The sequence below is a fragment of the Quercus robur genome, chromosome 9 (genome assembly GCF_932294415.1).
Source record: "Quercus robur chromosome 9, dhQueRobu3.1, whole genome shotgun sequence".
Taxonomy (NCBI): Eukaryota; Viridiplantae; Streptophyta; class Magnoliopsida; order Fagales; family Fagaceae; genus Quercus; species Quercus robur.
Genome location: NC_065542.1, coordinates 14584640 through 14869416, shown reverse-complemented (window position 1 = coordinate 14869416; position 284777 = coordinate 14584640). Strand labels below are relative to the sequence as shown.

Below are 284777 nucleotides of genomic sequence, written 5' to 3'. Positions count from 1 at the left end.
TAAACTTCTGATAAAAGATTAAATGAAGGCGGCTCTAAGACACTAGCCTAGAAATCTATTGGAATGGCCTTTTCTTATCCTCAAACTAGTAGCAAATTTGGGTTTCAAGAAGCTATAACTCGTAAACACAAGCCTAGAAATCAATGCCTTTTATTTATCACACAATTTTTTTTTTTTAATTTTATATACAGGATATAAATTCTACCCTAACTTAATTTAAATGTGTAAGTTTGTGAAATTTCCTCTTGGAGACTTGAACACCCGTTTCTTGCCCTCACACACCCTACAAACACTTATACTTATTGAGTGATCATCACGCCAAGGGTGCGCAATGGTATTTATCACCCAAATAATTAGTTGCACATTTGGATTTCAAGAGGTTATAAGAGTTTACGAGTCTTGTAGTTGAATTGGCACATTCCATGTAAAAAATGCTTGAGGTCTAAGGAAGAAAGGGTTTCTGCAGAACTAGCAGCATGTTGTAATTATCTTTAAAAAAAAAAAAAAACGTGTTTACGAGTCTTATTGATTTGAAATAAGAGTATAAGGCCATAAATTTTAATAAAGCTTAAGCCTATAAAGAGTAGATAATAGAGATTAGAGAGAGGGAGAGGAGAGATTGCCGTATACGACATTGCGCATGAGATTTCAGTTACGAAAACCAAAAGCATCTTTTATTTCTACGTTGATCATAATAAGCTGCGGAATTTATTACGAGACGTAAATTTTAACGGTATAGTTAATAGTTTACCACTTTCTTGGCAATGATTTCTTGGCAGTGTTAGGAACGCAAGAAAGGAGGACCTGCCTTCAAAGATTGTATCTCAATGTAGGACCTGCCTTCAAAGATTGTATCTCAATGTAAGACCGCCTTCAAAAACGAACCAATTTTCTGGTCAAACTCAAACAAAGCATTCCCTAAGAAAATAAGTTTCTGGTCAAACAAAGCATTTCCTAAGAAAATAAAATGAAAAATTCTATGAAGCTCCTCTTTATATTCTTCCACTAACAAAATTAGAAAGAAAAAAAAAAGTAATGAAATATTTTGCTAGGCCATAAGGACCGATATTTATCTCATACATCTAACATACGCATCATTTCTCTCAAACCTTATAACATCCTATCTATGATGATTACTGATCGTTATCATTAGATTATGACACCAATTTGTTTGTTTTTTTTTTTTTTTTTTTTTTTTTTGTATATACGAGGTTTGAATCTTATATCTCTCATTCGATGACATGAGACTTCATCTGTTAAGTTAATTAGAACTCACCATAACATATATATGAGTCTTACAATGTAAAATCTTCAAATTTATTAGAGAGATAATACATATATAAATATATATATATATATATATATATATATATATTGGATATATAAAATACTTTCTCCATAATGGAACATTTTTTAATTATATTATGTAATGAAAGAAGGATAGAGAGAAGATGATGTCGTGAATGACTTCCCTACTTGAGTACAATCATAATAAATACTCTCACCTATTGGACTTCCAAGAAAGGGAACCGTAAAACCCTAACCCCACGACGACATTAGTGAGCAAAGGGACTGGCCGACTGGGGCATGGGGGGGCTCCATAATGATAGTCTATAGTCTATAGTCTATATAGAGTTAGTTATGAGTTGAACTTTGATATATATATATATATGGGAAATAAATTTGGTATTAGTCAGCCACTAGTTCAATTTCTTGGACTTTTCTTCCCCGGTGTTTGCGGGGGGCAAAGCTTACAAGTTATCAATGTTATTTCTAGCTGTTAGGGGGCATGCATGAATCGGGGACGGAGTTAGTTGTTAGTGGAGTTGAAAACTTTAGCAATTAGCAATTCCCATGATTATGGGTTGAATTGAAACTAGGGATATGCTTTTTAATGTACCTTCATATTCTACTAATTTTTTTAGATCCCGAACTTTCTTGATCACTATAGGTTCCGTCTTAATCACTAAAATAACTGATTTGATATTTTGATGTTGACACCCATGATGAAATTAATTTAAGTACTATCGACTATTCTATTCTTAACATTCTCACAAAAAAAAAAAAAAAAAAAAATCTATTCTATTCTTGACTATTTGCTAAGGAAGCAGAAGGTGAGAAGAACAGAATGAACTGGTAAGAAAATTATTGTTACAAAAACAGTGTTTCAACACCATTGACATTGAGAGAGGTGGCCTAATAGTTTTCGTGTGAACGCCGGAGCACTAGATCCCATGTTCGATTTTTAATGGGCAAACTGTGAGATTATTGCCCCCGCCCCCTTTTCGGCCATTAAAACAAAAATTAAAAAAAATAAAAAAATAAAAAAATAAAAAATAAAAAACAGTGTTCCAGCAACCCAGAATCCAAATCACCTTAAACTATGTGTCTCGTTTCTATTATCTTTTGGAATAACCACTCATCCGTAAATCATAATCACCATTTATACACTATTATCCTTTGTTTTGTAGCTTATGTCCAAGACTCAAGAGGCACCTTCCAAAAGTAAAGGCAGAACTTAAAAGTTCAATTAATTTTTTTTTCTTTTTGAGAAGGAAAAGTTCAATTAATTTGGTACTTGCTGACTTTTTTTTTACCCAATCAAAAATATAATTTTGGTCCATATATGGTACATCAAAATTTTATTTTATTCATGAACTATTGATAATTTTTCAATATGGTTAATTTTTTAATAATTCAATAATTACAATAATAAGGAAATAATTTTTTTTTTTTAATTTCTTTTGTTGTTGTTGTAATAAGTAGAGGGAGATGTGAGATTTGAAATACAAACATAGAGATTGGAACACCACAAAGAATATAATTATCACTAAGCCACCCTATGGGAAATTGGGAATGGGAGATTTGAACCTTGATTTTGGAAAGTTTAGACTATAGTATTACTAAATTACAAAAGTCTTGACAACTTTCACCTAATTTGTAGTAGATTCTTTTCATAAACAATTAACATATCTATATAATGCAAGGCACATTTTGGTTTCAAACAAAAAAATTTATGGACATCAAATATTTGTTAGGGAAATTTATATTTTAAATCTTGCAATTTAGAATCTTATCATTTACATAATTTTTTACTTTTAAAATTATGAAATTTGATTTTTTTTTTTTAATTTCTAGATTTAATTTGTTACTTTTAAAGTTACAATGTTTAATTTGGACACCCCCAAAACTATAGGATTTCAAATGTAATTTTTGTATTTGTTATTAATATGTTATTTTAAAAGAAATTAAATTCATTTTATTTATTTATATATATACCGATTTATGAGACCAACATGTGATCTAACATATCGCATAAGTATTACTCCTGTAATAAAAGTAAGGACAACTCCCATAAAAAATTAAAAAAAAAAGAAAAAAAAAAGGGACAAATGTATGAAAAACATCTATTACATCAGCAGTTGTCATTAGCATGATGACAATAAAGTAGCTAGAATGAGGATAGCATTACTGCATGATGACGACAAAGTAGCTAGGATGTTTTTGAAACTCCAAGGACTATATTGAAATAATTGACAATTAATGCTGGCATGTAATCATGATGTTTCCTCCTTTTCAAATGATGAATAAAAGTCAAGTCTTCCTATCAAAAAAAAAAAAAAAACCTTCGAGTCATAGTTCAAGAATCAAACCACGCGAAGTGTGGCTTGATTTTAGAAGTTTTTATGTCAATATTTAGAAAGGAGTCATTCAAGCGATAGTTTCAGTAAGACTTTTGTGGTATACATGATATTACTTATTATTGTGTTTACCAAAAAAAAAAAAGATATTACTTATTATTGTCATGTAATATAGAATCGATGAACTCATACTGAATTTTTTTTTTATTAAAAAAAAAAAGTCTAGAAATCAAAAGCATAATTAATTTGACTTTCTTCTTCATCTTCATTTTTAATTTTTTTATAACAAAGATAGATTGTGGACTTAAGGGAAGGTTATTTTAAGCATGTGGCAAAAGGTCAAGCCCAACCCAACCTAATATTGGGTTTCCCATAATAGATTGCGTGACACCCTTTCATACAGAGAATTATCCTTTTTCGCTTGAACCTTTTTGTAGTTCGTTTGTTCTTGTAAGTAATGTTTGATAAGTGGGCAACAAATAACCCAGGTAGACAATATTGGAAGTGATGTTCAAAAGGTGGGCTTAGATTGGGCTTTTGGGCTCATAAACCCATGTCAAAAAAACTTGAATTCCACTTTCTGATTATTAGAACTTGATCTGTACATTTGACCCTAACAAACAAGGTCCCAGTGTTGAAATCATGGTTAAATCATTAAATTCTTAATTTTTTTAATAGTTTAAGCTTTTAAAATATTCAATTATTTATCATGTTATCGGAGAAAGTGATCTTAATTTCAAATGTTGTCTCTAAAATTCTACCTTAGGAAACATCATCCCCTTATTCAAAGTTCAAACCAAAGGATACAATTGGAAATGCTATTGAGTGAAGCAACTATATATTGGTATTTTTAGTACATTTATTTTTACTTGAGTATGTGATACATCATACATATGAACGAGGATAGCATTATTGCATGATGACGACAAAGTAGCTAGGACGTTTTTGAAACTCCAAGGACTATATTGAAATAATTGACAATTAATGCATGAAATTGAACTTTGAGGCATAGTTCAAGAATCAAACCACGCCTAGTGTGACTTGATAGTAGAAGTTTTTGTATCAGCAACCAAAGAAGAGTGGTTCAAGTGATAGTTCCAACAAGACCTTTGTGGTATACGTGATATTATTTATTGTTGTCATATGGTGTGGAGTCGATAAGTCCACATTGAAGATCTTTTTTTTTTATTCAAAAAAAAAAAAAAAGTTCAGCAAATCAAAAGCATAATTAATTTGACTTTCTTCTTTTTCTTCTTCTTCTTCTTCTTTTTTTTTTTTTTTTTTTTTAAATTTTTATAACAAAGATAGACTGTGGACTTAAGGGAAGGTTATTTTAAGCATGTGGTAAAAGGTCAAGCCCAACCCAGCCTAATATTGGGTTTCCCCTAATAGATTGCGTGACACACTTTCACACAGAAAATTATCCTTTTTCGCTTTAACCTTTTTGTAGTTCGTTTGTTCTTCTAAGCAATGTTTGATAAGCGGGCAACAAATAACCCAGGTAGACAATATTGGAAGTGATGTTCAAAAGGTGTGCTTAGATTGGGCTTTTGGGCTCATAAACCCATGTAAAAAAACTTGAATTCCACATTTTTTTTTTTTTTTTTTGGGTTTGAGAAACGAATTCCACTTTCTAATCATTAGAAGTTTGACCCTAACAAACAAGGTCCCAGCGTTGAAATCATGATTAAATCATTAAATTCATAATTTTTTTAATAGTTTAACCTTTTAAAATAATCAAATTATTTATCATATTATCAGAGCAAGTGATTTTAAGTTCAAATATTGTTTTTACAATTCTACCTTAGGAAACATTATCCCCTTATTCAAACCAAAGGATCAATTGGACATGACATTGAGTGAAGCAACTATATATTGATATTTTAGTACATTTATTTTTACTTGAGTATGTGATACATCATACATATGAATGGTCTTTACTTGATATCTTAGTTAGGACTTGTTAATATATTTGTTTATGGTCCTAATGTTTGTGGTTTGAACCCACCTACCCTCTTTCCTATTATTTACCTAGCAAAATATATATATATATATATATATATATATATATTTGTTCCCTTTCTGTGGGATTAATTTAGTTAAGAAATCATATCCCTTTATTTACTCTTAACCCAAAAAATAAAATGAATTATTTTTACTGTTTGGTATGAATAGAAGGTATAAGATTTTGAAAGTATGGTATCCTCAAATGGATTGGTGGAGGATAACTAATCTATAAAAACTTGTATATGTGTATGAGCCGAAGAAGAGGTTGTGTTGAAGTTAGGTCTGGTGGCATGACAAAAATATATTTTGACATGTATTTTCCCCTTCAATTAGATAATATTAAAATGCTACAATACAAATAAACATGGAATTAAGTTTGATGAGTAAGAATATAAAACTTTTTTGAGAAAGTGATTGCACATAGGTTAAGACATAAAACAACAATATCGGATAATCAATTTGGTTGTATACCAATGTGATATACCATGGCATTCTAAAAAAAAAGAAGATGATATACCAGGGTAACTATTTCCTGAAACATTTAATAACAAAAAAAAAATTAAAAAACTCATAAAGATATCCATATAATTTTTATTGATATAGAGAAAGCATATGATAATAATTTTAGAGACAAAAAGCCTTCAATAATTATACATCTTTCACAATTTTTGAAATATATAATGGCAATTCCTTACTTTCTAGTTCATTGCAAATTTGCAAACGAAGGCAATAACTTTTCCAATTTTAAATAGCTATAGAAATTAAATGCAATAAAAAGACTTGTAGACTTTTTTTTACTAGGTTTCATAGGATTTGAAGCCATATACATACATATATAGTGTATTTTTATAACATAAGAAAAAGACACCAATTAATTTATGATTGGTGTGTGTGAAAGTGGTACACACTACACAATTTGATATGTGTCTAGGAAGACAAATTTCTTTTTTTGTTGGGAAAATGTTCATATTTTTATTTTTTATCACCTATGAATTTTATTATAATTCCTATTTGAAGCATATTGCATGTGGGATTGCTAATTAATATTGACAGTGGCAATTATATCGCCACAACTAATTTTTTAAAAAAAATTTAAGAGTATTAAATTTTTTTTATTAAACTTTAATGGGTTTTAATTACATACATCAACTAAAAGTTTAAATAGAGAGTAATTAGAGAGACTTACCAAAACCTACCAAAGATGGGAGACTTTCTTGAGACATGGGCACTTTAAAAATATATGCTTGAACAAGTGAAAGTACATCAGAATAATCAAGCAAAGAACAGCTGTATTAAACTCATATAGCCTATAAATTGGTAATATGTTGACATGTGTTGAAATCTCATGTCAAGGAAAAATTAAAAATAGAGAATACATACGGACTAGTGAAGATTATGCAAGTGATTTTTTGAACTAGTAAGAGCCTCACAAATGATGGACTTTTTCATAAAATTAGGAAAAAAGATGCATTTGATTTGAAGATAACATTAGCACAGTTTTGCCAAGGGTCTTATAATTGAATTAACATATTTCCATGCACAAAAGGTTTGAGATCTAAAGGGGAAAGAATTCAAGGTGTGGGATTAGCAGTATAAATTGTAATTATTTCCTTAAAAAAAAAAAAACATTGGCAAAGTCTCCAATTAAGGTAGCAAAATAAATGTAATGCTCAAGAAGTGAACAATAAAGAGTGGCTGCCAAATTTCCCATGTTATTCGAAAAATATTCTATATTTGTTATGAAATATTCTTGCACATTACCAGTGCACATGCAAATTTCTATTCATTTTGATATGTACCTCAGACACAGTACGTTTCTCGTCATTACGCCATGTTTTTTCATTCCCGCTGTGTGGCCATGAATGCTAAATAACGACACAAAAGTCACAACCTAGAAACATATTGGTTCAAGTATCACATTCTCAAAATAAATCAAATTCCGACAAACCAAGACGATGATTGATGGGTTTTGACAAAGAGGTCATTCATGTCTCTTACCATAGAAAATATCATGTGATCTATCTACTGTGTTTTTCTGACTGTTAGCAAAGATTTCGGCCATGAATACAATCCACATCAGCTTGAGAAACAAGAAAACATAATGTCTTTGAAAATGCACTTAGTATTAATAATTAAGTCCTGACTGAGTGACATCATATATATATATGTAGAAGAATCCCATTTGATTGATAAATAATTTACCATGTGATTTTGAAGAAATAGTACGGTTATTATGATTTCATACATTAATTAGTTAAAGGAAAAAAAATTAAAAAAAAAAAAAAAAAAAAAAAACACTGTTTCCAACTATTATGCAAGTGTATATGGATGATGATGATGATAAGTTTTAGGCTTTTAGCACACATGTAGATTTTTTGAGAGTGCAGAAGATCTTTAAGAGTGTAAGGATAATCCATACTTTAAGATTACCCACACACATATATGAACCAGCTAATGAGAATACATACTTCAAAGTAATTAAGATAATTCTGCGAGTTTTAAAAACAACCAACGCCAACTGCCAAGTTCCTAGTGCTCGGTTTTCAGCATATTAATATGTCTTTCCATCAAATACATACGCGCGCGCACACACATACATATATATATATATATATATATATTAACATGAGATATATATCTTATTGACCAAATTGTCAGTTACACATGAGAAACTCGCAGCATAGCTGCACACATCCTAGCTAATTAAGAAGAAAAAAAAAACATGAATATCTTTAACAAATCATAATTTCTAAAGAAATGAATCTAAAACACTGCCATAAATCCTCAAATTAACAAAGATAATTAAGGATTAAATTATTCGAAAAAAGGTTAAAGAATAAATTTTGAAAAGGGGATAAGGAACAAGAATTAAAAGAGGAATAAAGTCCATGCAATTCACATGAAGAAACACAATATTCTAAAATATTGTTGAGTTACCTTGAAAGCATACTATTTATAAATAATAATAATAAAAAAAAAAAAAAAAAAAACTTTACCTCGAAAGGATGGTGTTAATTTAGAGCTATCAATGGAAAATTCCCAAGGGATCGCATGATCCAATGAATGAGCTAAATGAAATAAACCAACCCATGAACTCATTTGGGCATCCAAGAACATTAGATCAATGCGATCCCTTTGGAACTCTCCATCTGCACTAAGAACTTTATGGCAGCCAAGAAAATAGGCTTTCCTTTAGCTAAGTTTGTGATAAAAAAGCTTCTTATCTATGAGGATATATATAGAGAGTTGATTACAAACCTTGGCATGGTGCATGTGATTCATAAAAAGCAAGAAAAATAAGCAAAGTGTGGCTTAGGAAACTCCTATGCGTTCACGCATTTTTTGTGTGATGGGCAGTTAGGCAGCTTCCAATGCTAGCTAACCTTCTAATGTGAATTTACTAAACTAGCATGGTATTCTTATTATTATTACTGTCCTTGAGAAAGCACATGTGTATCTTACTATTCTAATCCTTTGTATGTATTTGTTTGTAAACGTATTTTAGGGGCCGACCATAGAAATGGAATCCCAGCTCATCCATTCACTCTTGATGTCGATAGCAATGTGTTGGATTGGTTGTACATTAAGTAGGATACGTGTCATCAATTCCATTCCTAACATGTTTGATACAATTTCAGTGTTATGATTATCCCCTTTTTTTTTTACATTTCGAGCAATTTATGTGAAGATATTTTACAAATCGAATGCTAATAATATATAGTTAGGGGTGCTTACAAGTCGGTCAAGCTTAGGTTGAGTATCAGCTCACTAAGTGACTTAATCACATTAGGTTGTGTATCAATTTAACTAATGTCAATCAAGACACCATCGATTTTTTATTGATCTAGTTAATTAGATTATGCCGACAATTGGTCAAGTTTGACGTTCTAAAACATGTCTACAATTGGATTTGGATCTGGCCAGGCCAAACAAGTGAGTTTAATTCTCTATCACCCCTAGGTGTAATTAACCTTGATCTTCATCAAAGGGTTCAAAATATGCATGATTAGCACGATTTTAAGAAGTTTCTTTGATGATAGGTGAGAATAAGTGTACTGTATTTAACTATTTTTAAATTAGGGACGAAAATTGACATAATCAATCATTATGGAAAAAATTGAACTATGGTACATATTTAGAGATACAAATAGTTGTTTAGCCTAAAAAGGTCATTTTGACCATGCTTTCCCTTAGACTAAATTTGGTCTTCCTTGTCTCTTTAGGCTGTTTGAAGGATTAAAAGTCTTATTGAATTACGTTTAATTCCTACGACATGACGAAACAACTAACTTATAACTTTTATAACAGTCGGTGTAATATTGCTTAAAATTACATCACTTAATATTTTTTAATTGGATAAGAATTTTGACAAACCTATTGTTGCATTATATTATATTTGTATATTCTCAATACTTATAAAATTTCAAGACGATTAAAGATCAATAGTCATGGCATCAATCAATTGTTTAAATTCAAGTTTGTGTAATTTAAAATATTTCATAAAAAAATAAGTTTATGAATCGAATGGTAAATAATAACCGATTGACATGAAATTTTGCATACATGTTAAGAATATATAGATCATGTAATCCAACGGTGAGATTTTTAAAATATGAATTTAGTAATAAATTATTGAGTGGTGTAATATTGTTTAGAGTTACACCAGTTATAATTTGAAAATATATATATAATTTGCACAATCTATAGACAAATGTTCTAAAATTTGGCTGTCATGCATTAAGAGGGTGATCATAGCCATCGGTTTGTAGTGCACCAAGTTGGAGGGCACTTAAAAAACTCATTCGTGCAACAAGTTTTCCCTTTGATTTATGCAAAAGATCCTCTTCACCAATACTTGTCGTCATATAAAAAATTTATGGTTCAAAATCTGTCTCTACCAAAAATTAATTAATATTTTAGTTTGATAATAAAAAGCAGTAAGTAATCATTAAGCGAATGTTATAGGTTAGAAATTCTATCTTATCTAAAAATAATTTTTCTTTAAAAGAAATTAGTGAGAGTTTAGGAGGTTTTCAGCTTTTATTGTTTGGAGGGAAAAAGTCAAGTTGTGTTCCCCCTTCATTAATTGACTTTTACAATTATTCAAGCTATCAGCTATCACAGTTTCCCCATTAACCAATAATCGAGTTTGTGTTACTAATCACGGGGGCAAGCAAGATAATTAGAGCTTTCAGTCCTTTGTATGGTTTTAAGGCAGTTGAAGGTTTCAATCAAATAGCTAATGCTGCCTGCAAGAAACTTAGCACTTAGTTCGATATGAGGATGACATATTTCACGCCCATTTAATATCTCATTTATTAGGGTGATCTTGATTCATATATTCCATTTACATTATTAAGGGCAATTCTTAGGTGGTCTCGGAGCACTCTATTTTGGGCTCTCGCAAAAAGGGTGGACCTCACACATGGGTCAGTAAGTTTTTTCCCATTGTTAAAGTTAAGCACAAAGTCAATACATATTTAAAGCCATATACAATTCTAAATGCATGCCTGAGTGCCGATTGAAATCTCAACATGTCTAAGATTGGTTAGCTCAACTAAGTTCCAATTGATTTAAAGCCGAATTTGATTCATTTATTTGTTAGGATGGAAATTAATCAAAGACCGATTACACAAGAACTTTCAATCAATGCCGTTGTATATGATTGTGTATAGTTGTGATGGATGATCACATCATGATATGGTGCACTCTCATATATATATAAAATAACCTATCTTAGTGGATATTGTATTGCTTCAATAAAGTTGTATTTGTTTTTTTTTTTTTTTTTTTTTGAGAGATAATTACAATATGCTACTAATCTCGTAATTCGAACTTTTTTTTTTTCTTAATCCCCCAAGCATTTTGTGCATAGGATGGTGCCAATTCAGTTAAAGTTGTTTCGGTAAAGAGAAACTGATATTTAGATAAAGTTTAACTCTTTAAGTTAATGTATTTATACATACAATTGTGTCTATTCCTAAGGGATACATATTTGCTTATAAATATGAGGACCATGTTTGTAATCAGACACATGACTTTAGTTTATGATCATCATCAAAATAAGACTACGATTCGTTTGGGGCCGACAATATGACGTGCATTTTAAGATGAATCGTTGAAGACAACATGTATGATAACTTTGATAGTACTGTGTATTATATTCATATATATGTATGACAACCTCGCCAAGGTTTTGTCGAATTTGACTTCTTTTCTTTTTTTTCTTTTTCTCTTTTTGGTAATTTTTTTTTTCTTTGCTTACATTATATATACGAATTAAAATGGTGGGGGAGACACATTTCAAACCCTATTCTTTGAAAAATCTATTTCATGAGACTATTAAGTTGATGCAATCATGCAAATGCGAAAAGACATCCACCAAAAACAAAGAGAAGAAGTTAATATAGCCCATAGTTTTGATACCAACCTCAAATCACGGATCCATCTACCAATTATGATTCTGTGTCTTGTACGTGGAGAAGGTATCAATGATTGATTGGAGATCTAGAGTTCATATTTCTTTTACACAAACATATGTTTCTTACTTGTTGGACGCTTTCTTTGATTCTATTAGGATATGTAATGGTTAATTAGTTTTAGATTAGTTTATTTTCAGCTCAAAACTAATTTTTTTAAAGTATCACCATTTTTAAGGTATTATTGTACTTTTACACAATAAACAAAACAAACTTAGCAAACTCTTTACCGTTCTGCTAAGGCAAGCTCAGCCGAGCCAAGCTCCTTTTGCCTTGGCCAAGCTGCCAATATGGTGTGGCCAAGGTGCCATGACATCGATGTGTGTCGATGTATCACATCATCAGCTCTTTCTCATCAATGTTAGAGTTGTGTGAGGAGTTTTATATGCAGTTAGAGTGTGGATAAAAGTGCTTATAATAGAATGTAGGCCAAAATGAACTCTTACCGATTTCTCACAAACTTTTCAGTAAAATACTCATGTCTAAAACTAATTAAGGAAATGCACCTGTTTTGAAATAAATTTTATAAAAATTGAGTTTCAAATGTAAAACTCGATTTTTTGGAATATCGAGTTATAGTGAACATGGACTTATAAATTTTTTTTTTGGAACTTGAGTTCCATGTGAAGTACTCAAGTTCATGGAACTCGAGTTTCACTTGAATTTTTTCAAGGAACTCGAGTTTCAGAATTTTTTTTTTTAATTTTCAGTTCGCTATAACTCGATTGTTCAAAAATCGAGTTTTAAATTGAAACTCGATTTTTAGAAAATCGAGTTTCAAAACAAGAGCATTTTTCTAAATAGTTTTAAATATATGGCATTTTGTTTAAAAGTTTTGGCGAAATGGGCAAATGCCCATTTTCTCCATAGAATGTAAGTAATAAACACCACCCATAACTAAACAGAAAGGTGTACAATGAAGTCATTATGTGACATAATGTAGTTATTAGTTATTGACTAGAAATGTTAACTTTACACTTTGAACGTGATAGCAAAAAGTTCATAAAATGTTACTACAAAATAAATTTTAGTCATAGATGGTAAAGTAAAGAAGCTTCATGGGGCTGCAAAGCAAAAGAAGAGTTTACTTCAACATGCATTATTATCGTAAACATCTTTATCCAAAGGACCAAGCTCAAGAATAGCACCAGAGGTGCGACGAGGGTAAAGTCCAAAACTTCCATGACGAATAAAGTATAGGCACGTCACACACACGCACTGTCCACGCATGATTCCCTCGTGCACTTGGTTACTCTGTCTCCTTGATTCGATACTTGTGGGGGTTCTTGTGCTGCTGGCCACTAGTATAACTTATTTGAAAAAATTTGCAAGAGAACTCGAAATTCAATTTAATTTCTCTCAACTTCATAATTAGTGAATATTTATTTTAGGGCATTTGTTTCTTCTTCTTTTTTTAATGAATTGGGCATTTGCTAACCAACCATTGTAAAAAAAAAATTTTAATTATTTTTTATTTTTCATATTTTAAAAGTATTTTCTAAACAAATGTTCTTAGCCATTCGTTAACAAAATCTTTCTTTTTAATTAGTATTATTATTATTTTTTAAAAATGCCTTCAATATATTGAATATAAAGGATAAGAATGCATGTTAAGGCTCCATTTGGTGGGGAAAAAAGCTGAGAGAATAAAAAATATTAATAGAATGAATTTTTTATTATATATGTTTGGTAGAGAATATAAAAAATAGAGATTAAATTACTATTATGTTCTTGTTAAAAGGGTAAGGATAGAACAATGGGCATAATTTTATACTTTTTTCTCAATGTTATTTTCTTTTCAATTTTCCTCCCAATTTGGAAAGAAAAAAAAATGATGTATCCAAATAGAAAACTTCAACTACTCCCATTTTATGAGAAACATGCCCACATGTTCATGTGCATGCATATATAACCTATCATGTTAATTTTACTCATGATTTAAGGCTATGTTTGGTTCGCGTAAAACCATTTCCGGAAAATATTTTATTTTTCGGAAATGTTATTTTCCGAAAAGAAAAACGTTTTCATGTGTTTGACTGTCACAAAATTCATTTTACGGAAAAATTAATTTTGGTGTTTGGTTCATTTAAACATTTTACCAGAAAATGCATCAAATCCGGCAAAACACTCGTCCGACGAGCGACGCGATCGACGATCGCGATCGCGCCGCTCGTCGGACGCGCATCGCTCGTCGATCGCGATCGTCGATTGCGCCGCTCGATCGACGATCGCACAGCGCGATCTCATCGATCGCGATCGTGCACCGCGCCGCTCGTCAACGCGGTGCGATCTTCGGACGAACGGCGCGATCGTCGATCGCGCCGCTCGTCGACGCGACGCGGCGCGATCTGGGCTCTCTCTCTCTCTCTCTCTCTCTTTTTCCGGAAGTGATTTGAAGTGAAAATGAGGGGAGAAAATGATTTCCGAGTCAAAGGTGAAAATATTGGTCAACCGGAAGTCATTTTCCGGAAAATGATATTTTCCGTAATAGCCAAACACTTCGATTTTACGGAAAATGATTTCCGGAAACAGTTTTCACCCAATTCAAACACAGCCTAAGTCATTTCATCTTTTTCCCCCCCAAGGATTTGGCCTCTATGAGTTGGAAATCATGGACCATGATGCGCCATTAAATTGACATTAACGAGAGCATAAAATATATGGAATAATGAAATCAATGGAGTCCATATCACGCTCCTCCATTTATTATTTGTGGGGCCCGACAACAGATGGGCCAGATCCACCTATTCACGGGGATACTTAAGGCCCAAGCCGAGGAGGATAGTAGTCCCAGCCCAATAAACGCAAAGCACTAATGGGCCATAGAAGCCGCCGAGGAAGGTACAGCCCTCGGTTAGCCCAGAGCTACACTAAGGAAAGGGGCAAAAGTGGTATAGGGATAATCTTGTAAGAAATCTAAAATATCTAGGAAAGGCTGCCCATACTACCTGCCCTAGACAGAGCTTTGCCTCTCACAGAGTCGTGTTTCTTTGGCCTACTCAACCACTCCCAGCAACTCAGGTCTGAAACTGATGGGACAGGTGTCAGACTTGGAAAGTCCGACCCTACACGTGGACGAAGGAAATTGAATGCGTGCTAATATAAAAGGAAAATATACAACCTAAAGGAGGGGGATTTTCTTCCGAAAGAAAAAGACCTAAAGGGGTGAACACCTCTAGATCATGCAGGAACAACTCAACAAAACCACGGCTGAGTAAACATGACTTAGCCTTTCGACCCCACTCTCTACAAATGATATTGTACGGGTCCATTTACGTGTGAACCCAACCCTACTGTGGTCAAACGCGAATCGTGTCCCTACAATTGGCGCCGTCTGTGGGGAGGCTTGCATGTTAGCTCGAGCGATGGTGAAGTTGAGCTTCTGTCGAACAAGGGGCTATCAAGGTGCCTATATCACCGGCGACATATTACTGACGTTCCAACATAAGCTCTTACTAGGGGCTACGTTCCACGTCGTCGACGACATAGACAAGCCTAGGGGCTTCAAACACCAGGCCAGCTCCCCCCACCTTGTTTGAAGAGCCAAGCCTTCAGAAAACGAGCAAATAAAAGGAAACCAAAGACAAGTTTTGGACAGAACCAAGGCCTTGCATGGTCCTCGGACCCAAGCCTCTGGGGAAACCAACTACTTAAAAAGCATCACACAAGTTTTGGACAGAACCAAGGCCTTGCATGGTCCTCGGACCCAAGCCTCTGGGGAAACCAAAGACAAGTTTTGGACAGAACCAAGGTCTTGCATGGTCCTCGGACCCAAGCCTCTGGGGAAACCAACTACTTAAAAAGCATCACACAAGTTTTGGACAGAACCAAGGCCTTGCATGGTCCTCGGACCCAAGCCTCTGGGGAAACCAACTACTTAAAAAGCATCACACAAGTTTTGGACAGAACCAAGGCCTTGCATGGTCCTCGGACCCAAGCCTCTGGGGAAACCAAAGACAAGTTTTGGACAGAACCAAGGCCTTGCATGGTCCTCGGACCCAAGCCTCTGGGGAAACCAACTACTTAAAAAGCATCACACAAGTTTTGGACAGAACCAAGGCCTTGCATGGTCCTCGGACCCAAGCCTCTGGGGAAACCAAAGACAAGTTTTGGACAGAACCAAGGCCTTGCATGGTCCTCGGACCCAAGCCTCTGGGGAAACCAATTACTTAAAAAAAACATCAGACAAGTTTTGGACAGAACCAAGGCCTTGCATGGTCCTCGGACCCAAGCCTCTGGGGAAACCAACTACTTAAAAAGCATCACACAAGTTTTGGACAGAACCAAGGCCTTGCATGGTCCTCGGACCCAAGCCTCTGGGGAAACCAACTACTTAAAAAGCATCACACAAGTTTTGGACAGAACCAAGGCCTTGCATGGTCCTCGGACCCAAGCCTCTGGGGAAACCAAAGACAAGTTTTGGACAGAACCAAGGCCTTGCATGGTCCTCGGACCCAAGCCTCTGGGGAAACCAACTACTTAAAAAGCATCACACAAGTTTTGGACAGAACCAAGGCCTTGCATGGTCCTCGGACCCAAGCCTCTGGGGAAACCAAAGACAAGTTTTGGACAGAACCAAGGCCTTGCATGGTCCTCGAACCCAAGCCTCTGGGGAAACCAACTACTTAAAAAAACATCAGACAAGTTTTGGACAGAACCAAGGCCTTGCATGGTCCTCGAACCCAAGCCTCTGGGGAAACCAACTACTTAAAAAGCATCACACAAGTTTTGGACAGAACCAAGGCCTTGCATGGTCCTCGGACCCAAGCCTCTGGGGAAACCAACTACTTAAAAAGCATCACACAAGTTTTGGACAGAACCAAGGCCTTGCATGGTCCTCGGACCCAAGCCTCTGGGGAAACCAAAGACAAGTTTTGGACAGAACCAAGGCCTTGCATGGTCCTCGGACCCAAGCCTCTGGGGAAACCAACTACTTAAAAAGCATCACACAAGTTTTGGACAGAACCAAGGCCTTGCATGGTCCTCGGACCCAAGCCTCTGGGGAAACCAACTACTTAAAAAGCATCACACAAGTTTTGGACAGAACCAAGGCCTTGCATGGTCCTCGGACCCAAGCCTCTGGGGAAACCAAAGACAAGTTTTGGACAGAACCAAGGCCTTGCATGGTCCTCGGACCCAAGCCTCTGGGGAAACCAAAGACAAGTTTTGGACAGAACCAAGGCCTTGCGTGGTCCTCGGACCCAAGCCTCTGGGGAAACCAAACACAAGTTTTGGACAGTACCAAGGCCTTGCATGGTCCTCGGACCCAAGCCTCTGGGGAAATCAACTACTTAAATGGAAGAGCAGTGTTACATGGACTCTCTAGTCTGCTTTTGAACCCTTAATACTAAAGGGACCAGTATGGAATGGATTAACGAGTTTTCAAAAGCACCACCAAAGTCACGCAACGCTTGGTCGTGCCCTCGGATGAATTATTCAAAGTTCGTCACCCTCAGACGATATTCTCACACTTATTACAGAGCGTTCAATCGACATCTCGGTTAGTTTCTTAAGTTTAACTTATTATGAGTTATTTTCATGTCTGTTAGTGTCCATAGATTAAAATTAGTTGAATCGGGTTTCAAGAGTCCTTGCCCTGAATACTGCCAAGGAGAAACACACACATGGAGTACACCAACTCACAAAGTAGTTTTATCAAAGGAACAACATTCAGAATAAATAAAGAAATCGTCATTTCTTACTAAAGCAAAAAGACAGTACAATGTACAACGAAAAGCTAGAACCGGTCTGTGTCAAAGTTCACTACATGACCAAAAGAAAGGAAGATACAAGAGAATAAGTAAAAGCCGAGGAAGTAGGTCAGAGGAGAAGTTGGCTACAGCTCCAAGACCTTGTTCTTCTTCAAAGCTCTCACTTGCCCACAACTCAAACAGCGAAAGAGATCCAACTTGAACCTGACACCATTGAAGAAAAGGTGTAGGGAGTTGAAGGTGATGGGGCTTTCTCTAAATATACGCCTACCGCAAAGCGAAGGCGCTGATGGAGGAAAACCCTTCTTCTGCCGTACCAAAACTCTGGCATGAACAGAACCTGCTTCGGATTTTGACTAAAAGAGGGGAAGATTCTTTTCCCTCTCGGCGGAGAGGGAGTACTCTCCTGAATTTGTGCTTCCTGTGCCCATGTCTTATTGTTGTAAGCCTCATGAAGACACGGTGCTTCTGCGGCGGAGGAAGTTCTTTATTCCCAACCCTCGTTTTCAACATGTTAGGCCAAGAAAGGAGAGCTCCGGATGTGGGAAGCGTGATGTGAGAGAAAACTGAAAGAAGGGGTGTTATATATAAAGCAACCATCTCTCCCTCCTATTTATTTGAAAAGACAAGATGATGGTAGTCAACTCATGCAGCGTCCCAAGGAGCACTGCAGACAAAGTGGTCTTGGCTCAACTTCCAACATCAACTGCAACCACAAGATTAAAGAGCCTCGTAAAGGCGCATTTCGGTCATCGTGACATCAGAGAGTACCACGTGGCCAGAAGTTGCAGAAATATCTCTTAATTCATAGGCTAGGTGGATTCGTGGACCCGGGGCCGCTTGGTGTAAGGGCCCAGGTACCTTGGCCGACGCTGAGCAGCGGCCATGGCCGAGGACAGTCACTTTTGGGCACCTCGGGAAATGCTCAAAGATAGGGGAAACCAAGTACTGATGCAGACATTGGTCTTGGACAGAACCTAAGGCTTGCATGGTCCTCGGACTCAGGCTAAAAGGGGAAACCAAGTACTAGTGCAGACATTGGTCTCGGACAGAACCTAAGGCTCGCATGGTCCTCGGACCCATGCTAAAAGGTAAAACCCAATACCGACAAAACCCAAGCCTCGGACTCATGCCTCCGGGAAAAATCAAGTGCATAAGATAAAACGTATAAGTCCTGAACAAAGCCCAGGTTTGGCAAAGTCCTCGGACTCAAGCTTCTTTGGAAGTCAGCCGCCCTAATGAAGGGATTTTTTTCGGCTTAAATAATGGAAAAGGTTAATGCTCACGCCTCGTGGAGATGGCAGAGCAACCTAATGATCGTCAACCTAAGGAGGCCATTCATCCGAGGGGTAACATGTCCTCGGATAAATACTTCTCACACCTAATCGGACATTTGACACCCATCACTGCTAATTTTAAGATAAGTCTCATTCCTTACTGGTCGGACTGTTATATTGAATAATAATTTTGTTAAAATTATCGTGGCATCATTTTATCAACGATTACTTCGTCCTTAGTCATTATTGATTCAAATGCTATACTATTATGCCGAGCAGCGCTTTCGCATTCGTTAGAATATATAAACAAGACATAAGAAATAGAGTAACACTATCTTTTATTAATATGAAAATTTGTTACAACGTACAAGGAAGGGCTTAAACAAGCCTATACAAAAAATGAACTGCTAAAACAATAACAATATCTGTAATACAAATAAGTAAACCATCAGGTGTCTTTTGAATTTGCCTTCAAGGTCTTTCTGAAATCCATGCCTCAGTACTGCTCATATCAGGAGAAGAACCTTATACAAAAATAATGAAGGACAAGGAAGAAGAATTGGAACACATGGAAGCACTTCAGCAAGCTCTTGTTGCTGAAGAAAGCAAGGGAAAAAGAAGATGGAGGACATGAGCGGGAAGGAGGAGAAGAAGAGTGAAGCAATGAAAAGAAAGTAAAAGGAGCAAAAGAGGGAGAAGGGGAGCCTAATTAGGTATGCTCATGAGAGAGCAGATGGAGATGACAAGGGAGGTCTTCGACTCAGTCACACCAGAAATGGGGTATGACGAGTCCCTGCTTCGGATTTTGGCTAAAAGAATGGGGAGACAAACCTTGAGTCTCCACCATCCTTGCCCCGACCGAGCCATCTCAAGTTTCGTTAAGATATGGTGTTTCAGGGAAAGGAGGGATTCATTCATGGTTGATCACTGTGGTGGACGTGTTATCAAATGAGGAGTAACCAGAGGGAAGAGGCGGATTCTGAGAAAAGTCTAGGGGATTCGCATATGAGAGAATCACCTTCTTATCTTCTCTCTTTATATAAGGGAAAAAGACGAGGGTATGTGACACGTTCCGATCCTCTAAGAAATCTGCTAGTAAATGCAAAACCGTTTCGTTTCTCCAAGCCATCCTTAACCGATAGAGTTAAAAGGCCTCGTAAAAAGAAGACATTAAAAGCGCACTACGGCTATCCAAACGGAATAAACGCCTCACGCGTAAGTCAAGGGAATTGTCACGTAGACCGGCGCATTACTTGGGGAGGTGAAAAGTCGCTGACGCTGATCAAGGGCCGAACTTAACAAGCCGCAATAAAGTCTCGGTATTATCAAAACCCACCTTTCCAACCGAAGAGTTGGATAGCAGGGTTTTGAGGGGCTATTGTGGGGCCCGACAACAGATGGGCCAGATCCACCTATTCACGGGGATACTTAAGGCCCAAGCCGAGGAGGATAGTAGTCCCAGCCCAATAAACGCAAAGCACTAATGGGCCATAGAAGCCGCCGAGGAAGGTACAGCCCTCGGTTAGCCCAGAGCTACACTAAGGAAAGGGGCAAAAGTGGTATAGGGATAATCTTGTAAGAAATCTAAAATATCTAGGAAAGGCTGCCCATACTACCTGCCCTAGACAGAGCTTTGCCTCTCACAGAGTCGTGTTTCTTTGGCCTACTCAACCACTCCCAGCAACTCAGGTCTGAAACTGATGGGACAGGTGTCAGACTTGGAAAGTCCGACCCTACACGTGGACGAAGGAAATTGAATGCGTGCTAATATAAAAGGAAAATATACAACCTAAAGGAGGGGGATTTTCTTCCGAAAGAAAAAGACCTAAAGGGGTGAACACCTCTAGATCATGCAGGAACAACTCAACAAAACCACGGCTGAGTAAACATGACTTAGCCTTTCGACCCCACTCTCTACAAATGATATTGTACGGGTCCATTTACGTGTGAACCCAACCCTACTGTGGTCCAACGCGAATCGTGTCCCTACATTATTTATTACCTTTTTTTTTTCGTTGGGTAGAATTTATTGGTTATTAATTAATACACACAAATTGTGAATTATGATATAGAAAGAAAATAGTAAGGTATGATAAATCTATTTGCTCATAATTAGAAAACAAATTTTCTTGAGATAAAATTTATTAAGGGCCCAACCGGGTTTGAACCGATGACCTCTTGATCTGCAGTCAAATGCTCTACCACTGAGCTATGGACCCACCCTCATGATAATACAAACATACGTAATTTATTGAGTATATTTTATTGGATTTTCTTATCTTAGAGGCACACTAACAAGTTATTGTGAGAAAGTGATCGAAGGAGGTAAAAAAACTAATGTCACTTGTATTCTACGACTATTCTTATCTTTCCGATTTGAGAAAGTAAAGAAATATTGGTATTTATATTAACAAATAAAACAATAATATAAAACAAAATATTGATTTTAATTGATTAAGGAAATATATAACCAAAGGTTATAATTAGTTTTTATTTTTATTTTATTATTTTTATTTTTTGTTGTATATGTGAATATATATGGGTGTACTTGAATGGGACCAAAATCCTCATAAAAAGCACACAAGGCACCAAGTTTCATCGTCCCGTGCAGTTATGGGAACAGCATACTTTCCATTTTGTTATTATTATTTTTTTTTTGAGAATCGTCCATTTTGTTATTAACTTATGAAGCCAAACGACAATTGTTAGTCAGTAACGTGGAGTAATTGTGCGCCTAAGTTATTTAAGTCTTTGACAATCACTTTTTCGTGGCAAGTAATAGACTAATAGTAAGTAATGTCGGTTGGCTTGGATTATATTTAGTGTTGTGTGTGTAAGTTGTTTGAGCCTTGGACAAGTACTCCATTGTGTGTCTAAGTTGTTTTGAGTCTCTTATAACCACTCTCTTCCGTAAACTCTCCCTTTAAGTATGTGAGAGGCACATGCACTGGAACATATTATATCATTTATTATTATTATTATTTATTTATTTTTCAAATAAAGAGTCGATGCCTTATTATTGTATTTGACAATCACTTTTTTCATGGCAAGCAATAGAAAGTAATGTGGGTTGGCTTGGATTACTTTTAGTGTTGTGAGTCTACGTTTTTTGAGCCTTTGACAAGTGACAACCACTCCCTTGTGTGTCTAAGTTATTGGAGTCTTTTACAACCTCTCTCTCTCTCGTAAAGGCGTAAAATTTCCCTTTAACTACGTGAGAGGCATGTGCATTTGCACATATTATATCATTTTATTACAATTCATTATTATTTATTTTTCAAATAAAGATTTGATACCTTGTTATTATCTATGATTTATAAATCATGGACCGTGATTGAAAAATCACGAGAATCCATTAGTGAGCAGCATATAACATATATTGAATCATTGATTGATTTTTCAAAAAATAAAATAAAATATTGAATATATTTTAATTCAATAGCTTAAAAAAAATTACATACAAGGTTGAATTGTAATGTATTTCATCCAATAATTCTGCATATTCATTATATATATTATTATTATCATTATAAAAAACTCAAATAAAAGAAGGGAAAAAAGGTATCGAATAAAAAAAGGAAAAAATAAAAAACACAATAAATCTAGTAATTCGGGATTTAATCATTTAAATGAATATTTTTTGGAGGTTGAATTGTAATGTATTTCACCCTATGATAGTGCATACTCATTATACATTATTATTATTATTGTTATAAAAAAACTCAAATAAAAGAAGGGAAAAAAAAGTATCTAAAAAAGAAAAAAAAAAAATCTAGTATCTCGGATTTAATCATTTAAATGAATATTTTTTGAAGAAAAAGAAAGAGAATGTTATCGAGGGCCCAACCGGGTTCGAACCGGTGACCCCTTGATCTGCAGTCAAATGCTCTACCACTGAGCTATGGACCCGTTTACACGATCTAATTACCTCCATAAAAAATAAATATAATCCCAAAAGCGTTAAACCCTAGAAAAGTAAAATCACATCACCTCCTTCCCGCCTCACTCACTCTCCTCTCACGAAGCAGAAGAAAGAAGAGAAACCAAACAATGGCGACCCCGTACGGCATCAAGTTGGCCGTACACCTCATCACCAATCACTTCGGCAATCTCGTCGCCGTAAATCTCCATCTCTCTCTCTCTCTCTGTAAAACCTATACACATATACCTGTCTCTCTGTATCTAATACGTTGTGTTTTGTTTTTTGAAAAAAATGCAGAAAGTGTGTGAGAATCTTCTTCGAAGAGGACCTCTAACGCTCCAACAGGTAATTCGGTACACGGAGCTCACTCCTCAACAGGTCAAGAACTCTCTTCTCATCTTGATCCAACACAATTGCGTTCAAGCTTTCTCTCTCGAATCACAAGGTCATTTCTTATTCCCCAAATTGTGCCAATTTTGATTGTATTGGATTTGATTGGATTGTTTGAGTTTGTGTATATAAGTGCAGATGTGGCTAGCACTTTTCGTCACGTCGTTACATGTATAGTATGGTAGGAGTTGTTGGGTTTAGGGTTTTTCATTGATTCTAATTTCTAAATTGTGTTATTTGTATAAATTCTAGCTATATAACGGTGACTTTGCTGATTGGTTGCTTAAACGAGCGTTTTTAAAACTCAAAACTCTGTTTTGAAACCACAACTCCTTGTAGCTTTTTTTACCAACGCTCATTTTAAACTCAAAACAACGTTTTCCAACATTAAGTAGGATGAAAATTGGGATTTTTTAGATATAATTTTTGTTGTGATTTTATCTTCAACCCTTACATTGTGTTTGGGAGTTCATAAAAGAGCTGGTTGGCTTTGCTAATTGGTTGCCATGACAATGTAGGATAATCCTGCAATGAAATAGAACTACCAAACTGTTCTAGACCGTTTAGTTTCATTTATAGCTTATTAACAAATATACACACACATAAAAGAAAAGAAAGTACAATGTGGGAATTGGAGAATAAATTTAAGTTAAGAATTGGGGAGAAGGTTTTTCCATTATTTGGGTTACAAGTGACCCAAAAGTCTTGATAAAGACTAGTTTTTGGTTTGGCACTTTGACCATGGATTTTAAAGTGAAGTACTCAATAAAGAGAGTTTGATTTGCAAACAAGATTTTTGAATTCAACTGTATTAATTTAAAAAAAAAAAAAAAAAATCCACTGTGTTGGAATATCATGAAATTATGGTTTGTAAATGCAGGTAATTTGTGCCAATAAAAATTTGTTGGCTAAATTTAATGGAAAAGAATCAAAAGATACAAGTATATAGCTTTCCTAGCTACCAATGAGAGGGTAAACTAAACTCATGATGATGATATGAGTAATTATACTTGCAGGTGGTTTTGGAGATGGGCCAAAAGCTAATACCCAGTATTTAGCGTTGTTTAGTAACATACTCCATCGCATGAGGTTTCCCAAATTCTTGGAGATTGTGTCTCGTGAACTTGATCAAGAAGTTAGTATTTTTAGTTTTTGGTTTGATGCTTTACACGGTTTTTGAAGTCAGGATAAAATCATTTTATTGAGTTTGTTTCTTTGTTTTTGTAGTGTAAAGAACTTCTTGAGGGTTTGCTTCAGAATGGTAGGCTTACACTGGTGCAAATGGTTGAAAGAGCCAAATCGAAGAGAAAAGATGGCAAGTCTCTTATGAATTTCTTATTATTTTGAATTTCTGCTTGTATCCTAGATATAAACATAATACAAAAATATACAGGGAGTATCGTTTAGATTGAAGTTTTTGCCTAAAAAGCCTTCAGTAATTCTATATGTATAATTTTTTGTGACTATAATTGATGATAACATACCATGTAATATCAATAAGAGTCTCTCAACAGCAACATCTGATCTTTAGACAATCAAGGGGCATGTGAGCAAGGCATAACAATAATTTAGAAAATCAGATATATTCTATTGTCCTTGGTAGATTAGATCACCTTAAAAAATCAATTTTGAATATTTTCAGTGTAGCTATCTACTGTCCATATTGTATTAGTCAGATTTGGGGTTGCCATTTGGAGTTTGGAATATATCATAGATTTTTATTATTAAAATAGATGTGAGATCATACCTATCCATAAAAAAAGAAGAAGCGAGATCATAAAAGAAGGTATTAGATTATGTGGCAGAAAACATATAGTGTGATGATAGATTGGTGGATCACTGTCCTAAACAACTAACACTGCCCCTCCTTTGAGCAATTTCCTGGGACTAATTTCCAAAAATATTGATGTGGATGGTCATCTCTAAGCAAGTACAGGTAAGAGTGTAATAGACTAATAGTCGTATCTTTGATGATACAAAAAGATCATAGGCTCAGTTGGAATCATTGCTGATTCAAACTTTGTTTGATTGATCTCTTCTTTGGGGTCTTACAAGTGGTATTTCCCTCTTATATTTCACAGAAAGATCATAGGCTCAGTTGGAATCATTACTGATTCAAACCTGTTTGATTGGTCTCGCCTGTGGGGTCTGACAAGTAGCATTTCCCTCTTAGATTTCACAGAATCACTTCACTCTTGTGCATAATTCTTATAGGTTATGTTGTGTTCATCATTGTGAACATGAAGTAATCTTTTCTTTTAATAAAATATCTTGACTTATAAAAAAGTATAGAAGTATGGTGAACTGTCAACATATACCTAGTCAGAATGCAAACAAAAATAAATTTTAGATGGAAAATCAGAGAGTAAAAAGCTTGATGAGGATGGTGCATTTCCAGAACAAAAGAATACACACTTAACGTGATATCCCTGCCTGTAGACAACCAGTGCATGGCATCATTAGTGGACCTCTATATTTGTGTGTGATTAATGGAGTATAGGGCGCTTTTTTTTAGGGGGGGTACTAAAAGGACTATAAAAGGACCAATCAACTTGGCAGGGCAACTGGGGCGTGGGCAAGGCAGGTTGAGATGAGTTTGGAGCATGCATATTAAGAGGGCATTTGTGATTGGTTCCAAAACATAAGTAGGCATTTTTTTGCATGAATGGATTTCCTACAAAATGCCCTTACAATTAACAGCAGACTCTTTCTTAGATATTCTAGCTTTATCATGTAATTCCTAATTTCCTAGGGCTTTTTTCTACTTATTTTGATTTTGTATACTTGGAAGTGCCTCCCCCTGCTAATGCTCTGTAGCTCAAGGGGCATCTCCTTATCCTTTAAGTACAGGGTGGAGAGTAAAGTTGTGGGTTCAAGACCCATAGGGGTACACCTCCTGTGCCTTTCCCTTGGAAATCCATATGGAGGGCCAAGACAACTATGAGAGTTTGTAAGAACCTCGTCAATAAGGGTTAATGGTGAGTTGGTATTACATGTGATGTTGTAGTGGGGAGGTGGACCACCTCTTGATGTGGCCTTTGAGTTGTGGATTTGATATTCAAGATGTTTGGGGTTCAATGGGTATTACCAGAGAAGGTTCTTAATTTTTCATGTTGGTGGTGGAGTAGGGGACCTAATTCAGATGTTAGTCTTACTCCTTTATGTTTGATGTGAATTAGAATTTATATGGAGGGAAAGAAATTGGCATACTTTTGAAGATGTGGAGTCTCAACTCAATTGAAAGTATCCTTCATTAGTTCTCTATATGAGTGGTCTTTTGTTTAAGGTCTCACAGATTGTAACTATTCTGTTCATTACTTTATAGAGTCGATCCATATGTAGATATTTTTACAATTGGAATTCTTTAGGCTACTTCGTGTCAATTTTTAGGTAGTCTCGTTTCAATAAGATTATTTTTTCCTATGAAAAGAAAAAAGACCCATTAGGGGTACATGTGTAATTTACTGATAAAAATAAAGATAAAAAGATGGAAATGCCTCCTCTTCCCCTTTACCTTCAATATGATAAAATATCTCAACAGGAAACCTTGGGTATCCAATCTTGAGTGCCTACTCATATTTTTTGCCAGGTGAACTCAAATATATCTAAGTACTTATCTCCTTTATTAAGCAATGTTTGTTTTGGATATTTGAGTTGTGAAAGGAAGAGGATGTATATTGAGATTTGAGAGAAAAAAAGTACTTTGAGTTAGTAAAATTAATTGATTATCAAGTAGTGATACTTCAATATCTCATGAATGGCTTCTTTGGAAGTCTTATGCATCCTAAGTTTATTTGATGATATTTCGTTTAAGAGGAGAGTAATAGGGATCAATGCTTGCCTCCTTGTATATTGTTTTTTAATATATATGGTGAATGGGGAAGATTCTTGGTTCCAGCAGACTTGGTTGGTTGTTCTTGGTGGAATGTTATGTTAGGTTCATTAGTTGGCATGTTGGAAGACTTATCTGGAAATTCATCTTTGTGACTGCTGGATCATGTTGCCAAAGTATTTATAAACTATTTACTTTCCTCGAGTCTTTTGTTGTGCTACTTTAAGTCTAGAAGTTTCTTGATCAGATTTGAAATGGAATTTTCCCAAGGTATAGGAAATGTTTCCCTGCATTAGGGTGGCTGTTTTGTTTGACTTATTTGCATGATTCTTCTCTTTACTATGGGGTTGATTTGAAAGAGCAGACAATGGGTTCTCTAGAAGGTCATCCTTTACGCTGCAGAATTCATTCATAATTAGTTTGTTTTTCTATTAATAATTCTACTTGTACCAGACTAGTTAAAGAGGGGCCATCATCCATGCAATTTGTAAAAGTCTATTGTTTTCAAGTGCAAGTGCATGGGGTCCAATTCTTGAGAGTGGTTGGTTCATGGAAAAATACTGTAAAGTAGGACTATATCCGTATAACTTTTCAAAGACATACTATGTAATGACCTTTTTATCCTGGAATAGTTCGAGGCACTTAGCTTTTGAAAGAATGGGTATAAATTATTCCCTCTGTATTTACTGAGGTGCCATGCTCTGTCTATATTGTTGCTCTTCTAATAATCCTACACTTCTAGAATAGTTCAAGGTGTTTCTATTCTTAAGTTTCTAAAGGATAGAATTAGATTGTTTCTGATATATATACAAACATGATATTAATATGTTGTTATACTTTTGAAGTAGGAAAACTATTATACTGATGTAAGTGATTCAGGTGATCTAATATGTCCTGCACACACACACTTTTCAGGATGTCGTGAAGATGTTGTACAAGAAGGCCTTACTAAGCTTTTGGCTGCCCATTTTGTTGAACGCTGCCCAGCCCCTGAACCACTTGTTCCTGAACCAGTTAAAGTAGAAACAACTTCCAAGAAACGAGGTGCTAAATCTGCTAAGGTGATTGTTGACTCCTGTCAAATTTACTTGGTGGTGATTTTATGTTTTACAGAGATGGGTGACAGTTGATTATTCTTGCATTGCATGCACATATGCATATTCTATCTTTAGATCAACAGCGCACATGCTACTGGGATCTAAGTTGCAGTTATACTCTGTGTGGACTGTGGAGTGATATTGGTATTGCTATGTGTAGATAAAAAGATTTTGATTAAACTTATTGCCCATTTAAAAAAAGTCAAACCGTGTAAGTCTAATATATTTTGCCTATTTGCAATTGCACAAAGTTCATAAGTTCAAATTTTACAAAAGTTCTTTCAATTTCTTCAAATTTTTATATAGTAAATTTGAAAAACACTTATCAATGGACAATATGATAATAATCTAGTCATAGAAAGTCTAAACGTAATATAATATATATATATATATATTTTTTTTTTTTTTTCTTCTTTTTTTGAAAAACATTTTATATAATTTTCTTATGCTTTTAAAAATCATATCTATGATAACTATGATCAAATGAGGAATGGGTAGACTATTGAATCTATTGATCACTTACTTCTACATTGTCCAGTAGCTCAAGAGTTGTGGAATATGGTGTGTTCCCTGTTTGGTGTTCATTGTGTCATGCCTTGTAGTGTTGTGAAACTTATAGCAAGTTGGTTGGGCAAGTTTAATGGACTCAAAACTAAGATGCTTTGGAGTATGATTTATCATTGTCTTATGTTGGTCATATGGAGGTAAGAACGTACTTTTGAAGGGGATTAAAGGTTAGTTCATGAGTTGAAACTTGTCTTCTTTTAGACTTTGTTTGAATGAGCAAATGCTTCAGGTGTTGTTACTTTCACGTCTCTGCTTGGCATGCTTGATTTTTGTACTTCCATTGCTGTTTAGTTTCCTTTTTTTTGTTGCCTTTTAGCACACTTCCTTTGTTTTTATCCTTTTGTCCTTATTTTAATTTCAATGAAGTTTATTACTTATCGATAAAAAAGGAAGTATATGGCTGAAACAAAATATTTCCAAAATGCAAAGACTAGAGAGTCCAGAATAGCAAATTGTCATGGTTCATGTCCTTTGACAGGTAATTTATATAGATAGATAGATAGATAGTGTAATATTGCACACTAAGAATATTGTTTTTGTAATAAATCAATGGTCCATGTCATTTGCTTCAAGATTGAGCAATGAATTTTAATGAATTTTATTTTCTAAAAAAAAAAAAGCTTTTCTAAAAGCACCTAAAAAGTGTGCTTAAGGCTTGCTTCATTAAAAGAACTCCGCTTTGATGAAGTGAAGCGCTTAGACATTGGGGCTTTGAGCTCTAAGCACACTTTTAACAACATTGCATTTAAAGATAGAATTGGTTGCTATAAATGAAAAGATGCAGGGGAATCGCTTGAGATGGTTTGGTCATTTGCTTGATTTAAGTCTAGGGGATAAGAAGAAAAGGTAGAGGAAGACCTAAAATAACATAATAGTAGGAAAAAAGTATATATCAATTGAGGAGACGATAAAGTTTATGACATGTGGCCGATCTTGATTTGTTGAGGATTCATAGATGACCCAAAATTTTTGAGACTAAGGCTTGATTGTTGTTTGTATTTGTTTCATAAATGAAGTGCTTTACTTATTTATGGTTATTTATCATTTATCACTTATACTTTTTTTGTAAATATCTATTAAACTATGAAGCACGGGTGCGTTTTGGGACTCGGGTGCGGGTGCGGGACTCGGCAATTTTTGAAAAAGTAGGGTGTGGGTGCGGCAGGACTAGACGATTAAAAAATTATTAAAAATATTTTTATTTATATTTTCTATATATTTTTACTATTAAAATATTCTTAAAAAACACATTACTATGCTTTGATTCACAAAACAAAGAAAGAAGAAGGCAAGAAACACATTACTATGCCTCTGAGGTGGGAATTTAAATACAATATCTCTAATTATTTAATAATTTGTTTTTATTAAAAATCACTTAGAAACTTATATTTTCTCAAAAAAAAAAAAAAAACCATTTGATACCCCTCTACCTTTTTCACGTTGGAGCTTTTGTACTGTTACTTTACGCAATAAGAAAACAAAAACAAAAAAAATAAAAAATAAACAAAAAAAAAGGCTATGGCTGGGTTGTACCGGCGATCACTTACTTCTTCACCTGCAATTGATTTCGCTTCTTCTGAAGGCTGATTTCGGCCGTTTCGGTCACCGGCTGATATGACCTGATATGACCGATACGGCCTAATTCTAGTGAAATCAAGCCGGTTCGGCGTGAATCGAGCTGAGTCGGCGCGAATTCGAGAAAAAAAAAAAAAAAAGCTCAGACGTGGCACTAACACGCGGGCAACTGCGTCGGGCTGCATCAGACTCGGGTGTGGCACCCTCCCAGCCGCATCCGTGCTTTCTAGCTATTAAAGAGCTTTTGTTATGAGGATTATCATCTAGGTTGCACTGACACGCCATTTTTGGCAAAGTACCGGAGTCTGACACCTGTCGGACACTGATATCGGTAAGACTCGCCGGACTCCGGTGTTCGAGAGGTTTTTTTTTTTTTACTTCTCCAACATAGCTCCGACATGGCGTGGACCAATGTTTTGAATATAGTTCCATTTCAGTCGGTCCGAAATGTGAATACTGAAAATTTTTCATACCTTGAGAGTGAAATCTTGGGGAAGAAGGGAGATGGGAGAAAAAAAAGTAAAAGAAAAAATTGATAAAAAGGAAACTATGAACTTGGGTCTACAACAGGAAACGCAGGCTTGAGAACTGAGAAGAACAAATCGAAGGTGATAACAACTGGTGGGAGTGACAGTGCAGCAGAAGGAAGAAGGAAACAAACAACAGGAAGAAGTAAAAATAAAGAGTGAATGAATGTGCGGTAGGAGTTTGGAGAGAGAGAAGAAAATGTAAATAAAATAAAGATTGTTTGGCTTTGATGAGAAGTTGATGTGACAATTGGCAGGTACGGGGGAGGGAATACAGGATGAAATAAAAAGAGAGAAAAATTTTGTTTTGGATTTAGGCTTAAGCTTAACTTTTAGTTGGGTTTGGGTTTAAGCGTAGCTTTTGGTCTATTTAAATCAACTCAAAATTAAAATATAGCCTAACAAAGACAATTATTTTATTATTATAATACAAAATTACAAATAAAGGTAAAATAAACTAAATTCTAGATATAAACATATTTTATGTCTAAAAATATGAAAAAATATGCCTAAATATAAAATTTAATTAATTATTTAATTGCCGTATCCACGCCGTGTCGAACCCTTATTCTTCAAAAATTGCCGTACCCCCATATCCATACCCATGTCGTATCCGTACCTGTGTCTGTGTCAGTGCAACTTAGATTATCATTTTGAGTTAATATGGTTACTAAGTTTGAGTGCTTAAAATTTATCTTTCAGTTGGGATGGAACTTAATAGAGATTGTTTGAAATTATCAATAAACCATAAAGCAAGTGAAATGAACTATTAGGATTGAGTCTTCTATCAAAAGATAATATTAAGCTACACATGTTGGGTGTCTCTTTGCCTCCCAAATTCTTACCTTCTTAGAGGTTGAAGTTGAATTCAAGAATTACTCCTTATCAAAGACTAAAGAGGTACAACTTGGCAAAAGGGGGGATGTTAAAATTAGTCTTTGATTTTGCCAATGAGTTCTAGTTGAAACAACACCTTCTCCTTCCATAAGAAGGGGTGGGAGGTAAGATTGTGGGTTCAAAACCTACTAGGGGTGTGTGTAAAGTCTTTGATTTCAGGCTATCTTGCTTTACCTTTTGGTAATCAAGTTGCACCATCAATACTTTTAGTTCGTAATCTATTTACTCATACTTAAAGCGTAACTTAGAAAAATATTTAAAAAAAAAAATAAGTACAAGGAAAAAAAATCTTGATATGTAATGATGTAAGCTACATTTGGATCCTTATAATTCCCTTCTAAATAAATGCTAACAGATAAATGAAGAGTCTGAGACCATAGAACAACGTGTTCTAGCAGCAGCAGGGCCTATGGAAGCACAAAGATTTTCCATGATAACAAATACCGAATTTGACGTCAATGGAGAAACAAGCACAGATGATTCCCCTAGTTTGATTGTTGGAGAAAAGGTTGGTATATGAACTGTCATTTCAGGTTGCAGGGTTACTTGAAATGTGATTGTAATTTTCTCATTTATAGCGCAAGCGTGATTCTTTGGAATTGGATAGAGAATCTACAGCTGAAGAAGGGGAAGTAGTTCTTTGGCGTGCCAATTTTGAGGAATTTCTGCGTCGTCTTAGACATATGGTTGGCTTTTTGTTCTCTCTCTCTCTCTCATGCTCAATTGTCTAATGTTTTGCATCTTGCAGTGTCATGTTCTACCTGTTCTTTTTATATCTTCAGATGAATCAAATTTGCTCCTTTTCCTTTCTATCCTCAATATTTTCTTTTGTTTTTGTTTTTGTTTTTGTTTTTTTTTTTTTTTCTATGCGAGATGAAATGTTTTAAACTTAAATTCACTATTTTTATATTAGCTTTGATATCATAATTGAAATAGTATGTTGTGTATATGTTCTAGGCTTGCATTGAGAATGTGAGAGCATCCCTGGATGATGGAGCTGTAAAAGTCTTAAAAGCAATGCTGGATGCAACTAGAGGTTTAGAGAAGAAAGTGAAAACAGAAAAGTCAGGTAAACTGCAATTTTTTTTTTTTTTACTTTATGTTTTAACATTATATTTAGATTGTGATTGATTCGTGCGTGCGCGCGCACACACACGTACTATCTATTTAGGTTTGTCTCATGAGAAATGGATAGGCAATCACACGGGGAAATGATCTAATCAGTACTGCTGTTGGATTGGGGCTTTTTGGGCATTTGAAGAACTTATACCTAGTAATAAGTCTAAATAAGGAAGAACGGATGGGAGAGCAAAATTCAGCAGTACTTAATAATCAGAAATTGCATGCAAGATACCTTTTACTATGGTTGCTCAGTGATGCAGCCATGCAGGCCTAGACTTAGTTTGCTCACTATAAACTACTCTAGCTTATCTTGGTTTGTTTGGGCAGTCCAATTGTTTAGTCAGCCCAGGCCCCAGACATTGGATGGTTTAGATCTAGGATGCAATTTAAGAGAGTGGAAGTGGGAGGGAGCATGAGAATGACATTTTAGAATTCATAAGGTCCACACGATCTACAATATATATGTGTAATGTGTATATGTACTTGTTTATTTATTTCTGGTTATATAATATGTATGAAGGTAGAGTTCGTCTTCTGGTAAGGAACTAATCTTGGGGCAATTCTTATAATTGAGTTTCTCTTGCTGTACAGTGCTTTCATTTTGGATTAAAGAAAAAAAAAAGAGTTAATTTATTCTAATCACAGAGTGGAGAGTGGTTCAGCACTCTCTTCCACAGATTATTTTTCATAGGTCTAGGTTTATATATCTGTAATTAATATCTAGTGAAAGTATCACGTGGCTTTCAATTAGTATCTAGTGAAAGTATCATGTGGCCTTCAATTAGTATCTAGTGAATGTATCTTTTCACCTAAAATTAAGTAGTGTCCAATGTTTTAATAAATGGACTAGATTGGTGGTCCAACTGTGAACTGCTTCCTTACATTGTCCAATTAATCTTAAATAACTGTATATGTGAATAACCACTCTGAAGTCTAAACTGTTGACCGGCTGGTCTAACTGTGCAAATCAGCAACCTCTTCTTCGGTCAAGTGGGTGAGTGGCTTGAGTTTCTGTCTTAGAACGCCATTTCAATAACACGGCAACCCCATACTTCTTTTATCAGCATGCTGCTAAGGGTGTTTGGCCTTTAAAAACACTTCCCCCAAAACACCATAGTTCCCATTCTTGACCAAATATACTGGCAATTGCTTAAATAGACAAACACCCAGTCTGCTGGCTCCCATTGTCTGTCTATGAGCCACCCTCCACAAAATATACCCAGTGCGAGCACCACTAGTGCATAGATAGATTAGATAGCTATTTTCATACCCCTTATTTTTGTCTTCAGTATCTTGAAATTGATCTTTGTGGCCTTTATTTTTTACTTCTGTATCTTCAAATTTGGTGGCATTTATTATGATTGTAATTGGGAGCCTATAAGAAGAGGTTCCCCAGACATTTTCTAGCAGTGTATTTTGATAATAATAGATATTGTCTGAGTTTGTGTTCTACATTTCGTGGTGATGCCAAACATCCTAAGTTAGTGAAGACTAGGGTTTTGTTTTGTTTCTTTTATATTCTATCTTATACCTAGACGTTCTACATCAATACCTATCCCAGTTTTGGTAAAAGCATCAAGCGCACGGATCTCATGGAACCTAGGAATGGAGGCTCCAAGATGTTGTTCTATATATTAAATTATTTGTATTTTCATTAAATATTAATTAAATTATTTATGAAATTATTCCCCCTCGTTCTTTATTCACTCTGGTTTTTTGAAAGTATCGAAACCATTTAGTTGTTTAGGTAGAAGTGGAGTTAATTATATTAGTTCTAACAGTTTTTTCTTCGTCTTATAAGAAGTCCAAAGCTTGTAAGGTTATAAGATAAAAACCCATGCCTTATGTCATTCATATTGAATATTGTATTTTAATAGAGTGGAGAAACTCTGAAGAGATTTCTTGCGTGGGGGATGGTAGATATGTCTAAATTGCATGTGGTTGATCAGGGTTGTGGTGTGTTCTCCATTGAAAGAGTGAGGATTAAGGACTTCTAAATCAAGTAGTTTTAATCAAGCCCTCTTAGAGAAATGGTTGTGGCAGTTTGGAGTTGGTAAGGAATATTTCTGGAGATGAGTTATTTCTGTGAAATACAGAGAAACATGGGGACAATGGAGGTGCTTAGGGGATTTCATGGAGATGGTTTGTGGAAGAGTTATTAGAGGAGGGTGGAATACCTTCTCTAAATATAAGAAGTCGTTATTGGGATGGCTCTCATGTTCATTTTTGGTCTGATCCATGGCGTGGGACTGCTCTCTAAGAGATCTCTTTCCTAACTTATTTACATTGGCCCTGGATAAGGATGCTTCGCTAGTGGTGTTGGTATGCGGTATTGGAATCCTCAACTCACTTGATCCTTTTAGGATTGGGAATTAGAGCCCGTAGAGGGTTTTTTTTTTTTTTTTTTTTTTTTTTTTTTTTTTTTTTTTGTTATCTAACCGGAGGACCAATCATCTTGGAGTTTGTCTAAGAATGGAAGGTTTGAATTTCACTTGTACTCTGAAATTATGAGACAGTCCACAGGTGTTCACTTTCCCTGGAGATGCATTTAGGGTGCTTGTAAATTGGTGCTGTATGTGCAAGAATAGTGTCTTGTAGTTATGTGAACTAAACTTTTGAGAGTCTTTCATAGTTAATATGATTCCTTTCTTTTCAATTCAGTTTACTTTTTCAGTTATCAAAAAATTTAATTTACTTTTTCATAATTTAGTTGCTTAACCTGCTTGTACTAAGCTAATGCATTTCTTTTTCTTTGCTCATATGTGTTATATGGGTTCTTTTTAAATGTATTTTCTAAAACATGCTTTCTTTTCTTAGAAATCGTAACATAAGAAATGGAAACAAGAGAAATGATTCACAAGTCTTTCCTCTGCAGTCATTTGTCTCCAATACCATTATCCCATTCTAACTCATAAGCTTATTTTTCTGTATTACATGTTCCAGTTCCCCTATCACTGGATAACATTTTTGAAGAGGTTATAAAGAGTGAAGAAGGACGTGTTATGACCTTAGACGATGTTAGAGCTTCCCTTGTCCAGTTGGGTTGTCCTGCCTCTGCTAGAGGGACAGCTGACTCATATAGTATCGGTATCTCATTCTCTCTGTCTAATTTCAATTTTTATTTTTTTATTTTTTATTTATTTTTTATCTAGGAAGTACGGACATGGACACGGGTATTGAAAGGGTGCAACACGGCAATTTTTGAAAAATTAGGACACGATATTGCAGGGATACACATAAAAATAAATTATTAAATATATATTTTTTATATTTTAAAATATTGTTATGCATTTATTTTTTCATATAATGTTATATATATATATATATATATATATATATAAATTTTAGAGCAATAATGGATAAAAAGTGAATTCATGAGTAATAAATGATGTTTAGAGATTAGAATATTAATCAAGAATAAGATCCAAAGGAGTAAATAAAAGATAACTGGATAAGTGTTAAAGATTGAAAACTAAAAGATAAGTGTCTATCCTGTGTCCCGCAATTTTTCAAAAAAAAAAAAAGACAGTTGGAACATGCATGCGGAAGTGTCCCAAACATGTCTTGTGTCCAACAGGTATGGTACCTATTTGGTGTCCATGCTTCCTAGACTCTTTATCACCTTGTGATATAAAGCTGTCACATCATTAATGAGTTCACTCAATCTTTCTATTTAGCTGGTTTATTTATTATTTGGTCTCTATTGACACATTCATATGTGTTGTTCAGATTTGAAGAAAATTATTGAATCAGCACAGAATGATGAGGTTTCTTGACTTATGTTTTGTTTCAAAATATATGAGAATTCATAAATTCCATCACTAAAAGATGTCTTACATTTTCTTCACTACAGGTAGAATCAATTGTGTTGAAAAGATATGGAAGGGATGCTTATAGAATTTTCAGATTACTGTCAAAAAATGGCCGCCTAGTTGAGACTGATAAGGTAATTGATAAATTATTGCTTGTCCCAAAAGTTTAAATTATTAGGAAATGGGTTTTTATTTTTATTTATTTTTTATTTTTTAACCATTCTAACACTTCCCTCTGTCTTAATTTGTGTGCCTAACCTTTGCGATTTTAACTTTTTTTTAAATGGGAGGTAAAATGGAGATAGGATTTGAAGTCCTAACCATATGCTCTAATACCATGTCTCTGGAAGTGTTTTTTGGGCATTCGAAGTTCATTACCCTTACACAAATATTATTTATATATGTGGGCGATTACATTGATAATTCTATTTTGCCTCTGACTCAATACAAACCTATAACAGTAATAACTAGTTTCACTAAAAACAATTTTTCTTTTTCAGTCACTTGTTTTTTCCATGACCTTTTTTGGAAGCAATTGCTCTTCAAAGAAGCTTTTTCAGATACACCTGGAAGGATATGTTTGATGTGTTATTTAATCCGACTTTTTCCTTAATGTAGATTTCAGATACCACATTTGTGGAAAAGAAGGATGCGCCCAAGATTCTTTATAAGATGTGGAAGGATGAGTACTTGCATATGGAGGTGAATGGCTGTCATTTATACAATATATGTATCAATATTTCGTATAAGTATTGAGATTTAGGTCAAAATTATCCAATATATTTTTGAAAATACTAATGCTAAATGAGTTTTTTTTTTAAACTGAGTTCCTCTTGTACGATTTTTTTGGCAGGGTCATCATGCTCACACACTTGAATTTCTTTTAAGTTTCGTTTTTTTCTTCTACTCTTACTTGAGTTAATATTTTTATTTCATTTTCTTCATTTTAGTTGCCCTTCTTAGGGTAAATTTCTGATTGGATTCTGCTTCCCTATTGTTATTTTTTTTCACTTTTTTTTCTCTCTCTCTCTCTCTCTTGCGTGTGCCCCTACACACACAGGACTACAGAGAATTTGGGATTGAAAAGTCTTTTCCAATTTTGTACTGAGGTTGGATTCAAAGTAATTAGTACTTATTTTTCTAAACCTCTCTCTCTACTAATATAAACCCTAATTTATTTAAAAAACTTTATCAAAAGAAACACTTTAAACTCTAATTCAATTATACTCACATGCAAAACACAGAGAGAAAAGGCTTGTATATATGTGTACCCATGTGTTTTGTGTGTGTGTGCACGCACAATTCTATGAGTTCTTTATGATAATTTTTAATTCTCCTTGCAGAAATTAGTTTTAGCACCAAATAGAAATATATTGTTGTGGAAAGTAAATAAGCGCCCTCTGTGGGAACATGTATTAGATGAGATGTTCCATTCTGCTTTAAATTTGAGTCTACGAGCGGCTTACGAATGGGATAAGGAAAAAGAGGTATGTAGAATATGAACTACTAATCTCTTGTGTGCCTTCCCCTTGAATGAGTTCTTATTTATGTTGCTTATGGTTTTTTCCTTGTCAAATCTCTTTGGAAGTGGTAACTTTTTCCATGAATGCCTCATACTGCTAGGCTCATGGCTTCATGCATATTGGGAGGAGTTTCTAATTGAGGAGTTTTATACATTGGATTACATTTTCTTCTTATATCATCAATACTTGCAAAATCTCTAGAAGATCCAAGATCAATAGCTATGCTATCAATCAATTGTTTAAATTGCACGTTTTTATAGTCTAAAATTATGCATAAAAAATAAGTTTGTAGATCATATAGTAAATAACGTCCGATTGACACAAAATTTAATGTGTGTTAAGAGTGTAAAAAACATACAATTCAACGGTTAGATTTCAAAATATGTAGTAATGTTAATTTTTTTTAAAGGAAGTTGTAGCCTTAAACTACAACTATGTTTGTAGCCAATCTTTGTCCTTGTTTGGATCATCAAGGTTTTATTGTTGTTTCTTTTTGGGAGTTCAAGTAGTGGATTGGAGTGCTGTTGATGGCTTGGAGATCTTTGTACCAGAAATTTATTATTGGGGCTACTACTGTGTCTAAACCATTGTGGCATTTCGTGTTTCATGACATGGGTGGGTTGTAGCCAGAGATGAGGGCCGCACTAGAGCTTAGGGTGCAAGCTGGGGGGCCACGGTTCAAGATTAAGGGGTTAGGCGGAGTTTGATGGGTATTAAAGTAACCAACTCTTGGTGGTAAATGATTGTTTGCATTGCTAGCGGCCCCTTTCATTTGGAATTTTTACTTCAATGTGGATGACTATATTTATTTGCCTGTGGGTATTATGCTTTGTGCTCAATAATTTCCATGATAATACTCAGTTAACTATTAAGAAGAATACTTTGTCCAGTGGTGCTCTGCTTGAATGATTCTACTAAAAATCCTGTCCAATTCTACTCCCAATGAATTGCACTAATTTAAACGTCTTACCTCATTTTTTTCTCTTCTTTTTATTTTTTATTTTTTTATTTTAAGAAAGGCAGAATGATTGCACTTTGGCATCTAAGATGCTATGACAATTTTTAGTGGGGTTTGGGACTTGGGAGTGTCTAGAATAGTAATCCATTAAGTTTATTGTAAAATCACATGAGAAACATGTGAGTAAGGATATGTGGTCTCTTTTAGAGAATGCCACTAATCAGTTTGGAAAATTGTCCTCCAAATTAATTTAGTGGAAAACTTTATCGTTAATCCTATGATGATTTGTGAATTTTAAGTCACCTTACCATTAATCAGTATCAAAATGCTTAGATCATCATATTTTGAATTCAGATTCTTCAGCAAATGTCTATTTTTTCATTTTTTTTTATATTGTTCTGCCAACAGGTGCATTCAGAAGTGATTTTCTTTGCTTTTCTGATTTGATTTCTTCTATATGGTTTGTTGTTTTTGATTTCCTGCTTCTGACAAGTCTATTCAGTTTGCAAAAGGGAACAGTTCCTAGACCAAATAATTTAACTGGCCTGATACTACTGAAATGATACCAGAACCTGACTGAAAGCACTGAGAATAATAGAATAACTGAGTCCTTGACTGCAAAATAGTAGTTGAATCCGTTCCCGACAATGAAGGGTCTTTGCATCCTAATTAATGTTAAGATGTTCACCCCAGTCCAAATAGTTTAACCTCTCATTGTGAAACTCCACACACATTTCCTTTTGAATAACATTTTTTCCCCCGTTCTTGACATTGCTGGATCAGTATTTTAAAATCACTTCAGTGTTTCTCTTTGGATATTCAGATTCCTCTATGAAATTTAGTTGTTAAATCACCTGCACTTTCATCACCTTGTTACAACCATTATTACTTTACACCTTTATTTTGATAAATGTATGTACTAATAATTTTCTATGTTAAAACTCCTTCCAGGTTATAAACCCCCTTGAAGCTATGACAAAAGAGGAAAGACAAAAACAAAAGAACATCAGGATTCTCCTGGATTCATCGCTGCTGAAACTTGATGATGCTATCATGCTTTTCCATAACTTCTGAATTTATTAAGTCCTGCCTATGACTGACATATCTTTAAATGAAAATGAGGGATGCGTTATGGGTAACACATAACTTGTTCTCTTATTTCCTTTACTTGGATACAAAGCAAGTATTTATAGAACTAATGAATAAGAAAATAGAAAACTTTAGAATCATATTGTGTGCTTCGTGTAGTCTGAGTGTGATCTAGGTTCCCCTTCCCCCAGCCCACCCTGTGGGGATCAGTTTGTGTTTATTGTCATTTCTTTTTCAGTTGATAGGTTCCATTTTCTTTTCAATTTTTTGTGGCTAGGCTTTGAAAATTGGAGGGCCTCATTGAAACAAAGTTGGTTCCAGATGGACTCATCTCTTCAAATTTAGAGGTGTGCTGCACCCTGACAGAGTCTGGTGTGAACGAGATTGGGCTGGAAAATGGCACTTCCCTTCAAGGTTTTGGAAAGAAATGAAATGGAATGGTTAGGGAATATATTTCCCTTGGTAAAACCGTGGAAATAGTGAGAAAACAGTTGAGGTGTGTGTTGAGTTTTGTTCGTTTGTTGTAAGTTATAAATTTTATGATTTTTTGTTTTTTCAAAAAATAAAGTGAGCATTTTGTTTAGGCACCTTGAGTTTAGGGTTCCAACGGTAATGATATGCAGTCTTCAGCCATGAAAACTTAATTTGATACTTTTGAATCACTGTTTAAAAACCCAAACAGGGCAAAACACCATTCAAGAGGGCTGCATGCATGCATGGAGCATTATTTACTAATTTTACTTAAAGCTGATAAACTACTATAAATCAAAGAACTATTCCATAAGTTGCTTTTACACTGTACGCGTGGGCTGTTCCAAAGAAGTAAAATTGACAGGATAAACCTCAGTCATGTTAGGATGAAATAACCCTAAATTCTGCTCAACATCGGCAGGCTTAAGATCTTCATTAACTCTAAAACTTTCGAACTTAAACTTTGCATTGGAAGGAGATAAATTAAGAGTGGAATAAATTTATATTGTATTTTCTATAATGATTTGGGTCATTAATGCCAAATGATTTTCTTTTCAAACTTAGATTTGAACTTATCATTTTATTTAGAAGGAATTTTTATTTTTATTTTTATTTTTAGAGTAGACACCCAAAGTGCGACATGAGACTCGATTCACCCACCAGCTAAAACGAAATTTCAGGCAGGTTAAAAATGGTCGGGTTTGGGTTCTGTCTGGTTGAGGTCCTAGTCGGGCTTGAAACCAACCAGACCTGACCCATAATTTGCTCTATATGCCATTAACCCTGGAATCAAAGAGCATAGTATTTTGATTAGCCCCATCAGTCACGACCGTGCCTTTACCAGTCCCTAGTGCATAGTCTAAGTGCACATTTTTGGGATCATATACATATGTAGAATAAGGGTACACATTGGCTAGCAGTGAACATTAATTTTGCACCAAAAAAATTTGACACAATGGATCCAATAACAAAGTCATTTTCCAAAAATGCACCGTTCGAAGGAGGATATGAGACACCTATTATGGCACATGAAACAACAGTGCTAATTGGTACAGTAATATTAGCAGATTTTAGGGCTGCATCAAAGTTTTGCATGGCACCATACACAAATGTTGCTAGAGACCCCAGAATGGCCTCGTTGCCTGTGGTTACGTACCTAAATTCACTGCTGTGACATGTATTAGCAACCCATGTAGTGGCTGAGTTTGGATCTCATGCTAGATGTTGGAGGTCTTCGTTTCTAACTTCTTGGACAACTTTTATGTTACAGGGTTGGGTTCGAAAATCCAAACTTTGGTTATACTTCTTGATTTCAATAGCCCAATGGCTGCTTCAGGGACTGGAAGGTTGTCACCTAGTAGTCTATAGTTCACACCAACACCTTGGGCCCTTAATCAAGAATAGAATTGGAAGTTAACAAATTTTGGAGAATAGAAAAATATCCAATCTTATAAACTTTAACAACACAAAAGAAAGACTTCCTCAAAAAAAAAAAAAAAATCAGATTTTTATTTTTATAAATAACAAAATAAAATAACCATCTTTAAAATACTTATATCATTTTGAGTACTCTTCTTACTATCCCTCTCTTTTAGTCTTTTCTCTCTTATTAGTTGTAGAGTCACCTCATTAAGGATGACAAAATACCTCCAACTTATCTTGCTCTTATCTTACCATATTCCTACTCTACGTAGATTTTTCCAATCCTAAAAAAAGTGGGTGGAAAGGAGACATATACTCATGATTAGACCTTGAACTATACCATTTTTGTTATTCTTAAAGTTGAGTGTAGAAAATAATAGCATTGCACAAGAAACAAACAAACAAACAAGATTTGATTTCGATGAGTTTATTTTCACTTCAAGAGAGAATGTATACCTTTTATACAATAAACAAAATAAACTCATCTAAATGCACAATAAAAATTATTACTATAATTAATTGAGCAATCATTATATGTGTATATGGACGTGCTCACATTGACACACAAAACATGTATACAAACTACAAAGACACATGAGGATTCACCAACCTGATTTAGCAACGAAGAAATTCTCAAAGATGCAAAAGACGAGCAATGAAAGAGCCATCGTATGTACAATTTAGGGTGAAAAAGAAAGAGTGAAGCATATATGTATATAGGCATTATAGGACGCAATAGTGGTTCATCATTCTCAAGTCAAACCTCAGTAGCAAAGTCAAAATAGATAAATAATTTAACCCTAACTATCGTAAGAAAATCGAGATATAGCACATATAACATGGGATCTTTAATTACAACGGTATCAATTTCAAAAGCAAAAGCAAATGTAGCACAACCTTTTAAGAGATTCCACTTTATCAACTAGTCAGTAGCTCAAAAAAACTAATCAGTACCTCATGCAATGTGCAAAAAGAGTTTAACACAATATGATTTATTTATTTTTATTCATTTTTACTTTCTATCTAAATATAAAATTCGATAATTTTATGGTAGTTGTTAATAAGCTTTTATAATGACTGAGATTCTATATGGAACAATATATTCTACCATTTAATAAAAATATGAATTTGCTAGGTTATAGTGAAAGGCTTAAATATATAATAGAATTTAAACTCAATTAAAAATATTATTTAAAATAATAATGTGTAATATTGTTTAAGACATTAAAAGTTTATGTAGTATCAATGTATCATTAGAAAAAGTCAACAAAGTATGAATTTGACAATTATGATTGTTACTAATAAACTTTTAATAGATATGTATTATGACCATGTTTGAGGCCAAGTTACTCTTTGCTCATCATCTATTGATAATAGAACTTCCAAATGAACATTTTTCTTTTGATAAATAGAGTTTTAATCTATACAGTCTACTCCATGATAATTGCTCATATTATCAGACTAAGATATCAATTGGTTATTAGTGTAGACGGAGTTTAAATTTGAGCTTCAAATCACTTATTTGACAATAAAAGACTTTACCAATTAAGTTAATCGAACTTACTACTCTACGTTGAGATATTTTAGTCTTTGATTTTGAAGAGTTAAAAGTAGGTAGTAGTTAGCTTAGTTTTATCTTATAATTTAGTTTTCTATGATAAAATTTGATAATAGAACTTCTACAAGAAAGCGACTGATATGTACCTCAAATCCAATATTGATAAAATCATTGAATTTTATATTTTCAAACTTACCTTATATTAGCTTACACCCATGAAACCTCCTTCCAAAAAATTACTTACTGTCCAACTCATTCTCACTACAGATCTTACTCCACATTCATACATGATACAAGAACCCACTCGTGTAGAAAATATTTGATGAAGACGGCAGAAAAGCTTTCAAATGGTACACATCAAAATAAAACTTCAGCTACTCTGCCAATATTTTGTGACCGAACTTAAATTGCAAACTCAAAATTTCAGTACAAAATTTTGGAGTAGATGACTGAAAAGCTTGAAAAGCGTCTTATTGTTTCAGAACATAAGACTAGGAAGCATTCTAGGAAAGTTGATGGACATTAGTCAAATGACTGATACAATCCATAAGTTTACCCAGGTATCTAAGGCAGAGTGTGGATTACCAAGGTATCTAGGGTTAGACGGTAGGATTGAGTTTGTTTGGGATATGATGAAAAGTTCAGTTTATTTGAGTTTTTAGCATCTTTTTGGTACTATTTATAGGTCCCATTCTATTATTCAGCTAGCTTTTAACTTCTTCTTTTTCTTTTTCTTTTTTTCTACATTTTTAGCAAAAAAATTTTAGTTTCAGCTAAATAGGCTGTTCTCAAACAGACCTGGGTAACCATAAAAGCAAGTAAATTGATGAATCTGCCCCCATATTGATGAGTTCTCCCTTCCCAACCATGCCAAGGAATTTGTTGAATTTGGGGGATATTGATGATGATACCTACCCTAGGGGGCTACCTGAAGGCTGTTGATAAATTTGGAATACCATGCTGTTGGATTGGATCTAATCTAGAATTTAGTATCTCAAGCTTGTCAGAGTACCATATGATGCATCGCTTGCAGACATGGACCAAAAGACAATAAGGCAGGATGAACCATGTAAAAATTGAGATTACAAAATGCAGGACACAAATTACTGGCACGGCAACATGGAGAGTAAATATATTGATGCAAAAAAGACTTTACAAACATCATTCAGTCCATCTTTATCTATTCAAACTTGTTCCTATCAACAAAATTTCTATGTGAAACTATACAGCGCAAATGGTATCCTCTCACATAATGGTGGAACTTACTTGTAGGTGCCATAAATGGGAGTCAAATAATGGTGGAACTTACTTGTAGGTGCCATAAATGGGAGTCACATAATGGTAAAACTTGCTTGTAGGTGCCATAAATGGGAGTCCACACTTATACGAGAGAAAACATGTAATACACCATTTGTACAGAATAATTTCTCAAATTCTATAGCTGCTATGGGAAGGACACCATTTCCTGGCTAAACAAGGTGCTTCTTTACTGTAGGTAGCTTCTTGCCATCAAAACTGAGTTGTTCACAACAGATTACCGCTTCTTGTACCTACTGCGATGGGACTCCTTTGTCACCCCGTAATAAACAGGTTTACTACCCAAATATGTGATGAAGTTCTTACCAAAATCTGAATTGCCCAAGATATAGCTTCCCTTGAGATGGCCGCTATTGGTTTTCTCTGAGCTGAAAGGAATGGTTGGAGGCTTATTTTCTGCTGAGTTCATGAAATGCTGAGCTTGAAGTGGCTTTGGTCGCTTTCCCTTTTGATTTCCCTTTCCAGGCATGTTTCCACAGGAAAAAACCTGGCCATGTGGTACAAACTTCCTTGGATATCCCATTTCCACAGTCATCTGTTTGTATAGATCCAAAAGAAGCCTCATACCTGGAAGTTGCATCATAAATTTATCACCAAACATGCCACTGGAAAATCTTTTTCTTTTTTGGGAAAATAAATACATTCTATAAAGGAAACCAAGGAGGCACGACTAAAGTAGACCACTAGAACATAGGAGATGTGATCAGCGCCTTTTAAACAACACATGCTAAGCTAAAATTATTTTATAAAACAAAAAGAAAAAGTAGGAAATTTTCCAAAAGTTAATGCTGAGCTCAGGAATTCTAAATTTTTGAATTTCAAGCTTATCACAAAACAATATTCACAATGTAAATCTAATGTTGGGTTCTCAGATGGTTAGGAACTCAGGACTCAATGAGCTCTAAATCCTTGACTAAAGTGAGAGCATGTCCAACCTAGGGAGCACGACCCAAAAGCTAATTGAGAAAGCATCAGGTGATTGAGGCCATAGCATGTTAGTCCAAAACAAATAAAAATTTTCCCAAGGTAAACTAATATTTCATATTCATGCAAATACTTAAGTACAATTTGTATATCAAGTGGGGTTTTAATTAGCTCAATTGGTAAAGTCTCTTGTTGAACGAGGGATTTGAGATCGAATCCCGCAAACACCAAAAAGAAACCCATTGATTTCTTGGTCTAATGGTAAGCAACAATTATCATGAAACAAATGTCATAATCTAAAATCCTATCGTATGTATAGAAGAAAAAAAAATGTATAATGAAGAACTCACGTTTTCGAACTTCATCGGCTGCCTTGCAGTTCCGAAAGTCTGGGGTGTGGAGAACCTACATATAGAACAAAAATATAATTAAACAATGTCCATCTCTTCACACTATTATAAGCTTAGAAAGATGCAGATTCTGAAATGTTGCATGAGGGGACAAGATATTGCATAGCTAAAATAACTCTTTCATTTTTGCCCCTAGCTTAAAAAGAATTGAACCTGAAAGATCGACACCCCAAGTCACCCAAAATCTGTCCATTTGAGACAAAGTCCAAGTGGGGATAACTTTTGGGACTATATCGTAACACCAGTTATTATAAATATATTAGATCATTTTGCATCAAAAAGCCACTAAGCACTGCCAGAGATGAGTATAAATATATGTTGAATGATGGGAGTCTAGTTTGTAATCAATATTTGAGGCTACTTTGGATGGGAATTTAATTGAGAGAGAGAGAGAGAGAGAAAATAATATATTTATATGATGCACAACATTGCCAATGAGCTATAATTCAACTGACACTTCCTTGTCTCATAATAATGAGATGGAGGGTAAGGTTGTGGACTTGAGACTCATTGGGTGCGTACAACTTATCCATATATGTATATGATGTATGAAAATGGGGAACATAATGTCATTTCTAAGACTAGGAAGTAAGTTCCTGACATTTCTCAAACCCTTGAGAAGGTTGGTATAATGTACCCACAAAAAGTATTAAAATTGAGAAAAACATAACCAAGGCATGCAAATGGGAAATGAACAAACAAAAACTCATCCAATCAGGCCAAAACTAATTCAATAATCAAAAGACTGTCAAGTCAGCATCTCAAAAATCAGAAGTGATAGATTTGTATAAATATCAAATTAGATCCCAATGGATATTTCACAACAATGAACTATATTAGAATGCTACTCCACAGCTCCATCTTAATTGGAAGAAGTCTCCATCCTTTGTTTTAAGATGGCCTACAAAAACTCTGCTTTTTACTCTTTAATAGGGAAATCCCCACTCCAGGTTGATATACAGCTCTTAACAATTCCAACTTTTACAACAAATTTTTATATGTTTGAAAATTGACATCTTATTGCCTCTATTTAAACAAAAGCTACCAGACATATTTTCCTAATTCCAATAAAGAAAGGTGAATTTAACCATAAGCATTATGGTCAGGACATTGATGCACATAGTGTATTTCTTTTGAGCTATGGCATGTCCAAATACTACTACACAATGTGTAATGGAAAGTTATGTGGGGGCTTGGACAACATATATCACAAAACATGGCAATAAAACATATACCAGTAGTAGAGTACAATAAACTGGAATTCACAGCTAACAGTGTGATTTTTCAAAATGACGTCAGAATTCTTAGCCTAAAACCACTTCAAGCAAAAACAATAATGTTTTTGAATCCAGTTGCTAGGCAAATGTAGTGAAGAAAAATCATCAATCCATAGACACTGTACAATTGGGCCCTTGTATACAAGTCAACACCAACCAAGCCTTAGACCCAAAATATAGGAGTCCGCTATGTATCTTGGACAGAAGAGCCAGGGTCAGCCAAATGTATTCTTTTCTGCCGCACCATTATAAATCAAGTCATCAATGTCTTGTCTTTTCCTAAGCTTTCAAGCAACCAAACATTAGATATGAAATGAAAGACAACGGAACACTCCAAGGAAACCTGCCTGCTATTCAGAAACATAATAAAGCCCAAATTGCCCAAACTCAAAAACAGAACAAACCCATCAAATAGTTATAACCCAATGCTGCATGCAACCCAATAAAACAGAGAATGAAAAGAGAGCCATTTTATGACCCATTGATGACAACCCATTTGCAACAAATGCCATTCATTCCTTTCCTTTACAAACAAATAGAGGATAGTGAAATTTTAAAACACACACACAAATAAAACCAGAACCCCAAGAAAAAGTAGGGTTGTAAACTAACAAGCTGAGCCAAATATTAAAGTTCAAGTTTATTTGTTTAATTTTTTTTGAAAACAAGCTCGAGCTCATCACCAGACAATATTTTATGTTTAAGCTTAACTCATTTTCTTGTCCAGCAAGCTTGAGCTTGTTCACGAGTTACTTGATTAACTTACTATTTTCCTATATATTGTGAAACCATGACTAAAATGCTTTACCTCTTCACAAATCTATAATTTTTTACTACAAAAAATAGATGGTTTATATCATTAATAAGCTACAAATATTAATTTAATTTCATATGAACATATTGACAAACTTATTAAATCCAATTTCAAGTTTATATAAATATATGTTTAGACAAGTATACATATAAATATAATTATATAATATTATATATAGCTAAATCAAACTCCTTCTTGAACAAACACGTTATTATGTTTTAACTTGGCCTTTTAATAAAGGCTTGAACTTGGCTTGTTTCAGAAAACAAGCCAAACATATACAAGCTTGTTCTTGAACTGAGCTTTTCAGCTCTGCAAAAAAGCAACAGAGACCCACCAAGAATAGGACCCACATTGTTCAAGAAAACAGAAAGACACGCATACAAATATTGATAAAGAAGATGTTTTTGACATGTAGCGTAATGTACCTCGATGAAATGGGGGCGAAGTTGTTGAGTAAGAGCGCGGATTTTGAAGTTGGAGGAGTTGGGGTTAGAGAAGGTGGTATCAATGAGCTTTCTTTTGTTGGTCTTGGGAAGAATGGGACGCATAGGACGAGTGGGTACCGAAGGTGGGCCTTGTGTTTGTGGTTTTGGTGCGCTTTGTGACATTGGTGTCAAATGGGTCTTTGGCATTGAGCCTTCAACAGGTTTTGGATTTGCTGCCATGGATTTCCTCTGATTCTCAATTCTCACTCAGCAAATTGCAATGGGTCGTAGTTCCTAAAAAATTATGATGATTTTGGAATATACACATTTTATAAGGGCGAATTTGACATTTCATAAAGTAAATAGTTTCAGAACAAATAATAGTATTATTTTTGTTATGAGGTCTTTTTTATTTTATTTTATTTTATTTTATTTTATTCTTTATGAGGAACAAATAATAGTATTATTATACATGAGAAATGACAAAGTTTGAATATTAAATTGCTTGTAACTCATTACAACAATTCTATTCAATATTTTTTTTATTGGATATGAATTATAACAAATTCACAATTTGGTTATTATTTTTTTTTATGAACAAAATGGGTGAGCGGGGGCAACCATTGTGGCGGACCTCTATGGGCATGACCATTGGAGCACTCACTTGCAAGAGAATGTTGGATTGAGTCATAGTTACTATTGTTTGGAGTGATAACAAACCTCACCTTAACCCCACGAGAAGGTTAGTACCCTTGGGCTATCTACAAAAGGGAATTCCCACATTCCACCCATTGGGAACATAAGACCTCTAGCAACGCTGCACTTTTGTGTTTTTTTTTTTTTTTTATATTCTTTATACTTGCAAAATTTTCACAAAATCAAAGATTAATAGTTATATTATCAATCAAATTTTTAAATTTCATGTTTTTGTAGTTTAAAATTATGCAAAAAAATAACTTTATGAATTGAATAGTAAATAATATCTAATTGACATAAAATTTGAGATGTGTGTTGATAACATAAAAAATGTGTAATCTAATAGTTAGACTTTCAAAATAACTAATTAAGTTAATTTTTAAGTATTTTCAACGAAAATGTTTAGGATTTAGTCTCACTTCCCTCAACTATTGAATTATCAAGATTATTAATCTCACTTTAATTTAGACTTTAAAAAAAAATTAGTCCTAAAATACATGCCAAACACTTTGAAGTTAGTTTTTATTCATCACAAAATATGGATTATACAATTACACTAACACCATTAGAGCATTCACATAGCTTGTGCAAAATTTTTTGTTAATTTTAGCTTAAGAACCTCTTTTTTTTTTTTTTTAAAAAAAATTATCTTATATACTGTACAGTCACCAAGCCCAAAAGTAGGGCATACTGGATGTGCTTCATAATGAGCCAATTCGCCATCACCACATGTCCAAGGCATAGCAAAATAATAAGAAAAGAAAGATAAAAAGATATGTATAAAGGAGAAAGCATGTAGTCATTAGTTGTGGTCCACATGTCCAAGATAGTGGGTAAAAGTAATAGCAAGATCAGTCATGGACCATTACAGCTGTAGCAACTAGCAACAAATCTCAGCTGCGTGCTATAGGTTTTGGGCATATTACAGTAGAGGGCTAGCTTGTTGAAGAAGCATTATTGTGTGTAGTACAAGCACAAACACACTTGTCAAATAAGCACCAAATGCATGTGGTCCATTTTGTTAAGACTCTATCTTGTCCTTCTCCAATGGGAAGATAACGCCTTACCCATAGGGAAAGTGACACATGCCCATTTCCACCATTATTAAAGGATATAGGACTCAATGAAGAAAAGACACACTTTAACATTACGATGGAAGCCTTCTTCCCACCTCTTCTTTATTTATGATCCCACTGTTTCTTTCTCTCTTTCTCAGTTGTAACACAATACCCCCATTGTAACCATTTTCAGAAAAAATAGTGGAATATTCGATTGGCTAGTGTTCGTGATTTTCTCCCTCTCCCAACATAGAGGGTTTTTACGTTAAAAAAACTTGTGTATATTTCTCTTGCAACTTTACTCTCATGTTTTTCATTTTCTTACAAGCAAAAAAACACTGTTTTTAACAAAGATGATGTTTAAATGTACTGTTAAGGTTTTAGAGATTTTTACAAAATAAACTCAGAAATTTAACTTGTACGTACATATACTCACTTTTCAAAATAGTCTACATCAGATTATTTATTTTCTACTATTTCATTAAAATATCAATTTTCTTGATTTTTTTTTAGTTGTTTTTCTTTCTTTACACATAACAACCTTCATTTACTATCTTCTTTCATCCTTAAGATACATAAAAAAAAATAACTAGTGTAAATTTACATGTTTACTATAGTACATAATCATGTTTTTTTACAAAACTTTGCATAAATTGATACGAGTGAATTTTGATATTTGTTAAACAAATACTAATGCGCGTATTGATAAGAATTTACTATTCCTATCCTAAACAAGAAATGAACAGAGGATTTAGAGAATGAATGGAACAATGAAGAATTAGAGAGAAAAAGGAAGAGAGAGATTGGGGAGAGTAGAGAATTGGGTATTGCATCAGATTCTTCATTGATACCTTCCCTAAAACCATTCCTCCCCTTTATACCCGAGCCTTAACAGAGCTATAGTACAATGGTATCACCCTATAACTACTTCTAACTAACTAACTAACTAACTAACCACCCCACCATTTAACAGATGTCACTAAGAGAATGGTCCCTAATACTTTCTCAATTAACTAACCACTCGCTGCCACTGTTACATTTTAGCTTAATTAGAACAGATTATACTCTCAGCAGCACATGGCAGCAACAACACTTGATCACAACCAAAGCGGCAACAACACTTAATTAGTATGCGTTTGGGATTGCTTAAAAAGTCAGTATTTTTACTATTCAGTTTATTTTTGCTACTATTCACGAATCATATTGTACATTTTGATGCTGTTCATGGACCTTACTGTATTATTTCAGTTATTTTTTAATTTTATTTACAGTACTTTTGCTTATCCTCTAAAATACAACCCTCACTAAATCTTACTAGCCTGAGCTAACCTAAGTGTGCATTTGGGTTAGGATTAAAAATTAAAATTATTTTATTATTCAGTTTATTTTTGCTACTATTCATGGCCCCACTGTACTATTTCAACTAACTTTTTCCTTTATTTACAGTACTTTCAACAATAATTTTTTAATTTCAGCAAAATAAGCGACACCTAAACACACTTTAATTATTAGTCTATAATTTTTTAAAAGTAATGTGGGATAATTGAAACAAGCCTTTGATTTATTTATTTATTTTTTTTAAAGCAAACCTTTGATTTCTTAATTCATATTGACAAGTGACATATCCTAATTAATACCAGTATAATTTTGAATTTTCTAATAATATTCCATACTGAAGAACATGTGACACACACATATATGTATATCCTAGTATTGATTTTTCTAATGATAACAGTGGGGTAAAATATTGCGGCGATGGCTCAATTACAATTAGCATGATAAAAATGTTGGACTCGCTAATAAATTATGCCAAGAACACATGCAAAGATGTTGTAATATATAAATTATAATAATACCCAACTTTCAAGAAGGAGATTATTATGAGACTCAATCTTTGCTTTTCCACACGTTTTACCGAAACACGTACAGACATTTTTCTTGTATTAAACGACATTAATTATTCATGTGCACATGTCAATGTCAGTATGTTACTTAGCACAAAATAATTAACTGTGCTTTACAATACGTAGGTCTTGCATTAAACGACATTATTCACATGCTAATGTTTTTTCAAATGCTTTCTAATAATCATAATTGTTTTTCAAATGCTTTACAATACGTGTAGGGAATTGGCTTGGTAGAGTTTCTATAAGAAAATTGAATGTAATCTATATCTATAATATTTAATAATGAAAACCTTTATGTCGGTTTTGGTGACTTCTATTGTTGTAACATAATGTTGTCAAAAAGAAGTTTTTTCACAAATTTTTAACTGAAAATTTCGACTATAGTTTTTTTTTTTTTGAAAACATAATATAAAATTAAAACTACATAGCAAAGTCAACTTCATTCTTAGAAAAATGAAGGGAAACATCAAAAACTTTTTAAAGAAATTATATTAAAAATTCAAATCATAATAGACAACAGTAGTTTAGAATTGCATTCAATATTGTTCGAAATAAAATATTTTGATTTGTTTTGGTATTAATTTCAGTCAATATTTTCATAAAACTATAGATCCATAATTACAAATGGCCCCATTAATATAATTGGAGTTACATTATGATTGATTATAAGGACCAAGTGGAAATATTACAGGGACCACTGCACACCCTTAGTGCGATGGTCACTCTACAAGTATAAGTGCTTGTAGGGTGTTGGGGACAAGGGCCGAGGTTCAAGTCTCTAGGATGGAGCTTCATAGACAAATACACTTAAATTACTGGGCTCATATATAAGCAGGCCTAGGCATGCGATGGCTCATTTGGAGTCTTTCCTATTCTATGTACCATGCACATAAGAAGATGAAGATATATCTCATTTTAATAACATTCTGTTTGTTTGGAGTGGGAAATCTTGTGTAAAGACAGTTTTTCTTATTTTTTACTGTTCGGTATTTTAAAAAAAAAAATGAGCCAAAGGAAAACTATATTTAGTCAACATAAAAAGTATGACTTATTTTTAAAGATTTTTTTCCATTAATTTTTTTTTTTTGAAAAACAACTCTATCTCATAGTAAGCTAAATAAGAGAAATTAGAAGATTATTTTTCAACTCATTTAAGAAAACATAAGAAAATCAAATAGCTTTATAGAAAATGTTTTTTGAAAAATGATTCATTTTCTAGAAAATATCATCGTTGAAACAAACAAAGCATAAGATACATATGTATTCTCTCTCTTATAGTACATGAGTTCCGCATAATTATGAGGTCTATGAACTATAAAAACAATACTGTATATATTTGATACATGAGAGTAGCATTACTTAGTCTTTTCTTGTGCTGTTGACAAACATCATGTTTGGTGTGTTTAATGCAATAAAATGGTTATATGTTGTATGCAAGTAGAAGTAATATCATAATTACAAGATTCTAAATTTTCTCTTATTTATATGTTAGCTCTTATTGTATTTTCCAGCAATGAAACCAAGTTTTAGGCAATTTAGAATGTTCTATTTAATTATGTTTTATACATATGAAATGATGGTATGAACTATGAAAACAACATGGCTAGCTCTTATTCGGTTCTTACAGTGTTTTTGGAAGTTTGGAGGGAGAAGAGAATAGATGGTATACATGAGCGGAAGATGGGCGACCTTATTTGGATGTTTTAAAAATTAAGTAGGGAGAGGAGAATAGATACTCCTTCCCTTTATTTAGATGTTTTACAAATTAAAAATGGGAATAAAATGAAATGATAAGACATCATTTAAATTACAATTATACCCCTATTTTTTTTTCCATTTAATGCGCAATAGATATAAATTGTCAATATAATGGTAAAATAGAAAATTTATTTATTTATAAATATAATTGGAACTACAAATTTCCTCAATTTGGGGGAATTAAAAATGATAAACCTCCAAATCCCCTCTAATGCCTGCTCTATTCCTTTTAAAACACATCAAAACAAGGTTAATTAACACCACTCTTCCCCTAAGGGACGGACTTAGGATTTCAAGCTAAGAGGGCTGGAGATAAGCGAAAAAAAAAAAAAAATTTCAAATATACATCCATATAGTATTAAGAAACTTTCAACCAAGACAAATACACAAAAGTCATTGTTTTTTAATATATTAAGATGCAATTATCTACCACAAAAAAACAAAGATGCAAAACACTATTGTTTCTTAATACACAAAATACTATTGTTTCTTTACATTTTTTTTTTTTTTTTAAAGATTTACATGGGTTGGGTTAATGATCCATGATTTTGGAGGGGGGCCCAAGCTACAAAGTAAGGGAGCCCAAGTCTAAATTTTTTATTTTTTACTAAAAATTAAATTACTAAAAAAAAAGTTTTGGCCTAGGGGGCCTAGGCCCCCACCTAGGTCCGTCCCTACTTCCCCTCCTCTCAACTTCTTTCTCCTCCCCCTCTATTCAAACAAATTGTTAGGCAATTGGCTAAGATCATAAAAGAGGAAAAAGTATCTTATGAAATGATCTCATAAGACCTCTTTTGAATAACATGTGGATCCTACACACACATACACGTGCGTGCGAGAAGTCTATATACATTTTCACTATTTTTCTCATCAACTTAAATAAAACTATTTGCCTCATTTACCCCCTCCCCCCCCCCCCCCAAAAAAAAAAAAAAAAAACTCTCTCTCTCTCTCTCTCTCTCATTTACTAAAAAAACAAAAGTCATGAACAACCCACTATTTTTTCTATTATCTCTAAACTTATTTTCACAATTTACATTTATGATAAATAAGTTTATTTATTTATATATATAATTAATGAGAATTTTTTTGAAAATCCATTTTTGATTGTGAATGTCAAGGTTATGAGATGAATGAAATGAAGTTGCAAAGAAAATAGCTTCTTTTGTTCTACATTTTAAAATTTATTGTTTACATATAATAAAATATCTCGCTTAAATATATTATCTCAAACATCAAATTATATCGAGTCAATCCTTGAAAACAAGTTTAATTTTGGGGATCACAAGTTGACAAGATAATTATGGTCTTGTAAGCTAACTCGATTAGGATTGCGATTGAACCATGGATGTATAAATCCAATCCAACAAAAGTTTTTACCCCTAGAATTTTCTTTAGTTTGAAGTTTGAACAGAAAATTTTGAAAAGTTCTTTGAATTTATGGTATCAATTATTTTAATTTATTTTATGTATACTTATTGCAAAGGTTCAAAGTTGTGATCTCAAAGTGAGGATTGGAGTGCTTCACAATTGCATTTTTGTCAAAGAAAACAGAAAATTCTTGTTTTGTACACTTTACTAAAAAGGGCCAAAAGAGATTATTGAAACCATTAGTTGTTGAAGTTTTTAAGTATTAGGTTTCAAATAAATTATAGTAAATATTGGAGGGATGACGATTTCCTCCTCATTCCCCCAAGAACATACAAATGCATGGTCCAAGAAGAATGAAAGGAAGAAAATCTACCTCACAGTTTGTAATGGCAAGGCATGTATTACCAAGGAAATGGTCATGTTTTCCACAAGCTTTACTGTCATCCATTAGCATTGAGCAACAATTCCAACAATTCCAGTTTCTCTTGGGTAAGCCTCAAGCAATTACAGTTAATCCTTTGCATGCCTTTGACCACTACCACGTGTTGCCACTTGCCAAGTCATATTTGCGTGTTGACACATTTCAATGTTTTCATATTAATGAAAAAGAACATTATTTTTTGTTAAGGATTAAATTGAAGGTTGACCAAAATTTTAATTCTTTGTCCCAGCCGTCCATGCATGTAAAGAACCGCTTATCAACGTTTAATTCGTTTCCTTTATCATGAATATTGATTGTAAAACTAATTCACAATTTTCACTACTTTTGGTGGTGCTGAAAAATACTAAAGTACAAATAAAATGAACCTATTTTACCTTGGAATTGGATTACTTAAGTATGCCATTTGAAGTTTTGAACATACTGATGAATTCTATTACAAATATTTACCAAAAATAAAAGAGCTCTATTACAAATTAATAATACATATTCAGATATTCTATTTGTAAAAGTAATATGGGGCCGAGAGATATTAGTAGTTTAAAAGCCTATTACACGCCTAGAATTAAAAAATCAATAAATTCCACATCCCGTGGGCTATACCTACCCTACTAGGAGAAATTCCATATTTTAGTTTCTGCCTTTTACTTTTTCCAATTCTAGTGTTAAATTTGTGCAAGAAATTTGATACAAAGAAAAAAGTCCTTATAAAATGTAAGAGAAAAATCCTTACACGGTCTTATTGATATACATGTATACATATTCACGTTTGTAATGTGTGTGGTGATATTAGGTTAGTATCTCGATCAAAAGTTAGTGCATTCCAAACCCAGTCTCTGGAAAAAGCTAACACGTATCAAGAAGTAGGGTTTTTAGTTGTCAGTTAACATCTTTCACTGAATTGCCTAATTATTACAGTAGCTGACTATATTCGCGTGCGGCAAACAAACCAACGGCCTAATTCATCTTTATTATTCTTCATAGCAATTTTTTTTTCCTGAAAGCAACAAATGTATATGATACTATCATTTTGTTTTTTAACTAGCTAGCCCCTACTCCTTTTTTTTTTTTAATAGTGAAAAATGCTATATTTATAACATTTTTTTAGTAAGAAATGTTAAGTGGTAGGTTGTTATTGGTTGTTATAGATGGAAAAAAAAGTAATTTAAGTTTTGGATTCAAATTAGAATAAAAACCAACTTACTATCTATGATTTGATATGAAAATGTTGTAAACACAAGTCTCTCTTTTTCATTTAAGAAAAAAAAAGAAAGAAGATTTTTTGATATGATACCCAGGGCTGGTGCAATGTATTGGGACCTAGAGCGACAATTTTACTAGGATCTATTTTATATTTGAATATTGATTAAATCATATTATTTAACTTTTGGTATTAATTTTTTCTTTACTTATTTTATTTTATTTTTTTCCTTTTGAGATGCAAAATAATTAATTTAGTTTTTGTATTCAAATTCTACTAACATTTTATTTTTTTTATTTATAACATGACTATTCTACTATTTCTACTTTTTTCTCATTTTTTCATAACACAAGTATAATTTAACATCCTTTCAACAATAAAAAAAACTAAATAAGTTGATATTAAACGCACGTCATATTTTGTGTATTAAATTACAACGGAAAAAATAGTAAAGTAAAATACTAAATGTCACGTGGGAGGCTATGCTAATATGATGTGAATAGTTGATGTGACAACTCATACCAACTATAAAGGGGGAAAAGTACTCAAGGAAAAAGCAAAAGTAAAAGGATTTTACTCATGTGTGTTCTAAGGGCACACATTAATTTTTATTTTTGGAAAAAATTTTCTCGAGAATTGAAAAAGTAATGACAGCTTTTTCAATTCCCGAGAAAATGTTTCCAAAAACAGAATACACGTTAACCGGACTCAAAGTAGAAAATGTCTATTAACTTAAAAAAAAAAAAAAAAAAAAAAAAAAAAACTTTATTTGGTCTGGGAGATATACAGGACCTTGATTTTGTGTTTTTACCTATTGATATTGATTGTAATAGACAATGGAAATTCTAAGTGTGAGAGATTTTATTAAAATATGCATTAGCAAAACGGATAAATATAATATTTTTTATTGATAAAAAAGAGAGGGTCTTTTTATTTTATTTTATTTTATTTGAGAGCCTTCAGCAATTTCCTTGTTTGCCTATAGTGTTAAGTCCACACATACTATCTAGTCTCACATCAACCTAGTTGTAACTGAGATATGAATAGTGACTCAAAGAAATATCTATTGTGACCTGAAAATGATCTGGAATTAAATATTTTATGTGGAAATCATTAGTATTTTTTGTAGTTGTAAATAATCATTCTAACAAAATTTTCATTCACAAAACCAATTTTATACAGAGAGTAATTAGAAATTCAACCATTTTTATTTTCAAATACACCATTAGTAGTTCACAAACATTTGAATATATATATACACACACATATAAGAATAGCCACCTAAAATAGTTAGATATATTAAATTATAGTAAATCATCTACATAATCATTCCAAATAATTTAACATTTTACATGCCTATACGGAAAATGTTTTAACTCGAGCAGCTTCAATTTTAAGGGTGAATAATGTTTTCCACCTGAAACCTATCGTTTTTTCATTGACCAAGAAACAAATTTTCTTTTGACTAGACTCACTAGATTTTTATGGCATACCAAATATTGGAATATGTTTTCCACCAAAATAAATGGATATGAATTTTCAATAATTTTATCAAATATATTTTTCTATGTGAAAGCCTTTATTGAGAAAGTTAAAAAGAAGCTTTTTGTTTTTTATCAAATATTTTATTTGGTCATTTCACTAATTTTAGCGGGTAATGTAAAGCATTAATATTTTGTTTATATAATTAGTGTTTGCTAGGTACATTTTTAAGAGATAGAAATGGTAGATTGATTGCAAAGAAGAGATGAGGAAATGTACTTTGTTTGGTTGAACACGTGGAGAGGAAGAGAAGATAAAATGGTAGAGGAATGAATAAAGGAAAAAAAAGAGATGAGGAAATGATGTACTTTTTTTTGTATGTTTGGTAAAAGTTGATCCTAAAATTCTATGGGTCAGACTTTATTATTATTATTATTATTATTGTTAGATTTTAGTTTTAGGTTGGCAAAATCTGAACAAAAGAGTCTTTTATAGTGCTTTAAAAGTCCTTATGAATAGTGCAGACTGCTATCGAAGTTATGCAAGTTACCGTGCTACATTAAGCTTTTCTATAGCTTTATATAGTTATTCAATTGATCGAAAGGCCCAGTTTTCGGTAGATCAATCTTTAGTTGGATCAATTGAGTTATGTGATTTCAACCCATCAAGTATTTAGGGTTTTGTGTATGCAAGCCCAAGGTATTTAATAAAACCCTAATAAATGTGAAAAAGACTTCTAGGGTTCTACTAATTGTAAATCTAAAGGTATTGTGCCTCTAGCTTTCAAAAACCTCTATTGGTGATCAAAGTAAAGAATATTCAAAACCAATGATATTAAGGCTGTTGTAATTCTAGTTTTCTCAGGTACTGGACCAAAATCTTCAAGTGGGTACTTGAAGTCATGGACAGAAGGTTTAGGTGCAACGTCTCCATAACTAAAGAAGTCCATAGATTTGGATTACATTGAGTAACATTAGTAAATTTTACTAGAAATAGAATTATTTGATATTGTAAAACTTTTATTCAATTAGTATATTTGTTTTTGCTTTAGGGTTGCCAGGTTAAACGGTTAAACCCCCCTCCATTGGCTTTAACTTTGGCATTTATATTCCATTGGTTTTTTCAGGGGCATATTGTTGTGTTATGCATTTTTCACTTTACTTTTTGTTTGAACAATATTGGTGATTATTTGTTTAACCAAAGACCATTTATAATTTGACTAAGTAACAACTTGACTTTAATACATGATTAACATGGATCTAATAACCAACTGTGATTGTATATTTGTATGTTTAATAAAAGCAAGAAGTAAAGAAAAGGAGCAAGAATTCCTCTATTTGTAATGGGGAAGGGAATGAAATATTGATAGTTATGGTGATTTCATTTTTAATTATATCCCTCAAAAGTTATATTAAAATATTTGATAATAGTTGGTAAGTTGTAAGGATATAAAAGTAATGGTGTGCCAAAAAAAAAAAAAAAAACTTTCATTACACTTCAGCTTCAAATCAAGTTCTTTTTTATTTTTATTTTTATTTATTTATAATTAAAAAAAAAAAATGTGGATCCTAGTTTCGCAATTCCCATTTTCTAAAGATAACACCCACCCTTCCTCCACACCTTTTTGTTTCCCTCGTTTCTCTCCCTCATAGAAAAAAGTAAAAAGACAAACAAATCTACTCTTTTTCGTTTCCTTCAAAGTTCAAACCAAAAGCAAGTGAAAACCTCAAAATTGACTAGAAATCTCTATTTACAAATTTGAAATTAATTTTCACAAAAAGTAGTGCTCGTATGTGTAAGAGAGAACAAACATTGCGGCCGCGCGTGCGTAGTAGTACTATCCCACGCCCAAAAAGGTCGCTGCCATTACCATGCCTCTAGAATGGTTTCAAAGGTCACAAAACTAAACAAATACATATACGAGTGACACCTAGATATAGTCCAATAGTTGACTAAACTATCACTTCGGCGCCAACAATTCTTTATACTGTGTATGGTGTATTTATATCATCTGTGTGGCTAGCTACGTCCCTGTCAATGGTTTGAGACTTTAGATTTTTCGGTTTTTTGACTAACAAAATCTGATGAAAGAGTCGGCACATTCACTGTATTCTATAATTGACTGGTCAGTGTTCATGCACACATTGATTCAGGTAGATTAGGATTCATATTTTAGGGCTGACATCTAACACCGGCCATGTTTTTTGTGATCATTTCTACAATTTTTTTTTCTTTCACACCTATCTTTATCCGTACATTTGATGATGATGGATGATATACATTTGGCTGCCATTTCGAACAGCATGCTGCATGCATATACAGTTATCAATATCCACTTCCCCTAGCGTATATCTTACAAAGAAAACGTATGGTGTGGTGGGATTGAATTTCACAATTATTAAAGTGTCATGTGCGTTTGGCTAAAACTGTGATGTGACACAGACATAACATATATCTTAGAATAACAACATGTAAGTCCCGAATTTCATCCAGTACTCCTTAATTGTGTTAGATAATGTTAAAAAAAAAATAAAAAAAAACTTTTTGACAATACCTAATTTTTGAAACATTTTTGAAAAATTGGAAAGGTAATAAATTAGGTACAGTTGATGCATCTAGATTGGCCTTTTACTTTAAAAAAACGTTTACTTTTTATTTAATAAAAGTAGGTAGAAGTACAGTTGTAATTAAAATAAAAATAAAACTTAAAAAGATTACATAAACAAATAAGCTAAAAGAAAACCTATAATAGTTTTATATGTTCAACTAAAAATAGAAGTATTTTTAGGATAAATAATAAACAATAAGTCTAGGAATACATCCAATTTCAACTTGTTGAAGGTATTTTCAAAGTACAATGACATAATACATTTTCCTCTTATATTTACGGTGAATTTCACAATAAATTTAACTAGTGAGATTTACCATAAATGTGAGAGGAAAGAGTATCATTTCATCATACTCTAAGAGTATCCTTTTTTTTTATTATTATTTTTTTTTTTATGAACTCCAAGTCGTAATTTAGGAGTATCTAATTATTACTATTGAAGTGATCAACTATGAGTCGGTAAGTGATAAAAAAAGAAGAAGTAATTATTCGTAAAAGTGATTGTCCACCACTTTATAATTGATTACTTTAGCAAATTGTGAAATTAAATTAAGCTACATTTTTTTTATGCAAAAATATTTAATGAAAAATATCCTCTCTAATTGCAGGTGTTTCGTGCGATTGAAAATGCTGGCCAACTTGAGAATATTTTCATGTTAATCGTAAAATTTTGGCTACCCCCAAAATTTTTAGAAATCATTTTTCCATCATTTGTTGGAGGATATATATATATATATATATTATAAAAAAAAAAAAAACACATCCCAAGACACCTCACCCCACCCTCAAATAGCCTAAGAACCACCCCCACCATTGAGATCGGACAGACAATGATTGAATCAGACCACCAACGACGAGGTCCACAACTGCCACCGATCTTGGACTACTTTTCTCTCTCTCTCTCATCGAACCCATGCTACAACGATGAGACCCAGCCACACATGCGACAATTGAATTGTTGATGACACCGCCTTCACACCAATTGATATGTTTTTCTCTCTATATTTCTCATGTGATCGTCAATCTAGTGTTCTCTTTTCTCTTTTTTGCATGTTTAGTATTTTTATTGTGGATTTGTTGGTTATGGATTTTTTTTTTCAAGATTTTGTGAGTTAATGGTGAACTTTTTGTTGAGGGTTTTTTTTTTCTTTCCCAAATGGGTCAAACACTTGAAAATGTTTTTCGAAACATTTTTAACAGAAAATAAATTATTTTCCCGAAAACATTTTTAACTGAAAATATTTTACAATCGAAAAATATTTTATATCAAAACAAACGCTTAGGTGTACAATTAGGTGCACCCTAGCATTGTTGGATAATAAAGCAAGATTAAGTAGCTGCTTTTAGAATACTCATTTCATTGCTAGAATTTTGCATAGACTACGGTTCTCCTTATATTAATTTGGCATTCTTTTTTGGGTTAAATTATTGAATTAACATCTTAACAGGACAATATATTCACCTTTAAATTTGTTTATTATCAATCTTGTACCATTAAATTTATTCTCTTTATTTTTATTTTATTTATAAATACAATATAATTTCAACTAATGATGCATTCTTTTCATTTTAAACACATAAAAGATGGATTAGGATTTAACTTTTAAACATACGAAAGGAAAGTCAAGTGAATAGCCTAAAAACCCCTAGGGGATTGTGCCATGCAGGTTCACCTCGCTAGCTAGCTCTAGGGGTAGCACCAAGTACACTTCCTAAATGAAAAGAGCAAGACAATATGGGAATCAAGTCAATTAATTAACCCTCCGGCCGTCTTGGGTTTGTAGTTTGTACTCCCCATTCTAGAAACGAATGCATACGATTCACGTTCGTAATGTGTTAAGGTTATGGCAAGAGAGCCACAAGACTCCTAACTTTACGGGGTAAATTAATTTTTGTGGTGAGGTTCAGTGAATTGAATTCCCAATGACATGTTTTTCTTTACTTTCCAATTCAAGAAAGCCAAATTTAGCATGCCTTATAAAGTAAAAGTATATATGCTCCGTACTGAATATGTAAATTGTCATTAATTCCACTTAATTAAGAAAACTAATAAAGATGGAGTATTATTTTTGGAGGAGAAGAAGGCCGGAAGTGTGGACCACGCCCAATACATCTCATATTATATGAATTTACCAAAACAAACCCCATAAACATTTGTAAAAGTATCAAATGTTTTATTAAACTTTTTTTTTTTTTTTTTTTGGATTTTGGAATGTTAAGAACAAAGAAGACAAGAAGTTGAATTATCAAAAAAAAAAAAAAAAAAAAATGAACGGAGAAGTTGCAACTTAACTTAGCATACTCCTTATTGTATTCTTTGTTTTTTAATGGTATTAATTAAGTTTTCATTGTGGCAAAAATATTAATTAAGTTCAAGGTGGACAACGAATTATAAATTAATGAAGTGTCATGGCCAGAAGCAGCCCTATGAGCAAGAAGTTTGGGCAAATGATCCCATTGTTTCTCAGCCTAGCTAGATTGAAATCTGAGTTCTAATTGACAAAAAGTACGAGATTGTTCTATTTTCTAGGTTAGTTGTCCAATCGCTTAGGTTTAATTATACTAATAAGCGTTAAGGGACTAAGGTTTGATGAGTTCTAAGTTTAAAACCTTGTTTATTTATTACTAATGGTTGATCAGGTACTTACTACTAACTCTTACCCAGAAAAGAAAAGGGGGGAAAAAACAGTCTGGTTGAGGTGGTACTGAATTAGTGCTAAGGGACTTCGTAGTGAAAAATGTTATTTACATATCTCCTGATGAGATAACCATTTTATCCATAACGCATATTTATATTGCTGATTTTGAATATAATTATCATATATCACAATTGGATATGATATTAACAATGCAAATGGAATGAATGCAAGGAAGATTTGTGTGCACAATATTTTCAAATTGTATCTTAGTTGATGAGAAGTAATTAAGTGAACTAGGTTAGTCAATGAAAAGTAATTAAGTGAACTAGGTTTGTTAAACAAACAAACCAAGTTCGCACTTAATTACTTCTCATCAACTAAGCACATACACACAAAGGAAAAAAGAAAAGAAAAAGGAATGCGGTTCTAACACAAAAGGCACACCACAAACTCCATAATAGGTGCCACAATAAAGCTTTGTACTTAAGACTTTTTATCAACACACATTCAGATATTATATATATATATATATATATATATATATATATCGATGGCGGCTCTAGGAATTTTTCTTAGGATGTTTCTCAAACATAAATTATACAATCAAATAAAAAAAGAAATTCATATATTGACAACAACAATTAAAAAAAAAAAAACACGCAAATACATAAAGTTTACAATTGTCTTCTACGAGTTTTCATATTTTGAAATTGTTGCATGATAGTCTCATTTTCAGTGCTACAAGCTATGTTTCTTTCAATGTTCACAACCAAGCCATTATTTATCCACTGAATGTAAAACAAATTATGGAGCAAAATTTAATTTTATTGATATAAAAAAAAAGAAAAAAAACTAAAGGTGTTCCCAAAATTTTTTTTTGAAGGGTAGACAAATAAAAAATTTTAAATTATTATATATTAATTTTTTTTTCTAGGTAAGGGCGGTCCTAGGACCACCCTGGCCTTAAGGTGGCACCACCCCTGATATATATACACACCCACTTACCAAATTAGGGCTGATGAAATTGGTTGTTATGATGTGTCTCACCAATAAAATCAAATGTTTTAAGTTTCTAAGGAATTGTAAATTTAATACCTTAATTGTTGTTCTAACATGGTCAGTCAAGAAGAAATTTCAATCAAAGAATATTTTTTCTCTATATCAATTGGAGGTTGTTGCAGAACTGCTAGTGCTAAGTGGTAAAATCTAAAATAATACATGTGTACCACATCGAGCTTAAGTTAAACGACTTTGAAATCAACTTTACATGGTACCCAGTGATCACTGATGACCCATAATTTCTCATCTGATTGAGTGAGGAACGTCAAAACACAAAGTGGTAATTGTACCCTTTTGCGGCGGAGGCATGGAATAGATGAAGAATTGAAGACAAGCCCTTGGTGAATTTCAACCTCTCTCTTCCGTTCCTCTCAACAAAATACCATATTCAAAAAAGTACTCATTTATAATTACGTAGTTAATACAAATTGCTTTTGGGAGACTATGAACGTAGGTCTTAGGTCAAATTTGTAACAACCCATGTGTTTAAGATTCAAAATTTCCCCATTTATTTTGAAACCTCTTAAAATTTTCGCTCAAAGGTTTGCAAAATTTTGCCAAAAAAGGGGTCGTTTTTACACATATCTTGTATTCTTGTGTTCTTCTTGATTGTTATGAAGTTTGAGCAATGGTTAAGATTTTGGAAATTAAATTACACAAAATTTTCAAGTGCTTTTCTCTTAAAACATATAAAACACTTAATCCCTTTTGTCATATTATTGTATATAAAACTATAAGCGGGTTACGTATTTTATAAAGGCAAACTACATGAGATTTTTTGTTGAGATTTTACTCGCTGAAGGCTTGCTGAAAATTGATGCAACAATTTTGGTCAATGTGGCATTGCCTTATGTAGTTAATACAAATTGCTTTTGGGAGACTATGAAAGTAGGTCTTAATTAGGTCAATTTTGTAACAACCCATGTGTTTAAGGTTCAAAATTTCCCCATTTTTTTGAAAGCTCTTAAAATTTTCGGTCAAAGGTTTGCAAAATTTTGCCAAAAAAGGGGTCGTTTTTACACATATCTTGTGTTCTTCTTGAATTTTATGAAGTTTGAGCATTGGTTAAGATTTTGGAAATTAAATTAAACAAAATTTTCAAGTGCTTTTCTCTTAAAACATATAAAACACTTAATCCCTTTTGTCATATTATTGTATATAAAACTATAAGCGGGTTACGTATTTTATAAAGGCAAACTACATGAGATTTTTTGTTGAGATTTTACTTGCGGAAGGCTTGCTGAAAATTGATGCAACAATTTTGGTCAATGTGGCATTGCCAAGTGGCCTCTTTTGGTTTTATCAAAGAATAGAGCTCGAGGCATCAAGAAAAAGTAGAAGATATATCATGTAGCTTCTCACACCATGTAGTGTGTGAGAAGGTAGATGACTAAATGCATACACATGCATTAAGCATAATATACTTATTTTCGTGAAAAACACCAATCTCAAACATTCACCTTAATTGGGCCCCATTGCAATACAATGTAAGGTGTGTGAGAATTTTGATTTTTTTTTTTTCATGGGGTACAATACACGGAACCTAAGCATTTTCCTTTTTTGTCTATCTCTCGTAATCTCCTTTTGTGAATGTGAAAAAGGGGTTAAGGTGTGTTTCTAGCGATTTCCATGTGTTTTTAATTCCTTTTGAGAAAGTATAGAGCACAATAAAATTTTACGATATTTTTACAATATTTTTTTTTTTTTGAGTTGTAATAAATATATATATATATATATATATATAATTTCATTTTTTTTGACTTTATAAACTAACATTTTAGTTTGTTATAAAAATGTTTTGAGGTTTTATTGTGGCCTTGGAAAGAAGTCTTAATTTCTTAATTTTCTTCTTCTTTTCCATTTAGAGAGAGGTTGACGGAGCAAATTAATTACGGAAAGACCACGGTCAAGTGACTTAATAAGGACGAGACTTAAGCATGGAGAGAAACACGTGGACCCTTCTTAGGGTTTAAAATTTGCAATTGCAGGACAATCTTTTCCAACTAAGAACAAGTTGCCTCTGACTAAGCAAAACGAAATCAACAAATCATTCTAATCCTGGCCAATAATGCAAGTTCAGAGATTGATTAAGCTAAAACATGATAATGATGTAGTATGAGCTTGAATTTCATGAATTCTAAGTATGAACTTGAATTTGAATCAAATCATGAATTTTTATTGATTTTCTCGTAGTGACTTTTACAAACATAGAAAGATAGAACCCACGTGAACTACACTTACAAACTTTTCAACACTAAAAACCTTCTACGTGATTTGTATGCGATATTGTCTTTTTCCTCTATTTTCTTAATACACTATTTTCATTATGTTTATTTGATTAGGATTTTGGCATGAGAAAGTTGTTATGTTGGCCTTTTGGGCACTACAAAATACGAATACCTCATATACGTAAGATTTTTTGGCACTTTTATTGGTCTACAATTATTCCATGTCTAGCTAGGCGAATGGGGCATAACCGTATAAGTATGTCGTTTTCAACTAATGGAGAATTATTAATCAAGGATTATATTCCTATGATTAAAATCTTGAAATTATATGATGCCATCAAAGTTTTAGGGTTTGATTTTACATGGGGTTTGATTTTTACAATTCAATATATATATTTAACTAGCTTTAGTAATGATAGTAATGATGTTATCATGCATTACCATTTTTTTATATAAAAAAATTCACCACATGCCTCAACACATTAAACAGCTATGATGACAACTTATTACCTCACTATTAGTTTGAAAGTGTAGGAGTATCAACTTCTTCACCTTACTGTATAGCCCAAAGTTATATGCAAATATTGCATGTTAGCATGAATGTACTGGTGTACGGTTTAACATGCAGAAATACTATAGCAAAATATTCATGAGATGCATAGGTTAAATAACAAAAAAAAAGGTCTAATTTAATCATATTCGAAAACATATGTACATAATATAACTGAGACTATCTAAAAATTAAAATTTTAAAAATAATAAGTAATATTTTGCATTTAATTATAAGAAGAATATTACTTTATTTATAGATGTAATATAAGTTTTATTTTAAATTCCTCAAAAGGGAAATACACAACTCTTATGTTTCCGCATAAAATACAAAAACCCTTTAAGGTTTTGACTTTTGAGTGCAACAGTATTAGATTTTGTTATCTAATATAAGAGCGAATTCTAATTGGTTTTATCCAAAATGTAACAAGAATCAAATTAAAAATATATTGTACTAATGATATACAAATTTTAAAATTTATTAGACAATGTAATAGATTGCGTATATATAGCCAAGGATCCATGTGATGTCCCATAATGATTGGGTATTTTTTGAATGTTTGCCGTACATGTGGGTGTATTGTGAAGTCACACATCAAAAATATACATGAATGACTTGGGATTTATTAACCATTATAGGGAGTTCAATTGCTATTAAACTAGTCTTTTTGAGTTCTAGACACAAATGTGATTTGTAGTTTTCCTTGTTTCGCTAGTCAATTGGTTGGTTCCTTTGTGGGGTGAGGATTAGGATCAAAACCTTTAAGTAGCCATTCTTAAAAAGAAAAAAAGAAAAAAAAAAGGGGATATAGCTTGTAGTGATTGCAGCTAGAGAGACCTATAGTTTAGCATGGCCCATACCTTCAACACAAGGGGAAGAATAATATAAAATAGTAAGAACAAGGAGAAGAGTCAAAGTGTCAAACCTCAAGCTTTGACATTTGAGGGTACAAGTCCTCTTAGTTACTAGTTGCTTCATTTAATTAACAGCATAAGCAATGACCTCATTTAGTCCGCCACACCTGTTATGATGCCTAATAATTTTCACTTATTTGATATCTGCTTATTTTATTGAAAATGAAATTTTTTTTATCAAAAGTATTGTAAATAAAAATAAAAATTAACTGAAATAGTACGATAAGACCAATAAATAGTGCAAAAAAATGCAGTTGAGCTCATAAATAGTAACAAAAATAAGCTGAATAGATAAGCTGGCTTTTTAATTTGAAATTAAATGCATTCTTAATAGTAGAGCACTTGGATTAAAACTTTGCAAGGTACATAACTAGAATTTCGTTGAAAAGTTTTCTTTACATAGTTTATACATATATAAAAGAAACTTTTACTAATTCCGCCCAGCCGGCAGCTGAGCAAATAGTCAAAACGCGTCCTTTTTTTGTGTGTAAGTCTTTTATTCCGTGAGCAATGATCTCAGACCTCACTAAGGGCCAATAATTCTGTAATAAAATAGTAGTGCAAAAGCCAAGGTGCTGAACTTATTATACATAGAATAAGAGATTTTTTAAGTAACATGGAATTTTTATTCGAGTTGTTATTTTCATCAACGTTATAGGTCGTAGGTGGGAGAAGAATAATTGTGCACTAGCCCATCATGGTCTTTGAAAGTTTGAAGCATGGAGTACTGTTTGTATTGCCTATTTATCTATATTCCAAACACGTGTCTTCTTACTTGAGTTTCTCGTTGATTATGAATGATAGTCTAGGTCGCAACTTCAGACATAACTTGTTAGAATGGTCGATTATGAACGGTGACAGTAATGGATATATATAAATAATCAATGATTTTAACAAATTGTGGTAAAATTTGTGTCTTTACACTTTTCGTCTTGAGTGTGGTTGTTTTTGTGGACCTTATTTGGTATCTTAAGATATTAGGTTTATTATAAGGATGGGCTCTATTTGGTTTGTGATTCTCACATCTTCGTAAGATAATTTTAACATAGAATTCTTAAAATATATTTATATACAGGGGAATGAGGGCCAAAATGGGTATTTGCCCATTTCGCCAAAACTTTCTAACAAATGCCCTCTGTCTGAAACTATTTAGGGAAATTCCCCAGTTTTGAAACTTGATTTTCTAAAAATCAAGTTTCAATTTAAAACTCGATTTTTGGACAATCGAGTTATAGCGAACTGAAAATTAAAAATAAAAAAAATAAAAATTTGAGGAACTCGAGTTCCAGATTTTTTTTTTTTTTCTAAGTCTAAGTTTGTTATAACTCGATTGTCCAAAAATCAAATTTTACATTTGAAACTCAATTTTCTAAAAATCAAGTTTCAAAATAGAGGCATTTCTCTAAATAGTTTCAGACAACGAGCATTTTGTTAGAAAGTTTGTGAAAAATGGGTAAAACCCCATTTTGACCACGGAATGAGTTATTGTATTTTTCACCATTAATAATTTAAATAAATACTAAAAAGTATTAGTCAATATTTGTTGGAATGTCGATAATTGATAAAATCTAATTTAATTATTTTACAATAATTAAATAGAATTTTTAAAAGCTCGATGAAATTGCAGTAAAAACTCTATAGATCTTAATCAAAATTTTCAATCATATACGCATGCTCCGTTCCATATGTATTGTTTCACGTGCTTCAATGAAATCTCCTGTTAGTAATTTAGTATAGCTCAATTACTTTAAAAAAAAAAGTAATTATAAAAAATAAAAATTAAAAACCTTTTTCACTCTTTTTCCAGCTTATAGTGACTAGACTCTAATCGTCATAGAGTTTGTGCTTTGTTGGTCTAGTTGTTAATAACCATTGTAGTAAAAAGCATGTAGAGAATTAATCATATACTTGAACAAAGATGGGTTAATTCATGCATGCATGGAAATTAATCATTTGTAATGGCAATGGCCACGGAATGGCCACGGAAGGAGAGCTGTGTAAGGAGAGCAAGTTTGGTTTGAAAAAAGTTTTATGCCTTATAAAAGCGTAAATAGACCTTTTGAGTTAATTAACAATTTTCAATTTCACCAAATTGAAAATGTTATCAAATAATTTCTAGAAAATAATTCTTTTACCTAAACAAATGGAACCTAAGGCATGATTCCGGAAAAAAAAAAAAATGAGGCATCTTTTTTTGTTCTTTCTTTGTTTTTTTCTAAAAAAGAAAGTAATTATTTAAAGAAGACTTATATATTATTTTTCATAGGGTAAAATAATATTATGGTCCCTAAACTTTACCAAAAATTTATTTTTCATCCCTAAACTTTAGGAAGTTCATTTTTTGTCTCAAAACTATTTGAGAAGTTCATATTTTGTCCCCAAACTATTGAAAATGTTTTATTTATATCCTTAAAATTTTACTAAAAGTTTGTTTTTCATCCCTCAACTGTTGAATTTTTTTTTCATCTTTATTTTTGTCTCTATACTATTCAAAAAACTTTCTACAAAATTTAGGGATGAAAAAAGAACTTCTTAAAATTTAGAAATAAAAAATAAACTTTTAATAAAATTTAAGGATCAAAATAGTATTTTACCCATTTGATCAAAATTATCTGAACAAAATTAGGTTGATTTAGTTTTACTGCCGCAATTTCTTCATTTGATCAAAATTAAATATTCAACCCACAAGTCAATGGTCAGTTTTTTTTTTTTTTTTTAAAGAATAGAGAAGTCAGTACGTTTACATGTAAAAGATTATCTGAACAAAACTAGGTTGATTTACTTTTACTGCCGCAATTTTTTCCACTTTATTATAAGCTCTATTAGTCTAATGTTTCTTTCTTTTATTTTTTTGCTTTTCCTTTTTTGAAAACATCGTTGATTACTGACACTGTTTACCAAAAGTGAAGAGACAAACTGCTATTCAAATTTGACAAATCCATGTCCACTGCATTATGCATACTACTTTAATGTTGTATCACAGTCGGAGTCACAAGCTTAATAAGAGTTCACTAATATTGTAATAATGGGTGAGTTTGATACAACTATTTAAAACGGGGCTTTTTGAAAAAGTGGGGTTTTTAAAAAGTGCAGTATAAAAAAGTGTTTTTTGAAAAAATTGAGTGTTTGGTAAAAGTTGTTAAAAACTACTTTTTGAAAAAGTTGAGTATTTAGCTAGCACTTATAAAAGTGGCAGTTTGAGGGATAAATTGCTAAAAAGGACAATGTAAATATAAAGGAGTTTATTTCATACTTAAATCAACTACTTCATATACTTACTAAAAAAATACTAGGGTAAAATATCATTTTCATCCCTAAACTATCACCAAAGTTCGTTTTTTGTCCCTAAATTTTTAAAAAGGTTGTTTTTCACCCCTAAACTTTACAAAACATTCTATTTTTCATCCTTTCGTTAATGTCCTTTAATTTGTGTCCTACGTGGCATAACGGAAATCTGATGTGGTAATTGACTTGGACTAAACTCTTTTATTTAAAAAAATATGGACAAGTGGCTTATAATGATTCGTGCATGTGAATTAAATATTTTACTGAGACAAATTTATCCTTCACACTAGCCATAGTCGTGCGTTAATCCTGATAGAAAATCCCCAACTGGAAACCCATTCGCCCAAATGTTAAAACTGAATACCCAACACCCAACCCCTCCCAGAAGCTCACCTTATAGAAGAGAAGAAACGATTAAAAATTCAAAGCTTAGAGAGAGAGCACTTATAGCTTCATTTAATTTTAATCCACTCCAGGGCTATTGATTCAACTACAAACCCATTTTACAAGAAGTATTGCTGCACACATATAGCTCCAAATCAGGCAAAAGTTTTGAGTCGCAAACTATAAAATACTTTAATTTTTCGCTCTGTTCAAGAAATTGTTGTTTATGCATATCCAAACTTATCAACTAATCAAGGTAGTGGGCTCCAAGTAATCTTTTCTTTTCAAATCTATAAGCAAATACAGAATGAAAGGATTTTTGTCAACCAAGGGCTTGAGATTTCATTGGGCTTGGGAGTACGGGTTAGTGCCATTGTATCTTGTTTTTGTTGCTGGCACCAAGATCTCTTCTAAGAGAAGCTAGGTGCATTTGGTCATGAGAATAGGGAAGAAAGAATCATTAAAAGGGGTAAATTTGTCTCACTAAAGTATTTAATCGATATGTACAAATAATTGTTGTGAGCCACGTGACCATATTTTTAAAAATAAAATGGTTTAGTCTAAGTTACCACATCAGTACTCCATTAGGCCACATAGGACATAAACTGACAGATATTAATGAAAGGATGAAAAGTAGAACACTTTGCAAGGTTCAAGGATGAAAAACAAATTTTGAAAGTTTAGGGATGAAAAACGAACTTCTGTGAAAGTTTAGGGACAAAAATGATATTTTACCCAAAAAAAACTAATTAATAATAATAATAATAGTAATAATATATATATATATATATATATATATATATATTATTGGTAATATTTTATTAATGTTTGGCCAATTTTTCTTTTTAGTGTCATAATTATTTGTTATTACCATTAATGACTTCTTATCAATATTAATTAAATCTAAATAATTTTCATCATCATGAAGCACAAAATGAAAATGTAAAAAGATGATAAAGTACACACCAATAATCCAAGTTTAAATTGTATTACATAAAAATGTAAAAAGATAATAAAATACATACCAATAATCCAAGTTTAAATTGTACTACATAAAAATGTAAAAGATGATAAAATACATACCAATAACCCAAGTTTAAATTGTACTACATGATATTATAAAAAAGAAAAAGAAAAGACAACTACTAATTATTATCCCCCCAAATGGAATTAGTAATGGAATCATGAAGACCCACCATCTCAGGGTCTGTTAAAGATCTTGAGTTTTGCTCATAACTGCTGCCTACTTCACTATTATGTTCTCTTCTAGAAATTGAATCTCAATTGGTGTGTATAAAGCCCCTATCATCCCTATCATTTAGTCTTAACAAAATTATGAAGAGCCACAGTAGCAGATACAATAAGTATTTGGATATGGAATGGAAAAGATGGCATGTTTCTGATAATTTTTCTGTAGGGACACGATCCTCAAACGGCCCAACGATGAGGTTGGGCTTGCGCGTGATGGATCCTGCACAATAAAATTTGTAGAGAGTGGGCTTGAAAGGCTAGCGTTGGGTCACGGGGCGTTGGTACAGGCCGGACCTTAGATAAATCTAGACTAGAAAAGGCTTCAGTCCTGATATCCAAGCCCAATAACTTTATAAATTGAGGGATTGGGCTCCTCGGATCATGTCCAAGGAGCACTAGTGTTTTTCTCCGGTTACCCGTCAATGGGTTTTCCATGGTGGAGCACATATATTATCTGGGCATTCTCGTTCCTGGAGTTTTTTCCAGGAAGTGAGATGGGGGCCCTCTACTTTGTTACCTTACGTTTTCTTTTATACTAGCCTACGCTCGTTGTCCCTCGTCCACGTGTAGGGTCGATCTTTCCGAGACAGATATTTGTCCCATCAATCTAATCCCGAAATTGTTGGAGATGGTCAATAAAGCCTAGGAATCCGGCTTTGTTAGGTGCAGTGTCATATCAGTGAATGGTATTAAGGACAACTTCCCTCAAGATATTTTCTGATCTTTCAAGTTAGCTTGTATTCCACTCTAATCCATGAGACTTTGGGTCTGCCGAGGACTAAGCTGTCCTCGGCGGTATCTTCGGGCCACTTTGGGCTTCCTATTTTTGGACTTGGGCCCTGGCCTCCTTTAGTTTGGGGTCTGTGGACTTCCCATAAGCGAGCGAGCCGGGCCCCTAAACTATTGGGCCCCACATTTTCATTTATTCTTCCACACACCAAAAGTGTGCTCAATCACACATCGAAGAGATGAGTGAGCATGATTAAAATTTTCATGTCTAGTTCTAGGGCTTCCACCTCTCCTTCGAAATTCCTGAAGATGGTAAGATATCCCCTTGTATGGTGCCAAATAGCCTTTCATCATTGGGTATCTAAAATTAGCTACATAATATTTCCCTAGAAAAAAAAAATTCAATTATATTAACACACACACAATGTCATTATAATGAACAATTGATTAACCAATTACAAACCTGGTGGTAGGTTTGGAAAGTTGTTATTTTGTTTACGAATAGTATCAAGAAAAATAGAGGTGTCGTGTACTAAACCTTCCCATTCAGGCAAAACAAATGTGAATAACATATCAAAGTCACATGCATCCATCACATTTTGGGTTGGATATCCCTTTCTTCCAAAGTATGGAATGAACTTATTAGTAGATACAACCGCTATCACATGTGTGCCATCAATCGCACCGATGCAATCCTAATAAAAAAATTAATAGTTTTCAGTTCCACATGCATTGTATTATCTTATAGACAACAGCACTTATTCAAATATACAATAGTACACATACTTGGAAATGTGGCCAATAAATTGGATGGTCTTGTAATTGGGTTGGAATTTCACTAAAAGTTGGATCCGAAGGCTTTACATATGCAGTTGCAAAGCGAGCACCCAACAGAGTGATCATCTTCTCAAAATGTCTACTTATGGTTTCACACGAATGTTGAAATATTTCTTACGAGTTAAAAGCTATAGACAAGACTACTATCTAAGCTTTGACTTTTAGCTAGCAGCATGCCAGCAACAGACTTTAAACGTATTATGGGTTTCCCTCATTTGAGCCTAGTGTACAAAACTCAACTACTTCTTCAATAACTATTTTTTCTTTAAAAAAACAAAAACAAAAACTAAATCAACCCACTTGAAGCTATTTCAAAATAAACTTGGAAACTTCAACAACTTTGTTTTTCATCAACTAGTAAAAACTTATATGGTAATAAATAATATACGTGTCAATTGCTATATTAATCAAATACTAAAAAAGAATTAGGAGTACTAGCCAAGTCTTTCTAGAAGGTCAATGAAAAAGTTGTAAGAAGCAAAGAATAATAGAATGAAATACCCAGATAGAAAGTGCAACCTTGCATGAACAAGAACAACTCAGAAAAATACTACATAGCTGGCATTCTGGGACTGATTTTCTGTGGTAACAACATGCACAAAAAAATCAAATTAGAGGCAATATTTAAGGCATGTAAACAAGCCAAGCATAAACATGAAGCCATCTAATGAATGTTCAGAAAACATAGGAACTATTTCTCTTCACAAAACTCTCTCTTTCTCTTTCTCACGCTGTTGCTATTGCTATGTTTTTTTTTAGTGTTTCTACACAACCATACGACTTCAATAATAAACTCATCTGCCAGAGGACAAGTATTTTACAAACCGTGACAATGAATCAAACACATACAAGACAACAAAATTGCTTTAAAAAGTCAAACTCGAAACAAAAACTAAAATACCTAATTCCAAACTACGTGACACAAATCATGCTTAAACTTAAAAACTCATATCTCAATCCAAACTTAAAAATACCCAATTCCAAGAGTTTGTTGTATAATGAGACAACTAGCAAGTTGATTTATGGCACAAGCACCTCATGCAAAACAATACTTCAGCAGTTGATTTCGAGGACAACAAACCTCCAAGAACAGGGGACAAGCGAGAACAGAGAGATAGAGAGAATAGAGAGAACAAGGGACACCTTGCGACACCTCACCATGGAGCAACACACACATGCCTCATCAGCACCACATGCACTCCCCATCAACACCCCACACACATATACACCTACACACTCCTAACATTAAGCCCAATAGTTCAATTTTGAAGAATAAAGACCTTAATTTTAAGGCATTAATACAAAAGACAAAAACTCAATCAGAGTCATTGAGTCCACATTCCACAATGAGCCACGCCCTCACCCATACACACCTTTATGCAAATCAAAATCAACATCACCACCGCTCAGATTAAATACAAAGCATGTACCCACAAATTTTTTCAATACCCAAAACAGAACAAATAGATCATTAGCAAGAACAAATAAAGCATGCACAGATTTGAAAATTTTTCAACAAATATTTTAGAATCTTTGGTGGTACCTGGTGGTATTTGGTAGCAGATTAGTGGTACCTAGTGGTTTTCTCAGATCAGATATATAGACATAAATAAAAATTAAAAAAATATATATATACAAACGAGAAGAGAAGAAGAAAGAAGAAGAAGATGAAGAATTTGTTGAAGAACGGCTTGTGTAGCAACACGAAGAATTTACCTGCAGCAACATGGAGAGGATTGTGTAGCAACATGGAGGAGAGGCTTGTTTTGAAGATGAGATGAGAGAAACCGGGTGAGCTACAGACCTTGATTTATCAAAGGGCAAAATTGGGTTTTCAATAAAATGTTTGGGTAATTTGGTAATTGAAGACAGCTTCTCAACGATAACATTTATCAACGTGCGTTGGCTTTTGCAAAAGCTCGCCAGAGCTGTGTTGTGTTAAAAGCCCGTTTGTTCACATTTCAAAAAGTAACGTTTTAGAAAAAGCAGGATGAAAGTGTCTTACCAAACGGGAGTATGAAAAGTGGTTTGAAAAAGCACTTTTTGCAATTGGAAAAGTGCAAACAAATGGGCACAATGTTAGGGGTATAATCTTTTTTTTTTTTTTTTTTTTTCTTTGCAACTCCTAATAGGGCTTGTTGGGATTGAAGTGAGATTACTATCTCAATCCATCATTAACAACATTTTTATTATGCATTAATTATAATTAGTGTATAACCCATGCATATGTACGGTACAATTAAAAAAAATTACAATTATACATATATATGGATTAAATTATATTCTCTCTCTTTTATTTTATTTTTTATTTTAATTTCTTTAGGATATACACATGAGTTTACTCTTTCTTTTTATTATTATTTTTTGTTTATTGGGCTTTTGATGATTTATTTATATTAGACCTTTTGTCTTTTGCATCTCATTAACTCATCTAAAACCAAAAAAAAAAAAAAAAAAAAAAACATAAATAGGACACCTGACACAAAATTAGACAACAATTGGAATCCAATTTAGAACCTAATTAGATATTCTCTCAATTTTACCTATTAACATATATATAGATAGGTTACATCAGGCTATCAACAATTGTAAATAAAAAAATATGGTAAATTGTAAATTACACCCCTAGAGTTTGGGGGTGTTTGGATTTTACACCATAACGTTTCATAATTTAGATTTTACCCCTTAAATTTTAGGGTTGTTTGGATTTTACTCTCTAAAGTTTGGGAGTGTTTGAATTTTATACTCTAAAGTTTTAGAATTGGAGGTGTAAAATTCAAATACTTCCAAACTTTAAGGGAGTAAAATCCAAATTTTGAAACTTTAGGGTGTAAAATCTAAATTAACACTACCAAACTTTAGATGCATAATTTGCAATTTACCCTAAAAAATAAAAAAATTGTATTCATCTAAACTTATGGATAATATTATGGTGTCTAGTTGTTAGGATCATATTTTGTATGAATTGGCAAATTCAAGTCAAAACACAGTTATGATATATTTGATTCTTAAAGTGTTCAAGCGGTATTAATTGAAGACTAAATCAAAATAGCTCAAGAATTGCTCAAAACTGTGTTGCAACTGCTATCCTAATAGATCTCTCAATAGCAACTGATCAATTGAGGTCACTTATACCTCGATGGCAAGCTAGATAATAGTCAATCAATCAAGCTTCATATATACAGAATTCCAGATTTTGTTTAGATGATGTGGCATCCTTAGATTTGTGCACTAGGGTTCCAAGACACCTTAAAATATTATTTTTAAGAGTCGTCGTCACATACACAATAGACACACATCATTTAGAAGTTGCTACGACCTTGTGCTCCTTTAGGTTTTGTACCAAGTTACTTCAAGTTAATCTGTTAAAGATGAAGAACTTTGCATCGACCATCTACATCAATTAAAAGTTGTTGTAGATAGTCAGTCACGTTGATAGAAGATCTGATCCACGCAACAGTTAGCTACATTTGATAGGAGATTCATGCTAATCGAATAAGTCTACTATCAATCTTGGTCCATTCGAATTGGAGCTGAACTAGTCCCAATAGGTTTTACAATCATAGGTATTTGGGATTGGGTAATCTCTATGCTTGTAACCTTTATTATGTTTTAGTGGAATCTTCAAGAGTGATAACCTACATAATCTTCTAGTGAGGTTTTGCCTATGAAGGTTTTTCCTAACGTGACCATATCGTTTTGTCAACTTATTTTTTTCCTTGCACCTAGTTTACACAATATGGTTATGCCTTTGACGTTGTAATTGAATATTGTATGAAATTAATCTAATTAATAAACTTTTTATTTTTTGTTTTTGTTTTGTTTTATTTTTTTAATTAATTATTATTATTTTTTTTTGAGAATCAACATCACAAACTTTATTAATTGTGGCTATGAAAATCAACCTGAAGTACATTTGCAATCTCTAGTGGTACATCTTCCATCTAGACTTGTAATGAAGAAAATGAAATTGCACTTCTCACAAGCGAGAGAGCTATGGTACTAAAATACCTCCTTACATGAGAATAAGAAATAATGGAGAAATGAGAGGCTAAGTACTGTATATCATTTACAATATGACCAAATTGGGAGAGACTGTGAGAGTTTATGGTTAGAGCATTCATAAGGATCTGTGAGTTACCCTCTAAAACTCCTTTATTGAGACCAGTTTCCAGAGCCAACTCCATTGCATGCCTTCCTGCTAACACCTCAACCTCTATGGTTGTATTGGGTAGGGGGATTTGCTGCGACATAGACACCATCACTTGCCGCTCCCTGTCTTGGATTATCACCCTTATTCCAGCATAATTCTCTGCCTTGAAGAGTGCCCCATCGAAATTTATTTTGTATTGCTGGTGCTCTGGTGGCTGCCACTGAGTTGGAGGTCTTCCTACGAGTTCCACCATGGAAGTATTATGTTGTGAAAATTCCCTCAATCTGCTACAAACTTGCTACAAGAGGTGTGTGAGAGTTTCACAGCTCTTACCCACCTGCAATTCATTTTGTCTCTTCCATAGAGCCCACACCACCTTAGCAAACAGCTCTAGGTCCTTATTCTCCGCTAGAATGCATCCTATAAGATCAACAAAATTAGTTGTTTGCCGTAGACCACGTTGATTCCATGCTAGTACCGAGAGCCAAATTTCCTCTAGTTAGAGATAGAGGGCATGGAGGACATCTTCGTGCTGCGATTGGTAGTGATCACAGTAGTTGTCGTTGATAATCTTTCTTCTCACTAAGTTTTGCTTTGTGGGGAGGGAATTTTTTACAACTCGCCATATCAAATTTTTCACTTTGCTTAGGTACTTGAGACTCCATATCCCTTGCCATAGTGGTTTGAGCAACAGAGTGTCAAACTATCCAAGTTGTTGATTCTGGCTCTCCGTCTGCAGAAAACGATAGCCAGTCTTGATTGTGTAAGCATTAGTAGCATTGTAAGGCCAAATTAGCTCATCAGGCTGTTCTGTAATGCAAAGGGGTATGCTTTTCACCAACGCTACCTCGAATTCCATCAATGTTTCGTCTATCAAATCTATCCTCCAACATCTTCTGTCTTCATCAATTAAGCTATGAACCTTAGCTTCAACCAGCCCTCCTATTTGTGGAGATAAAATCGTTGGTGTGTGCCGTTAGGGCAGCCACCTATCTCCCTAAATATTGACAAACTTCCCATCACCAATTCTCCATATTGCTCCGGGCTTAATAACATCTCTCCCTTTTATGATGCTTTTCCATGCATAGGATGCCGAGCTTGGACATGTTGCTTCCATGATCGAACAATGTGGGAAAAATCTTGCTTTAAAAATCCAGTAGAAAAGCATAGATTTATCATGAAGGAGTCTCCAAGTTTGTTTGGCGAGCAATGCATTATTGAAGCATGATAAATCCTTGAAGCCCATCCTTCCTTGCTCCTTTGGCTTACATAGCTCTTCCCACCTTACCTAATGCGCCTTTCGACTATCTTCCCCTCGCTGCCCCTAAAAGAATCTTTGAATGAAAGCTTCAATGTCATGGCAAAGACCAACCGGTAATTTAAAACATGACATAGTATAAGTAGGGAGTGCTTGAGCCACCGCTTTAATCAAAATTTTTCTCCCAGCTTGTGATAGGAGCTTGCCTTCCCATCCTTGAAGCTTCTTCCACACTCTTTGCTTGATATTGTTAAAACTTTCCTTCTTTTTTCAGCCTATGAAACTTGGTAATCCCAAGTACTTCTCACATTATTTGATCACGGGTACTTCAAGAGCCTCTTGTATTGAAGCTTGCATCTGTTAGGAGGTAGATTTGCTGAAAAATAGAGTTGTTTTGTCTCTATTTATTTGTTGTCCAGATGCTCGTTCATAAGTGGATAGGATCTCCAAGAGCTTTTCACACTCATTTATTTTTGCCCTGCAAAAAATAAGGCTATCATTTGCAAAAAGGTGTGTTAGTTTTGGTGCACTTCAACAAATAGAAACACCCCTTATGTCTCCATTCTCCTCTGCTTTTCTTAATAATCCATGGATGCCCTCTGTGCATAATAGGAATAAGTATGGAGATAGTGGATCCCCTTGGTGCAGCCCCCTTGTAGACCATGTGGCTCCCTATTGATCAATACCAAATAAGTTGCTTTAGAGATACATTGCATGATCAGATTTATCCATGTGTCCCCACAACCCATCTTTTTCATTAGTTGCCCCATATATTGCCATTCTTCCCTATCATACGCCTTACTCATGTCTAATTTAAGTGCCATATACCCCGTCTCTCCTGAACTACAATTTCTCATGTAATGGAGAGTTTCAAAGGCCACCATAATATTATCAGAAATTGACCTATCCTTCACAAAAGCACTTTGTTGTTCTGACACTAAATGGGGTAGAATTTGTTTTCAACCTGTTAGCCAACACTTTTGAAAAAATTCTATACAAGACATTGCTAAGACTAATATGGCGATATTGTGAAACATATTCAAGTTTATTAACTTTAGGGATCAAAGTTATAAATGAATGACACAAAGATGGAGGGAGGCTACCCAAATTAAGGAATAATAAAATTGCATCAACAACGTCATTGCCCACCAAGGACTAGTAGTGTTGGTAGAAAATGTGCGGCATTCCATCCGGTCCGGGTGATTTCAAAAGAGCCATCTGCTTAAGGGCTGTCTCTACTTCTTCAGCCATAAACTCAATGCTGATCTTAGTTGTTACAACTTGAGGTACTTGTGCCAAAATCTCATCAAAGCTGTCCGGGTTTTGGGAGGTGAAAGGAGCTTGATAAAACTATAAACAATGTCCACCACACGGCTTGGAGTTGTGCACCATTGTCCATTATTGTTATACAACCCCTTAATATAATTTTTCCTCCTTCTTTGTGAAGCTTTGCTATGAAAAAACTTTGTATTCCTATCTCCATCTTTTAGCCACTGAACCTTCGCCCGCTGCCCCCACATCTGTGCCTCTCGATCAAGGAATTTGTTTATTTCTTTCTCTAATTTTTTCATCAAGTTCATCGACCCCCCACTGTATGCTAGGCTCTCAGCCTGGGCAAGTTTTTATTTATTTATTTTTTTTATTTTTCCAGCTCCCTTCTTACATTTTGGAAACATGTCTTGCTCCATTCGGTCAATCTTTTCCCACAAGTGTTAATCTTTTTTATCACTCTCTCACCCACTGGATTTGTACAGACCTGTTGCCAAACAACTGCAATTGTTGCCCCGCTCCCCGGTTCACTCATCCACATCTGCTCAAACTGAAAAGGCCTTTATTGCTTGCATTCCATTCCATCTGGAGTAATTAACAGTGGCTTATGGTCCGAAGTAGTAACATCTAGTTGATGAACTTGTGTATCCAGAAACAAAGAAAACCACTCATTGGTTGCCACCGCCCTATCCAACCTCTCCCATACTATGAAATTATCAAAATGCTTATGCCAAGTGAACCTTGATCCCATAAAACCAAGATCCATAAATCCACATTCATCGAAGATGTCTCTAAATGCTTGCATCTATGTGTGAGGTCGAACTCTTCCACCCAATTTCTCTGATTGCTTTATGACTTCATTAAAATCTCCCACACATAACCAAGGTGCTTGACTTCAGGTTCTCAAGTTTCTCAAACGTGCCTAAGCTTCAAGTCTGAGTCAAGTATCTGGTTCTCCGTAAAAACTTGTGAATTTCCACTCCCCTTCCTTATTTTTGCAAATTGTGGCATCAATATGGTTTTTCGAAATGTTCTCAATTGTTAAATCAAACTCCTCCTTCCAATACATCACCAAACCCCCTGATTTATTTCTCCTAGGTGTAACAAATCTGTGCTTAAACTTCAAATGATCTTGAATTAAAATTAGCCTAGCTTCATTCGTTCATGTCTCGGCTAAAAACACAACGGAGGGATCTTTTGCCCACACTCTTTCTGCAAACTGATTTTCTGTTCGTTGGTTCCTAAGCCCCCAACAGTTCCAACATAAAAGACTCATTACTTCTGGGAGGGCTGGGAACCAACCTCCGCCAATATCACATTGTCACCTTTGCCTACCCGAGAAACGGATTTCTTCTTCTTTTGTAACTCAGACTGACCCCCATTAGGATGAGCACTCCTTTTTTACCCCACTGCCTTTGCCATAATGACATTTGTGCTTGTGATGGACTTGGCCAAATGTTTCCAAGTAGCTGAGTTCCCTGTGTTGATGTTTGAAGTTTCGGGTATTACAAAGAGTGGTACATGAGAAAGACCATGTGGTGTTGTACGTGATTGAGTGGACTTCAAAAAGATTTCATTAATAGTCATTGACTCCAAAAGGTTTTCCTTACTCGTAGAAGAGTTTGATTCTGAATGAAATTCTATGGCTGCATCAAATTTTCTCAAATCACAATTTATTTCCTCAAGTTTCTCTTCAAACAGGTCAGCAAATAAACTTCTCATATTTTGTTCCGGATTAGTAGCATTGGCTTCACAAAAATCATTGTGATCCGTATGGAAATGGCTTGATTCCATCGGATTTGCCTCCTAAAAATTAGGGAATTTATTGCCTTCTTGATTTGGTGTCTCATTTCCTTTATCTAATCTTATAATCTTCGATGCTGATCCTCATCTTCGAATCACCACTGGTGGTTTTTTAGGTGGTTTTGAGGTGGGGGTTGTCGTCGGACCAATAGATTTTGTTTTATAGAATCCCAGAATAGATACTGAATTTCTTTTTGATTGCACGAAAGGTGGTGCTCTAATCCATGCACCGTATTGTTGAGCCTCAATTGGTAACGTACCCTTGCTCTCAATCCATAACTTGCAGTCTCAGTCATCGTGTGCGAGGCTGCCACACCAATAGCACAGGTTTGACAGTCGTTCATACTTGAAAGAGACTTATAGTTCCTTGCCATTCTCTAAAGAAATCACTCTGCCTCTGCACAAAGGTTTGGAAATATGCACCTTAACCCGTACTCGAATAAAGCCATCTCCCATAGTTTCTCCTTCATCCATGTTCTTATCCACTAGACCTACTACCCCACAGAATTTTTCAGCTACTGCCCTTGTTCGGAACCGGACTGGTATATAGTGTACCTGAATCTAGAAAGTAACTACATTAAATTCTATATTGAGTACATCAACCTCTTTATCATACCGATGTAGAATCATAAGGTGCTTGTCAAAGCTCCATGGTTTGGTATTCAAGACTCTCTCCATGTCAGTTTGGTTGTCAAAGGTAAAGAGGACCACATGATCACTCTCTTTAGTCACCCTAAAGTCGTTCTTCATTCTCCATAGGGGTGTGAATGTTTTTGCAATGGCCTCAACATTCAAAGCACGCTTAGTGAGAAACTTTGTAGCAAGGACAAAATCTGAAACTGCTTTCACTTTTGTAATGTTAAGGTGAGACCCTTCAACATCCGAAAGGGTAAGGCAACTCCAAGATTTTGCTAACTCATCCATCGATTTGAAACCAAGGAAATGAAAAAAAGAAAAAACTAAAAGAAACTAGAAAGTGTTTCCCCAACCCCGAAAGAAATGAAAAACCACAAAACCTTGAAGGTAAACTTGTTACCTCAAGGTACAAAAAACATCTTCAAAGAAGGGACGGCTATTCTATGACCTAGGAGAAGATGGAGAGGAGCCACCTTTCGCTAGCGAAGAGAAACTCTATGTGTTATGAGGGGTTTTAGTCAAGCTTAAAAATTCATGGCTGCAAAAATCATAATTTCTTGACCCAACACTAATAATTTTGGTATGTATTACAAAATAGATATCGTGGCTGCAAAAATCATATTGCAAAGATGATAAAAAGCCACAAAACATTTAATCATTTTATGGAAACCCTTTTTTTTTTATTGCCACAGATATAAAAATCAGTACAATGCATTTATTAATTTCATAGAATTAAAAATCGTATAATTATTTACTGTTTTCGATCAGAGTTCAACTTTTTTAAGCTACTGCTATTAACGTTTATTTATTTAAAACATCATCATCATCTCTATAGCACAGGTGTAAACAAGCACAACTGGCAAAAATTTAATTTGTTCTCCATTGTTGAAAATAAATTAAGGACCAACTCTTATTTTGTACAATTTTTTAATATAAAGCTGAAAGTTCCACCCACAAACAGAGAAAACCATACCTCAGAAGAATGCTACTAATTTGGTTTTTGAATCTTCAAATTACACTGTGATTCAACAACAATTAAGAACCAAAACATGGGATAGTCTTGTAATTTAGCTGATGACTGCCTAGTTGTTTGTAATGGATGGTTGTGTTATTTGGAAAGACAATCTTTGTTTTGGGTTTAAAAGGAAGGCATGCCAAGTGCTTGGATGTAAGTTTTAATCTCTACGGTACGTGGATTTGTTAGAAGGTGGTGTGACAGATTTTATTTAAAACAAAAGAGATATCTTTTTAAAAATTTACTGGAGGTAAGCTGGATCCTATTTTTAAATAAGTTTAAATTATATTCTATATTTAAACCATTATTTAGAAGCTTATCACAATTATAACAAATATCTATTAATAACATCATAATAAAACAACAATCATAATAAATTCTTATCAATAACTACTATAATTATCAAATTTTATATTTAATTTTTAATAGATAATCACAATCAAATCATAGGCAAAAGGAGAGAGATTTTTTTTTGTTTTTTTGGAAAAACAAATCTTCTTCCTTTTTAGAAAAAACTTTTCGGTGTATTTCAGGGGTTGGTGACTAGTTGAGTTAATGCTTTAATCCTAGATCATTTTGTAAGGATTACAAACAAATAAGTTGGTGAATATTATTATTTTTTTCTTTTGTGGAAGTTATGATTCAGATTTATTTTTTATCATTAGCCACATGGAAAATAACAATAATCTACTTTGGTTGATTAATTATCTTTCTAACAAATCACCTATACTTGGTACTTTTCCAAGAAATCACACGATGGCTTTACTTCTCGTGCTCCACATGCAACGTTGACAAAAGGCCCCCCGTCAAACAAGCCTACGTGGTAAACACCCATTGGTTGAAACCCATGTGAAGGTAGGATGGTTTCCACAGAGAATGAGAACTTATCTTTTGCCGTGATGGGCAACCTAGAATGGTTGACAAAGCAAAAAAATAAAATAAAGAATATTCAAAGTGGAAGTCTTAAAATTGTTCAAACGGGACCCCGAAATCCTCTATAAATACCTACTTCATGTTTCTCAACATCCACCAACATAAACAAACTATTAGTGCTTTTGCGTTTTGAAAGAGACTATACAAAACCATTAGTGCTTTTTGAGTTTTGAGAGAGACTATACAAAAAACCCATCCGTGCTTTCACACAAACCACAAAGAGAGAGAGAGGGAGAGATATGGGGTTGCTTGAGCTGGCTACAGGTTTTAACATAGCCGTGTTGCTGGTCTTTTTTCTCTTCCTGGTCACCTTAAGAGTGTTATTTTCTTGCTGGATTTCACCAACTCTTAAGTATTGGAAAATTCGGAGAAATGGGTTTGGAGGTCCAACTCCAAGTTTTCCTTTTGGTAACATTAAGGATATCGTTAAGATGTCCGGTGATTCTTCGTTGCAGTCTTCGAATTCTCCACATGATATACACTCAAATGTTTTTCCCTACTTTGCACAATGGCAAAAGAGTCATGGTGAGCTCCTAGCTAGCTAGCTAGATATATATTGATAAAAGTAAAACTATCTATGTGCTGTCAAATTTGAATCAATATTTGCATTTAGTCAAAAATATTATATCTGTATTTTATATATATATATATATATATATATTTTTTTTTTTTTTCATTTAGAAATTATTGGTAATACAATTGTATGGAAACACAAAAATGAAGTCCTTTAGACAAGGTATATACTACCAATGGAGTTCATCAACTATATACACTGCAAAGAGGTTGATTTTTTTAATTTTTTTTTAAATTTTTAAATTTTTTATTTTTTTATGATACAAAAATTTACATACTAGGTATCCATAAAATTTTGTGTAGGGCTAATATATAAGTGTAATTTGTGGTGTAGGAAAAACGTTCATATATTGGCTGGGCACAGAGCCATTTTTATATATAGCAGAACCTGAGTTCTTAAAGAAAATGTCTGGATCGGTCATGGCAAAGAGTTGGGGAAAGCCAACTGTGTTCAAAAATGATAGAGATCCTATGTTTGGCAATGGTTTGGTCATGGTTGAAGGAGATGAGTGGGTTCGCCAGCGACATGTCATTACTCCTGCATTCAATCCAATCAACCTGAAGGTCTCTCTCTCTCTCTTTATTCCTGATCTCTCACCCAAAATGGAAAAATATAGCTGATTCTATTAGAATCTAGAACTAAATTTCATTATAGTACATCCATAAAAGAAACAATAATTGGTCAACAAATTATCTTTCATTTAGTGTTTTTTTTTTTTTTTGGTTCTTACAAACATTAATTAGTAAAACATAACTATATACTTCTCCTTTACTTCTCAAAGTTAGTCTTTACTGATTAATTTCCATTCTGTTAATTAATTCCCACTAAAGATCTAAACTTTCTTTGTTTGTTTAATTTTCTAGGTTATGGCAAGCTTAATGGTGGAGTCAGCCACTAATATGCTAGATAATTGGACTACCTTCATTAATTTAGGAAAACCAGAGATTGATGCAGAGAGAGAAATTATAAAAACAGCTGGAGAGATCATTGCTAAGACAAGCTTTGGTGTAAGTTACAAAACTGGCCAGAATGTGTTAGAAAAACTAAGAGCCCTGCAAGTGACTCTCTTCAAGTCTAACCGTTTTGTGGGGGTCCCTTTTAGCAAATTCTTTTTCCCTAAGAAAACCCTAGAGGCCAAAAGACTTGGCAAGGAAATCGATCAACTGTTTTTATCAATCATAAACGATCGAAAAAATTCGATTAAAGGGAAAACTCCACAAGACTTGCTAGGCATATTGCTTCAAGGGAGTCCTGTTGATAGTCGATTAGGAAAGACATTATCACAGCAGGACTTAGTGGATGAGTGCAAGACTTTCTTCTTTGGAGGCCATGAGACAACAGCATTGGCAATCACGTGGACATTGTTACTTTTGGCCATGAATCCAGAGTGGCAAGACCAGTTGAGAGATGAGATCAGAGAAGTTGTTAAAGATGGAGAGATTGATGTTAATACGCTTGCTGGACTAAAGAAGGTATGATAAATTTTTTTTCATATCATATATTAGTAGCACTGTACTTGTGTCCTGTGAATTTGTTAGCTGGATATAGAGGCGCAATTAATGTCTTAAGGACTGTATAAAAATGAAATAAAAGGCAGTAAAGATACATTGTGGCTGTGATTTAAAAAAAAATAAATATGGGAATTAAGGTTGTAATCCTTGAACAGCATATATAGAGGTATAGAGTTTTGGGGATATGGTTGCCAGTTAAGAAAACCATATCATCTTAGAATTATTATAGAAATAAACATTGTTTTTGGGGGTGGGATAAGATAGAACCAACCGACTACAATACATCAGCAAATCTTTCTTTGTAATTTAATGAAGAATGAATATCTTCTTAGTTGGATGATACATGATAGGTGTTAGAAGTAGCCAAATTTATATGACCTAAAACACTAATTGGTTTAGTTTATGGGATAGACATGCATGCAGTCGTTCACATGCAAGATCAATAATGGTGAGAGAATTAATGCTTGAAATTAGATTTGTATGCATTATTTTTAACTTTTCATAATATTTATCACTCAAATATAAAGGGACTTCTGTCTGGTCTCATTTTTTAGAAATAAAATATTGTTCTAAAATTTTCCAACCAAAAAAAATGGAATAAAAAGGGTCACTCAAAAACTTTGAGTGCATTATGGGTTGGATTTTGAAATATATATGTTTTGATATATATTTTAAATTATTTTTTAATGTATATATATTTTTAAATTACCTAATTAATTATTTATTTACTTTTCAATTTTTAAACAAACATCTCAAGCTCTAGAGAAATAAAATCATTGTTTTAATTTTGAGATAATCTGATTTTGGATTCAAGAAACGGAGAACTAGAGAGACAATTATATTATCTATTACATGCAATCAAGGTTTCACAATGAATAAAAATCACACACTCATATATATATATATATATATATATATATATATAAACCCTACATTTTTTTGTAAAAGAAGAGAAGGGATTAAAAATTATTCTTACACAAGCCTAGTTAATGTCTTAGAAATTTATCCCTTCTTTTCTCTCTCTCTCTCTCTCATAAAAATAAGAAAGGAGCCAACCTATGAAAAGAGGTCAATGTTGGGCAAAAAAAGAGTGGCCAGGGCCAGCTATGCCAGGAGTTAAGCGCGTGGGGGCTGAAGCACATGATTATTATGCCTTGGACTCATTTGGATTGTTGGATAGAGAGTAGTATTGGTCATTGTCACGTAGATACTACTACTAAATGGCATTGCAAATTCAACAGTACCTCACTTTAGGGTACTATGCCACCTCCACACGCCCTACCTTGACATTTGCCATCATCCTATTGGCACGACCGTCCAAGATCTTTACTTTCCCAGATACACTTTGCGTTTTCTACTTGGGTCTCCGTCCATGTACAACCAGAGCTATGGATGGATATATGGAGGCCTGCCGGCCATGAATTCTATGTTTTTTTTTTCCCTTTTTATTTGGACAGATTTTTTTCCCTCACTTAATAATAATATTCTTTTTATAAAATATCAACTTCGATCAAGAGTTAGACTTAAGTATAAAATTAATAAACAAAAATCACAAAACCTAGGCATAGTTACTTAGGTATCTTAGTGAATAAATTACAATGATGAAGTATCATTTATAGAAAGATAAACTTGTTTACATGTAGTATTAGTTAACGTAATTATACGTTTGAATTTGAATTTAAGAACATGCATGCATAGATAAAAAGGGTTTTCTATTTATGATTTTTTACTAAACCATGTTGAAATCTTACAAATGTAATTGTAATTGTAGATGGGATGGGTGTTAAATGAGGTTCTTCGGCTTTACCCATCATCACCAAACGTACAAAGGCAAGCAAGAGAAGACATTCGAGTGGATGACTTAACAATTCCTAATGGAACCAACATGTGGATTGACGTGGTGGCCATGCACCATGACCTGGAACTGTGGGGTGAGGATGTGAATGAGTTCAAGCCAGAGAGGTTCAAGGGTGACATGTATGGAGGGTGCAAGCACAAGATGGGGTATCTGCCTTTTGGGTTTGGAGGAAGAATGTGTGTTGGTAGGAACTTGACGTTTATGGAGTATAAGATCGTCCTTACCCTAATTCTCTCTAGGTTTTCTCTTACCCTCTCCCCAACTTACACTCATTCTCCTACTATTTTGCTCTCTCTAAGGCCTAAGTATGGACTGCCTCTCAGATTTCAACCCCTTTAGACCAACTAGTTGGACATACCAACACCAACCGATTACTTTATTGTTCTAGCTAGTAAAATATAAACCACATGAAGCATTTGTCTTTCTTTTAGCTCGAAATATATATGTTGAATGAAAAGAACTTATTAATTACTCCCAAAACCATTCTGTGTATCTTCACCTATATTATGTTATGGGATCTTGTAGTGAAAAGCATGTGTTCTATATATCTTTCAAATTAGGAGAGAGCTTCGTCTCTTTTTATGTCCCAATATATATAACAGGTAGTCCTGCCTTCATTGTCAATATCTTTATGTCATATTTTTAAATGGTTGCCTGAAATGAATTGTCCTATTGATTGCTCTCATATGAGATAAAGACATCTATCAGTAGGTCGTTGTGACATTTCATTAGTCATTACAAAGTATATGCGAGCTCTAGCAAGTTGAAGATTCCATGAGACCTAGCAACAAAGCCTCATTGGTCATTAAGATCACACAATAAGAGGCTTGGATTCGAAATAGTAAATCATGCTAAATTCAAAATATCCCAAACCCAACCGAAAGAGATACGGTAGCTAGTAATAGAACTATATTCGCATACACATGCTTAATCAGGAGCTCATAAAATTTGACACCAAAACTGTGTGTCCAAACTGTACTTTACCCAAAAATTATTTTCCAACTCGAGAAGCAAATTCAACTTTGAATGAAATTTGATGCATTCGATAATGTCTCAATCAATAGAACTTTTGGCAAAGAAAGATTGAAAAAACACAATAAAGTAAAACTAATGCAAATAGAAAAAACAATTAAGAAATTTACTTGGATTAATCAAAAAACATTATAAACGTATCCAAAGCCTCTTGTGAGGATTTTACTAATAACAGACAATTACATAGAAGGCCTAAGTAATTTTTAGGTGCTCTCGAATTATGGAAAATTATGTTTTATTTTCTCATATTCATAGTGGAGTCCACTCATTAAACATAACCAAAGCCTTTTGTGAGAATTTTACTATTAACAAACAATTATATAGAAGGCTTGAGTAATTCTTAGGTACTTCCAGAGTAAGGAGAATGGTACTCCCTCCTATCACATTCATAGTAGAGTCTACTCATTAAATTCATAATGGAGTCTACAGTCTACCATAAATGTGAGAGGAAGGAGTACCATTTCACTATATTGCATAAACACCTAAAAATTTTCCGTGGTGAAAGACCAGTGAATTACGTACATCAATACTAGTTTTACAAAGGAAAAATTAAGGAAAATTACAATTTACCACCCTAAACTATGCACTAGATTTCACTTTACACCCTAAACTATTTGATTGCACACTTGGTACCCTAAACTATCACACTTATCACACTTTGCACCTTGATGTTATTTTTGTTGTTATATTTAACAGAATCTTACTGCATGTGACAAGACATGCTTCTTACTTAGGTAGAACAAAGTTAAGGGGAAAAGAAATAAAAACGACTTTACTCCTTGAATAAAAGACATCTTGAAGAAGTGTTGGTGTTTGATGCTTTCTTAAAAGCAGCCCTCAGTATGGTCCATATCTTTGGCCAAATAACTACTCAATTTGTCTGTTTTGGTCCGTTACTTTTATCAACGATGCTACTCGATGTTGGTTTCGATTTCATTATGTTGATTGGAGTGGTCCCAAAGAAAGAGTGGTCTCGATTTTAATATCAAGATCACTCTTTGGTCTCAATCTTGAGACCACATTTTAGTCTTGATGTCAAGACCAGATTGAGATGGGCGAGCCAAGAGCTTGCACTTGCTGATCCTCCCAGGTGAGCCAAATCATTGTCCCATCTCCTTATATATTGAGATTATCTTTTGGAATAATAAATAGTTAAACACATTTATATCTATACAATATTTATAAGTTGAAGCGCAGCATTTAAGCTTACTACATTTTTGTTGAGGCACATCATCGGCCACATCATCATTTTTTATTTTTTATTTGTTTCTCTAAATTTTTTTTTATAATATTGAATATATTAACTGATTGATTTTATATATTCATTTTAAGCAGTTTTTTTTCTAATAATATTTTTGACAATTTTAACTTTATATATACTTTGTATTTACACATTCATTTAATTTAATAGTATTTATTATTACTACGCTATTATTAAGCCACATTAAAGTAACATTTCGGTCCATTTAAGTTAATTTGGTCTATTCAGTCCAATTGGTATATTCGGTCCATTTTGGTCTTGTTCAGTCCCGCTCGGTCCACTTTTGTCCATTTCCGTGTATAATATGTTTGTTTTGCTGTTGATTAAGTTTTTGTTCCACCACAACAATACAACCATCAAACAAAAATAAACAGAAACGAAAACGCAGCTATAGTTTATTGATAACTTTGTAGCCTTTGTTTCTCAAAAAAAAAAAAAAAAAAAAAATGTGTAGCCTTTCAAATCGACAAAGTTGTGCAAGCTGCTTAGCTGTGCAAACCATGCAGCCACAAAATTCTGAAATCTGTTCTGGTTCTTTCTACAGGCCAAATTATTCTCCTTTCCTTTTTTCGATTTAAAAAAAAAAAAAAAAATTAAGCTAAGCAAATTTATTTATAGACAAAATGATAATAGATCCAACAAAATTTAAAGAAAGAGCCCAATGGGCCAAGCTGCGAGCTATAATAGTAGAAAGTCAAGAAGTAACTATACAACCAATACAAGAATAACCGAAGGCATTTGCAATGGTGGCTGAACAATCATCATCCCAACTAGGTCTGTAGACCAATGTTGAATGGGATCCTTGCATCGGATCCAAAGATAATGAAATTGATCCTAAATTAGAGGTAATTTGGAAAATTATTAAAGTTGTAGCTTAATTAGCACTTCTTTTATATCGTTTTTAATGGAAATGTTTAAGATTCAAATCTTGCTTTCCCAACTATCAAATTATATAAAATAAAATAAAAATGATAAAAAAAATTTTGATAGGAATTATATAAGTGCTTTGTATATTCATATTTTGAGTCCAATTTATTTTATAAACCAATTTTTATTTTACTATTAGTATTAGTAGGAGGAAGAGGAACTCTCTCTCTCTTACATTTTTAATGTAGAAACTGGAATTCCCAACTTTAGCTTAAAGGTAAACTTTGAAGAGAGAAAAAGCCTGTTAGTGAAATTATCAAGCTAGTGATAATTTTTGCTAAATACTCCTACTAGCTTTAAGCCCCCTTACAGCTCTTTTCCCTCCATTTTGATGAAATGTCAAACTTTGTGTTAGTGTGTCTTTCTTTCTTTCTTTTTTTCTTGTTTTCTTTTTTTAAGATTTAATTATTTGCAGCTTCCTAAAACTTTTGTTTTTTTTAGGTCTGTACTTTTACTTGGTTTATTTTTTAAGCAAGGTAAGGAAAAGAAAATAACTAACCCAAACACGAGGGTCAATCATATTGGATAACGGTAGCCCAATAAGCTTGAACAAGAGGCGCTTCATGATTGCTAATTTGCTACACAGCACAGCGAGGCAAGCTATTCCTTGCTGAAAAGCAGCAGCATCACATGCCTTTCAACCAGCCCAGAATGGACCAGCATTAACTTTAGGAAGGAACCCAATCACAATCAGCAACGCTGGGAAAGTCCCGAGTTTAATGATATGAAAAGTTGGATACCACCATACCAGTATAGGCAGTTGAACACAAGATTCCACTATGGCAAAAAATCATAAGTTTAAGGAATCACTAATCCCGTGGGGTACAGAATAGTAAAGAGCCTAATAAACGCTGAATTAGGATCTTTATTAGGCACATCACATGACTTCAGAGAATCTGACTTTACTATGAACGATTTAATTGAACAGGAGTGTGACTGTGACATTCAATTGTATGAAACGCACTCATTGGATGCATGTTATTTCGAAAGGATCTGTGTACAGGAATAAATTATTCGAATGGGCCTATAGGGTACTTATTCAATACAAGACACCTGAACTGAAATTGAGCAACCTTTTAGAAAAGTGGCAAGCTGGCTGGAAATCGCACGTGCATCCATTGTCTCTCATATGTTGCCAAATGACTCCATCCAATCTCATCAAGCAAAGAGAGCTTTAGTTCATAGAGCTTCTTCTTTGGAGGTTCCCCATCATCTTGAATTATGTCATTCAATGCCTGCTCCAGTAATAGGTTTAATTTAGACAAATGGTCAATTCATAAGTGAAATTCTTCAAATTTTATGTTTTTCTTTTCATGTTGGACGTCATATCCAGCAAAGCAGATGCAATATGATAGATTGACAAACAACTATGGGGTTGCACACTTACATCATTTTGATTAAAGGATGGACAGAGAAAATATTATAAAAAATATAATATTATGATACTGGACCCCAAAGTTATACAGGCATGGAAAAGCATTCTGTATCATTTCAGAAGTTTTAAGTTGAAAAACAATTGGAATGTACTGCTCTTGTACAAGGATGAAGGTATTTCTGCAGGGTAACACTTCATAGACATAGAATACAATTATAATCTCAACTCAACAGGTAAAGATAGTTTTTGTTATTTCTAATAGAGTGCTTTCCCCACACCACCCCACCCCCCAGTGCCGGGAGTGGATTTTTCTTATCCTAAAAATGTTTAATAAGACAAACTACACCGTTACAAACTATAGAGCAAATCAACATGCCCGCCTGAAAAACATAGAACTGAACATAGGCATCTAACTCTAAGTTCCAGCCACTCAACAACCATAAATATATATATATATATCTATATATATATAGAGCGTGCCGATCTGGGTAAAAAACCTAAGGGAATTCTAGGTTCCCTCTGTAAGTGAATTCTATGTTTTTTGAGGGAACGTGTAAGGGAAAGTTCATATACACCAATAGCTAGGTACAGCGGTGGTCAGTGGCAGCAAAAGACACAAAAGGCATCCGGAAACAGCCATAAGTGGTAGCATATCATAGGAAGGTAGTCATACACTCCCTGTTTCAGATCTAAGGTTAGATCCAGAAATTGGAAGATAGAGGTATTCTAGGTTGTAATTGATTTCTTAGGCTTTTAATCCAGAATGATAAATAGGATGTTTAGAAGGAGTGACTCTTCCACTTCCATTAGATCTAGCAGTACAAACCCTCCTGATATTCCACAAGAAGATGGAACAATCAATTCAGAGTCGTACCAGCTTTCAGATCTAGATCAGAAGTTAGGAGATTGGAACATACCCAAAGTTCCCACAACCCAGGTCTATAAGTCATCATCGTGGTCCTTGAAAAGATCTTTCAGAACGGACTACCATGTTAGGACTATAGAACAAGTTTACAGCATTAACAAGGAATATGAAACCTGTTATTTGTTGTCCCCTGCAGCCGTGAAAGCTCACAGGGAAAGAGATCATAAATTCCTCCATATAGGACTTGTCCAGGTTGGAGTAAAACCATTGATCAGAGAAGGGTTGAACAACTCAATCCTTATGGCCCTTAGAGACACTCGCCTCATCAGGTTCAATGATAGTCTCCTAGGAACCATAGAATCCAGTTTAAGTAATGGTCCAGTTCACTTCGACTGTTACCCAAACCTCACAGTTGCACTTGACGACCCTCACATCTTGAAGGTCCTCACTCTCAACATTAAAACCCATGGAAACCTTGTGTTACATGGCACCAGACAGATTGCTCTTATATACAGGGTGTATTATAAGTGCATGCGAACCAACATGTCCATCCAAACATTCGATAAGAGAAAGCCAGGAGAAACTACTCTTATCCAAACTTCAGATGTTAGATCCACTGTTCAGGTACCTAAAACCCTGAAATGGTCTGAAATAACATTCCCAGCACAATGGACTTTGGAAAATGAGAATTATCCCTTACAGGTTCAGAACCCTGTTAGGAACCCAGATCTAGATATCGTCCAGCAGCTAGCCGATGGAACGGTTAGATTAAGCTTTGATCAGTCTAGGTTTAGGTCACCAATAGACTATGAGACACCCAGATCTCCCATAGATCTACACCACAGGTCTAGATCCATAGATCTACGCCAACCCTTCAGGCAGCCAACTATCCTTCTTAGAGATAGACCTGCATCCCAGTATAGTAGTTCGTCTAGAACACGAGCTCCTACCTCTAGAAGAGACTTAGGTCCACAGTTTCAAGGTGTTAAAGACCACTCCCAGGTTAGTACCCCTTGTTACACAGCCAAACAAGACTCAGTTGCTGATCAAGAAGAAGACAGCACTAGTCAAGATAGTCTTAAGCCCCCTTCACCATCAGGATCTGATTTCAAAAATCCTATTCAGCAGGAAACTGAATACGACTATCAGCTTCTAGTATTGACGAAGGAATTCATCCCTGATATGGATATGCTTGAAAAGGAATTTAATTCTGAAAAGAACAGAATTAAGAGAGAAGCCTATCGAGCCAACCATACCAAGGAACAAAAGGTTGAAGTTTTGGAGAAGTGGAAGTTGTTCATGAAAGAGGTAAAAGCAGATTATCCTTTCTTTGAATACTTTGAGAAATATTTCAGTTGGCACAAAAAGAACTATGTCATCACCAAAACCAACTGGAGAATACCCCCTAAGAAGGATGCACCAAGTACTAGCAAACCAGAATTTGTTAAGGCCAGCCATCCTCCTCAGGAAACCATACTCTTCAAAACTGGCAAGACAGATGTTGTTGCCTCTCCTTTCAAGTGTGCCGTAGCCCCAGAAGAAACGGTCGTCAGAAAGGTAATAGAGCAAAACAACTTCACCAACCAGTGTTTAGGAGTCATAGGAAAACAGCTTGATAGGATAGAGGACAGGTTTGACAATACGGTTATCCTTCAACCAGGAAACTCTAGCAAACCAATCCAAATTCTAGAAGAACCCTTAGTCAAGCTCCCCACAACCAGACAAGCTAGCCTCAAACCTAAGGACCAAACGGCCTTACAAGTAGTGGCCCAAAAGCTTGAAGATCTTGTGAAGAAGGAACCTTCACTAGAACCCACCTCAACCAGTAGGGATCCTAGACTTGAATCTCGGTTAGTAACCCTACATACCCACACAGCTTCTAACAGTTCTAGCAGCACCTCCTCTGAGTCTGAAAAGGAGATAGAACAAATAGAAGACCAATTTCGAGGTTTACAAGTAAATAAGCTTTACCAAACCAAGGTAACGCCAACTAGCCTCACCAAGAATTGGTATCCCAGACCAACACCCCCTGACCTCCAGTATGAGGAAAGGACTACACAGTTCACAGTATCCAGTGCCAAGCTCTATGAATGGAACATAGATGGCCTCTCTGAACAAGAAATCCAAAACAAAATCCAGCACATAATCATGGTAGCGAATAACTATCTAAATGATGGTATTCCCAATACTGAGGTTGTAGAGCTCATTGTTTTAGGATTTACTGGAAAACTGCTACTTTGGTGGAACAATTGTATGACTGCAGCTTCCAAGGAAGATATTAAGCATGCTGTTCAGAAAGATGCGGATGAGAACCCCATCTTCGATGAACGTATTGGAAGAGGTGTTCCCGATGGAGTCAATACCCTGATTTATACAATCATGAAACACTTCATAGGAAGGCCCAGCAATATCACATCTAGGATTTACGACCAGTTGAGTAATCTTAGATGTAAAAACCTTGGAGAATACCGGTGGTACGAAGATGTATTCACCACCCGTGTCATGTATAGAAGCGATTGTAACTCTCCATACTGGAAGGAGAAGTTTATCAATGGCTTACCCACACTGTTTGGACAGAAAGTCAATTGTAAGTGTATGACTACCTTGGACAGAAGGTTTCTATATATATATATATATATATATATATATAGAACTGAACATAGGCATCTAACTCTAAGTTCCAGCCACTCAACAACCATAAATATATATATATATATATATATATATATATATATATATGTAAACGTGAAATATAAAATTCCATGATTGTCAGACAATAGATGAACATGAATGATGGAAGAAAAATACCTTCAATGCTGTTCCAAGCCTTCCACTACGTCTCTCACGTAGCACTAGGAGGATGCCATGTTTAGACGACTTCAAATCAACCCATTTCTTTAATTCTTTGAAATTCTCTTCAAACAGATGATCTGGCTGGACACCAGACTCTGGTTGAGATTGATCACAAGTAATCTCCAAATCTTTAGATGAAGCCAAGGACGATGCCTCTCCTTGCCCTGAAACAATAACGAGAAGGATGATGATAACAACAACAACAATGATGGTGATGATATTGATACACAACTATATCAATGAAATCTTTTTTTGTTTTTGATAAGTAACATAAGAAATTTTATTATAAAAACCAACCCTGTAAACTAGAAGTGTACTGTAGCGGCACAACTTTTGATTGAACCATATCAATGAAATCTTGCTGCTTCTTCTTCTCTTTTTTTTTTTTTTTTTTTTTTTCTTATTTGCATACTTTCCAACAAAAAAATTTATAAAGCTAAAATGATAATTATAATTTAAAAATAAATAAATAAACCCTATTTAGATGTCACCTAATAAATTCGTCTGAAAAGGGGAATTAACTTTGACAAGAAGACAGATGGGTCTCACTAAATCCCAAACTTCTACATGGTAATAATCAGATGAGTTATACCATTACCCAATAATCTCTCCTAGAGATATGGACTAAAATGGTGGGAAACGTGATGCATGAGCTGTGCATACTGTCTGTGCCAACGGCTCTTACTAAAGTTAATTTGATATGTTTCATCAGCAGCCATAGCTTAAAAATGCAGCAAGGAATAAGCCGTATATTATGGCAGTCATGGCCTCAAAAGGTGATACATCTTACTTTCTCACTGAAGGAATTCAGACAATAAGCAAACACAGCCCTCAAAAAGTGACAATTTTATGTTTTTATTTTTGCTAACGTGATTATCTGGAGCTCTTTGAGTATTTAACTATTCCATTGGGTATTTGTAGCCCTTGATCCCACACATACCAAGAAATTACATGGAATCTCTTGGGGTTGGCCCCCAGATGCTGGTTAGAAGTTTCAAAAAGTGACACAATTTAGTTTTACCTTTTCAATAACCACTTGCTTTTTGTAAGAGAGGCAATCACACAAATTGGGATTTCCTATCTTCAGAATTTGGTTCATATATTTGTCTTACAATTTCCATTTCAACTAGAACAGCTAAGCAGGCTTGCACAATTTTAACCATAAGCATTATGGTCAGGACATTGATGCACATGGTGTCAAGGTTTTCAAACCTAGACCGTTCATTGAACTATGAAAGGGAGAGGTTCAACGTTTTTGAGGTCGAACCGAGGTCGAACTGGGGTCGAACCGTGATGATGTCATAATTAATTTAATAATTAGTTAAAGCCTAAATATAGATATTAAATTTATAAAACTAGCAAAATTGACTAATATATCTATATATATGAGGGAAATTTAATGATTTTCAAGCATATATTTAATAATTAAATAAGAAAGTTAATAAAATAAAATAATAACCATGAAAACATTAAAATTTATGTTTAATATTTGAAGTAAAGTTGAATATCTTTGAAGGATTTTAATTATAAATTTTTTTATTCCTTGTAAGAGATAGATAATTTAGTTTAGTAGAATAAAATTGTGTTAAGTTGTTTTTTTTTTTTTTTAAAAATAATTGCTAAGGGGTTGGACCGCACGGTTCTTGCCACCGGTTTGTGCGGTCCAACCCCAGTTTTAACGGTTCACAAAATTGCCACATATGTCCGGTTCTTTATGCTTAAAAAACCGATTTTCATCACGGTTCTCAATTTTCATGGTTCGACCTCCCGGTCCGGTCCGGTTCTGAGAATTATAATGGTGTATTTCTTTTGAGCTATGGCATGAATACTATTGCACAATGTGTAATGGAAAGTTATGTGGGGGCTTGGACAACATATATCACAAAACATGGTAATAAAACATAAACCAGTAGTAGAGTACAATAAACTGGAATTCACAGCTAACAACTGTGTGATTTTCCAAAATGACGTCAGAATTTTTAGCCTAAAAGCACTTCAAGACGTCAGAATTTTTAGCCTAAAACCACTTCAAGCAAAACAATAATGTTTTTGAATCTGGTTGCTAAGCAAATGTAGTGAAGAAGAATCATCAATTCATAGACATTGTACAATTGGGCCCTTGTATACAAGTCAACACCAACCAAGCCTTAGACCCACAATTTAGGAGTCGGCTATGTATCTTTGGCAGAAGAGTCAGGGTCAGCCAAATATATTCTTTTCTCCTGCACCATTATAAATCAAGACATCAATGTCTTGTCTTTTCCTAAGCTTTCAAGCAACCAAACATTAGATATGAAATGGAATACTCCTATGAAACCTACTTGCTATTCAGAAACATAATAAAGCCCAAGTTGCCCAAACTCCAAAACAGAACAAACCCATCAAATAGTTATCACCCAATGCTACATGCAACCCAATAAAACAGAGAATGAAAAGAGAGCCATTTTATGAACCATTGATGACAACCCATTTGCAACAAATGCTATTCATTCCTTTCCTTCACAAACAAATAGAGGATAGTGAAATTTTAAAACACACACATACAAATAAAACCAGAACCCCACAAAAAAGTAGGGTTGTAAACAAGCCAAGTTGAGCCAAATATTAAAAGTTCAAGTTTGTTTGTTTATTTTTTATTTTTTCTTTTTTGAACACGAGCTCGAGCTCATCACTAGTCAATATTTTATGTTTAAGCTTGGTTCATTTTCTCGTCAAGCAAACTCGAGATTGTTCACGAGTTATTTGATTAACTTATTATTTTCATATATATTATGAAACCATGACTAAAATGTTTTACCTCTTCACAAATCTATAATTTTTTACTACAAAAAATAGATTGTTTATATCATTAATAAGCTAGAAATACTAATTTAATATCAAATGAACATAGACAAGCTTATTAAATCCAATTTCAAGTCTATATAAATATATGTTTATACAACTATACATATAAATATAATTATATAATATTATATAGTCAAATCAAACCCCATGTCCACGAACTTGTTCACAGACCTAAAGTTGGCAAACTTAAAGTTAAGGCTTGAATTTGGCTTATTTTCTGAAAACAAACAAGTTTTTTCTTGAACCGAGCTTTTCAGCCTTACAAAAAATCAACATGGACCCACCAAGAATAGGACTCGCATTGTTCAAGAAAACAGAAAGACATGCATACAAATATCGATAAAGAAGATGTTTTTGACATGTAGTATAATGTACCTCGATGAAATGGAGGCAAAGTTGTTGAGTAAGAGCGCGGATTTTGAAGTAGGAGGAGTTGGGAATGGAGAAGGTGGCATCAATGAACTTTCTTTTGTTGGTCTTGGGAAGAATGGAACGCATAGGACGAGTGGGTACTGAAGGTGGGCCTTGTGGTTGTGATTGTGGTTTTGGTGCGCTTTGTGACATTGGTGTCAAATGGGTCTTTAGCATTGAGCCTTCAACAGGTTTTGGATTTGCTGCCATGGATTTCCTCTTATTCTCAATTCTCACTCATCAAATTGCAATGGGTCGAAATTCCTAAAAAATCATGATGATTTTGGAATATACACATTTTATAAGGGCGAATTTGAAATTTCATAAAGTAAATAGTTTCAGAATAAAAACTTAACAAATAATAGTATTATTTTTTATATGAGGTCTTTTTTTTTTCTTTTTTTTTTTTTTTTTAAAATTTTATGAGGAACAAATAATAGTATTATTATTCATGAGAAATGACAAAGTTTGAATATTAAATTGATTGTTACTCATCACAACAATTCTATTCTATATCTTTTTATTGAACGTGAATTATAACAAATTCACAATTTGGTTATAATTTTTTTTTTTTTTTGGATGAAAAAAATGGGTGAGCAAGGGCAACTATTGTGGCGGACCCTTATGGACATGATTGATGGAGTACTCACCCGTTAGGGAATGTTGGATTGAGCCATAGCTAATGCTGTCTAGGATGACAACAGACCTCACCCTAATCCCATGAGAAGGCTAGTACCCTTAGGCTAGCTATAGGAGGAAATTCCCACATTTTGTCCATTGAGGTTTGAACATGAGACCTCTAGTAACGCTGCACTCTTGCGTTTTCTTCTTATATTCTTCATGCTTGCAAAATTTTCACAAAATCAAAGATTAATAATTATATTATCAATCAAATGTTTAAATTTCACATTTTTGTAGTCTAAAATTATGCACAAAAATAAGTTTATGAATTGAATAGTAAATAATATTTAATTGACATAAAATTTGAGATGTGTGTTGATAACATAAAAAAATGTGTCATCTAATAATTAGACTTTCAAAATACGTAATTAAGTTAATTTTTTAGTATTTTCAACAAAAATGTTTAGTATTTAGATCTCACTTCCCTCAACTATTGAATTATCAAGATTATTAATCTCACTTTAATTTAGACATTTAAAAAAAAAAAAAAAATAGTCCTAAAATACATGCCAAACACTTTGAAGTTAGTTTTTATTCAACACAAAATATGGATTATACAATTACACTTACACCATTAGAGCATTCACATAAGCTTGCGCAATTTTTTTTTTTTTTTTTGTTTATTTTAGCTTAAGAACTTTTTTTTTTTTTTTTTTCTATCTTATGTACTATACAATCACCAAGCCCAAAAGTAGGGCATACTGGATGTGCTTCATAATGAGTCAATCCGCCATCACCACATGTCCAAGGCATAGTAGAATAATAAGAAAAGAAAGATAAAAAGATATGTATAAAGGAGAAAGCATGTAGCCATTAGTTGTGGTCCACATGTCCAAGATAGCGGGTAAAAGTAATAGCAAGATCAATCATGGACCGTTACAACTATAGCAACAAATCTCAGCCGCATGCTATAGGTTTTGGGCATATTACAGTAGAGGGCTAGCTTGTTGAAGAAGCATTATTGTGTGTAGTACAAGCACAAACACACTTGTCAAAGAAGCACCAAATGCATGTGGTCTATTTTGTCAAGAGTTTACCTTGTCCTTCTCCAATGGGAAGATAATGTCTTACCCATTGGGAAAGTGACACATGCCCACTTCCACCATTATTAAAGGATGTAGGACTCAATGAAGAAAATACACACTTTAACACTACGATGGAAGCCTTCTTCCCACCTCTTCTTTCTTTATGATCCCACTGTTCTTTCTCTCTTTCTCTGTTGTAACACAATACTCCCATTGTAACCATTTTCAGAAAAAATAGTGGAATATTCGTTTGATTAGTGTTCGTGGTTTTCTCCCATTCCCAGCATAGAGGGTTTCTACATTAAAAAAACTTGTGTATATTTCTCTTGCAACTTTACTCTCATGTTTTTCATTTTCTTACAAGCACAAAAACACTGTTTTTAGCAAAGATGATGTTTAAGTGTATTGTTAAGGTTTCAGAGATTTTCACAAAAGAATCTCAAAAATCTAACTTGCACGTACATATACTCACTTTTCAAAACAGTCCATATTAGATTATTTATTTTATACTATTTCATTAAAATATCAATTTTCTTAAATTTTTCATTAGATTATTTATTTTGTACTGTTAAATTTTTCGTTTACCCATTTCGCATGCATTTGGGATTACTTAAAAAGTCAGTTTCTTTTTTTTACTATTCAATTTATTTTTTCTACTATTTATGGGTCATATTACACATTTTGGTGCTATTCATAGACCTTACTATACTATTTCAGGGACTTTTTAACTTTATCTACAGTACTTTTGCTTATCCTCTAAAATATGACCCTCACTAGATCTTACTGGCCTGAGCTAGCCTAAGTATGCATTTGGGTTAGGGTTAAAAATTAAAATTATTTCACTATTCAGTTTATTTTACTATTATTAATGACCCCACTGTACTTTTAGCAATAATTTACAGTACTTTTACCTTTATTTACAGTACTTTTAGCAATAATTTTTAGTTTCAGCAAAATAAGCGATATCTAAACACACCCTAATTATTAGTCTATAATTTTTTAAAAGTATCGTGGGATAATTGAAACAAGCCTTTGATTTTTTTTTTTTTTTTTTAAGCAAACCTTTGATTTCTTAATTCATACTGACAAGTGACATATCCTAATTAATCCCAGTATAATTTTGAATTTTCTAATAATATTCCATACTGACAAACAAGTGACACACACACACATATATATATATCCTAGTATTGATTTTTTTAATGATAACAGTGGGGTAAAATATTGCGGCGATGGCTCAATTACAATTAGCATGATAAAAATGTTGGACTCGCTAATAAATTATGCCAAGAACACATGCAAAGATGTTGTAATATAAATTATAATAATACCCAACTTTCAAGAAGGAGATTGTTATGAGGCTCAATCTTCGCTTTTCCACACGTTTTACCGAAACACGTGCAGACATTTTTCTTGTATTAAACGACATTAATTATTCATGTGCACATGTCAATATCAGTATGTTACTTAGCACAAAATGATTAACTGTGCTTTACATTACGTAGGTCTTGCATTAAACGACATTATTCACATGCTAATGTTTTTTCAAATGCTTTATAACAATCATAATTGTTTTTCAAATGCTTTACAATACGTGTAGGGAATTGGCTTGGTAGAGTTTCTATAAGAAAATTGAATGTAATCTATATCTATAATATTTAATAATGAAAACCTTTATGTCGGTTTTGGTGACTTCTATTGTTGTAACATAATGCTGTCAAAAAGAAGGTTTTTCACAAATTTTTAACTGAAAATTTCGACTATAGTTTTTTTTTTTTTTGAAAACATAGTATAAAATTAAAACTACATAGCAAAGTCAACTTCATTCTTAGAAAAATGAAGGGAAACATCAAAAACTTTTTAATGAAATTATATTAAAAATTTAAATCATAATAGACAACAGTAGTTTAGAATTGCATTCAATATTGTTCCAAATAAAATATTTTGATTTGTTTTGGTATTAATTTCAGTCAATATTTTCATAAAACTATAGATCCATAATTACAAATGGCGCCATTAATATAATTGGATTTACATTATGATTGATTATAAGGACCAAGAGGAAATATTATAGGGACTACCGCATACCTTTGGTGTGATAGTCACTCCACAAGTATAAGTGCTTGTGGGGTGTAGGGGGCAAAGACCGAAGTTCAAGTTTCTATGAAGGAGCTTCGCATACATATAAACTTAGATTAGGCTAGAGTAGAATTCTATCTTGTATAAAATATATATATATATATATATATATATATATTATAGGGACTCTTAAAACACACTTACTCAACTTCTTTAGTTATATTCCTTTCGAGGCGCGCGTGGGGGGGGGGTTGAAAGATTATTATTTTTAGAATATGGAAGATGATATATTTGAATTTTATTATATCTTTATTGTGTTAAATGAATTTGAATTTGACAATTGAATTTGAATTCGACTGTATTGACTATTATAGGCCGAGCCCATTCAAAAATTTACTGGGTTCATATATAAGCAGGCCTAGGCATGCAATGGCTCATTTGGAGTCTTTCCTATTCTATGTACCACATAAGAAGATGAAGATATATCTCATTTTAATAACGTTCTGTTTGTTTGGAGTGGAAAATCTTGTGTAAAGACAGTTTTTCTTATTTTTTAGTGTTCGGTAGCATAAAAAAAAAGAGTGAAAGAAAAACTATATTCAGTCTACATAAAAAGTATGACTTATTTTTAAAGATTTTTTTCCATTAATTTTTTTTGAAAAACAACTCTATCTCATAGCAAGCTAAATAAGGGAAATTAGAAGATTGATTTTCAACTCATTTAAGAAAACATAAGAAAATCAAATAGCTTTATAGAAAATGCTTTTTGAAAAATGATTCATTTTCTAGAAAATATCATTGTTGAAACAAACAAAGCGTAAGATACATATGTATTCTCTGTCTTATAGTACATGAGTTTCGCATAATTATGAGGTCTATGAACTATAAAAAGAATACTGTATATATTTGATACATGAGAGTAGCATTACTTAGTCTTTTCTTGTGCTGTTGACAAACATCATGTTTGTTGTGTTTAATGCAATAAAATGGTTATATGTTGTATGCAAGTAGCTATAATATCATAATTACAAGATTCTAAATTTTCTCCTATTTATATGTTAGCTCTTATTGTATTTTCCAGCAAGGAAACCAAGTTTTAGGCAATTTTGAATGTTCTATTTAATTATGTTTTATACATATGAAATGATGGTATGAACTATGAAAACATGGCTAGCTCTTATTCGGTTCTTATAGTGTTTTTGGAAGTTTGGAGGGAGAAGAGAATAGATGGTATATATGAGTGGAAGATTGGCGACCTTATTTGGATGTTTTAAAAATTAAGTAGGGAGAGGAGAATAGATACTCCTCCCATTTATTTAGATGTTTTACAAATTAAAAATGGGAATAAAATGAAATGATAAGACATCATTTAAATTACAATTATACCCCCTTTTTTTCCATTTAATGGAATAGATATAAATTGTCAATATAACGGTAAAATTGAAAATTTATTTATTTTTAAATATAATTGGAACTACAAATTTCCTCAATTTGGGGGAATTAAAAATGATAAACCTCCAAATCCCCTCTAATGCCTTCTCTATTCCTTTTAAAACACATCAAAATAAGGTTAATTAACACCACTCTTCCCCTCAGGGACAGACCCAGGATTTCAAGTTAAGAGAGCTGGAGATAAGTGAAAAAAAAAAAATTCAAATACACATTCATATAGCATTAAGAAACTTTCAACTAAGACAAATACACAAAAATTATTATTTTTTAATATATTAAAATGCAATCATCTTCCAACAAAAACAAAGACGCAAAACACTATTGTTTCTTTACATTTTTTTTTTTTTTTTTAAGATTTACATGGGCTGGATTAATGATTCATGATTTTGGAGGGGCCCAAGCTACAAAGTAAGGGAGCCTAAGTCTAAATTTTTTATTTTTTACTGAAAATTAAATTACTAAAAAAAAAGAAGCTTTGGCCCAGGGGCCTAGGCCCCCACCAAGGTTCGTCCCTGCTTCCCCTCCTCTCAACTTCTTTCTCCTCCCCCTCTATTCAAGCACACTATTAGGCAATTGGCTAAGATCACAAAAGAGGAAAAAGTATCTTATGAAACGATCTCATAAGACTTCTTTTGAATAACATGTGGATCCTACACACACATAAGCGCGCATGCAAGAAGTCTATATACATTTTCACTATTTTTCTCATCAACTTAAATAAAACTATTTGCCTCATTTACACCCCCCCCCCCCAACAAAAAAAAAAAAAAAAAAAAAACTCTCTCCCTCTCTCTCTCTCATTTACTAAAAAACAAAAGTCATGAACAACCCACTATTTTTTCTATTATCTCTAAACTTATTTTCACAATTTACATTTAAGATAAATAAGTTTATTTATTTATATATATATATAATTAATGAGAAATTTTTTGAAAATCCATTTTTGATTGTGAATGTCGAGGTTATGAGATGAATGAAATGAAGTTGCAAAGAAAATAGCTTCTTTTGTTCTACATTTTTAAATTTACTCATGGAAAATATTGTTCTTTTATTTATAAATACTTTTAATTTTAAATTTCTATATGAAAATATGATTCTAGTGTTGAGAAAATAAATCACGCACCCGAATGACCCAACATTGAGAGAGAGAGAGAGAGAGAGAGAGAGAGAGAGAGAGAGAGAGGTAAGTGAACCTCATGAAAGATTTTTTTTGAAAATTAATTTGTTATTAACAATAAAAATATAACTTACTTAATTAGTAATATTATTAATTAGTAATATTATTTTTCAAAAATTAAGAAGAATAGATTTAAAATAAAAACTGTAATCTAAATAATTAAATAAATATTGAAAGTTCAAAAACGTGTACAAAAACACTTTTGAACATTTAGACTCCCAAATTCCAACTTAACCAATATAAGCAATATGTCAAACAACTAGTGTGCGGAAACTTAACATATGCTATAATATGAAATTGGTTATAAACTATCTAAGCCATAACAGAATAAAATCCACAGTAGATAATATAAAGGCAAAGATAGAGAGGAAGGAAGATGCAAACACAAAGACAACACGCGATGTGTTATCGAAGAGGAAACCGAAGTCCTCGGCGAAAAACCTCTCCGCCGCCCTCCAAGCGGTAATCAATTCACTAGAAAATACAGTTGGGATACAAGGACAGCAATAGACCCTCCAAGCCTAATCTACCCAGTGCACCTAAACCCTCCAAGCTTCTTGCTCCAACGAGGTTGCGCCGAACCTTTTTCTTTTCTAGCTTCCCGGATTCCGCTACTAGACCGTAGCATCAACCAATGAAGATTGGCTCCTTCCTAACTGCTTCCCAGAACTCCAAACGACTGTCTCACAGAGATGATGATGGTGAGAACCAGGTTTGGTATAATGTCTCTCAAGGATTTGACAATGGAGAGGAAGAGAGTAAGGGAATTTGAAGAGACTCTAAGGTATAGATTGTGGGTGAAGCAATCTGGTTTTTCTTTAGGATTTCTCTCTCAAAATTCTCTCTGGAAGCTCTTTTTCAATCGTGGGTAAAAGGGGTATTTATACTGGAGTGGGAGAGGAATGCGAAACGTCAGGTTTTACAAAACAGGGGTAGCTCGCGGCTTGACTAAGTCGCGAGATCCAGTCGCGAGATAACCGTATGGCCAGTTGTCCTGTTTTGTCCTGTAGTGCTCCAGCTAGCATGACTGTTCATCTTCCAGCATGCTTGGCACATGTGCAGCTTCTGGCGGCTTGTAGCCGCGAGTCCACCCGCGAGTCCCAGCCGCGACTCTCTGTTTTCTTGCACACTCTTGAGCAATCTTCACTCTATCTCACTCACTACCCTTACAACAAACCCACCTAGATACAGGGTTACTAAATGCTGAATTACAAGCAAATTTGGCACGGAATAAAGCCAATTAGATGGTTGAATAAATTCAACCTTACAATCTCCCCCTTTGGCTATTCCGTGACAAAACCCTAAAACAGACTCTAGACTTAACATGTGAGTTGGGAACAGTTGAACAAAACTCACTCACACCTAACTCTAGAAGCTGTGAAGCACTTGAATCATATGAACATAAAACTCCTGAAACACAACAATACACCATGATCATTGTAAGCAGAAAATTATAAATGCATATGAAACAGGCAATATGTGATCAAGCAAAGATGGAGTTAATAAACAAACCATGGCTTGATCAACCAAGTGAACACAACAAGGTAGTGATCACAGTGCTCATTCACACTTGGAGTGAACACAAGGACATACAAGTTAACAAGCACAAGGCAAGACACTTGTATGCTCAACACTCAACCAATGCGTAGCACACAAGGCATATGCATCTAGGAACAATCCTACAAGGGCACAAGAGTGACAGAACATTTAGATCAAAGTACTGATTTCAACTAAAGCATAAAGGCTGCACTAAGCAAGGTACATACCATAAAGCCTACAAACTATGCATAAAACAATAACCCTAAAAGCTTACAAAAGCACATGGGTACAAACAAAAAAAAAACATCCTGAAAAACATCATCAAAATATATTAAAGTTTAAACCAAGAGTATAAGTTTAGAGTTAGAAACAGCTATACACCAAAACACAGTGTATCAAAACCATAAAAACACTAAAAATACCCAAATCATAAACATATATAAACAAAGTTTTTGTTTTTGGCAACTCCCCCTCAACTAATTACTCCCCCTTAAGAGCTGCTTTTCTGCTTCTCAATCATCAATGAACTTCTCCCCCTTTTTGACAGGAATGGCCAAAGGGTCACTGGTCATGCTGAGTTGTGAAGCTGTCAAGTTTAGCAGCCAAGACATCAATCTGGTCTTGCATGGCTCTCATCCTGTCAGAGTGCTCAGTTTGGACTGCCCTGATCCCATCAAGCCTTTCCAGAATGATCTGGAAAGCATCTGGAGGTGTGTCTGCAGAAGTTGAAGCTCTGTGTCTTTTGCCACTCCTCCTAGGTGTTGAGGTTGATGCAAGCCCTGCTGCCTCTGCTTCAGTCTCCATTGGGACAGCCTCTCCTTCATCACCTTCATCTTCTTCTCCTGGAAGCATAACACTTATCCTTTTGCAGGTAAGCTTGTTGATTGCAGAGGGTGTGGACATGGGACTGATGTCTTGAGGGATTGGAACACCCTTACTTCTAAAAATCCTCATTAGCAAACTGGGAAAGATCAATTTAGGCCTAGAGGTTGTTCTAGTCTCATCCACAATGGTGTCATAAATGTGGGAACTTATGTCTATGAAGTTCTTTTCTTTGAGATCCATCAGAAAGACTGCTCTAGCACAATTGATTGTAGTCAATTTCTTAATGGGATAGAGGTTAAACATCATAATTATTGTAAGGCACCTCATGTCCACTGGAAAGGCAGTGGTGTTCAAACATTTCCCTTCTCTCTGCCCACCTATCCTTTGTTGAACTGTTTCAATAGAAACACTCCTATCCTTGTAATTGATAAATTCTTTATCATCTAATCCTTCAAGCCCTAATGCATCATCTATGACATGAGCATCCAAGACAAATTCTTTACCCCTCACCCAGCAACTTAATTCATTATCCTTTATCACAGCATTTGAGTAAAATTCCCTAATTAAGGGTTCACACACAACAGGGAAACCACTCAGAAGTTTTTCCCATCCTCTTCCTTCAAAATAGCTGGGAATAAAAGTTTGCCTTAAGTCCTCCAAATCTACAAATCTCTCTTGAATGATTCCTGCATTCAAGAAGTTATCCTTGTTGAAAGTTCAAAAACGTGTACAAAAACACTTTTGAACGTTTAGACCCCCAAAAACCAATTTAATCAACACACGCAATATGTTAAACAATAGTGTGCGGAAACTTAACATATGCTATAACATGGTATTGATTAAACAACTATCTAAGCCACAACAAAATAAACCACAGCAGATAATGTAAAGGCAGAGATAGAGAGGAAGGAAGATGCAAACACAGCGATAACACCAGATATGTTATCGAAGAGGAAACCGAAGACCTCGGCGAAAAACCTCTCCGCCGCCCTCCAAGCGGTAATCAATCCACTAGAAAATACAGTTGGGATACAAGGACAGCAATAGACCCTCCAAGCCTAATCTACCCAATGCACCTAAGCCCTCCAAGCTTCTTGCTCCAACGAGGTTGCGCCGAACCTTTTTCTTTTCTAGCTTTCCGGATTCCGCTACTACACCGTAGCATCAACCAATGAAGATTGGCTCCTTCCTAACTGCTTCCCAGAACTCCAAACGACTGTCTCACAGAGATGATAATGGTGAGAACCAGGTTTGGTATAAAGGCCTCTCAAGGATTTGACAATGGAGAGGAAGAGAGTGAGGGATTTTGATGAGACTCTAAGGTAGAGATTGTGGGTAAAACAATCTGGTTTTTCTTTAGGGTTTCTCTCTCAAAATTCTCTCTGGAAGCTCTCTTTCAATCGTGGGTTAAAAGGGTATTTATACTGAAGAGGAGTGGAATGCGAAACGTCAGGTTTTTCCAAAACAGGGGTGGCTCGCGGCTTGACCTCGCGGCTTGACTAAGTCGCGAGTTCCAGTCGCGAGTTAACCGTATGGCCAGTTGTCCTGTTTTGTCCTGTAGTGCTCCAGCTAGCATGACTGTTCATCTTCCAGCATGCTTGGCACGTGTGCAGATTCTGGCGGGTTGAAGCCGCGAGTCCAGTCGCGAGTCCCAGCCGCGACTCTCTGTTTTCTTGCACACTCTTGAGCAATCTTCACACTATCTCACTCACTACCCTTACAACAATCCCACCTAAATACAGGGTTACTAAATGCTGAATTACAAGCAAATTTGGCACGGAATAAAACCAATTAGATGGTTGAATAAATTCAACCTTACAATCTCCCCCTTTGGCTATTCCGTGACAAAACCCTAAAACAGACTCTAGACTTAACATGTGAGTTGGGAACAGTTGATCAAAACTCACTCACACCTAATTCTAGAAGCTGTGAAGCACTTGAATCATATGAACATAAACTCCTGAAACACAACAATACACCATGATCATTGTAAGCAGAAAATTATTAATGCATATGAAACAGGCAAAAAGAGATCAAGCATAAAATGGAGTTAATGAACAAACCATGGCTTGATCAACCAAGTGAACACCACAAGGTAGTGATCACAGTGCTCATTCACACTTGGAATGAACACAAGGACATACAAGTTAACATGCACAAGGCAAGACACTTGTATGTACAACACTCAACCAATGCATAGCACACAAGGCATATGCATCTAGGAACAATCCTACAAGGGCACAAGAGTGACAGTACATAAACCACAATGCTGAACATTTAGATTTAAAATACTGATTTCACATAGCATAAAGGCTGCACTTAAGCATGGTACATACCACAAGGCCTACAAACTATGCATAAAACATAAACCCTCAAAGCTTACAAAAGCATATGGGTACAAACTAACAAATACCTGAATAACATCATCAAACATATATAAAAGTTTTATCCAAGAATATATGAAAAGAGTTAGAAACAGTTTATACACCAAAACCCAGTGTATTAAAAACATAAAGAAATAAAAACACTAATTACTCCCCCTCAACAAATTACTCCCCCTCAAGAGCTGCTTTTCTGCTTCAATTATCAATGAACTTTCTCCCCCTTTTTGACATGGAATGGCCAAAGGGTCACTGGTCATGCTGAGTTGTGAAGCTGTCAAGTGTAGCAGCCAAGACATCAATCTGGTCTTGCATGGCTCTCATTCTGTCAGAATGCTCAGTCTGGACTGCCCTGATCCCATCAAGCCTTTCCAGAATGATCTGGAAAGCATCTGGAGGTGCATCTGCAGAAGTTGAAGCTCTGGACCTCTTGCCACTCCTCCTTGGTGTTGAGGTGGATGCACGCCCTGCTGCCTCTGCATCAGTCTCCATTGGGACTTCCTCTCCTTCATCACCTTCATCTTCTTCTCCTGGAAGCCTAACACTGATCCTTTTGCAGGTAAGTTTGTTGATTGCAGAGGGTGTGGACATGTGACTGATGTCTTGAGGAATTTGAACACCCTTCCTTCGAAATATCCTCATTAGGAGGCTGGGAAAGATCAGTTTTGGTCTAGATGTTGTTCTTGTCTCATCCACAATGATGTCAAAGATGTGGGAACTTATATCTATGAAGGTCTTCTCTTTGAGATCCATCAGAAAAATTGCTCTAGCACAATTGATTGTGGTCAACTTCCTAATAGGATAAAGGTTAAACATCATGATTATGGTTAGAACCCTCATGTCCACTGGAAAGGCAGTGGTATTCAAACACTTCCCTTCTCTCTGCCCACCTATTCTCTGTTGAACTGTTTCAATAGAGACACTCCTATCCTTGAAATTGGCAAACTCCTCATCATCCAAACCCTCAAGCCCTAGTACATCATCTATGACATGTGCATCCAAGATGAATTCTTTCCCTCTAACCCAGCAATTTAACTCATTCTCCTTTATCACAGCATTTGAATAAAATTCTCTAATCAGAGGTTCACACACCAAAGGGAAATCACTTAAAAGTTTGTCCCATCCTCTTCCTTCAAAACAACTGGGAATAAAAGTTTGCCTTAAATCATCCAAATCCACAAATCTCTCTTGAATGATTCCTGCATTCAAGAAGTTATCTTTGTATCTCTCAAAATGATGAACTGACCTAAACAATCTAGGATCCATCTTAAGTCTTTTGTTAGCCTTCTTCGCAGTAGATTTCTTCTTCTGAGGTGAAGGAGCCATCTGTGAACAATCAGAAAAGGCCACAACAACATATAACAATATATGCGCATAACTAGTCAGTACCATGTAGTTAACAGAGAGAGATATCAATCAAACAAGTGAACTTCAAACACTTAAACAGCAAGCAATTTAGTTCAAACATATGGATAAACCAAGCCTAGGATAGGAAACACATGAACAACATGGTGAAGCCATCCTGAAGGCAGATGAAGGACATTGAGGCAAATTAAAAAAATGATATGACAAACAAACAATATATTGAACCTAACAGAGTCTTCCCACAGATTATCAAACTAAGACATGCACATCTTGCAAAGGAAAAACACACAATTTCAACAGAACCAAAAGTAACATCTCAACAGCTCATAGTTCAGAATGAAATGAAAGGAATACTTAGCTAAGCACAAGAGCAATAGGACAAAGACTATCATTAACACAACCTATAACAACAGAATCCACAAGCTAAGCAAGAACAAAAAGCAGAGACCGAACCACAAACCCATTTCAAAGACACAATCAAATGCGAAAAATCGAGGGTAAAAGCACAAAATCAAGTAGAAAAGAGTGAGAATCAGAAAACCCATACCTGGAACTCGACGATTTTGGGCTGTAAGGATGCAACACAAGAGATTGGAAAAGGGAGCACGGAGTGTTTGGGAGGGAGAGTGTTTAGAGAGAAGATGAACAGTCACAAAAATTCGAGGGAAAAACTGAAAAAGTTTAAAAACTGCTCCTGTTTCTGCAAAACACGCGATTTTCGCGACTGGTTCAAGTCGCCACACAGTCGCCAGCTCAAGCCGCCAAACAACTCAAGATGAAAATTTTGAAAAATTTTTCTAAGTGTTTTTCGCGACTGGAAGGTCTACCCGCGAGTGAGTCGCGAGCTGAGCCGCGAAAATCTCTGAGTGAATCTCGCGACTGGACCTTCCACTCGCGAACAAGTCGCCAAAACTGACCAGCGAAGATGCGACTGAGGCTCGCTACTTGACACACCCGCGACTGAGCCGCCAAAACAGGGCAAAACTGTATTTTTGAAATTTTCAGATTTTTCAGCAAAACACTTTCCAAAAACACCTAAAATACTCAAAAATCTTTTTGTGCTTGAATTAACAAAGATTGAGTATGTGAAAACACATTTTATCAAGTACAATCACACAAATGAATATGGCATTTATCAAACATAAACTTGTGTGTTGTGTGTGGATATCAACAATGAAATAGTCCTTTGTCTAATGTGAAGCTTCAATGATCAATTCAACCAAGGCATACACAATTAGCACTAGATCATGTGACCAATCTCAATTATAGAAATATGAATATATGACTTCCCACACAACTTGATAACATAACTTGGAGCCTTTCATTTGACTCCACTTTCAGCCATAACATTTGATCTTTTGAGGCAATCATCTCTTATTGTGAGAGGGATATATAACATTTTTCTTTGAAGAATAGGCCTTTGGCCTTTTTTTGAAAGAAATTTCACTTTTAATATAAAGTCGCTTACCCTTTTTCCTAGTCAAATACTAGAATGTGCGACAGGCTTTTGCAGCTCAATATCTCTTTTCATTTTGAGATTTACATTTAGTGAGCTCTTTTTAGGAAAAAGAATAAAAAGTGGGAACAGATATAGACACAAGTCTATGCAAGTTTCAAGATCAACATAACCATTCACTAATCATTCATGACAAGTTTGAAGATCTATTTACAACAATCACATAGATTTCAAGATTTTTCCCAAAGTGATATGAGTGCATGAAAACAAGTAATGTTCGAAAATGCACAAAGCCATTAGCACAAAGGTACACGGCAAAACGAGTTTTAAGACAAAAACTCAACAAAGTCAATCAAGCCCTTTTGATTTTCAAATGTTTATGTAATTTTTGGATTTTTGACTTAAGAAACAAAAAGATTGATAAAACACATTTAACATAATTAAGAGATATTCACAAGAAGACAGACAAGCAAACGAAATCAAAACCAACAAGCATACCAAACAAACATAGTCACAAAGCATAGGAAGTATTAATGCATGGACATGTTGTAATGCTTATGCATGAGTACCCCTTTTCACCCACACGACACTTGCGTTTTGGGTGATTTCCTTAGAGGATTGGGTACGGGAGTTAGGGCTTTCAAACCTTCGTGAGAAGCTTTCCAAGCAGTTGGTGAATGCACCAATCATCTTCATCACGTCCATCATTCCGGGATCTCCATGTTGCTCTCTAGGTTGATCACCTGCCCAAGTTCTCCTATCAACTCTTGGTCCTCCTGACCTTTGAGGAGTAGCACTGTTCTTTGCTCTCAGCTTTTGGCAATTTGGTCGAGTGTGCCCTTGAAGTCCACAGTAATGGCACACATACATTCCTCTAGGACCTCTTTGTGGTCGTGGACGTGACTTGGCACGAGACTCGGACCTGCCCATAGACTGATTCCGATGATTCAGCATCCGTTGGTCCACCACATTCTTCTTTTTCTCCACCTCGAGGTTCACACTCGTAGAGTCAGCTACAACTGGATCTTTGGACTTCACAAACTTCACTTCTTTGGTGATATTTCCAGTTGAGCTACTTCCTCCGGTATATCCCAGTCCGGATTTGTCTGAGAAGCTCTTTTGAGATGATATAACATCATCAAGCTTCTTGGTGGTGACCCTCTCTATTTTTGCATTTGCTTGAACAACCTCACTTTCAAGAAATCTAACTTTAGTGTAAGCTTCGGAGAGCTCACCATTCAAAGTTTCAATCTCACATTTGGCCTCCCTATATCGGATTAGGAGACTTTTGTAGTCCTCCTCAGCCTTCTTCATCTTTCTCACAGCAGCCTTGGCCACCCTTGTGTATTCACCAGATTTCTCCAAAAGTGAGTTGTAATTTTCTTGAAGAGTAGCTGTGCTTTCTTCTTCTTCAGCTTCCGATTCTTCAACAATTCCTAGTGAGTCATCCTCACTATGTTCTCCAAGTTCTTGAACAAGCAAATTCAATTCATCCGAAGACTCAACATGAGCAATAGTCATGAAAGCTGAATAGTTCCCTTCTCCATCACAGCTCTCTTCAGATTCTGAGTCGGATGAGTCTGAATCACTCAAGGTCGTGGCATACACCTTGCCTTTTGATTTCAAATAATTAGGGCATTCCCTCTTGAAGTGTCCATGCCCGTTGCATTCAAAACAAGTAACACCTTGTGTGGATTGGGATTCTTTTCCATCTTTCCTCTTGAAATCCCTCTTCTCCCTTCCAGAATTTTGGAAATTTCTCTTATCATCAAATTTTCCATTGTTTTTGAATTTCAAAAACTTCTTGAAATTTTTAACAAGATAGGCTACATCCTTGTCAACCATATCTTCTCCTGACGAGCCTTGATCTTCCACCTTCTCATTAACGGTCTTTAGAGCAATGGATTTACCCTTCCGTTGATTTGGCAGCGACATTTCATAGGTTTGTAGAGAACCAACCAGCTCTTGAACCTTGATGTCGTCAAGATCCTTGCTCTCTTCAATGGCTGTTACTTTGGCACGGAAGCTTTCCGGCAATGATCGAAGGATCTTCCTTACAATCTTGGAATCCTCCATCTTCTCCCCCAAGTTAAACTTGCTGACAACTACTTCATTTAACTTCCCATAGAACGAGTCGAAAGACTCATCCTCACTCATCTTGAGCTCCTCAAACCGAGTGGTCAGCATTTGTAACTTGGTATCTTTCACCTTCTTCGTGCCTTCATAAGTTGTTTCCAGAATCTCCCATGCATCTTTGGCAATAATAATGTGAGAAATCCTGTGAAATTCATCTGGAGACACACCACAGAAAATAGCATTTAGTGCTTTACTGTTAGCATTAGATGCAGTAAGTGCTGCCTTATCCCATGTGGATTTGGCTGCTTCAGGTTTGGTCCAACCTATCTCAACAGCATCCCACACGGATTCATCAATAGAGCATAAAAAGGCTCTCATACGAACCTTCCAAAATGCATGGTTACTTCCATCAAAATATGGAGGTGCATTAAGGGATTGAGACCTATCCATCTCAAAAAGAAAGGGAGTCAAGGATCACACAATGGTAATAAAACCAAACAGATGTGTACCCGCTCTGATACCAATTGAAAGTTCAAAAACGTGTACAAAAACACTTTTGAACGTTTAGACCCCCAAAAACCAATTTAATCAACACACGCAATATGTTAAACAATAGTGTGCGGAAACTTAACATATGCTATAACATGGTATTGATTAAACAACTATCTAAGCCACAACAAAATAAACCACAGCAGATAATGTAAAGGCAGAGATAGAGAGGAAGGAAGATGCAAACACAGCGATAACACCAGATATGTTATCGAAGAGGAAACCGAAGACCTCGGCGAAAAACCTCTCCGCCGCCCTCCAAGCGGTAATCAATCCACTAGAAAATACAGTTGGGATACAAGGACAGCAATAGACCCTCCAAGCCTAATCTACCCAATGCACCTAAGCCCTCCAAGCTTCTTGCTCCAACGAGGTTGCGCCGAACCTTTTTCTTTTCTAGCTTTCCGGATTCCGCTACTACACCGTAGCATCAACCAATGAAGATTGGCTCCTTCCTAACTGCTTCCCAAAACTCCAAACGACTGTCTCACAGAGATGATAATGGTGAGAACCAGGTTTGGTATAAAGGCCTCTCAAGGATTTGACAATGGAGAGGAAGAGAGTGAGGGATTTTGATGAGACTCTAAGGTAGAGATTGTGGGTAAAACAATCTGGTTTTTCTTTAGGGTTTCTCTCTCAAAATTCTCTCTGGAAGCTCTCTTTCAATCGTGGGTTAAAAGGGTATTTATACTGAAGAGGAGTGGAATGCGAAACGTCAGGTTTTTCCAAAACAGGGGTGGCTCGCGGCTTGACCTCGCGGCTTGACTAAGTCGCGAGTTCCAGTCGCGAGTTAACCGTATGGCCAGTTGTCCTGTTTTGTCCTGTAGTGCTCCAGCTAGCATGACTGTTCATCTTCCAGCATGCTTGGCACGTGTGCAGATTCTGGCGGGTTGAAGCCGCGAGTCCAGTCGCGAGTCCCAGCCGCGACTCTCTGTTTTCTTGCACACTCTTGAGCAATCTTCACACTATCTCACTCACTACCCTTACAACAATCCCACCTAAATACAGGGTTACTAAATGCTGAATTACAAGCAAATTTGGCACGGAATAAAGCCAATTAGATGGTTGAATAAATTCAACCTTACACTTGTATCTCTCAAAGTGGTGAACTGACCTAAACAGTTTAGAATCCATCTTTAATCTTTTGTCAGCCTTCTTTGCAGTAGATTTCTTCTTTTGAGGTGAGGGAGCCATCTGTGAACAATCAGAAAAGGCCACAACAACATAGAGCAATATATGTGCATAACCAGTCAGTACCATGTAATTAACAAAGAGATATCAACCATACAAATGAACTTTAAAAACTTAAACAACAAGCTACTTAGTTCAAACACATGGATAAACCAAGCCTAGGATAGGAAACACATGAACAACATGGTGAAACTATCCTAAAGGCAGATAAATGACATTGAGACAGATAATGGAAAAATGATATGACACACAAACAGTATATTGAGCCTAACAGAAGCTTCCCACAGATTAACACACTAAAACATGCAAATTTAGCACAGTAAAACTCACAACCTCAAAATGAACCAATAGAAACAACTCAACAGCTCAAAGTTCAGATTAAAATAAAAGAAACACTTAGCTAAGCACAAGATGAAGAGCAATAAGGATATGACAATCATCAACACAAACTATAGTAACGGCATCCACAAGCTAAGCATGAACAAGGAGCAGAAACCGAAACAAAAACCCATTTCAAAAACACAATCATATGCGAAAAATCAAAGGGTAAAAGCACAAAATCAAGTAGAAAAGAGTGTAAAACAGAAAACCCATACCTGTAACTTGACGATTTTGAGCTACAAGAGTGCAACACTAGAGATTGGAAAAGGGAGCACGGAGCGTTTGGGAGGGAGAGAGTTTAGAGAGAAGATGAACAGTCACAAAAGTTCAAGGGAAAACTGAAAAAGTTTAAAAACTGCTCCTGTTTCTGCAAAACACGCGATTTTCGCGACTTGATTAAGTCGCCACACAGTCGCCAGCTCAAGCCGCCAAAGCACTCAAGAACAAAATTTTGAAAAATTTTTCTAAGTGTTTTTCGCGACTGGAAGGTCTACCCGCGAGTGAGTCGCGAGCTGAGCCGCGAAAATCTCTGAGTGAACCTCGCGACTGGACCTTCCACTCGCGAACAAGTCGCCAAAAATGACCAGCGAAGATGCGACTGAGGCTCGCGACTTGACATACCCGCGACTGAGCCACCAAAACAGGGCAAAACTGTATTTTTGAAATTTTCAGATTTTTCAAACAAAATACTTTCCAAAAACACCTAAAACACTCAAAAATCTTTTTGTGCTTGAATTAACAAAGATTGAGCATGTGAAAACATATTTCATCAAGTACAATCACACAAATGAATATGGCATTTATTGAACATAAACTTGTGTGTTGTGTGTGGATACCAACAATGAGATAGTCCTTTGTCTAATGTGAAGCTTCAATGATCAATTCAACCAAGGCATACACAATTAGCACTAGATCATGTGACCTATCTCAATTATAGAAATATGTATATATGACCTCCCACACATCTTGATAACATAACTTAGAGTTTTTCATTTGACTCCACTTTCAATCATAACATCTGATCTTTTTGATCTTTTGAGGAAATCATCTCTCATTGTGAGAGGGATATATAACATTTCTCTTTGAAGAACAGGCCTTTGGCCTTTTTGAATGAACATTCACTTTTAATATAAGATCGCTTACCCTTTTTCCTAGTCAAATACTGGAATGTGCGACAGGCTTTTGCAGCTCAATATCTCTTTTCATTTGGAGATTTACATTTGGTGAGCTCTTTTTAGCAAAACAAAAAATAAAAAGTGGGAAGATATATAGACACAAGTCTATGCATGTCTCAAGATCAACATAACCATTCACTAATCATTCATGACAAGTTTGAAGATCTATTTACAACAATCACATAGATTTCAAGATTTTTCCCACAGTGATATGAGTGCATGAAAACAAGTAATGCTCGAAAATGCACAAAGCCATTAGCACAAAGGTACAAGGCAAAACAAGTTTTGAGACAAAACTCAACACAGTCAATCAAGCTTTTTGATTTTCTAATTTTTATGTGATTTTTGAATTTTTTGACACAAGAAACAAAAAGAATGATAAAACAAAATTAAGAAATATTCACAAGAGGACAAGCACACAACCAACATCAAAAACAGCAAAACAAATCAAACAAGCATTGTCGCAAAGCATAGGAAGTATTAATGCATGGACATGTTGTAATGCTTATGCATGAGTACCCTTATTCACCCGCACGTCACTTGCGTTTGGGGTGATTTCCTTATAGGATTTGGTACGGGAGTTAGGGCTTTCAAACCTTCGTGAGAAGCTTTCCAAGCAGTTGGTGAATGCACCAATCATCTTCATCACGTTCATCATTCCGGGATCTCCATTTTGACCTCTAGATTAATCACCTGCCCAAATTCTACTATCATTTTCTGGGTCCTCCTGACCTTTGAGGAGTTGCACTGCTCTTTGCTCTCAGCTTTTGGCAATTTGGTCGAGTGTGCCCTTGAAGTCCGCAATAATGGCACACATACGTTCCTCTAGGACCTCTTTGTGGTCGTGGACGTGACTTGGCACGAGATTCAGACCTGCCCACAGACTGATTACGATGATTCAGCATCCGTTGGTCCACCACATTCTTCTTCTCCTCCACCTCGAGCTTCACACCAGTAAGGTCAGCTACAATTGGATCTTTGGCCTTTACAAACTTCACTTCTTTAGTGACATTTCCAGATGAACTACTTCCTCCGGTATATCCCAATCCGGATTTGTCTGAAAAGCTCTTTTGAGATGATATAACATCATCTAGCTTCTTGGTGGTGACCCTCTCTATTTTAACATTCGCTTGCACAACCTCATTCTCAAGAAATCTCACTTTTGTGTAAACTTCAGACAACTCACCATTCAGTGTTTCTATCTCACATTTGGCCTCCCTATATCGAATTAGGAGACTTTTGTAGTCCTCCTCAGCCTTCTTCATTTTTCTCACAGCAGCCTTGGCCACCCTTGTATATTCACCCGACTTCTCCAAGAGTGAGTTATAATTCTCTTGAAGATTTGCTGTGCTTTCATCTTCTTCAGCTTCTGATTCTTCAACAATTCCTAGTGACTCATCATCACTATGTTCTCCAAGGTCTCGTACAAGCAGATTCAACTCATTCGAAGACTCAACATGAGCAATAGTCATGAAAGCTGAATAGCTCCCTTCTCCATCACAGCTCTCTTCAGATTCTGAGTCAGACGAGTCTGAGTCACTCAAGGTCATGGCATACACTTTGCCTTTCGATTTCAAATAATTCGGACATTCCTTCTTAAAGTGTCCATGCCCATTACATTCAAAACAAGTGACACCTTGTGTGGGTTGGGATTCTTTTCCATCTTTCTTTTTGAAATCCCTCTTCTCCCTTCCAGAACTTTGGAATTTTCTTTTATCATCAAATTTGCCATTATTTTTGAATTTCAAGAACTTTCTGAAATTTTTAACAAGATAGGCTACATCTTTGTCAACCACATCTTCTCCCGATGAGTCTTGATCTTCCACCTTCTCATTAATGGTCTTTAGAGCAAGGGATTTACTCTTCCGTTGATTGGGCAGCGACATCTCATAAGTCTGCAGAGAACCAACCAGATCCTGTACTTTGATGTCGTCAAGATCCTTGCTCTCTTCAATGGCTGTCACTTTAGCACGAAAACTTTCCGGCAATGATCGAAGGATCTTCCTTACAATCTTTGAGTCCTCCGTTTTCTCCCCCAAGTTAAACTTACTGACAACCACCTCATTTAGCTTCCCATAGAAAGAGTCAAAAGACTCATCCTCACTCATTTTAAGCTCCTCAAACCGAGTGGTCAGCATTTGTAACTTGGTGTCTTTCACTTTCTTCGTGCCTTCATAAGTGGTTTCCAGAATCTCCCATGCTTCTTTGGCAATGGTAATGTGAGAAATCCTGTGAAATTCATCTGGAGACACACCACAGAAAATAGCATTGAGTGCTTTACTGTTAGCATTAGATGCAGCAAGTGCTGCCTTATCCCATGTGGATTTGGCTGCCTCAGGTTTGGTCTAACCAATCTCAACAGCATCCCACACGGATTCATCAATAGAACACAGAAAAGCTCTCATACGAACCTTCCAAAAAGCATAATTACTACCATCAAAATATGGAGGTGCATTTAGGGATTGAGACCTATCCATCTCAGAAGGGAGTCAAGGATCACACAATGGTAGTGAAACCAACAGCAGTGTACCCGCTCTGATACCAATTGAAAGTTCAAAAACGTGTACAAAAACACTTTTGAACATTTAGACTCCCAAATTCCAACTTAACCAATACAAGTAATATGTCAAACAACTAGTGTGCGGAAACTTAACATATGCTATAATATGAAATTGGTTATAAACTATCTAAACCATAACAGAATAAAATCCACAGCAGATAATATAAAGGCAAAGATAGAGAGGAAGGAAGATGCAAACACAAAGACAACACGCGATGTGTTATCGAAGAGGAAACCGAAGTCCTCGGCGAAAAACCTCTCCGCCGCCCTCCAAGCGGTAATCAATCCACTAGAAAATACAGTTGGGATACAAGGACAGCAATAGACCCTCCAAGCCTAATCTACCCAGTGCACCTAAGCCCTCCAAGCTTCTTGCTCCAATGAGGTTGCGCCGAACCTTTTTCTTTTCTAGCTTCTCGGATTCCGCTACTAGACCGTAGCATCAACCAATGAAGATTGACTCCTTCCTAACTGCTTCCCAGAACTCCAAACGACTGTCTCACAGAGATGATGATGGTGAGAACCAAGTTTGATATAATGCCTCTCAAGGATTTGACAATGGAGAGGAAGAGAGTAAGGGAATTTGAAGAGACTCTAAGGTATAGATTGTGGGTGAAGCAATCTGGTTTTTCTTTAGGGTTTCTCTCTCAAAATTCTCTCTGGAAGCTCTCTTTCAATCGTGGGTAAAAGGGGTATTTATACTGGAGTGGGAGAGGAATGTGAAACGTCAGATTTTACAAAACAGGGGTAGCTCGCGGCTTGACCTCGCGGCTTGACTAAGTCGCGAGATCCAGTCGCGAGATAACCGTATGGCCAGTTGTCCTGTTTTGTCCTGTAGTGCTCCAGCTAGCATGACTGTTCATCTTCCAGCATGCTTGGCACGTGTGCAGCTTCTGGCGGCTTGCAGCAGCGAGTCCACCCGTGAGTCCCAGCCGCGACTCTCTGTTTTCTTGCACACTCTTGAGCAATCTTCACTCTATCTCACTCACTACCCTTACAACAAACCCACCTAGATACAGGGTTACTAAATGCTGAATTACAAGCAAATTTGACACGGAATAAAGCCAATTAGATGGTTGAATAAATTCAACCTTACAAATATTACTTATTACTTAATTTTATTTGAGAAATACTTATTACTGTTTACATATAATAAAATATCTTGCTTAAATATATTATCTCAGACATCAAATTATATTGAGCCAATCCTTGAAAACAAGTTTAATTTTGGGATCACAAGTTGATAAGATAATTATGGTCTTGTAAGCTAACTCGATTAGGATTGCGATTGAACCATGGATGTATAAATCCAATCCAACAAACGTTTTTCCCCCTAGAATTTTCTTTACTTTGAAGTTTGAATAGAAAATTTTGAAAAGTTCTTCGAATTTATGGTATCAATTATTTTAATTTATTTTATGAATACTTATTGCAAATGTTCAAAGTTGTGATCTCAAAGTGAGGATTGGGCTTCACAATTGCATTTTTGTCAAAGGAAACAGAAAATTCTTGTTTTGTACACTTTACTAAAAAGGGCCAAAAGAGATTATTGAAACCATTAGTTGTTGAAGTCTTAAGTATTAGGTTTTAAATAAATTATAGTAAATATTGGAGGGAAGACGATTTCCTCCTCATTCCCCCAAGAACATACAAATCCATGGTCCAAGAAGAATGAAAGGAAGAAAATCTACCTCACAGTTTGTAATGGCAAGGCATGTATTACCAAGGAAATGGTCATGTTTTCCACAAGCTTTACTGTCATCCATTAGCATTGAGCAACAATTCCAACAATCCCAGTTTCTATTGGATGTGCCTCAAGCAATTACAAATCCTTTCCATGCCTTTGACCACTACCACGTATTGCCACTTGCCAAGTCATATTTGAGTGTTGACACATTTCAATGTTAAGGGGGGACCAAGATTTTATTTTAAATTGAAGGTTGACCAAAATTTTTATTCTTTGTCCCAGCCGTCCATGCATGTAAAGAACTGCTTATCAACGTTTAATTCGTCTCCTTATCATGAATATTGATTGTAAAACTAATTCACAATTTTCACTACTTTGGTGGTGCTGAAAAATACTAAAGTACAAATAAAATGAGCCTATTTTACCTTGGAATTGGATTACTCAGGTATGCCATTTGAAGTTTTGAACATACTGATGAATTTTATTACAAATATTTACCAAAAATAAAAGAGCTCTATTACAAATTAATAATACATATTCAGATATTCTATTTGTAAAAGTAATATATGGGGCCATGGAGGGTGAGAGATATTAGTTGTTTAAAACACTATTACATGCCTAAAATTAAAAAATAAATAAATTCAACATCCCGTGGGCTACCTACCCTACTAGGAGAAATTCCATATTTTAGTTTCTGCCCTTTACTTTTTCCAATTCTAGTGTTAAATTTGTGCAAGAAATTTGATACAAAGAAAAAAGTCCTTATAAAATGTAAGAGAGAAATCCTTACACGGTCTTATTGATATACATGTATACATATTCACGTTTGTAATGTGTGTGGTGATATTAGGTTAGTATCACGATCAAAAGTTAGTGCATTCCAAACCCAGTCCCTGGAAAAAGCTGACACATATCAAGAAGTAGGGTTTTTAGTTGTCAGTTAACATCTTCCATTGAATTGCCTAATTATTACAGTAGCTGACTATATTGGCGGCAAACAAACCAACAGCCTAATTTCATCTTTATTATTCTTCATAGCAAAAAATGTTTTATTGACTAGCTAGCCCCTACTCTTTTTTTTTAATAGTGAGAAATGCTATGTTTATAACATTTTTTTAGTAAGAAATGTTAAGTGGTAGGTTGTTATTGGTTGTTATGGATGAAGAAAAATGTAATTTAAGTTTTGGATTCAAATTAGAATAAATACCAACTTACTACCTATGATTTGATATGAAAATATTGTAGATACAAGATCTTTTTTTTTTTTTTTTTTCATTTAAGAGAAAAAAAAAAAAAAAAAAAAAGGAAGAAGTTCTTTTGATATGATACCCAAGGATGGTGCAATGTATTTGGGACCTAAAGCGACAATTTTACTAGGATCTTTTTTATATTTAAATATTAATTAAATCATATTATTTAACTTTTGGTATTAATTTTTTCTTTACTTTATTTTTTTGGCCTTTTGAGATGCAAAATAATTAATTTAGTTTTTGCATTCAAATTTTACTAACATTTTATTTTTTATTTATAACATGACCATTCTACTCATGTATTTCTACTTTTTTCTCATTTTTTCAAAGTACAAATATAATTTAGTACTCTTTCAACAATAACAAAAACTAAATAAGCTGATATCAAACACACATCATATTATATGTATTAAGTTAAATTACGAGGAAAAAAAAATAGTAAAGTAAAATACTAAATGTCACGTGGGAGGCTATGCTAATATGGTGTGAATAGTTGATGTGAGAACTCATACTAACTACAAAGACGGAAAAGTACTCAAGGAAAAAGAAAAAGTAGAAAATGTCTGTTAACTTTATTTGGTTTGGGAGATATACAGGACCTTAATTTTGTCTTTTTACCTATTGATTGTAATAGACAATGCACTTTATTGGTCAAAAGAAAAAAAAAATTTTCTAAGTGATAGAGATTTTATTAAAATATGCATTAGTAAAACGAATAAATATAATATTTTTTATTGATAAAAAGAGAGGGTCTTTTTATTTTATTTTATTTTATTTGAGAGCCTTCAGCAGTTGCCTTGTTTGCCTATAGTTTTAAGTCGACACTTATGATACTATCTAGTCTCACATCAGCCTAGTTGTAATTGAGATATGAATAGTGACTCAAATAAATATCTATATGTACTCACAATTTTTTATATATATATATATATATATATATATTTTTTTTTTTTTTGGGGTTAAAAGGCTTTATATTAAACAACAAAAGAAGCTACAACTGAAGCTACAAAGTGGCCACAGAAGCCAAAGTAAAGGCTAGCCACCTATAACAGTACAAACCATTACTATCAAATACAAGTAAGTTATCTAATTCATTAAAGGGAAAACATCAAAAATAACAAAATTCTCCCTTATATAGCACCCATTCTTAGCCAAATAGTCAGCACACCTATTCGCCTCTCTAAACACATGAGCTATCCAAATCTGTGAGAAACTTGCCATGAGTGATCTGCAGTCAAGAAGCAATGGAGAAATTTTTTGTTAGAACTGTCAACATTATTTAACATCTCTACAATTACCTTAGCATCAAGTTCTACTCCAAATTTCTAATTCCCAGTTGAATGGCAAGAGACAACCCATCCCTCAAAGCCCACAATTCAGTCATAACACTTGTGGTGTACCCAATAGATCTCGAGTACCCCCTAATCCACACCCCATCACTATTCCTAATTAATCCTCCACCACTAGCTCTACCTGGGTTCCCAAGCAAAGCTCCATCCGTGTTAAGCTTGTACCAATTCCCGAAAATAAATTGATATATTCGCTTACAAAAAAATTGATTGATCATTTATTGTGACCTAAAAATGATTTGGAATTAAATATTTTATGTGGAAATCATTAGTATTTTTTGTAGTCCTAAATAATCATTCTAACAAAAATTTCTTTCACAAAACCAATTTTATACAGAGAGTAATTAGAAATTCAACCATTTTTGTAAGGTTGAATTTATTCAACCATCTAATTGGCTTTATTCCGTGCCAAATTTGCTTGTAATTCAGCATTTAGTAACCCTGTATTTAGGTGGGTTTGTTGTAAGGGTAGTGAGTGAGATAGAGTGAAGTTTGCTCAAGAGTGTGCAAGAAAACAGAGACTCGCTGCTGGAACTCGCGGGTGGACTCGCGGCTGCAAGCCGCCAGAAGCTGCACACGTGCCAAGCATGCTGGAAGATGAACAGTCATGCTAGCTGGAGCACTACATGACAAAACAGGACAACTGGCCATACGGTTAACTCGCAACTTGGTCAAGCCGCAAGGTCAAGCCGCGAGCCACCCCTGTTTTGTAAAAACCTGACGTTTCACATTCCTCTCCCACTCCAGTATAAATACCCCTTTAACCCACGATTGAAAGAGAGCTTCCAGAGAAAATTTTGAGAGAGAAACCCTAAAGAAAAACCAGATTGCTTCACCCACAATCTATACCTTAGAGTCTCTTCAAATTCCCTTACTCTCTTCCTCTCCATTGTCAAATCCTTGAGAGGCATTATACCAAACCTGGTTCTCACCATTATCATCTTTGTGAGACAGTTGTTTGGAGTTCTGGGAAGCAGTTAGGAAGGAGCCAATCTTCATTGGTTGATGCTACGGTCTAGTAGCGGAATCCGGGAAGCTAGAAAAGAAAAAGGTTCGGCGCAACCTCGTTGGAGCAAGAAGCTTGGAGGGCTTAGGTGCACTGGGTAGATTAGGCTTGGAGGGTCTATTGCTGTCCTTGTATCCCAACTGTATTTTCTAGTGGATTGATTACCGCTTGGAGGGCGGCGGAGAGGTTTTTCGCCGAGGACTTCGGTTTCCTCTTCGATAACACATCGCATGTTGTCTTTGTGTTTGCATCTTCCTTCCTCTCTATCTTTGCCTTTATTTTATCTGCTGTGGTTTTATTTTGTTATGGCTTAGATAGTTGTTTAACCAATTTCATATTATAGCATGTGTTAAGTTTCCGCACACTAGCTGTTTGACATATTGCTTGATTTGGTTAAGTTGTATTTTGGGGGTCTAAACGTTCAAAGGTGTTTTGTACACGTTTTTGAACTTTCAATTTTTATTTTCAAATACACCATTATTAGTTCACAAACATTTGAATATATATACACACATATAAGAATAGCCACCTAAAATAGTTAAATATATTAAATTATAGTAAATCGTCTACATAATCATTCCAAATAATTTAACATTTTACATGCCTATACGGAAAATGTTTTAACTCAAGCAGCTTCAATTTTAAGGGTGAAAAATATTTTCCACCTAAAACCTATCGTTTTTCACTGACCAAGAAACAAATTTTCTATTGACTAGACTCACTAGAGTTTTATAGCATACCAAATATTGGAATATGTTTTCCACCAAAATAAATGGATATGAATTTTCAATAATTTTAATCAAATATATTTTTCTATGTGAAAGCCTTTATTGAGAAAGTTAAAAAGAAGCTTTTTTTTTGTTTTTTTATCAAATATTTTATTTGGTCATGTCACTAATTTTAGCGGGTAATGTAAAGCATTAATATTTTGTATATATAATTAGTGTTTGCTAGGTACATTTTTAAGAGATAGAAATGGTAGGTTGATTGCAAAGAAGAGAAGAGGAAATGTACTTTGTTTGGTTGAACGCGTGGGAGAGGAAGAGAAGATAAAATGGTAGAGGAATGAAAAAAGGAAAAAAAGAGATGAGGAAATGATGTAACTTTTTTTGTATGTTTGGTAAAAGTTGATCCTGAAATTCTATGGGTCGGACTTTATTATTATTATTGTTAGATTTTAGTTTTAGGTTGGCAAATCATGAACAAAAGAGTCTTTTATAGTGCTTTAAAAGTCCTTATGAATAGTGCAGACTGCTACCCAAGTTATGCAAGTTACCGTGCTACATTAAGCTTTTCTATTGCTTTATATAGTTGTTCAATTGATCGAAAGGCCCAGTTTTCAGTAGATCAATCTTTAGTTGGATCAATTGAGTTATGTGATTTCAAAAATGTAAATTCAACCCATCAAGTATTTAGGGTTTTGTGTATGCAAGCCAGAGGTATTTAAGAAAACCCTAATACATGTGAAAAAAACTTCTAGGGTTCTACTAATTGTAAATCTAAAGGTATTGTACCTCCAGCTTTCAAAAACCTCTATTGGTGATCAAAGTAAAGCATATTCAAAACCAGTGATATTAAGGTTGTTGTAATTCTAGTTTTCTCAAGTGCTAGACCAAAATCTTCAAGTGGGTACTTGAAGTCATGGACAGGAGGTTTAGGTGCAACATCCCCATAACTAAAGAAGTCCATAGATTTGGATTACATTGAGTAACTTTAGTAAATTTTACTAGAAATAGAATTATTTGATATTGTAAAACTTTTATTCAATTAGTATATTTGTTTTTGCTTTAGGGTTGCCAGGTTAAACGGTTAAACCCCCCCTCCGTTGGCTTTAACTTTGGCATTTATATTTCATTGGTTTTTTCGGAGGCATATTGTTGTGTTATGCATTTTTCACTTTACTTTTTGTTTGAACAATATTGGTGATTATTTGTATAACCAAAGACCATTCATAATTTGACTAAGTAACAACTTGACTTTAATACATGATTAACTTGGATCTAATAACCAACTGTGATTGTATATTTGTATGTTTAATAAAAGCAAGAAGTACAGAAAAGGAGCAAGAATTCCTCTATTTGTAATAGGGAATTAAGGGAATGAAATATTGATAGTTATAGTGATTTAATTTTTAATTATATCCCTCAAAAGTTATATTAAAATATTTGATAATAGTTGGTAAGTTGTAAGTGTAGGGTCACGTTTTTCAGCCCAAGCCCAAGATGCATGAGACCTTAGACTAGTGAGCCCGATACAATGAATTTGTAGAGAGTGGGCCAAGAAGCTAGGTTTTAGTGTATGGACAACAGTTAGCACGGTGTTCTTCACGATCAAGTTGAAATGGACTGAGTCTACCAGAGAGGATTGGTCCTCGGCACGGTCTGAGGAGCTTTTCTGGTGCCTCTCGTGTGTTGGGGGATCTCAGCCCCCTCTTTCTATCTCCCTCCACTTCCTTTTTATAGTAGTTTTCTTCCTCCTGAATGGGGTTCCTAAGGTAGGTACTTGTCCCATCAGCCCTCTCCTCCAGTTGTTGGGAGTGGTTGTAAAGGCAGAGAAGCATGGCTATGTCAGGCACAAAGCACTGAATGAAATCATGGCAACCTTTTCCTCTGACATTTCCATTTTCTCCGTTGTCCTTTTCTGCTTTAGTATTTTTTCTGTTCTTGGAATGACCTGGAGTGTCACTACCAATGGTAAGTTGCCCCTTTTGTCCTCGGCTACATCCATGCCGAGGAGGGTTCTTTCCATGGCCGAGGAGGGGTTTTTCCTTGGACTAGGCTCTTGGCCCAATGTGGACATTAACATGAACCTCCTGGTCTTTTACCCCCCCCCCCCACAATAGCCCCTAAAAATCCTACTGTCCAGCTCCTCGGACGGAGAGGAGGGTTTTGGTGACATCGGGCCTCTATCTTGGCTTGCCAAATCTTACCCTCCATTAATGCTAGAGCCTCTTCGCTTGCTTGAGGCACGTTCCTGGACATGAGACATTCTTTTAGTTTATCCAAGCTGTGTTCCTGTCGTTTCGGTGCACGAGGCGCGCTTTCATTAGGGTCTCTTCACGAGATGATGCAAATCCATCGGCTTAAGACTGCTTTGGAAATTAAGCGAGATTTATCTCGCTTGTAATTCCTTCTTGGAGATTTGGGCGAATTGATTGCCACCAGGTTTGCCCCCTATATAAGACACATGGGGGGAGATCATACTCTTTTATTCGCAGACCCTTGAGTTTTTTGGGTTTCTAACTCTCTAAATGTTCCCAAAGTCCCCACTATGATAGTGATTGAGATTTAAGGAGTGAAATGGTCAAGGATAAGGTAAGGGTGAAGGAACCAAACCCTCTTCAGAGGCCTCGGGTGTCTTCGAGATTCAGAATGGCCCAGTCAGGGCAAAGGAGACAAAGGCCAAAGATATTTCTCCCCCTAGACTGGACAAGAAAAAAGTCTCTCTTCCTTTAGCCAAAATCCGAAGTAGGTGTAGGTCACATCAGATTTTTGGTGCGACAAAATTTGGACTTTCATCCGGCGCCGTGTGTCACGCATGTGAGGGTTTGGATTTCCCATCACCAGTACCATCCATACTTGCTCGATTGCTGCTAGAGCAAGTGTGGAGATTTGCATTCTTGCTTCTTCTTCTCTTCCACCGCCGGTAATGTCCATACTTGCTTGATTGCTGCTAGAGCAAGATCGTGGATCGAGCGTCTCCGCTTCTTCTTCTCTTCCATCGTCGGTGCCATCTATACTTGCTTGATTGCTGCTGGAGCAAGATTGAGGATTTATCGTTCCCGCGTACCTTTTTTTTTATAATTAACTTCTAATATAGGCTTGTCTAAGCCCTTTTATGTATATTGTATTTCCTCTTTATCTAATAAAAAGACGATTTTATTTCATTTTGCATTCCCTTTCTTTTTCTGCAATAATTATTTTATGAATGGATCTGTTGCTGTCTTTTTTTTTTAATAGTACTTAGAACTGATGCCATTGATGGTAAAGAGTTGTCACTTCTGAACTTATCTAAATTGACGGGCACAACAACGCCGACTTTAAGTAAGTTAACTATATAAGACTATCCAGGAAAACAACTGCATGTTCTGTACTACGAACAGGGTGACTGCCTGAGGATGTGTAACCTAAAGTAAGTTGTCCGAGGGGATCGCCGGGTACTAGGGTTCTTTTCCACGTTTCTGATGATATTTATAGCTTTAACTTGCTCTAACTTGCTTTAGGCGTTTGGTCCGAGGACCGAGGCATGATTGAAATTAGCTTGAACGCTTAGAAAGGTAACTTCGCGTGTTAGTTTCCACAAAACCTGAGGTCCGAGGATCACGCAAGACCTTTGATTCGTCTAGGACTTAGGTTTTTCTCGAAGTAGCTAGTTTCCCCACAGGTTTGAATCCGAGGACCATACAAGACCTTGGTTCGGTCTAGTACTTAGATTCTTCTTGAAGTAGCTAGTTTCCCCATAGGTTTGAGTCTGAGGACCATGGAAGACCTTGGTTCTGTCTAGTACTTAGATTCTTCTTGGAGTAGCTGGTTTCCCCATAGGTTTGAGTCTGAGGACCATGCAAGACCTTGATTCTGTCTAGTACTTAGGTTCTTCTTGGAGTAGTTAGTTTCCTCATAGGTTTAAGTCCGAGGACCATGCAAGACCTTAATTCTGTCTAGTACTTAGATTCTTCTTAGAGTAGCTAGTGCCCCCATAGGTTTGAGTCCAAGGACTATGCAAGACCTTGGTTCTGTCTAGTACTTAGATTCTTCTTGGAGTAGCTAGTTTTCCCATAGGTTTGAGTCTGAGGACCATGCAAGACCTTGGTTTTGTCTAGTACTTAGGTTCTTCTTGGAGTAGCTAGTTTCCCCATAGGTTTGAGTCTGAGAACCATGCAAGACCTTGATTCTATCTAGTACTTAGGTTCTTAAAGTAGCTAGTTTCCCCATAAGTTTGAGTTCGAGGACCATACAAGACCTTGGTTTTGTCTAGTACTTAGGTTCTTCTTGGAGTAGCTAGTTTCCCTATAGGTTTGAGTCCGAAGATCATGCAAGACCTTAGTTCTGTTTAGTACTTAGATTCTTCTTGGAGTAGCTAGTTTCCCCATAGGTTTGAGTCCGAAGACCATGCAAGACCTTAGTTTTGTCTAGTACTTAGATTCTTCTTGGAGTATCTAGTTTCCCTATAGGTTTGAGTCCAAGGACCATACAAGACCTTATTTCTGTCTAGTACTTAGGTTCTTAGAGTAGCTAGTTTCCCCATAGATTTGAGTTCGAGGACCATGCAAGACCTTGGTTCTGTCTAATACTTAGATTCTTATAGTAGCTAGTTTCTCCATAGGTCTAAGTTCGAGGACCATGAAAGACCTTGGTTCTGTCTAGTACTTAGATTCTTAGAGTAGCTAGTTTCCCTATAGGTTTGAGTCCGAGAACCATGCATGACCTTGGTTCTGTCTAGTACTTAGGTTTTTCTTGGAGTAGCTAGTTTCCCTATAGGTTTGAGTCCGAGGACCATGCAAGATCTTGGTTCTGTCTAGTACTCGGTCATTTAGAAAGTTGTCAGTGCGTGTTAATTTGCTCAAAGCCGGAGGTTCGGGGACCTGACATAGCTAAGGTTCTGTTTAACCGCTTCAAAAGATTCTGGTTTAGCCCTTAACTGCTTTCTCCGAGAGGGATTCAGCGAACCGGACTACTAGGCCTGCGAGAATTAGCCCCTTGACAAGTGCGCGGGGCACACATTTGATGTCAAAAGCCCCTAGAACCGAGCTTTGCTTAGCAATCCTTCCTGCGTAATCAACACTTCAAAGTGTGGACCCGAGTGGAAGTTGAGTTACGACAAGGACAGTGTGTTTTTGGAAATAATGGGAAGGCTTTCGTGTAGCTTGTACAACCACCAAAATGGTCTTCCTGAGGGAATCTTGCTGATAGGAGCTTGATCCCACTGTGATTAACTGTTGCATTCGCTAACGCACAAGCTCTTTCCCACAAACGACGCCAATTGTAGGGACACGTTTTTCAGCCCAAGCCCAAGATACATGGGACCTTAGAACAGTGAGCTCGGTACAATAAATTTGTAGAGAGTGGGCCAAAAAGCTAGGCTTTAGTGTATGGATAATAGTTAGCACGATATTCTTCATGATCAAGCTGAAATGGACTGAGTCTACCAGAGAGGATTGATCCTCGGCACGGTTCAAGGAGCTTTTCTGGTGCCTCTGGTGTGTTGGGGGTCTTAGCCCCCTCTTTCTGTCTCCCTCCACTCCTTTTTTATAGTAGTTTTCTTCCTCCTAAATGGAGTTCCTAGGGTAGGTACTTATCCCATCAGCCCTCCCCTCCAGTTGTTGGGAGTGGTTGTAAAGGCAGAGAAGCATGGCTATGTCACGCACAAGATACTGAATGAAATCATGGCAGCCTTTCCCTCTAACATTTCCATTTCCTCCGTTGTCCTTTTCTGCTTTAATACTTTTTTTGTTCTGTTGAATAACTTGGAGTGTCACTACCAGTGGCAGGTTGCCCCCTTTGTCCTCGGCTACATCCATGTCGAGGAGGGTTCTTTCCATGGCCAAGGAGGGGTTTTTCCTTGGACTGGGCCCTTGGCCTAATGTAGACATTGAGATGGACTTCCTGGTCTTTTACACCCCCTCCCCACCCACAGTAAGGATATAAAAGTAATGGTGTGCTAAAAAAAAAATCTTTCATTACATATCAGCTTCAAATCAATTAAAAAAAAAAAAAGATGTGGATCCTAGTTTCGCAATTCCCATTTTCTAAAGATAACAGCCACCCTTCCTCCACACCTTTTTGTTTCCCTCGTTTCTCTCTCACATAGACTAACTAATTCCTCAAAAAAAAAAAAAAAAAAAAAAAAAAAAAACAAAAAACAAAAAACAAAAACAAAATAGAAAAAAAGACAAAAACAAATCTACTCTTTTTCCTTTCCTTCAAAGTTCAAACCAAAAGCAAGTGAAAACCTAAAAATTGACTAGAAATCTCTATTTACAAATTTGAAATTAATTTCCACAAAAGGTAGCGTTCGTATGTGTAAGAGAGAACAACCATTGCGGCCGCCCGTGCGTAGTAGTACTATCTGAAAGTTCAAAAACGTGTATAAACACCCTTGAACGTTTAGACCTCCAAATACAAAATAACCAATTCAAGCTTTATGACAAACAACTAGTGTGCGGAAAATGAACATAAGCTATAAACAGAATTGAAAATCAATCTAAGCCAATTATAAATCACAACCACAGTAGAAAATAAAAGGCAAAGATAAAGGGAAGAGAGATGCAAACACAAGGACAACACACGATGTGTTAACAAAGAGGAAACCGAAACCCTCGGCGTAAAACCTCTCCGCCGCCCTCCAAGCGGTCAATAATCCACTAGAAAATGTAGTTGGGATACATGAACAGCAATAGACCCTCCAAGCCTAATCTACCCGATGTACCTAAGCCCTCCAAGCTTTTTGCTCCAATGAGGTTGCGCCGAACCTTTTTCTTTTCTAGCTTCCCGGATTCCGCTACTAGACCGTAGCATCAACCAATGAAGATTGGTTCCTTCCTAACTGCTTCCCAGAAATCCAAACAACTGTCTCACAGTGATGATGATGGTGAGAACCAGGTTTGGTATAATGCCTCTCAAGGATTTGACAATGGAGAGGAAGAGAGTAGAGGAATTTGAAGAGACTCTAAGGTATAGATTGTGGGTGAAACAATCTTGTTTTTCTTTAGGGTTTCTCTCTCAAAATTCTCTCTGGAAGCTCTCTTTCAATCGTGGGTAAAAGGGGTATTTATACTGGAGTGGGAGAGGAATGTGAAACGTCAGGTTTTACAAAACAGGGGTGGCTCGCGGCTTGACTAAGTCGCGAGATCCAGTCGCGAGTTAACCGTATGGCCAGTTATCCTGTTTTGTCCTGTAGTGCTCCAGCTTGCATGACTGTTCATCTTCCAGCATGCTTGGCACGTGTGCTGCTTCTGGCGGCTTGCAGCCGCGAGTCACCCGCGAGTCTCTGTTTTCTTGCACACTCTTGAGCAATCTTCACTCTATCTCACTCACTACTCTTACAACAAACCCACCTAAATACAGGGTTACTAAATGCTGAATTACAAGCAAATTTGGCACGGAATAAAGCCAATTAGATGGTTGAATAAATTCAACCTTACAATCTCCCCCTTTGGCTATTCCGTGACAAAACCCTAAAACAGACTCTAGACTTAACATGTGAGTTGGGAACAGTTGAACAAAACTCACTCACACCTAACTCTAGAAGCTGTGAAGCACTTGAATCATATGAACATAATACTTCTGAAATACAACAATAAACCATGATCATTGTAAGCAGAAAATTATAAATGCATATGAAACAGGCAATATGTGATCAAGGAAAGATGGAGTTAAGAAACAAACCATGGCTTGATCAACCAAGTGAACACCACAAGGTAGTGATCACAGTGCTCATTCACACTTGGAATGAATACAAGGACATACAAGTTAACAAGCACAAGGCAAGACACTTGTATGCTCAACACTCAACCAATGCATAACACACAAGGCATATGCATCTAGGAACAATCCTACAAGGGCACAAGAGTGATAGTACATAAACCACAATGCAGAACATTTAGATTAAAGTACTGATTTCAACATAGCATAAAGGCTGCATTAAGTAAGGTACATACCATAAAACCTACAAACTATGCATAAAACATTAACCCTAAAAGCTTACAGAAGCACATGGGTACAAAACACAATATAACTGAATATAAACTTAAACAATATAAACTAAAAGTGTATAAAGTTTCTCCCGTTCAAAATGATGATAAGCTGTGATGCACTTGGAACATATATACTTGTAACCTGAAACACTTGCACAAAACACATTAGACCCTCAAGGTAAAGCAAGTAATAGAAGGACAAGTATAATATAACAAGTAAATTGCGATAAAGTAAACATGATGTGAAACATGTGAGGAACTTGATCATACACCAAAACAGTCATAAAAATGACTACAATGATCACATAGCAAAGCAAAAGATCATCCGAACAAGCATTTAATGAAGCACAATAGCATAGGGATATATGCATGTCCAAAACATAAACACGATGCAATACAAGAAAACAAACATAAAGAGAATGTCTTCTCCCCCTTGGTATATGCATCTCCCCTATGGAATATCTCTCCCCCTACAAATGTGCATGAGAAATAGAATTTCTCCCCCTAAGGATGTGCACAAGAGTCATATAGAAATGACAAAACACTCCGACATACTCTTTAGAGTATACTCTCCCCCTTTTTGTCAGGAATAGACAAAGGGTCAAGGAGAAACGAGGGTAAGAGATGAAGGTAAGAACAAAGAGAATGATGTAGGAGGGAAAAATGAAAATTTTTTGAAAACAACTTTGAAAATAACCCTCAATATGCAAAACACGCGATTTTCGCGACTGAGTGAGTCGCCACAAAGTCGCCAGTTCAAGCCGCCAAAACACTCAAAGACTAAAGATTGAAAATTTTTCTAAGTGTTTTTCGCGATTGGAAGGTCTACCCGCGAGAGAGCCGCGAGCTGAGCCGCCAAAATCTCTAAGTAACCCTCGCGACTGGACCTTCCACTCGCGAACAAGTTGCCAAAAATGACCTGTGAAGACGCGACTGAGTCTCGCGACTTGACTTACCCGCGACTGAGTCGCCAAAACAGGGCAAAACTGGGTTTCTTGAAAAATTTCAGATTTTTTAACAAAATACTTTCCAAAAACACCTAAAACACTCAAAAATCTTTTTGCGCTTGAATTAACAAAGATTGAGCATGTGAAAACACATTTCATCAAGTACAATCACACAAATGAATATGGCATTTATTGAACATAAACTTGTGTGTTATGTGTGGATATCAACAATGAGATAGTCCTTAGTCTAATGTGAAGCTTCAATGATCAATTCAACCAAGGCATACACAATTAGCACTAGATCAAGTGATCCATCTCAATTATAGAAATATGTATATATGACCTCCCACAAAACTTGATAACATATCTTGGAGCTTTACATTTGACTCCATAACATTTGATCATTTTGATCTCTTGAGACAATCACCTCTCATTGTGAGAGTGATATTTGATATTTCACTTTAATGAACAAGCCTTTGGCTTTTTGAATAAACATTCTCTTTAATATAAGGTCGCTTACCCTTTTTCCTAGTCGAATACTAGAATGTGCGACAGGCTTTTGCAGCTCAATATCTCTTTTCATTTGGAGATTTACATTTGGTGAGCTCTTCTTAGCAAAAACAAAAATAAAGAGTGGGAAGATATATAGACACAAGTCTATGCAAGTTTCAAGATCAACATAACCATTCACTAATCATTCATGACAAGTTTGAAGATCTATTTACAACAATCACATAGATTTCAAGATTTCTCCCACAGTGATATGAGTGCAAAGAAACAAGCAATGCTCGAAAATGCACAAAGCCATTAGCACAAAGGTACAAGGCAAAACAAGTTTTGAGACAAAACTCAACAACGTCGATCAAACTTTTTGATCTTCTACTTTTTATGTGGTTTTGAATTTTTACACACACAAACCAAAGACATAAAAGTAAGATCAAAACAAAAACAAAACAATGCATATAAAGATATGCATGATGCACAAATGCATGACAATGAAGCATCTAATGCATGAAGGGTCCTACAAAGATCGAAAGAATTAGATCAAGGACCAAAGGAACAAAAGCTCCACCATAGGAATCCTTCCTCATCCAAACAGAACAATTGTTTGGAATGAGTGTCTCATGAGAAGTGAGACGAGGGTTGGGAGAATGAAAACCGGAGATGCACATAGACAAGGAGTTAAGAGCATTAAACACTTTCTTTAACAACATGCTATTATCACTAAAATCCGGTTTATCCTTTTTAGCACAACTTCCAAGAAGCTCAAGTTTTTCTTTTCTTTTGATTCTTTTAAAAGCATGAAACTTAGAGCATTGAGGTCTTAGATGACCAAAGGCACCACAATGGTGACACACAATGTGTTTAGGTCCACTAGGCCTTTTGGGAAGGGATCTAGCAATATGATTTTGTTCCATCTTCAACTTATGACATTGAGGTCTTATATGACCAATCACACCACAATGGTGGCAAGTTGGAACAAACTTAGATCCATCCAAAGCCTTAGGTTGAGACCTAAACAGAGGCTTTGACTTAACAGCCTTTCTCTCCACCTTTTGATTTCTTTTATGTGGAGGAATGTACACCGATTTTTCCTTTAAGGTAGAACACACACTAGGCACAAAATCGGGTACCATAACATGATTGCAACAAATATTTTCATCCTTTTTAACAATAGGTTCAGCAATCAAACACTTGGCATGCATCTTAAGAGATTCATTTTCACATTTAAGATCATCAACAAGTTTGTTAGACAAAACAAGTTTAGCATCCAAGTACATATTCAGACATTCAAACTCTTTCAGCTTTTCAAGAGAAATTTCAGCATGTTTTTTATATTTCTCAACCAATTTGTTGGATTCATTGAGCTTAGCAATCAAATCATCCTTTTCACAAAATAACTTGCTCAAATTCTTTTGAAACTTCTTAGCATTTTTCTTCAAGAGTTTGTCAACAACACCCATAGATTCAAATAACATGTCATCACACTTATGAGGATTAACACTCATAGAGGCATTTTCACAAACACGTGGCATGTTACATTCATCACCAACCAAATCATGCAAAGAGTCATACAAAGCACAATCCATGGCAAATAAACACAAGGGGTCAAGGATCACACTTAGGTATTTAAACTACAACAAGTGTACCCGCTCTGATACCAATTGAAAGTTCAAAAACGTGTATAAACACCCTTGAACATTTAGACCCCCAAATACAAAATAACAAATTCAAGCTTTATGACAAACAACTAGTGTGCGGAAAATGAACATAAGCTATAAACAGAATTGGAAATCAATCTAAGCCAATTATAAATCACAACCACAGCAGAAAATAAAAGGCAAAGATAAAGGGAAGAGAGATGCAAACACAAGGACAACACACGATGTGTTATCGAAGAGGAAACCGAAGCCCTCGGCGTAAAACCTCTCCGCCGCCCTCCAAGCGGTCAATAATCCACTAGAAAATGTAGTTGGGATACATGAACAGCAATAGACCCTCCAAGCCTAATCTACCCGATGTACCTAAGCCCTCCAAGCTTCTTGCTCCAACGAGGTTGCGCCGAACCTTTTTCTTTTCTAACTTCCCGGATTCCGCTACTAGACCGTAGCATCAACCAATGAAGATTGGTTCCTTCCTAACTGCTTCCCAGAAATCCAAACAACTGTCTCACAGTGATGATGATGGTGAGAACCAGGTTTGGTATAATGCCTCTCAAGGATTTGACAATGGAGAGGAAGAGAGTAGAGGAATTTGAAGAGACTCTAAGGTATAGATTGTGGGTGAAACAATCTTGTTTTTCTTTAGGGTTTCTCTCTCAAAATTCTCTCTGGAAGCTCTCTTTCAATCGTGGGTAAAAGGGGTATTTATACTGGAGTGGGAGAGGAATGTGAAACGTCAGGTTTTACAAAACAGGGGTGGCTCGCGACTTGACCTCGCGGCTTGACTAAGTCGCGAGATCCAGTCGCGAGTTAACCGTATGGCCAGTTGTCCTGTTTTGTCCTGTAGTGCTCCAGCTAGCATGACTGTTCATCTTCCAGCATGCTTGGCACGTGTGCTGCTTCTGGCGGCTTGCAGCCGCGAGTCACCCGCGAGTCCCAGTTGCGAGTCTCTGTTTTCTTGCACACTCTTGAGCAATCTTCACTCTATCTCACTCACTACCCTTACAACAAACCCACCTAAATACAGGGTTACTAATGCTGAATTACAAGCAAATTTGGCACGGAATAAAACCAATTAGATGGTTGAATAAATTCAACCTTACACTATCCCACGCCCAAAAAGGTCGCTGCCATTACCATGCCTCTAAAATGGTTTCAAAGGTCACAAAACTAAACAAATACAACGAGTGACACCTAGATATAGTCCAATCGTTGACTAAACTATCACTTCAGCGCCAACAATTTTTTATACTGTGTATAGTATGTTTATATCATCTGTGTGGCTAGCTACGTCCCTGTCACAAGGGAATGATAAATCATACATACGTCGACAATGGTTTGAGACTTTTGATTTTTCGGTTTTTTGACTAACAAAATCTGATGACGGAGTCGGCACATTCACTGTATTCTATAATTAACTGGTCAGTGTTCATGCACACATTGATTCTGGTAGATAAGGATTCATATTTTAGGGCTGACATCTAACACCGGTCATGCTTTTTGTGATCATTTCTACAAATTTTTTTTTCTTTCACACCTATCTTTATCCGTACATTTGATGATGATGGATAATATATATTTGGCTGCCATTTCGAACAGCATGCTGCATGCATATACAGTTATCAATATCCACTTCCCCTAGCGTATATCTTACAAAGAAAACGTATGGTATGGTAGGATTGAATTTCACAATTATTAAAGTGTCATGCGGGTTTGGCTAAAGTCGTGATGCGACACAGACATAACATATATCTTAGAATAACAACATGTAGGTCCCGAATTTCATCCAGTACTCCTTAATTGTGTTAAATAATGTTAAAAAAATATTTAAAAAAAAAAACTTTTTGACAATACCTAATTTTTGAAACATTTTTGAAAAATTGGAAAAGGTAATAAATTAGGTACAGTTGATGCATCTAGATTGGCCTTTTAGTTTAAAAAAACGTTTATTTTTTATTTAATAAAAGTTGGTAGAAGTACAGTTGTAATTAAAATAAAAATAAAACTTAAAAAGATTACATAAACAAATAAGTTAAAAGAAAACCTAAAATAGTTTTATATGTTGAACTAAAAATAGAAGTATTTTTAGGATAAATAATAAACAATAAGTCTAGGAATACATCCAATTTCAACTTGTTGAAGGTATTTTCAAAGTACAATGACATAATACATTTTCCTCTTATATTTATGGTGAATTTCACAATAAATTTAACTAGTGAGATTTACATAAATGTGAGAGGAAAGAGTATCATTTCATCATACTCTAAGAGTACCCTTTTTTTTTATGAACTCCAAGTCGTAATTTAGGACTATCTAATTATTACTATTGAAGTGATCAAATATGAGTCGGTAAGTGATAAAAAGAAGAAGTAATTATTAGTAAAAGTGATTGTCCACCACTTTATAATCGATTACTTTAGCAAATTGTGAAATTGCAGGTGTTTAGTGCGATTGAAAATGCTGGCCAACTTGAAAATATTTTCATGTTAATCGTCAAATTTTGGCTACCCCAAAATTTTCAGAAATCATTTTTCCATCATTTGTTGGAGGATATAAAAACCAAAGAAAAAAAAAACACATCCCAAGACACCTCACCCCACCCTCAAATAGCCTAAGAACCACCCCCACCATTGAGATCAGACAGACAATGACTGAATCAAACCACCAACGATGAGGTCCACAACTGCCACCGATCTTGGACTACTTTTCTCTCTCTCTCATCGAACCCATGCTACAATGATGAGACCCAACCACACATGCGACAATTGAATTGTTGATGACACCGCCTTCTCACCAATTGATATGTTTTTCTCTCTATATTTCTCATGTGATCATCAATCTAGTGTTCTCTTTCCTCTTTTTTGCATGTTTAGTATTTTTATTGTGGATTTGTTGGTTATGGATTTTTTTTTTTTTTTTTTTTTTTTTTTTTTTTTTTTTGTTTTTTCAGGATTTAGTGAGTTAATGGTGAACTTTTTGTTGAGGGTTTTTTTTTTTTTTTTCTTTCCCAAATGGGTCAAACACTTGAAAATGTTTTTTGAAACATTTTTAACAGAAAATAAATTATTTTCCCGAAAACATTTTTAACTGAAAATATTTTACAATAGAAAAATATTTTATATCAAAACAAACGTTTAGGTGTGCAATTAGGTGCACCCCAGCATTGTTGGATAATAAAGCAAGATTAAGGGTCTGTTTGGATTGAGCTTATTTTTGCTGAAACTGAAAACACTATAACGAAATAATTTTTAAATGTGTAAATAGTACTGTGAAACCCATTTTTAATGAAAAAATTGTTGAAAAGTGTAATTTGTAGGACCCGTGAACAGTACACGGGTGCACTGTTCACGGAAGACTTAGTCAAATGTTGCGGCTGACCAAAACAACAAAAAAAAAAAAAAAAAGGCAAAACGTGAAAGCTAAAACGCAGTCGCAGCTTTCAGCCCAATCCAAACACATACTAAGTGGCTTCTTTTAGAATAGTCATTTCATTGCTAGAATTTTGCATAGACTACAGTTCTTCTTATATTAATTTGGCATTCTTTTTTGGGTTAAATTATTGAATTAACATCTTAACGGGACAATATATTCACCTTTAAATTTGTTAATTATCAATCTTGTATCATTAAATTTATTCTCTTTATTTTTATTTTACTTATAAATACAATAGAATTTCAACTAATGATGCACTCTTTTCATTTTAAATACATAAAAGATGGATTAGGGTTTAACTTTTAAACATACGAAAGGAAAGTCAAGTGAATAGCCTAAAAACCCCTAGGGGATTGTGCCATGCAGCTTCACCTCGCTAGCTAGCTCTAGGGGTAGCACCAAGTACACTTCCTAAATGAAAAGAGCAAGACAATATGGGAATCAAGTCAATTAATTGACCCTCCGGCCGTCTTGGGTTTGTAGTTTGTACTCCTCATTCTAGAAACGAATGCATAAGATTCACGTTTGTAATGTGTTAAGTTTATGGCAAGAGAGCCGCAAGACTCCTAACTTTACGGGGTAAATTAATTTTTGTGGTGAGGTTCAGTGAATTGAATTCCCAATGACATGTTTTTCTTTACTTTACAATTCAAGAAAGCCAAATTTAGCATGCCTTATAAAGTAAAAGTATATATGCTCCGTACTGAATATGTAAATTGTCATTAATTCCACTTAATTAAGAAAACTAATAAAGATAGAGTATTATTTTTGGAGGAGAAGAAGGCCGAAAGTGTGGACCACGCCTAATAAATCTCATATTATATGAATTTACCAAAACAAACCCCATAAACATTTGTAAAAGTATCAAATGTTTTATTAAACTGTTTTTTTTTTTTTTTTTTTTTTGGAATGTTAAGAACAAAGAAGACAAGAAGTTGAATTATCAAAAAAAGGAAAAAAAAATGAACGAAGAAGTTGGCAACTTTACTTAGCATACTCCTTATTGTATTCTTTGTTTTTTAATGGTATTAATTAAGTTTTCATTGTGGCAAAAATATTAATTAATTTCAAGGTGGACAACGAATTATAAATTAATGGAGTGTCATGGCCAGAAGCAGCCCTAGGAGCAAGAAGTTTGGGCAAATGATCCCATTGTTTCTCAGCCTAGCTAGATTGAAATCTGAATTCTAATTGACAAAAAGTATTAGATTGTTCTATTTTCTAGGTTAGTTGTCCAATCGCTTAGGTTTAATTATACTAACTCATAAGCGTTAAGGGACTAAGGTTTGATGAGTTCTAAGTTTAAAACCTTGTTTATTTATTACTAATGGTTGAGGTATACTTACTAGCTACTAACTCTTACCCAGAAAAGAAAAGGGGGAAAAAAACAGTCTGGTTGAGGTGGTACTTAATTAGTGCTAAGGGACTTCGTGGTGAAAAATGTTATTTATATATCTCCTGAGATAATCATTTTATCCATAACGCATATTTATATTGCTGATTTTGAATATAATTATCATATATCACAATTGGATATGATATTAACAATGTAAATGGAAGGCATGCATGGAAGATTTGTGTGCACAATATTTTCAAATTGTATCTTAGTTGATGAGAAGTAATTAAGTAAACTAGGTTAGTCAATGAAAAGTAATTAAGTGAACTAGGTTTGTTAAACAAACAAACCAAGTTCGCACTTAATTACTACTCATCAACTAAGCACATACGCACAAAGGAAAAAAAATAAAAATAAAGGAATGCGGTTCTAACACAAAAAACACACCACAAACTCCATAACAAATGCCACAATAAAGCTTTGTACTTAAGAATTTTTATCAACACACATTCAGATATTATATAAATATATATATATATATATATCAGTGGCGGCTCCAGAAATTTTTCTCAAAATGTTCCTTAAAAAGCATAAATTATACAATCAAATAAAAAGAGAAATTCATATATTAAAAAAATAAAAAAAATAAAAAAAAACACGCAAATATATAAAGTTTACAATTGCCTTCTACGAGTTTTTCATATTTTAAAATCGTTGCATAATAATCTCATTATCAATGCTACAAACTACATCTTTTTCAATGTTCACAACCAAGCAATCTTTTATCCACTGAATGTAGAACAAATTATGGAGCAAAATTTAATTTTATTGACATAAAAAAATAAAAAATAAAATAAAACTAAGGGTGTTCCCAAATTTTTTTGGAAAGGTAGACAAATAAAAATTTTTAAATTATTATATATTAATTTTTTTTTCTAGGTAAGGGTGGTCCTGGGACCACCCTAGCCATAAGGTGGCGCCACCCCTGATATATATATATACACACCCACTTACCAAATTAGGGCTGATGAAATTGGTTGTTACGATGTGTCTCACCAATAAAATCAAATGTTGTAAGCTTCTAAGGAATTGTAAATTTAATAACTTAATCGTTGTTCTAACATGGTCAATCAAGAAGAAATTTCAATCAAAGAATATTTCTTCTCTATATCAATTGGAGGTTGTTGCAGAACTGCTAGTGCTAAGTGGTAAAATCTAAAATAATACATGTGTACCACATCGAGCTTAAGTTACACGACTTTAAAATCAACTTTACACGGTACCCAGTGATCACCGACGACCCATACTTTCTCATCTGATTGAGTGAGCGAGGTACGTCAAAACACAAAGTGGTAATTGTACCCTTTTGCGGCGGAGGCATGGAATAGATGAAGAATTGAAGACAAGCCCTTGGTGAATTTCAACCTCTCTCTTCCGTTCCTCTCAACAAAATACCATATTCAAAAAAGTACTCATTTATAATTACGTAGTTAATACAAATTGCTTTTGGGAGACTACGAACCTAGGTCTTAGGTCAAATTTGTAACAACCCATGTGTTTAATGTTCAAAATTTTCCCATTTATTTTGAAAGCTCTTAAAATTTTTGGTCAAAGGTTTGCAAAATTTTACCAAAAAACGAGTTGTTTCTACACAAATCTTGTGTTCTTCTTGATTGTTATGAAGTTTGAGCAATGGTTAAGATTTTGGAAATTAAATTACACAAAATTTTCAAGTGCTTTTGATCTTAAAACATATAAAACACTTAATCCCTTTTGTCATATATATTATTGTATTTAAAACTATAAGAGGGTTACATATTTTATAAAGGAAAACTACATGAGATTTTTTGTTGAGATTTTACTTGCGGAAGGCTTGCTGAAAATTGATGCAACAATTTTGGTCAATGTGGCATTGCCAAGTGGCCTCTTTTGGTTTTATCAAAGAATAGAGCTCGAGGCATCAAGAAAAACAAGAGGATATATCATGTAGCTTCTCACACCATGTAGTGTGTGAGAAGGTAGATGACTAAATGCATACACATGCATTAAGCATAATATACTTTTTTTTTCGTGAAAAACACCAATCTCAAACATTCACCTTAATTGGGCCCTACTACAATACAATGTAAGGCGTGTGAGAATTTTGTTTTTTTTTTTTTTCACGGGGCACAATACACTGAACCTAAGCATTACCATTTTTTGTCTATCTCTCATAATCTCCTTTGGTGAATGTGAAAAAGGGTTAAGGCTTGTTTCTAGCGATTTCCCTTTGTTTTTAGTTCCTTTTGAGAATGTCTAGAGCACAATAAAATTTTACGATATTTTTACAATATTTTTGTTTTGAGTTGTAATAATTATATATATATATATATATATATATAATTTCATTTTATTTTGACTTTATATGCTAACATTTTAGTTTGTTATAAAAATATTTTGAGGTTTTATTGTGGCCTTCGAAAGAAGTCTTAATTTCTTTATTTTCTTTTTCTTTTCCATTTAGAGAGAGGTTGACGGAGCAAATTAATTACAGAACGACCACAGTTAAGTGACTTAATAAGCAAGGTTTTCAGACTCGGACCATTCATTGAACCATAAAAGGGTGAGGTTTAAGGTTTTTGAGGTCGAACCGTGATGACGTCATAATTAATTTAATAATTAATTAAAGCCTAAATATAGATATTAAATTTATAAAACTAGCAAAATTGACTAATATATCTATATATGTGAGGGAAATTTAATGATTTTCAAGCATATATTTAATAATTAAATAAGAAAGTTAATAAAATAAAATAATAACCATGAAAACATTAAAATTTATGATTAATTTTTTAAGTAAAGTTAAATATCTTTGAAGGATTTTAATTATAAATTTTTTTATTCATTGTAAGAGATAGATAATTTAGTTAAGTAGAATAAAATTGTGTTAAGTTGTTTTAAAAAAAAAATTGCTAAGGGGTTGGACCGCACGGTTCTTGCCACCGGTTCGTGCGGTCCAACCCCAATTTTAACAGTTCACGGAATTGCCACATATGTTCGGTTCTTTATGCTTAAAAAACTGGTTTTCATCACGGTTTTCGATTTTCACGGTCTGACCTCCCGGTCTGGTCTAGTTCTGAGAACTATGAGGACGAGACTTAAGCATGGAGAGAAACACGTGGACCTTTCTTAGGGTTTAAAATTTGCAATTGCAGGACAATCTTTTCCAACAAAGAACAAGTTGCCTCTGACTAAACAAAACGAAGTCAACAAATCACTCTAATCCTGGCCAATAATGCAAGTTCAGAGATTGAATTAAGCTAAAACATGATAATGATGTAGTACAAGCTTGAATTTCATGAATTCTAAGTATGAACTTGAATTTGAATCAAATCATGAATTTTTATTAATTTTCTCGTAGTGAGTTTTACAAACATAGAAAGATAGAACCCACGTGAACTACACTTACGAACTTTTCAACACTAAAAGCCTTCTACGTGATTTGTATGCGATATTGTCTTTTTCCTCTATTTTCTTAATGCATTATTTTTCCTTTATGTTTATTTGATTAGGATTTTGGCGTGAGAAAGTTGTTATGTTGGCCTTTTGGGCACTACGAAATACGAATACCTCATATACGTAATATTTTTCGGCACTTTTATTGGTTTACAATGATTCCATGTCTAACTAATGGAGAATTATTAATCAAGGATTATATTCCTATGATTAAAATCTTGAAATTATATGATGCCATCAAAGTTTTAGGGTTTGATTTGACATGGGGTTTGACTTTTACAATTCATTATATATATATATATATATATATATATATATATATATATATATTTAACTAGCTTTAGTAATGATAGTAATGATGTTATCATGCATTACAATTTTTTTATATAAAAAAATTCACCACATGCCTCAACAAATTAAACAGCTATGATGACAACTCATTACTTCACTATTAGGTTGAAAGTGTAGGAGTATCAACTTCTTCACCACACTGTATAGCCCAAAGTTATACGCAAATATTGCATGTTATAGCATGAATGTACTGATGTACAGTTTAACATGCAGAAATACTATAGCAAAATATTCACGTGATGCATAGGTTAAATAACAAAAAAAGGTCTATTTTAATCATATTCGAAAACATATGTACATAATATAACTAAGACTATCTAAAAATTAAAATTTTAAAAATAATAAGTAATATTTTGCATTTAATTATAAGAAGAATATTACTTTATTTATAGATGTAATATAAGTTTTATTTTAAATTCCTCAAAAGGGAAATACACAACTCTTTTGTTTCCGCGTAAAATACAAAACCCCTTTAAGGTTTTGACTTTTGACTGCAACAGTATTAGATTTTGTTATCTAATATTAGAGCGAATTCTAATTGGTTTTAACCAAAATGTAACAAAAATCAAATAAAAAATTATATTGTACTAATAATATACAAATTGTAAAATTTATTAGATAACGTAATAGATTGCACATAGCTAAGGATCCATGTGATGTCCCATATTGATTAGATATTTTTTGACTGTTTGTCGTATGTGTGGGTGTATGTGAAGTCACACATCAAAAATATACATGACTGACTTGGGATTTATTAACCATTATAAAGAGTTTCGATTGCTACTATTAAACTAGTCTTTTTGAGTTCTAGACAGAAATGTGATTTGTAGTTTTCCCCAAATGTGATTTGTAGTTTTCCTTGTTACACTAGTCAATTGGTTGGTTCCTTTGTGGAGTGAGGATTAGGTTCAAAACCTTTATGTAGCCATTCTTAAAAAAAAAAAAAAAAAGGATAGCTTGTAGTGATTGCAGCTAGAGAGACCTATAGTTTAGCATGGCCCTTGCCTTCAACACACGGAGAAGAATAATATAAAATAGTAAGAACAATGGAGAAGAGTCAAAGTGTCAAAATTCAAGCTTTGACATATGAAGGTTCAAATCCTTTTAGTTACTAGTTGCTTCATTTAATTAAAGCATAAGCAATGATCTCATTTAGTACGCTACATATGTTATGAGGACAAAAATGCCTTATGTCCTTTTCACCCAAATTATATAGCCTTATGCCCCAATTCCTAAACTAATTAGAGAAATGCTCATCTTTTGTAACTCGAATTTCTCAAAATCAAGTTAAAATAAATAAATTCTGAAACCCTATATTGACGTTTTTAAAGACCTATAGTGACGTTTTATAACTCGATCTCCTTGAAATCAAGTTATAGGCAATTTTATAGGACTTAACTCGATTTTGAGAAAATCGAGTTTCAAAAGAGTGACATTTACCTAATTAATTTGGGAAGGGGGGCATAAGGCTATATAATTTGGGTGAAAAGGGCATAAGGCAATTTTGTCCCATGTTATGATACTTAATTAATAATTTTCACTTATTTGGAATCCGCATATTTTATTGAAATTGAAAACGTTTTAATAAAAGTATTGTAAATAAAGATAAAAGTTAGCTGAGATAGTTTAATGAGATCTATAACTAGGGCAAAAAAATGCAGTTAAGTCCATAAATAATAGTAAAAATAAGCTGAATAGTAAAATAAACTGGCTTTTTAATTTGAAACAAAACACATTCTTAATAGTAGAAAACTTGGATTAAAACTTTGCGATGTACATAACTAGAATTTCGTTGAAAAGTTTTCTTTACATAGTTTATACATATATAAAAGAAACTTTTACTTATTCCGCCCACCCGGTGGCTGAGCAAATAGTCAAAACACGTCCTTTTTTTGTGTGTAAGTCTTTTATTCCGTGAGCAATGATCTCAGACCTCACTAAGGGCCAATAATTCTGTAATAAAATAGAAGTGGAAAAGCCATGGTGCTGAACTTATTATACATATGATAAGTAATTTTATAAGTAACATGGAATTTTTATTCGAGTTGTTATTTTCATCAACGTTATAGGTCGTAGGTGGGAGAAGAATAATTGTGCACTAGTCCATCATGGTCTTTGAAAGTTTGAAGCATGGAGTACTGTTTGTATTGCCTATTTATCTATATTCCAAACACGTGTCTTCTTCCTTGAGTTTCTCATTGATTATGAATGAAAGTCTAGGTCACAATTTTGGACATAACTTGTTAGAATGGTCGATTACGAGCAGTGACAGTAATGGATATATATAAATAATCAATGATTTTAACAAGTTGTGGTAAAATTTGTATCTTTACACTTTTCTTCTTGAGTGTAGTTTTTGTGGACCTTATTGGATATCTTAAGATATTAGGTTTATTATAAGGATGGGCTCTATCTGGTTTGTGATTCTCACGTCTTTGTAAGATAATTTTACCATAGAATTCATAAAATATATTTATATATAGCGGAATGAGGGCCAAAATGGGCATTTATCCCTTTCATTAAAACTTTTCAGCAAAATACCCTATGTTTGAAACTATTTAGGGAAATGCTCATGTTTTGAAAATCGATTTTCTAAAAATCGAGTTTCAATTTAAACTTGATTTTTGGACAATCAAGTTATAGCAAACTGAAAAAAAAATAAAATAAAATAAAATTGAGGAACTCGAGATCCTGAATTTTTTTTTTTTCTAAGTCCAAAAATCGAGTTTTATATTTGAAACTCATTTTTCTAAAAATCGATTTTCAAAACATGGACATATCCCTAAATAGTTTCAGACAATGGGCATTTTGGTAGAAAATTTGCGAGAAATGGGTAAAACCCCATTTTGGCCACGAAATGAGTTATGAAATTTTTTCACCATTAATAATTTAAATAAATACTAAAAAGTAATAGTCAATATTTGTTGGAATGTCGATAATTGATATAATTTAATTTAATTATTTCTCAATAATTAAATAAAATTTTTAAAAGCTCGATGAAGTTGCAGTAAAAACTCTATAGATCTTAATCAAAATTTTCAATCATATACGCATGCTCCGTTCCATATATATTGTTTCACGTGCTTCAATGAAATCTCCTGTTAGTAATTGAGTATAGCTCAATTACTTCTTCTTTTTTTTAAGTAATTATAAATAATAAAAATTAAAAACCTTTTTTACTCTTTTTCCAGCTTATAGTGACTAGACTCTAATCGTCATAGAGCTTGTGCTTTGTTGGTCTAGTTGTTAATAACCATTGTAGTAAAAAGCATGTAGAGAATTAATCATATACTTGAACAAAGATGGGTTAATTCATGCATGCATGGAAATTAATCATGTGTAATGGCAATGGCCACGGAATGGCCACGGAAGGAGAGCTGTGTAAAGTGACTCAAGAGAGCAAGTTTGGTTTGAAAAAAGTTTTATGCCTTTTAAAAGCGTAAATAGACCTTTGGAGTTAATTAAAAATTTTCAATTTCACCAGATTAAAAATGTTATCAAATAATTTCTAGAAAATAATTCTTTTATTTAAACAAATGGAACCTAAGGCATGATTCCGGGGGAAAAAAATGGCATCTTTTTTGTTCTTTCTTTGTTTTTTTCTAAAAAGAAAGTAATTATTTAAAGAGGACTTATATATTATTCTTCATTGGGTAAAATAATATTTTGGTCCTTAAATTTTACCAAAAGTTTATTTTTCTATCCTAAACTTTAAGAAGTTTATTTTTTGTCCCTAAACTATTGAAAAGTTCATATTTCGTCCCCAAACTATTGAAAATGTTTTATTTATATCCTTAAAACTTTACTATAATTTATTTTTAATCTCTAAACTATTGAAAAACCTTTTTTTTTTTTTTCATCTTTATTTTTGCCTCCATACTATTCAAAAAACTCTTTATAAAATTTAGGGATGAAAAAAGAACTTTTTAAAATTTAGAGATGAAAAATAAACTTTTAATAACGTTTAAGTACTAAAATAGTATTTTACCCATTTGATCAAAATTATCTGAACAAAACTAGGTTTATTTACTTTTACTGCCGCAACTTCTTCATTTGATCAAAATTAAATATTCAACCCACAAGTCAACAGTCAGTTCTTTTTTTTTTTTCTTTTTTTTTAAAGAATAGAGAAGTCAGTACGTTTACATGTAAAAGATTATCTGAACAAAACTAGGTTGATTTACTTTTACTGCCGCAATTTTTTCATTTGATCAAAATCAAATATTCAACCCACAAGTCAATGGTCAGTTTTTTTAATTTTATTTTTATTTTTAAAGAATAGAGAAGTCAGTACGTTTACATGTAAAAGATTATCTGAACAAAACTAGGTTGATTTACTTTTACTGCCGCAATTTCTTCCTCTTTATTATAAGCTCTATTAGTCTAATGTTTCTTTCTTTTATTTTTTTGCTTTTCCTTTACTGACACTGTTTACCAAAAGTGAAGAGACAAAGTGCTATTCAAATTTGACAAATCCATGTCCACTGCATTATGCATGGTGAGTTTGGTTAAGCTTTGTGGGACTTTTGAAAAAGTAGGGTTTTTAAAAAGTGCAGTATGAAAAAGTGTTTTTTGAAAAAATTAAGTGTTTGGTAAAAACTGTTAAAAAATGTTTTTTTTAAAAAGTTGAGTATTTGGCTAATACTTATAAAAGTGGCAATTTGATGGATAAATTACCAAAAAAGACAATGTATGTATAAGAGAGTTTATTTCATACTTAAATCAACTGCTTCATATACTTACTAAAAAAAAACTAAGGTAAAATATCATTTTCTTCCTTAAACTATCACAAAAGTTCGTTTTTCGTCCCTAAATTTTTAAAAGTTTGTTTTTCATCCCTAAGCTTTATAAAATGTTTTACTTTTCATCCTTTCGTTAATGTCCTTTAATTTATGTCCTATGTGGCATAACAGAAATCTGACGTCGTAATTGACTTGGACTAAACTATTTTATTTAAAAAAATATGGACAAGTGGCTTATAATGATTTGTGCATGTGGATTAAATATTTTAGTGAGACAAATTTATCCTTCACACTAGCCATAGTCATGCGTTAATCCTGATAGAAAATCCCCAACTGGAAACCCCATCGCCTAAACGTTAAAACTGAATACCCAACGCCCAACCCCTCCCAGAAGCTCACCTTATAGAAGAGAAGAAACGATTAAAAATTCCAAAGCTTAGAGAGAGAGCACTTATAGCTTCAATTAATTTTAATCCACTCCAGGGCTACCGCTTCAACTATAAACCCATTTTATAAGAAGTATTGCCGCACACATATAGCTCCAAATTAGGCAAAAGTTTTGAGTCGCAAACTATAAAATACTTTAATTTTTCGCTTTGTTCACGAAATTGTTGTTTATGCATATCCAAACTTATCAACTAATCAAGGTAGTGGGCTCCAAGTTATCTTTTCTTTTCAAATCTATAAGCAAATACAGAATGAAAGGAATTTTGTCAACCAAGGGCTTGAGATTTCATTGGGCTCAGGGGTACGGGTTAGTGCCACTGTATCTTGTTTTTGTTGCTGGTGCCGAGATCTCTTCTAAGAGAAGCTAGGTGCAGTTGGTCGTGAGAACAGGGAAGAAAGAATCATTAAAAGGGGTAAATTTGTCTCACTAAAGTATTTAATCCATATGTATAAATCATTGTAAGCCACGTGTCCATATTTTTTAAAATAAAATGGTTTATTCCAAGTAAGTTACCACATTAGTACTCCATTAGGCCACATAGGACATAAACTAATGGACATTAATGGAAGAATGAAAAGTAGAACACTTTGCAAAGTTCAGGGATGAAAAACAAACTTTTGAAAGTTTATGGATGAAAAACGAACTTCTATGAAAGTTTAGGGACGAAAATGATATTTTACCCAAAAACTAATAATAATAATAATAATATATTATTGGTAATATTTTAATAATGTTTGGCCAATTTTTCTTTTTAGTGTCATAATTATTTGTTATTACCATTAATGACTTCTTATCAATATTAATTAAATCTAAATAATTTTCATCACCATGAAGCACAAAATGAAAATGTAAAAAGATGATAAAGTACACACCAATAATCCAAGTTTAAATTGTAGTACATAAAAATGTAAAAAGATGATAAAATACATACCAATAATCCAAGTTTAAATTGTACTACATAAAAATGTAAAAAGATGATAAAATACATATCAATAACCCAAGTTTAAATTGTACTACATGATATTATAAATAAAAAAAAAAAAAAAAAGACAACTACTAATTATTATCCCCCCAAATGGAATTAGCAATGGAATCACAAAGAACCACCATCTCAAGGTCTGTTAAAGATCTTGAGTTCTGCTCATAACTGCTACCTACTTCACTATTATGTTCTCTTCTAAAAATTGAATCTTGATTGGCATGTATGAAGCCCCTATCATCCTTATCATTTAGTCTAACAAAATTATGAAGAGCCATAGTAGTAGATACATGTTTCTGATAATTATCCATTTATTCTTTCACACACTAAAAGTGTGCTCAATCACACATCAAAGAGATGAGTGAGCATGATTAAATTTTTCATGTCTAGTTCTAGGGCTTCCAGCTCTCCTTCGAAATTCCTGAAGATGGTAAGATATCCCATTTTATGGTGCCAAATAGCCTTTCATCATTGGATATCCAAAATTAACTGCATAATATTTCCCTAGAAAAAAAAAATCAATTATATTAACACACACACACACACAATATGTCATTATAATGAACAATTGATTAACCAATTACAAACCCGGTGGTGGGTTTGGAAAGTTGTTACTTTGTTTACGAATAGTATCAAGAAAAATGGAGGTGTTGTGTACTAAACCTTCACATCCAGGCAAAACAAATGTGAATAACATATCAAAGTCACATGCAGCCATCACATTTTGAGTTGGATATCCCTTTCTTCCAAAGTATGGAATGAACTTATTAGTAGGTACAACAGCTATCACATGTGTGCCATCAATCGCACCGATGCAATCCTAATAAAAACATTAATAATTTTCAATTCCACATACATTGTATTATCTTATAGACAATAGCACTTATTCAAATATACAATAGTACACATACTTGGAAATGTGGCCAATAAATTGGATGGTCTTGTAATTGGGTTGGAACTTCACTAAAAGTTGGATCCGAAGGCTTTACATATGCAGCTACAAAGTGAGCACCCAACAAAGTGATCGTCTTCTCAAAATGTCTACTTATGGTTTCACCCGAATGCTGAAATATTTCTTGTAGGTTAAAAGCTATAGACAATACTACAATCCAAGCTTTGACTTTTAGCTAGCAACATGCCAGCAACAAACTTTAAATGTGTTATGGGTTTCCCTCATCTAAGCCTAGTGTACAAAACTCAACTACTTCATCAATAACAATTTTTTCTTTAAAAAACAAAAACAAAATAGAAAGACAAAAACTAAACCAACCCACTTGAAGCTAATTCAAAATAAATTTGGAAACTTCAACAACTTTGCTTTTCATCAACTGGTAAAAACATTTATGGTAATAAATAATATATGAGTCAACTGCTATAGTAATCAAATACTAAAACAAAATTAGGAGTACTGGCCAAGTCTTTCTAGAAGGTCAATGAAAAAGTTGTAAGAAGCAAATAATAATAGAATGAAATACCTAGATATATAGAAAGTGCAATCTTGCATGAACAAGAACAACTCAAAAAAAATACTACATAGCTGGCATTCTGGGACTGATTTTCTGTGGTAACTAACATGCACAAACAAATCAAATTAGAGGCAATATTTAAGGCATGTAAACAAGCCAAGCAAAAACATGAAGCCATCTAATGAATGTTTAGAAAACATAGGAACTATTTCACTTCACAAAACTCTTTCTTTCTCTTTCTCATGCTATTGCTATATCTTTTTTTAGTGTTTCTACACAACCATATGACTTCAATAATAAACTCTTCTACCAGAGGACAAGCATTTTACAAACCATGACAATGAATCAAACACATACAAGACAACAAAATTGCTTTAAAAAGTCAAACCTGAAACAAAAACTAAAATACCCAATTCCAAACTATGTGACACAAATCATGATTAAACTTAAAAAATCAGATCTCAATCCAAACTTAAAAATACCCAATTCCAAGAGTTTGTTGTCTAATGAGACAACTAGCAAGTTAATTTATGGCACAAGCACCTCATGCAAAACAATACTTCAGTAGTTGATTTCGAGGACAACAAGCCTCCAAGAACAGGGGACAAGTGAGAATAGAGAGATAGAGAGAATAGAGAGAACATGGGACACCTTGCAACATCTCACCATGCAGCAACACACGCATGCCTCATCAGCACCACACACACTCCCTATTAGCGCCCCACACACATATACACCTACACACTCCTAACATTAAGCCTCGCAGTTCAATGTTAAAGAATAAAGACCTTAATTTTAAGGCATTAATTCAAAAGACAAAAACCCAGTCAAAGTCATTGAGTCCACATTCCACAATGAGCCACGCCCTCACCCATACACACCTTTATGCAAATCAAAATCAACATCGCCACCGCTCAGAACAAATACAAAGCATGTATCCACAAAATAAAAAATAAAATACAAAGCATGTACCCACAAATTTTTTCAGTACCCAAAATAGAACAAATTGATCATTAGCAAGAACAAATAAAGCATGCACAGATCTGAAAATTTTTCAACAAATATTTCAAAATCTCTGATGGTACCTGGTGGTTTTTGGTAGCAGATCAGTGGTACTTGGTGGTTTTCTCATATCAGATATATAGACATAAATAAAATTAAAAAAAAAAAAAATACAGACGAGAAGATGAAGAATTTGTTGAAGAGCGACTTGTGTAGCAACATGAAGAATTTACCTGCAGCAACACGAAGAGGATTGTGTAGCAGCATGGAGGAGAGGCTTGTTTTGAAGATGAGATGAGAGGGATTAGGTGAGCTACAAACCTTGATTTATCAAAGGGCAAAATTGGGTTTTCAATAAAATATTTGGGCAATTTGGTAATTGAAGACAGCTTTTCAACGGTAACATTTATCAACATATGTTGGCTTTTGCAAAAGCTCACCAAAGCAGTGTTGGGTTAAAAGCCCGTTTGTTCACATTTCAAAAAGCAACGTTTTAGAAAAAGCAGGATGAAAGTGCTTACCAAAAGGGCAGGATGAAAAAGTGGATTGAAAAAGCACTTTTTGCACTTGAAAAAGTGCAAACAAACGGGCACAATGTTAGGGGTATAATCTTTTTTACTTTTTTTTTTCCACAACTCCTAATATGACTTGTTGGGATTGAAGTGAGATTATTGTCTCAATCCATCATTAACAACATTTTTATCATGCATTAATTATAATTAGTATATAACTCATGCATATGCACAGTACAATTAAAAAAAATTACAATTACACACATATGGATTCAAATTATATTCTCTCTCTTTTTTTCTTTTTTTTTTTTATAAATTTCTTTAGGATATACACATGAGTTTACTCTTTCTTTTTATTATTATTTTTTGTTTATTGGGCTTTTGATGATTTATTTATATTAGACTTTTCGTCTTTTGCACCTCATTAACTCATCAAAAAAAAAAAAAAAAAAAAAAAAAAACTTAAATAGGATGCATGACACAAAATTAGACAACAATTGAAATCCAATTTAGAACCTAATTAGATTTTCACAGTTTTACCTATTAACATATATATAGATAGGTTACATCAAGCTATCAACAATTGTAAATAAAAAATATGGTAAGTTGTAAATTATACCCCTAAAGTTCGGGGGTGACACCATAACGTTTCATAATTTAGATTTTACCCCCTAAATTTTAGGGTTGTTTGGATTTTACTCCCTAAAGTTTGGGAGTATTTGAATTTTATACCCTAAAGGTTTAGAATTGGGGATGTAAAATCCAAACACTTTCAAACTTTAAAGGAGTAAAATTCAAATTTTGAAACTTTAGGGTGTAAAATCTAAATTAACACAACCAAACTTTGGAGGAGTAATTTGCAATTTACCCTAAAAAATAAAAAATTGTATTCATCTAAACTTATGGACAATATTATGGTGTCTAGTTGTTAGGATCATATTTTGTATGAATTGGCAAATTCAAGTCAAAACGCACTTATGATATATTTGATTCTTAGTCTAGTTTATTCTTAAAGTGTTCAAGTGGTATTAATTGATGACTAAACCAAAATAGCTTAAGAATTGCTCAGAACTGTGCTGCAATTGCTGTCCTAATAGATTTCCCAATAGTAACTGATCAATCGAGGTCACTTATACCTCGATGGCAAGCTAGATAATAGTCAATCAATCAAGCTTCATTTATATAGGATTCCAGATTTTGTTTAGATGATGTGGCATCCTTGGATTTGTGCACTAGGGTTCTAGGACACCTTGAATATTATTTTTAAGAGTCGTCGTCACATACACAATAGACACACATCATTGAGAAGTTGTTGCTACGACCTTGTGCTCCTTAAGGTTTTGTACCAAGCTACTTCAAGTTAATCTGTTAAAGCGTGTTGTTATGAAGAACTTTGTGTCCACCATCTACATCAATTAAAAGTTGTTGTAGACAGTCAGTCACATTGATAGAAGATCTGATCCATGCAACTGTTAGCTACGTTGATAGGAGATTCATGCTAATCGAATAAGTCTACTATCAATCTTGGTCCATCCGAATTGGAGCTGAACTAGTTCCAATAGGTTTTACAATCATAGGTATTTGGGATTGGGTAATCTCTACACTTGTAACCTTTATTATGTTTTAGTGGAATCTTCAAGAGTGATAACCTACATAATCTTCTAGTGAGGTTTTGCCTAAGAAGGTTTTTCCTAACGTGACCATATCGTTTTGTCAACTTATTTTTTTCCTTGCACCTAGTTTACACATGGTTTTGCCTTTGACGTTGTAAATGAATATTGTATGAAATTAATCTAATTAATAAACTTTTTGTTTTTTGTTTTTTTTTTTTTGAGAATCAACATCACAAACTTTATTAATTGTGGCTATGAAAATCAGCCTAAAGTACATCTGCAATCTCTAGTGGTACATCTTTCATCCAGACTTGTAATGAAGAAAATGAAATTACTCATCTTGCAAGCGAGTGAGCTACAATATTACAATGCCTCCTTACATGAGAATAAGAAATAATGGAGAAATGAGAGGCTAAGTACTGTATATCATTTACAATATGACCAAATTGGGAGAGATTGTGAGAGTTTATGGTTAGAGCATTCATAAGGATCTGTGAGTCACCCTCTAAAACTCCTTTATTGAGACCAATTTCCAGAGCCAACTCCATTGCATGCCTTGCTACCAACGCCTCAACATCTATGGCTGTATTGGGCAGGGGGATTCACTGCGACATAGACACCATCACTTGCCCCTCGCTGTCTCAGATTATCACCCCTATTCCAGCATAATTCTCTGCCTTGAAGAGTGCCCCCATCGAAATTTATTTTGTATTGCTGGTGCTTTGGTGGCTACCACTGAGTTGGAGGTCCTCCTACGGGTTCCACCATGGAAGTATTATGCTGCGAAAATTCCCTCAATCTGCTACAAGCTTGCTGCATGAGGTGTGTGAGAGTTTCACAGCTCTTACCCACCCGCAATTCATTTTGTCTCTTCCATAGAGCCCACACAACCATAGCAAATAGCTCCGAGTCCCTGTTCTCTGCCAGAATGCATCCTATGAGATCGACAAAATTAGTTGTTTGCCATAGACTACGCTGATTCCGTGCTGGTATCAAGAGCCAAATTTCCTCTAGTTTCAGACAAAGATAGAGGGCATGGAGGAGATCTTTGTTCTGCAATTGGCATTGATCATTGTAGTCGTTGTTGATAATCTTTCTTCTCACTAAGTTTTGCTTTGTGGGGAGGGAATTTTTTGCAACTAGCCATATCAAATTTTTCACTTTGCTTAGGTACTTGAGACTCCATATCCTTTACCACAGTGGTTTGAGCAACAGAGTGTCAGATTGTCCAGGTTGTTGATAGAGTTCTCCGTCTGCAGAAAACGATAGCCAGTCTTGACCATGTAAGCGCTAGTAGCACTGTGATGCCAGATTAGCTCATCGGGCTATTCTATAATGCAAAGGGGTATGCTTTTCACCAAAGCTGCCTTGAATTCCATCAATGTTTCGTCTATCAAATTTGTCCTCCAATATCTTCTGTCTTCATCAATTAAGCTATGAACCTTAGCTTCAACCAGCCCTTCTATTTGTGGAGATAAAATCATTGGTGAGTGTCATTGGGGCAACCACCTATCTCCCTAAATATCGACAAACTTCCCATCACCAATTCTCCATATTGCCCCGTGCTTAATAACATCTCTCCCTTTTATTATGCTTTTCCATGCATAGGATGCCGAGCTTAGACATGTGGCTTCCATGATCGAACAATGTGGGAAAAATCTCGCTTTAAAAATCAGGTAGAAAAGTGTAAATTTATCATGGAGGAGTTGCCAAGTTTGTTTGGTGAGCAATGCATCATTGAAGCATGATAAATCCTTGAAGCCCATCCCTCCTTGTTCCTTTGGCTTACATAGCTCTTCCCACCTTACCCAATGCACCTTTTGACTATCTCCTCGTCCCCGCTGCCCCCAAAAGAATCTTCAAATGAGAGCCTCAATGTCATGGCAAAGACGAATCGGTAATTTAAAACATGACATAGTATATGTAGGGAGTGCTTGAGCCACCTCTTTAATCACAATTTCTCTCCCAGCTTGTGATAGGAGCTTGCCTTCCCATCCTTGAAGCTTCTTCCACATTCTTTGCTTGATATTGTCAAAACTTTCCTTCATTTTTCGGCCTATGAAACTTGGTAATCCCAAGTACTTCTCATATTGTTGGACCACAGGTACTCCAAGAGCCTCTTGTATTGAAGTTTGCATTTGTTGGGAGGTAGATTTGCTGAAACATAGAGTTGTTTTGTCTCTATTTATTTGTTGTCTAGGTGCTCGTTCATAAGTGGCTAGGATCTCTAAGAGCTTTTCACACTCATTTATTTTTGCCCTACAAAAAATAAGGCTGTCATTTGCAAAAAGAAGGTGTGTTAGTTTTGGTGCACTTCGACAAATAGAAACACCCCTTATGTCTCCATTCTCCTCTGCTTTTCTCAAAAATCCATGGAAGCCCTCCGTGCATAATAGGAATAAGTATGGAGATAGTGGATCCCCTTAGCACAACCCCTTTGTGGGTTTGATGTGACCATGTGGCTCCCCATTGATCAATACCAAATAAGTTGCTTTAGAGATACATTGCATCATTAGATTTATCCATGTGTCCCCAAAACCCATCTTCTTCATTAATTGCCCCATATATTGCCACTCTACCCTATCATACACCTTGTTCATGTCTAGTTTAAGTGTCATATACCCCGTCTCTCCCGAAATATGATTTCTCATGTAATGGAGAGCTACAAAGGCCACCATAATATTATCAGAAATCAACCTGGCCTTCACAAAAGCACTTTGTTGTTCCGACACTAAATGGGGTAGAATTTTTTTTCAACCTGTTAGCCAACACTTTTGAAAAAATTCTATACAAGACATTGCTAAGACTAATAGGGCGATATTGTGAAACATATTTGAGATGATTAACTTTAGGGATGAAAGTTATAAATGAATAACACAAAGATGGAGGGAGGTTACCCAAATTGAGGAATAATAAAATTGCATCAAGGACCAGTAGTGTTGGTAGAAAATGGGCGGCATTGCATCTGGTCCGGGTGATTTCAAAGGAGCCATCTGCTTAAGGCCTGTCTCTACTTCTTCAGCCATAAATTCAACCATCAACTCAGTGTTCATCTCGGCTGTTACAACCTAAGGTACTTGTGCCAAAATCTCATCAAAGCTATCCGGGTTTTGGGAGGTGAAAGGAGCTAGATAAAACTCTAAAACAATGTCCACCACACGGCTTGGAGTTGTGCACCATTGTCCATTATTGTTATATAGCCCCTTAATATAATTTTTCCTCCTTTGTGAAGCTTTGCTATGAAAAAACTTTGTATTCCTATCCTCATCTTTCAGCCACTGAACCTTCACCTGCTGCCCCCACATCTGTGCCTCTCAATCAAGAAATTTGTTTATTTCTTTCTCCAATTTTTTCATCAAGTTCACCGACCCCCCACTCTGTGCTAGTCTTTCGGCCTAGGCAAGTTGTTTTCTTTCTTTTTTTTTTTTTCTTTTTTTTTTTCCAGCTCCCTTCTTACATTTTGGAAACATGCTTGCTCAATTTAGTCAATCTTTTCCCACAAGTATCAATCTTTTTTATCACTCTCTCACCCATTGGATTTGTACAGACTTGTTGCCAAACAGCTGCAATTGTTGCCCCACACCCCGGTTCACTCATCCACATCTGCTCAAACCAAAAAGGCCTTTGTTGCTTGCATTCCATTCCATCTGGAGTAATTAACAGTGGCTTATGGTCTGAAGTAGTAACATCTAGTTAGTGAACTTGTGTGTCCAGAAACAAAGAAAACCACTCATTGGTTGCCACCGCCCTATCCAACCTCTCCTATACTATGAAATTATCAAAATGCTTATGCCAAGAGAACCTTGATCCCATAAAACCAAGATCCATAAATCCACATTCATCCAAGATGTCTCTAAATACTTGCATTTGTGTATGAGGTCGAACTCTTCTACCCAATTTCTCCGATTGCTTTGTGACTTCATTAAAATCTCCCGCACTTAACCAAGGTGCTTGACTTCGGGTTCTCAACTTTCTCAAATGTGCCAAAGCTTCATGTTTGAGTCAAGTATCCGGTTCTCCGTAAAAACCTGTGAATTTCCACTCCTCTTCCTTATTTTTGCAAATTGTGGCATTAATATGGTTTTTTGTAAAAGGTCTCAATTGTTAAATCAAACTCCTCCTTCCAATACATCACCAAACCCCCTAATTTATTTCTCCTAGATGGAACAAATCTGTGCCTAAACTTCAAGCAGTCTTGAATTAAAATTAGCCTAACTTCATCCGTCCATGTCTCAGCTAAAAACACAACAAAGGGATCTTTTGCCCACATTATCTCTGCAAGCTAATTTTATGTTCATTGGTTCCCAAGCCCCCAACAGTTCCAACATAAAAGACTCATTACTTCTAGCGGGGCTGGGAACCAACCTCCGCTAATATCACATTGTCACCTTTGCCTACCCGAGAAACAGATTTCTTCTTCTTTTGTAACTTGGACTGACCCCCATTAGGACGAGCACTCCTTTTTTACCTCACTACCTCTGCCATAATGACATCTATGCCTGGGATGGACCTAGCCAAACGTTTCCAAGTAGCTGAGTTCCCTATGTTGATGTTTGAAGTTTCGGGTATAACAGAGAGTGGTACATGAGAAAGACCATGTGGTGATTGAGTGGACTTCAAAAAGATTTCATTAATAGTCATTGACTCCAAATTCTTTTGCTTACTCGTAGAAGAGTTTGATTCTGAATGAAATTCTATGGCTGCATCAAATTTCCTCAAATCACGATTTATTTCCTCAAGTTTCTCTTTAAACAGGCCAGCAAATAAACTTCTCATATTTTGTTCTGGATTAGTAGCATTGACTTCACAAAAATCATTGTGATCCGTATGGGAAGGGCTTGATTCCATCGGATTTGCCTCCTGAAAATCAGGGAATTTATTGCCTTCCTGATTTGGTGTCTCACTTCCCTTATCTGGTCTTATAATCTCTGGCGCCGGTCCTCCTCTTCGAATCACCACTGGTGGTTTTTCAGGCAGTTTTGAGGTAGAGGTTATCGTCAGACCAATGGATTTTGTTTTATAGAATCCCGAAACAAATACTGAATTTCTTTTTGATTGCATGAAGGGTGGTGCTCTGATCCATGCACCGTATTGTTGAGCCTCAGTTGGTAATGTACCCTTGCTTTCAATCCACAACTCGAAGTCTCGGTCATCATGTGCAAGGCTGCCACACCAGTAGCACAGGTTTGACAATCGTTCATACTTGAAAGAGACCCATAGTTCCTTGCCATTCTCTAAAGAAACGACTCTGCCTCTACACATTGGTTTGGAAATATCCACCTTAACCCATACTCGGATAAAGCCATCTCCCATAGTTTCTCCTTCATCCATGTTCTTATCCACCAAACCTACTACGCCACAGATTTTTTCAGCTACTGCCCTTGTTCAGAACCGGATTAGTATATCGTGTACCTGAATCCAGAAAGTAACCGTGTTAAATTCTATATCAAGTACATCAACCTCTTTATCATACCGGTGTAGAATCATAAGGTGCTTGTCAAAGCTCCATGGTTTGGTATCTAGGACTCGCTCCATGTCAGTTTGGTTGTCAAAGGTAAAGAGGACCACATGATCACTCTCTTTAGTCACCCTAAAGCCGTTCTTCATTCTCCATATGGGTGTGAATGACTTTGCAATGGCCTCGACATTCAAAGCACGCTTAGTGAGAAACTTTGTAGCAAGGACAAAATTTGAAACTGCTTCCGCTTTTGTAATGCAAAGGTGAGATCCTTCAACATCCAAGAGGGTAAGGCAACTCCAAGATTTTTCTAACTCCTCCATTGATTTGAAACCAAGGAAATGAAAATAGTGTTATTAATAGATAATCAATAATAAATGGAGGAGTTAAAACAACAATCATAATAAATTCTTATCAATTTAAATTTATATTTAATTTTTAATAGATAATCACAATCAAAATAAATATCTATTAATAACTATTATAATTATCAAGTCATAGGCAAAAGGAGAGAGAATTTTTTTTTTTTTTTTTTGGAAAAACAAATCTTCTTTTTTTAGAAAAAACTTTTCGGTGTATTTCAGGGGTTGGTGACTAGTTGAGTTAATGCTTTAATCCTAGATCATTTTGTAAGGATTACAAACAAATAAGTTGGTGAATATTATTTTTTTTTTCTTTTGTGGAAATTATGATTCAGATTTATTTTTTATCATTAGCCACATGGAAAATTACAATAATCTACTTTGGTTGATTAATTATCTTTCTAACAAATCACCTATACTTGGTACTTTTCCAAGAAATCACACGATGGCTTTACTTCTCGTGGTCCATATGCAACGTTGACAAAAGGCAAGACCCCGTCAAACAAGCCTACGTGGTAAACACCCGTTGGTTGAAACCCATGGGAAGGTAGGACGGTTTCCACAGAGAATGAGAACTCATCTTTTGCCGTGATGACAAAGCAAACAAAAAATAAAAAAATAAAAAAAGCAAAACTATTAAAATTAGAAGACTGAAAAAATAAAAAATAAAATAAAATAAAGAATATTCAAAATGGAAGTCTTAAAATTGTTCAAACGGGTCAAACTTCACATTCTTGAACCCCGAAATTCTCTATAAATACCTGCTTCATGTTTCTCAACATCCACCAACATAAACAAACTATTAGTGCTTTTGCGTTTTGAAAGAGAGACTATATACAAAACCATTAGTGCTTTTTGAGTTTTGAGAGAGACTATACAAAAAAGCCATCACTGCTTTCACACAAACCACAAGGAGAGAGAGAGAGAGAGAGAGAGAGATATGGGGTTGCTTGAGCTGGCTACAGGTTTTAACATAGCCGTGTTGCTGGTCTTTTTTCTCTTCCTGGTCACCTTAAGAGTGTTATTTTCTTGCTGGATTTCACCAACTCTTAAGTATTGGAAAATTCGGAGAAATGGGTTTGGAGGTCCAACTCCAAGTTTTCCTTTTGGTAACATTAAGGATATCGTTAAGATGTCCAGTGATTCTTCGTTGCAGTCTTCGAATTCTCCACATGATATACACTCAAATGTTTTTCCCTACTTTGCACAATGGCAAAAGAGTCATGGTGAGCTCCTAGCTAGCTAGCTAGATATATATTGATAAAAGTAAAACTATATATGTGCTGTCAAATTTGAATCAATATTTGCATTTAGTCAAAAATATTATATCTGTATCATATATATATTTTTTCGTTTAGAAATTATTGGTAATACAATTGTATGGAAACACAAAAATGAAGTCCTTTTGACAAGGTATATACTACTAATGGAGTTCATCACCTATATACACTACAAAGAGGTTGATTTTTTTGTTTTTTATTTTTTTTAATGATTCAAAAATTTACATACCAGGTATTCATAATATTTTGTGTAGGGCTAATATATAAGTGTAATTTGTGGTGCAGGAAAAACGTTCATATACTGGCTGGGCACAGAGCCATTTTTATATATAGCAGAGCCTGAGTTCCTAAAGAAAATGTCTAGATCAGTCATGGCAAAGAGTTGGGGAAAGCCAACTGTGTTCAAAAATGATAGAGACTCTATGTTTGGCAATGGTTTGGTGATGGTTGAAGGAGATGAGTGGGTTCGTCAGCGACATGTCATTACTCCTGCATTCAATCCAATCAACCTGAAGGTCTCTCTCTTTATTCCTGATCTCTCACCTAAAATGGAAAAAAAATCTAGCTGGTTCTATTAGGATCTAGAAATAAATTTCATTATAGTACATCCATAAAAGAAACAATAATTGGTCAACAAATTATCTTTCATTTACAGTTTTTTTTTTTTTTTTTTGGGTTCTTACAAACATTAATTAGTAAAACATAACTATAAACTTCTCCTTTACTTCTCAAAGTTAGTCTCTACTGATTAATTTCCATTCTGTTAATTAATTCCCACTGAAGATCTAAACTTTCTTTCTTTGTTTAATTTTCTAGGTTATGGCAAGCTTAATGGTGGAGTCAGCCACTAATATGCTAGATAATTGGACTACCTTCATTGATTTAGGGAAACCAGAGATTGATGCAGAGAGAGAAATTATAAAAACAGCTGGAGAGATCATTGCTAAGACAAGCTTTGGTGTAAGTTACAAAACTGGCCAGAATGTGTTAGAAAAACTAAGAGCCCTGCAAGTGACTCTCTTCAAATCTAACCGTTTTGTGGGGGTCCCTTTTAGCAAATTCTTTTTCCCTAAGAAAACCCTAGAGGCCAAAAGACTTGGCAAGGAAATCGACCAACTGTTTTTATCAATCATAAATGATCGAAAAAATTCGATTAAAGGGAAAACTCCACAAGACTTGCTAAGCATATTGCTTCAAGGGAGTCCTGTTGATAGTCGATTAGGAAAGACATTATCACAGCAGGACTTAGTGGATGAGTGCAAGACTTTCTTCTTTGGAGGCCATGAGACAACAGCATTGGCAATCACGTGGACATTGTTACTTTTGGCCATGAATCCAGAGTGGCAAGACCAGTTGAGAGATGAGATCAGAGAAATTGTTAAAGATGGAGAGATTGATGTTAATACGCTTGCTGGACTAAAGAAGGTATGATAAATTTTTTTTCATATCGTATATTAGTAGCACTGTACTTGTGTCCTGTGAATTTGTTAGCTGGATATAGAGTCGCAATTAATGTCTTAAGGTACTATGTATAAAAATGAAATATAAGGCAGTAAAGATACATTGTGGCTGTGATTTAAAAAAAAAATTATATGGGAATTAAGGTTGTAATCCTTGAACAGCATATATAGAGGTATAGAGTTTTGGGGATATGGTTGCCAGTTAAGAAAACCATATCATCTTAGAATTATTATAGAAATAAACATTGTTTTTTTGGGGGGGGGGGGGGGGGGATAAGATAGAACCAACCAACTACAATACATCAGCAAATCTTTCTTTGTAATTTAATGGAGAATGAATATCTTTTTAGTTGGATGATACATGATAGGTGTTAGAAGTAGCCAAATTTATATGACCTAAAACACTAATTGCTTTAGTTTATGGGATAGACATGCATGCAGTCATTCACATGCATGATCAATAATGGTGAGAGAATTAATGCTTGAAATTAGATTTGTATGCATTATTTTTAACTTTTCATAATATTTATCACTCAAATATAAAGAGACTTCTGTCTGATCTCATTTTTTAGAAATACAATATTGTTCTAAAAATTTCCAACAAAAAAAAAAATGGAATAAAAAGGGTCACTAAAAAACTTTGAGTGCATTATGGGTTGGATTTTGAAATACGTTTTGATATATATTTTAAATTATTTTTTAATGTATTTTTTTTTAAATTGCCTAATTAATTATTTATTTACTTTTCAATTTTTAAACAACCATCTCAAGTTCTAGAGAAATAAAATCATTGTTTTAATTTTGAGATGATTTGATTTTGAATTTAAGAAACGGAGAAGTAGAGAGACAATTATATTATCTATTACATGCAATCAAGGTTTCACAATGAATAAAAATCATGCACTCATATATATATATATATATATATAAACCCTACATTTTTTTTTGTAAAAGAAGAGAAGGGGTTAAGAATTATTCTTACACAAGCCTAGTTAATGTCTTAGAAATTTATCACTTCTCTCTCTCTCTCTCTCATAAAAATAAGAAAGGAGCCAACCTATGAAAAGAGGTCAATGATAGGTCAGTGTTGCGCAAAAAAAGAGTGGCCAGCTATGCCAGGAGTTAAGCGCGTGGGGGCTGAAGCACATGATTATTATGGCTTGGATTCATTTGGATTGTTGGATAGAGAGTAGTATTGGTCATTGTCACGTAGATACTACTACTAAATGGCATTGCAAATTCAAGGGTACTATGCCACCTCCACACGCCCTACCTTGACATTTGCCATCACCCTATTGGCATGACCGTCCAAAATCTTTACTTTCCCAGATGCACTTTGCGTTTTCTACTTGGGTCTCCGTCCATGTACAACCAGAGCTATGGATGGATATATTGAGGCCTGCCGGCCATGAATTCTATGTTTTTTTTTTATTTGGACAGATTTTTTTCCCTCACTTAATAATAATATTCTTTGTATAAAATATCAACTTCAAGAGTTAGACTTGAGTATAAAATTAATAAACAAAAATCACAAAACCTAGGCATAGTTACTTAGGTATCTTAGTGAATAAATTACATTGATGAAGTTAAGTATCATTTATAGAAAGATAAACTTTTTTTTTGAGAAGGATATAGAAAGATAAACTTGTTTACATTTAGTATTAGTTAATGTAATTATATGTTTGAATTTGAATTTAAGAACATGCATGCATAGATGAAAAGGGTTTTCTATATATGATTTTTTACTAAACCATGTTGAAATCTTACAAATGTAATTGTAATTGCAGATGGGATGGGTGTTAAATGAGGTTCTTCGGCTTTACCCATCATCACCAAACATACAAAGGCAAGCAAGAGAAGACATTCGAGTGGATGACTTAACAATTCCTAATGGAACCAACATGTGGATTGACGTGGTGGCCATGCACCATGACCCGGAACTGTGGGGTGAGGATGTGAATGAGTTCAAGCCAGAGAGGTTCAAGGGTGACATGTATGGAGGGTGCAAGCACAAGATGGGGTACCTGCCTTTTGGGTTTGGAGGAAGAATGTGTGTTGGTAGGAACTTGACGTTTATGGAGTATAAGATTGTCCTTACCCTAATTCTCTCTAGGTTTTCTTTTACCCTCTCCCCAACTTACACTCATTCTCCTACTATTTTGCTCTCTCTAAGGCCTAAGTATGGACTGCCTCTCAAATTTCAACCCCTTTAGACCAACTAGTTCAACATACCAACACCAATCGATTACTTTATTGTTCTAGCTAGTAAAATATAAACCACATGAAGCATTTGTCTTTCTTTTAGCTCGAAATATATATGTTGAATGAAAAGAATTTATTAATTACTCCCAAATCCATTATGTGTATCTTCACCTACATTATGTTATGGGATCTTGTAGCGAAAAGCATGTGTTCTATATATCTTTCAAATTAGGAGAGAGCTTTGTCTCTTTTTATGTCCCAATATATATAACAAGTAGTCCTGCCTTCATTGTCAATATCTTTATGTCATATTTTTAAATGGTAGCTTGAAATGAATTGTCCTATTGATTGCTCTCATATGAGATAAAGACAATTATCTATCATTAGGTTGTTGTGACTTTTCATTAGTCATTACAAAATATATGCGAGCTCTAGCAAGTTGAAGATTCCATGAGACCTGGCAACAAAGCCTTATTGGTCATTAAGATCACCCAATAAGAGTCTTGGATTCGAAATAGTAAATCATGCTAAATTCAAAATATCCCAAACCCAACCGAAAGAGATATAGTAGCTTGTAATAGAACTATATTCGCATACACATGCTTAATCAGGAGCTTATAAAATTTGACACCAAAACTGTGTGTCCAAACTGTACTTTACCCAAAAATTATTTTCCAACTCGAGAAGCAAATTCAACTTTGAATGAAATTTGATGGATTCGATAATGTCTCAATCAATAGAACTTTTGGCAAAGAAAGATTGAAAAAACACAATAAAGTAAAACTAATGCAAATAGAAAAAACAATTAAGAAATTTACTTGGATTAATCAAAAAACATTATAAACGTAACCAAAGCCTCTTGTGAGGATTTCACTAATAACAAACAATTACATAGAAGGCCTAAGTAATTTTTAGGTGCTCTCAAATTATGGAGAATTATGTTTTCTTCTCTCATATTCATAGTGGAGTCCACTCATTAAACATAACCAAAGCCTTTTGTGAGGATTTCACTAATAACAAACAATTATATAGAAGGCTTGAGTAATTCTTAGGTACTCTCAGAGTAAGGAAAATGGTTATCAAGCAAGTGATAATTTTTGCTAAATACTCCTACTAGCTTTAAGCCCCCTTACAGCACTTTTTCCTCCATTTTGATGAAATGTCAAACTTTGTGTTAGTGCGTCTTTCTTTTTTTTCCTTTTTTAAGATTTAATTATTTGCAGCTTCCTAAAACTTTTTTTTTTTTTTAGGTCTGTACTTTTACTTGGTTTATTTTTTAAGCAAGGTAAGGGGAAGAAAATAACTAACCCAAACACGAGGGTCAATCATATTGGATAACGGTAGCCCAATAAGCTTGAACAAGAGGAGCATCATGATTGCTAATTTGCTACACAGCACAGCGAGGCAAGCTATTCCTTGCTGAAAAGCAGCAGCATCACATGCATTTCAACCAGCCCAGAATGGACCAGCATAAACTTTTGGAAGGAACCCAATCACAATCAGTAACGCTGGGAAAGTCCCGAGTTTAATGATATGAAAATTTGGAAACCACCATACCAGTATAGGCAGTTGAACACAAGATTCCACTATGGCAAAATCACAAGTTTAAGGAATCACTAATCCCGTGGGGTACAGAATAGTAAAGAGCCTAACAAACGCTGAATTAGGATCTTTATTAGGCACGTCACATGACTTCAGAGAATCTGACTTTACTATGAATGATTTAATTGAACAGGAGTGTGACTGTAACATTCAATTGCATGAAACGCACTCATTGGATGCATGTTATTTCGAAAGGATCTGTGTACAGGAATAAATTATTCGAGTGGGCCTATAGGGTACTTATTCAATACAAGACACCTGATCTGAAATTGAGCAACCTTTTAGAAAAGTGGCAAGCTGGCTGGAAATCGCACGTGCATCCATTGTCTCTCATATGTTGCCAAATGACTCCATCCAATCTCATCAAGCAAAGAGAGCTTTAGTTCATAGAGCTTCTTCTTTGGAGGTTCCCCATCATCTTGAATTATGTCATTCAATGCCTGCTCCAGTAATAGGTTTAATTTAGACAAATGGTCAATTCATAAGTGAAATTCTTCAAATTTTATGTTTTTCTTTTCATGTTGGACGTCATATCCAGCAAAGCAGATGCAATATGATAGATTGACAAACAACTATGGGGTCGCACACTTACATCATTTTGATTAAAGGATGGACAGAGAAAATACTTTATTACAAAAAATATAATATTATGATACTGGACCCCAAAGTTATACAGGCATGGAAAAGCATTCTGTATCATTTCAGAAGTTTTAAGTTGAAAAACAATTGGAATGTACTGCTCTTGTACAAGGATGAAGATATTTCTGCAGGGTAACACTTCATAGACATAGAATACAATTATAATCTCAACTCAACAGGTAAAGATGGTTTTTGTTATTTCTAATAGAGTGCTTTCCCCACCCCATCCCACCCCCCAGTGCCGGGAGTGGATTTTTCTTATCCTAAAAATGTTTAATAAGACAAACTACACCGTTACAAACTATAGAGCAAATCAACATGCCCGCCTGAAAAACATAGAACTGAACATAGGCATCTAACTCTAAGTTCCAGCCACTCAACAACCATAAATATATATATATATATATATATATATATATATGTAAACGTGAAATATAAAATTCCATGATTGTCAGACAATAGATGAACATGAATGATGGAAGAAAAATACCTTCAATGCTGTTCCAAGCCTTCCACTACGTCTCTCACGTAGCACTAGGAGGATGCCATGTTTAGACGACTTCAAATCAACCCATTTCTTTAATTCTTTGAAGTTCTCTTCAAACAGATGATCTGGCTGGACACCAGACTCTGGTTGAGATTGATCACAAGTAATCTCCAAATCTTTAGATGAAACCAAGGACGATGCCTCTCCTTGCCCTGAAACAATAACGAGAAGGATGATGATAACAACAGCAACAATGATGGTGATGATATTGATACACAACTATATCAATGAAATCTTATTTTGTTTTTGATAATTAACATAAGAAATTTTATTATAAAAACCAACCCAGTAAACTAGAAGTGTACTGTAGCGGCACAACTTTTGATTGAACCATATCAATGAAATCTTGCTGCTTCTTCTTCTCTCTTTTTTCTCTTATTTGCATACTTTCCAACAAAAAAATTTATAAAGCTAAAATGATAATTATAATTTAAAAATAAATAAATAAATAAACCCTATTTAGATGTCACCTAATAAATTCGTCTGAAAAGGGGAATTAACTTTGACAAGAAGACAGATGAGTCTCACTAAATCCCAAACTTCTACATGGTAATAATCAGATGAGTTATCCCATTACCCAATAATCTCTCCTAGAGATATGGACTAAAATGGTGGGAAACGTGATGCATGAGCTGTGCATACTGTCTGTGCCAACGGCTCTTACTAAAGTTAATTAGATATGTTTCATCAGCAGCCATAGCTTAAAAATGCAGCAAGGAATAAGCCGTATATTACGGCAGTCATGCCCTCAAAAGGTGATACATCTTACCTTCTCACTGAAGGAATTCAGACAATAAGCAAACACAGCCCTCAAAAAGTGACAATTTTATGTTTTTGTTTTTGCTAACGTGATTATCTGGAGCTCTTTGAGTATTTAACTATTTCATTGGATATTTGTAGACCTTGGTCCCACACATACTAGGAAATTACATGGGATCTCTTAGGATTGGCCCCCAGATGCTGGCCAGAAGTTTCAAAAAATGACACAATTTAGTTTTACCTTTTCAATAACCACTTGCTTGTTGTAAAAGAGGCAATCATTTTCAAGCTAAGTATCACCTTTAAATCACACAAATTGGGATTTCCTATCTTCAGAATTTGGTTCATATATTTGTCCTACAATTTCAATTTCAACTAAAACAGCTAAGTAGGCTTGCACAATTTTAACCATAAGCATTATGGTCAGGACATTGATGCACATGGTGTCAAGGTTTTCAAACCCAAACCATTCATTGAACCATAAAAGAGAGAGGTTCTAGGTTTTTGAGGTCGAACCGGGGTTGAACCATGATGACATCATAATTAATTTAATAACTAATTAAAGCCTAAATATAGATATTAAATTTATAAAACTAGCAAAATTGACTAATATATCTATATATGTGAGGGAAATTTAATGATTTTCAAGCATATATTTAATAATTAAATAAGAAAGTTAATAAAATAAAATAATAACCATAAAAACATTACAAATTTATGATTAATTTTTGAAGTAAAGTTGAATATCTTTGAAGGATTTTAATTATAAATTTTTTTATTCCTTGTAAGAGATAGATAATTTAGTTAAGTAGAATAAAATTGTGTTAAGTTGTTTTTTTTTTTAAAAAAAAATTGCTAAGGGGTTGGGCCGCACGGTTTTTGCCACCGGTTCGTGCGGTCCAACAGTTTTAACAATTTATAGAATTGCCACATATGTCTGGTTCTTTATGCTTAGAAAATCGGTTTTCATCTCGGTTCCCATTTTTCATGATCCGACTTCCCGGTCCGGTCCGGTTTTGAGAACTATGATGGTGTATTTCTTTTGAGCTATGGCATGAATACTACTGCACAATGTGTAATGGAAAGTTATGTGGGGGCTTGGACAACATATATCACAAAACATGGCAATAAAACATAAACCAGTAGTAGAGTACAATAAACTGGAATTCACAGCTAACAACAGTTTGATTTTCCAAAATGACGTCAGAACTTTTAGCCTAAAACCACTTCAAGCAAAATAATAATGTTTTTGAATCTGGTTGCTATGCAAATGTAGTGAAGAAGAATCATCAATTCATAGACATTGTACAATTGGGCCCTTGTATACAAGTCAACGCCAACCAAGCCTTAGACCCACAATTTAGGAGTCGGCTATGTATCTTTGGCAGAAGAGTCAGGGTCAGCCAAATGTATTCTTTTCTGCCGCACCATTATAAATCAAGTCATTAATGTCTTGTCTTTTCCTAAGCTTTCAAGCAACCAAACATTAGATATGAAATGGAATACTCCTAGGAAACCTACTTGCTATTCAGAAACATAATAAAGCCCAAGTTGCCCAAACTCCAAAATAGAACAAACCCATCAAATAGTTATAACCCAATGCTGCATGCAACCCAATAAAACAGAGAATGAAAAGAGAGCCATTTTATGAACCATTGATGACAACCCATTTGCAACAAATGCTATTCATTCCATTCCTTTACAAACAAATAGAGGATAGTGAAATTTTAAAACACACACACACAAATAAAACCAGAACTCCACAAAAAAGTAGGGTTGTAAACAAGCCAAGTCGAGCCAAATATTAAAAGTTCAAGTTTGTTTGTTTATTTTTTATTTTTTGAACACGTGCTCAAGCTCATCACCAATCAATATTTTATGTTTAAGCTTGGCTCATTTTCTCGTCAAGCAAACCCGAGCTTGTTCACGAATTATTTGATTAACTTATTATTTTCATATATATTATGAAACCATGACTAAAATGTTTTACCTCTTCACAAATCTATAATTTTTTACTATAAAAAATAGATTGTTTATATCATTAATAAGCTACAAATACTAATTTAATATCATATGAACATAGACAAGCTTATTAAATCCAATTTCAAGTCTATATAAATATATGTTTATACAACTATACATATAAATATAATTATATAATATTATATAGTTAAATCAAATCTCATGTCCACAAACTTGTTCACAGACCTAAAGTTGGCAAACTTAAAGTTAAGGCTTGAATTTTGCTTGTTTTCTGAAAACAAACAAGTTTTTTTCTTGAAACGAGCTTTTCAGCCTTACAAAAAATCAACATGGACCCACCAAGAATAGGACTCACATTGTTCAAGAAAACAGAAAGACATGCATACAAATATCGATAAAGAAGATGTTTTTGACATGTAGTGTAATGTACCTCAATGAAATGGGGGCAAAGTTGTTGAGTAAGAGCCCAGATTTTGAAGTAGGAGGAGTTGGAAATGGAGAAGATGGTATCAATGAGCTTTCTTTTGTTGGTCTTGGGAAGAATGGAATGCATAGGACGAGTGGGTACCGCTAGTGGGCCTTGTGGTTGTGGTTGTGGTTTTGGTGCGCTTTGTGACATTGGTGTCAAATGGGTCTTTGGCATTGAGCCTTCAACAGGTTTTGGATTTGCTGCCATGGATTTCCTCTTATTCTCAATTCTCACTCAACAAATTGCAATGGGTCGTAATTCCTAAAAAATCATGATGATTTTGGAATATACACATTTTATAAGGGCGAATTTAACATTTCATAAAGTAAATAGTTTCAGAATAAAAACTTCACAAATAATAGTATTATTTTTTATATGAGGTCTTTTTTTTTTTTATAATTTTTTATGAGGAAAAAATAATAGTATTATTATATTATGAGAAATGACAAAGTTTGAATATTAAATTGCTTGTAACTCATCACAATAATTCTATTCTATATCTTTTTATTGAACGTGAATTACAACAAATTCACAATTTGGTTACAATTTTTTTTTTTTTTTTTTTTGATGAAAAAAATGGGTGAGCAAGGGCAACTATTGTGGTGGACCCTTATGGACGTGATCGATGGAGCACTCACCCGCTAGGGAATGTTGGATTGAGCCATAGCTAATGCTGTCTAGGGTGACAACAGACCTCACCCTAACCCCACGAGAAGGCTAGTACCCTTAGGCTAGCTACCCTTAGGCTAGCTACAGGAGGGAATTTCCACATTTTGCCCATTGGGGTTTGAACATGAGACCTCTAGTAACGCTACACTCTTGCGTTTTCTTCTTATATTCTTCATACTTACAAAATTTTCACAAAATCAAAGACTAATAATTATATTATCAATCAAATGTTTAAATTTCACGTTTTTGTAGTCTAAAATTATACTCAAAAATAAGTTTATGAATTGAATAGTAAATAATATTTAATTGACATAAAAATTAAGATGTGTTGATAACATAAAAAAATGTGTAATCTAATAATTAGACTTTCAAAATATGTAATTAAGTTAATTTTTTAGTATTTTCAACAAAAATGTTTAGGATTTAGATCTCACTTCCCTCAACTATTGAATTATCAAGATTATTAATCTCACTTGAATTTAGACTTATTTTTATATAAAAAAAAAAAGTCCTAAAATACATGCCAAACACTTTGAAGTTAGTTTTTATTCAACACAAAATATGGATTATACAATTACACTAACACCATTAGAGCATTCACATAAGCTTGTGCAAATTTTTTTTTTTTGTTTATTTTAGCTTAAGAACTTTTTTTTTTTTTTTTTTCTATCTTATATACTGTACAATCACCAAGCCCAAAAGTAGGGCATACTGGATGTGCTTCATAATGAGCCAATCCACCATCAACACATGTCCAAGGCATAGCAGAATAATAAGAAAAGAAAGATAAAAAGATATGTATAAAGGAGAAAGCATGTAGCCATTAGTTGTGGTCCACATGTCCAAGATAGTGGGTAAAAGTAATAGCAAGATCAATCATGGACCATTACAACTGTAGCAACAAATCTCAACCGCATGCTATAGGTTTTGGGCATATTACAGTAGAGGGCTAGCTTGTTGAAGAAGCATTATTGCGTGTAGTACAAGCACAAACACACTTGTCAAAGAAGCACCAAATGCATGTGGTCTATTTTGTCAAGATTCTACCTTGTCCTTCTCCAATGGGAATATAATGTCTTACCCATTGGAAAAGTGACACATGCCCACTTCCACCATTATTAAAGGATGTAGGACTCAATGAAGAAAATACACACTTTAACACTACAATGGAAGCCTTCTTCCCACCTCTTCTTTCTTTATGATCCCACTGTTTCTTTCTCTCTTTCTCTGTTGTAACACAATACTCCCATTGTAACCATTTTCAGAAAAAATAGTGGAATATTCAATTCGTTAGTGTTCGTGGTTTTCTCCCACTCCCAGCATAGAGGGTTTCTACATTAAAAAAACTTGTGTATATTTCTCTTGCAACTTTACTCTCATGTTTTTCATTTTCTTACAAGCACAAAAACACTATTTTTAACAAAGATGATGTTTAAATGTACTGTTATGGTTTTAGAGATTTTTACAAAATAATCTCAAAAATCTAACTTGCACGTACATATACTCACTTTTCAAAACAGTCCATGTCAAATTATTTATTTTATACTATTTCATTAAAATATCAATTTTCTGATTTTTTTTTTTTTAAATTGTTTTTCTTTATTTACATATAACAACTATCATTCACTATCTTCTTTCATCCTCAAGATACATAAAAAAATAACTAGCGTAAATTTACATGGTTATTACAGTACATAACCATGTTTTTTTTACAAAACTTTGCATAAATTGATATGAGTTAATTTCGAAATTTGTTAAACAGATACTGATGCGCGTGCTAATAAGAATTTACTATTCATATCCTAAACAAGAAATGAATAGAGGATTTAGAGAATGAATGGAACAGTGAAGAATTAGAGAGAAAAAGGAAGAGGGAGATTAGAGAATTGGGTATTGCATCAGATTCTTCATTGATACCTTCCCTAAAACCATTCCTCCCCTTTATACCCGAGCCTTAACAGAGCTATAGTACAATGGTATCACCCTATAACTACTTCTAACTAACTAACTAACCACCCCATCATTTAACAGATGTCACTAACAGAATGGTCCCTAATACTTACTCAATTAACTAACTACTCGCTGCCACTGTTACATTTTAGCACAGATATAATTAGAACAGATTATACTCTCATCAGCACATGGCAGCAACAACACATGATCACAACGAAAGCAGCCCTTGACCACATCAGCACCTCAATGCACCAGAACATTTAAGCAACTCCTATCACGTGCTCGCAATGTAATCTACAACAAAATGTGGAGGTTCCTCTCCATTCCAACCTTTGCCACATCTCAATAGTCTATCCTAGTTTTGTACAGCTAAAAACATAAACAGCCAAGTTAAATTTTTCGTTTACCCATTTAGCATGCATTTGGGATTGCTTAAAAAGTCAGTTTTTTTTTACTATTCAATTTATTTTTTCTACTATTTATGGGTCATATTACACATTTTGGTGCTATTCATAGACCTTACTGTACTATTTCGGGTACTTTTTAACTTTATTTACTGTACTTTTGCTTATCCTCTAAAATATGACCCTCACTAGATCTTACTGGCCTGAGCTAGCCTAAGTGTGCGTTTGGGTTAGGGTTAAAAATTAAAATTATTTCACTATTCAGTTTATTTTGCTACTATTCATGACCCTATTGTACTTTCAGCAATAATTTACAGTATTTTTACTTTTATTTACAGTACTTTCAGTAATAATTTTTTAGTTTCAGAAAACTAAGCGATATCTAAACACATCCTAATTATTAGTCTATAATTTTTTAAAAGTAACGTGGAATAATTGAAACAAGCCTTTGATTTTTTTTTTTTTTTTTTTAAGCAAACCATTGATTTCTTAATTCATACTGACAAGTGACATATCCTAATTAATCCCAGTATAATTTTGAATTTTCTAATAATATTCCATACTGACAAACAAGTGACACACATACACTTTTATATATATATATATATATATATATATATATATATATATATATATCCTAGTATTGATTTTTTTAATGATAACAGTGGGGTAAAATATTGCGGCGATGGCTCAATTACAATTAGCATGATAAAAATGTTAGACTCGCTAATAAATTATGCCAAGAACACATGCAAAGATGTTGTAATATATAAATTATAATAATACCCAACTTTCAAGAAGGAGATTGTTATGAGACTCAATCTTTGCTTTTCCACACGTTTTACCGAAACACGTACAGACATTTTTCTTGTATTAAACGACATTAATTATTCATGTGCACATGTCAATGTCAGTATGTTACTTAGCACAAAATAATTAACTGTGCTTTACAATACGTAGGTCTTGCATTAAACGACATTATTCACATGCTAATGTTTTTTCAAATGCTTTCCAATAATCATAATTGTTTTTCAAATGCTTTACAATACGTGTAGGGAATTGGCTTGGTAGAGTTTCTATAAGAAAATTGAATGTAATCTATATCTATAATATTTAATAATGAAAACCTTTATGTCGGTTTTGGTGACTTCTATTGTTGTAACATAATGTTGTCAAAAAGAAGGTTTTTCACAAATTTTTAACTGAAAATTTCGACTATAGTTTTTTTTTTTTTTTTTTTTTTTTGAAAACATAGTATAAAATTAAAACTACATAGCAAAGTCAACTTCATTCTTAGAAAAATGAAGGGAAACATCAAAAACTTTTTAAAGAAATTATATTAAAAATTCAAATCATAATAGACAACAGTAGTTTAGAATTGCATTCAATATTGTTCCAAATAAAATATTTTGATTTGTTTTGGTATTAATTTCAGTCAATATTTTCATAAAACTATAGATCCATAATTACAAATGGTTCCATTAATATAATTGGATTTACATTATGATTGATTATAAGGACCAAGAGGAAATATTATAGGGACCACCGCACACCTTTGATGCGATAGTCACTCCACAAGTATAAGTACTTGTGAGGTGTGAGGGACAAAGACCGAAGTTCAAGTATCTATGAAGGAGCTTCACACACATATAAACTTAGATTAGGCTAAAGTAGAATTCTATCTTGTATAAAATATATATATATATATATATATATTTATATATTATAGGGACTCTTAAAACACACTTACTCAACTTCTTTAGTTATATTCCTTTCGAGGCGCGCGTGGGAGGGGGGGGGGGGGGGTTGAAAGATTATTATTTTTAGAATATGGAAGATGATATATTTGAATTTTATTATATCTTTATTGTGGTAAATGAATCTATGTGAAATTTTAATTTGACAGTTGAATTTGAATTCCGACTGTATTGACTGTTATAGGCCGAGCCCATTCAAAAATTTACTGGGCTCATATATAAGCAGGCCTAGGCATGCAATGGCTCATTTGGAGTCCTTCCTATTCTATGTACCACATAAGAAGATGAAGATATATCTCATTTTAATAACGTTCTGTTTGTTTGGAGTGGAAAATCTTGTGTAAAGACAGTTTTTCTTATTTTTTAGTGTTCGGTAGCATAAAAAAAATGAGTCAAAGGAAAACTATATTTAGTCTACATAAAAAGTATGACTTATTTTTGAAGATTTTTTTCCATTAATTTTTTTTTGAAAAACAACTCTATCTCGTCGCAAGCTAAATAAGGGAAATTAAAAGATTGTTTTTCAACTCATTTAAAAAAACATAAGAAAATCAAATAGCTTTATAGAAAATGCTTTTTGAAAAATGATTCATTTTCTAGAAAATATCATTGTTGAAACAAACAAAGCGTAAAATACATATGTATTCTCTCTCTTATAGTACATGAGTTCCACATAATTATGAGGTCTATGAACTATAAAAAGAATACTGTATATATTTGATACATGAAAGTAGCATTACTTAGTCTTTTCTTGTGCTGTTGAAAAACATCATGTTTGGTGTGTTTGATGCAATAAAATGGTTATATGTTGTATGCAAGTAGATGTAATATCATAATTACAAGATTCTAAATTTTCTCTTATTTATATGTTAGCTCTTATTGTATTTTCCAGCAACGAAACCAAGTTTTAGGCAATTTTGAATGTTCTATTTAATTATGTTTATTACATATGAAATGATGGTATGAACTATGAAAACATGGCTAGCTCTTATTCAGTTCTTACAGTGTTTTTGGAAGTTTGGAGAGAGAAGAGAATAGATGGTATATATGAGTGGAAGATTGGCGACCTTATTTGGATGTTTTAAAAATTAAGTAGGGAGAGGAGAATAGATACTCCTCCCCTTTATTTAGATGTTTTACAAATTAAAAATGGGAATAAAATGAAATGATAAGACATCATTTAAATTATAATTATACCCCCTTTTTTTTTCCATTTAATAGAATAGATATAAATTGTCAATATAACGGTAAAATTGAAAATTTATTTATTTTAAATATAATTGGAACTACAAATTTCCTTAATTTGGGGGAATTAAAAATGATAAACCTCCAAATCCCCTCTAATGCCTTCTCTATTCCTTTTAAAACACATCAAAATAAGGTTAATTAACACCAGTCTTCCCCTCAGGGACAGACCCAGGATTTCAAGCTAAGAGGGCTAGAGATAAGCGAAAAAAAAAATTCAAACACACATCCATATAGTATTAAGAAACTTTCAACTAAGACAAATACACAAAAATCATTCTTTTTTAATATATTAAGATGCAATCATCTACCAACAAAAACAAAGACGCAAAACACTATTGTTTCTTAATACACAAAACACTATTGTTTCTTTACATTTTTTTTTTTTTAAAGATTTACATGGGCTGGATTAATGATTCATGATTTTGGAGGGGGCCCAAGCTACAAAGTAAGGGAGCCCAAGTCTAAATTTTTTCATTTTTTACTGAAAATTAAATTACTAAAAAAAAAAAAGTTTTGGCCCAGGGGGCCTAGGCCCCCACCTAGGTCCATCCCTACTTCCCCTCCTCTCAACTTCTTTCTCCTCCCCTTCTATTCAAGCACACTGTTAGGCAATTGGCTAAGATCATAAAAGAGGAAAAAGTATCTTATGAATCGATCTCATAAGACCTCTTTTAAATAACATGTGGATCCTACACACACATAAGCGCGCATGCAAGAAGTCTATATACATTTTCACTATTTTTCTCATCAACTTAAATAAAACTATTTGCCTCATTTACACACACCCCCCCCCCCCACCAAAAAAAAAAAATCTCTCTCTCTCTCTCTCTCTCTCTCTCTCTCTCTCTCTCTCTCTCTCTCTCATTTACTAAAAAAAAAAAGGTCATGAACAACCCACTATTTTTTCTATTATCTCTAAACTTATTTTCACAATTTACATTTAAGATAAATAAGTTTATTTATTTTTATATATATAATTAATGAGAAATGTTTTGAAAATCCATTTCTGATTGTGAATGTCGAGGTTATGAGATGAATGAAATGAAGTTGCAAAGAAAATAGCTTCTTTTGTTCTACATTTTTAAATTTACTTATGGAAAATATTGTTCTTTTATTTATAAATACTTTTAATTTTAAATTTCTACATGAACATATGATTCTAGTGTTGAGAAAATAAATCACGCACCCAAATGACCCAACATTGAGAGAGAGAGAGAGAGAGAGAGAGAGAGAGAGAGAGAGAGAGAGAGAGAGAGAGAGAGAGAGAGAGAGAGAGAGAGAGAGAGAGAGAGAGAGAGAGAGAGAGAGAGAGAGAGAGAGAGAGAGAGCCTCATAAAAGATTTTTTTTGAAAATTAATTTGTTCTTAACAATAAAAAATATAACTTACTTAATTAGTAATATTATTTTTCAAAAATAAAGAAGAATAGATTTAAAATAAAAACTGTAATCTAAATAATTAAATAAATATTACTTATTACTTAATTTTCTTTGAGAAATACTTATTATTGTTTACATATAATAAAATATCTTGCTTAAATATATTATCTCAGACATCAAATTATATCAAGCCAATCCTTGAAAACAAGTTCAATTTTGGGGATCACAAGTTGACAAGATAATTTATTGAAACCATTAGTTGTTGAAGTCTTAAGTATTAGGTTTCATATAAATTATAGTAAATATTGGAGGGAAGACGATTTCCTCCTCATTCCCCCAAGAACATACAAATGCATTGTCCAAGAAGAATGAAAGGAAGAAAATCTACCTCATATTTTGTAATGGCAAGGCATGTATTACCAAGGAAATGGTCATGTTTTCCACAAGCTTTACTGTCATCCATTAGCATTGAGCAACAATTCCAACAATCCCAGTTTCTCTTGGGTGTGCCTCAAGCAATTACAAATCCTTTGCATGCCTTTGACCACTACCACGTGTTGCCACTTGCCAAGTCATATTTGAGTGTTGACACATTTCAATTTTAAGGGGGGACCAAGATTTTATTTTAAATTGAAGGTTGACCAAAATTTTAATTCTTTGTCCCAGCCGTCCATGCATGTAAAGAACTGCTTATCAACGTTTAATTCGTTTCCTTATCATGAATATTGATTGTAAAACAAATTCACAATTTTCACTACTTTTGGTGGTGCTGAAAAATACTAAAGTACAAATAAAATGAGCCTATTTCACCTTGGAATTGGATTACTCAAGTATGCCATTTGAAGTTTTGAACATACTGATGAATTCTATTACAAATATTTACCAAAAATAAAAGAGCTCTATTACAAATTAATAATACATATTCAGATATTCTATTTGTAAAAGTAATATATGGGGCCATGGAGGGTGAGAGATACTAGTTGTTTAAAACACTATTACATGCCCAAAATTAAAAAATAAATAAATTCAACATCCCGTGGGCTACCTACCCTACTAGGAGAAATTCCATATTTTAGTTTCTGCCTTTTACTTTTTCCAATTCTAGTGTTAAATTTGTGCAAGAAATTTGATACAAAGAAAAAAGTCCTTATAAAATGTCAGAGAAAAATCCTTACACGGTCTTATTGATATACATGTATACATATTCACGTTTGTAATGTGTGTGGTGATATTAGGTTAGTATCTCGATCAAAAGTTAGTGCATTCCAAATCCAGTCCCTGGAAAAAACTGACACGTATCAAGAAGTAGGGTTTTAAGGTTCCGTTTGGATTGAACTTATTGTTGCTGAAACTGAAAACATTGTAAGAGAAAATTTGTGCAAGAAATTTGTGTAAGAAATTTGATACAAAGAAAAAAGTCCTTATAAAATGTAAGAGAAAAATCCTTACACGGTCTTATTGATATACATGTATACATATTCACGTTTGTAATGTGTGTGGTGATATTAGGTTAGTATCTCGATCAAAAGTTAGTGCATTCCAAATCCAGTCCCTGGAAAAAGCTGACACGTATCAAGAAGTAGGGTTTTAAGGTTCCGTTTGGATTGAACTTATTGTTGCTGAAACTAAAAACACTGTAGCAAAATAATTTTTAAATGTGTAAATAGTGTCGTGGGACCCATTTTTAATATTTTTTTTAATGTATAAACAGTGCTGCTACAGTGATGAACAGTAATGGAACAGTGTGTGAACAGTAAAAATTGTCCCGTGAACAGTAAAATCACTGTTCATGCGCAGGAAAAAAATAAAAAAGGACTGAAAACGTGTTGCAAAACGTAGACGTAGGATTAAGTTGAATCCAAACGCCCTCTTAGTTGTCAGTTAACATCTTCCACTGAATTGCCTAATTATTATAGTAGTTGACTATATTGGCGGCAAACAAACCAACAGCCTAATTTCATCGATATTATTCTTCATAGCAAAAAATGTTTTATTAACTAGCTAGCCCCTACTCTTTTTTTTTTTTTAATAGTGAGAAATGCAATGTTTATAACATTTTTTTAGTAAGAAATGTTAAGTGGCAGGTTGTTTTTGGTTGTTATGGATGAAGAAAAAAGTAATTTAAATTTTGGATTCAAATTAGAATAAATACCAACATACTCCCTATGATTTGATATGAAAATACTGTAGATACAAGATCTTCTTTTTTTTTCATTTAAGAAAAAAAAAAGGAAGAAGTTCTTGTGATATGATACCCAAGGCTGGTGCAATGTATATGGGACCTACAATTTTACTAGGAATTTTTTATATTTGAATATTAATTAAATCATATTTTTAACTTTTGGTATTAATTTTTTCTGTGAATAGTTGATGTGATAACTCGTACTAACTACAAAGACGGAAAAGTACTCAAGGAAAAAGAAAAAGTAGAAAATGTCTATTAACTTTATTTGGTTTGGGAGATAGACAGGACCTTAATTTTGTCTTTTTACCTATTGATTGTAATAGACAATGCACTTTATTGGTCAAAAGAAAAAAAAATTCTAAGTGATAGAGATTTTATTAAAATATGCATTAGTAAAACGAATAAATATAATATTTTTTATTGATAAAAAGAGAGGGTCTTTTTATTTTATTTGAGAGCCTTCAACAGTTGCCTTGTTTGCCTATAGTGTTAAGTCGACACTTATGATACTATCTAGTCTCACATCAGCCTAGTTGTAACTGAGATATGAATAGTGACTCAAATAAATATCTAGGGATAATTACAGCAAACCCACTTGAGGTTTGGCCCGTTTGCACATTACCTACCCGTGATTCAAAACTTATCACTTTGCCAACCTGAACTTCAATCCGTTACTCATCCGTTACCCACCTCATCCTTAGACGTTAGAAAAACACCATTTTATTAAAAATAGAACATAACATGGATCAAACACGAACCATCAAATATTTTCTTCACAAACACAAAAACACAACATTTGTAAATATAGTTCAAAATTTTCAGTTACACACATCCAAAACCAATTAAATCCTCTGAATCCATACCAAAATCCCTCACATTTTTCAAACCCAAACTGTAATAAAAAAAAGTTTTAGAACCCAATCATAGATTAAACAGAAAATAGAAACAAACCAAAAAGAGAAAAATAGCACCATGGTTGACCCAACATTTGTACGGCGGCTTGGTTGTCGTGGCGGTGGCTCATAGTGGTGCTAACGGCAGCTGTGGAGGTCAACCATCATTAGCAAGCCAAAATCAAATAAAACCCACAACCAAAAAGCCAAAAAAAAAAAAAATTTGAAACCCACGAAGCGTTGCCTCCCACTCCACCACCATCACTATTAGAACCCACAACTCAGCACCACCACCACGCCCACAATCCACAACCACCACAAGCCACAACCCATAACCCCACCATAATCAAATCATTATCAAACCCACAACCCAAAAGCAAAAAAAGAAAAGAAAAAAAGAAAACCACTGCCGGCCAAGACGGAGGCCGAGATCGAGCTCCATTTTGGCCGAGACGGAGGCCGAGATCGAGCCCCATTCTCTCTAAACCACCACCGGCCCTCTTCCTGGATCTGCTCCGAACCGCCGAGACGAAGGCTGAGACCAAGATGGATGCGAGAACGAAGGAAATCTGATGAACCCACAACCAAAACCACAAAAAAAAAAAAAAAAAAAAAAAAAAAAAAAAAAATGAAACCCATGAAGCAAGAATGAAGGAAAATGAAACCCATCGCTGTGCTTTGGTCAAGGAAGCTTTTCTGGGAACGAAGGGCTATGTGGGTCGAGTCCTTTGCCTGCTTGTTCGTTCACCAATACATCTCCAGTGACTGCATTAGCTTAGACGATGCCATCGAACCCGAGCTCGTTACCAGAAGCGACTGTAATGAGTGAAGCAGAAGGAAAGTTGTCTTTGAAGAAAGGGTTAAGTATTGGTCTGATTGTGGCTGTTGTGATAGTTGGCCTGTTGTGAAATTGTTGATATTGTAATGGATTAAAAATAGTTTCATTGAGTCATTTGATTGGTGTGTTGTTCCTCCACTTTGTTCTTATTGAAGTTCATGAGGAATGAAAAATCCTAGCTTTTTTATTCTTGTTATATTTGTTTTAGCCTAAAAATGTGTTTTTCTAACGGCAAATGGAGAGGTGGGTTACGGAAGGCTAACAGAACTAACTTCAGGTGGGCAAAGTGATAAGTTTTGAACCACGGGTAGGTAACGTGCAAACGGGTAAAACCTCAGGTGGGTTTGCTGTAATTATCCCAAATATCTATATGCACTCACAATTTTTTTTTTTTTTTTTTGGGGTTAAAAGGCTTTATATTAAACAACGAAAGAGACTACAACTGAAGCTACAAACTGGCCAGAGGCGAAAGTAAAGGCTACCCGCCTATAACAATACAAACCATTACTATCGAATACAAGTAAGTTATCTAATCCATTAAAGGGAAAACATCAAAAATAACAAAATCCTCCCTCATATAGCACCCTTTCTTGGCCAAATAGTCAGCACACCTATTTGCTTCTCTAAACACATGAGCTATCCAAATTTGTGAGAGACTTGCCATGAGTGATCTACAGTCAAGAAGCAATGGAGAAAATTTTTTGTTGGAGCAGTCAGCATTATTTAACATTTCTACAGTTACCTTGGCATCAAGTTCTACTCCAAATTTCTAATTCCTAGTTGAATGGCAAGAGAAAACCCATCCCTCAAAGCCCACAATTCAGCCATAACACTTGTGGTGTACCCAATAGATCTCGAGTACCCCTAATCCACACCCCGTCACTATTCCTAATTAATCCTCCACCACCAACTCTACCTGGGTTCCCAAGCAAAGCTCCATCCGTGTTAAGCTTGTACCAACCCGAAAATAAATTGATATATTCGCTTACAAAAAAATTGATTGATAATTTATTGTGACCTGAAAATGATTTGGAATTAAATATTTTATGTGGAAATCATTAGTATTTTTTGTAGTCCTAAATAATCATTCAAACAAAAATTTCATTCACAAAACCAATTTTATACAGAGAGTAATTAGAAATTCAACCATTTTTATTTTCAAATACACCATTATTAGTTCACAAACATTTGAATATATATACACACATATAAGAATAGCCACCTAAAATAGTTAAATATAGTAAATTATAGTAAATCATCTACATAATCATTCCAAATAATTTAACATTTTACATGCCTATACGGAAAATGTTTTAACTCAATCAGCTTCAATTTTAAGGGTGAAAAAATGTTTTCCACCTAAAACCTATCGTTTTTCATTGACCAAGAAACAAATTTTCTATTGACTAGACTCACTAGAGTTTTATGGCATACCAAATATTGGAATATGTTTTCCACCAAAATAAATGGATATGAATTTTCAATAATTTTAATCAAATATATTTTTCTATGTGAAAGCCTTTATTGAGAAAGTTAAAAAGAAGCTTTTTTTTGTTTTTTATCAAATATTTTATTTGGTCATGTCACTAATTTTAGCGGGAAATGTAAAGCATTAATATTTTGTATATATAATTAGTGTTTGCTAGGTACATTTTTAAGAGATAGAAATGGTAGGTTGATTGCAAAGAAGAGAAGAGGAATGTACTTTGTTTGGTTGAACACGTGGGAGAGGAAGAGGATAAAAAGGTAGAGGAATGAAAAACAGGAAAAAAAAGAGATGAGGAAATGATGTACTTTTTTTTTGTATGTTTGGTAAAAGTTGATCCTGAAATTCTATGGGTCGGACTTTATTATTATTATTATTATTATTATTATTATTGTTAGATTTTAGTTTTAGGTTGGCAAATCATGAACAAAAGAGTCTTTTATAGTGCTTTAAAAGTCCTATGAATAGTGCAGACTGCTACCCAAGTTAGTTATGCAAGTTACCGTGCTACATTAAGCTTTTCTATTGCTTTATATAGTTGCTCAATTGATCGAAAGGCCCAGTTTTCAGTAGATCAATCTTTGGTTGGATTAGGCCTCGTCAATGGGCCGGGCCGGGCCGACCCAGCCCGTTTTTACTTGGCCCATGGGTCTAATGGGCTGGGCTTAATGGGCTGTTGACTAGTCAATGGGCTGGGTCGGGCCGGGCTGGATGGAAAAACCTAGCCCATGGCCCTACCCATGGGCAATGCCCACTTGGGCTTTAGCGGGCTGGGCTAGTGAGATGGGTTTAATGGGCTACCCATGGGCATTTTTAACAAGTCTTCAATGGGGTTATAAAAATTTAACCAAAATAATTATAATTTTATATTATTACAAACTATCAAATTGAACAATTAAATCTACTAAAAAGATTCTATTAAAAAAAATACTAAGACATACCTCTTAAAAAGGTACTAAAATAAGATTAATTAACTTGTATTGATAAGAATAAATAAGTACATTGAAATTTTCATGAATATATTAGATTGAAAATAGTTGCATCACTACAAAATGTGTACATCCCAACTAGGTTGGCACCCACACACTTGTCTATCATTTGCAATTCCCAATCTATTTGTGTTGAAACATCAAAAATTTTATCTAAGAAAAAAATTGAAAAACTTGTTACATAAATTTTATAACTATTTGCCAAGCATTATCTTGAAGTGGTGGATTGTTGGTCATGTGGTGGACTTCTTGGCATCCACTCGGGCCTTTCTAACATCAATCGCTCAAATGCCTCTGCTAATTCTGCTTCTTGTTCTGCTTCTTGTCGTCTTGTGTCTGCTAAGTTCCAATCCTTTAAGCACACAAGTGCCTCAACAGTCTCGGGACTAAGACCACATCTCTTGTCAGATACAACTCTACCACCTGCAGAAAAAGATGCTTCCGATGCTACCGTGGAAACAGGAACTGATAATATTTCACGAGCCATAATGGAAAGTATGGGATACTTACTTTGATTTGTTTTCCACCAACCCAATAAATCAAATGATCCTTCTTCATCAATTTCAAGTAAAGGTTGATTTAAAAAACATTGAAATTCCGATAACCCACCTGATGTTACTGAAGATGCTTGTTCTCTTCTTCTTTTAACCATGTGATAAGCATTTTGTTCTTCTTGGTCACCTAGAAAACTAGATGAGGACAAAGAGCTTCTTGTGTTTTGTGTTTGGGCACCAATTTCAGAATTTTTATAAACATTTCCATAATAATCAAATAATTGTGTCATTGAATTTTGAAATGATTGTATGGTCTTTTGAATTTTTTCAACTTCATCATTATAAATTATTTCTAAAAAAACATTCAACTCTTCAATCTTAAATCTAGGATCAAGAATAATAGCCATTCCAAAAATCAAAGGAATATCTCCCCAATATTTGTCAAATTTTTGTCTCATTAAATCTAACGTTTCATCAAATATTCCAAAAGTTTGCCCATAAAATTTTGAAAATTTTGCACAAATGTTAGTCAATTGAATTATAACTCTACAAGATGTTGGATAATATACACCACAAAAAATTTTTGTTGAATCATCAAAAACCTTTAAAAAGTCTCTTACAAGTTCTGCTAACCTTTAAAAATTTCCTTTAACAATGCTTACTGTTTGAACAATATCAAATATTTAAATATTTGATTCTTCAAATATTTAAATAGTTGAAGAATACCGTTTGAACAATATATGATTCTTCAAATATTTAAATATTTGAAGAATCAAATATCAATTTTTAAAGGAAATATTTAAGCATTTTTAAAGGAAATTTCCTTTAAGAATGCTTAAATATTTCCTTTAAGAATTGATATTTGATTCTTCAAATATTTAAATATTTGAAGAATCAAATATCAATTCTTAAAGGAAATATTTGAGGAATAAAATATCAATTCTTTAAGGAAATATATGAAGAATCAAATATCAACTCATTAAGGAAAGAATTTCTTCCAACCAACGGTAAGCCTTTTTTTTTTTTAAAAGAAATTTCTGCGATGATTGTATCATTGTAACTTGTAAGGAAAGAATTGGAATTTATCAAAGGAAAAAATGATTTTCTTTCCAGAGGCACAGAGGTAGGGCAATAGTCATCTTAGTAACTTTGTTTTAAAAATCAAAGCTACTAGACTAATACCAAAATATATATATTTATTATGCATATTGTATCACAATCATTCCAAGTATTTAGTGGTTAGGTGTGTGGTCTTAAAGTTTTTATAATGTCTAAAGTTCAATCCCTCACCCACCCAACCCCCAAATTATTTTGTTATAAATTTTGGGCAACGGGTCGGGCTAAGGGGCTGGGCTAACGGGCTAGGCTAACGGGCCGGCCCACCGGGCGCCCATGGGTAAAGAAACCAACCCATAGCCTGTCCCATTGGGCTACTGGGCTGCCCACGGGCTTCAATATTACCGGGCCGGGCCGCCCATTAGCCTGGTGGGCTAGCGGGCTACTGGGCCAGCCCATGGGTCATGGGCTATTTGATGACCCTTAGGTTGGATCAATTGATGTGATTTCAAAAATGTAAATTCAACCCATCAAGTATTTAGGGTTTTGTGTATGCAAGCCAAAGGTATTTAAGAAAACCCTAATACATGTGAAAAAGACTTCTAGGGTTCTACTAATTGTAAATCTAAAGGTATTGTACCTCCAGCTTTCAAAAACCTCTATTGGTGATCAAAGTAAAGCATATTCAAAACCGGTGATATTAAGGTTGTTGTAATTCTAGTTTTCTCAAGTGCTGGACCAAAATCTTCAAGTGGGTATTTGAAGTCATGGACAGGAGGTTTAGGTGCAACATCCCCATAACTAAAGAAGTCTATAGATTTGGATTACATTGAGTAACTTTAGTAAATTTTACTAGAAATAGAATTATTTGATATTGTAAAACTTGTAAGGTTGAATTTATTCAACCATCTAATTGGCTTTATTCCGTGCCAAATTTGCTTGTAATTCAGCATTTAGTAACTCTGTATTTAGGTGGGATTGTTGTAAGGGTAGTGAGTGAGATAGTGTGAAGATTGCTCAAGAGTGTGCAAGAAAACAGAGTGTCGCGGCTGGGACTCGCGGGTGGACTCGCGGCTTCAACCCGCCAGAAGATGCACACGTGCCAAGCATGCTGGAAGATGAACAGTCATGCTAGCTGGAGCACTACAGGACAAAACAGGACAACTGGCCATACGGTTAACTCGCGACTGGATCTCGCGACTTGGTCAAGCCGCGAGGTCAAGCCGCGAGCCACCCCTGTTTTGGAAAAACCTGACGTTTCGCATTCCTCTTCACTCCAGTATAAATACCCTTTTAACCCACAATTGAAAGAGAGCTTCCAGAGAGAATTTTGAGAGAGAAACCCTAAAGAAAAACCAGATTGTTTCACCCACAATCTCTACCTTAGAGTCTCATCAAATTCCCTCACTCTCTTCCTCTCCACTGTCAAATCCTTGAGAGGCATTATACCAAACCTGGTTCTCACCATTATCATCTCTGTGAGACAGACGTTTGGAGTTCTGGGAAGCAGTTAGGAAGGAGCCAATCTTTATTGGTTGATGCTACGGTGTAGTAGCGGAATCCGGAAAGCTAGAAAAGAAAAAGGTTCGGCGCAACCTCGTTGGAGCAAGAAGCTTGGAGGGCTTAGGTACATTGGGTAGATTAGGCTTGGAGGGTCTATTGCTGTCCTTGTATCCCAACTGTATTTTCTAGTGGATTGATTACCGCTTGGAGGGCGGCGGAGAGGTTTTTCGCCGAGGTCTTCGGTTTCCTCTTCGATAACACATCCGGGTGTTATCTCTGTGTTTGCATCTTCCTTCCTCTCTATCTCTGCCTTTACATTATCTGCTGTGGTTTATTTTGTTATGGCTTAGATAGTTGTTTAACCTATTTCATATTGTAGCATATGTTAAGTTTCCGCACACTAGTTGTTTAACATATTGCTTGTGTTGGTTAAGTTGGTTTTTGGGGGTCTAAACGTTCAAAAGTGTCTTTGTACACGTTTTTTGAACTTTCAAAACTTTTATTCAATTAGTATATTTGTTTTTGCTTTAGGGTTGCCAGGTTAAACGGTTAAACCCCCCTCCGTTGGCTTTAACTTTGGCATTTATATTTCATTGGTTTTTTCGGGGGCATATTGTTGTGTTATGCATTTTTCACTTTACTTTTTGTTTGAACAATATTGGTGATTATTTGTATAACCAAAGACCATTCATAATTTGACTAAGTAACAACTTGACTTTAATACATGATTAACTTGGATCTAATAACCAACTGTGATTGTATATTTGTATGTTTAATAAAAGCAAGAAGTAAAGAAAAGGAGCAAGAATTCCTCTATTTTTAATAGGGAACTAGTCGCTAACCCGTGTCAAACAAAATTTATACACATTCACTTTTATTGGTACAATCATTTGAAAATAATTCTAACTAATACCCAAATGTAAGAGACACATTGACTTACTATTTAAAGTAGCCTTCTGAAGAATTTACACATATTGTGCAACTGAGTCTTAATTTCTCATCAACAATAAAAACATGGAAATTCAAAACATGGAAAGAAAATAAAAATTACAACAATTAATTCCATTATCTTTCATGCTATACTTTGTAATTGTACGGAATTAAGTCAACTCAATTTAAGTAGTTGTAATAAAATTGGCTTCTACTATTCTCCATTCTATAGAGATATGAACATATTGGATTTCTCAAACAATTACCGGAATTGCAATAAAATGATTTATTATTGAAAATAAGAAACAAAGAAAATCTGTCTATAGCTTAAGAAACACAATATAGTAAAATTAAAGAGATAAAATTTTCGAAGGACAAAATATTATAGATAATTTTAAAAACAGATTATACAGTTAAAAGGGTTAGTAATTTATAGGACTTACCCCCCACTATTAGTATACAAACACCAAGTGCGGTCATCGTAACCCTTTGAAAGAACCTTCCCCAATTGGACCCTATCAAAAAAAAAAAAAAAAAACACCCAATTAACAAAATTGATCCAAAAGGGTCTAAAAAGCACACAAAATCAATTCAAAAAACAAAAATATGATACAAAGTAATTACTTTCCGCTGCCAATGAAATTGTCTTTTGTATTGTTGTTCCAAACTGCAACACTTATCTCTCTAAGGCCTTCAATTAACGAAAACACAAACTTCTTTTGGAATACCGGAGTATTATGACCATCTATACACACAAAAAAAAAAAAAAAAAACAAAACAAAATCAGCATAACTCACTATAACTCTATAGAAACCTCAAAAATATAAAGAGAAATTAAAGGGGTTGAATTTGATATTTACGTTTGGAGAGAGAGAGAGAGTTTGCAGAAACTGTGGCTTTATATTTCTTAACTTGAGAGAGGGGTAAGGTTGTTAGGGTTTTGAGGTGTTATAATGTTTTTATTTTTATTTTTTATTTTTTAAATATTGTGCTGACGTGGAAAATTGTGGTTCCAGCAGAGGCTTCGATTTTATATATATATATATATATATATATATATATATATAGATTAAGTGAATGAAATATTGATAGTTATGGTGATTTAATTTTTAATTATATCCCACAAAAGTTATATTAAAATATTTGATAATAGTTGGTAAGTTGTAAGTGTAGGGTCACGTTTTTCAGCCCAAACTTAAGATGCATGAGATCTTAGACCAGTAAGCCCGGTACAATGAATTTGTAGAGAGTGGGCCAAAGAGCTAGGTTTTAGTGTATGGACAACGGTTAGCACAGTGTTCTTCACGATGAAGCTGAAATGGACTGAGTCTACCAGAGAGGATTGGTCCTGGGCACGGTCCGAGGAGCTTTTCTGGTGCCTCTGGTGTGTTGGGGGGTCTCAGCCCCCTCTTTCTGTCTCCCTCCACTCCCTTTTTATATTAGTTTTCTTCTTCCTGAATAGGGTTCCTAGGGTAGGTACTTGTCCCATCAGCTCTCCCCTCCAGTTGTTGGGAATGGTTGTAAAGGCAGAAAAGCATGGTTATGTCAGGTACAAGGCACTGAATGAAATCATAGCAGCCTTTCCCTCTGACATTTCCATTTTCACCATTGTCTTTTTCTGCTTTAGTACTTTTTCTGTTCCGTGGAATGACCTGGAGTGTCACTACCAGTGGCAGGTTGCCCCCTTTGTCCTCGGCTACATCCATGCCGAGGAGGGTTCTTTCCATGGTCGAGGAAGGGTTTTTCCTTGGACTGGGCCCTTGGCCCAATGTGGATATTAACATGGACCTCTTGGTCTTTTACCCCCCTTACAATAGCCCCTCAAAATCTTGTTGTTCGGCTCCTCGGACGAAGATGAGGGTTTTGGTGGCATCGAGCCTCTGTCATGGCTTGCCAAATCTTGCCATCCATTAATGCTAGAGCCTCTTCACTTGCTTGAGGCAAGCTCTTGGCTGTGAGACATTCTTTTAGTTTATCCAAGCTGTGTTCCTACCGTTTCGATGCACGAGGCGCGCTTTCATTAGGGTCTCTTCATGAGGTGATGCAAATCCAATAGCTTAAGACTACTTTGGAAATTGAACGAGATTTATCTCGCTTGTAAATCCTTCTTGGAGATTTGGGCGAATTGATTGCCACCAAGTTTGCCACCTATATAAGACACATGGGGGGAGATAATTCTCCTTTATTCACAGACCCTTGAGTTTTTCAGGTTTCTAACTCTCCAAATGTTTCCAAAGTCCCCACTATGATAGTGATTGAGATTTAGGGAGTGAAATGGTCAAGGATAGGGTGAGGGTGAAGCAACCAAACCCTCTTTAGAGGCCTCGGGTGTCTCCGAGATTCAGAATGGCCCAGTCAGGGCAAGGGAGACAAAGGCCAAAGATATTTCTCCCCCTCGATTGGACAAGAAAGAAGTCTCTCTTCCTTCAACCAAAATCCGAAGCAAGTGTAGGTCGCATCAGATTTTTGGTGCGATAAAATTTGGACTTTCATCCAGCGTCGTGTGTCACGCATGTGAGGGTTTGGATTTCCCATCACCAGTACCATCCATACTTGCTCGATTGCTACTAGAGCAAGTATGGGGATTTGGCATTTCTACTTCTTCTTCTCTTCCACTGCCAGTGCCGTCCATACTTGCTTAATTGCTGCTGGAGCAAGATCGTGGATCGGGCATCTCCGCTTCTTCTTCTCTTCCACCGCCAGTGCCATCCATACTTGCTTGATTGTTGCTAGAGTAAGATTGAGAATTTATCGTTCCCGTGTACCTTTTTTTTATAGTTAGCTTCTAATATAGGCTTGTCTAAGCTCTTTTATGTACATTGTATTTCCTCTTTATCTAATAAAAAGACGATTTTATTTTGTAAGGTTGAATTTAATCAACCATCTTGTTGGCTTTATTCCATGCCAAATTTGCTTGTATTTCAGTATTTAGTAACTCTGTATTTAGGTGGGATTGTTGTAAGGATAGTGAGTGAGATAGAGTGTTGAAATGCTCAAGAGTGTACAAGAAAACAGAAACTCGCGACTGGATCTCGCAGTTTCAAGCCACCAGAAGTAGCACACTTACCAAGCATGCTAGAAGTTGAAGCGTCATGCTAGCTGGAGCACTACAAGACAAAATAGGACAATTGGCCGTTCTGTTATCTCACGGCTGGATCCGCGACTCAGTCAAGTCACGAGCTAGCCCTGTTTTGAAAAACCTGACTCTTCACATTCCATTCTCACCCTAGTATAAATACCCCTTATACCCACAAAAGAAAGAGAGCTTCTAGAGAGAATTTTGAGAGAGAAACCCTAGTATTATACAAGATTGATTCATCCACAATCTTCACATAAGAGACTCTTCAAATTCCTCAACTCTCTTCCTCTCTATTGTTAAACCCTTGAGAGGTCTCTTTACCAAAAACTTTTCTCACCATATCCATTACTGTGAGAGGGCTGTTTGGTGCTCTGGGAAGTAGTTAGAAAGAAACCAATCTACATTAGTTGATGCTATGGTCAAGTAGCGAAATATGGGAAGCTAGAAAAGAAATAGGTTTGGTGCAACCTCGTTGGAGTAAGAAGCTTGGAGGGCTTAAGTACACTGAGTAGATTAGGCTTGGAGGGTCTATTGCTGTTCATGTATCCCAACTACATTTTCTAGTGGATTACTTACCGCTTGGAGGGCGGCGGAGATGTTTTACACCGAGGGCTTCGGTTTCCTCTTCGATAACACATCGTGTGTTGTTCGTGTGTTTGCATCTTCCTTCCCTTTATCTTTGCCTTTTATTATCTGCTGTGGATGTGATTTTAATTGGCTTAGATTGATTACCAATTCTGTTCATAGTTTGTGTTCATTTTCCGCACACTAGTTGTTTGTCATAAAGCTTGAATTGGTTATTTTGTATTTGGGGGTCTAAACATTCAAGGGTTTTTTATACACTATTTGAACTTTCATTTGGTATTAGAGCAGGTACACTTTTAGTGGTTTCATTACCATAGTGTGATCCTTGACCCCTTATTGAGATGGATAAGTCTCAATCCCTAAATGCACCTCTATATTTTGATGGTAGTAATTATGCTTTTTGGAAGGTTCACATGAGAGCATTTCTATATTCCATTGATGAATCAATTTGGGATGCTGTTGCTATAGGTTGGACTAGGCCTAAGGAAGCCAAATCCACATGGGATAAGGCAGCACTCGCCGCATCTAATGCTAACAGTAAAGCACTTAATGCAATTTTCTATGGTGTGTCTCCGGATGAGTTTCATAGGATTTCTCACATTACCGTTGCCAAAGAAGCATAGGAGATATTGGAGACCACCTACGAAGGCACGAAGAAAGTGAAAGACACCAAGCTGCAGATGCTGACCACTCGGTTTGAGGAGCTAAAAATGAGTGAGGATGAGTTCTTTGACTCTTTCTATAGACGGCTGAATGAGGTGGTCGTCAGCAAGTTCAATTTGGGAGAGAAAACAGAGGATTCTAAAATTGTAAGGAAGATCCTACAATCATTTCCGGAAAGCTTTCGTGCTAAAGTGATAGCGATTGAAGAGAGTAAGGACCTTGATGACATCAAAGTCCAAGAGCTAGTAGGCTCTCTTCAGACTTATGAAATGTCGCTGCCCAATCAACGGAAGAGAAAATCTCTTGCTTTTAAGACCATTAATGAGAAGGTGGAAGTCCATGACTCATTGGATGAAGATGTGATTGACAAAGATGTTGCATACCTTGTAAAAAATTTCTAAAAATTCTTGAAATTCAAGAATAATGGCAAATTTGGTGATAAAGGGAAATTCCAAAGTTCAGGAAAGGGAGAAAAGGGAATTCAAAAAGAAAGATGGAAAAGAATCGCAATCTACACAAGGTGTCACTTGTTTTGAATACAACGGGCCTAAACACTTTAAGAAAGAATGTCCAAATTATTTGAAATCGAAAGAAAAGGTGTATGCCACGACGCTAAGTGACTCGGATTCATCTAACTCAGATTATGAGGAAAGCTGTGACGGAGAAGGGAATTATTCAGCTTTTATGACTATTGCCCATGTTGAGTCTTCAGACGAGTTAAATTTGCTTGTACGAGAACTTGGAGAACATAGTGATGAAGAATCACTGGGAGTTGTTGAAGAATCAGATGCTAAAGAAGATGAAGGTACAACCAATCTTCAAGAAAATTATAATTCACTCCTGTAGAAGTCGGGTGAGTACACAAGGGTGGTCAAGGCAGCTGTAAGAAAGATGAAAAAGGCAAAGGAGGACTATAAAAGTCTCCTAATTCACTATAAGGAGGCCAAATGTGAGATAAAAATACTGAATGGTGAGCTGTCAGAAGCCTACACAAAAGTGAGATTTCTTGAGTAAGAGATTGTGCAGGCAAATGCTAAGATAGAGAGAGTCACCACCAAGAAGCTAGATGATGTTATTTCATTCAAAAGAACTTTTCAGAAAAATCCGGGTTGGGATATACCGGAGGGAGTAGCTCACCTGGCAATATCACTAAAGAAGTGAAGTTTATAAAGGCGAAAGAGTCAATTGAAGTTGATCCTACTGCTGAGAAGCCCAAGATAGAGGAGAAGAGGAATGTGGAGAACCAACGAATGGTGAACAACCCTCGTAATCAATCTGTGGGCAAGTCTAAATCCCGAGCCAAGTCTCGTCCACGATCACAAAGAGGTCCTAGATCAAACTATGTGTGTTATCATTGCGGACTTCAAGGGCATACTCAGCCAAATTGTCAAAAGTTGAGAGCAATGAATAATGCAACTGCTCCAAGGTCACGAGGACCTAGAAATGACAGGAGAAATTGGGCTGGTGAACCATCAAGAGATCAAAGTGGTGATCCTGGAATGATGGACGTGATGAAGATGATTGGTACTTTCACCAACTACTTGGAAAGCTTTACACGAAGATTTGAAAACCCTAACTCCCGTACCCAATCCTATAAGGAAATCACCCCAAACGCAAGTGACATGTAGGTGAAAAAGGGTACTCATGCATATGCATTACAACATATCCATGCATCAATACTTCCTATGCTTTGTGACTTTGTTTGGTTGTTTGCTTATTAATTGTGTTGGTTGAAATGTGTTTGTTTATTTTTGCATTCTATCGTTTATTCCTTTTTGTTGTTTTTGATCAATCTTTTCCTTCTTATGTGTCAAAAATCCAAAAACCACAAAAAGTAGAAAATCAAAAGGTTTGATCGATATTGTTGAGTTTTGTCTCAAAACTTGTTTTGCCTTGTACCTTTGTGCTAATGGCTACGAGCGTAGCTTGTTCCTTTGCACTCTTATCACTGTAGAAGAAATCTTGAAATCAATGTGACTGTTGTAAATAGATCTTCAAACTTGTCATGAATGATTAGTGAATGGTTATGTTGATCTTGAGACATGCATAGACTTGTGCCTATATATCTTTCCACTCTCTATTTTTGTTTTTGCTAAAAAGAGCTCACCAAATGTAAATCTCCAAATGAAAAGAGATATTGAGCTGCAAAAGCCTGTTGCACATACTAGTATTCGACCAAGAAAAAGGGAAAGCAACCAAAAATTAAAGTGAATGATTATTCGAAAAGCCAAAGGCTATCTTATCAAGGTGAAATATCAAATATCACTCTCACAATGAGAGGTGATTGTCTCAAAAGGATCAAAAAGATCAAATATTTTGATTGAAAGTGGAGTCAAATGTAAAGCTCCAAAGTATGTAATCAAGTCTTGTGGGAGGTCATATATGCATTGTGATGCCCCAATTTGATTGATTGTATGATGTGTGTGGGTGTGTGATGAGTCCCACATCGGGTATTTACTGGGTTGAATTGGACTTTATTAACAACTATAAGGAGCCTCAATTGTGACTAGTCCTTTTGAGGTATAGCGCAAATGTGGCTAGCGCTTTTTCTTGGGTCGTTACATATGGTATCAGAGCCGGCCCGGTAATCCCGTGTAGGCTCAGAGACATTACCCCACAAAATGGGCCCTAACGAGGACGTTAGGGATTTAAGTGGGGGAGATTGTGATGCCCCAATTTGATTGATTGTGTGATGTGTGTGGGTGTGTGATGAGTCCCACATCGGGTATTTACTGGGTTGAACTGGGCTTTATTAACAACTACAAGGAGTCTCAATTGTGATTAGTCCTTTTGAGGTATAGCACAGATGTGGCTAACGCTTTTCCTTGGGTCGTTACATGCATACTTCTGTAATTGAGATGGGTCACATGATCTAGTGCTAATTGCGTATGCCTTAGTTGAATTGATCATTGAACCTTCACATTAGACTAAGGACTATCTCATTGTTGATATCCACACACAACATACAAGTTTATGTTCAATGAATGCCATATTCATTTGTGTGATTGTACTTGATAAAATGTGTTTTCACATGCTCAATCTTTGTTGATTCAAACACAAAAAGATTTTTGAGTGTTTTAGTTGTTTTTGGAAAGTATTTTGTTCTTTAAAAACTGAAAATTTCAAAAACAGTGTTGCCCTATTTTGGCGACTCAGTCGCGGGTAAGTCAAGTCGCATGCCACAGTCGCGAGCTTGCGGGTCAGTTTTGGCGACTTGTTCGCGAGTGGAAGGTTTAGTCGCAAGGGGTACACAAAGATTTTCGCAGCTCAACTCGCGACTCCCTCGCGAGTGAGACTTCCAGTCGCGAAAAACACTTAGAAATTTTTTCAAATCTTTTGGCTTGAAGTGTTTTGGCAGGTATATCTAGCGACTTTCTGGCGACTTACCTCAACCGCCAAAAACGCGTGTTTTACATAGTGTGGGCAGTTTTTAAAATCTTTTTCAGTTTTTCCTCGAACTTTTGTGACTATTCACTCTTTCTCTCAACTATTTCTTTCTCAAACACTCCGTGTAACCCTCTTTGAACCCCATTTTTGCTTCATTTCAACTTAAAATCTTCAAGAAAAATGTATGGGTTTTCATTCTCACACTCAGTATTTCGTGTTTTTGAGCTTTTCCCTCTTGATTATATGTGTTGTTTTTTTGATTTGCATTGAGTTAGTGTTTCAGCATTGTTCTCTGTCCGTGATTAGCTTGTTGAGGATCTTGGTTTATATGAACTTGTTTAGGTTGCTAGATTTGTTCTTTATTATTTGTCCTCTTTATGCTTAGGGTTTGTTGATTGACTTACACCCATTTTGTTTGAACCCACTTTATTTAGTTGATTCAAAGTGATTGTGTTTTGTTTGTTTGGTTATATTGATTTAATTTTGTGTTTATTTATCTAGTGTGTGCATCTGTCTTGAGTTTTCTGTGTCATTTCATACTCATCAAAATATATGTCTCATTGATATATGTTGGTTCTTTTGGTGATGTCATACTCTGCAGCATTAGAACTCTTCTGCAAAATGTTGGTTGTTATTGAGTATCTCCCATTGAGTACACTCATTTGAGTTGTCGGTTTAAGTTTGAGGCTTTTCCTTTATACATGTCTTTAAGCCTTCTTTGGTCTTGGTGCTCTACACTTATCATGTTTTGACACTAATAGAGTACTGATTTGTTTTACACATGTACTGTACTTTGTTGTTGTGGCCTTTTTTGCTTGTTTACAGATGGCTCCTTCATCCCCAAAGAAGAAAACACTTGCCAAGAAAGCAGATAAGAGAAAGAAAATGGACCCCAATATGTTTAGGTCTATTTCCCATTTTGAGAGATATAAGAATTTCTTCTTAAAGGCAGGAATCATTCAAGAAAGGTTTGTGGATTTGGAGGATTTGAGAAACACCTTCATCCCAGGTTGTTTTGAGGGGAGAGGATGAGAAAGACTGCTAAGTGATTTCCCAGTTGTATGTGAACCCTTGATTAGGGAGTTTTACTCTAATGCTGTGATCAGGGAAGATGAGCTGAGCTGCTAGGTTAGAGGTACAGAATTCACCTTAGATGCACATGACATTGATGATGTGCTACGTCTTGAGGGGTTAGAAGATCATGAGTTTGTCAACTATAAGGATAGGATGCTGTCTATTGAAACTGTACAACAGAGGATAGGTGGACAGAGGGAAGGGAAATGCCTAAATACCACAGCTTTTGCAGTGGACATGAGGTGTCTCACTATTATCATGATGTTTAACCTGTATCCCATAAAGAAATTGACTACAATTAACAATGCCAGAGCAATTTTTCTGATGGAGCTCAAGGAAAAGACATTCAATGATATCAGTTCCCATATATTTGATACAATTGTGGATGAGACTAGAACCATTTCTAGGCCTAAACTGATCTTCCCTAGTCTGCTCATGAGGATTTTCAGAAAGAAGGATGTTGCAATCCCTCGAGACATCAGTCCCATGTCTACACCTTCAGCAATTAACAAGTTAACCTTCAAGAGGATAAGTGTTCATCTTCCAGGTGAAGAAGATGAAGGTGATGAAGGAGAGGGTGTCCCAATGGAGACTAAGGTAGAGGAAGTAGGTCAAGCATTAACTTCAACCCCCAGAAGGAGTGGCAAGAGGACTAGAGCATCGACTTCTTCAAATACACCTCCAGATGCATTTCAGGTCATTCTAGAAAGACTTGATGGAATCAGAGAGGTCCATACCGAGCAGTCTGAGAAGATAGCAGCCATGCAGGACCAACTTGATGTTCTCTCAGCAAAATTTGACAGCTTTACCACACATCATGGGCAGTGACCCTTTGGCCATTCTGGTCAAAAAGGGGGAGAAGTTTTCTTTTAAAGCAACTCTTGAGGGGGAGTACTATGTTAAGGGGGAGCAGTCTAAAACAGTGTCTATCTTGTTAATTCTGTTTATGTTTCGAATTAGTGTTGTTTATATGGTTTTGAAACTTTGTTGGTTATGATTTATGTTTAGTTAAAACTCATAACTCTTGGATGGTTTTGAAACTTGGTTTACTTTATATATATATATATATATATATATATATATTGTTGATGTTTTTCAATTTATAATGTATTTGTACCCATGTTGCTTTTGTAAACTTTTAGGGTTTATGTTCTTTATCTGTAAGCTTTATGGTCTGTACCATGCTTTATGCAGCCTTTATACTTTATTGAATCAGTACTTCTAACTAAATGTCATGCATTTTCTTGTTAAGTACTGTCACTCTTATGCCCTTGTAGGATTGTTCCTAGATGCATATACTTAGTGTATTGTGCATTGGTTAAGTGTTGGGCATGCAAGTGACTTGCATTGAGCTTGTTAGCTTGTTTGTTCAAGTGTTCATTCCAAGTGTGAATGAGCATTGTGATCACTACCTTGTAGTGATTGCTTGGTTGATCAAGTCATGATTTGTTTCTTAACTCTATCTTTGCTTGATCACATATTGTCTGCTTCATATGCATTTCATGTTTTTCTGCATACAATGATCATGGTGTATTGTTGTGTTTCAGGAGTTTCATGTTCATATGATTCAAGAGTTTCACAGTTTCTAGAGTTAGGTGTGAGTGAATTTTGCTCAACTGTTCCCAACTCACATGTTAAGTCTAGAGTTTGTTTTAGGGTTTTGTCACGGAATAGCCAAAGGGGGAAATTGTAAGGTTGAATTTAATCAACCATCTTGTTGGCTTTATTCCGTGCCAAATTTACTTGTATTTCAGCATTTAGTAACGCTGTATTTAGGTGGGATTGTTGTAAGGGTAATGAGTGAGATAGAGTATTGAAATGCTCAAGAGTGTGCAAGAAAACAGAAACTCGCGACTAGATCTCGCGGGTGACTCGTGACTTCAAGCCGCCAGAAGCAGCACACGTGCCAAGCATGCCAAAAGTTGAAGTGTCATGCTAGTTGGAGCACTACAGGACAAAATAGGACAACTGGCCGTTTTGTTATCTTGTAGCTGGATTTCGCGACTCAATCAAGCCGCGAGCTAGCCCTGTTTTGAAAAATCTGACTCTTCACATTCCATTCTCACCCCAATATAAATACCCCTTTTACCCACAAAAGAAAGAGAGCTTCCAGAGAGAATTTTGAGAGAGAAACCCTAGTGTTATACAAGATTGATTCATCCACAATCTTCACATAAGAGACTCTTCAAATTCCTCAACTCTCTTCCTCTCCACTGTTAAACCCTTGAGAGGTCTCTTTACCAAAACATTTTCTCACCATATCCATTACTGTGAGAGGGCTGTTTGGTGCTCTGGGAAGCAGTTAGGAAGGAACAAATCTACATTAGTTGATGCTATGGTCAAGTAGCGGAATCCGGGAAGCTAGAAAAGAAATAGGTTCGACGCAACCTCGTTGGAGCAAGAAGTTTGAAGGGCTTAGGTACACTGGGTAGATTAGGCTTGGAGGTTCTATTGCTATTCATATATCTCAACTACATTTTCTAGTGGATTACTTACCGCTTGGAGGGCGGCGGAGAGGTTTTACGCCGAGAGCTTCAGTTTCCTCTTCGATAACACATCGTGTGTTGTCCGTGTGTTTGCATCTTCCTTCCCTTTATCTTTGCCTTTTATTATCTGTTGTGGATGTGATTTTAATTGGCTTAGGCTGTGTTTGGTTCGTTTAAAAGCATTTCCAGAAAATATTCCATTTTCCTGAAATGCTATTTTCCGGAAAGGAAAATATTTTCATGTGTTTGGCTGCCACAAAATTCGTTTTACGGAAAATCAATTTCGGTGTTTGGTTCATTCAAATATTTTTACAGAAAATGCTTTACATACCCAATTTTCGATACACTTCCTCAACTATAAACATGCGGATAATGAATCAATTCCACACTCATTCACAAAAGAAACAAAACCCAGCAAAAAAATTCATCAAATCCGGTTAAATTGAGATCGCGCGGGCGAAGGAGAAGATGAGATCGCGCAGTGAAGGTGAGATCAAGCGGAGGTGAGATTGGAGGCAAGATCGGTGCGATCGTCCGACGAGCTACACGATCGACGATCAGTGTGGTGCGATCGCCAGCGAAGTCTCTTCTTCCTTTCTCTCTCCGATCTGGGCTCTCTTTTGTCTCTCTCTCTCTCTCTCTCTCTCTCTCTCTCTCTCTCTCTCTCTCTCTCTCTCTCTCTCTCTATTTTTCCATAAATGATTTGAAGTGAAAATGAGAGTGTAAAATCATTTCCGAGTCAAAGGAGTAAATGTTGGTCAACAGGAAATGATTTTCCAGAAAATTTCATTTTCCGTTGCTGCCAAACACAAGGGTTCGTGGGAAAATGATTTCCAGAAATCATTTTCCCCCAAAACAAACGCACCCTTAGATTGATTACCAATTCTGTTCATAATTTATGTTCATTTTCCGCACACTAGTTGTTTGTCATAAAGCTTGAATTGGTTATTTTGTATTTGGGGTCTAAACATTCAAGGGTGTTTTATACACTATTTGAACTTTCATATTTCATTTTGCATTTCCTTTCTTTTCTACAATAATTATTTTATGAATGGATGTGCTGGTGTCTTTTCTTTTGAATAGTACTTAGAACTGATGCCATTGATGGTAAAGAGTTGTCACTTCTGAACTTATCAAAACTGACAGGCATAACAACACCGACTTTAAGTAAGTTAACTATATAAGACTAACCAGGAAAACAACCGCATGTTCTGTACTACGAACAGGGTGACCGCCAGAGGACGTGTAACCTAAAGTAAGCTGTCCGAGGGGATCACCGGGTACTAGGGTTCTTTTCCATGTTTCTAATGATATTTATAGCCTTAACTTGTTTTAGGTGTCTAGTCCGAGGATTGAGGCATGATTGAACTTAGCTTGAATGCTTAGAAAGGTAACTTCGCGTGTTAGTTTCCATAAAGCCTAAGATTCGAGGATCACGCAAGACCTTTATTCCGTCTAAGACTTAGGTTTTTCTCGAAGTAGTTAGTTTCGCCATAGGTTTGAGTCCGAGGACCATACAAGACCTTGGTTCCGTCTAGTACTTAGATTCTTAGAGTAGCTAATTTCCCCACAGGTTTGAGTTCGAGGACTATGCAAGACCTTGGTTCTGTCTAGTACTTAGGTTCTTAGAGTAGCTAGTTTCCCTATAGGTTTGAGTCCGAGGACCATGCAAGACCTTAGTTCTGTCTAGTACTTAAGTTCTTCTTGGAATAGCTAGTTTCCCCATAGGTTTGAGTCCGAGGACCATGCAAGACCTTGGTTCTGTCTAGTACTTAGATTCTTCTTGGAGTAACTAGTTTCCCCATAGGTTTGAGTCCAAGGACCATGCAAGACCTTGGTTCTATCTAGTACTTAGATTCTTCTTGGATTAGCTTGTTTTCCCATAGGTTTGAATCCGACGACCATGCAAGACCTTGGTTCTGTCTAGTACTTCGGTTCTTAGAGTAGCTAGTTTCCCCATAGGTTTGAGTCCGAGGATCATGCAGACCTTGGTTCTGTCTAGTACTTAGGTTCTTCTTGGAGTAGCTAGTTTTCCCATAGGTTTGAGCCCGAGGACCATGCAAGACCTTGGTTCTATGTAGTACTTAGATTCTTCTTGGAGTAACTAGTTTCCGCATAGGTTTGAATCCGAGGACCATGCAAGACCTTGGTTCTGTCTAGTACTTAGATTCTTCTTGGAGTAGCTAGTTTCTCTATAGGTTTAAGTCCGAGAACCATACAAGACCTTAGTTCTGTCTAATACTTAGGTTCTCCTTGGAGTAACTAGTTTCCCCATAGGTTTGAGTCCGAGGACCATGCAAGACTTTAGTTCTGTCTAGTACTTAGGTTCTTAAAGTAACTAGTTTCCCCATAGGTTTGAGTCTGAGGACCATGCAAGACTTTGGTTCTGTCTAGTACTTAGGTTCTTCTTGGAATAGCTAGTTTCCCCATAGGTTTGAGTCCGATAACTATGCAAGACCTTGGTTCTGTCTAGTACTTAAATTCTTCTTGGAGTAGCTAGTTTCCCCGTAGGTTTGAGTCCGAAGACCATGAAAGACCTTAGTTCTATCTAGTACTTAGGTTCTTCTTGGAGTAGCTAGTTTTCCCATAAGTTTGAGTCCGAGGACCATGCAAGACCTTGGTTCTGTCTAGTACTTAGGTTCTTAGAGTAGCTAGATTCCCCATAGGTTTGAGTCCGAGGACCATGCAAGACCTTGGTTCTGTCTAGTACTTAGGTTCTTCTTGGAGTAGTTAGTTTTCCCATAAATCTGAGTCCGAGAACCATGCAAGACCTTGGTTCTATCTAGTATTTAGATTCTTATAGTAGCTAGTTTCTCCATAGGTTTGAGTCTGAGGACCATACAAGACCTTGGTTCTGTCTAGTACTTAGATTCTTAGAGTAGCTAGTTTCCCCATAGGTTTGAGTCCGAGGACCATGCAAGACCTTGGTTTTGTCTAGTACTTAGGTTCTTCTTGGAGTAGCTAGTTTTTCCATAGATTTGAGTCCGGGGACCATGCAAGACCTTGGTTCTGTCTAGTACTCAGTCATTTAGAAAGTTGTCAGTGCGCGTTAATTTCCTCAAAGCCGAAGATCCAGGGACCCGACATAGCCAAGGTTCTATTTAACTGCTTCAAAATATTCTGGTTTGGCCGTTGGCTTCTTTTTCCGAAGGGAATTCAACGAACCGGACTACTAGGCCCACGAGAATTAGCCCCTTGACAAATGCGTGGGGCACACATCTGACGTCAGAAGCCCTGAGAACTTAGCATCGTTTAGCAATCCTTCCCGCATAATCAACGCTTCGAAGTGTGGACCCGAGTGGAAGCTGAGTTACGACAAGGACGGTGCGTTTTTGGAAATAATGGGGAGGCTTTCATGTAGCTTGTACCACCGCCAAAATGGTCTTCCTGAGGGACTCTTGCTGATAAGAGCTTGATCCCACCGTGATTAACCATTGCATTCGCTAACGCACAAGCTCTTTCCCACAGATGGCGCCAATTGTAGGGTCACGTTTTTCAACCTAAACCCAAGATACATGGGACCTTAAACCAGTGAGTCCGGTACAATGAATTTGTAGAGAGTGGGTCAAAGAGCTAGGTTTTAGTGTATGGACAACGGTTAGCACGGTATTCTTCACGATCAAGCTAAAATGGACTGAGTCTACCAGAGAGGATTGGTCCTCGGCATGGTCCGAGGAGCTTTTCTGGTGCCTCTGGTGTGTTGGGGGGTCTCAGCCCTCTCTTTCTGTCTCCCTCCACTCCCTTTTTATAGTAGTTTTCTTCCTCCTGAATGGGGTTCCTAGGGTAGGTACTTGTCCCATCAGTCTTCCCCTCTAGTTGTTGGGAGTGGTTGTAAAGGCAGAGAAGCATGACTATGTCAGGCACAAGGCACTGAATAAAATCATGGTAGCCTTTCCCTCTAACATTTCCACTTTCTCCGTTGTCCTTTTTTGCTTTATTACTTTTTTTGTTCCGTGGAATGACTTGGAGTGTCACTACCAATGGCAGGTTGCCTCCTTTGTCTTCAGCTACATCCATGCCGAGGAGGGTTCTTTCCATGGCCGAGGAGAGGTTTTTCCTTGGACTGAACCCTTGGCCCAATGTAGACATTGACATGGACCTCCTGGTCTTTTACCCCCCCCCCCCCCCACAGTAAGGATATAAAAGTAATGGTGTGCTTAAAAAAAAAAAAAAGATGTGGATCCTAGTTTCGCAATTCCCATTTTCTAAAGATAACACCCACCCTACCTCCACACCTTTTTGCTTCCCTTGTTGCTCTCCCACATAGACTAACTAATTCCTCTAAAAAAAAAAAAAAAAAAAAAAAAAAAAAAGACAAAAAGACAAAAACAAATCTACTCTTTTTCCTTTCCTTCAAAGTTCAAACCAAAAGCAAGTGAAAACCTCAAAATTGACTAAAAATCTCTATTTAAGAATTTGAAAATTAATTTCCACAAAAAGTAGTGTTCGTATGTGTAAGAGAGAACAACCATTGCGGCCGCGCGTGCGTAGTAGTACTATCCCACGCCCAAAAAGGTCGCTGCCATTACCATGGAGGTAATGTGCAAAACAGCAATGCAAAAGAATTGTATATAGTTAGTTAGGCAACGTTTGAAACAATAAAGGAAAGTAACATCTCGAGTTTTAGAAACTCAAGATCCATATTACAAAATGGCCACATAGATCTCGAGTCTTTAAGACTCGAGTTTTATGCGAAAAAAACTTCACCTATAGTGGCGTTTTTAAGCCTTTCAGTGACGTTTTAAAGCCCTATAGCGGCGTTTTCCTGGAAAATTTTTTTTTTATAAGTACAGATTTATGGAGTCCTATAGTGGCGTTTTTAAGCCCTATAGTGACGTTTTATAGACCTATAGCGGCGTTTTTATTCAATTTATGGAAATCGAGTCTTTAAAACTCGATTTTCAGCTTAATTTTTTTCCCACTTTAGACTAATCCACTTACAAATCGAGACTTAAAAACTCGATTTTTATCTTGGAACTCGAGTTTTAGACACTCGAGATGCTAGTTTTCAACATTGTTTTGAAACGTAACAATTAACTAAATTTTTTAATATTTATTGTTATTTAGAAAAAAAATTCCATTACCATGCCTCTAAAATGGTTTCAAAGGTCACAAAACTAAACAGATACATATACGAGTGACACCTAGATATAGGGTCCGTTTGGATTGAACTTATTATTACTGAAATTGAAAATTGAAAATTAAAAATTGAAAACTGAAAACACTGTAGCAAAATAATTTTTAAATATGTAAATAGTATCGTGGGACCTATTTTTAATATTTTTTAATGTATGAATAGTGCTGCTACAGTGATGAACAGTGTGTAAACAGTACGTGAACAGTAAAAATTTCTTCTTACTGTTCATGCACAGAAAAAAAAAAAAAAAAAAAAAAAAGAAAGACTGAAAATATGTTGCAAAACGTAGACGTAGGATTAAGTTGAATCCAAACGCACTCAGAGCCAATAGTTGACTAAACTATCACTTCAGCGCTAACAATTTTTTATACTGTGTATAGTAAATTTATATCATCTGTGTGGCTAGCTACGTCCCTGTCACAAGGGAATGATATATCATACATACCTCGACAATGGTTTGAGACTTTTGATTTTTCGGTTTTCTGACTAACAAAATCTGATGACGGAGTCGGCACATTCACTGTATTCTATAATTGACTGGTCAGTGTTCATGCGCACATTGATTCAGGTAGATTAGGATTCATATTTTAGGGCTGACATCTAACACCGGCCATGCTTTTTGTGATCATTTCTACAATTTTTTTTTTCTTTCACACTTATCTTTATCCGTACATTTGATGATGATGGATAATATATATTTGGCTGCCATTTCGAACAGCATGCTGCATGCATATACAGTTATCAATATCCACTTCCCCTAGCGTATATCTTACAAAGAAAACGTTTGGTATGGTAGGATTGAATTTCACAATTATTAAAGTGTCATGCAGGTTTGGCTAAAGCCGTGATGTGAAACAGACATAACATATATCTTAGAATAACAACATGTATGTCCCGAATTTCATCCAGTACTCCTTAATTGTGTTAAATAATGTTAAAAAAAATATTAAAAAAAAAACTTTTTGACAATACCTAATTTTTGAAACATTTTTCAAAAATTGGAAAGGTAATAAATTAGGCACAGTTGATGCATCTAGATTGGCCTTTTACTTAAAAAAAAAAAACGTTTATTTTTTATTTAATAAAAGTTGGTAGAAGTACAGTTGCAATTAAAATAAAAATAAAACTTAAAAATATTACATAAAAAAATAAGCTAAAAGAAAACCTATAATAGTTTTATATGTTGAACTAAAAATAGAAGTATTTTTAGGATAAATAATAAACAATAAGTCTAGGAATACATTCAATTTCAACTTGTTGAAGGTATTTTCAAAGTACAATGACATAATACATTTTCCTCTTATATTTACGGTGAATTTCACAATAAATTTAACTAGTGAGATTTACCATAAATGTGAGAGGAAAGAGTATCATTTCATTATACTCTAAGGGTACCCTTTTTTTTAATGAACTCCAAGTCGTAATTTAGGGGTATCTAATTATTACTATTGAAGTGATCAACTATGAGTCGGTACGTGATAAAAAAAAAAAAAAGAAGTAATTATTCGTAAAAGTGATTGTCCACCACTTTATGATCGATTACTTTAGCAAATTTTGAAATTAAAGCTACATTTTTTTTATGCAAAATATTTAAAGAAAAATATCCTCTCTAATTGCAGGTGTTTAGTGCGATTGAAAATGCTGGCCCACTTGAAAATATTTTCATGTTAATCGTAAAATTTTGGCTACCCCCAAAATTTTCAGAAATCAGTTTTCCATCACATCCCAAGACACCTCACCCCACCCTCAAATAGCCTAAGAACCACCCCCACCATTGAGATCGGACAGACAATGACTGAATCAGACCACCAACGATGAGGTCCACAACTGCCACCGATCTTGGACTACTTCTCTCTCTCTCTCATCGAACCCATGCTACAACGATGAGACCCAGCCATACATGCGACAATTGAATTGTTGATGACACCGCCTTCTCACCAATTGATATGTTTCTCTCTATATTTCTCATGTGATCGTCAATCTAGTGTTCTCTTACCTCCTTTTTGCATGTTTAGTATTTTTATTGTAGATTTGTTGGTTATGGATTTTTTTTTTTAAAGGATTTTGTGAGTTAATGGTGAACTTTTTGTTGAGGGTTTTTTTTTTTTCTTTACCAAATGGGTCAAACACTTGAAAATGTTTTTCGAAACATTTTTAACAAAAAATAAATTATTTTCCTGAAAACATTTTTAACTGAAAATATTTTACAATCGAAAAATATTTTATATCAAAACAAACGTTTAGGTGTGCAATTAGGTGCACCCTAGCATTGTTGGATAATAAAGCAAGATTAAGTAGCTGCTTTTAGAATACTCATTTCATTGCTAGAATTTTGTATAGACTACGGTTCTCCTTATATTAATTTGGCATTCTTTTTTGGGTTAAATTATTGAATAAACATTTTAACGGGACAATATATTCACCTTTAAATTTGTTAATTATCAATCTTGTATCATTAAATTTATTCTCTTTATTTTTATTTTACTTATAAATACAACAGAATTTCAACTAATGATGCATTCTTTTCATTTTAAACACATAAAAGATGGATTAGGGTTTAACTTTTAAACATACAAAAGGAAAGTCAAGTGAATAGCCTAAAAACCCCTAGGGGATTGTGCCATGCAGCTTCACCTCGCTAGCTAGCTCTAGGGGTAGCACCAAGTACACTTCCTAAATGAAAAGAGCAAGACAATATGGGAATCAAGTCAATTCATTAACCCTCCGGCCGTCTTGGGTTTGTAGTTTGTACTCCCCATTCTAGAAACGAATGCATAAGATTCACATTTGTAATGTGTTAAGTTTATGGCAAGAGAGCCGCAAGACTCCTAACTTTACGGGGTAAATTAATTTTTGTGGTGAGGTTCAGTGAATTGAATTCCCAATGACATGTTTTTCTTTACTTTCCAATTCAAGGGACAAAATGGGCTTCTGCCCTTTTCCACAAAACTAATTAGCCTTTTGCCCTTCTTCCCAAACTAAATAGGGAAATGCCCCTCTTTTAAAACTCGACTTTTTCAAAATCGAGTTAAACCCTATAGTGACGTTTTTAAGGACCTATAGTGACGTTTTTAAGGACCTATAGTGGCGTTTCGTAACTTGATATCCATTAACTCGATTTTGTGAATATCAAGTTATAAAACGTCACTATAGGTTCTTCAAACGTCACTATAGGTCCTTAAAAACATCACTATAGGGCTTTAGAATTTTTTTTTTTTTTTAACTCGATTTTGAGAAAGTCGAGTTTCAAAAGAGGGGCATTTCCCTATTTAGTTTGGGAAGAAAGGCAAAAGACTAATTAGTTTTGTGGAAAAGGGCAAAAGCCCATTTTGTCCCCAATTCAAGAAATCCAAATTTAGCATGCCTTATAAAGTAAAAGTATATATGCTCCGCACTGAATATGTAAATTGTCATTAATTCCACTTAATTAAGAAAACTAACAAAGATGGAGAATTATTTTTGGAGGAGAAGAAGGCCGGAAGTGTGGACCACGCCCAATAAATCTCATATTATATGAATTTACCAAAACAAACCCCATAAACATTTGTAAAAGTATCAAATGTTTTATTAAACTCTTTTTTTTTCTTTTTTCTTTTTTTTTTCGATTTTGGGATGTTAAGAACAAAGAAGACAAGAAGTTGAATTATCAAAAAAAAGAAAAAAAAAATGAACGAAGAAGTTGGCAACTTAACTTAGCATACTCCTTATTGTATTCTTTGTTTTTTAATGGTATTAATTAAGTTTTCATTGTGGCAAAAATATTAATTAAGTTCAAGGTGGACAACGAATTATAAATTAATGGAGTGTCATGGCCAGAAGCAGCCCTAGGAGCAAGAAGTTTGGGCAAATGATCCCATTGTTTCTCAGCCTAGCAAGATTGAAATCTGAATTCTAATTGACAAAAAGTATGACATTGTTCTATTTTCTAGGTTAGTTGTCCAATCGCTTAGGTTTAATTATACTAACTCATAAGCGTTAAGGGACTAAGGTTTGATGAGTTCTAAGTTTAAAACCTTGTTTAATTATTACTAATGGTTGAGGTATACTTACTAGCTACTAACTCTTACCCAGAAAAGAAAAGGGGGAAAAAGAAACAGTCTGGTTGAGGTGGTACTTAATTAGTGCTAAGGGACTTCGTAGTGAAAAATGTTATTTATATATCTCCGGAGATAATCATTTTATCCATAACGCATATTTATATTGCTGATTTTGAATATAATTATCATATATCACAATTGGATATGATATTAACAATGCAAATGGAAGGCATGCATGGAAGATTTGTGTGCACAATATTTTCAAATTGTATCTTAGTTCATGAGAAGTAATTAAGTGAACTAGGTTAGTCAATGAAAAGTAATTAAGTGAACTAGGTTTGTTAAACAAACAAACCAAGTTCGCACTTAATTACTTCTCATCAACTAAGCACATACACACAAAGGAAAAAAAAAAAAAAAAAAAAGGAATGCGATTCTAACACAAAAAACACACCAAAAACTCCATAACAGATGCCACAATAAAACTTTGTACTTAAGACTTTTTATCAACACACATTTAGATATTATATAATTAAATATATATATATATATATATAAATATATATATATTAGTGGCAGCTCCAGAAATTTTTCTCAAAGTGTTCGTTAAGAAGCATAAATTATACAATCAAATAAAAAGAGAAATTCATATATTAACAACAACAATTAAAAAAAAAAAAAAAAGCAAATATATAAAGTTTACAATTGCCTTTTACAAGTTTTTCATATTTTGAAATTGTTGCATAATAGTCTTATTATTAATGCTACAAACTACATCTCTTTCAATGTTCACAACCAAGCAATCCACTGAATGTAAAACAAATTATGGAGTAAAATTTAATTTTATTGACATATAAAAAAAAAATAAAAAAAACTAAGGGTGTTCCCAAAATTTTTTTTTGAAGGGTAGACAAATAAAATTTTTAAAATTATTATATATTATTATTTTTTTATTATTTTTTTTTTTTAGGTAAGGGTGGTCCTGGGACCACCCTGGCCTTAAGGTGACGCCACCCCTGATATATATACACACACTTACCAAATTAGGGCCGGTGAAATTGGTTGTTATGATGTGACTCACCAATAAAATCAAATGTTGTAAGTTTCTAAGGAATTGTAAATTTAATAACTTAATCATTGTTCTAACATGGTCAGTCAAGAAGAAATTTCAATCAAAGAATATTTCTTCTCTATATCAATTGGAGGTTGTTGTAGAACTGCTAGTGCTAAGTGGTAAAATCTAAAATAATACATGTGTACCACATCGAGCTTAAGTTACACGACTTTGAAATCAACTTTACACGGTACCCAATGATCACTGATGACCCATTCTTTCTCATCTGATTGAGTGAGGTATGTCAAAACACAAAGTGGTAATTGTACCCTTTTGCGGCGGAGGCATGGAATAGATGAAGAATTGAAGACAAGCCCTTGGTGAATTTCAACCTCTCTCTTCCATCCCTCTCAACAAAATATCATATTCAAAAAAGTACTCATTTATAATTACGTAGTTAATACAAATTACTTTTGGGAGACTACGAACCTAGGTCTTAGGTCAAATTTGTAACAACCCATGTGTTTAAGGTTCAAAATTTTCCCATTTATTTTGAAAGCTCTTAAAATTTTCGGTCAAAGGTTTGCAAAATTTTACCAAAAAACGGGTCATTTCTACACATATCTTGTGTTCTTCTTGATTGTTATGAAGTTTGAGCAATGGTTAAGATTTTGGAAATTAAATTACACAAAATTTTCAAGTGCTTTTCTCTTAAAACATATAAAACACTTAATCCCTTTTGTCATATATATTATTGTATTTAAAACTATAAGAGGGTTACATATTTTATAAAGGAAAACTACATGAGATTTTTTGTTGAGATTTTACTTGCGGAAGGCTTGCTGAAAATTGATGCAACAATTTTGGTCAATGTGGCATTGCCAAGTGGCCTCTTTTGGTTTTATCAAAGAATAGAGCTCGAGGCATCATGAAAAACAAGAGGATATATCATATAGCTTCTCACACCATGTAGTGTGTGAGAAGGTAGATGACTAAATGCATACACATGCATTAAGCATAATATACTTTTTTTTTCGTGAAAAACACCAATCTCAAACATTCACCTTAATTGGGCCCTGCTGCAATACAATGTAAGGTGTGTGAGAATTTTGATTTTTTTTTTTTTCACAGGGCACAATACACTGAACCTAAGCATTACCATTTTTTGTCTATCTCTCGTAATCTCCTTTGGTGAATGTGAAAAAGGGTTAAGGCTTGTTTCTAGCGATTTCCGTTTGTTTTTAATTCCTTTTGAGAAAGTCTAGAGCACAATAAAATTTTACAATATTTTTACAATATTTTTGTTTTGAGTTGTAATAATTATATATATATATATATATATATATAATTTCATTTTATTTTGACTTTATAAGCTAACATTTTAGTTTGTTATAAAAATATTTTGAGGTTTTATTGTGGCCTTGGAAAGAAGTCTTAATTTCTTCATTTTCTTTTTCTTTTCCATTTAGAGAAAGGTTGATGGAGCAAATTAATTACGGAACGACCACGGTTAAGTGACTTAATAAGGACGAGACTTAAGCATGGAGAGAAACACGTGGACCCTTCTTAGGGTTTAAAATTTGCAATTGCAGGACAATCTTTTCCAACAAAGAACAAGTTGCCTCTAACTAAGCAAAACGAAATCAACAAATTACTCTAATCCTGGCCAATAATGCAAGTTCAGAGATTGACTTAAGCTAAAACATGATAATGATGTAGTACGAGCTTGAATTTCATGAATTCTAAGTATGAACTTGAATTTGAATCAAATCATGAATTTTTATTAATTTTCTCGTAGTGAGTTTTACAAACATAGAAAGATAGAACCCACGTGAACTACACTTACGAACTTTTCAACACTAAAAACCTTCTACGTGATTTGTATGCGATATTGTCTTTTTCCTCTATTTTCTTAATGCATTATTTTCCTTAATGTTTATTTGATTAGGATTTTGGCGTGAGAAAGTTGTTATGTTGGCCTTTTGGGCACTACGAAATACGAATACCTCATATACGTAAGATTTTTCGGCACTTTTATTGGTTTACAATGATTCCATGTCTAACTAGGCGAATGGGATATAACCGTATAAGTTGTCGTTTTCAATTAATGGAGAATTATTAATCAAGGATTATATTCCTATGATTAAAATCTTGAAATTATATGATGCCATCAAAGTTTTAGGGTTTGATTTTTACAATTCATTATATATATATATATATATATATATATATATATATATATTTATATATATTTAACTAGCTTTAGTAATGATAGTAATGATGTTATCATGCATTACCATTTTTTTATATAAAAAAATTCACCACATGCCTCAACAAATTAAACAGCTATGATGACAACTTATTACTTCACTATTAGGTTGAAAGTGTAGGAGTATCAACTTCTTCACCTTACTGTATAGCCCAAAGTTATACGCAAATATTGCATGTTATAGCATGAATGTACTGATGTAAAGTTTAACATGCAGAAATACTATAGCAAAATATTCATGTGATGCATAGGTTAAATAACAGAAAAAGGTCTATTTTAATCATATTCGAAAACATATGTACATAATATGACTAAGACTATGTAAAAATTAAAATTTTAAAAATAATAAGTAATATTTTGAATTTAATTATAAGAAGAATATTACTTTATTTATAGATGTAATATAAGTTTTATTTTAAATTCCTCAAAAGGGAAATACACAACTCTTTTGTTTCCACGTAAAATATAAAACCCCTTTAAGGTTTTGACTTTTGACTGCAACAGTATTAGATTTTGTTATCTAATATAAGAGCGAATTCTAATTGGTTTTAACCAAATGTAACAAAAATCAAATAAAAAATTATATTGTACTAATAATATACAAATTGTAAAATTTATTAGACAACATAATAGATTCCACATAGCTAAGGATCCATGTGATGTCCCATATTGATTAGATATTTTTTGAATGTTTGTCGTATGTGTGGGTGTATGTGAAGTCACACATAAAAAATATACATGACTGACTTGGGATTTATTAACCATTATAAAGAGTTTCAATTGCTACTATTAAACTAGTCTTTTTGAGTTCTAGACACAAATGTGGTTTGTAGTTTCCCCAAATATGATTTATAGTTTTCCTTGTTACACTAGCCAATTGGTTGGTTCCTTTGTTGATGCGAACCTCAATAGACACGCTTTGAGACCCAACAAAAATATTGGAATATGTTGCGAACCTCAATCGACACGCTTTGAGATCCAACAAAAATATTGGAATACTTGCCCAAGAAAGCTAAAATTCAGATTTTGATAGAAAACCCTAACCCAACGTTTATAAGTGAAACCCGAACCAAATGTATAAGTAACACCTTGACCTAATGATTATAATTGAATCACGAACCAAAGGTATAAAGTTTGAACGCCATAAGGAAAAATCCCTGATAGGTTCACAGTTCTTGAAGAACCAAAAGAAGAGCAAAGCCTCACATTTTCTGATTTTTATTCAATAATTTATGAAAAACGTTTACAGACTTAGATGACTATTTAAGGGCTCCTTAAAACTTGACAGACAAGAAAATATATTCTAAAATAACTCCTAATTGATACCTAACCATATTAGGAATAAAATTTGACCTAAAAAGCATTAAATGCACCCAAAAAATAAGGAAATAAATCACCTAAACCTAGAATAACGTTTTTTACATAGACCCAAAATATTTCATGCCAATTCTTAACCTTGACCGGATCCTTCTAGAACTTGAATCAAGGTGACGATTTTTTGTTACCCACGTGGATCATGCTCAATGGGCCTCCACGAGTTTGCTTGAGCCCATAACTCTTGGATGAGTCCATTGAATACATCCTTGAACTTCTTTGCTCGTGCTCTTGTAACCGGCCCAATTGGTACTTGAATGAGATCCTTCGAAGCGATGCCTTGATCTCCATCATTCCCCTTCTCTTGAAAAGGATTTGCCCTCAAATCTTCACTTACATCAAAAGGACTCAAATTAGTAACATTAAAAGTGGCACTTACATCGTACTTACCAGGTAAATCTAGCTTGTAAGCATTGTCATTGATACGCTTGAGGACTTGGAAGGGACCATCTCCTCTTGGGAGCAATTTGGAACATCTTTTCGCCGGGAATCTTTCTTTTCTCATATGCAGCCAAACCCAATCTCCGGGTTCAAAAACTAGTTTGCGACGTCCCTTGTTGGCTTGTGTGGCATATTGCTCTGTTCTTCGCTCAATGTTGAGTCTTGCTTTCTCATGAATCTGCTTCACAAAGTCAGCTTTCTTTTTGCCATCTAAATTAACGTGCTCCGTCAAAGGTAAAGGAGATAAATCCAATGGAGTTAAAGGATTAAACCCATACACAATTTCAAATGGCGAAAATTTGGTAGCAGAATGAACAGCTCTATTATATGCAAACTCAACATGTGGTAAACATTCTTCCCATGTTTTGATGTTCTTTCTAATGATTACCCTCAATAGAGTAGACAAAGTCCTATTTACTATTTCAGTTTGACCATTAGTTTGTGGATGACAAGTAGTGGAAAACAATAGCTTAGTACCTAGCTTACACCACAAAGTCTTCCAAAAATAGCTCAAGAACTTAGCATCTCTATCCGAAATAATTGTCCTAGGCATGCCATGTAATCTCACAATCTCTCTAAAGAACAAATCAGCAACATGTGAAGCGTTATCCATTTTGTGACATGGAATAAAATGTGCCATTTTGACATCTCGTTTCATGTGAGGCCAATAAAAGTGTTCCTGCAAAATAGCTAAAGTCTTTACAACTCCAAAATGTCCCATTAATCCCCCACCATGAGATTCCTACACTACTAACTCCCTCATAGAACAATTAGGCACGCATAGCTTATTTTCTCGAAATAGGAATCCATCAAGCTTAAAGAACTTACCAGAGGCGATTTTCTCACAAGCTTGATATTCCTCACAAAATTCGTATTCTTCAGCATATAATTCTTTAATGTGTTCAAAACTAAGCAATTTTGCATCAAGTGTGGAGAGTAAGGCATACCTGCGAGAAAGTGCATCGGCGACTACATTCTCCTTACCTTGCTTGTACCGAATGACGTATGGAAACATCTCTATGAACTCCACCCATCACGCATGCCTTTTGTTTAGCTTGTGTTGGCCCTTCAAGTGTTTCAAAGACTCATGATCGGTGTGAATCACGAACTCCTTAGGCCATAGGTAGTGCTGCCACGTCTCTAAAGCCCGAACCGATGCATACAACTCCTTGTCATAAGTTGGGTAGTTTAAGGCTGTCCCGTTGAGTTTCTCGCTGAAGTAAGCAATTGGTCATCCTTCTTGCATAAGAACAGCTCCTATGCCAATACCTGAAGCATCACATTCAATTTCAAATGTTTTAGAAAAGTTGGGCAAAGACAACAAAGGTGCGTTAGCCAACTTCTCTTTGATTAATTGAAATGCCTTCTCTTGGTCTTCTCCCCACCGAAATCCAACGTTCTTCTTGATCACTTCGGTAAGTGGTGTGGCTAAGCTACTGAAGTCCATCACGAACCGCCGGTAGAAACTAGCAAGTCCATGAAAACTACGAACATTACCTACACTTGTGGGGCTCGGCCAATCTTGGATTGCACGTACCTTCTCTTCATCGACCTGTATACCTTGTGCACTAACAACAAATCCCAAAAATACAAGCTTATCGGTGAAAAAAGTGCACTTCTTTAAATTAGCAAACAACCTTTCTTTCCTTAGCACATCTAAAACGGATTTCAAATGTATTACATGATCGTCTATGTTTTTGCTATAAATGAGTATATCATCAAAATAGACAACAACAAATCTGCCTATAAATGCACGCAAAACATGGTTCATAAGTCTCATAAAAGTGCTCGGAGCATTAGTCAAACCAAAAGGCATAACTAACCATTCATACAAATCGTATTTTGTTTTAAAGGCAGTTTTCCATTCATCTCCTTCTTTTATCCTAATTTGATGATAACCACTTTTTAAATCAATCTTAGAAAATATGCAAGAACCATGCAGCTCATCTAACATATCATCTAGCGTGGGATAGGATGACGATACTTTACCGTTATGTTGTTGATGGCTCGGCAATCATCGCACATTCTCCACGTCCCATCCTTCTTAAGTACAAGTAAGACCGGAACTGCACATGGGCTCATGCTCTCCCTCACGTGCCCTTTCTCCAACAATTCACTTACCTGCCGTTGAAGCTCCTTTGTCTCCTCGGAATTGCTCCTATAAGCTGGTCAGTTTGGAATGGTTGCACCGGGAACAAAATCAACTTGATGTTCAATCCCTCGGCTTGGAGGTAACCCATGTGGTGTTTCCTCGGGGAAGACATCCTCGTACTCCTGCAAAAGAGAAACAATAGAACTAGGCAAAGCAAGGTCAAGTTCGTTAGTGTTTAAAAGTGCCTCTTTGTACAAAAGTACAATCATCGGCTTATTTGAAAACATTGCTCGCTTGATCTCGCTCAGTTTTGCATAGAAATTCTTTTGTTTTCTCTCTGATTTTCTCTCAAGGGCCGAACTTTGATTTTCTTTTTCTCCCTCATTTTTCTCGGCCTCTCTCTGATTTTCACTCTTTTTCTTTTTCTCACTCTCTGTCTTTTGATCACTCTCCTTTTGTAATCTTACTTGATCCTCGTATACGTGCTGCGGTGTCAATGGTACAAGAGTGATTGATCGTTGATTAAGTACAAAAGAGTACTTGTTCCTAAAGCCATCATGCTTCACTTGCCTATCGAACTGCCATGGACTCCTTAGCAATAAGTGTCCCGCTTGCATCGGTACTACATCACACAACACTTCATCTTCGTATTTACCGATTCGAAATGCAACTAACACTTGCTTGTTCACCTTGATCTCACCACTATCATTTAGCCATTGCAACTTGTACAGTCTAGGGTGTTTTACCATGGGCAATCCCAATTTCTCCACCATAATTGTGCTTGCAACATTAGTACAACTACCACCATCAATAATCACACTACATACCTTGTTTTTAACGTAGCACCTAGTGTGAAAGATGTTCTCCTGTTGTATTTCATCAACTCTTTTTGCTTGCAAGCTCAATGCTCTCCTCGCTACCAATGTCAATGCGCCAGGGGCTAAATACTCCTCCTCGGAAATATCCTTTAATGGCGGCATGTCGTCGGTGTCAGAATCTTCATCATCGATCACAATTTCACCATTGGCTTGCAACACCATGACTTGCTTGTTTGGACATTGACTTGCTATGTGGCCCCTACCTTGACATCTAAAATATTTAATATCACAATTCCTAGAGGTAGAGGCTTCGGTTTTACCTTGAGGTACGTGGCTGGTGGTCGCGAACTTGGGCTTGAGTTTGGGCGTTTGTGACTTGTCCAGCGGCTTAGCATGACTCGATTTCCAAAAGGTAGAACTAGAGTTATGGCCGGCACATGTCCCATTCCCTCTCTTGAGTTGTTGTTCCACTTTGATAGCCATATGCACCATATCTTCCAATTCCACATAATACTGCATCTCTACCTTATCATGGATCTCCTGGTTTAAGCCAAGCAAAAATCTAGCCATTGTAGCCTCCCGATCCTCCTCTACATTAGCGCGGATCATAACAATCTTCATCTCCTTGTAGAAGTCATCTACGCTTCGACTCCCTTGTCTAAGACCTTGTAGCTTTTTGTACAACTCTCGGTAGTAGTAACTTGGAACGAATCACTTTCTCATCACTACTTTCATCTCCTCCCATGTGTGTATTTGGTGTTCTCTATTCCACCTCCTGTTTATCACAAGCTAATCCCACCAAGTAATAGCATATTCAGAAAATTCAATCACGGCTAATTTTACCTTCTTTGTCTCGGAATAATTGTGACAATCAAACACGAACTCCATCTTCTTCTCCCACTCAAGATATGCCTCAGGATCAAACCTACCTTGAAAGGATGGAATCTTCATCTTAATACCACCCAAGTTGTTATCTTCGCGATTCCTATCTTCTCTAAATCTTCCTCCAAGTCTCCTATTGCTAACAATGGAATCCCGATCTTCTTCTTCATCAAAACCAGACCCATAACGCTCTTCATCCTCCTCCCTCGGTGGAACTCTTTCCCTTCTACGCAAATTATGACCGTTTTGTGGTTGCTCCTCACATCTATTCTCCATTTGATCTATCCGTTCGTGAAACTGTGCCATCTCCATCTTCATCACACGCCTCATCTCACTCATCATGGCCTCCAAAAACACTTTCGAATCAGCCAATTTTGTATCATCTTCGACAATGCTCTTACCACTATCGTGAGACATGATTGCTGCAAAACAAAGGTTAGAAGAACAAAAAAAAAAAAAGGAACCTCACGAATCACTCCCTTACGTGTTTACACTCAAGAATGTGGATCACTCTCCACTCGTGTTTCACTCAAAATAATATGGCTTTTACCCTCTGATGTTCTCACCACTCTTGCCTTTTTCCACTCGATAATTCTCTTTCAGTTCTTTTGAAACTAAACAAACAACTCAAAATTTCCAGCAACAATTCACCAAGAACTAATCAAGGAATCTCATATTTGAACGTAAGGAATATGGAAATTTTCAAATTAGAATTAGAAGGAATATGGCAATTTTGGAATTTTGGAAGCACAGAATAGTGAAATTATTATTATTATTATTATTATTATTTTTTTTTTTTTTTTTTATGATCAGCAACTAGCTTTTGAGAATAATGAAATAAGATTTCGAAATAACTAAGAGATGTGAGACTAGACCAATAGTTTAGACATCAACAAGACAAACTAAGATTGAACAGATGGGGTAAAGGAAATTCGGCTAAGAAGAGATAAATATGTTAAAGGATAGACAAACCTGAACTAGAAACCTTGCTCTAATACCAAATGATGTGAACCTCAATAGACACACTTTGAGACTCAACAAAAATGTTGGAATATGCTGTGAACCTCAATCGACACGCTTTGAGACCCAACAAAAATATTGGAATACTTGCCCAAGATAGCTAAAATTCAGATTTTGATAGAAAACCCTGACCCAACGTTTATAAATGAAACGTGAACCAAAGGTATAAGTAACACCTTGACCCAATGATTATAATTGAATCACGAACCAAAGGTATAAAGTTTGAACGCCACAAGGAAGAATCCCTAATAAGTTCACAGTTCTTGAAGAACCAAAAAAAGAGCAAAGCCTCACCTTTTTTTATTTTTATTCAATAATTTATGAAAAAAGTTTACAGACTTAGATGACTATTTAAGGGCTCCTTAGAACTTGACAGACAAGAAAATATATTCTAAAATAATTCTTAATTGATACCTAACCATATTAGGAATAAAGTTTGACCTAAAAAGCATTAAATGCACCTAAAAACAAGGAAATAAATCACCTAAACCTAGAATAACGTTTTTTACATAACTCCAAAATATTTCGTGCCAATTCTTAACCTTGACCGGATCCTTCTAGAACTTGAATCAAGGTGACGATTTTTTGTTGCCCACGTGGATCATGCTCAATGGGCCTCCACGAGTTTGCTTGAGCCCATAACTCTTGGATGAGTCCATTGAGTACATCCTCGAACTTCTTTGCTCGTGCTCTTGTAACCGACCCAATTGGTACTTGAACAAGATCCTTCGAAGCGATGCCTTGATTTGCATCATTTGTGGAGTGAGGATTAGGTTCAAAACCTTTATGTAGCCATTCTTTAAAAAAAAAAAAAAAAGGATAGCTTGTAGTGATTGCAGCTAGAGAGACCTATAGTTTAGCATGGCCCTTACCTTCAACACACGGAGAAGAATAATATAAAATAGTAAGAACAATGGAGAAGAGTCAAAGTGTCAAACCTCAAGCTTTGACATACGAAGGTTCAAATCCTTTTAGTTACTAGTTGCTTCATTTAATTAAAGCATAAGCAATGATCTCATTTAGTACGCTACACATGTTATGAGGACAAAAATGCCTTATGCCCTTTTCACCCAAATTATATAGCCTTATGCCCCCATTCCCAAACTAATTAGGGAAACGCCCCTTTTTTGTAACTCGGATTTCTTAAAATCGAGTTAAAAAAAAAAAAAAAAATTCTAAAGCCATATAGTAATGTTTTTAAGGACCTATAGTGATGTTTTATAACTCGATCTCCATGAAATCGAGTTATAGGCAATTTATGACTAAGAATGACCTAACAATTTTTTTATAGATTTTTTGAAAGAGACTTGAGGTTTATCAAACACAGTATAAGGATTTACAATAGGAAAGTCAGTAATAGGGATTTTACTATCTTCAGGTGCATGAGAGATTTCATACAAATAGTCTAACTTATTAGCAGTAGACTTGCGAAGAGAAAGGTCAAAAGTAGGTTTAGTGGTATCAACTACTTCCGAGGATGAACTTGCCATGATAGTTTCCTATAAAAAGAACTATTTACCAAAGACTTATCAGGACTAAAACACCTACTCCAGGCTTAAACGTCCCCAAAGAGACTACGGCAAATAGGATTCTCCAAAGACTTTTAAAACAAACTCCTTAGTGTTCTACTTTGATTATCAAATCCAGTGTTCTGATGTGATTAAGACAGAGAATCCACGTAATGGGGCAACTGCAAATCACAGAGCATACTAATCAGGACAATAGTCAAAGTATACTAATCAAAGGAGGGGGAAACCAATGACATGGCTCGGATACCAACTATTATTCCAAGGGAAAAGAAAACAAAAGTATGACTGAAATAGAGGGTGTAAGAAGATTATGGAAACTGGTTAATGAGGTAGATTACTAGGTACATATAACAGAAAATATGGAAATGTGGAATAAAGCACAATACTAGATACAACAAACTGAAAGATATTATTAGATTTAACAACTTTTTTACATTAGACATAAGAAACAATGGAATACATTTTACAACAAGAGCTTTCTTTTCTTTTTCTTCACTCTCCCTTGCCTCTTTAGAATTACAAGAGTCCTATTTATAGACCTTAGAGCTTGCAGATAATGTACAGTATTTATATCAGGACAAGTAGGGGCTGTCCTTATGGATTTACAAGTGTCCAAAGCATAGTGGCCTGGCTGGATCTTCATCTTCTTCTGGATAAGCTTGCCATGAGATAAGAACAATCTTGAGTGCTGGGCTGGCGAACAGGTGTCAAGTGAGGTGGGGGCATATCTGCATTGGAGATCTTTATTGAAGTATCTTTCTGACAGGGAGGAAATATGGCACTGTTGGGAGCTGTTGGGAGGATTACGTCTGAAGACGTTTCTAGGACTTTTGACTGGCTTTTTTTTTTTTTTTTGGTTAAAGATATCTAGTCCCATCCATCTCTTCCTTGAAACCATTCTTCATCAACATCTTCATCAGGATCATGATTATGATATTGCGGGTCATCATATCCAATAAGAGGATTTGGCATTTCCCAATGATCTTCATGTGGCCATTGTTACTTACAAACATTCGGGCCAGTTGGAATTATTTCAGGGAAAATACCCTTATTAAGGGATTCTGCCATGGTAAGAGCATGATAACAAGATACCCAAGAGACATCCAAATGTGTGTAGAGACTTCCGTCTAAATTGGTGACCCAATACATCTCAGCAGGGTGGAAAATTCCTTGTGCTCGAATGTTATTTTTAGAATGAAATTTGGCAACCAAACATGTTGAAGTGACTTTGTGGCCAAATTTGGGGTGTTTAGTTTTAGGATACCTTATCCATTCACCATTATGAGCATCATTTTTCAAAATTTCAGACCAGAATTTATGGAAATATTTATTTCCCTGAGGGAAAATATAATTGTAAAACTCTGGTTCGAAATGGAGACACAAGTAATATTCATTGAGTAAGTACCACATATAGAGGTAATGTGCAACAGTCCAATTGGTTATCCAAAATGCAAAAGGGGTTTTCCATGGTTGGTCTATGTCAGGGAAAATAGCAAGGAAATGGCATTGGTGTTTTTTAAGGTAATCATGGAGGGTTTTAATGATTCTTTTAGTTTTGGCTTCAAGGGTCAAGGTTTTGATTTGGTCTTTTATTTTCGAGGGAAGGTTTTCTATCATATTAAGGATGTCATTAGGGTCTGCTGAGGAAGAGCCTGAGGATGAGGATGGGTTTGTAATAGGATATACACATAAAGGTGGAGGGATAATCATGGTATTAAGGGCTGGAGGTTTCCTGGAAAGGTAATCAGTGATAAGGTTATCCTTACCTTTAATGTGCTTGACTTGAAAAGACCATTGTGAAAACCAATTTGACCATCTGAGTAGCTGAGGATGTGGGAGCATTTTCCTTTTGAACTGGAGCATCTTAGGAAAGGAAGACATGTCCATTTCTACTAAGAAATTATGTCCAAGGAGATGGAATTGGAATTTTTCAATTCCATGCTTGACTACAAGAAGTTCTTTGAAAGTAGAATGGTAATAAAGTTCTGAGGGCTTGAATGCACTACTTTTTTAGCCACGAATATTCCTTTTGCCATCAATTTCTTCAAAAAGGGCTGTTGCCCAATATTCATCACTTGCATCTGTCTGCAAGATTCGTTTACCCGGTCCTAGAATCTGTAAGGGAGAAAGTTTTCTGATAATCTTTTCAATTGTTAGACTGCTTCTGTGTGAACAGAGTTCCATTCTGGGGGAGACTTCTTCAACAATTGAGCCAAACAGTTCTTGTATCTGGAGACTTTTGGAATGAAGTCTGACATGTAATTTACAATTCCAAGGAACTGTTGTATTTGCTTAGTGTTTGTGAGCTTGTCTGGAAATTCACCCAAAGAGGTCGCTATGTGAGGCTGCAGAGTATACTTTCCATCTGAAATGCTTACTCCCAAAAAGTCTATAGAAGACTGTCCTATGACCATTTTCTTTTCTAAAAGCATTATCCCTTGGGATTTCACTAAATTATAAAATTTAGTGAGCAACTTGGCATGGGATTCTTCATCTTTTGAGAACAAAAGGATATCATCCACATAGATTAGTGCATTGGCTAAAAGTGGCTGGAACAACGTTACCATTGCCTTTTGGAATTGGGATGGAGCATTTTTAAGACCAAAAGGCATAACAGTTCATTGATAATGGTGGTCCGGGATGCAAAAAGCCATCTTGTATCTTTCTCCTGGATGGATGCCTAGCTGCCAAAATCCTGCTTTAAGATCAAACTTTGAAAATACTTTTGCATTTGAAAGATGCTGAAAAAGGGCACTCTTGTTTGGCAAGGGAAATTTGTCATCTATGAGAAAGTGATTAAGATCCTGGTAATTGATTACCAATCTGAGTTTGCCTCAAACTTGCTCAGCATGCTTATTGACATAGAAAGCTTCACATGCCCAAGGAGAAGTTGTGGGTTCAATAAGGCCTTCAGTTAGGAGAGTAGATAGTTCCTGAGTGGCCAGGGCTAAATGTTCTGGATTCATCCCTCTCTGACTAGTTCTTATGGGGTTGACATCTTCATTTTTCTTGAATGGAAGGTGTATGAAAAATTTTGGGTTTTTCCACAGAGGATTTGGATTTTTAAGGAGGAATTCAGAATGGCTGTTTGCACAACAATCACTGATAATCTGGAGTTTTAAGGAGTCAAAGGGGTCCACGGTGAACAAGTGGGGTATTTGGGTCCAAGTAAGAAGGTGTTGTTTGTGCATGAGCCCTTTTGAAGACCATCTAAGACTTGGTATTTGATGAAGGAGATCAAATCCGATGAGAAGGTCTCTGCCTGTAAGAGGGGATCCAAGGACTTGGTGTTTAGTAGTTAAAGTTGGAAAGATCCTGATGAGGATAGGCTTGCTTTTTAGGGTTATAAGGAATGTTTCTTCATTGGCTGCTCTAAACATCTGGTGATGGGGTAGCCAGAATTCTTGAGGTAAAATTCTGGGGTGAAGGATTGTTGCTGCTGCTCCTGTATCAAATAAGGCTATTATCGGAATAGGCCTAAAGTATGTATCAAGGAGAAGGTGCACTTGGGCTATAGGAGTTGGGTTGGTCAAGGGGGCTATTATTGGTTGGGATGTGTAGATGGTTTGGATTTCTGAGTCTAAATCATATTCACTATCTAGTTCTGAGTCTTCTTCCGAGGTAGAATAAGCCACAATTGCCAAAGCTTGAGGGGAATATTCATCATCCAAGGAAAAGAATGACTCTATACCCGAGAAAGGGACATTTTCTACATGAATCTGGGCTTGTTCAAGGAGCTTTGCTACTTTTTCCTTTTTCAGGCAATTTTTAGCAAAATGGCCTAGTCTCGTGCATACAAAGCAAGCTTTCGAAGTTTTGCTCTTGAACTGCTTCCTCCTAAGAAACTTCCATTTCTTCTTTCTAAAAGTGGTTTTCCTCTTCCCCTCATAATGTCTTTTCTTTCTAAAATATTTTTTGAAATGATATCTTTTTTTCTGTGGACAGGCACAATTTTTCTTGTAGCACTTTATCTGCAAATCTTTTCTCTTGCAATTGTGTTTGAGTTTGCTATGAACCTTCTCAATTTTGGAAAGAAACTTCCTCTGAATGCAGAGCTTTTCCAGGGCAATAAGCACATGTTGATAAATTTCTCCCAAGAAGGCTTGTTGTAAAGTTATTTTTTGGAGATTCATCATGCAAAGAGTTTCATCTCCCAATGGTTCTGGAAGGGAGTTGAGAAAAGTATGCTTGGCATTAACATCATCCATCCCATTAAAAGAATAATATCTCCTTGACATTCTGTCAAAATGCTTTTCCAAATCTTTCCTTTCAAATGAACAACATTTCATCAAAAGAAATTCTTCCCGTGCTACCTCCATGTAATGAGTTACAGAGCCAAGAAATTCATTATGGACAATTGTGAAAAAATCTTCCAACGTGTTGCACTGGGCTGCTTGTCTTTGTCCGTATTCTCCTAGATTGATCCACCACTCTCTTAGCCTTCCTGTAATTCTTGCCACAAATATAGTAATTATCTGGGACACAGTGGCATTCGGGGCTTGCAGTTCAGCAATACACCAAGAATACATGCTAAAGATCTCATCATACCATCTGGAAGGAGGAGCATTGTCGAGGGTAAACAAATGTTTTGAATCTGTAGTTGGCGAATAAGCTAACCTTGTTTGGTTTTTTGGGATAAACGGTGGTGGGGGAAAAATTGGTGGCGGTGGAGGTGGGCGAAGAACATCATCTTCCTCTTCCTCTTTTGGTTCATTATTTGTCATGACCACCTCTTCTAGGGCAAGATCATAGAGATCTAAGTCAGAATCCTCAATTACTAGAAGCACAAAAGGCTCTCTAGAGTCATTAAGGGTGAGAGTTTTAAGGAATAACGAAATTGGGTTTGGAGGGTCAGGGTCCACAGTCAACATGTTCATATCTGGAGGTCTTGAGGAAGCACCAATAGTTGGGTTTGGAAGTTGGTATACTGGTTCTTTGTCCTTTTTCATGGAAGGAAAGTCATTTTGGGGTTTAACTTGTGATTCTGGTTGGGGTGGAACTGGACGTATAATGCTAGGGAGAATTCCACATGGCTTAAATGGATTATGATTAGGATGTGACATGACTAATGGTTGTAGGTTTTGAGAAGTTGGTGAAAATGGTGAGGTCAAGGGCATGGCAAGGTCTTTATACAATAATTGCCGAGGCTGGTAGGGCATCTGGACATGCATTGGAAGAGCCTGAGTAGCTTCTCTCTGTGATCCTTCCATAGATTGCAGTTGTAGCAGCAACTGCATTTTCTCTTTTTCTTTTTGTCCAATAAGAGGAAAGGAGACAGACAAGTCCTTGACTGTAGAAGCAATAATTGCCAACTCTTGTTCAACTGCCTTGATTTTCTTCTTCAAATCTTCAATAAGAGAATTGGAAGATGAAAAGGTATGATTGACCGCTTTGGCCATCCTTTGCTGGTTATCCAAGATTTTTTATAGGACTTTGTTTTATGCTACAGCATTCTCTACTTGCCAGTTTAATGTTGCTTCTGCAGAAGAGACCTGTTTCTTAGTACCATCAAAATTAGTTCCAACAGGATTCTTTATTTTCCAAACGTGTTTGATATTGGTTTAAGGGTGGTCAAAATTCTCTAATGGAGAAAAGTTCTGGGAATATGAAGGGGAGGCTTGGTCAAACATGTAACAGGGGGAAATTTCTGATATCTAGGTTGATTTAGTGGGAAGAGGTTGACATTTTAAAGTCTGGGGAAGAACTTTCTGATAGTATGGGTTTAATGGAGGTTTCTGGTTTTGGTTATGATCTTCTTTGGATGAAGAGGGAGAGATTTGTTTCTTGGTTCTAGGATAAAGGATATAATAATCAAACTTTCCAGAGGGCTTTCCTAGAAGGTCAACTTCTGGATCTCCTGCTTCATACCTTTCTTTGAGATTTTGTTGGGAGTATTTTTTCTTTCTCTTGGAATAGTCTTCTTCAAAGCTTTCTTCTTTCTAGCAGTCAACACAATCATAAAAGTCCCACCATATGTGACCGAAGGATGATTTCCCTTCGTAACAAGTCTTTCCATCTTCTCGAAATGCTTTGATCTGAAGTCCTTCTTCACCACCATAGGATACTGGTTGGAGCATAGCAATTTGAGTTGGGAAAACTATGACATCCTTCTTCTCTGATGGTGCCATCAAGAATTTTGTTTCTACTTCACCATTTGCCTTTCTGATAAAGAGAGGATCTTTAGACTGGATTGGTTTAGTTGCTTGATGAAGCATCTCATATTTCGTAATCCATGATTCTGGGAAAAGAGACATCATCTGGTCTTTATTGAGTTGCCTTGAAACAAAGGTACACATGGGTGTCATTCCCGGATCAACTTGGATTAGCAACGCCTCATTGGATTGGGCTATGTCTAGAACCGCCATGTCAAAAGCATGATTCTAAAGTCTATAAGCTAGCTGATAGTGAAGTGTAGTAGCAAATGTATCCTGCACCTGAGAAGCTCCTGTAATTTGGACCTGTACTTTAAGAGCATCACAAAGATGGGGGTCCTTTAGGGACATGTTAAAGTTAGGAAAAAGGGTAACAAAAATTGTTCCTGCATTTAAGGTGGTTTGGACTGTCCCTATGACAGCATTTTGATATTCCAAAAATCTGGAGTCAAGAAGTGAAATTCTAGAGACTATAAGGAGTCCCTTTCTTCCATGGAATGTTAATTCCAGCCTTACTGCTCCAAAGTGGAGGTGGGTATATCCCTGTTTCTACCATGGAATTATAAACTCTCTAGGAAGTGCAAGGGTAATGAAATTTTCTGTTTCACTGGCTGGAATATTATACTGATCAAACTTAGAAGCTTGGACATATTCTTTAACTATGGAAGACTGAGAAGGACCTAACAATTTTTTTATAGATTTTTTGAAAGAGACTTGAGGTTTATCAAACACAGTCTAAGGATTTACAATAGGAAAGTCAGTAATAGGGATTTTACTATCTTCAGGTACATGAGAGATTTAATACAAATAGTCTAACTTATTAGCAGTAGACTTACGAAGAGAAAGGTCAAAAGTAGGTTTAGTGGTGTTAAATATTAGCATTACGATGTGTTATACCATGTTGTATATGCTAGAGTGGATGCAAAAGAGGAAGCATAAAATAGGAACACTGAGAACACAAGAGATACGTGGTTCAGCCTTGACGGCCTACATCCACGGTGGAATCCCTTAAGGACTACATCTTTATTATGTATAAGAGTGTAGTACAATAACTTCATGTGTTACAATGAACCCTAACATGAGTATATATAGGCGACTAAACCCTAGATTACTAGTACAAGTAGGAATGGGTTTGGGCCTATTACATTGGGCTAATATGTCTAATATATATCTCTAACACCCTCCCTCAAACCCAAGGCGAAAGCTCGATGAAGGCTTAAGGTTGGATAAGCATGAGAAGATCACTTAGAGATGCCTTGAAGAATGCCTTTGAAGAAATCACAATGAAGAATGTGCCAATTGTCCAATTTCGGAGCTTCAAATGAAGAAATAGAGGCCAAAATCGGAATCTACGCAAAAAACTGAGCAAGATATGCCCTTTTGGAAATTTTGACTTTTGATCAAAGGTCAATGCAAAAAGTCAAAGTCAACTGGTCCAAAGTCAACAGTCAACAGTCAAAGTGCTCACGGGTCAGATTCGGGTGTCCGGGTCGGGTCGGTCCGATCAACAATCAACTAGGTGACGTGGTGCTGACGAGCCGACACTGCTAATGTGGCTGATGACGTGTCGATGACGTGGACTAGGGTTGATGTGGAGGTGCTTGCATGGCTACTAACGTGGAGTGATGACGTCATCCGGTGACGTCAGATGACATCAGCAGTAGTTTTCCGACGCTGGTAGGAGCGTACGAAGTTCGCACGCAGGCACATGGAGGAGAAGCCAGAAACTTGGGAGGCGCGCGTAAGCTCGGATGCGGGCTAGAATCGCAAGTTTCATAGATCGGCGGACAAGGAGGCCGTCAGGGCAGCGCGTGCGCATAGAAGACGATCTATAAATCAGGAATCTATGGCGGCGCGTGAGAGATTTCCAGAGGCTATGGCGGCGCGTAGAGGCGCGTGTCAAGGCTTCGAGTGACCGAATTTTTGGGTTTTGATCGGGGGAGATCTTGGAGCACGTCTGTGGTATTGGTTTCATCGGACAAAGCTTGGAGTTGCATATATCTGATAGAGAGAGGCACAGATTGCTTGGACTCGAGGATTTGGACACAGCAGTGAGCCATGGCGGCTGCGAGATGCCGTGGAGTCTAGATCCAGCAGAGAAATATGTGTGACTTCAGATGGTGCTATGCACGTGTGAATCTTCTTTGCTGTGTAGAGATGTTTGTTTGATGCCAAGAACGAAGTTTGGCTCTGATATCATGTTAAATATTAGCATTGCGATGTGTTATACCATGTTGTATATGCTAGAGTGGATGCGGAAGAGGAAGCATAAAATAGGAACACTGAGAATACGAGAGATACGTGGTTCAACCTTGACGGCCCACATCCACGGTGGAATCCCTTAAGGACTACATCTTTATTATGTATAAGAGTGTAGTACAATAACTTCCTGTGTTACAATGAACCCTAACATGAGTATATATAGGCGACTAAACCCTAGATTACTAGTACAAGTAGGAATGGGCTTGGGCCTATTACATTGGGCTAATATGTCTAATATATATCTCTAACAAGTGGTATCAACTACTTCCGAGGATGAACTTGCCATGATAGTTTCCTATAAAAAGAACTATTTACCAAAGACTTATCAGGACTAAAATACCTACTCCAGGCTTAAATGTCCCCAAAGAGACTATGGCAAATAGGATTCTCCGAAGACTTTTAAAACAAACTCCTCAATGTTCTACTTTGATTATCAAATCCAGTGTTCTGATGTGATTAAGACAGATGATCCACGTACTGTGGCAACTACAAATCACAGAGCATAATAATCAGGACAATAATCAAAGTATACTAATCAAATTGCCTATAACTCAATTTCATGGAGATCGAGTTACAAAACGCCACTATAGGTCCTTAAAAACGTCACAATAGGACTTAACTTGATTTTGAGAAAGTCGAGTTTCAAAAGAGGGGCATTTCCTTAATTAATTTGGGAATGGGGGCATAAGGCTATATAATTTGGGTGAAAATGGCATAAGGCAATTTTGTTCCACGTTATAATACTTAATAATTTTCACTTATTTGGGATCCGCTTATTTTATTGAAACCGAAATCTTTTTAATAAAAGTATTGTAAATAAAGATAAAAGTTAACTGAAATAGTATAATGAGATCTATAAATAATGTAAAAAAATGCAGTTAAGTCCATAAATAATAGCAAAAATAAGCTGAATAGTAAAATAAGCTGGCTTTTTAATTTGAAACAAAACACATTTTTAATAGTTGAGCACTTGGATTAAAACTTTACAATGTACATAACTAGAATTTCGTTGAAAAGTTTTCTTTACATAGTTTATACATATGTAAAAGAAACTTTTACTTATTCCGCCCACCCGGTGGCTGAGCAAATAGTCAAAACACGTCCTTTTTTTGTAAGTCTTTTATTCCGTGAGCAATGATCTCAGACCTCACTAAGGGCCAATAATTCTGTAATAAAATAGAAGTGGAAAAGCCATGTTGCTGAACTTATTATACATATGATAAGTGATTTTATAAGTAACATGGAATTTTTATTCGAGTTGTTATTTTCATCAACGTTATAGGTCGTAGGTGGGAGAAGAATAATTGTGCACTAGTCCATCATGGTCTTTGAAAGTTTGAAGCATGGAGTACCGTTTGTATTGCCTATTTATCTATATTCCAAACACGTGTCTTCTTCCTTGAGTTTCTCGTTGATTATGAATGATAGTCTAGGTCACAATTTCGGACATAACTTGTTAGAATAGTCGATTACGAGCGGTGACAGTAATGGATATATATAAATAATCAACGATTTTAACAAGTTGTGGTAAAATTTGTATCTTTACACTTTTCTTCTTGAGTGTATTTTTTGTGGACCTTATTTGGTATCTTAAGATATATATTAGATTTATTATAAGAATGCGCTCTATCTGGTTTGTGATTCTCACGTCTTTGTAAGATAATTTTAACATAGAATTCATAAAATATATTTATATATAGCGGAATGAGGACCAAAATGGGCATTTACCCCTTTTGCTAAAACTTTTCAGCTGTTAGTGTATAGCTTAGACTAGTTTAGCCCATTGGGCTTAGCCCAGTATACTGTACTTGTAGTTTACTCCTTTTACTTGTACTGCACACATATCTAGCCTATATAAGGCTCTCTATTGTACATTGTTTCATACACATCAATATACAGACTATTCAGTCTTTCTCACACTTTATATTCTTAACATCAGCAATGCCCCATGTCTGAAACTATTTAGGGAAATGCCCCTGTTTTGAAAATCGATTTTCTAAAAATCGAGTTTCAATTTAAACTCGATTTTTGGACAATCAAGTTTTAGCGAACTAAAAAAAAAAAAAAAATTTGAGGAACTCGAGATCCTGAAATTTTTTTTTTCTAAGTCCAAAAATCGAGCTTTACATTTGAAACTCAATTTTCTAAAAATCAATTTTCTAGATCAGTCATGGCAAAGAGTTGGGGAAAGCCAACTGTGTTCAAAAATGATAGAGACCCTATGTTTGGCAATGGTTTGGTGATGGTTGAAGGAGATGAGTGGGTTCGCCAGCGACATGTCATTACTCCTGCATTCAATCCAATCAACTTGAAGGTCTCTCTCTTTATTCCTGATCTCTCACCTAAAATGGAAAAATATCTAGCTGGTTCTATTAGGATCTAGAAATAAATTTCATTATAGTACATCCATAAAAGAAACAATAATTCGTCAACAAATTATCTTTCATTTACAGTTTTTTTTTTTTTTTTTTTTGGGTTCTTACAAACATTAATTAGTAAAACATAACTATAAACTTCTCCTTTACTTCTCAAAGTTAGTCTTTACTGATTAATTTCCATTCTGTTAATTAATTCCCACTAAAGATCTAAACTTTCTTTCTTTGTTTAATTTTCTAGGTTATGGCAAGCTTAATGGTGGAGTCAGCCACTAATATGCTAGATAATTGGACTACCTTCATTGATTTAGGAAAACCAGAGATTGATGCAGAGAGAGAAATTATAAAAACAGCTGGAGAGATCATTGCTAAGACAAGCTTTGGTGTAAGTTACAAAACTGGCCAGAATGTGTTAGAAAAACTAAGAGCCCTGCAAGTGACTCTCTTCAAGTCTAACCGTTTTGTGGGGGTCCCTTTTAGCAAATTCTTTTTCCCTAAGAAAACCCTAGAGGCCAAAAGACTTGGCAAGGAAATCGACCAACTGTTTTTATCAATCATAAATGATCGAAAAAATTCGATTAAAGGGAAAACTCCACAAGACTTGCTAAGCATATTGCTTCAAGGGAGTCCCGTTGATAGTCGATTAGGAAAGACATTATCACAGCAGGACTTAGTGGATGAGTGCAAGACTTTCTTCTTTGGAGGCCATGAGACAACAGCATTGGCAATCACGTGGACATTGTTACTTTTGGCCATGAATCCAGAGTGGCAAGACCAGTTGAGAGATGAGATCAGAGAAGTTGTTAAAGATGGAGAGATTGATGTTAATACGCTTGCTGGACTAAAGAAGGTATGATAAACTTTTTTTCATATCGTATATTAGTAGCACTGTACTTGTGTCCTGTGAATTTGTTAGCTGGATATAGAGTCGCAATTAATGTCTTAAGGTACTATGTATAAAAATGAAATATAAGGCAGTAAAGATACATTGTGGCTGTGATTTAAAAAAAAATTATATGGGAATTAAGGTTGTAATCCTTGAACAGCATATATAGAGGTATAGAGTTTTAGGGATATGGTTACCAGTTAAGAAAACCATATCATCTTAGAATTATTATAGAAATAAACATTGTTTTTGGGGGGGGGGGGGGGGGAGGGGGGATAAGATAGATAGAACCAACCAACTACAATACATCAGCAAATCTTTCTTTGTAATTTAATGGAGAATGAATATCTTTTTAGTTGGATGATACATGATAGGTGTTAGAAGTAGCCAAATTTATATGACCTAAAACACTAATTGCTTTAGTTTATGGGATAGACATGCATGCAGTCATTCACATGCATGATCAATAATGGTGAGAGAATTAATGCTTGAAATTAGATTTGTATGCATTATTTTTAACTTTTCATAATATTTATCACTCAAATATAAAGAGACTTCTGTCTGATCTCATTTTTTAGAAATACAATATTGTTCTAAAAATTTCCAACAAAAAAAAATGGAATAAAAAGGGTCACTCAAAAACTTTGAGTGCATTATGGGTTGGATTTTGAAATACGTTTTGATATATATTTTAAATTATTTTTTAATCTATTTTTTTTAAATTGCCTAATTAATTATTTATTTACTTTTCAATTTTTAAACAACCATCTCAAGTTCTAGAGAAATAAAATCATTGTTTTAATTTTGAGATGATTTGATTTTGAATTTAAGAAACCGAGAAATAGAGAGACAATTATATTACCTATTACATGCAATCAAGGTTTCACCATGAATAAAAATCACACTCATATATATATATATATATATATATATATATATATATATATAAACCCTACAGGTTTTTTAAAAGAAGAGAAGGGATTAAAAATTATTCTTACACAAGCCTAGTTAATGTCTTAGAAATTTATCCCTTCTTTTCTCTCTCTCTCTCTCTCTCTCTCTCTCTCTCTCTCATAAAAATAAGAAAGTAGCCAACCTATGAAAAGAGGTCAATGATAGGTCAATGTTGGGCAAAAAAAGAGTGGCCAGCTATGCCAAGAGTTAAGCGCGTGGGGGCTGAAGCACATGATTATTATGGCTTGGACTCATTTGGATTACTGGATAGAGAGTAGTATTGGTCATTGTCACGTAGATACTACTACTAAATGGCATTGCAAATTCAACAGTACCTCACTTTAGGGTACTATGCCACCTCCACACGCCCTACCTTGACATTTGCCATCACCCTATTGGTACGACCGTCCAATATCTTTACTTTGCCAGATACACTTTGCGTTTTCAACTTGGGTCTCCGTCCATGTACAACCAGAGCTATGGATGGATATATTGAGGCCTGCCGGCCATGAATTCTATGTTTTTTTTTTCCCTTTTTATTTGGACAGATTTTTTTCCCTCACTTAATAATATTATTCTTTTTATAAAATATCAACTTCAAGAGTTAGACTAAAGCATAAAATTAATAAACAAATATCACAAAACCTAGGCATAGTTACGTAGGTATCTTAGTGAATATATTACATTGATGAAGTTAAGTATCATTTATAGAAAGATAAACTTGTTTACATGTAGTATTAGTTAATGTAATTATATGTTTGAATTTGAATTTAAGAACATGCATGCATAGATAAAAAGGGTTTTTTATTTATGATTTTTTACTAAACCATGTTGAAATCTTACAAATGTAATTGTAATTGCAGATGGGATGGGTGTTAAATGAGGTTCTTCGGCTTTACCCATCATCACCAAACGTACAAAGGCAAGCAAGAGAAGACATTCGAGTGGATGACTTAAAAATTCCTAATGGAACCAACATGTGGATTGACATGGTGGCCATGCACCATGACCCGGAACTGTGGGGTGAGGATGTGAATGAGTTCGAGCCAGAGAGGTTCAAGGGTGACATGTATGGAGGGTGCAAGCACAAGATGGGGTATCTGCCTTTTGGGTTTGGAGGAAGAATGTGTGTTGGTAGGAACTTGACGTTTATGGAGTACAAGATTGTCCTTACCCTAATTCTCTCTAGGTTTTCTTTTACCCTCTCCCCAACTTACACTCATTCTCCTACTATTTTGCTCTCTCTAAGGCCTAAGTATGGACTGCCTCTCAGATTTCAACCCCTTTAGACCAACTAGTTCGACATACCAACGCCAACCGATTACTTTATTGTTCTAGCTAGTAAAATATAAACCGCATGAAGCATTTGTCTTTCTTTTAGCACGAAATATATATGTTGAATGAAAAGAATTTATTAATTACTCCCAAAACCATTCTGTGTATCTTCACCTACATTATGTTATGGGATCTTGTAGCGAAAAGCATGTGTTCTATATATCTTTCAAATTAGGATAGAGCTTCGTCTCTTTTTATGTCTTAATATATATAACAGGTAGTCCTGCCTTCATTGTCGATATCGTTATGCCATATTTTTAAATGGTGGCCTGAAATGAATTGTCCAATTGATTGCTCTCATATGAGATAAAGACAATTATCTATCAATAGGTCGTTGTGACATTTCATTAGTCATTACAAAGTATATGCGAGCTCTAGCAAGTTGAAGATTCCATGAGACCAGGCAACAAAGCCTCATTGGTCATTAAGATCACCCAATAAGAGGCTTGGATTCGAAATAGTAAATCATGCTAAATTCAAAATGTAAGGACACGATTCTCAAGCGGCCCAACGATGACGTTGGGCTCGCGCGTGATGGATCCCTCACAATAAATTTTGTAGAGAGTGGGCTTGAAAGGCTGGAGTTGGGTCACGGGACGTTAGTACAGGCCGGACATTATGGTTTGACTACTTATAATGAGTATCAGGTCTTGGGTTCGAGAGCTGGTGAGAGAGAGAAAAAAAAAGTGATCCATCTCACTTCCTAAAAAAGACTCCAGGAATGAGAATGCCCGGAAAGTATATACGCTCCACCAGGGATAACCCATCGACGGGTAACCGGAGAATACATTAGTGCTCCTCGGACATGATCCGAGGAGCCCAATCCCTCAATTCATAAAGTTAATGGCTTAGATAACCGGACTAAAGCCTTTTCCAGTCTAGGTTTGTCTAATGTCCGGCCTGTACTAATGTCCCGTGACCCAACTCCAGCCTTTCAAGCCCACTCTCTACAAAATTTATTGTGAGGGATCCATCACGCGCGAGCCCAACGTCATCGTTGGGCCGCTTGAGAATCGTGTCCTTACACAAAATATCCCAAACCCAACCGAAAGAGATATGGTAGCTAGTAATAGAACTATATTCGCATACACATGCTTAATCAGGAGCTCATAAAATTTGACACCAAAACTGTGTGTCCAAACTGTACTTTACCCAAAAATTATTTTCCAACTAAAGAAGCAAATTCAACTCTGAATGAAATTTGATGGATTTGATAATGTCTCAATCAATAGAACTTTTGGCAAAGAAAGATTGAAAAAACACAATAAAGTAAAACTAATGCAAATAGAAAAAACAATTAAGAAATTTACTTGGATTAATCAAAAAACATTATAAACGTAACCAAAGCCTCTTGTGAGTATTTCACTAATAACAAACAATTACATAGAAGACCTAAGTAATTTTTAGGTGCTCTCAGATTATGGAGAATTATGTTTTATTCTCTCATATTCATAATGGAGTCCACTCATTAAACATAACCAAAGCCTTTTGTGAGGATTTCACTAATAACAAACAATTATATAGAAGACTTGAGTAATTCTTAGATACTCACAAAGTAAGGAGAATGGTACTCCCTCCTCTCACATTTATGGTAGGGTCTACTCATTAAATTCATGATGGAGTCTTCCATAAATATGAGAGGAAGGTGTACCATTTCAATATATTCCACAAACACATAAGAATTTTCCATGGTGAAAGACCAATGAATTACATCAATACTAGTTTTACAAAGGGAAAACTAAAGAAAATTACATTTTACCATCCTAAACTATGCACTAGATTACACTTTGCACCCTAAACTATCCGACTACACACTTTGTACCATAATCTATCACACTTATCACACTTTGTACCCTTGTGTTATTTTTGCTGTTATATTTAACAAAATTTTACTACATGCGACAAGACATGCTTCTTACTTAGGTGGAACAAAGTTAAGGAAAAAAGCAATAAAAACGACTTTACTCCTTAAATAAAAGACATCTTGAAGAAGTGTTGGTGTTCGATGCTTTCTTAAAAGTAGCCCTCAGTATGGTCCATATCTTTGGCCAAATAACTACTCAATTTGGCTGTTTTGGTCCATTACTTTTATCAACGACGCTACTCGATGTTGGTTTCGATTTCATTATGTTGATTGGAGTGGTCCCGAAGAAAGAGTGGTCTCGACTTTAATATCAAGATCACTCTTTGGCCTCAATCTTGAGACCACATTTTAGTCTTGATGTCAAGACCAGATTGAGATGGGCGAGCCAAGAGCTTGCACTTGCTGATCCTCCCAGGTGAGCCAAATCATTGTCCCATCTCCTTATATATTGAGATTATTTTTTGGAATAATAAATAGTTAAACACATTTATATCTATACAATATCTAAAAGTTGAAGCGCAGCATTTAAGCTTACTACATTTTTGTTGTGGCACATCATTGGCCACATCATCATTTTTTATTTTTTATTTGTTTCTCTAAATTTTTTTTAAATTAAATATATTAACCGATTGATTTTATATATTCATTTTAAGCAGTTTTTTTGCTAATAATATTTTTGATAATTTTAACTTTATATATACTTTGTATTTACACATTCATTTACTTTAATAGTATTTATTATTACTACGCTATTATTGAGCTACATTAAAGTAAAATTTTGGGTCCATTTAAGTTAATTTGGTCTATTCAGTCCAATTAGTATATTCGGTCCATTTCGGTCCTGTTCAGTCCCACTCGGTCCACTTCTGTCCATTTCCGTGTATAATAGGTTTGTTTTGCTGTTGATTAAGTTTTTGTTCCACCACAACAATACAACCATCAAACAAAAATAAACAGAAACGAAAACGCAGCTATAGTTTATTGATAACTTTGTAGCCTTTGTTTCTCAAAAAAAAAAAAAAAAAAAGTGTAGCCTTTCAAATCGACAAAGTTGTGCAAGGTGCTTAGCTGTGCAAACCATGCAGCCACAAAATTCTGAAATCTATTCTGGTTCTTTCTACAGGCCAAATTATTCTCCTTTCCTTTTTTCGACTTTTTTTTTCCTCTTTTTTTTTTTTTTTTTTTTAACTAAGCTAAGCAAAATTATTTATAGACAAAATGATAATAGATCCAACAAAATTTAAAGAAAGAGCCCAATGGGCGAAGCTGTGAGCTATAATAGTAGAAAGTCAAGAAGTAACTACAAGAATAACCGAAGGCATTTGCAATGGTGGCTGAACAATCATCATCTCAACTAGGTCTGTAGACCAATGTTGAATGGGATCCTTGCATCGGATCCAAAGATGACGAAACTGATCCTAAATTAGAGGTAATTTGGAAAGTTATTAAAGTTGTAGCTCAATTAGCACTTCTTTTATATCGTTTTTAATGGAAATGTCTAAGATTCAAATCTTGCTTTCCCAACTATCAAATTATATAAAATAAAATAAAAATGATAAAAAAAATTTTGATAGGAATTATATAAGTGCTTTGTATATTCATATTTTGAGTACAATTTATTTTATTAACCAATTTTTATTTTACTATTAGTATTAGTTATACTGTCTGTGCCAATGGCTCTTACTAAAGTTAATTAGATATGTTTCATCAGCAGCCATAGCTTAAAAATGCAGCAAGGAATAAGCCATATATTATGGCAATCATGGCCTCAAAAGGTGATACATCTTACCTTCTCACTGAAGGAATTCAGACAATAAGCAAACACAGCCCTCAAAAAGTGACAATTTTTTTTTTTTTTTTTTTTTTTTTTTTGCTAACGTGATTATCTAGAGTTCTTTGAGTATTTAACTATTCCATCGGGTATTTGTAGCCCTTGGTCCCACACATATCAGGAAATTACATGGAATCTCTTGGGGTTGGTCCCCAGATACTGGCCAGAAGTTTCAAAAAGTGACACAATTTAGTTTTACCTTTTTTTAATAATCACTTGCTTGTTGTAAAAGAGGCAATCATTTTCAAGCTAAGTATCACCTTTAAATCACACAAATTGGGATTTCCTATCTTCAGAATTTGGTTCATATATTTGTCTTACAATTTCAATTTCAACTAGAACAACTAAGCGGGCTTGCACAATTTTAACCATAAGCATTATGGCCAGGACATTGATGCACATGGTGTATTTCTTTTCAGCTATGGCATGAATACTACTACACAATGTGTAATGGAAAGTTATGTGGGGGCTTGGACAACATATATCACAAAACATGGCAATAAAACATAAACCAGTAGTAGAGTACAATAAACTGGAATTCACAGCTAACAACTGTGTGATTTTCCAAAATGACGTCAGAATTTTTAGCCTAAAACCACTTCAAGCAAAACAATAATGTTTTTGAATCTGGTTGCTAAGCAAATGTAGTGAAGAATCATCAATTCATAGTCATTGTACAATTGGGCCCTTGTATACAAGTCAACACCAACCAAGCCTTAGACCCACAATTTAGGAGTCGGCTATGTATCTTTGGCAGAAGAGTCAGGGTCAGCCAAATGTATTCTTTTTTGCCCCACCATTAAAAATCAAGTCATCAATGTCTTGTTTTTATCTAAGCTTTCAAGCAACCAAACATTAGATATGAAATGGAATACTCCAAGGAAACGTACTTGCAATTCAGAAACATAATAAAGCCCAAGTTGCCCAAACTCCAAAACAGAACAAACCCATCAAATAGTTATAACCCAATGCTGCATGCAACCCAATAAAACAGAGAATGAAAAGAGAGCCATTTTATGAACCATTGATGAAAACCCATTTGCAACAAATGCTATTCATTCCTTTCCTTTACAAACAAATAGAGGATAGTAAAATTTTAAAACACACACACACACCCAAATAAAACCAGAACCCCACAAAAAAGTAGGGTTGTAAACAAGCCAAGCCGAGCCAAATATTAAAAGTTCAAGTTTGTTTGTTTATTTTTTTATTTATTTTTTTTTTTTTTGAACACAAGCTCGAGCTCATCACCAGTCAATATTTTATGTTTAAGCTTGGCTCATTTTCTCGTCAAGCAAACTTGAGCTTGCTCACAAGTTATTTGATTAGCTTATTATTTTCATATATATTGTGAAACCATGACTAAAATGTTTTACCTCTTCACAAATATATGATTTTTTACTACAAAAAATAGATTGTTTATATCATTAATAAGCTACAAATACTAATTTAGTATCATATGAACATAGACAAGCTTAATAAATCCAATTTCAAGTCTATATAAATATATGTTTATACAACTATACATATAATTATAATTATATAATATTATATAGTTAAATCAATCCCCATGTTCACAAACTTGTTCACAGACCTAAAGTTGGCAAACTTAAAGTTAAGGCTTGAATGTGACTTATTTTCTGAAAACAAACATGGACCCACCAAGAATAGGACCCACATTGTTCAAGAAAACAGAAAGACATGCATACAAATATCGATAAAGAAGATGTTTTTGACATGTAGTGTAATGTACCTCGATGAAATGGGGGCGAAATTGTCGAGTAAGAGCGCGGATTTTGAAGTAGGAGGAGTTGGGATTGGAGAAGGTGGTATCAATGAGCTTTCTTTTGTTGGTCTTGGAAAGAATGGGACGCATAGGATGAGTGGGTACCGAAGGTGGGCCTTGTGGTTGTGGTTTTGGTGCGCTTTGTGACATTGGTGTCAAATGGGTCTTTGGCATTGAGCCTTCAACAGGTTTTGGATTTGTTGCGAGGGATTTACTCTTATTCTCAATTCTCACTCAGCAAATTGCAATGGGTCGTAATTCCTAAAAAATCATGATGATTTTGGAATATACACATTTTATAAGGGCAAATTTGACATTTCCTAAAGTAAATAGTTTCAAAATAAAAACTTAACAAATAATAGTATTATTTTTTATATGAGGTCTTTTTTTTTTTTTTAATTATGAGGAACAAATAATTGTATTATTATACATGAGAAATGACAAAGTTTGAATATTAAATTGCTTGTAACTCATCACAACAATTATATTCAATATCTTTTTATTGAACGTGAATTATAACAAATTCACAAGTTGGTTACAAATTTTTTTTTTTTTTTTTTTTTTTTTGATGAACAAAATGAGTGAGTGGGGGCAACTATTGTGGCGGACCCTTATGGACGTGATCGATGGAGCACTCACCCACTAGGGAATGTTGGATTGAGCCATAACTAATGCTGTCTAGGGTGACAATAGACCTCACCCTAACCCTACAAGAAGGCTAGTACCCTTAGGCTAGCTACAGGAGGGAATTCCCACATTCCGCCCATTGGGGTTTGAACATGAGACCTCTAATAGTGCTGCACTCTTGCATTTTCTTCTTATATTTTTCATGCTTGCAAAATTTTCACAAAATCAAATATTAATAATTATATTATCAATCATATGTTTAAATTTCACATTTTTGTAGTCTAAAATTATGCACAAAAATAAGTTTATGAATTGAATAGTAAATAATATTTAATTGACATAAAATTTGAGATGTGTGTTGATAACATAAAAAATGTGTAATCTAATAATTAGACTTTCAAAATATGTAATTAAGTTAATTTTTTAGTATTTTCAACAAAAATGTTTAGAATTTAGATCTCACTTCCCTCAAATATTCAATTATCAAGATTATTAATCTCACTTTAATTTAGACTTTTTAAAAAAAATTAGTCCTAAAATACATGCCAAACACTTTGAAGTTAGTCTTTATTCAACACAAAATATGGATTATACAATTACACTTACACCATTAGAGCATTCACATAAGCTTGTGCAATTTTTTTTTTTTTTTTTTTGTTTATTTTAGCTTAAAAACTTTTTTTTTCCTATCTTATATACTGTACAATCACCAAGCCCAAAAGTAGGGCATATGCTTCATAATGAGCCAATCTGCCATCACCACATGTCCAAGGCATAGCAGAATAATAAGAAAAAAAAGATAAAAAGATATGTATAAAGGAGAAAGCATGTAGCCATTAGTTGTGGTCCACATGTCCAAGATAGTGGGTAAAAGTAATAGCAAGATCAGTCATGGACCATTACAGCTGTAGCAACAAATCTCAACCGCATGCTATAGGTTTTGGGCATATTACAGTAGAGGGCTAGCTTGTTGAAGAAGCATTATTGCGTGTAGTACAAACACAAACACACTTGTCAAAGAAGCACCAAATGCATGTGGTCCATTTTGTCAAGACTCTACCTTGTCCTTCTCTAATGGGAAGATAATGTCTTACCCATTGGAAAAGTGACACATGCCCATTTCCACCATTATTAAAGGATGTAGGACTCAATGAAGAAAATACACACTTTAACACTACGATGGAAGCCTTCTTCCCACCTCTTCTTTCTTTATGATCCCACTGTTTCTTTCTCTCTTTCTCCATTGTAACACAATACTCCCATTGTAACTATTTTCAAAAAAAAGTAGTGGAATATTCAATTGGCTAGTGTTCATGGTTTTCTCCCTCTCCCAACATAGAGGGTTTCTACGTTAAAAAAACTTGTGTATATTTCTCTTGCAACTTTACTCTCATGTTTTTCATTTTCTTACAAGCACAAAAACACAGTTTTTAACAAAGATGATGTTTAAATATACTATTAAGGTTTTAGAGATTTTTACAAAATAATCTCAGAAATCTAACTTGCACGTACATATATTTACTTTTCAAAACAGTTCACATTAAATTATTTATTTTATACTATTTCATTAAAATATCAGTTTTCTTGATTTTTTTAATTGTTTTTTTTTTTTTTTTACACATAACAGTCATCATTCACTATCTTCTTTCATCCCCAAGATACATAAAAAAAAAAAAATAACTAGTGTAAATTTACATGGCTACTACAGTACATAATCATGTTTTTTTTTTACAAAACTTTGCATAAATTGATGTGAGTGAATTTTGAAATTTGTTAAACAAATACTGATGCATGTGCTGATAAGAATTTACTATTCTTATCCTAAACAAGAAATGAACAGAGGATTTAAAGAATGAATGGAACAGTGAAGAATTAGAGAGAAAAAGGAAGAGAGAGATTAGGGGGAGTAGAGAATTGGGTATTCCATCAGATTCTTCATTGATACCTTCTCTAAAACCATTCCTCCCCTTTATACCCGAGCCTTAACAGAGCTATAGTACAATGGTATCACCCTATAACGACTTCTAACTAACTAACTAACCACCCCACCATTTAATAGATGTCACTAACAGAATGGTCCCTAATACTTACTCAATTAACTAACCACTCGCTGCCACTGTTACATTTTAGCTTAGAACAGATTATACTCTCATCAGCACATGGCAGCAACAACACTTGATCACAACCAAAGCAGCCCTTGACCACATCAGCACCCCAATGCACCAGAACATTTAAGCAACTCCTATCACATGATCGCAATGCAATTTACAACAAAATGTGGAGGTTCCTCTCCATTCCAACATTTGCCACATCTCAATAGTCTATCCTAGTTTTGTACAGCTTAAAGCATAAACAGCCTAGTTACATTTTTCGTTTACCTATTTAGTATGCGTTTAGGATTGCTTAAAAAGTCAGTTTTTTTACTATTTAATTTATTTTTGCTATTATTCATGGGTTCTATTACACATTTTGATACTATTCATTGATCTTACTATACTATTTCAACTACTTTTTAACTTTATCTACAGTACTTTTGCTTATCCTCTAAAATACGACCCTCACTAGATCTTACTAGTCTGAGCTAGCTTAAGTGTGTGTTTAGATTAAGATTAAAAATTAAAATTATTTCACTATTCAGTTTATTTTTGCTACTATTTATGGGTCTCACTACACTTTTTGGCACTATTCATGGCCTCACTATATTATTTAAACTAACTTTTATCTTTATTTATAGTAATTTCAACAATAATTTTTCAGTTTCAGTAAAATAAGCAGTATCCAAACATGCCATAATTATTAGTCTATAATTTTTTTTAAAGTAACGTGGGATAATTGAAACAAGCCTTTTATTTTTTTTTTTTTTTTTTTTTTTAAGAAAACCTTTGATTTCTTAATTCATATTGACAAGTGACATATCCTAATTAATCCTAGTATAATTTTGAATTTTCTAATAATATTCCATACTGACAAACAAGTGACACATAAAATATATATATATATATATATATATATATATATATATATCCTAGTATTGATTTTTCTAATGATAACGGTGGGGTAAAATATTGCGGCGATGGCTCAATTATAATTAGCATGATAAAAATGTTGGACTCGCAAAGATGTATGGTCCAAACACGTAGTATATATGTTGTAATATATAAATTATAATAATACCCAACTTTCAAGAAGGAGATTATTATGAGACTCAATCTTTGCTTTTCCACACGTTTTACCAAAACACGTACAGACATTTTTCTTGCATTAAACGACATTAATTATTCATATGCACATGTCAATGTCAGTATGTTACTTAGCACAAAATAAGTAGCTGTGATTTACAATACGTAGGTCTTGCATTAAACGACAATATTCACATGCTAATGTTTTTTCAAATGCTTTCTAAGAATCATGATTGTTTTTCAAATGCTTTACAATACGTGTAGGGAATTGGCTTGGTAGAGTTTCTATAAGAAAATTGAATGTAATCTATATCTACAATATTTAATAATGAAAACCTTTATGTCAGTTTTGGTGACTTCTATTGTTGTAACATAATGTTGTCAAAAAGAAGGTTTTTCACAAATTTTTAACTGAAAATTTCGATTATATATATATATTTTTAAAACATAGTATAAAATTAAAACTACATAGCAAAGTCATCTTCATTCTTAGAAAAATGAGGGAAACAACAAACATTTATCATTTGACAATTTGGGCACTTAAATGATTGAAACATCAAAATTAAAACTTCTTTAAAAAATTATATTAAAAATTCAAATCATAAAAGACAATAGTAGTTTAGAATTGCATTCAATATTGTTCCAAATAAAATAGTTTGATTTGTTTTAGTATTAATTTCAGTCAATATTTTCATAAAACTATAGATCCATAATTACAAATGGGGCCGTTAATATAATTGGAGTTACATTATGATTGATTATAAGGACCAAGAGGAAATATTATAGGGACTCTTAAAACACACTCAACTTCATTAGTTATATTCCTTTCGAGGGCGCCGGGGGGGGGGGGGGTTGAAAGATTATTATTTTTAGAATATGGAAGATGATAGATTTGAATTTTATTATATATTTATTGTGGTAAATGAATCTATGTGAAATTTTAGTTTGACAGTTGAATTTGAATTCCGACTGTATTGACTATTATAGGCCGAGCCCATTCAAAAATTTACTGGGCTCATATATAGGCAAACCTAGGCATGTGATGGCTCATTTGGAGTCTTTCCTATTCTATGTACCACACAAGAAGATGAAGATATATCTCATTTTAATAACGTTTTGTTTGTTTGGAGTGGAAAATCTTGTGTAAAGATAGTTTTTCTTATTTTTTATTGTTCGGTAGCATTAAAAAAATGAGTCAAAGGAAATCTATATTTAGTCAATATAAAAAGTATGACTTATTTTTAAAGATTTTTTTTTCATTAATTTTTTTTTGAAAAACAACTCTATCCCATAGCAAGCTAAATAAGAGAAATTACGAGATTATTTTTCAACTCATTTAAGAAAACATAAGAAAATCAAATAGCTTTATAGAAAATGCTTTTTGAAAAAAGATTCATTTTCTAGAAAATATCATTGCTGAAACAAACAAAGTGTAAGATACATATGTATTCTCTCTCTTATAGTACATGAGTTCCGCATAATTATGAGGTCCATGAACTATAAAAAGGATATTGTATATATTTGATACATGAGAGTAGCATTACTTAGTCTTTTCTTGTGCCGTTGACAAACATCATGTTTGGTGTGTTTAATGCAATAAAATGGTTATATGTTGTATGCAAGTAGATGTAATATCATAATTACAAGATTCTAAATTTTCTCTTATTTATATGTTAGCTCTTATTGTATTTTCCAGCAACGTAACCGAAACCAAGTTTCAGGCAATTTAGAATGTTCTATTTAATTATGTTTTATACATATGAAATGATGGTATGAACTATGAAAACAACATGGCTAGCTCTTATTCGATTCTTACAGTGTATTTGGAAGTTTGGAGGGAGAAGAGAATAGATGGTAATATATGAGCGGAAGAAGGGCAACCTTATTGGAATGTTTTAAAAATTAAGTAGGGAGAGGAGAATAGATACTCCTCCCCTTTATTTAGAAGTTTTGCAAATTAAAAATGGGAGTAAAATGAAATGATAAGACATCATTTAAATTAAAATTATACCCCTCTTTTTTTCCATTTAATGGAATAGATATAAATTGTCAATATAACGGTAAAATTGAAAATTTATTTATTTTTAAATATAATTGGAACTACAAATTTCCTCAATTTGGGGGAATTAAAAATGATATACCTCCAAATCCCCTCTAATGCCTTCTCTATTCCTTTTAAAACACATCAAAACAAGGTTAATTAACACCACTCTTCCTCTCAAGGATGGACTCAGGATTTCAAGCTAAGAGGGTTGGAGATAAGCGGAAAAAAAAATTCAAATACACATTCATATAATACTAAGAAACTTTCAACCAAGACAAATACACAAAAATCATCATTTCTTAATATATTAAGATGCAATCATCTACCAACAAAAACAAAGACGCAAAACACTATTGTTTCTTAATACACAAAATACTATTTTTTCTTTACTTCTTTTTTTTTTTTTTTAAAGATTTACATAGGCTGGGTTAATGATTCATGATTTTGGAGGGGGGGCCCAAGCTACAAAGTAAGGGAGCCCAAGTCTAAATTTGTTATTTTTTACTGAAAAATAAACTACTTAAAAAAAAAAGTTTTGGCCCCGGGGCCCTAGGCCCCTACCTAGGTCTGTCCCTGCTTCCCCTCCTCTCAACTTCTTTCTCCTTCCCCTCTATTCAAACACACTATTAGGCAATTGGCTAAGATCATAAAAGAGGAAAAAGTATCTTATGAAATGATCTCATAAGACCTCTTTTGGATAACATGTGGATCCTATACACACACACACACGCGCGTGCATGAAGTCTATATACATTTTCACTATTTTTCTCATCAACTTAAATAAAACTATTTGCCTCATTTACCCACTCCCCACACCCCCCCCCCCCCAAAAAAAAAAAAAAAACTCTCTCTCTCTCTCTCTCTCATTTACTAAAAAAACAAAAGTCATGAACAACCCACTATTTTTTCTATTATCTCTAAACTTATTTTGACAATTTACATTTAAGATAAATAAGTTTATTTATTTTTATATATAATTAATGAGAAATTTTTTGAAAATCCATTTTTGATTAATGTGAATGTCGAGGTTATGAGATGAATGTAATGAAGTTGCAAAGAAAATTGCTTCTTTTGTTCTACATTTTTAAATTTACTTATGGAAAATATTATTCTTTTATTTATAAATAATTTTAATTTTAAATTTCTACATGAACATATGATTCTAGTGTCGAGAAAATAAATCACGCACCCAAATGACCCAACATTTAGAGAGAGAGAGTGAGAGAGAGGGGTAAGTGAACCTCATAAAAGATTTTTTTGGAAAATTTGTTATTAACAATAAAAATATAACTTACTTAATTAGTAATATTATTTTTCAAAAATTAAGAAGAATATATTTTAAATAAAAACTGTAATCTAAATAATTAAATAAATATTACATATTACTTATTTTTCTTTGAGAAATACTTATTACTGTTTACATATAATAAAATATCTCGCTTAAATATATTATCTCAGACATCAAATTATATCAAACCAATCCTTGAAAACAAGTTTAATTTTGGGGATCACAAGTTGACAAGATTAATTATTGTCTTGTAAGCTAACTCGATTAGGATTGCGATTGAACCATGGATATTTAAATCCAATCCAACAAAAGTTTTTCCCCCTAGAATTTTCTTTAGTTTGAAGTTTGAACAGAAAATTTTGAAAAGTTCTTTGAATTTATGGTATCAATTATTTTAATTTATTTTATGTATACTTATTGCAAATGTTCAAAATTGTGATCTCAAAGTGAGGATTGGAGTGCTTCACAGTTGCATTTTTGTCAAAGAAAACAGAAAATCTTGTTTTGTACACTAACTAAAAAGGCCAAAAGAGATTATTGAAACCATTAGTTGTTGAAGTCTTAAGTATTAGGTTTCAAATAAATTATAGTAAATATTGGAGGGAAGACGATTTCCTCCTCATTCCCCCAAGAACATACAAATGCATGGTCCAAGAAGAATGAAAGGAAGAAAAGCTACCTCACAGTTTGTAATGGCAATGCAAGTATTACCAAGGAAATGGTCATGTTTTCCACAAGCTTTACTGTCATCCATTAGCATTGAGCAACAATTCCAACAATCCCAGTTTCTCTTGGGTGAGCCTCAAGCAATTACAATTAATCCTTTGCATGCCTTTGACCACTACCACGTATTGCCAAGTCATATTTGAGTGTTGACACATTTCAATGTTTTCATATTAATGAAAAAGAACATTATTTTTTGTTAAAGGGGGCCAAGATTTTATTTTAAAGGGAAATACTAACGAGTACTTTTAAGACACTGGTTAAGAATCCAATTAAAGAAAGTTTTTTATGAGGAAAAAAAAAATAATATTTTGATAACTTTTTTCATTTCCCATAAAAGTGATGTCAAAATTTTCCTAAAATGGATTTTTAACCAGTGCCCTAAGAGCACTCGTTAGCATGACCCTATTTTAAATTGAAGGTTGACCAAAATTTTAATTCTTTGTCCCAGCCGTCCATGCATGTAAAGAACCGCTTATCAACGTTTAATTCGTTTCCTTATCATGAATATTGATTGTAAAACTAAATCACAATTTTCACTACTTTTGGTGGTGCTGAAAAATACAGTAACTAACTACAAATGAAATGAGCCTATTTTACCTTGGAATTGGATTACTCAAGTATGCCATATGAAGTTTTGAACACACTGATGAATTCTATTACAAATGTTTACCCAAAAAAAAAGAAAAAAAAGAGCTCTATTACGAATTAATAATACATATTCTATTTGTAAAAGTAATCTGGGGCCATGGAGGGTGAGAGATATTAGTAGTTTAAAACCCTATTAAATGCCTAAAATTAAAAAATAAATAAATTCCCCATCCTGTGGGCTACCTACCCTACTAGGAGAAATTCCATATTTTAGTTTCTGCCTTTTACTTTTTCCAATTATAGTGTTAAATTTGTGCAAGAAATTTGATTAAAAAAAAAGTCCTAATAAAATGTAAGAGAAAAATCCTTACACGGTCTTTTATATATATATATATATATATATATATATATATATATATATATATATTCACGTTTGTAATGTGTGTGGTGATATTAGGTTAGCTTCTCGATCAAAAGTTAGTGCATTCCAAACCCAGTATCAAGAAAAAGCTGACACGTATCAAGAATTAGGGTTTTTAGTTGTCAGTTAACATCTTCCATTGAATTGCCTAATTATTACAGTAGCTGTCTATATATAGGGTTCATTTGGATTGAACTTATTTTTGCTGAAACTGAAAACTGAAAACACTGTAGCAAAATAATTTTTAAATGTATGAATAGTACTGTGGGACCCATTTTTAAATTTTTTTTTTTTTTTTTTTCTAAATAAGAATGCCGTTACAGTTGTGAACAGTAAATTTTGCCTCCCTGAAACGTGTGAATGAAAAAAAAAAAGAAAGGAAAACGCTGAAATAAAAACACAGACGCTGAATCCAAACCGACACATATATAGTGGCGGCAAACAAACCAACAGCCTAATTTCATCTTTATTATTCTTCATAGCGTTTTTTTTTTTTTTTTTTTTTTTGATGCTGAAAGCAACAAATGTATATGATACTATCATTTTTTTTTTTTTATTAACTAGCTCCTACCTTTTTTTTTAGTGAGAAATGTTATATTTACAACATTTTTCCAATATTTGCATTACAAATCTTACGTGGTAGGTTATTATTGGTTGCTATGGATAAACAAAAAAGTAATTTAAGTTTTGGGTTTAAATTAGAACAAATAACAACTTACCGCCTATAATTTGATGTAAAAATGTTGCAAATGAAACCCCTCTCTTTTTCATTTAAGAATAAAAAAAAAATTTAAAAAAATTAAAAAAAAAAAAAAAAAAAAAAAAAGGTGAAGAAGTTGTATTGATATGATACCAAGGCTGGTGCAATATATTTGGGCTAAGGCGACAATTTTACTAGGATCTTTTTTATATTTAAATATTAATTGAATTATTTTTTTAAAACTTTTGGTATTAAGTCTGTTTGGAATCCGATTATTTTGCTAAAATTGAAAATTTTTTACTGAAAATACTGTAAATAAAAGTAAAAATTAGTTGAAATAGTACAGTAAGACTCATAAATAGTACCAAAAAGTGCAGTGAAACTCATGAATAATAACATAAATAAGTTGAATAGTAAAATAAGTTAGAAAAAATAATCCATACCAAATCGGATCTTAAAATCTATTTTTCTTACCTTTTGAGATGCAAAATAATTAATTTACTTTTGTATTCAAACTTTGCTAATATTTTATTTTTTATTTATAACATGACTAATCTACTCACATCTTTTTACTTTTTTTTCTCACTTTTTTCAAAATACAAGTATAATTTAGTATTTCTTTTAGCAAAAAAACTAAATAAGCTAATATCAAACACACACCCTATTAAGTTAAATTACCAAAAAAATAATAATAATAAAGTAGAAACTAAATGTCACGTGGGAGGCTATGCTAATATGATGTGAATAGTTGATTTGATTAGTGATAACTCATGCTAACTGCAAAGCGGGAAAAGTACTCAAGGAAAAAGAAAAAGTAGACACTTTATTTGGCTTGGGAGATATATAGGACCTTAATTTCGTCTTTTTACGTACTAATTTTAATAGAAAATGCATTTTATTGGTCAAAAGAAAAGTTTTTATATTTTTTCTAAGTGAGAGAGTTTTCATTAAAATGTGCATTAGTAAAACAGATAAATATAATATATTCTATTGATAAAAAGAGAGGGTCTTTTTATTTTATTTGAGAGCCTTAAGTAATTGTACCTTGTTTGCTAATAGTGTTATGTCGACACTATAATGATACCATCTAGTCTCACATCGGCCTAGTTGTAACTGAGATATGAATAGTGACTCAAAGAAATATCTATATGTACTCACAATTTTCTAATTAAAGCTAGCTCAGCTTCTTTTGGCCGAAAATATTATTTTAAAATTACAAAAAAATTGATTGATCATTTTATTGTGAGCTGAAAATGATCCGGAATTAAATATTTTATGTGGAAAATCATTAGTGTTTTTTGTAGTTGTAAATAATCATCCGAACAAAAATTTCATTCACAAAACCAATTTTATATAGAGAGTAATTAGAAATTCAACCATTTTTATTTTCAAATACACCATTATTAGTTTCATCACAAACATTTGAATATATATATACACACACATATAAGAATAGCCACCTAAAATAGTTAAATATATTAAATTATAGTAAATCATCTACATAATCGTACCAAATAATTTAACATTTTACATTCCTATAAGGAAAATGTTTTAACTCAAGCAGCTTCAATTTTAAGGGTGAAAAAAATGTTTTCCACCAAAAACCTATCGTTTTTCATTGACCAAGAAACAAATTTTCTATTGACTAGAGGCTCACGAGAGTTTTATGGCATACCAAATATTGGAATATGTTTTCCACCAAAATATATGGAGATGAATTTTCAATAATTTTATCAAATATATTTTTCTATGTGAATGCCTTTATTGAGAAAGTTAAAAGAAGCTTTTTGTTTTTTATCAAATATTTTATTTGGTCATGTCACTAATTTTAGCGGGTAATGTAAAGCATTAATATTTTGTTTATATAATTAGTGTTTGCTGGGTACATTTTTAAGAGATACAAATGGTAGGTTGATTGCAAAGAAGAGAAGAGGAAATGTACTTTGTTTGGTTAAACACGTGGGAGAGGAAGAGAAGATAAAATGGTAGAGGAATGAAAAAAAAAGTGAGATAAGGAAAATGATATACCTTTTTTTTGTATGTTTGGTAAAAGTTGATCCTAAAATTCTATGAGTCGGACTTTATTATTATTATTAGATTTTAGTTTTAGGTTGGCAAATCATGAAAAAAAAAAAAGTCTTTTATAGTACTTTAATTAAAAAAAAGAGTCTTTTATAGTGCTTTAATTAAAAGTCCTTATGAATAGTGAAGACTGCTGCCCAAGTTATGCAAGTTACCGTGCTACATTAAGCTTTTCTATAGCTTTATATAGTTGTTCAATTGATCGAAAGGACCAGCTTTCAATAGATCAATCCTTAAGTTGGATCAATTGAGTTATGTGATTTCAAAAATGTGCCCAGTTTGGTACACCATTTTAAACACATGTTTTCAATTTTTAAACATCATTACATATATTTCCACATACTTTTTCACCCACACGTATTTTTAAAAAAACTGAAAACTGTTGTTTAAACACACGTACCAAATGGGCCCGTAAATTCAACCCATCAAGTATTTAGGGTTTTGTGTATGCAAGCCAAAGGTATTTAAGAAAACCCTAATACATGTGAAAAAGACCTTTGGAGCTCTACTAATTGTGAATCTAAAGGTACTGAGTCTCCAGCTTTCAAAAACCACTATTGGTGATCAAAGTAGAGCATATTTACAACCAATGATATTGAAGTTGTTATAATTCTAGGGCCTGTTTGGCAATGTTATTTTAGTAACATTGTTTGCATTTTTTTTGAAAATACATTTGGATGAAAAATGTATGAAAATACGTATAATGTTGTTTAAACACTGGAAACTATTGTTCAAAATACACTACAAACCATCCCCCTAATTTTCTAAGTGCTCGACCAAAATATTCAAGTGGGTACTTGAAGTCATGGGCAGGAGGTTTAGGTGCAACATCTTCATGACTAAAGAAGTCTGTGGATTTGGATTACATTGAGTAACATTAGTAAATTTTATTAGAAATAGAGTTATTTGGTATTGTAAAACTTTTATTCAATTAGTAGATTTGTTTTTGTCTTAGGGTTGCCAGGTTAAACACCCCAATGGCTTTAACTTTGGAATTTATATTCCATTGGTTTTTTTTTTTTTTTTTGGACATATTGTTGTGTTATGCATTTTTCATTTTACTTTTTGTTTGAACAAGATTAGTGATTATTTATATAACCAAAGACCATTCATAATTTGACTAAATAACAACTTGACTTTAACATATGATCAACATGGATCTAATAACCAACTGAGATTTTATGTAAGGAGTAAAGAAAAGGAACAAGAATTCCTCTAATTGTTTTTGCCTCTTTGGTTTTGTATAAAGAATAGGGAAGGGAATGAAAGATTGATGGTTATGGTGATTTAATTTTTATATCCCTCAAAAGTTATATTAAAATATTTGATAATAAAGTTGATAAGTTGCAAGGACATAAAAGTAAAGGCATGCAAAAAAAAAAAAAAAACTTTCTTTACGCTTCAGCTTCAAATCAAGTTTATATATATATATATATATATATATGTATGTATGTATGTAATAAAAATTAAAAAAAAAATGTGGATTTTCAAAAGAATTAACCTCCTCCCCGCCCCCCCGCCCCCCTTCACACACACACCTTTTTCTTTCCCTCGTATGTCCCACGTAGAAAAAAGTAAAAAGACAAACAAATCTACTTTTTATAAAAACCTCTAAATTGATTAGAAATCTTTAAACTCATTTAGTATATACGTTTAAATAACAGTTTTTAATTTTTTAAAAATATTTATAGATTAAAAAATATATAAAAATATATGTAATATTATTTAAAAATTAAAAATATATATTTAAATTGATATATCAAATAGACCCTCTATTTTCAAATTTGAAATTACCACAAAAAGTACTGTCGGCCGTGCGTAGTAGAACTATCCCACGCCCAAAAAGGTCGCTGCCATTACCAGCCTCTAAAATGGTTTCAAAGGTCACAAACTAAACAAATACATTTGCAAGTGACACCTAGATATAGTCCAATCGTTGACTAGACTATCACTTCAGCGCCAACAATTTTTGAACTGTGTATGGTATATTTATATCATCTGTGCGGCTACGTCCCTACCACAATGGAATGATATATCATACATATCTCGACAATGGTTTGAGACTTCTGAGTTTTCAGTTTTTTTACTAACAAAATCTGATGACAGAGTCGGCACATTCACTGCTTTCTATAATTGACTGGTCAGTGTTCATGCACACATTGATGATGACATCTAACACCGGCCATGCTTTTTGTGATCATTTCTGCATTTTTTTTTTTCTTTCACAGCTACTTTATCCGTACATTTGATGATGATGGATGGATAATATATAATTTGGCTGCCATTTCGAACAGCATGCTGCATTCATATAAGGCCGGTAATGATATTTTATTAAGGTTGTTTGTATTTTTTTTTAAATATATGTAGATAAAAAAATGTATGAAAAATATGTAATATTATTTAAATATTGAAAATTATTGTTTAATGCACTATTAAACATCCCTACAGTTATCACTATTCACTCCCCCTAACATATATCTTAATGGGTAGGATTAAATTTCACAATTATTAAAGAGTTACGTGGATTTAATTACACAAACACAACATATATCTTAAAATAACAATATGTAGGTTCCGTATTTTGTACAGTGCACCTTAATTATGTTGAATCATGTCAAAATTTAAAATACTTTTTTGACTATATACCTAATTCTTGAAACATTTTTCAAAAATTGAATAGGTAATAAATCATATGAGGTACAGTTGATGCATCTAGATTGGCCTTTTACTTTAAAAAAGACATTTATTTTTTATTTAATAAAAGTTGATAGAAGTACAGTTTGTAATTAAAATAAAAATAAAACTTAAAATAATTACATAAACAAATAAGTTGAAAGAAAACCTGTAACAGTTTTATATGTTGAACTAAAAATAGAAGTCTTTTTAGGATAAATAATAAACAACAATTCTAGGGATAAATCAAATTTCAACTTGTTGAAGGTATTCTCATAGTACAATCAAATTTCAACTTGTTGAAGGTATTCTCATAGTACAATGACGTAATACATTTTCCTCTTATATTTATAGTAAATCCTATAATAATTTTAATTAGTGAGATTTATTATAAATGTGAGAGAATAGAGTATCATTTCATCGTATTCTAAGAGTACCTTCTTTTTTTTTATGAACGTCAAATCATACTCTAGGAGTATCTAATTATTACTATTGAAGTGATTAACTATGAGTTTGTAAGTGATAAAAAAAAAATAAAAAAAAAAGTAATTATTCATAAAAGTGATTGTCCACCACTTTACAGTTGATCACTTTAGCAAGTTGTGAAATTAAAGTTGCATTTTTTTTTCGATAGAAAATATTTTTTGAAAAATATTCTCTCTAATTGTGGGTGTTTGGTGGGATTGAAAATGTTGGCCGACCTAAAAATATTTTCATGTTAATTGTAAAATTTTGGCTACTCCCAAAATTTTTAGAAACCATTTTCCATCATTTGTTGGAGGATATAAGAACCACAAAAAAAAAAAAAAAAAAAAAAAAAAAAAATCCTAAGCTCCCTCACCCCACCCTCAACCATGCCTAAGAACCACCCCCATCACTGAGATCGGATAAACAATAATTGAATCAGACCACCAACGACGAGGTCCACAACTGCCACCAATCTTGGACTACTTTTCTATCTCTCTCATCGAACACATGCTACAATGATGAGACCCAGCCACGCATGCAACGATTGAATTGTTGATGACACCGCCTTCTCACCATTTGATATGTTTTTCTCTCTATATTTCTCATGTGATCGTCAATCTAGTGTTCTCTTTTTTCCTTTTTACATGTTTAGTATTTTTATTGTGGATTTGTTGGTTATGGATTTTATTTTTTCCAGGATTTGGTGAGTTAAAGGTGAATTTTTTGTTGAGGGTTTTTTTCTTTTCTTTTCCCAAATGGGTCAAACACTTGAAAATGTTTAACATTTTTAGGAACATAATGAAATAACAGAAAACAAATTCTTTTCCCGAAAACATTTTTAACTGAAGATATTTTACAATTGAAAAATATTTCATATCAAAACAAATGCTTAGGTGTGCAATTAGGTGTACCCTAGATTTGTAGGATAATAAAGCAAGATTTTTTTTTTTTTGAGAAACATAAAGCAAGATTAAGTAGCTGCTTTTTAGAATACTCATTTCGTTGCTAGAATTTTGCGTAGACTACGATTCTCCTTATATTAATTTCGCATTCTTTTTTGGGTTTAATTATTGAATTAACATCTTAATGTGACAATATATTCACCTTTAAATTTGTTAATTATCAATCTTGTATCATTAAATTCACTCTTCATTTTTGTTTTGTTTATAAATACAATAGGATGTCAACTAACGACGCATATTCCCTTCATTTTAAACACATAAAAGATGGATGAGGGTTTAACTTTTAAACATGCGAAAAGAAAGTCAAGAGGATAGCCTAAAAAACCCTAGGGGATTGTGCCATGCACCATCACCTAGCTAGCTCTGGGGGTAGCACCAAGTACACTTCCTAAATGAAAAGAGCAAGACAATATTATGGGAATTAAGTCAATTAATCAACCCTACGTCTTGGGTTTGTACTCCCCATTCTAGAAACGAATGCATAAGATTCACGTTTGTAATGTGTTAAGTTTATGGCAAGAGAGCCGCAGGACTCCTTTTTTTACGGGGTAAATTTTTGTGATGAGGTTCAGTGAATTGAATTCCCAATGACATGTTTTTCTTTACTTTCCAATTCAAGAAAGCCAAATTTGGCATGCCTTATAAAGTAAAAGTATATATGCTCCGTACTGAATATGTAAATTGTCATTAATTCCAACTAAGAAAACTAATAAAGATTTATGAGTAATGCTACATATACAAACTATTTTAAAATATTTTTACAAACTGTTAATGTGGCAAATTTTTACTAGTTCTAATATAGGTCCATCACTAACATCACATTTTTACTTACAATAACTATTTGGAAAATGCTAAAATCACATCAACAGTTTGTAAAAATATTGTAAAATAGTTTGTGTCTACAACATTACTCTTATTTTTGGAGGAGAAGAAGGCCAGACCATAAGGGCGGACCACGGCCAATACATCTCGTATTATATGAATTTACCAAAACAAACCCCATAAACATTTGTAAAAGTATCAAATGTTTTATTAAACTCTTTTTTTTCTTTTTTCTTTTTTTTTTTCGATTTTGGAATGTTAAGAACAAAGAAGACAAGAAATTGAATTATCAAAATAAGAAAAGAAAAAAATGAACGAAGAAGTTGGCAACTCAACTTAACATACTTCTTATTGTATTCTTTGTTTTTTAATGGTATTAATTAAGTTTCCATTGCGGCAAAAATATTAATTAAGTTCAAGGTGGACAATAAATTATAAATTAATGGAGTGTCATGGCCAGAAGCAGCCCTAGGAGCAAAAAGTTTGGGCAAATGATCCCATTGTTTCTCAGCCTAGCAAGATTGAAATCTGAATTCTAATTGACAAAAAGTATGAGATTGTTCTATTTTCTAGGTTAATTAGTTGTCCAATCGCTTAGGTTTAATCATACTAACTCATAAGCGTTAAGAGACTAAGGTTTGATGAGTTCTAAGTTTAAAACCTTGTTTATTTATTACTAATGGTTGAGGTACTTACTACTAACTCTTACCCAGAAAAGAAAAGGGGAAAAAAAACATTCTGGTTGAGGTGGTACTTAATTAGTGCTAAGGGACTTCGTAGTGAAAAATGTTATTTACATATCTCCTGAGATAATCATTTTATCCATAACGCATATTTATATTGCTGATTTTGAATAAAATTATCATATATCACAATTGGATATGATATTAACAATGCATGGAAGGCATGCATGGAAGATTTGTGTGCACAATATTTTCAAATTGCATCTTAGTTGATGAGAAGTAATTAAGTGAACTAGGTTTGTTTAAACAAACAAACCTAGTTCACTTAATTACTTCTCATCAACTAAGCACATACACACAAGAGAAAAGAAAAAAGGAATGCGGTTCTAACACAAAACTCACACCACAAACTCCATAAGAGATGCCACACTAGAGCTTTGTACTTAAGACTTTTTACCAACCCACATTCAGATATATATACACACTTTCCAAATTAGGGCTGGTGGAATTGGTTGTTATGATGTGAATCACCAATAAAATCAAATGTTGTAAGTTTCTAAGGAATTGTAAATTTAATAACTTAATAGTTGTTCTAACATGGCCAGTCAAGAAAAATTTCAATCAAAGAATATTTCCTCTCCATATCAATTGGAGGTTCTTGCAGAACTGCTAGTGCTAAGTGGTAAACTCTAAAATAATACATGTGAACCACATTGAGCTTAAGTTACACGACTTTGAAATCAACTTTACACGGTACCCATTGATCACCGATGACCCATACTTTCTCATCTGATTGAGTGTGGTACGTCAAAACACAAAGTGGTAATTGTACCCTTTTGTGGCGGAGGCATGGAATAGATCATGAAGAATTGAAGACAAGCCCTTGGTGAATTTCAACCTCTCTCTTCCGTTCCTCTCAACAAAATACCATATTCAAAAAAGTACTCATTTATAATTACGTAGTTAATACAAATTGCTTTTGGGAGACTACAAACCTAGGTCTTAGGTCAAATTTGTAACAACCCATGAAGAATTAAAGATGTGCGAGGTTGACACGTGGAGGTTCATGGATGATGCACTAGTGAAGGGAGAGGCCCATTAGGCCATAGGAAGTAAGTAGGACTTGTTCAAGGCTCACTTAGAGGTCTTGAATCCCACAGAGAGGCAGAGACTCACACGTGAGGGAGAGATTGTTAGGTTACACGTGTGAATGAAGTCCCATATTGAATAATAATGAAAAAAAAATGAGTAGTTAATATAAAATAATTGAGTACATACCCATTAGACTTAGGCCATTTGGGTTAAAGTATATCTCTATATGTTATATTAATTATTTAAGGAAACTTCCCAAGGTGTTTATCTCCCCAACAAATTGCACGATCCATGTGATGTCCCATATGGATTGGATATTTTTTGAGTGTTTGTTGTGCGTGTGGGTGTATACGAAGTCACACATCAGATATATATATATATATGGCTGACTTGGGATTTATTAACAATTATAAGGAGTTTCAATTGCTATTAAACTAGTCTTTTTGAGTTCTAGACACAAATGTGATTTTTAGTTTTCCGTGTTACACTAGTTAATTGGTTGGCTCCTTTGTGGAGTGAGGATTAGACATGGCAAAACAGGTCAAAAAATTCTAACCCGATCCGAATCCGATTTTTTTGACTTGAAGCAAAAACGGGTCAACCCGTGACCCGACCTGTGTTTTTTGCAGGTCAACTCGACTTGATCCCAAACCATTTTTTAAAACTTTTTTTTTGGGTAAAAATAATAATAAAATTAAGGCAATATTTGTTTAATTGTTTGTTGTGAGATTTAAGGAAACAATTGAGGCATTTACATAATTGTATGCAAATTAACTGAAAGATGAATGCTTGAGCATTTTGTAATGAGTAAAGATTTTTAGATATCAAATAGCAAAGTGCATGCCAAGATAATCTAGTTACAATACAATTAGAAACATAGGTTTAAAATTTTATACATGTGTGAGAAACATTCTCAATTGTGAAAATAGTGAAGTCAAAGTATCAAATTAACATAAATTATGAATGCTTAGACCTATTTTTTAACAATTTATGTCCAAAATAAATAGCTTTTCAAAATAAATTATAATATTTCCTAGTGTGTGTGTGTGTGTGTGTTGCTTAACATTGATATGATATTCATAAAAGAGACCATGTATAAATAAGTAAACAATCAAACTTTAATATATATCTCAAATTGAAATAGAGTGTCAATCACAATTGACAATAGATTATAAAATTAATTTTCAAGATTATAAATTTCTTATATGTTTTCATTCTTTGTCAAATGAATTATCCAATAAATCATATGTAATTTTGTTTTTATATTTTGAGATGTTGATATTGTGTAGAAATAAAATTTGTGTATTTGTTTTACTTATATTTGTGTTTTTTTGTTTTAGATAGCAATCTTAGGATTTTTATAATTTTAAAATTATTGAATAAGTATTAATAAGTGTAATTCATTCTTGATATAAGTGGTGAATTCAAAGTAATACATTTTACATCAAGTAATTTGTTGCATGACTTTCTAAATGGCAAATACATGTTATTTTCTTAAAAATTAAAAAAAAATTCATGTGAAAAATACAGGTCAACCCGACCCGACCCAACCCGCAACCCAATTGACCCAAACTCATTTTTAACCCGCTTAAAATGACCCATTTTTAACCCATAATCCAATTGACCCGACCCAACCTGCCCGTTTTGCCACGTGAGGATTGGGTTCAAAACGTTTATGTAATTCCCAAAAAAAAAGGGGTAGCATGTAGCGATTGCAGCTAGAGAGACCTATAGTTTAGCATGGCCCTTACCTTCAACACACGGAGAAGAATAGCCCTTACCTTCAACACACGGAGAAGAATAATATAAAATATTAAGAACAATGGAGAAGAGTCAAAGTGTCAAACCTCAAACTTTGACATTTGAAGGTTGAAATCCTTTAGTTACTAGTTGCTTCATTTAAAAGATAAAAAAAATAAAAAAAAATAGTTGCTTCATTTAATTAATAGCATAAGCAATGATCTCATTTATTTCGCAACACATGTTATGATACTTAATCATTTTTATTTAGTGTCTATTTGAGATCCACTTATTTTGTTAAAATTGAAATTTTGCTGAAAGTATTGTAAATAAAAATAAAAGTTAACCGAAATAGTATAATGAGACTTATAAAAATATAAAAAAGTATAATGAAACTCATAAATAATAGTAAAAATAAGCTGAATAATAAAATAAACATACTTTATAATTTGAAGCCAAAGTCACGCTTAACAGTAGAGCACTTGGATTAAAACTTTGCGATGTACATAACTAGAATTTCGTTGAAAAGTTTTCTTTATATAGTTTATATAAATATATAAATATATATATTTATAAAAGAAACTTTTACTTATTCCGCCCACCCAGTAGCCGAGCAAATGGTCAAAACACGTCCTTTTTTGTGTGTTAAGTCTCTTATTCCGTGAGCAATGATCTCAGTCCTCACTAAGGGCCAATAATTCTGTAATAAAATAGAAGTGGAAAAGCCATGGTGCTCAACTTATTATACATAGGATAAGAGATTTTATAACTAACATGGAATTCTTCTTCGAGTTGTTATTTTCATCAACGTTATAGGTCGTAGGTGGGAGAAGAATAATTGTGCACTAGTCCATCATGGTCTTTGAAAGTTTGAAGCATGGAGTACTGTTTCTTTTGCCTATTTATCTATATTCCAAACACGTGTCTCCTTACTGGAGTTTCTTGTTGATTATGAATGATAGTCTAGATCACATCTTCAGACATAACTTGTTAGAATGGTCGATTACAAGCGGTGACAGTGATGGATATATATATATATATATATATATATATATATATATATAAATAGTCAACGATTTTAACAAGTTGTGATAAAATTTGTGTCTCTATATTTTTCCTCTTGAGTGTAGTTGTTTTTGTGGACCTTATTTGGTAACTTAATTAGGATATTAGGTTTATTATAAGGATGGGCTCTATTTAGGTTGGGATTCTCACATCATCATAAGATAATTCTAATATAGAATTCTTAAAATATATTTATATACCGCGGAATGAGTTATTGAATTTTTCTCATACCATGCATTAATAATTTAATGAATAAATACTAAAAAGTATTAGTTAATATTTGTTGGAATGTCGATAATTGATAAAATCTAATTTAATTATTTCACAATAAATAAATAGAACTTTTAAAAACTCGATGAAGATACCGTAAAAACTCTATAAATCTTAATCAAAATTTTCAATCATATACGCATGCTCAATTACTTAAAAAAAGGGTAATTATAAATAATAAAAATTAAAAACCTTTTTTACGCTTTTTCCAGCTTGTAGTGACTAGACTCTGATCACCATAGAGCTTGTGCTTTGTTGGTCTAGTTGTTAATAACCATTGTAGTGAAGCATGTAGAGAATTAATCATATACTTGAACAAAGATGGGTTAATTCATGCGTGTATGGAAATTAATCATGTGTAATGGCAATGGCCACGGAATGGCCACGGAAGGAGAGCTGTGTAAAGAGAGCAAGTTTGGTTCGAAAAAAGTTTTATGCCTTTTAAAAGCGTAAATGGACCTTTTTGAGTTAAATAACAATTTTCAATTTCACCAAATTGAAAATGTTATCAAATAATTTCTAGAAAATAATTTTTTACCTAAACAAATGGAACCTAAGGCATGATTCCCAAAAAAAAAAAAAAAATGGCATCTTTCTTGTTCTTTCTTTGTTTTTTTCTAAAAAAGAAAGTAATTATTTAAAGAGGACTTATATATATTATTATTTACTAGGTAAAATACTATTTTGATCCCTAAACTTTACTAAAAGTTAGTTTTTCATCCCTAAACTTTAAGTTCATTTTTAGTCCTTAAACTATTGAAAATTTCATATTTCATCTTTAAACTATTAAAAATGTTTTATTTATGTCCTTAAATTTTTCAAAAAGTTTGTTTTTCATCCCTAAACTATTGAAAAAGTTCTTTTTTCCTCCTTATTTTGTCTCTATACTATTTAAAAAAAACTCTTTACAAAGTTCAGGGATGAAAAAAGAACTTTTTAAAATTTAAGGATGAAAAAAAAATTTTAATAAAATTTAAGGACCAAAATAGTATTTTACCCATTTGAACAAAATTATCTGAACAAAACTAGGTTGATTTACTTTTACTGCCCCAATTTCTTCATTTGATCAAAATTAAATATTCCACCCACAAGAAAATGGTCCTTTTTTTTTTCTTTTTCTTTAAAAGAATATAGAAGTCAGTACGTTTACATGTAAAAGATTATCTGAACAAAACTAGGTTGATTTACTTTTACGGCCGCAATTTCTTCCTCTTTATTATTAGCTCTATTAGTCTAATGTTTCTTTCTTTTATTTTTTTGCTTTTCCTTTTTTGAAAACATCGTCGATTACTGAATTGTTTACCAAAAGTGAAGAGACAAAGTGCTATTCAAATTTGACAAATCCATGTCCACTGCATACTACTTTAATGTTGTATCACAGTTGGTGTCACAAGCTTAATAAGAGTTCAATAATATTATAATAATGTTAGGGGTATAATATTTTTTACTTTTTTTTTTGCAACTCCTAATATGACTTGTTGTGATTGAAGTGAGATTACTATCTCAATCCATCATTAGCAACATTTTTATCATGCATTAATTATAACTAGTGTATAACTCGTGCATTTGCATGGTAAAAAAAAAAATTTACAATTACACACATATATGAATTCAAACTATATTCTTTCTCTTATTTTTTTATTTTAATTTATTTTGGATATACACATGATTTTACTCTTTCTTTTTATTATTATATTTTGTTTATTGGGCTTTTGATGATTTATTCATATTAGACTTTTCGTCTTTTGCACCTCATTAACTCACCTAAAACCAAAAAAAAAAAAAATTAAAAACTTAAATAGGACATGTGCCACAAAATTAGACAACAATTGGAATTCAATTTAGAACGTAATTGGATTTTCTCTCAATTTTACCTATTAACATATATATATATATATATATATATATATAAGTTACATCAGGCTATCAACAATTGTAAATAAAAAATATAGTAAATTGCAAATTACACTCCTAGAGTTTGGGGGTGTTTGGATTTTACACCATAACGTTCAAAATTTAGATTTTACCCCTTAAATTTTAGGGTTGTTTGGATTTTACTCCCTAAATTTTGGGAGTATTTGAATTTTATACCCTAGAGTTTTAGAATTTGGGAGTGTAAAATCTAAACACTTCCAAACTTTAAGGGGATAAAATCCAAATTTTGAAACTTTAGGGTGTAAAATCTAAATTAACACCACCAAACTTTAGAGGTATAATTTGCAATTTACCCTAAAAAATAAAAAATTGTATTCATCTAAACTTATGGACAATATTATGGTGTCTAGTTGTTAGGATCATATTTTGTATGAATTGGCAAATTCAGGTCAAAACACACTTTTGATATATTTGATTCTTAGTCTAGTTTATTCTTAAAATGTTCAAGTGGTATTAATTGAAGACTAAACCAAAATAGCTCAAGAATTGCTCAAAACTGTGCTGCAAATGCTGTCCTAATAGATCTCCCAATAGCAACTGATCAATCGAGGTCACTTATACCTCGATGGCAAGCTAGATAATAGTCAATAAATCAAGCTTCATTTATATAGAATTCCAGATTTTGTTTAGATGATGTGGCATCCTTGGATTTGTGCACTAGGGTTCCAGAACACCTTAAATAATTTTTTAAAGAGTCGTCATCACGTTCACAATAGACACACATCACTGAGAAGTTGCTACGACCTTGTGCTCCTTAAGGTTTTGTACCAAGTTACTTCAAGTTAATCTTTTAAAGTGTGTTGTTATGAAGAACTTTGCATCCACCATCTACATCAATTAAAAGTTGTTGTAGACAGTTAGTCATGTTGATAGAATATCTAATCCGTGCAACTATTAGCTACATTGATAGGAGATTCATGCTAATCGAATAAGTCTACTATCGATCTTGGTCCATCCGGATTGGAGCTGAACTAGTTCCAATAGGTTTTACAATCATAGGTATTTGGGATTGGGTAATCTCTATGCTTGTAACTTTTATTATGTTTTAGTGGAATCTTCAAGAGTGGTAACCTACATAATCGCCTAGTGAGGTTTTGCCTATGAAGGTTTTTCCTAACGTGACCATATCGTTTTGTCAACTTATTTTTTTCCTTGCGCGCACCTAGTTTACACAATATGGTTGTGCCTTTGACGTTGTAATTGAATATTGTATGAAATTAAGTTAATTAATCAACTTGGATAATTAGTTAATTGATTGGAGATTGATTTCTTGACCCAACACTAATAATTTGGTATGTATTACAAAATAGATATCGTGGCTGCAAAAATCATATTGCAAAGATAATAAAAAGCCACAAAACATTTAATCATTTTAAGGAAACCCTTTTTTTTCATTGCCACAGATATAAAAATCAGTACAATGCATTTATTAATTTCATAGAAAAATCATGTAATTATTTACTGTTTTCAATCATAATTCAACTTTTATAAGCCAACACTGTTAACATTTATTTTTTTTAAACGTCATCATCATCTTCATAGCATGAGTGTATGTTGGGGATATTATACAAAGTAATAATGGAAGAACAAGGTTAACACAAAAGATAAATAGAAAATAGATAACTTGGAAGTACAATATTGTTTTCCTTAGAAAATATTTGCCCCCCCCCCCCTCCCTCCCCGATATTGCTGCTAAAAGGTTATAGCAAATTTGTCCCCAGGATACAAAAAAAGATATTGGGTTCTACAGATAGCAATTATAGAAAATGACCATAGGATTTCTTAGATTTCTCTCTAACTTACTATTTTGTGGTTATTTTTCAAGTGAACATAAGTTTCTATTTATACCCATAGGGTTATATTTCATTAAAAGGCACGAATAGAGAGTTAAAATATTTCATAAAACCGTTCACAAGGCTTGAAACCTCTTCAACCTTTCTGAACAATCACCAGAAAAATTCTGCAGAAAATTCAGCTTTCGATTTTCGATCAATCGAGAGATTCTTTCGATCGAAAAAAGCATTTGATCGATCAAACAGGAATTGACTAGCGATCGAACCAAGCAGAAGCTCCAAGATTTTTTCTATACCATTTCGATCAATCGAGCCAAAGCTTCAACCGATTGAAAACGCTTAATTCAGAATTTTCACTTAGAAAATTCCAGAATCTGAATTTTCACTTTATGAAACAATATTCTCTTAACTCAAAAAACATTATTACAACCTATCCTTGTATATACCTATATATATGCAACAATCCCCCACTAAGTTGTAATAATATATGTCTCACTTGATTAATATTCTATCATGCATAATGGAAGGTGTCTTTCAACTTAAACCTCCCCTTAGTGTAATTGCTCAAAAAATAAACAGAGTTAATGGTGGCTTAGTACTTAAACGAATACTCTTATGTGTTGAAATCAGAAACAACACACATATGAGAATATCCACAAAACATTTAGAAATCCACTGTTGTTAGCACTATTATGGTCTTGTGCTCTTCCCGGTTTAGTGAACATTTACAAGAGAAAACCCTCTATTCTTGCTAAAAGTGGCACCACTTCTATGTTCACAAAGGTGAAGTTCCTTCTTATGTCCCTGTTATACAAACATTTACACTATATGAACTTCATCAAGAGTTTAAAATTCATCCTCAATTTCAGTAACAATCTACACTAATTCATCCTGAATGAGACACAAAATTAGTGCTCTTACTAACCACGTATCAATAGCTTGTTGTTACCCTTTAAACCTCTTTGGAATAAATCAATTTGAGATTAGGTTCCCACTATTGGTGATTCTCTTAAAAGAAGGGTTTTAGTTTCATTCCAATGGATGTTACCCCAACCATATCTCAAGACATTTCTTTGGTTAAAGGGTCTGCCAAATTACTATTTGACCTTACATAGACAATTGAAATAGTACCAAATTTTATTAATTGTCTTATGTAATCATGTCTTAGACCTATATGTCTAGACTTTCCATTATACATTTTATTGTATGCTCTGCCCAAGGTGGTTTCACTATCGTAGTACATCGAAATGGCTGGTATTAGTTATGGCCATAACTTTATGTCTAACAACATATTTCTTAGCCATTCTGCTTCCTTGCCTGCTATCGCCAAGGCTATAAATTCTGATTCCATAGTGGAATGAGAAATACATTTTTATTTCTTTGATACCTAAGAGGTGGCACCCCTACCAAGAGTAAATATCCAACCAGACGTGGATTTGTTATCACTCACACTAGTAATCCAACTAGCATCTGAATAATCTTCCAACATAGTTGGAAATTCAGAATAAAAGAGTCATAAACTTATGGTTTTCTTTAAATAACCAAGAAATCTACCAATTTCTTTCCAGTGTTCCACACTTGGATTAATTGTAAATCTAGAAAGTTTTGCCCATTGAAAACGATATGTCTGGTCTTGTACAATGCATAGTCAAGCTGTGCAATTGCTCTTCCAGTGTTTTCACTGAACTGTATGCTCCAATCGAAAGGTGTATTTGCTTCCTTTATATTAAGATGTTCAAATCTTTGAAGCACTTTCTCAACATAATGAGATTAACACAATAAAAATCCTTCACTATGTCTTTTAATTTTGATTCCCAAAATAGTATCCACTTCGTTTAAATCTTTCATTTTAAACACAGAAGATAGATACATTTTAGTTTCACATACACATTTCACATTTGTACCAAATATGAGCATATCATCCACATAAAGGCATACAATGACTCCATATTCCTTTGTGAATTTGGAATACATACATTTGTCAGAACTATTGTGCATAAAGTCATCCGACAAAAGCATTGAGTTAAACTTTTCATGCCATTGTTTTGGAACTTGTTTCAAGCCATACAAAGACTTGACTAACTTGCAATCTTTCTTTTCATTTCTAGGAAGTACAAAACTCTCAAGTTGTTCCATGTAAACTTCCTCATCAAGATCACCATTTAGAAAAGCTGTCTTAATATCCATTTGATGTACAATCAACTTGTATATGGATGCAAGACCTAACAATACACGAATAGACATGATCCTAGCCACTAGTGCATAGGTATCAAAATAGTTTACTCTTTCCCTTCGTTTAAAACCTTTTGCCACTAACTTTGCTTTAAAGGTTTGTATTGATCCATTGGTATTATACTTTCTTCTAAATACCCAGTTACAACCAATTGGTTTTAAACCAGTAGGTAGATCCACTAGGACTCAAGTATTATTGGATAATATTAAGTTAATCTCATCATTCACAGCTTCTTTTCTAGAAAGCTGAATCTCTAGAAGTCATAACTTCCTCATATGATTTAGCCATTTAGGATCATCCTCTGTGTTAAACACTATAGGTATTTTATTCAGGACCACTTGTCTATTTCCTTCAACAAGAAACAATTGAGATTGATAAGAAATGAAGTCTGGACCAAAGTCCTTTACTTTTCTTATCCTTTGACCCTTTCTTTGTTCACTTGGTGAACCACTTTCAATCCTCTTAGTACCACCCAAAGTAGTATTAGGATTAGAGCCACCTTGTTGTATTTGAGTAAGTATCAAAACATCCATGGAATCTTTACCGAATTTATCCTCAATAAACTCAACATCTCTTGATTCCATCACTGTATTAGAGCTTAAGTCTAATAATCTATATGCTTTTGAATTTTCAGTATAACCTACAAACACACTTTTTATAGCTTTTGATCCTAATTTTATTCTTTTTGGATCAACCACTCTATAAAGGCTAAACACCCCCACACTTTGATATAATCAAGGTTTGGTTTCCTTTCATTCCATAACTCATATGGAGATACTTTAATCTTTGTGGAATGTACTTTATTGCGCACATGACATGTTGTAAGCAATGCCTCTCCTCATAACTTAAATGGGAGCTCTACACTTAAGATCATGGCATTTACTATATCTACAAGAGTCCTATTTTTCCTTTCAACCAAACCATTTTGTTGGGGTGTATAAGGGGCTGAATGTTGGTGTATTATACCATGTTCCTCACAAAACGTAGAAAAATCATTAGGAAAATATTCACCACCTCTATCACTTCGTAGGATCTTTATTTTCCTATCCTTTTGATTTTCTATTTCGGTTTTATAACGTTTGAACATGTCAAAAGATTCATCTTTAATTCTCATTAAATATACATATGTAAATCTAGAAAAATTATCAATGAATGTAATGAAGTGTCTTTTACCTCCTCTAGTTAATACACCATTCAATTCACATACATCATAATGTACAAGTTCAAGCATAATAGAATTTCTATCCGACTTAGAAAAAGGTTTTTTTGTCATCTTTGCTTGAATACAAATTTCATATTTCTTTTCATCATCATGCTTATATGAAATCATACCATGATTTGACATAAACTTCAAGTATTTGAAATTTAAATGTCCTAATCTAGCGTGCCACAAATATGAAGAATCAACAATATAAGCACAACTAAAAACTTCTTTATTAATAATACTTAATTTGTACATGCCATCAATAGCATATCCCTTTCCTACAAATATCCCATTCTTGGACAAGATTAACTTGTCCGATTCAAGTACAGCTTTTTCACTACTCTTACATAACAAATTGGCTAACACAAGATTCTTTTTGATATCAGGTACATGAAAAACATTGGCCAAGATCAGCATCTTGCTGGAACTCATTTTCACATCAAAGGTGCCCTTTCCAAGAACCTTTGTTTTATTTTGGTTGCCCATCAGCACTTGTTGTTTATGAAAGACTCATCATAAGTCCTAAATTTCTCTTTGTTGTTGCACACATGCACCGTTGCACCCGAATTGAACCACCAATCAAAAGGATTTGCAATCACAGCCATATGAACTTCAGTGATCATATCAATATGCATGCCACTCACCATAGCAACAATGTCCTCAATGACATTCGTTTCAACGGCATTGTCTTCTTCATCCATTTTCTTGTTCTTTAAGAGTTTATATTCACGAATATAATGGTCTTTCTTTCCACAATGGAAACATGCCCGGTTTGTCTTGTCCTTGTTGGGATTATTGGGTTGTTCTTCTTGAAACTACTCCCATTTTTGTTCACTTTCAAGTGCTTATTGGTCTTACTCAAACTCCCACTTTGAACATTGCTCACATTGTTCACATTCACTTTAGAATTGGTGTTAGTCACATCTCTAACCCGACTTTCCTCTTCAATTCAAAAATGATGTCCGAATTGTTCTAAAGTGAGATCTTCTGACATATGTAGAAACTTCTTCCTAAAATTATTCTAACTTAGTGGGAGTTTCGCAATGATTGCACCCACTTGGAATGATTCAGGAATATTGATTGACAAATCATAGAGTTTATTGACCAAAATCTGTAACTCATGTACTTGATCCAAAATAGAAATATTATCAAGCATTTTATAATGAAAATACTTTTGAATGATAAACTTATTCGTACCTATTTTCTCGGTTTTGTACTTTGCCTCCAAAGCATTCCAAATGTCCTTCGGTGACTTCAGTGATATGTAGAGATCATAGAGACAATCCGAAAGAGTATTGAGAATATGCCCTCTACAAATCAATTCGTCTTCCTCCCATTTTTTTTCTTTGCGCCTTTATCTCATCAGTGTCTTCATCACTCGGAGTAGGAAAAGGCATCAAATTTGAGTCCAAGACATAGAAGAGTTTGAGTGCAGTAAGCAAGAATTTCATCTTGTCTTTCCATAAAGAAATTGGTTCCATCAAAGCGATCCAATTTCACCAACTCATGATTCAACATCTTCGATTCAATGCTGAAACATCACTTGTTCCTTCCATTGTAGCAAATATTGTCTAAGATTGTTGGGGATATTATATAAAGTAATAATGGAAAAACAAGGTTAGCACAAAAGACAAATAGAAAACAAATAACTTGGAGGCACAATCTTATTTTCCATAGACAATATTTGCCCACCCCCCCCCCCCACACACTATTGTTCCTAAAGGTTTATAGCAAATTTGTCCCCAGGATACAACCAAGATGTTGGATTCTATAGATAACAATTATAGAGAATGACCACAGGATTTCTTATGTTTCTCTCTAACTTACTATTTTGTGGTTGTTTTTCAAGTAAACATAAGCCTCTATTTATACCCATAGAGTTATATTTCATTAAAAAGCACGTAAAGAGAGTTAAAATGTTTCATAAAACCATTCACAATACTTGAAACCTCTTCAACCCTTCCGAACAGTCACCAAAAAAATTCTGTAGAAAATTCAGCTTTTGAGTTTTGATTGATCGAGAGGTTCTTTTGATTGATCGAATGCTCTTTTAGATCAATCGAACAAGAATCGACTAGCAATCGAATCAGGCAGAAGCTCCAGGATTTTTTCTATACCATTTCAAACGATCAAGCCAAAGCTTCGACTGATTGAAAATACTTAATCCAAAATTTTCATTTAGAAAATTCCAGAATTTGAATTTTCAATTTATGAAACAATATTCTCTAAATTCAAACAACATTATTACAACCTATCCTTGTATATACCTATATATACAATAGTGTAAACAAGCACAACTGGGCAAAAATTTAATTTGTTCTCCATTGCTGAAAAGAAATTAAGAACCAACTCTTATTCTGTACAATTTTTTTAATATAAAGCTGAAAACTCCACCCACAAAGAGAGAAAACCATACCTCAGAAGAATGCTACCAATGTGGTTTTTGAATCTTCAAATTACACTGCGATTTAACAACAATTGAGAACCAAAACATGGGATAGTCTTGTAATTTGGATGATGACTGCTTGGTTATTTGTAATGGGTGGTTATGCTATTTGGAAAGGCAATCATTGTTTTGGGTTAAAAGGAAGGCATGCCAAGTGCTTGGAGGTAAGTTTTAATCTCCACGGTAGATTTGTTAACAAGTAGTGTGGCAGTTTTTATTTAAAACAAAAAGAGATATCTTTTTAAAATATACTGGAGGTAAGCTGGATTCTATTTTTAATTAAGTTTAAATTATATTCTATATTAAAACCATTATTTAGAAGCTTATCACAATCATAATAAATATCTAGTAATAACATCTGTGGGGCCCAATAATTTATGGGCCAGGCCCACTTGGTGATGGGGAGTCCAAAGGCCTAAGCCGAAAAAGGTCATGGCCCGAGCTCAAGAATAACAAGGCCCAAAATGGCCCGGAGATGCAGCTGAGGACAGTTCAGTCCTCGGCAGACCCAAAATTCCACCAAAAAGAGGGGCAAAAACGGTATAGGACCAAACTGGAAAGAAGATCTAAAATATCTCGGGAAAGTTGCCCTTTTTACCCCTCCTAGATAAGACTCTGCATCCAACAGAGCCGGATTCTTCGGCTTTATCAACCATCTCCAATGATTCTGGGATGAGACTGACGGGACAAATATCAGTCTTGGAAAGGTTGACCCTACACGTGGACGAAGGACAGCGAATGTAGGCTAGTATAAAAGAAAAAGTAAGCAATCTGGAAAGGGAGCTGGGAGAAATGGACAAAAACCAGGAGCTCCCATCCCACCTCCAGGAAAAGAGACCTCAGGGAGGAAAATTCCTTAACGATGTATGCATGCCACAAAAAACCACCGCCGGGTAACCGGGGAAAGACCTGAATGATCCTCGGACTAAGTCCGAGAAGTCCAACCCCTTTCTTCTACATGAATTCCTCTAAAAACAGGACCGGACCATCGCCCCGTGATCAAAGACAAGCCTTTCAAGCCCACTCTCTACAAATCATATTGTGAGGGATCTTTCATGTGCGAGCCCAACACAATTATTGGGCCGTTAAGTAAACGTGTCCCTACAATTGGCGCCGTCTGTAGGAAGGCTTGCGCATCGGCACAGGTGGCGTTTGAGTCAACTCTCTAGCAAGCGGAGATTCGCGGGTTTTTCCCAGTCTCCGGCGACACGCAGTTGTTGCTCCAACATAAACTTATGCCAGGGGCTACGTCCTGCAGCGCCAACGGCAAGGGCAGCTCTAGAGGCTTCTGACCTCAAGCTAACTCTCCCCGCCATGGTCAAGGGGCTGACCTGCGAAAAAGGCAAATAAGTACAACAAGTACACAAAACAAGTTTTGGACAGAACCAAGGCCTTGCACGGTCCTCGGACTCAAGCCTATGGGGAAACCAAGTACACAAAACAAGTTTTGGACAGAACCAAGGCCTTGCACGGTCCTCGGACTCAAGCCTATGGGGAAACCAAGTACACAAAACAAGTTTTGGACAGAACCAAGGCCTTGCACGGTCCTCAGACTCAAGCCTATGGGGAGACCAAGTACACAAAACAAGTTTTGGACAGAACCAAGGCCTTGCACGATCCTCGGACTCAAGCCTATGGGGAAACCAAGTACACAAAACAAGTTTTGGACAGAACCAAGGCCTTGCACGGTCCTCGGACTCAAGCCTATGGGGAAATCAAGTACTCAAAAGAAGAACTACATTATACGGATCTTAGAATCTACTCGAGGAGAACTCTCCATTAACAATCGTGTCAACTCCTGAATTGCATGGACTCTCAAGTCTGCCCTCGGATCTTCAGTAACAAAGGGATTGATGCTATATAGGGCAATATGTTACCATAAAACACAATCAGAGTCCCTTGTTGCCCGATTACCCCCTCAGGTGAATTACTTTGAATTTAACGTTCTCGCACGATCTCCTCGCACTTATTACGAAATATTCGGCTGCTATCTCGGTTAGTTTCCTAAGTCTAATTTACTGTGAATTATCGTTATTATGCCTAGTAGTATCGGTAAATCAGAATTAGTTGGACTATGTTTCAAGGTTTCCTGCTCTAAGTATCATTGAAGAAACACACACATAAAGCACACCCGTTCACAAAGTAGTGCTGCAAAAAGAATAGTATTCAAAACAAGTAAATAAATTTCCATTTTTTACTAAAACCAAGAAATAGTACAACGTACAATGAAAAGCTAGAATCAGCTTACATCAAAGCTAACCATATAACCAGAAAGAAAGATACAAGAGAATAAGACAAAGTCGAGGAGGCAGTACAGACGAGAGGTAGGCTTCTAAAGTTAACCACATAATCAAAAAGAAAGATACAAGAGAATAAGATAAAGCCGAGGAGGTGGCACAGAGGAGAGGTTGGCTACTGCTCCAAGACCTTGTTCTTCCTCAATGCTTTTACATGCCCATAACTCAGGCAGCAAAAGAAACCCAACTTGAGCCTCACGCCGCTGAAGGAAAGGTGCAGGGAGTCGGAAGTTGAGGAGCTTTCACCAAAAATTTGCCTGCAACAAAGCAGAGGCGATGATGGCGGAGAATCTTTCTTCTGACACACCAAAATTCTGGCATGAACAGAACCTGCTTCAGATTTTGACTAAAAGAGGGAGAAACACCCTTTCCCCTCTGTCGAAACGGAATTTTCTTTTGAATTTATGCCTTCTTTGCCCGTACCCAAGGTTGTCAAAATCGGGATCCTACGTAGGATCGTTGGAGGAAGGTAAGATCGTGGATCGTAGGATCGAATCGTGGATCGTAAGATCCTACCTATTTTCAGATTTTAAGCAAAAATCCTATTGATAATGACTTTGTATGTTATATAATCACTTAAAATATGAATTCATCCATTAAAAAACAAAAATTGCATCATAAAATGTAATTTACACGCACTACATTGTTCTTATGTTATTCTAACGAAACAAAATATATTTAACTTTTGACATAATATATCTAAAAAGTTCAATACATGTTTAATTAGCAACTAAGTACCAAAATATTATTTACACATATGGAAAATGTTTTCCAAATTCTAAGTTCCAAATCCAAAATAAGTTAGGCTAGTTAGCATATAAAAACTAGCTAACTACAAATTTACAATATGTAATTCAAAAAGAGAATTCTCAATCTAAGGTAAACTAGCTAATTACAAATATAAAATCCAAAAGAGAATTCTCATTCTAAAGTTCTTCTAATCTAGTCACTATCATTGTCATATCTCATTTCATCATCTATATCCTTCCTAGTATTAACATCCATGGCGTAATCATCGAAATCCCTAACTCTCTCAAATCCAGGTGGGGGCCGATCACTATCATCATCATTAGAACCATCATCATTCTCATGAAATTCATCACTAACATCATGAACTAGCACACTTTTTCCTTTGGCAGCAACTCTTGAAACCTCATCATCACCTAACATTGATAACCAAAATATACAAATTTTTTTGATAAGTAAAGTATACAAATGTAAATTAGTGATTAGTGGTCACACATTCAAACTATACATTGATAACTTGTATAAATATTAGCTATAAAGGAAGGCTTTAAAGTTATAAATTAATACCTTCATTGTCTTCATCAAAATCTGCACTATCATTTTCTGAATCTACAGAATCTGCTGCTAACCACTCATCATCAGAAGACAAATTCTCCAAACCAATTTCTTCTTTTGTACTCAATGGTTTAGCTCTTTTTTGTTTTATCTTCAAGTTGTACATAACGAAGACCAAGTCATTCATTTTTTTCTGGTGTAAGCGATTTCTCCTTTTTGAATGTACCTATAGTTGTAATAATTTTAATTGAGAATTCTCAAACACAGGGGAGGGGGGAAGAAACAAACTTTTACTAAGAAAGAAAATGGAAAACCATCTTGTCATAATATACCAAAGTCATTTGGTCTTACCATTTCAAACGCACTCCAATTTCTTTCACAACCAGATGAGCTACATGTTAAGCTCAATATTCTTATAGCAAATTTTTTCAATTCAGGACAGTCATCTCCATATGAGTCCCACCATTCAGCTGATACATATATGAATTATAATATCTTAGTCTTAAGAATAAAATTTACAATTAATAAAGATGAATTTGAATGTAAAACAAAAAACAAAAAACAAAATTGTTACCTGGCTGTTTAGTATCTCTGGCTAGTATGGCAGCTTCAATACCAAAGAGTCCCTTTGCTTGTTTGAATTTTTCAAGTTGCATATCTATCTTTTTCCTATCACTAACTTCTGGAACCATTCGTTGAAGACACGTATATAGTCCTAATTTAATATCTGAACCCGGATCAAAAGAAGGATCATAATGAATAGAAGGGTTCAAATAGTATCCCGCAGCATGCAAAGGCCTATGAAGTTGCATTTCCCATCGATCATCAATAATATCCCATATCTCTTTGTAACTACAATTTAAAACAGTGGATATTATATTAAAAAAAAAGAATATATATTTAATAAGCTAATGAATTAAAAACAAATGTAAATTTAAGGAAGATATAAATAAAATGGTTACCTCTTTTGAACATTATTGAAATTTTTCTGTATTTCTTCTTTTGCTTTTTCCATTTCTTGAAAAATGAATCCCATTGGAGGTGTATCAGAATCAACCAGGCGAAGCACCTTTAAAAGGGGTATTGCGGCCTTCAAGCATTTGACAACAAGTCGCCAAAAGCCATTGTTATCCATAACTATGGCATGAATTCTTTTTCCTTCTTTTGTTTTTGCAAATTTACTACACCTCCATTGTTCAGAAGAAAACATTGCCATCAATTCTCCTTTGAACTCATTAAGGCATGACAATGTCAAATATGATGTTGCAAATCTAGTGGCAGCAGGTCTAATCAATTCCCTCCCTTTAGTGAAATCCCTCAACCAATTTAAAAGCATAGCTCTAGAATATATGAACGTTGTAATCTTCTTCCCCTTTGCAATTGTGTACTTATGGTCCTTAATCTTTTTTTCAAAATCCTCAAGTATCAAATCCAAGCAATGGGCAGCACATGGAGTCCAAAACAGGCACTTTCTCTTCTGCATCAACATCTCTCCAGCTAGTTTGTAGTTAGCAGCATTGTCAGTCACCAATTGCACAACATTCTCCTCTCCAACCCTATCGACAACTTCATCTAACATTTGACAAACTTTTTCAGCTGTTTTAGATATGTTAGATGTGTCTATAGAGTATAGGAAAATGGTTCCTTTGGGACTATTCACCAAAAAATTACAAATGGATCTCCTTTTCTTATCAGACCAGCCATCAGACATAATTGAACAACCTGTTTTTTTCCATTCAACCTTATATTCTTCAAGCATTTGTTGTGTAAAATCTACCTCTTTCTTCAAGCATGTCTCCCTAATCTCATGATAGGAAGGAGGCTTGAGGCCAATCCCAAATCTTGAAATCATATCAATCATTTGCAGAAACTCCGGATTTTTGACACAATTAAAAGGGATGGCACTAGTGTAGAAGAATCTAGCAATTTGTTGGATCACTAGATCACGTTCTCCTTTTTTAAACACACGATTCATTGTTACTTGCTTATTTTTTGTAACAAACTTATCCATGGAGCCTATGTGTTTGCCCCTCCCTTTTGATGAATGTAGTTGTTGTACTTCAACTAATTCATCATCATTGCCATCATCCTCTTCTTCTATAGTATACCACCTTTTCTTTTTTATAGATGCTTCAAATTGGGCATACAAAAGAGTCGCAAATTTTTCCCTCACCTTTTCTGGCACACTAGGACAAGCTGAAACATTTTTCCTAGTCCCAGCTAAATGATGCTTCAGCCTATATATACCCCCACTATGAATTTCTTTGCAATAATTACATTGAACTTGCCTTGAACCTACTTCAACACCATGTTCCCATCCCAAGTCAGACCTATTTCCTGGTGCATTTTTTCGCTTAATTTTCTTTCTAGCCAAATTAGACATTGTATATTTGTACTAGAGCTGCAAAAAAAGACACCAAGATACAGAGCATGCTCAAAAAAATCACACAGAAAATTCATCAAACAGGTTATGTGCAATTCTAAACTACTAATTGTGTTTACTAATATTTCTCAAAGAATCAAATACTAAAGACTCTGTTTCTTAATTTTTCAAATTTTACTTAATTTAGTTAACAAAATAGAAAAATAAAAACATAAACACAACACAACACAACAATCTGGAATCAAGCTATCAAAGTGCAAATAAATGATAAACTACTAACTTAATAAGTACTAACTACCAAAAACGATTACCAGAAAGCTTAAAGGCAGCAATGGCGCGCGGGACAGAGCTGCTGCGTTTTGGAGCTTTTGATAGAGAACTGAGCAGGTGCGACCGTGCGGGACTGAGGTGCTGGTTTTTGAATGCTTCTAAATACTTAAGAAAGATTGAGAGCAGCAATAGTTCACCATTGAGAGGGTTGAGTGCTGGGTTTTTAACAGGGGAGTCGGACAACAGGGGAGTCAGACTGTGGAGGGCCTGGAGGCGCGCGGGAGGGAGCAGGTGCGTCGTGCGTGTTGAGTCTGTTGACTGCTGAAGCTTTTAAGTGTTTCTAAATATTTAGGTTTTGTTTGAAAACTTAACTTAAGTAGTATAGGTTTTTTTGGGATTTTATTTTGAGAGAGGGGTAATTTAGGACTTTAATTCATTGGGCTTGTGGGTATTGGACCTTTAGGTGGGCCGGGCATTATTTCATTGGACTTACCCAAATGACCCAAATGAATCCCATTTAAAAAAAAAAAAAAAAAAAAAAAAAAAAAAAAAAAAAAAAAAGCCTAACGGTAGGATCGGTAGGATCGGTAGGATCCCATACGATCCTACGATCCTATACGATCCTACACGATCCTACAAACGATCCTAACATATTTGCGATCCTGCTACGATTTTAATCTTTTTGGTGAGGTGGGATCGTAAAATCGTGCGATTTTACGATCCGGATCGCGATTTTGACAACCTTGCCCGTACCTCACTACTTTGAGTCTCAGGAGGACACGGCGCCTCTGTGGCGGAGAGGATTCCTTCTTCCCAACTCGCGCCTCAAACATGTTATACTAAGGGAGGATAACTCCAGATGTGGAAGTTGTGATGTGGGAGAAAACTGAAGGGGTTGATGCGTAGGTGAAGCAACTTTCTCTCCTATTTATTTAAAAAGATAAAGTGGTGGCATTTAATTCACGCAGCGTCCCAAGGAACGCTACAGACAAAATGGCTCCGGCTCAATCTCCAACGCCACCTGCAACCATGAGACTAAAGGAGTCTCGGGAAGGTGCACCTCGAACACTGGGACGCCAAAAAGTACCGCGTGACCAAAGACCACAGAAATACCTCTTAACTTATGGGCCTAATGAATTTGCGGCCCAGGCCCGTTCTGCACGGGG

General features: G+C 34.5%; 6 protein-coding genes and 2 non-coding genes across 16 annotated transcripts; 3 read left to right on the top strand and 5 right to left on the bottom strand.

Moving 5' to 3' along the window:
* Positions 1-21262: 21262 nt before the first annotated feature.
* Positions 21263-21334, bottom strand: TRNAC-GCA (transfer RNA cysteine (anticodon GCA)). Its single transcript has one exon. It is a non-coding gene; the product is annotated as a tRNA-Cys (tRNA).
* Positions 21335-22952: 1618 nt separating this feature from the next.
* TRNAC-GCA (transfer RNA cysteine (anticodon GCA)) lies at positions 22953-23024 on the bottom strand. Its single transcript has one exon. It is a non-coding gene; the product is annotated as a tRNA-Cys (tRNA).
* A 64-nt stretch (positions 23025-23088) lies between these two features.
* Positions 23089-41013, top strand: LOC126699100 (uncharacterized). 5 transcript variants are annotated; one of them, XR_007646684.1, is made up of 15 exons: positions 23089-23234; positions 23335-23482; positions 24444-24562; positions 24655-24742; positions 28175-28320; positions 32278-32430; positions 32501-32608; positions 32880-32991; positions 35988-36131; positions 36774-36811; positions 36898-36990; positions 37475-37558; positions 38200-38343; positions 40289-40472; positions 40704-41013. XR_007646684.1 is itself a non-coding variant. In XM_050396677.1 (14 exons), the coding sequence occupies exons 1-14, from the start codon at positions 23166-23168 to the stop codon at positions 40409-40411; spliced, it is 1569 nt and encodes a 522-aa protein (XP_050252634.1). In that variant the 5' UTR covers positions 23089-23165; the 3' UTR covers positions 40412-41013. The 5 variants fall into 5 exon arrangements, 4 of the variants coding, with proteins under 4 accessions (XP_050252634.1, XP_050252635.1, XP_050252636.1 ...); XM_050396677.1 differs by having other exon boundaries at positions 40289-41013; XM_050396678.1 differs by lacking the exon at positions 35988-36131 and having other exon boundaries at positions 40289-41013.
* A 3971-nt stretch (positions 41014-44984) lies between these two features.
* Positions 44985-49344, bottom strand: LOC126699908 (uncharacterized). The gene is made up of 3 exons (XM_050397877.1): positions 49048-49344; positions 46469-46523; positions 44985-45761 (listed from the first exon to the last, which is right to left on the bottom strand). The coding sequence occupies exons 1-3, from the start codon at positions 49285-49287 to the stop codon at positions 45412-45414; spliced, it is 645 nt and encodes a 214-aa protein (XP_050253834.1). The 5' UTR covers positions 49288-49344; the 3' UTR covers positions 44985-45411.
* A 37282-nt stretch (positions 49345-86626) lies between these two features.
* Positions 86627-91010, top strand: LOC126698512 (cytokinin hydroxylase-like). Its single transcript, XM_050395796.1, has 4 exons — positions 86627-87035; positions 87418-87647; positions 87948-88556; positions 90367-91010. The coding sequence occupies exons 1-4, from the start codon at positions 86750-86752 to the stop codon at positions 90790-90792; spliced, it is 1551 nt and encodes a 516-aa protein (XP_050251753.1). The 5' UTR covers positions 86627-86749; the 3' UTR covers positions 90793-91010.
* A 3418-nt stretch (positions 91011-94428) lies between these two features.
* Positions 94429-174527, bottom strand: LOC126698518 (tripeptidyl-peptidase 2-like). Of its 2 annotated transcripts, none has more exons than XM_050395809.1 (3): positions 174238-174527; positions 173896-174104; positions 94429-94908 (listed from the first exon to the last, which is right to left on the bottom strand). In XM_050395809.1, exons 1-3 carry the CDS (start codon positions 174335-174337, stop codon positions 94750-94752), a joined length of 468 nt encoding a protein of 155 aa, XP_050251766.1. In that variant the 5' UTR covers positions 174338-174527; the 3' UTR covers positions 94429-94749. The 2 variants fall into 2 exon arrangements, with proteins under 2 accessions (XP_050251766.1, XP_050251765.1); XM_050395808.1 differs by lacking the exon at positions 94429-94908 and adding an exon at positions 172921-173206 and having other exon boundaries at positions 174238-174352.
* Positions 167024-240950, top strand: LOC126698510 (cytokinin hydroxylase-like). 4 transcript variants are annotated; one of them, XM_050395794.1, is made up of 5 exons: positions 167024-167448; positions 167788-168017; positions 168319-168927; positions 170750-170940; positions 240557-240947. In XM_050395794.1, exons 1-5 carry the CDS (start codon positions 167163-167165, stop codon positions 240789-240791), a joined length of 1551 nt encoding a protein of 516 aa, XP_050251751.1. In that variant the 5' UTR covers positions 167024-167162; the 3' UTR covers positions 240792-240947. The 4 variants fall into 4 exon arrangements, with proteins under 4 accessions (XP_050251751.1, XP_050251750.1, XP_050251749.1 ...); XM_050395793.1 differs by lacking the exons at positions 168319-168927; positions 170750-170940 and adding an exon at positions 237904-238512 and having other exon boundaries at positions 240366-240947; XM_050395792.1 differs by lacking the exon at positions 240557-240947 and having other exon boundaries at positions 170750-171443.
* A 39633-nt stretch (positions 240951-280583) lies between these two features.
* On the bottom strand, positions 280584-282108 carry LOC126698516 (uncharacterized). Its single transcript, XM_050395805.1, has 5 exons — positions 281921-282108; positions 281533-281810; positions 281310-281428; positions 280971-281184; positions 280584-280819 (listed from the first exon to the last, which is right to left on the bottom strand). Exons 1-5 carry the CDS (start codon positions 282091-282093, stop codon positions 280599-280601), a joined length of 1005 nt encoding a protein of 334 aa, XP_050251762.1. The 5' UTR covers positions 282094-282108; the 3' UTR covers positions 280584-280598.
* Between the last annotated feature and the right edge of the window lie 2669 nt (positions 282109-284777).

What these genes read in the sequence shown, in the direction of transcription:
- LOC126698516 (XM_050395805.1), bottom strand. Translation starts at nt 282,093, where the DNA reads ATGGATAACAATGGCTTTTGGCGACTTGTTGTCAAATGCTTGAAGGCC. An exon ending in ATTGGAGTGCGTTTGAAATG is followed by an intron (nt 281,185 to 281,309) that starts GTAAGACCAAAT and finishes TTACAACTATAG; the next exon opens with GTACATTCAAAAAGGAGAAA. An exon ending in TTTTGATGAAGACAATGAAG is followed by an intron (nt 280,820 to 280,970) that starts GTATTAATTTAT and finishes TATCAATGTTAG; the next exon opens with GTGATGATGAGGTTTCAAGA.
- LOC126699908 (XM_050397877.1), bottom strand. Translation starts at nt 49,287, where the DNA reads ATGGCAGCAAATCCAAAACCTGTTGAAGGCTCAATGCCAAAGACCCAT. An exon ending in TTCGCCCCCATTTCATCGAG is followed by an intron (nt 46,524 to 49,047) that starts GTACATTACGCT and finishes TTCTATATGTAG; the next exon opens with GTTCTCCACACCCCAGACTT. An exon ending in AGCCGATGAAGTTCGAAAAC is followed by an intron (nt 45,762 to 46,468) that starts GTGAGTTCTTCA and finishes TGCAACTTCCAG; the next exon opens with GTATGAGGCTTCTTTTGGAT.
- LOC126698512 (XM_050395796.1), top strand. Translation starts at nt 86,750, where the DNA reads ATGGGGTTGCTTGAGCTGGCTACAGGTTTTAACATAGCCGTGTTGCTG. An exon ending in TCAATCCAATCAACCTGAAG is followed by an intron (nt 87,648 to 87,947) that starts GTCTCTCTCTCT and finishes TTAATTTTCTAG; the next exon opens with GTTATGGCAAGCTTAATGGT. An exon ending in CGCTTGCTGGACTAAAGAAG is followed by an intron (nt 88,557 to 90,366) that starts GTATGATAAATT and finishes TTGTAATTGTAG; the next exon opens with ATGGGATGGGTGTTAAATGA.
- LOC126698510 (XM_050395793.1), top strand. Translation starts at nt 167,163, where the DNA reads ATGGGGTTGCTTGAGCTGGCTACAGGTTTTAACATAGCCGTGTTGCTG. An exon ending in ACAATGGCAAAAGAGTCATG is followed by an intron (nt 167,449 to 167,787) that starts GTGAGCTCCTAG and finishes TTTGTGGTGCAG; the next exon opens with GAAAAACGTTCATATACTGG. An exon ending in CGCTTGCTGGACTAAAGAAG is followed by an intron (nt 238,513 to 240,365) that starts GTATGATAAACT and finishes TTGTAATTGCAG; the next exon opens with ATGGGATGGGTGTTAAATGA.
- LOC126698518 (XM_050395809.1), bottom strand. Translation starts at nt 174,337, where the DNA reads ATGCAAATAAGAGAAAAAAGAGAGAAGAAGAAGCAGCAAGATTTCATT. An exon ending in GTACACTTCTAGTTTACTGG is followed by an intron (nt 174,105 to 174,237) that starts GTTGGTTTTTAT and finishes TTATTGTTTCAG; the next exon opens with GGCAAGGAGAGGCATCGTCC. An exon ending in GGCTTGGAACAGCATTGAAG is followed by an intron (nt 94,909 to 173,895) that starts GTATTTTTCTTC and finishes TTACTGGAGCAG; the next exon opens with GCATTGAATGACATAATTCA.
- LOC126699100 (XM_050396677.1), top strand. Translation starts at nt 23,166, where the DNA reads ATGGCGACCCCGTACGGCATCAAGTTGGCCGTACACCTCATCACCAAT. An exon ending in GAGGTGCTAAATCTGCTAAG is followed by an intron (nt 28,321 to 32,277) that starts GTGATTGTTGAC and finishes AAATGCTAACAG; the next exon opens with ATAAATGAAGAGTCTGAGAC. An exon ending in GCCTAGTTGAGACTGATAAG is followed by an intron (nt 36,991 to 37,474) that starts GTAATTGATAAA and finishes TCCTTAATGTAG; the next exon opens with ATTTCAGATACCACATTTGT.